This window comes from Anomaloglossus baeobatrachus, chromosome 3 (assembly GCF_048569485.1).
Source record: "Anomaloglossus baeobatrachus isolate aAnoBae1 chromosome 3, aAnoBae1.hap1, whole genome shotgun sequence".
NCBI lineage: Eukaryota > Metazoa > Chordata > Amphibia > Anura > Aromobatidae > Anomaloglossus > Anomaloglossus baeobatrachus.
In genome coordinates, this window is record NC_134355.1 from 294,335,999 (window position 1) to 294,624,356 (window position 288,358).

General features: G+C 45.1%; 3 protein-coding genes and 1 pseudogene across 6 annotated transcripts in view; 1 reads left to right on the plus strand and 3 right to left on the minus strand.

The window, feature by feature from the left end:
* Positions 1 to 55,579: 55,579 nt before the first annotated feature.
* On the minus strand, positions 55,580 to 210,859 carry TRMT11 (tRNA methyltransferase 11). The gene is made up of 13 exons (XM_075339935.1): positions 210,597 to 210,859; positions 207,422 to 207,487; positions 204,115 to 204,188; positions 195,746 to 195,827; positions 193,822 to 193,914; positions 192,068 to 192,202; positions 169,798 to 169,954; positions 126,005 to 126,085; positions 121,753 to 121,917; positions 115,096 to 115,165; positions 111,530 to 111,661; positions 77,633 to 77,753; positions 55,580 to 57,599 (listed from the first exon to the last, which is right to left on the minus strand). The coding sequence occupies exons 1-13, from the start codon at positions 210,678 to 210,680 to the stop codon at positions 57,420 to 57,422; spliced, it is 1,440 nt and encodes a 479-aa protein (XP_075196050.1). The 5' UTR covers positions 210,681 to 210,859; the 3' UTR covers positions 55,580 to 57,419.
* LOC142297919 (U6 spliceosomal RNA) lies at positions 167,681 to 167,794 on the minus strand (annotated as a pseudogene).
* On the plus strand, positions 210,703 to 239,056 carry HINT3 (histidine triad nucleotide binding protein 3). Its single transcript, XM_075339936.1, has 5 exons — positions 210,703 to 210,867; positions 220,362 to 220,458; positions 225,253 to 225,322; positions 236,085 to 236,211; positions 238,676 to 239,056. The coding sequence occupies exons 1-5, from the start codon at positions 210,766 to 210,768 to the stop codon at positions 238,721 to 238,723; spliced, it is 444 nt and encodes a 147-aa protein (XP_075196051.1). The 5' UTR covers positions 210,703 to 210,765; the 3' UTR covers positions 238,724 to 239,056.
* A 47,306-nt stretch (positions 239,057 to 286,362) lies between these two features.
* The window catches only part of NCOA7 (nuclear receptor coactivator 7), a 217,954-nt gene continuing 215,958 nt past the window's right edge, over positions 286,363 to 288,358 (minus strand). For all 4 annotated transcript variants that reach the window (XM_075339939.1, XM_075339938.1, XM_075339940.1 and 1 more), the window contains one exon: positions 286,363 to 287,536. In XM_075339939.1, the coding sequence (XP_075196054.1) occupies positions 287,401 to 287,536 (136 nt within the window). In that variant the 3' untranslated portion in view covers positions 286,363 to 287,400. The remainder of the gene's footprint in view (positions 287,537 to 288,358) is intronic.

Sequence of the window (288,358 nt, forward strand, 5' to 3'; positions counted from 1 at the left end):
AGTGATTTGCAGCTGTAATCGCTGCAAAAGGTGGCGCTACAAAGTATTAACTTAAGGGGGCCAAATAATATTGTACGCCTCAATTTTCAGTTTTTTTTATTTTTTATTAAAGTTTAAAATAAGCAATACATTTCTCTCAACTTCACAATTGTGTCCCACTTATTGTTGATTCTTCACCATAACATTAACATTTTTATCTTTATGTTTGAAGCCTGAAATGTGGGAAAAGGTTGAAAACTTCAAAGGGGCCAAATACTTTTGCAAGGCACTGTATTTCTCAAGGTGGACAATCCCAACCCTATGTTTTTACTAATAATTTTTCATTTTTAATTAGACTACAAATTTCAGTTGAGATAATCCCTGTACCAAAATTTATTTCACATTCTCAGATGTAGAAAAAGGTTTCGATGTTGAGAATTGAGGTATTACTGGTATTTTTTGCTATGAAGTTAATGCACTTGAAATTAAAAAAATAGTTTATAAAAGATTCCTGGAAGAATGTAGAAGATGAGAAAGGGAAAATTGCCTGATGGTGCTGTTTTTGAAAAATTGTTTTTGACTAATGGAGATCAACAGATAGTTCACTTACATGTCAGCCGTGTTTAGTCTTGTTTTTCTGCTTTACGACTTTTACTTTAGTTCTACCTGGTAAGATTGGTACGATAAGATTGTTTGCAGATATGGCAGTGTTCTTTGGACAGCACAAGGAGTTGGGAATCTGATACAGAACATGACCTTTTATTATTCCAGCAACTAAAACATTTTCTCAACAAGAGAAGGACATTTATCTTTAGAAAGAAGAAGGTGATACTGAAAGAATCCTGCTGGCCCCATGCAGGATGCTTCCCATACATCGCCATTCATTTCCCACGCTGTGGAGCAGCATCCTGCAAGGACGGCTTAGCAGCAGGCTTGAAATGTTGTGACTTTATCCGCACCTTGTCATGGATTCACTGAGTGACAAGACAGGCTGTGAATGGTCCGTTATCTCTACACCAATGCAGTGTCAACATGTTCCTAGAGTTCACATTTGGCTTAGCTTGTAGAATGTAAATCTACGCTTGCAAAATATTTAATACGATATTAGAAATCTTCAAACACATTCATTTCATGAACATGTGGCTTAACAAGCTTTAATAATTCACACAAAAAATCTGATTATACCTAGAATATGGTGCCGTTTTTAAAAGTTAGTGCCATTTTCCACAGCAACCAATGATATTTCAGCTTTACTTTTTTCAATGCAGATTACAAAATGTAAGGATAAAATGGCTCTGTGTCTGCGGAATAGAGAGGGACGGGGGATCCTATGCTGTCCCTTATGCTAGTAGACCCTAGGCTATCCCTCACCTCCGAATTAAATAGGAAACTTCGGCACTCTAGGAGACATGGAGATATGCGGGCACACTCCATGTTCCTCTGACACGGTATAGGTTCTGACAGGGAGTTCCTTACATTACCTTTACTTCATATGCGATTGCAATTGCCTCCCTCACCTGTGATTACCAAAAGGTATAGCAACCAGTATCCAGTTCAACACTGAGAATTATTTCCTTTTTACTGATATTAGATAAACATAAGTCCAGTCTGACGAAAGCCTGCTGGCCGAAACGTCGACCTCTTTGGACATTACAATATACAGCAAGTGCATCAACCTTGATCAATAAAATTATCACAGCATACAGTACAGACCAAATGTTTGGACACACCTTCTCATTCAAAGAGTTTTCTTTATTTTCATGACTCTGAAAATTGTAGGTTCACATTGAAGGCATCAAAACTATGAATTAACACATGTGGAATGAAATACTTAACAAAAAAGTGTGAAACAACTGAAAATATGTCTTATTTTCTAGGTTCTTCAAAGTAGCCACCATTTTCTGTGATTACTGCTTTGCACACTCTTGATACAAGTAAAATATATCTTTGTACCGTGTTAGCACACTCTTGGCATTCTCTTGATGTGCTTCAAGAGGTAGTCACCGGAAATGGTTCTCACTTCACAAGTGTGGCCTGTCAGGTTTAATAAGTGGGATTTCTTGCCTTATAAATGGGGTTGGGACCATCAGTTGTGTTGTGTAGAAGTCTGGTGGATACACAGCTGATACACAGACCTACTGAATAGACTGTTAGAATTTGTATTATGGCAAGAAAAAAGCAGCTAAGTAAAGAAAAACGAGTGGCCATCTTTACTTTAAGAAATGAAGGTCAGTCAGTCCGAAAAATTGGGAAAACTTTGAAAGTGTCCCCAAGTGCAGTGGCAAAAACCATCAAACGCTACAAAGAAACTGACTCACATGAGGACTGTCCCAGGAAAGGAAGACCAAGAGTCACCTCTGCTGCGGAGGATAAGTTTATCCGAGTCACCAGCCTCAGAAATTGCAGTTTAACATCACCTCAGATTAGAGACCAGATCAATGCCACACACAGAGTTCTAGCAGTAGACACATCTCTAGAACAACTGTTAATATGAGACTTTGTGCAGCAGGCCTCCATGGTAAAATAGGTGCTAAGAAACCACTGCTAAGGACAGGCAATAAGCAGAAGAGACTTGTTTGGGCTAAAGAACACAAGGAATAGACATTAGACCAGTGGAAATCTGTGCTTTAGTCTGATAAGTCCAAATTGAGATCTTTGGATCCAACCACCTTGTCTTTGTGTGACGCAGAAAAGGTGAACGGATGAACTCTACATGCCTGGTTCCCACCATGAAGCATGGAGGAGGAGGTGTGATGGTGTGGGGGCGCTTTGCTGGTGACACTGTTGGGGATTTATTCAAAATTGAAGGCATAATGAACTAGCATGGCTACCACAGCATCTTGCAGTGGCATGCTATTCCATCCGGTTTGCGTTTAGTTGGACCATCATTTATTTTTTAACAGGACAATGACTCCAAACACACCTTCCGGCTGTGTAAGGGCTATTTGACTAAGAAGGAGAGTGATGGGGTGCTACCCCAGATGACCTGGCCTCCACAGTCACCACACCTGAACCCAATCGAGATGTTTTGGGGTGAGCTGGACTGCAGAGTGAAGGCAAAAGGGCCAACAAGTGCTAAGCATCTCTGGGAACTCCTTCAAGACTGTTGGAAGACAGTTTCCAGTGACTACCTCTTGAAGCTCATCAAGAGAATGCCAAGAGTGTGCAAAAACAAGTTTGTTTAAAAGAACTGAGAGTCCTCAGTAGTTGATACCTTTTAATGGCTAACTGAAAAGATGGTAAGCAAGCTTTCGAGACTACTCAGGTCTCTTCATCAGGCATGGTATCACACAAAATCTGAAGAGTCACATATTTATCTATGTCCTGTTCTGTATAAATATGTGACTCTTCAGATTTTGTGTTATACCATGGCTCATGAAGAGACCTGAGTAGTCTCGAAAGCTTGCAATTATTACCATCTTTTCAGTTAGCCATTAAAAAGGTATCAACTACTGAGGACTCTCAGTTCTTTTAAACAAACTTTTTTTTTATCTCTACTGGCTAACACGGTACAAAGATATATTTTTCATGTATCAAGAGTGTGCAAAGCAGTAATCAAAGCAAAAGATGGCTACTTTGAAGAACCTACAATATAAGACATTTTCAGTTGTTTCACATTTTTTTGTTAAGTATTTCATTCCACATGTGTTAATTCATAGTTTTGATGCCTTCAATGTGAATCTACAATTTTCCGAGTCATGAAAATGAAGACAATTCTTTGGATGAGAAGGTGTGTCCAAACTTTTGGTCTATACTGCATATTCGACTTATTTTTTCATTTTTTTTTGGGGGGGGGGGGGTATTAGAGTGTCGTAGTTCCCTATTTAGCTCTGTATATATTTTTTTCTCCTGAGCACCTAAATTCGGTGATGCTTAGCCTTATCTGTTTTTCTTCACTTCTGAATCACTCCTAATGGTGGAGACACCGGAGTTTTGTGTTCTGTCTATACTCCTCAGAAATACTACTCTGATACCCCCCCTCCAGGGAGGTACAGGGCAAGAGAGAGATGATAAACAGATAAGGGAAATCCAAAACGCTGACACACTGCACACACACAGGAATAGACAAAGAGAGACTTAGGAGAGACTTAGGAGAAAAACAAGGGCAGGAGGATAGCAGCAAAAAGGCAACAAGGATAAACTCCACAACTGTGCACAGCGACAGGTATCACACCAGATAGTCTGTATCACCACTCCTCCCTTGACCAACTAAGGTAAACTAGGAGATTAACTCCTGCTACACTGCCTTTGAAGTACCAATCTTTTGGTTGACGCTCAAGTCAACTTCTCTGAAGTCTGTAATCAGCTCAGGCTATCAGGTGGATTGTCAGAATCAGTAGTCTCAACAGAACCTGACAACGCCATGACAGTAGGTGAAGTTTGTGATAATCTCCGTGTGACACTCTGTCCATATTAGCCTGGTAGTTGTAAATAGGGCTTCTATGAACAGGCTTTGCGCTAGCTACTCTGAATAAATATCAGGACCCATAGGACCCCTGGCCTTCATCCTTTGACCCTTATATAAGGATGTGGATTTACACAGACACTTTGGGATCAGTCTTCAGAGTAGCTGCTGGCCCGGTAGAACTGGCTGACAGAAATGGTCAGGTAGCCGGGTCAGAACCAAGAGGTACAGGCAAAGGATAAAATCGTAAGTCAAAAGAATTGTCAGTAAACCGACTCTTGTCTGAACCAGGAGGTACACTCTAGGGAGACATGGTAAGTCAGAAAGATAGTCAGTAAATAAACCAAGTTTCGAAACAGGACAAAACATTAGAACAACTGGAGCAGAGAAGAGATGTATGGAGCAGATAAAGAAGCACTTATAAGGGGCAATGGCAGACTGACACTCAGGAGTTTAGAGAGCAGCTCTGCCCAGGAAACACATCTGGGAGAAATTCTAACTTGCAGACTGGGCGGTACCACAGGTCCCAGGGTAAAACAGGGCACCTGCGTAATTGTCTAGCATCAACCCGTGGATATTACAGTAAGAAATTGTGTACAAGAACTGTGGAGGGAAAGCTTGCAGAGGAGTCAACCTGTTGGGTGAATATGAGTTACTACATTTCATCCCTTGAAAAAAATGGCTGCTGGAATTGTCAGTATGTATCAGCAATAATGCTGAAGTAAATGACATTAGTTGATATAATAATAATATTAACAAATACCTCCAATTAAAAATGAAGTGTAGCTCTTATGATTCACTATGTCACATGTTACATTATGTGCAGGGCATTGCAGGACCTCGGTATCCATGGTTATGATCACGCACATATTAACAGTTAACTAGTTAGTTACTCGTAGTCGTAACCATGGGTACCTAAGGTTTTACAATGCCCTGCATATGAGGTAAGTGACATAACTTTTCAGAAGAACTACACTACATTTCTAATTGGAGGTATTTACTAATATTATTATTATTACTACACCTATTAGATATTGGGATAGGATCTTGGACATGGGACTACCCCTTTAATTCTGCTTTGCTATCAGAATGTTTAAGGAATTGCCATTTCTGTAAAATTATTTATATCCTACAGGATGTGTAGTCATGGTTTGAGTACCTGCATGCATTGGTATTCAAACTATTATATAAAATACCTGAATTTTTATGCTAATGTCGCGGGCGGGGAGGAGGGTGTCAACACACCGCGCTCACCCCTTCTGCTCGGGTACGGCAGCTGCTCAGTGGTGGCTCGAGCGGTGGACCGGATCCCGGGGTTTCTCGAGCGACACTCCTCGCCTGTGAGTGAAAGGGGGTTTTGTGGTTGGGTGTGGGGATTGTTATTGTTCGTGACGCCACCCACGGTTGTGGTGATTTCACCACCGCTGCTCAATGTGGGGATCCCGAGGATGGTGATGTGGAGCAGCCAGTTGTTGTGTTGCCCCTCCGTGGGTAGGGGTTGGTGATCCCGGGGGCCAGTGGGGTGCAGGGGCGCAGGGGCAGCGCTGTGCCTTGCGGCACTGAGGTACTCACTCAGCCAGTAAACACGACACAGTTCTCGGTAAACAAACGGCTGGTTGGACGGGTCCCTCGGACGGTTCACGGTGCTGCGGTTCCCTGCAGTTAGCGGTGACGGTCTCTTCCCTGCACCTTTGAAATGTCTGTTTGGTAGCGGTGGATTCCCACCGGTTACCCGCTCCCCGACTGCAATCTGTGCCGGAGGAGCTCCACACTTTGCCCGCAGGCGCCGGCCCTGGGAAACTGGTGCCTTGGCGGTGGCGGTGTTTCCCAGTTGTGGTTGGACCTTTGCCGTCAATCAGGACTTGCTTGTTGGGGGATCTACGTCCCCTTCACTAACGGATTTAGCAATTTACAGCGACTCCAAGCCTTGCTGGGATCCGAGAAGCCCCTGCTCTGGTGCTGACTGCCCTTTGTATACTGCTCCAGACCCCCGGATACACACAGCCTCCGTGGTCCTTCCAGCAACCTCCAGACAGTCCCACTGCAGATCTTCGCCACTGTCTGCTGACCTTGCTGACTCCGTCTGGGCACACAGCCACAGACCAACTTCAGGCTTTCTGTCACTTTCACTGCTGTTTCACTCTAGCTCCCTCCTGAGCTACACTCTGTTCACCTCCTACTCCTTTTTCCTCCCTGGCTGAACAACCTGGAACTTCCTGCCTCCAGAGCTGTGATCTCCTAGGTGGGCGGACACCAACCGCCTGGCTCCACCCCCTGGTGTGAATCATCAGCCTCTGGAGGAAGGCAACAAGGATTTGTGGGTTAGCTGGTGTACCTACAGGGAATGTGGGGTGCGTGTGTGTTGTTATCTGTGTCCCCTGGCTTGCCCAGGGCGACACATTCCCCCTTAGCAAAACGCAGACCGTCCTCGGGCTGCCCGTCCAACACCGGTTTTATTTTCCTTTTTGTTTTCTGAAAATGTAAAACGGTATAACATTATAAACGGTAAATTATATACATTTTTAATAACAACTCTTCCCAAGACGGGAGGCACATTTACTTTTAACGTTACAACGGTGTACGGTCACGGTTTCCGCTCTCTCCCACCCAAGCAACCTGGCCCTGATGCTGCCCCTAAAACCCGGAGGCGGCATTGCGGAAACGGTAACGGTACCCAACATATTTACAAGCCACTTAACGTTTGTGGTGCCCTGCAAGTTCACGGGCTTGTCCATGGATAGTTCCCATGCCAATACTTAAACGGTCCCCACGGGGACAACGGTGCCGGCTCCAGCCGGTTGCAATCACAAGCAAATCAGATGAAAAACTCGGTAATTTTCATTTTCCTTATCATTCTTCCCAAAACTTTTAAACAAACTTAACTCAGTGGTGGTCCCAACGGGGACGGTGCAACGGGCATCCGCTGCCCTACTCCGGTCCTTCTGCTGCTTCATCCGAGGGAGGGGGTGCAGAGCTCACCCTGCTCTCATTGCTGCCCCTGAGCTTCACATCCAGGGCAAACCACCCCCTCTCTCCGCAGTGTCGGGTATACCGCACCATGTCCCCCGGCATGAGATTACGGCCAGGATGCTCCTCGGGCAGGTGGGCATTCACATCCCGCCGGGTGACGAACACCTCGGCCTCCAGGCCCGGCTCATATATGAATCCATAGCCCCGGCGGACATCAAACCGCCTCACCTGCCCTTCATACAACGGGCCCCGGACACGGAAGGTCGCTTGCCGCAGATTTTCTTTCTCCCGAATGGCTCGGGCCACCAGCTCGGCCTTCCTTCTCTCCCTCTCCGCGATCTCCAGGCCCAGCTTGGTCGGCTCCCTATCCCAATATGGCGCCGCTGCCGGCGCACGGGTCGGGCCCCGCGGGACATCCAGAACGTTACCCACTGTCAGGAAGGTGGGCGGCGTATCCCGCGGTGTCATGGCCTTGGGCGCTGCCTTGCAGCAACAACCCGGCGCCACCTCAGCCGAGGTGTGGGGGATGGGCATAGGGGCTTTCCGCTGCTGGGCCTTCGGCTCGGAGCGGGCCATCAGCTCCGGCTCGGGAAACTGCTCGGGGACTGTCTCTGGCACAATCTTCGGGGCCTTCCATGGCAACACCTCCGGTTTGCTACGGGCTCCGGCTACAGGTCGGTCCGCTGGGGCGGACGGGCTGGGTATCGCTACCGGTTGCGGTGGTAGCGGGCCTAGTGGCGGGGTCACAGCCCCCGAGACGGGTGGCGAGGGAGGCAATGGGGGGAGAGGGCTTGGACCGGGTCCCTCAGCCGCAGCGACCGGTCCCTCCGGGACATAGGGGCATGGGTCACTCACCCTCCCTTCCTCCGCTTCCTCCTCGCGTCTCCGCACGGTGGCTATAACGTCCGCCATGTCAGTCTCCCACTCCTCCAAGAAGAGCTGCATTTTGACCTGCAGCCTTAGATGGAGCTGCGCGGTCCGGATCTCCACCCACGCTGCGGTTCCCGGTGCGGGGGCCACGGTGTTTCGGGACGGCATCCACATGGTGTCTTTCTCTCTTTCTTCCAGGAACGGTATGTTCGCAGGGTCCTGGCATCCCTGCTTTTATAGCCGCAGCTACATGCGTCCAGCCGCCATCGCGTCCCCCTTAGCTCTTTCTGGCCCCTCCTCTCTCGGGGCGGGGTTTTGGCCTTCGCGCCTCTACTGCTCGAGAAGACGCTCGAGCGGGAACTTTTCGCGCCAAAGATGGCGGCTTCTGAACTTTTTCTGCCGGATGCCTCCGGCGGTAACAAGGCGCACCTCTACCTGACGGCAGAGCGGTAGGATCCTGTTCGTGACGCCAAGTTGTCGCGGGCGGGGAGGAGGGTGTCAGCACACCGCGCTCACCCCTTCTGCTCGGGTCCGGCAGCTGCTCAGTGGTGGCTCGAGCGGTGGGCCGGATCCCGGGGTTTCTCGAGCGACACTCCTCGCCCGTGAGTGAAAGGGGGTTTTGTGGTTGGGTGTGGGGATTGTTATTGTTCGTGACGCCACCCACGGTTGTGGTGATTTCACCACCGCTGCTCAATGTGGGGATCCCGGGGATGGTGATGTGGAGCAGCCAGTTGTTGTGTTGCCCCTCCGTGGGTAGGGGTTGGTGATCCCGGGGGCCAGTGGGGTGCAGGGGCGCAGGGGCAGCGATGTGCCTTGCGGCACTGAGGTACTCACTCAGCCAGTAAACACGACACAGTTCTCGGTAAACAAACGGCTGGTTGGACGGGTCCCTCGGACGGTTCACGGTGCTGCGGTTCCCTGCAGTTAGCGGTGACGGTCTCTTCCCTGCACCTTTGAAATGTCTGTTTGGTAGCGGTGGATTCCCACCGGTTACCCGCTCCCCGACTACAATCTGTGCCGGAGGAGCTCCACACTTTGCCCGCAGGCGCCGGCCCTGGGAAACTGGTGCCTTGGCGGTGGCGGTGTTTCCCAGTTGTGGTTGGACCTTTGCCGTCAATCAGGACTTGCTTGTTGGGGGATCTACGTCCCCTTCACTAACGGATTTAGCAATTTACAGCGACTCCAAGCCTTGCTGGGATCCGAGAAGCCCCTGCTCTGGTGCTGACTGCCCTTTGTATACTGCTCCAGACCCCCGGATACACACAGCCTCCGTGGTCCTTCCAGCAACCTCCAGACAGTCCCACTGCAGATCTTCACCACTGTCTGCTGACCTTGCTGACTCCGTCTGGGCACACAGCCACAGACCAACTTCAGGCTTTCTGTCACTTTCACTGCTGTTTCACTCTAGCTCCCTCCTGAGCTACACTCTGTTCACCTCCTACTCCTTTTTCCTCCCTGGCTGAACAACCTGGAACTTCCTGCCTCCAGAGCTGTGATCTCCTAGGTGGGCGGACACCAACCGCCTGGCTCCACCCCCTGGTGTGAATCATCAGCCTCTGGAGGAAGGCAACAAGGATTTGTGGGTTAGCTGGTGTACCTACAGGGAATGTGGGGTGCGTGTGTGTTGTTATCTGTGTCCCCTGGCTTGCCCAGGGCGACACACTAAAACAGCCATAAGGAGTCTGCTTTGGAAAATAAAAGATGGCACAACATAAATTCAGCTCATTTGTTACAATTGCAAAAAGAAGGTGTAGCTAAACACCAAATAAAAAGAGCACATATTACATAGATATCCCTAGACTCATGCTATAACTTAATAAACCCTATCCACACTGTTTAGGTTACTGGCTAATATATCCCTTGTCATATAGTCCACTCCATCACATCATCTATTAACCAGACTAAAGAAAATAAAAAGCATTCTCCTAAATTAAAGGTTCTAGGTAGATTGTGGGTCTGCTCACTCTGGAAATATCAACCGGGCTCCCAAAGGTTCATTACCTAGTGTATTACTGACTTTACCCAGGCTCAATCCTTCCATATGTATCAGCCAATTGCAAACTGGGGGATTATGCACTCACATAGTGCTTGAAACAATCTACTTCCCAAATATAACAGCATTTCTTTTATGGCCATTCATCCTTTATTTGAACCACATAGAAAGCCAATGAAAATCATTACAGACGTTGGAAGCCAGTTTCATGAAACCACTATTGATGGAAATTAGGTTGTGTGCCTAGAGAGAGCATTTGCCATGTGAGGGTTATCCAAAAACGTCAGAGCCTCAATAAAGCTGCACCCTACAAAGAAACTTTAATAGAGCAATTCTTCTGTGTAAATTCTACCGTAAAACTATTCCACGGAAAACGGGCAATATTTTACACACCCGATTTCATAAACATTGTCTTCAGACACAACAAGTCATTGGGGTCTTTGATGACAGACCCAAGAGGTTTGTAAAAAAGCTCTACTTATCAGTGGCGGTCCACGTTGTAAACATGAGTTCCTTTTTGCACTAAGCTTAACAGAATTCCAGGTGGTTCCTGCTTGTAAAAAGGAAACTCAGACGCAGGGCAGTCCATGTTAACAGCTCCCAGCTGCTATAAAACGCTTTTATTAAACTAAAAGCTCTCCACACTTGTTTTATAATTTATATTCACAAAACAAAAGTGGCTCCAATTATTATGACTCTGTGACACATTAGCACAAACCTTACAATATTAATTTACTTTTGTCAGGTCTCCAAACATTTGTAAACAGCCATCATGATGCTTTGGCGCCTTATTCCTTCATTGAAACAGTGCTCTTATTAGCCCGAACAAATGTATATATACATGCAAAATCAAGTTATACAGTGCCATTCATTGTAGGCAAATTAACCGGGACTAGTCTGGCAAATTAACCTGGACCACCCAGAGTAGATGCCCTGCCAGACTAGTCCTGGTTCATTTGCAAACAACAAGAACCAGGCTGACTGTCTAATATGACTGGGGTAACTTGACAGATGTTTGTTGGTGCAGTTATGGTTGTGGCATGTCTGGTTTCAGACTGCCAATCCTTTTGTTCTCTGGAGATAAGCTGCTGCCAGATGTCTGGCAGTGGCTTTCTCACAAAAAGAGGCTCAACAGAGCAAGAGTTTCTGTGTATAAACTCAGTTTCTACCGGACATGAGCCCTGTGAATTGTCTCCTAGTTGTCAGCATTAAACAAGACATTAGACCACCCTCTTTCCAAAAAGCCAAACCGCTTATTGGACAAGTGACGGGTCCCACGAGATCTTTGGAATACTCATCACCGGGCCGGTGTGGGTCAGGGATGTCATGGGTGGCCCTGCCCGATTTCGTGACTCCGTCGGTTTCAATAAAAGAGATGGATAATGGGATGATGAAGGGATTGGGGATGTTGGGAGTAGTTGTCTCGTGATGCCACCTGTGGTGTGCGACCAGGGATTAGCCGCCACTGCGGGTGCTGTCCTCTGGGGCGGATGGTGTCACAGCTCGGATGGTTCGGCTCCCCACAGGTAGGGCCAGGCCCCAGAGGAGGATGATGGTGGTGATAGTGGCCATTGGCGCCGAAGCTCGGGGCGACGGCGAGGACGTGCTGACACAGTGGTTGCGGTTCAAGGTCTTTACTCATTGTATGATAGCCGCCCACGGAGTGCCGATTTCTGCAATGATGGGCCCCACCCAATTTCGGGAAAGTCGGAGGTCACCAAAGATATCAGAGTGTGTCCTTTCCTCAAGGGTTGCCCCTCAATGAAGTGAAGAACCCGGGCTGAGCTTCCTGCTCCAAGCCTCAGGCTCTGAGAAGAAGTTGAAGAAAGTGCTGTCGTGTTGCCAGAACTGTAGTCCCAACTTGACTGAAGATTGTGTCAAGGTTGCTCCTACTTCTACCACAAATGGTGCCCGCCCTCCAGGTGGTTGTCCTAATGACCGGGAAAGTCCCATGCCCTGTGATGGCCACCCCCAGCCTACCCAAAGTCCAGTCCCCAGTGGGAAGGTACCTAAGCTGTATGTAAAGTGAAATGTGGAAACACCAGTGATTAACCTCTTCCTCACCCGAGACGAATACTGCACCTTAAATGAGATGCAGCACCCTGTGGCGACTGACGCCTCAGGGGCGCCACACAAGTATTTCAATAATTATGGTTCAACACATTAAAGACAGGCTTTTTTTGGTGCAAATTTAGCTTGGTAAATCACCCATAAGTGTTGCATCTTCTTGTTTATATGGAGGCAAATGTTACATCTTTGTATATTAATGCATGACAAAATAAATGGAGATGTTTTGACAGAGATACCTATGGGTATCCATTAAGTACTAAGTAAGTAATAGGCCTTATGCTAAACAGTGTAAGGCATTACATCAGTAATTTGCAATGTATGATGGAAAAAAAAATGAGTGCTGTGGTTAAATTTTGGTCAAAAGTTACCTTAAAATTTGCAACATCTACATACAGTGTTTTGTTCTTCGCTAGTGATGAGCGAGTACGCTTGTCACTACTCGGTACTCGCATGAGTATCACTGTACTTGGGCTACTCGGCGGGTACCGAGTAATTTCGCGATACTCGTGCTGTACTCGTGGTCTTCATCCCTGCATGTTGGCGCTCTTTTGAGAGCCAGCCCTCATGCAGGAATTGGCTGGCAGACCACTGCAATGCCACAGCCCTGTTAGTTGTGGAATTGCAGTGATTGGCCGGCCCGCACAGCGTGACCGAGCCTTTATACCGGCGGGCGCGCTGTGCTCTGCACACAGCCATCTCGTATTCCCTGCTTTCCTCGCCCACAGGCGCCTATGATTGGTTGCAGTGAGACACGCCCCCACGCTGAGTGACAGGTGTCTCACTGCACCCAATCACAGCAGCCGGTGGGCGTGTGTATACTGTGCAGTGAAATAAATAATTAAATAATTAAATAAACCGGCGTGCGGTCCCCCCAATTTTAATACCAGCCAGATAAAGCCATACGGCTGAAGGCTGGTATTCTCAGGATGTTATGGGGAGCCCCCCCAGCCTAACAATATCAGTCAACAGCCGCCCAAAATTGCCGCATACATTAGATGCAACAGTTCTGGGACTGTACCCGGCTCTTCCCGATTTGCCCTGATGCGTTGGCAAATCGGGGTAATAAGGAGTTAATGGCAGCCCATAGCTGCCAATAAGTCCTAGATTAATCATGTCAGGCGTCTCCCCGAGAAACCTTCCATGATTAATCTGTAAATTACAGTAAATAAACACACACACCCGAAAAATCCTTTATTAGAAATAAAAAACACAAACCAATTCCCTCGTAACCAATTTAATAAGCCCCAAAAAGCCCTCCATGTCCGCGTAATCCACGGACCTCCAGCGTCGCTTCCAGCTCTGCTGCATGCAGGTGACAGGAGCTGCAGAATACACAGCCGCTCCTGTAAGCTTCACACAGCAACTGAGGTGAGTAGCGCGATCAGCTGCTGTCAGTCAGGTAACTCACGGCCACCGCTGGATCCAGCGGTGGCCGCGGATAAGCTTAGTGACAGCTCAGCTGATCACGCTACTCACCTCATTTGCTGCGTGGAGCTCACAGGAGCGGCGGTGTATGCTGCAGCTCCGGTCACCTGCATGCAGCAGAGCTGGAAGCGACGCTGGAGGTCCGTGGATTACGCCGGACATGGAGGGCTTTTTGGGGCTTATTAAATTGGTTACGAGGGAATTGGTTTGTGTTTTTTATTTCTAATAAATGATTTTTTGCATGTGTGTGTGTGTGTTTATTTACTGTAATTTACAGATTAATCATGGAAGGTATCTCGAGGAGACGCCTGACATGATTAATCTAGGACTTATTGGCAGCTATGGGCTGCCATTAACTCCATATTACCCCGATTTGCCAACTCACCAGGGCAAATCGGGAAGAGCCGGGTACAGTCCCAGAACTGTCGCATCTAATGTATGCGGCAATTCTGGGCGGCTGTTGACTGATGTTGTTGGCTGGGGGGCTCCCCATAACGTGGAGCTCCCCATCCTGAGAATACCAGCCTTCAGCCGTATGGCTTTATCTGGCTGGTATTAAAATTGGGGGGACCGCACGCTGTTTTTTTTAATTATTTAATTATTTATTTCACTGCACAGTATACACACGCCCACCGGCTGCTGTGATTGGGTGCAGTGAGACACCTGTCACTCAGCGTGGGGGCGTGTCTCACTGCAACCAATCATAGGCGCCGAAAAGCAGGAAAGCAGGGAATACGAGATTGTTTAATGAGCGGCCGGCTTTTTCAAAAGAGGAAAAGCCGCCGGAGTTTAGTGAACAGCTGTGCAGCGCCACGGCAGTGATCGGGGAACGGTAAGTATGAGAGAGGGGGGAGACTGACCGACAGACTGTGAGAGGGGGACAGACAAGACAGAGAGAGACCGACAGACAGACAGAGAGACCGACCGACGGACTGAGGGAGATAGAATGAAAAAAAAAAATTACCGACATCGCTAGTAAAAAGCACAAAACGTGCGTTTTGGACATCGGAGTGCCACACAATGTTTTCAAGTAAAATCTTTCATGTAATCTCAAAAAGTAACATACACCAGCTCTATCTCACTATTGGGTATGTGCCCTTAACATTTCCACCATGAAAATTAATTTTGGTGTCATTTTGGAAGGTTTTCTGGTGAGTCCATAAAAATGGCGTAAAACTCGGACAAAATTATTCACAGCTGTGACTTTTGAGTGATAAATGCTTCAAGGGGTCTTCCCCATGCTGTTGCCATGTCATTTGAGCACTCTTCTAAGACTTTTGTGACATTTTTAGGGTTTCTACATGCTGCCGGGGGTCATTTCACAAAAATACTCGGGTCTCCCATAGGATAACATTGGGCTCGGTGCTCGGGCCGAGTACACGAGTATCTTGGGATGCTCGGCCCGAGCCTCGAGCACCCGAGCTTTTTGGTACTCGCTCATCACTATTCTTCACATTTTTGAAGCATTTTGGAAGTTAGCTTCATTTTTAGTAAAATGCAGAATGCTCTTGGTATGGTATTTTTTCTAGAAAGAGAGAGGTGACCACATACCTCTCTCGTCTCGACTGAAGTCTTTGAGAGTCAAAGAAAAAGTAGAGTAAGCAGTGCTCTTCTCCAGCCATAACGGTTAAAGACTTCAGTGGAGAGGTGACCATATGCAAGCCTCTCATTTCTTTCGACTGTTTTCAGGATATGCCACAAATACCTAAAAGGAGATTGACTGTTTATAATATCAGCAATGTGGTAGGATAACTGTGTATCTGAAGTAAATAAATACAAATAGTTATTCTGCTTTGGTTTTGCTGGGTTTTCCTCTAGCTTATCTATATTGCTCCTCGATCATTGGGGATCTCAACAGTCGAACCTCTATCCTGCGGAAGGGTAATAACTTGTTCTTCCTAGAATATAACTTTAAAATTTACTGAAATGGTATATAAATATGTAGAATGTAGAGCTACATATATTACTCGAGAACATAGCTTTTTGTAAATGTCTTGTATTTATACTAAAGACTTACAAAAGTATTGAGTTACTACTATAGGGCTCAAACTTTTTAGTCTTGGTAATCCCAAAAATCTAAAGACCCTACTTTTTACCTGTCTGATGGATAACATGCAATATCAGATTCCTATCCATAACTAGGCTAAAGATATAGATGCACATACAGTATATGCCAGGGGCAAAGAGCAGATATGTACATTGTGTTTGCATGGTGCGCAGCATTTAGATTTGTTCTTTTCTTATAATATCTAAATGTTCTATCTTGGCAGTAGTTGGAGACAAACATGTTAAGCTCACCTGGTGGGCACAAGAACCCAGGAGGACCATCAGCGCACACACATGGAGAGATGACTTGTACACACTTTCCTCCAAGTGATCATTTTTTTTCTATGACCTCCGTAGATGGCTTATTAGGATTGAACAGATTCCCTTGAACCAGCAAAACTATGGGTATGCAGCATCATAGAAACTTTGAAAGATAAATGCACAACATGAACAGATGGTGGAGCGCTCTAGATGGCAATGGAACTATAAAATCTCACTAGTAAGACACAGGTGTGTCTTTAACTGGGTCTTAAGAGACCCAGGGAGATGAGGTCACAGAAAAATGTCGGGCAACTTGCAAAAGCCATGATGTAACACAGAAAAGGTCATTCCATCAGGGAATGGTGCAGAACCTGTCAGCTGGAACAAGTGTGTAACTGTATCCCCCACTTTTAAGGCCCATTCTCGAAGAGTTAACAATAGAAGAAAGAGGATGTTTATCATGAAATCTCTTGAGCAAGATTGGAACATTAAAGTCTTTTTAAGGAACCCAGCATCTGTACTTGGAATCATAACCGTTAGATGTGAGGATATGAACTGCACAAATTTAGGGCAAGATGCTACAAATTCTTTAAACATCTAGTCTCCATTTGGGCCACTAGTTAAAATGAGAAAGGAGCTCAGTACTTGGTTTAACTTCTTGGTACTCGGGAAGGAGAGAAGAGAGCAAAACAAGACTTCTGCGGAGACTGCTTTTGAGACCAGGCAATGTCCTTTGGGTGGAGAGTTACTAGTTAACAAGATGGTATCAAGAATATATTCCAGTTCAATTAAATGTGAGGGAACATCTTCAGAGACATCACACAGCTCCAACCATCTAGGTAGGGCATCATCCCTGCATTTTTTCTCGACAAGACAATATGTCAGGAAGGAGACAAATTATGAGAAAAAGATGGACTAAAGGGGGCTTTACACACAGCGACATCGCTAGCGATGTCGCTGGTGAAAGCACCCGCCCCCGTCGGTTGTGCATCACGGGCAAATCGCTGCTCGAGGCGCACAATATCGTTTGGAGTCATCACACAGACTTACCTGCCTAGCAATGTCGCTGTGGCCGGCGAACTGCCTCCTTTCTAAGGAGGCGGTTCGTGTAGCGTCACAGCGGCGTCATTAAGCGGCCACCCAATAAAATTGGAGGGGTGGAGATGAGCTGCCGTAACAACCCGCCCACTTCCTTCCTTCCTCATTTCGGGCGGCCACAGGTAAGCTGTAGTTCGTCGTTTCCGAGGTGAACGACGAACAACCTGCGTCCTCAACAATCAACGATTTTTTTGAAAATGAACGACGTGTTAACGATGGACGATATGGTGAGTATTTTCCATCGTTAACGGCCTCTCATTGGTGTCACACTCAACGACGTCGCTAACGATGCCGGATGTGCGTCACAGAATCCGATATATCGTTAGATACGTCGCTGCGTGTAACAGTGCCTTGGAGGGGATTTAATCTATGTGTTCACTTACGATAATCCAGATTTTTGTTATAGCTGGTCACTGGGAACTTAGACTCAATACTGTGTGATTTCAGAAAAAGGAGTCATCAGTCAAGCAGGAGGAGGCAGCATTTGGAGGGGAATAGAGCTGGAGTGGCAGAGGCTTTAGATCTAAAATAGCTCTTCAGACTGATTTTAATATCTATTCAAACACTGATTTCTCAGTAATGACTGAGCAAACTGGGAGTATATTAGTGGACTTGTCTTTGAAAGGTTTACATGCACAGGTAAACTTCGTGGGGTGAAGTCCTGCTGAGAGATTCCATTTAGGATGATGGGTGATGATGTCACAGAGATGCCGGGTACTTGCAAAACGTGATGGGCAGCACAGCAAAGGGCAGTGGTCATCGGTGAAGGGTGGTGAAGGGTGAAAAGACCATCTCAACTGGGACAGGTGTATAACAAACTGATTGGTTGGCAGAATAAGTTGGCTTTCGAGAAATAGATCTAATGCCACACAGGTCTTATAAAACTTTATAAAAACTTTTAGAAAAGAGTGAAAGACAAATCCACGTATAACCAAAAACTGACATAAATGCATTGACACCTCTGTCCCAAAATGTTATCACTTATTATTCTCATTAAACTTATTACTCATTGTACTGTAGTAAATTTGATAAATTGTCGAGGACTATCTGAAGCTCCTAGATATTTAAGAAACAAGGGACGACGACAACTTAATCTGCTGTAATCAAAATGTGAAACTGAAGAAGAGAGTCCTTCTGTTACCTCATAAAGTAGCACAAGAACTGGACCCCCCAACACTACATGAAAGAAACATGTGCAGTCAAGGACAGGTTTTCAACAGACTACCACAGCGAGGATTTAGCCAAACATACGTACTTTATAAGAAACGTCTCAAGCATTACTTTCTTGTACTCTAGACATTGGCGTAGCTAGGGGTTCCGCACGGGTGGTGGCTTTGGGGGCGAAACATTTCAATGGGCCCCTAACCAGGTAACGATGGTAACAACTATAGTAACGTACCTTAATAGTAGGTATTCAAATTGTCTCTTCAGGGAGGAAAGAGACAAACTCTAACGCAACCTATTGGAAGTAGCAATCCTAAAAGTCAAAAGTGACTCTCCAACGAGCCTTTTCATATGAGCTAGGATTTATGCCAGATCAGAATCTGAATTTGCAGACACGGTGTTTCGGGATGATTGTCCCTATAAATAGTGGGTATAGAGCAGACCTGGGCAAGGGGGGCGCATGGGCCGGATGCGGCCCGCCTACTGTCTGTGACCGGCCCGCCCCTCTCAGCTCAGAGTTGGAGGCGTGGTCTTATCTACGATTTTATACCTCAGCCCCGCTCTCACTGCCGGGAGCTATGTATCCCGCAGTGCAGTGATAAGCAGCTGCCACGCCCCCACTCTGCCGGTCACGCCCCCTCTTGCTGCCAGTTATGCCCCTCTGGATGCTGGTCACAGTCTCTGGATGCCTTCCATGGCGTCTATGCTGCTAGCCACGCCCCTTTTGCTGGACACACACTCCTCGGATGCCTTCCTTGTCCCCTCCTGCTGCTGTTGATGCTGGCCACGCCCCCTTTGACTGCCCCTTCTACCCAGGATCCTCACATGTGTCTGGCTCATCTGCATAGGCCACTTCAAAAACAGAGGTAATGTGAATCAGTAGCAGCAGGGAGAGTGCAGAGTGCCTGCAGGAGGGGGGGCAGGATTTGTGTCTTATCAGGTCCCCCCTGTGCCTGCAATAGAGGAAGCAGACACACAGGAGACTCAGAGAAGGCAGCCAGAGGAGCCCTCAGGCTCTGCTACTGCAGTGCTGCCTGCCTGTTCCCTCAGCACCCCCAGGGCCAGTATGAATGCTCCCCACTGGCCACCAGGGCCAGTATGTATGCTCTCCACTGTCCACCAGGGCCAGTATGTATGCTCTCCACTGGCCACCAGGGCCAGTATGTATGCTCTCCACTGGCCACCAGGGCCAGTATGTATGCTCTCCACTGTCCACCAGGGCCAGTATGTATGCTCTCCACTGGCCACCAGGGCCAATATGTATGCTCTCCACTGGCCACCAGGGCCAGTATGTATGCTCCCCACTAGCCACCAGGGCCAGTATGTATGCCCCCACTGACCGACATATTTTCATTGAATCTTTGTATTGTTTAACTTACTGTTTGTTTATGGAGGGTTAGTATATATGCTATATACAGTATTGGGTAGAACTGAGTTTAAAATATTAGTTCGGCATTCTAAAACCATCCCAATTTCTCATGCGGCCCCATGGGAAAATTAATTGCCCACCCCTGGTATAGAGGAACCTCAGCAGATGACCACACTGTTACTTTAAATATATCTACACAAAGGCCAAAAGCAATATTACTGCTATATGGTGTCTATATAGTGGCAAATACCAGCCCTGCAGTACATGTAGGAGATTACAGTAGTTATAGTGACTTACGGTACTTTCTGATGGAATCGGTCACTTTTCCTGTCTATTTCATCTGTCCCAGACCGACATGACAACTTCTCCAGCCACAACTCATCTGCAGAGATTACAGCAGGCACATCTGACTTTTCACATTTCCAGCCCTGTCTTCATCTATCCGCGACTGGCACAACCGCCTCATTGTGCTGATACTCCAATGCTAAGTCGCTGCTGCCATATGTGACCCTATTACTGCATCTGCTGTGTGGCAAAAAACAGACTCCCCCTACTGCCCCACATAATAATGCCACCACTGTGCCCCCCACATAATATTGCCACCGCTGTGCCTCCCATATAATAATGCCACCACTGTGCCCCTTACATGGAAAAAAACCTCTTTTGTGCCCTCTACTTGGTAAAATTGCCCCCTGGAAAATATTATTGCCCTTGTCAAGTGCCGAGAAAAATACTCACAATTTTCCCCTAGAAAGTAATAATGCCCCCAGTGTGCCTGTGACGGTCACAACACCCTGACTGCCCCTATAACAATAATGGTTCTTAAGTGTCCATTTAACAATGTCTCCTGATTCTCTCAGGTACAGCTCCTCTATACACAATATTATGCCCCTATACCTCCCTAATACATAGCATGATGTCCCCACAGCTCCCCTATACACGGTATTATACCCTTACCCCTCCCCTATACACAGTATAATGGGCCCACACCTCCCTTATACACAGTATAATGGGCTCACAGCTCTGCTATACACAGTATGATGGGCTACTAGCTCTGCTATACACAGTATGATGCTCCACAGCTCCACTACACACAGTATAATGCCCCCGCAGCTCCCTATACACAGTATGATACTCACCTATGCACATTATAATGGGCCCACAGCTCCCCTATACACAGTATAATGCCCCTACAGCTCCCCTATACACATTATGATTGGCCCACAGCTCCCTATACACAGTATCATGCCCCCGGACAGTTCACCTATACACAGTGTAATGCCCCCCACAGATCCCCTATACACAGTATAATGCACCCCACAGCTCCCCTATACACAGTATAATGCACCCCACAGCTCCCCTATACATCTATACAGAGCAGGACAGTATGATAGGCCCACAGATCGCCTATACATAGGATGACAGTATGATGGGTCCACAGCTGTATTATACACAATATGATGTCCCCACAGCTCCTCGATACACATTATAATGCCCCCCACAGCTCCCCTATACATTTATACAGAGTATGACAGTATGATGAGCCCACAGGAGACTGATGCTGGACCTCTGATTACAGGGGTGAGCCAAAACCACATTTGTATTTCATATTTAATGTATATCTCTTTAATATTTATATAGCTTTTCTAAAACGTCTAAAATTCCCTTCCTGACAGTATAACATTCACCAGCAGCACAAAATAAGTATAGAGTGCGACACAGTCACACAGTACTGATTAGGATTTCCCCAAACCAGATCAGTGCACAGTCGAACAGCCCCCTCCTCTCACATACATACACAGATCCCCTCATTACATACATGTTATCAGGCCCTCACATTGCACAGTAATGAACACTCCCACCTGTCACCACAGTAACTCCCCTCCCTCACTGTACACAATCTTAGATGCTACGTATCTGCATAAAAGGCCGGAGTCACACTTGCGAGTGACTTGCATTGGCATCACCCGGCACAGCCACAGACTCGCTGCACAGGAGCATCTCAGCTGCATAGAAATACATGCAGCCGACCCACTCCTGTCAGGAGAGTGTGCGGCCGTGCCAGGTGATGTCGATGCAAGTGTCGCGGGCGGAGGAGGGGACGCTGCGCTCTCCCACTGCTCGGGTCCGGCTGCCGCTGCTGCTGCGGCCTGCTGCTGCTCGGTGGGTCAAGCGATGGGCCGGATCCCGGGGACTCGAGCGGGGCTCCTCGCCCGTGAGTGAAAGGGGTTTGGTTTTTTGGGAATAGTTTATTGTCCGTGACGCCACCCACGGTTGTGGTGATGGTAGGGACACCACCGCTGCTCTGTATGGGAATCCCGGGAGCGGTGACAGGGAGCAGCAAGGTTGTTAGTCCTCCCCTCCGTGGGTAGGGGGTTGGTTGTCCCGGGGCCCAGTGATGGGGTTGGGATGGTGGACAGGCGGGTTATGGGGCCTGTGGAGGTGCAGGGACGCAGGGGTAGCGATGCACCGCACGGCACGGAGGTACTCACTCAGCCCAAGAATGATGACACAGTTCACGGTAAACAAACGGCTGGTTGGACGGGTCCCTCGGACGGCTACGGTGCTGATGTTCCCTGCAGTTAGCGGTGACAGTCACTTCCCTGTACCTAAGTACGGTTCTTTGGTAGCGATGGATTCCCACCGGTAACCCGCTCCCCAGCTTGGATATGGGCCGGAGGAGCCCCTTTCTTGCCCGCAGGCGCTGGCCCTGGGAAACTGGTGCCTTGGCGGTGGCGGTGTCTCCCCTTCACGGTCGGACTGTTGCCTTCAATCGGGACTTTGCTGCTGGGAGACCCGGAGGTCCCCTTCACTGACGGATTTGGCAAATTCGGCGACTCCTAGCCTTGCCGGGATCCGAACGTTTGTGGTTGCCCTGCAAGTTCACGGGCTTGTCCATGAGCAGTTCCTCATGCAAACAACTTTGAACGGTCCCCACGGGGACAACGGTGCCGGCAACGGCCGGTTTTCCAAATCACGGTGAATCAGGTGACTGTTCGGTAATCATCACTTATCATCTTTTGCAAACTTTTAAACTTTCAAAACGAACACAGACTTTGGTCCCAACGGGGACGGTGCAACGGTATTCCACTGCCATCACTCGGAGTCCTCAGCTAGGGCGGATCCGTCCCCCTCCACCAGCATATCAAACATGCACTGAGATGCCTGCTGTGACAGGGGTACCCGGTACCCATTTCCACCGGTACGCGGGGTATGGAAAACCACTGGGTCTCCTACATAGCGGGAACGCTCACTTGCCTCTTCAAACTCAGCAGCGGACCCGGGGCTGGGGCCGGAGTCATCATCTCTTGTTCCTGCGTCAGGCGGGTCACCGCCAGCTGCCGCAGCCTCCCGGCCTCCAGCATCCAGCACCTCAGACCCTTCTGCGGTAGCACGGAGCAGCAGATCAGGTGAGTCTACACTGAGGCGCCCCATAAGTAACGGCAAGGGTGATGCATAGGCCGAGACTAGGCCGAGCCCCTCAGCCGCAGCGGCCGGTCCTGGTAGGACATAGGGACGTGGGTCACCAGTCGACTCTGCTACATCTATTCCCCCTTCGTACATCGGGGCAGTTGTAATCAGCATCTCCACCTCGTTAGTCCACTGCTCCATCATCCGGAAGATCTGATCCTGCTGACGCTGGTGGAATTGAATCACCCGGGCCTTCATCCAGGCCACGGTCCCGGGCTCGGGGTCTGGCACAGTCACTACCGAGACTTCTAGCACCATTCTGTTAAGGGGCTGCGGTCCTAGCGGTTCCCCCTGGTATACTTCAGGGACATCCTGGACGTCTGCAGCCGGCTGGTCCGCCGGGGCGGCTTGGCAGGGTATCGCTACCGGTTGGGCAGGTAGCGGGCCTAATGGCGGAGCGGCAGCAGCCATCACGGGTAGCGGGGGGAGAGGCAGGGTGAGCAGAAGCCGGCCAGGCCCCTCAGCTCCAATGGCCGATTCCTCAGGAATACAGGGGCGTGGGTCTCTTACCCGCTCCTCCAAATCCTCTTCCACCTCGCGTCTCCACATAGCAGCCACCACGTCCGCCATGTCGGTCTCTAACTCCTCCAGGAGGAGTTGCATGTGGGCCTGCAGATGATTACTCAGCGGGACGGTCCGGTCCCTCAACCACATCGCCGTGCCGTGTGCGGGGGTCTCGCTGTTATTAGCTGGAGCGGACATCTCGGCAGTCGTGCTTTCCAGGAACTAGCAACAAGATGGCCACAGGGTCCTGGCGTCCCTGCTTTTGTAGCCACCTCACATGCACTCAGTCGCCATTTCGTCCCCCTTAGCCTCTTTCCGGCCCCTCCTCTATCGGGGCGGGGTTTTGGCCTTCGCACCTCTGCTACTCGAGAAGACGCTCGAGCGGGAACTCTTCGCGCCAAAGATGGCGGCTTCTGAAATTTTCCGGCCGGACACCTCCGGCGGTCACAAGGCGCACCTCTACCCAACGGCAGAGCGGTAAGATCCTGTTCGTGACGCCAAGTTGTCGCGGGCGGAGGAGGGGACGCTGCGCTCTCCCACTGCTCGGGTCCGGCTGCCGCTGCTGCTGCGGCCTGCTGCTGCTCGGTGGCTCGAGCGATGGGCCGGATCCCGGGGACTCGAGCGGCGCTCCTCGCCCGTGAGAGAAAGGGGTTTGTTTTTTATGGGAATAGTTTATTGTCCGTGACGCCACCCACGGTTGTGGTGATGGTAGGGACACCACCGCTGCTCTGTATGGGAATCCCGGGAGCGGTGACAGGGAGCAGCAAGGTTGGTTGGTTGTCCCGGGGCCCAGTGATGGGGTTGGGATGGTGGACAGGCGGGTTATGGGGCCTGTGGAGGTGCAGGGACGCAGGGGTAGCGCTGTGCCGCACGGCACGGAGGTACTCACTCAGCCCAAGAATGATGACACAGTTCACGGTAAACAAACGGCTGGTTGGACGGGTCCCTCGGACGGCTACGGTGCTGATGTTCCCTGCAGTTAGCGGTGACAGTCACTTCCCTGCACCTAAGTACGGTTCTTTGGTAGCGATGGATTCCCACCGGTAACCCGCTCCCCAGCTTGGATATGGGCCGGAGGAGCCCCTTTCTTGCCCGCAGGCGCTGGCCCTGGGAAACTGGTGCCTTGGCGGTGGCGGTGTCTCCCCTTCACGGTCGGACTGTTGCCTTCAATCGGGACTTTGCTGCTGGGAGACCCAGAGGTCCCCTTCACTGACGGATTTGGCAAATTCGGCGACTCCTAGCCTTGCCGGGATCCGAAAGGCCCCTGCCAATGGTGCTGACTGTTCTTTGTATACCGCTCCGGTACCGCCGGGTCACCACCCGTCCACGGTCCTTTCGGCAACTTCCGAGCAGTCTCTCCTGCAGACAGTCACCACCGTCTGTCAACCTTGCTGTCTCAGTCCGGGGCACACACCTGGACTAACTTCAGGCTTCTTGCTGTCACTTTTCTCTTTCTCTACTTTTCCTCCTTCTACTTCACTGTTTACTCCTACTTCAAACTGCAAACTCTATGTGCCTGGTTTTCCCACCTCCAGGGCTGTGAACTCCTCGGTGGGTGGAGCCAACCGCCTGGCCCACCCCCTGGTGTGGACATCAGCCCCTGGAGGAAGGCAACAAGGGTTTCTGGTCTGACCTTGGTGTTCCTGCAGGGAATGTGGGGTGCGTGTGGTGTTGTGACCTGTGACCCCTGGCTTGCCCAGGGCGTCACACAAGACTTGCCAAGTCACTCACAAGTGTGGCTCAGGCCTTACCAGCAGCCCTGAGCTCCTTGTGCACAAGAGGAAGAGGAATGCGGGAGGTGGAACCGGCACTGAAAGGGAAGCGGAGCCGGTATTGAGTGACACGCCCGCGGCGGGGCTGACTTGTTACCGGGCTGTGGTTCTGGCTCTGGGATATCGTGGTGGTAAGGCTCGGTTCTGTGACCCCGGTAGTGTGGTTTAAGAAATAGGAAGGGGATGATGATAGTTTATTCGTGACACCACCTATGGTATGCGGCAAGTTAGGTGCCACCGCTGCGGGACTGGGGCCTCTTGGGCAGATGGTGACGCAGCTTGGTTGGTATAGCTCTCCACAGGTAGAGCTGGGCCCCAGAGCAGATGAGGGTGGTAGTAGTAGTCTATGATGGGAGGGGCTGCAAGGCCAGAGGCGCACATGAATAACGGAGCCACACAGGGACGCAGTCTCAAGATTTTTACTCACTGTAGCAGGTTTCAAAGTTACACAACATGCAAGTGACCGCCTTTGGAGTGCTGGGGTTGCGCTGTAATGGGCTCCAGCCAATCCCGAGTAGTTCGGAGGTCAAGTCTGGTGCACCTTTCTCAAGTGTCCCATCCCTGGCCGTCTTCCTGCGCTTGCTTCTCCCTCCTGCCTTGCGCCCTCACTCACTGAACCCTGTGCCAGTACCCGTGGACCCTGTTGGGTGGTGTGAAGCTCTGTTCTTTGGTTCTTTTGGGTCACCTTCCAGCAAATTCGTGTGCGGATGTGGCTTTGGTGCTTGCAGTCACTTCAGCTGCTGGTTTTACTAGTGGAGTACGTAGGTTTTCCTCCTCTAGCCTAGGGACCAGTCCCTGTGTTGTGGTCAAGTCCTTCCGCCCCTGGATTATATGTGGAACAAGGCCACGGGAGGCTGTTGCACCTACCATGGTGTCTAGGACCCCTTCTCTCTGTGCCCGGGCCAAGCGGTACAAGCTCTAGGCCACGGGTATTCGCTCCTCCACTGCTCCTCTCCTTCTCACTCACCAACTGACTATTAACTCACACTTCACACTGTGTTCCCACTTTTACTACTGTGTTCCCACTTCTAAGACCCCACCCTCGCAGCCTGGCTTTGGGTATAATCATGCCCTTACCAGGTCTGATGAGGTGTTTCTGAGCCCGGGTGTTGTGGTTTTGTGTGAACCGGTGGTGACCTCCTCCAGACCCAGATGGAATACCACACCTCTGGATGAGGTGGAGTACCTCTGTGGCGACTGAAGCCTCAGGGGCGTCACACTGAGCACCGCAGGTCGGGAGCCAGGAATCCTCTGCAAATAGCTGCACTGTGTGATAGGACCTGCCCACGCACAACGTGATGAGGTCAAGCCACTATATTTAAAGGTGCAGTGTCACTGCTATAGTTTGTACAGTATTGTAGCTCCAGATGAGCCCCCCCAGTTAGCACAGGGGCCAGGGCGACCGCACCCTCTGCCCCCCAGTAGCTACGCTACTGACTGTAGAGCATGATACATTTTGTAGCTCATACATCAAGTGGTGTTTAATCAGGCTTTTGAACAGAAGAGGTTAATTCTTATCAACATGGAATTATCAGTTAAGAGACATATCCACTTATTACAACTATTTTTTAATATTTTTTAATATTTTCCACTCAATGGTTGCCCACTATACAGTTCACCGGGTCTAGCTTAGCATGTTCTAGCATACAGCAAGCATTCTTCCTAGGCACACATTAGCAGAAGTATGGATTATACTAAATAGCTCCATTGATCTTCATTGTGATATTGGATGCCACATTTCTAAGTCAGTGCCTTATGTTTCGCACCTTATATAGCTGTTTTAGACTATGGAAAAGTCTGAAAGCCACAAACTGGCATTCTATGCCCGAGTATGGCAGCACTATTTATTCTGATATAATGAACTAAAATGGTATTATCAGCTTTGAAACCATTTTAGGCAGAAAAAAATCCACCAATAGCTTGGTATTTATTCAATTTATCTCTGCGAATAGAAATATAAAGATAGGACATTTAATTATAAATTATTAATTACAAAATTGCAAATAACAATTTTCGTAGGGAGTATAATCGCTGCAGTGCATCAAAATGGTCACCATCTTGTTACAGAATGTTAATAGGATATGATCATCTATGCATGTGCAATCGGAAGCTTCTAATGACAGCTCCATTCTGAAACTTTAACTTGAGCTACTGAATGGAAAGGGTGGGGGTGTTGTAATGTCGCATCCGCAGTAGGACAACATCATTTTATCCCTAGTACAAGCCAGCTCATAGAGTAAAAGTGGCTTTCAGAGCGGAGCTAGTTTCCAACGTCATTGTATAGGACCTGTCTGTTCACAAATGACCTATCACTAATATGTAGAAAGATGTGGTTCAAATGGATATTTTGATCTACTACTGTAGATACTAAAGGGCTGAGACTAAGAAGCTGCGCACACTGCAATCCATGCTGTCTTTTTTAATCTAATACTGGAGATAAAAAAAGTACTGTGGTTAGGAAAAGCTGCTCACATTGCTGATCACCCTGTCTTTCTGATCTAATACTTGAAATACCATGGATTTAGTGGTAAGAAAAGGCTGCCCACACTGATGTCCACTTATTCCTTATAATTAATATTGGAGATATTATGGGTGCGGAGGTAAGAAGAGGCTGCTCACATTGCTGTTAACTCTATTTTGTGATCTAATACTGGAGATACCAGGAGTGCTGAGTAAGGAAGAGCCTGCTCACACTGCTGTCCACCATGTCTTAAACTGATAATGGAGATATAATGGGTGCTAGGTAAGAAGGGACTTTTCACTCTGCTTTCCACCATGTCTTTTTGATATACTTAAGATACCAGATGTGCTGTGGTAAAATTAAATCTGCTCACACTGCTGTCCACTCTATCTTTCTGAAGGGTAAAAAAAAGACTGCTCAAACTGCTGTCCACCCTGTGGTTCTGATCTAATACATGAGATGTCAAGGGTATTGTTCCCATTGCTGTCCACACTGATCTATATTGAAGATACCAAAAGTAGGAGGAAAGAAGAGGCTGCTCACACTGCTGTCCATCATTTCTTTCTGGGATATTTTTGCTTTTCTTATGTTTAGTGTTCCTTTTTATAAGAAGGATTTTACAGTCCAAGTTAAGTTTAAACAATTCAATAATAATTTTCTTCACATACAGCTGATAAACTGAAACTTGATGCTTATAATACTCAGAAAGGTACAAAATCTTAAAGGATTCAGTGAACTAAATGTGGCACTGTTGCCTTACATATTAGAACCCAACAGAAAACAGCAAGTGATAAGTGCATCACTCTGAAGCCAGAAGCCATAACATGAGATAAGCTTCCACGCAGAATATACTTTCCACCATGTATTATGTGCATCTTTCTTCCTAACCCTGGCCTTTTTCTCAAGAGCCTCTAACACAAATTCCCTTGCACTAGCTATCTGCTCAGTCTGCTCCACCTTATGATTAAACTCACACCTCAGGCCTCAGTTACCCTGCCTAACTTTTTCCCAATTGACTGTTCTCTCTCAAACCCCTCAACTGGATTTAGCACTACCATATCTTCCATATAGGTAACAAAGAACTGGCTATTCTGGCTCTCTCTACACTCATGTTCTCCCACAGATCCAGCAAGCTGCACCACTTCCAATCCACTCAGGATGACAGCACACTCAACATACAATGCTTCAGCGATGAACCACACAAAGTACTACAATCCACTCTATCTCAAGGCCAGACTTTCCCAGTCCTAGATTATGAAGTGGTCACTGTGCTGTTCAGGGAAGCAGGTGAACAGCTCCATCTTTACAGACCCATCCAAGCACACTAGTGAAACTCCATATAACTTTCCCTCAGGTCTCAACCCATCTTGATGACTAAGGGGTACTTTGCATGCTGCGACATCGCTACTGCGATCTCGTCGGGGTCAAATCGAAAGTGACGCACATCCGGCGCCGGTAACGACGTTGCAATGTGTAAAGCCTAGATGCGCTGATAAACGATCGCAAAAGCGTCGTAAATCGGTGATATGTGTAGTGTCGGTCATTTTCATAATGTCACACCAATAGGAGATACGATGTTGTTCCTCGTTCCTGCGGCAGCATACATCGCTGTGTGTGAAGCCACAGGAGCGAGGAACATCTCCTTACCTGCCTCCACTGGCTATGCGGAAGAAATGAGGTGGGCGGGTCCCGCTCATCTCCGCCCCTCCATGTCTATTGGCCGCCTGCCATGTGACGTCAGTGTGACGCCGCACAACCCGCCCCCTTAGGAAGGAGGCGGGTCGCCGGCCAGAGCGACGTCACATGGCAGGTAAGTGCGTGTGAAGCTGCCGTAGCGATAATGTTCGCTACGGCAGCTATCACAAGATATCGCATGTGCGATGAGGGCGGGTACTATCGCGCTTGGCATCGCAAGCATCGGCTAGCGATGTCACAGCGTGCAAAGTACCCCTAAGTCTGAATTGGCTTACAACAAGTTCCCAAGTAGGCATGACCAAGACTAACTTGTTCCATGGACTATTTGCAGTTCTAATCAGCACCACAGACCACCCTGTTACGAACCGGCGCCGCCATAGCTGCAAGCAGCCTGCTGCGGTTCCTGTTGCGCCCAGGCGCCGTCTGCCGTTCTTGGCCGTGCCTCGGGTCGTCCAGTTGGCTGTTCCTTCCACCACGTCTAAGTGTGGAGAGGCGGCTAGTGCGCATGCGTGCGCCGATTTACCCCAGCCAGAGTTTAAGCCCGGTGTTTTGCCTAGTGAGCATGCTCAGCCTGATTGTGTTATGTCTGAGACTAAGTCCTCAGTTCAGGCTACTGAGCATGCTCCCACAATTAACCCTAACAGCCTCTTTGCACAGGTACTTGGACTTCGTGCTGTGTCTAAGTTCTGGGATGTGCCTACTGAGCATGCTCAAACTGATAGTCTGCTTTCTGAGCCTGTTGCTCAGGCTACTGGGCATGCTCAGGCACTTAGTGCACCAGAGGCTAGGTCCGGTAAGGACCTCACTGAGCATGTCCGTGAGGTGGCAGGCCCTGATAGGGCAGAGGGTGTCAGGTGTCCTGATGACGTGGCAACTCCGGACTGGCTCGCAGAGGCCCGCCCCTATGATCTGGCACCTCAGTATTGGTCGTCAGACGATGACTGGTGAAGTGTTTGGGGCGTGGCTGCCATGAGGTCATCAATGACGTGGCGGTTCCAGATAGGTCGCATGTGACGTCACTGATGACATGACACTCTGCTATTGGACCTTGGTGGTTCCACCCTGGGTTTGGGGCGGACCCAGGTTATAAAAGGGGCTGGAGACAACATGGAGGTGCGCAGTCTTCACTTTTGCTCAGTCTGAGCACACCTACATGTTAGAGCCTCATTGCGGCATAAGCCTATGTTGGGAAGCGGTAGGTAGGGTTAGGCGAACGGTGCCTGTCACGCCAAGATTCGTGGCTCAGCACATCAGGGTCAGGCGCCGTGCTTCCCTCCTGCCGTTCCAGTCTTGCTATAGCAGCCCAGTGGCGTTAACTGGGCTGCGGCTGCTGTGCTTCCTGTCCGATTGTGCCCCTACGCACATGGACAACGCACCTGCTGCGCCACCTGTCCGATTGTGCCCCCTACGCACACGGATAACGCACCTGCTGCGCCACCTGTTTGATTGTGCCCCCTACGCACACGGACAACGCACCTGCTGCGCCACCTGTCCGATTGTGCCCCCTACGCACACGGATAACGCACCTGCTGCGCCACCTGTTTGATTGTGCCCCCTACGCACACGGACAACGCACCTGCTGTGCCACCTGTCCGGTTGTGCCCCCTACGCGCACAGACAGCGTACTCCAGGACCCCTGTGGAGTTAACAGGGTGTTCCTTATCCTCCTCGGCTTCCCGGTCAACGCTACTGGTGTACCCATCTGGCCTGACGTGTCCTACACACACATGGCCAGTCGAGAGGTGGCCAGAAACGCTAATCGGAGGACCGCATGGCCTGACGTGTTCTACACACGTGGCCGACAGGGCGCTTTCGTGGCGGTCTTCCGGTCAACGCTACCTGGTTACCACCCGGCCTGACGAGTTTCCTGCACACGTGGTTGGTGTAGCGCTAGGTGCACCAAAACGCTAATCGGGTTGTCGTCCGGTCTGACGTGTCCCAACACACGTGACCGGTTCCCAGAGTTCCTGGGTTATCTCAGAGCCATCCAGCTCTATAGTATCTGCCTAACCCTCAGGTGCCAGCAGCTCCTTTGTCATCTGGAGCACGGTGGGCCCCGACTGGCAATTAGGATATATACCCCCTGGTCCTAATCTGCCGGCCCCCCCGTAACACACCCACATTTTTATTAATTGGGACCAAACTTCTCCCTAATATATACTTCTAGGAGCTCCACCCACCAGCATTGTGGTGCAGAGTACTAACAATTAGAGTTGAGCGATGTTCGAGGTTCGCCAATTTCATGTTCGAGTGATTTTGGGGGGTGTTCGAGCTCGAGCTTTTTGCTAAAAGCTCGACAGTTCGAGTTAGGCTCGAGAACGGTTTGTGGCTTTTCACAGTAAGGCTATGTGCACACATTGCTATCTCAACAAAAAACCGGAGAATTGTGGTTTAAGGGATAACAATAAATATTTTATTAGCTGGCAAATACCATATTATAACACTCATAAATTGCATATGGAGAGCAGGGGTCAAAAAGGGTATCCAGGTATTCAGTATATAGTTAATTAAATCACATTATTGCTACAAGGAATGTCCACATAGGATACAGGGAATAAAGTGTCATGTGCAATACAATTACTATTACCACAGAAACAGGGGGATTACATAAACATTGCACACTGTCCCATATAAAGTGCTATGCATATCCTAGTGGATCAGACAAGAGTTTTAGCAGCACATATATAACAAATCAAGTAACAGTCATATGTATACCAATACCCAGAGGTGGAGGGGATTCACACCAAGCCACCATGGCAACAGTGCATGTTTTCAGGATTTCCTTAGCATTGCATGGGTGTTGGAATCATCAACTGTGCAGGTGATTAAATTATCACATGTGCAATACTAAGGAGATCCTGAAAACATGCACTGTTGGCGGCCCTTGAGGACTGGAATTGGGGACCCATGCACTAGTGTATGCAGGAGAGCAGACAGCAGCTGTAGAACTACAAGACTCAGCATACTCCATCCACGACTGTATGCAGGAGTTTTTTGCCCACCAAAAAAATGACGTGGGCTTCGCCGTATTTTTGTATGCTAGCCAGGTACAGCAGGCAGGTACGGCTGCCCCCAACCCCCAGCTACCTATTTGTACTCGGGTGGGAACAAAAAAAATAGGGAAGCCCTTTTTTTTAATTATTTCCTAAATTCCAAGAAATAATTAAAAAAAAAAAATCGACATGAGCTTCGCCACATTTTTGTGTCCAGCCAGGTACAATTAGGCAGCTGGGGATTGGAATCCGCAGCACAGGTGGGCCTGAGCTTTCTGGGCCCCTCTGCTGCAAATTGCAGTCCACAGCCGCCCCAGAAAATGGCGCTTTCATAGAAGCCATCATCTGGCGCTGTATCCAACTTTTCCAGCTGCCCTGAAGCCGGGTGGCTTGCTGGGTAATAATGAGTTAATATTAGCTAGTAAAACAAGCTAGTATTAAGTCAGAGATTTTTAATGTCAGGCAAGTTTGACCCGGCCATTAAGAATCTCCAATAAAGGGTTAAAAAAAAAAGACACCCCACAGAGAAAAAATACTTTAATAGAAATAAATACACAGACACATTAGAGACTCCATGTTTATTAATCCCTCTCATCCCTCCACGATCCATGGTCTTCTGTCTTCTTTCTCCTTCAACCCATGCAGCTCTGCTACATCAGACAGCGCTGCATGGGAGGAAGGATGCTGCTGCTCCCCGTGCACTGCAGTCTATTCACTCAGTCAGTGAGTAGCAGAGGCTGCAGGCTGTAAGTGGTGACATCACCTGTGACAGGCAGGTTGCTATAGCAACGGTGATCTCCGTTATTGACCGGCTGTGGCAGCCGGTGAATAACGGAATTGGGAAGCAGAACGGGGAGTCGACCATGTGCCAGAGCATTTCGCTGGTATACGAAGATGCTGGAACGATCACCGCGTACTGGAGAGTGCAATGACAGGACCTAGCATGACGTCATAGCTATGTGACCAGTCTGTAGCCAATGAGATAATAGATACGTGACTGGTCATATGCGTTTTTTTACGTCACAGAAGGTCCTATCATCAGTGCTGGTTACCGGGAGGACGCAGCGATTATCAGAAGGAAGAGCGGCGGGAGACAGAGTGCAGGACGCATCGCGGGGACCTGTAAGTGTTATGGCAATGTTTATTAACTGTATGTGTACATTTTTTATGTGTTTTTATGTGTTTGTGTTTGCCTCCCATTGTTTTCAATGGGGTTCGAGAGGTTCGTCGAACGGTTCACCGAACCGAACTCGAATGCGGCCTCCGTTCGACGAACCAAACCAAACTCGTGCCTTTAGAGGCTGGCTCATCTCTACTAACAATACCACGTACACCTCTCTAGCTTTGGCCCCTACTGACATATACATTTTACATTCGTAGCACATCAAAGGAGACTGTCACCCTCATGGTGAGCCACAGTCACACGAAATAGCAGGGTTACCCTACATTATTTCCTGCGGTATGGATGACCTGCAAAAAATGCCACCATGCAACATAAGCAACACACACACATAGCCTCAAGCAGAAGCAAGTCCCCCATAACAATACCCCAAAAATTAATTCAAAGTGAGAGGCAACCATTATCAAAAGGAAGTGCATAAAATATGTAAAATGCAAAAGCAGTAAGTAGAAGATAACTGATAAAGTATATAAAGTGCTATGGAATATATTACCACTATATAAGCAAACATAATAAATAAACAATAAACTATGTATTATTACAGACATCCACTACATGTGATTCAGTGCTGGTTCGGGTGCATATTTGGGTGTTCCCAGGGTGCCCTAGCCTCTGCCTAGGTTTTCCTGATCAGATTGACATAAATGTATCTTCAGAGATGGGAAATATTAGCACAAAACTGAAACGGGGCTGATTCCTATTGCTTGTCAGTATTTACTGTAGCTCTGTATTTCAATACAAGTGAAATTGAGACCATACTTATATAAAACGGTGTTAATAAAATAGTTTCAAGTTCTCCAAATATCAGCTTAGATCTTAGACTCTGTGTATAACAGAGTCAAATGTCATACAGAGGTGATGATCTTAGCTGGCAAGTGTATGTGTCCTGATTCATACCCACATCCTACCAGAAAACCACATTATTTCCTTTTTTTTTCTTATAATACACAGTCTAGGCAATAATCCACTGGGTGTATTAACATGGGCAGGATATAAAATTGATTTCTGCACAATATTAAACTCCCACACACACGTCAATATAAAAATATTTTGCAATGCTGAATAATATGTTTTTTTGTGCTGCAGTATTTCCCAGCACGAAGAGTGTTTCTAAGGACAAAAGGAGTCTGGCACCAAACTTTCCATTCAGGCAAAAGTTGAAATCATTCCTTTTTTGTGATATGCATATTATTTATAATTCAAAAGTACAATACTAATAGGACACCCTAGATTTTTGGTACCCTTTATCCCAAAGCTTGGAATAGACACTAAAGGGTTATTTCCAAAATCACAATGTGGTTTTAAAATAATGTACACATATATTTACTTATAACCCATTTTTAAATATACCCAGTTTTGCACATGTCACCCTGTAATGATGACCCTACTGGTCCTACAGTTGCCTTTGGAGCCACCCTGAAGTAGCTCCAGCTTGCGTTAGATCATGGGCAGTGCAGTTTCTCTCAGTTGCCATCCTGCCAGGATTGTTCTCCTCTTGGGTGTGTCCAGAATTGAGTTTTTACTGTGAGGGATGATGTCACAGAAAGGGGCATAGCTTTTCACATTCACATTGTTTTGCCTTGATCATACAGGAAACAGCAGTGTGCCTAAAGCTGGGGTCACACTAAATGACAGCGACAACGACGTCGCTGTTACGTCACCATTTTCTGTGACGTAGCAGCGACCTTGTAAGTCGCTGTTATGATCGCTGCTTAGCTGTCAAACACAGCAGCCGAAGCAGCGATCATAACGACACGCGTCGCTGTGCTGCAACATGTGCAGAGAGCAGGGAGCCGCGCACACTGAGCGCTGGCTCCTTGCTCTCCTAGCTACAGTACACATCGGGTTAATTAACCCGATGTGTACTGCAGCTACATGTCACAGTGCAGAGAGCAGGGAGCCGCGCACACTGCTTAGCGCTGGCTCCTTGCTCTCCTAGCTACAGTACACATCGGGTTAATTAACCCGATGTGTACTGCAGCTACATGTCACAGTGCAGAGAGCAGGGAGCCGCGCACACTGCTTAGCGCTGGCTCCTTGCTCTCCTAGCTACAGTACACATCGGGTTAATTAACCCGATGTGTGCTGCAGCTACATGTCACAGTGCAGAGAGCAAGGAGCCACGCACACTGCTTAGCGCTGGCTCCTTGCTCTCCTAGCTACAGTACACATCGGGTTAATTAACCCGATGTGTACTGCAGCTACATGTCACAGTGCAGAGAGCAGGGAGCCGCGCACACTGCTTAGCGCTGGCTCCTTGCTCTCCTAGCTACAGTACACATCGGGTTAATTAACCCGATGTGTACTGCAGCTACATGTGCAGAGAGCAGGAGCTGGCACTAGCAGCAAGAGCGGCGGAGGCTGGTAACGAAGGTAAATATCGGGTAACCAGGGAAAGGTCTTCCCTTGGTTACCCGATGTTTACAGTGGTTACAGCTTTCCGCAGCTGCCAGACGCCGGCTCCTGCTCCCTGCTCGCTTCATTTCGTCACTCTCTCGCTGTCACACACAGCGATGTGTGCGTCACAGCGGGAGAGCGATGACGAAAAAATGAAGCAGGACATTCAGCAACGAGCAATGACCTCACAGCAGGGGCCAGCTCGTTGCTGGATGTCACACACAGCGACAGCGACGTGACGTCGCTGCAACGTCACAGAAAATGGTGACTGTGATACCAATGTGATATGACTGAAAGAATGTGTGATTAGATAGGAATCATAATCAAAAGATAGGAGTGATCCCAGATATTATTTGACCTATCAATAATTCAGTATCAAAGAGATGTCCTCTGGATGGCCAATATGATGACCAAAGAATACATGTCAAGCAGTTTCAAGATAATGAGGAAGTCACATTTACAGTTCCACTTATCGGAAACTTGTGGTTGGCTTAAAGACAGGTTTAAGGAAGCTTGCATATGAAATTTACGGCTCATTGCAATATTTCACTAACACTATGGTCAACTGGCAGGATGTGCAGGAAATGTGCAGGAAGCTGCTGGTGCCCACAGCAGTTTGTGGTCAAGTTACATGAACATGACTCAGCTGTCACATGCTGGTGACCATTTAAACACAACCTACAAAGTTTTCCTATAAAAATACACCGGACTCGTTTAATGTTAAGGGAAACCTTCCAGGACATTGAAGTGTACGCAATGCTCCTGTGATGCAAGATGCCATGTTGATTCCTTATCATTAAATTGAGTTCCCTCCGATGTGAAAGGATTGCTACAACAAACGGTAATGTTGATGCATATTTCTGTTATTGTATAAGATTCTAAATGCCTATGTACCATTGACTATTCATGTGCTATTAAAATAAATAGTATCTTGCTATAGAGAATATTAGTATTCGTGCCTGGTTAGGATATCAGTGAGCGCTTCGTAGGTACGGGCTTTCAGCCCCCTTTTTAGTGGAATTTAGCAAGACAGTGACGTAGCAGCGACGTCGTTGTCGTCGTCGCAGTGTGTGACACCACCTTAACTGCTGATAATTAACAGGAGCAATATTCTACAGGATGGGCTATATACAGGGGGCTAAAATGAGTGATATCACAGGAAGGGGTTGTATATAGAAGATCCTAAGGGTATGTGCGCACGTTGCTTTTTACCTGCTTTTTACCTACTTTTTTGCTGCTTTTTCTTCTGCGCTGTTTAATGCCAAAATGGATGTGTTCTTCTATTCAAGCAAAGTCTATGGGAATTTGGGTTTCTTGTTCACACTATGTTGTTCAAAATGCTGCCTTTTTGTGGCAGAACTTTGGTCAAAAACTCAGCTTTGCAGTGCAAAACCCAAATGGCAAAAACAATTGACATGTTGCTTCTTTGAAAAGCTGAGTTTTTGACCAAAGTTCTGCCACAAAAAGGCAGCATTTTGAATAACATAGTGTGAACAAGAAACCCAAATTCCCATAGACTTTGCTTGAATAGAAGAACACATCCATTTTGGCATTAAACAGCGCAGAAGAAAAAGCAGGAAAAAAGCAGGTAAAAAGCAGGTAAAAAGCAACGTGCGCACATACCCTAAAGGTGAGAAAGCTGTATACTGCAGAAAGGGGCTGTGTGCAAAGATTGAAAATAGAAATATACCGAAGGATGAGGCTCTGTATAGAGGAGCAAAAAGGAGAGATTTACCGTAGAAATCGGCTGTATGCAGGTGCTGAGATTAGTTGAGTTTGTTACCTGCTGCTGAGAGTTCAGTAATTTGAAACTGCAAATGCCGCTCTGTTGATGCATATGACGGAGGATTATCTTCTATTATATGCATCAACAGAGCAGTTTCACATCACTGACCTGTCAACATCAGGTAACAAACACAACTGTGCACTACTGTTGTGGAGGAGTGCAAGAAAGTTGATTGATCTCTGCTATAATCAGCTAAGAATGTAAAGTCAAATAGCAGATACAGTATAGTGATGTAGATGGCAGAAGATAAAGTTACTGTACAGTATCAGAGAGTGCACAGAACTATAAGGGGAATTTCATTTAGATTAGCTTGATGATAAATTAGGGAAAGGGGAGAGGTGTCTGCAGCACTGAGGTGAAGCAAGTACTGCTGCGAAATGTAGTTTTAGCAGATAAAAACAGGACTGCCAATATATATATATATGTATATATATATATATATATATATATATATATATATATATATATATATATATATATATAAAAATATGCACAGAAGGTCAGATAGAGATGTAAAAATACACAAAGGTATGAGACAGAAATGTTATGTTGGGGCTTAGTCACTCCACTAATAATAAGGATTAATTTACTGTGCTGTGTGAAAAATTAATGTGATCTTGGGAGTAACCGTTTCACTTTGTTCAATAATCTTTTTGTCCTTTAAAAAGAAAAATATGAAATTGCATATATAGTTTCTTTACGTCCACTTTTTTGACAGATTAATGGCATATTCTGAAAAAACAAACAAACACTTTTTTATTCTTTTATTGAAAAAACCTAATTAGGTGGTCCTTAAAGGAATTATAAATGTGATTGTTTTCCTTATGATAGGCTAAGTCAACATATACTTGCATACTTGCAGCCAGAGAAGGAGACTAAAGAAATGGCAAAAATGAATTTTCACCAATTTGACAGTTCAAGAGCATTTAAAAACGCTTTTCCATGAAAGTTAGGATAAATCTGCCAGTGCGGAAATAGACGATGGATTGTGACCACTTTCTCCTGCTGGTACCTGCTTACAGCTGCTGACAATCTACCCGCTGTGCTTATTTTTTCTGTTCTCCATTGAACTCTGACAGCTTGTCAGAGGTCAGTATATGGCAGGAAACCTGTCAGCTACAGTTAGAACAGACTAGTAGCTACTTGAGTCAGGGACATTAAGACAAGAGCATTTTGCCTATTTTGGCATGTATACTTTTTGGTGTCATAGAACACAATTAGATTTTTCCCAGATAGCCCTATTAAAAAGACATCTCTACATGGACCATTTTCTATGATTTATATCTCACCATGTGCATTGATTCTACATAACTGGTAAACAAAAAATCTTTAATATGAATTTCTTTTTATTGGGTAATAAAAGTTGATGATACGTAGATAGTAGGCTTGTGGCACATTCAGATGTGAGTAGAAAACATCCCCATGTACATACACGGCTGAGATGAGGAGTAAGAAGAACATGTGGCTGCCTTAGGTGCTATTGAATGGGCAAATATGGGTATAAAATGTACATTATTGTATTGTTGTATGACAACCATATGTGCATCCAGTATTTGGACATCATATTGCATAAAGGTTCAGTATAGCCAAACATGCATGATATTGGTTTAGTCTGGACTAAAATGAATTAGCCGAGTCACTGTCTATCTGACAGCCATCTTCCAGAACTTCAAAGATGAGAGTTGTAGGGCACATTTTGAGACCCTACAAGGGGTACCAAGAGAGCTTGTCCTGTTCTAAAGCTCCACTTTACAGTATAGTAGCCAATATTTTATCCATGACTAGCAGACAAAACAGGCTGCCTTGAAACCTGATCTTTTTGCCCATTCCCTCCTTTGTAAAGTCAGTGATTTTAGAAGGTGACTTTAAAGGTTTCTTCCTTTGTGATACTTTACCAGGCCCTTACTGCAGTTGACGTCAGTGTATGCTTGTTTGAGGGTCTTTCTTCCTTAAAGAGAAGGTGTTGTAAAAATGAAAAAATGTTTAATAACTTAAAAAAAAGTATTGTTATGTAGAAATAAAATTATTTTTTTTAATTGAGAAAAAAATTAAAAAAAAATTAAAAGTTTGATATTTTCCACTCTTAAACACTAGGGGGAGCAGCTGCTGAAATCCGACTGTAGAAGTACTAGCTCACATTACAGCTGCAGTAAAAGTGATCAGAACCTGCTCTCCTGTGTGTGATGTCACAGCTCCCCCTCACCCTCTGTGTGTTTCCAAAAGGATAAGGGAAGATGAAGTTTAGGATCACAGTGCAGAGCCATTTTGTTGGTGGCCACAAACTGATTCTAATATGTCTAAAGTGTCACTAAGGTGACATGAGGCGAGGAGGGGTGATCTGCAGCCTGAGCGGCTCTGCACTATAGATGTCATGCCGTAATCACCGCTTCCAGCTGCATGCACTCACCTCAGACCTGCACACTGTCCTGTCAGCGATCACAGTACATATTGCGTGTTATTTAATAAAAGAGTATATGAAAAAAGAAAAAAGTGGGGACGAGGGAAAATGAAAATCACGAAGCAGATGGTGTGCGAACCCAGAAAGTGTAGGTGATAGCACAGGGGCCAAACCTCTACACTAAACAGGAATATGGTTACAGTGGATTTGTACTTGGGGAAAGTGAACATAAATAATATGTGGAACAGGCACAAGGTGGTGGGATTAAAATACATAGAAAGTGCATATTTCCTAAAATAAATCTCTCTTATGTGTCTTTCTGGGTTCGCACACCATCTGCTTCGTGATTTTCATTTTCCCTCGTCCCCACTTTTTTCTTTTTTCATACACTCTTTTATTAAATAGCACGCAATAATTATTATTTTTATGTTTTTTTATTGATCCTTCACTGATCCACTAATTTTCTCCTTGAGATGTTCATGTTATTTCACGGTAATTCCTTCGGTTCATTTGTGATGATTCACTGTGTGCTCTCTTTTTTTTTTTTAATCTTCTCCATGCGGCTCTGAGTCATATGGGCTGTTCACTTTTCAAATGCATACGTGGCTACTGGTCTTCCTATATATAGGTTCTGTTGCCCCTTTTTTGTAATATGATTTCTTTTCCTGAGGAAGGAGACGGAGATGTCTCTGAAACGCCTAGAATTATGAAATAAAGGAAATCTTTTTCATCTACAGCATCAGTGGTTTTTAGCACAGCATTTAAACCGTTTTTCTCTTTACCTGACCTATATAGCAGATCCAATATGGCAGCCCACAGTGCTTCAGTAAAACTAGAATTAAATAAAAACTAAATAAACAGTGAATTTCATTTTGTATTAAAATATTTGATTTTATAATCAGTATTATTAATACAAAAATAAAAAGCACGACACCTTCCCTTAAAGTTTTGTCTTAAGCATGTGAAATGCTTGATGTGGTTGAGATCTGGTGATTGATTCCTGGCTACTACAGGATATTCCACTTCTTTACCTGAAGAAACTCCTGGGTTGCTTTCACAGTATGGTTTGGGTCATTGTCCATCTGTAATGTGAAGCGGCGTTCAATCAACCTTACTACATTTAATTGAATCTGAGCAGAAAGTATAGCACTGTACACTTCAGAATACATCCGGCTGTTTCTGTCTTCAGTCACATTATCACAAACACTAGTGACCCAGTGCCATTGGGAGCCATGCATGGCCATGCCATAACACTATCTCCACCATGTTTTACAGAGAATGTGGTGTGCTTTGGATCATGAGCTGTTCAAAGTCTTCTGCATACTTTCTTCTTACCATCATTCTGGTACCGGTTGATCTTAGTTTCATCTGTCCAAAGAAAGCTTTTCCAGAACTGGGCTTTTTTTGCAACATTTAATCTGTCCTTTTAATTTTTAAAGAATATTACTCCTTGTGGTGAACCCTCTATATTTGCTCTCAACAAGTTTTCTTTTTAGGCTAGGTTCACACACTGCGTTTTTTTGACGCTGCGTTTTTGTGCGTTTTTTGCGGCACAAAAACGCACCCGCGTCAAAAAAACGCAGCAAAAAAAGTGCGCGTTTTGCCGCGATTTGGTGCGTTTTTGTGCTGCGTTTTGCTGCGTTTTGGCTCACTGCGTCTTTATGCGTTTTTTATCAGTGAACAAAAAAAAAAGGTCTGATGTCATTTCCTTCTTCAATATGTTCTTCATTCTCCACTAGTGTATTTAGGAGAGCAGACAGCTACAGAACTACAAGGCTCAGCATACTCCATCCAATAGTGTATGCAGGAGAGCAGACAGCAGCTGCAGAACTGCAAGTCTCAGCATCCTCCATCCAATAGTGTATGCAGGAGAGCAGACAGCAGCTGTCGAACTACAAGGCTCAGCATCCTCCTTCCAGGACTGTATGCAGGATTTCTTTGCCCCCCCAAACAAAAAAAATGACGTGGGCTTCACCATATTTTTGTATGCTAGCCGGGTACAGCAGGCAGGTACGGGTTGCCCCCAACCCCCAGCTGCCTATTTGTACCCGGCTGGGAACCAAAAATATAGAGAAGCCCTTTTTTTTTTAATTATTTCATGAATTTCATGAAATAATTTAAAAAAAAAATGACGTGAGCTTCGCCTAATTTTTGTGTCCAGCCGGGTACAACTAGGCAGCTGGGGATTGGAATCCATAGTGCAGGGTGCCCAAGCTTTCTGCAGTCATCAGCCACCCCAGAAAATGGCGCTTTCATAGAAGCGCCATCTTCTGGCGCTGTATCCAACTCTTCCAGTTGCCCTGATGCCGGGTGGCTCACTGGGTAATAATGGGGTTAGGGCTAGCTGTATATTATCAGCTGGCCCTAAGCCCGAAATTCATGGTGTCACGCCAATATTAGACATGGCCACCATGAATTTCTAGTAAAGATAAAAAAACCACAACACAGAAAAATATTTTTATTAGAAATAAAACACAACACAATTAGTGACTCCATCTTTATTGAAATAAAGAACCCCCCCTCCGCAGTAATCCTGGGCCAAGGGTCCCGCGCCGTCCAATCCGGATCCAATATCATCTGATCGTTTTTCTGGAAGGCAAAGCGATCAGATGATGTGTCAGGATCAAGGACGTGAATCACATCACACAGCAGCTGATTGTATAAAAGCCGTTTATACAATCAGCAGATGCATCAGTGCAAAAGAAAAAAAAAAAATACTCACTTATGTGCATATTACCGGCAGCTCCTAGAGCGGAGTCTAATCCCGTCCGATCGCTGCAGGAGCTGCCGGTAATCAGGGATGAAGTCTCCTGACGCTTCCGCTGACAGGTTAAGCCGGCCGGCCGCTGGCGTCACCCAGAGACTTACGATCAGCTGATGCGTCAGGTGACTGCATCAGGTGATCCATCGCCAGGTCCTGCATACTGCAGGCATACGTACCCGGGGAGACTGCACACTGCCGGAGCGGCAATACCGTGAGAGGATCTGGGAGCGGGCATGGCACCGGGAGTCTGCAGACAGGTGAGTATGAGTTTTTTTTTTCTACTGTTCACTTTTGATTTCGCAGCTGCCTCCACCTCCCGCCCAGACATGGTGCCGCACAGCAGCTGACATGCACAGGACGGGAGGTGGAGGCAGCGGTGACGGTACCGGGAGGATTCACGCTTCTGTATTTACTGACAGAAGGAATCCTCTTCCTGTACATGTCACTTTACTACCCACCTCCTGCGTTTATAGCTGTGTTTTTGGTCTTAGAAGCACCAAAACGCACCTATTTGCGTTTCTCATTGCGTCTTTCAACATCCCATTGCACTCAATGGATGAAAAGCGCAGTGAAAAACGCGGGAATAATTGACATGCTGCGTTTTTGTGGCACCACAAAAACGCAGCTGGAAAAAAACGCTGTGTGCAGACAGCAAAAATGAAAACTCATAGACTTTGCTGGGGAAGCAAAGTCATGCAGTTTTCTGAGCAAAAACGCACCCGAAAACTGCTTAAAAATGCCGCGAAAAACGCACTGTGTGAACTTACCCTTATGGTAGCCTTAGATCCTGACACACCTACTTCACCCACTGGAGAGTGATCACATGTGTGGATGTTGTGAAGGGGGTTTTCTTCACCATGGAAAGGATCCTGCCATCATCCACCATTGTTAGTGTCCATGGATGGCCAGGCCTTTTTGAGTTCCCAAACTCATCAGTGCGCTTTTTCTTGCAGAATGTACAAAACTGTTCATTTGGCCACTTGTAATATTTCTGCTGTCTCTCTGATGGGTTTCTATTTTGTTTGGGGTTTTTTCAGCCCGTTTCTAATCTGTTTCTCTTCAATTGAGAGCTCCTTTGGCCGTATACTGTAAGTTCACAGCAAGATTCCAAATGCAACTGCCATACATGGAATCAGATCCAGATGTTTTACCTGCTTAATTGATGATGAATTAAAGATGGAGTAGCCCATTCAGCCCATTAAAGAGCTTTTGAGATAATTGTCCAATTGCTTTTGGTCCCTTGAAAAAAAGGCATCTACATATTAAAGCCTTTATTTAAACCATTAATTCCTAAACCAATACTCCAATTAGGATGTGAATACTCTCAAATTAAAAATGAGTCTTCACAATAGACTGTAGGTTTATGTTATGATCGTAGAATCTTTTATTGGGGATACATTATCATGGTGGAGGCATCCATCCTGCCACAGTTTCTGTTAGAACATGATTTGGAGCGGCCACACGTACCATGGACAGTTGTATGCAGTATCCGAATTCTATTGGGAATTTTCAGGGCATGCTCTGTGATTTGTGCAAAGGTCATTGTTCAGGAAAAGAAGTGAGCTGTGACCATTACCTATTGTGTGTAGTGGATCCTGTGTTATATACTATATGTATAGGGTATATGTCTTATCTGTCATTTTTAATCTACTTGTAATGATAATATATCAGATGAACAGAACTCACTGTCCAGCACGACACAGATTTAATAAGAAATCCAAAAAACAATTGTGGAATTGCACTTTTTTTTCAATTTTACTGCATTTGAATTTTTTCTCATTTTCCAGTACAATGTGGAGCATAATGAATGGTGCCATTCAAAAGTGCAACTCATCCCTCAAAAAAACAAGCCCTCATATGGCTATATTGACAGAAAAATAAAAAAAAGACAAAAAAACCCCCAAGACTTATGCCCTTGGAAGAAAAAAAAACTAAAACAAAAACGCTGGGTGACGAAGGGGTTAATCAATGATGGCAAAGTATAAGGCATATCTATTAGGAGTCAGCCTGCACTGCGTGACCCTACACCCCCCCGGGTCCTTTCACTGCAAACACTATATTCTCAGATATAATTATATATGTACACATATATACATGTTTCTGTAGCTTGGTGGCTATGAGGATAGGATACATAAAGCGTATGAGGATACTATGGATGGATACAAGACCTGAATGTCCATTGACTGAGAAACAACTAGTCACCCAATGCTTCAATATCATAAAGAGAAAGCTATTATCACAACTTCAGATAAATCAACTGCACTGCATATCCACACCGCAGTATGCAAAATGCAAGCAGGAACAGCGTACACCGAAAGCCACAACCAAGTAGCGGGAATTGTATACAGGAATATCAGTACAGCGTATGGGCTAAGTTCCCCTACATCCAGGAGGGAGACCCCAGAAAAAGTGGTGGAGAATGAAAGGGCTAAAATCCTGTGGGACTTCAAGATCCAGACAGATAAGCAAGTGGTACCTAACCAACCAGCTATTGTGATAGTAGACAAGGATCAGAAGACAGCAATGATAATAGATATGGCAGTGCCTAATGACAGTAACCTCAGAAAGAAGGAATATATACAGTTAGGTCCAGAAATATTTGGACAGTGACACAATTTTCGCGAGTTGGGCTCTGCATGCCACCACATTGGATTTGAAATGAAATCTCTACAACAGAATTCAAGTGCAGATTGTAACGTTTAATTTGAAGGTTTGAACAAAAATATCTGATAGAAATTGTAGGAATTGTACACATTTCTTTACAAACACTCCACATTTTAGGAGGTCAAAAGTAATTGGACAAATAAACCCAACCCAAACAAAATATTTTTATTTTCAATATTTTGTTGCGAATCCTTTGGAGGCAATCACTGCCTTAAGTCTGGAACCCATGGACATCACCAAACGCTGGGTTTCCTCCTTCTTAATGCTTTGCCAGGCCTTTACAGCCGCAGCCTTCAGGTCTTGCTTGCTTGTGGGTCTTTCCGTCTTAAGTCTGGATTTGAGCAAGTGAAATGCATGCTCAATTGGGTTAAGATCTGGTGATTGACTTGGCCATTGCAGAAGGTTCCACTTCTTTGCACTCATGAACTCCTGGGTAGCTTTGGCTGTCTGCTTGGGGTCATTGTCCATCTGTACTATGAAGCGCCGTCCGATCAACTTTGCGGCATTTGGCTGAATCTGGGCTGAAAGTATATCCCGGTACACTTCAGAATTCATCCGGCTACTCTTGTCTGCTATTATGTCATCAATAAACACAAGTGACCCAGTGCCATTGAAAGCCATGCATGCCCATGCCATCACGTTGCCTCCACCATGTTTTACAGAGGATGTGGTGTGCCTTGGATCATGTGCCGTTCCCTTTCTTCTCCAAACTTTTTTCTTCCCATCATTCTGGTACAGGTTGATCTTTGTCTCATCTGTCCATAGAATACTTTTCCAGAACTGAGCTGGCTTCATGAGGTGTTTTTCAGCAAATTTAACTCTGGCCTGTCTATTTTTGGAATTGATGAATGGTTTGCATCTAGATGTGAACCCTTTGTATTTACTTTCATGGAGTCTTCTCTTTACTGTTGACTTAGAGACAGATACACCTACTTCACTGAGAGTGTTCTGGACTTCAGTTGATGTTGTGAACGGGTTCTTCTTCACCAAAGAAAGTATGCGGCGATCATCCACCACTGTTGTCATCCGTGGACGCCCAGGCCTTTTTGAGTTCCCAAGCTCACCAGTCAATTCCTTTTTCCTCAGAATGTACCCGACTGTTGATTTTGCTACTCCAAGCATGTCTGCTATCTCTCTGATGGATTTTTTCTTTTTTTTCAGCCTCAGGATGTTCTGCTTCACCACAATTGAGAGTTCCTTAGACTGCATGTTGTCTGGTCACAGCAACAGCTTCCAAATGCAAAACCACACACCTGTAATCAACCCCAGACCTTTTAACTACTTCATTGATTACAAGTTAACGAGGGAGATGCCTTCAGAGTTAATTGCAGCCCTTAGAGTCCCTTGTCCAATTACTTTTGGTCCCTTGAAAAAGAGGAGGCTATGCATTACAGAGCTATGATTCCTAAACCCTTTCTCCGATTTGGATGTGTAAACTCTCATATTGCAGCTGGGAGTGTGCATTTTCAGCCCATATTATATATATAATTGTATTTCTGAACATGTTTTTGTAAACAGCTAATATAACAAAACTTGTGTCACTGTCCAAATATTTCTGGACCTAAATGTAAGCTAGAGAAATACCAGGGCCTTAAAGAACAACTGGAGAAGATGTGGAAGGTGAATGTAACAGTAATTCCAGTGGTGATAGGAGCCCTTGGAGCAGTGACCCCTAAGTTGGAAAAACGGCTGCAACAGATTCCAGGAGCAACATTTTTCCCTTGGTTTATCTTTGTCTTATGGCCAGTGTGAACATGAGCTTACAAGCTTCATGCATACCATCTCATACGCCGCCTCACATTTTTGTTTTCATATAGTGTTTTTGTATTCAGTACAAACAGGGTGTGGCCCTCCCTCTTAGTGAGCTGGGCATTTCATTCTGTGCATCCCTTGACTGTGTGTCCTCTTGGGACCCGGTCACTCTCAGCCCTTAGGGCTGCTTTACATGCTACGGGGTCACGGAATTTGTGACGAACATCTGGCCGCGTTAGCGTTGTCGTTGCGTGTTACACCTATGAGCGATTTTGAATTGTTGCAAAAACTTTCAAAATCGCTAATTCGGTGACATGGGGGTCCATTCCCAATTTTTGTTGCAGCTGCAGGTACGTTGTTGTTCGTTGTTCCTGCGGCAGCACACATCGCTATGTGTGACACCGCAGGAACGAGGAACCTCACCTTACCTGCGTCCGCCGAATGAGGAAGGAAGGTGGTGGGCGGGATGTTACGTACCGCTCATCTCCGCCCCTCCGCTTCTATTGGCCGGCTGCTTAGTGACGTCGCGGTGACGCCGAACGCACGTCGCCCTTGAGGGAGGGATTGTTCGTCAGTCACAGCGACGTCGCTGACCAGGTATGTGCGTGTGATGCTGCCGTAGCGATAATGTTCGCTACGGCAGCGATCACCACATATCGGCCGTACGACGGGGGCGGGTGCTATCTCGCTCGACATCACTAGCAATTGCTAGCGATGTCGCAGCGTGTAAAGCGGCCCTTAGTCACATTGAGGCCTATTTTAGATCCATGGTAAGGTTTTAATATTAGAGAGTGTAGGTACTGTCCCAACTGGGTACACCTTGTCGTTGGTGGGATGGCTTTATGCTTTTTTTTTTTATCAAAAACAGTGTTTACTAAGTACCCTATGTTTATATACACTATACTTTTATTTAGTTATAGCAGGATATAGTTTCCCAATTTATCCCTTGGTTTCTCTTTGTCTTATGGCCAGTGTGAACATGAGCTTATAAGCTCCATGTATACCATCTCATACTCCAGGCTCACTTTTTTGTTTTATGTTTCTAATGAAAATATGTACAGTAAATGCACTCAATACTTGGTTATTCCTCCTTTTGCATGATGTACTGCATCAATGCGGCGTGGCATGGAGACGAACAGCCTGTGGCACTGCTGAGGTGTTATGGATGCGCAGGTTGCTTTGATAGCAGCCTTCAGCTCCTCTGTATTGTTGGGTCTGGTGTCTCTCATCTTCCTCTTGACAATACTCCATAGATTCTCTATGAGGTTTAGGTCAGGTGAGTTTGCTGGCCAATCAAGCACAGTGATACTGTGGTTATTAAACTAGGTATTGGTACCAGGGCTGTGGAGTCGGAGTCGTAGTCGGAGTCGGAGCTCATTTTGGTGGAGTCGGTATAAAATGCACCGACTCCAACTCCTAAAATATATAATAAATTGGGGACAGTAGTGCAATGCAGAATGTGCTGAATATTTTACTAAATAATATTTAGTATAATGCTTATATTTAAGTGAAAAATTTATTGTAGTACAATGTGAACATCAGACATTTAATTATTTTTATGATACAATAATCAAGATATTTGGATAGAACATAAAATATTTATTGGAATACAACTTTAGAACACAAAAAACTAATAAATTGTAAATATGTAATACAATATGTTATATATATATATATTACACACACACACACGATATATATGTAATCTACTGTATATTACATAGTGTACTACATATTTACAATTTATTAGTTTTTTGTGTTCTAAAGTTGTATTCCAATAAATATATTTTATGTTCTATCCAAATATCTTGATTATTGTATCATAAAAATTATTAAATGTCTGATGTTCACATACACATGTTCATGTACTACAATAAATTTTTCACGAAACTATAAGCAATATATGTAGGAGTTGGAGTCTGAGTCGGAGCTGGAGTCGGAGTCGATGCAAGAGAAATTGAGGAGTCGGAGGCGGAGTCGAAGGCTTGGCTTACCAACTCCACAGCCCTGATTGGTACTTTTGGCAGTGTGGAGAAGTGCCAAGTTCTTCTGGAAAATTAAATTTCCATCTCCAAAAAGCTTGTTGGCAGAAGGAAGCATGAAGTGCTCTAAAATTTCCTGGTTGATGGCAGTGTTGACTTTGGTCTTGATCAAACACAGTGAACCTACACCAGCAGATGACATGGCTTCCCAAATTATCACTGATTGTGGAAACTTCACACTAGACCTCAAGCAGCTTGGATTATGTGCCTCTCCACTCTTCCTCCAGACTCTGGGACCTTGATTTCCAAATGAAATGCAAAATTTAATTTAATCTGAAAACAATACTTTGGACAACTGAGCCACAGTCCAGTTCTTTTTCTCCTTGGCCCAGGTAAGACATTTCTGGCATTGTCTATTATCCTGGTTGCTTGTGAAACGTTTTCTACCACACTTTTTCCTTCCACTCAACTTTACATTAGTATGCTTAGATACAGCACTCGGTAAACAGCCAGCTTCTTTAGCAATGACCTTTTGTGGCTTACCCTGCTCGTGGAGTGTGTCAATGGCTGCCTGCTGGACATCTGTCAAGTCAGCAATCTTCCCCATGATTGTGTAGTCTACTGAACCAGACTAAGGGACCATTTTAAAACACTTAGGAAACCTTTGCAGGTTTTTTGTAATTATTCTAATTTTCTGAGATATTGACTTTTGTGTTTTCAATGGCTGTAAACCATAATCATCAACTTTAACAGAAATAAACACTTGAAATAGATCACTGTTTGTAATGACTTTAATATATACGTTTCCCTTTTTGTATTGAATTACTAAAATAAATTAACTTTGAGGATATTCTAATTTATTTAAACACACTTGTGTATGTATGTACACGATTTGGAATTTACCTGGATCTGCTCATGTCCCCTTTTGAGTAACTAGGATTGTATATTTTAAAGTATATCAATAAAAATCTATATTTTAAATCATTATTTTGGGATTTGCTGCACCACCTTTTTTTCGCTTGGGTTTTATACCCATGAGACTTGTTGATATGACACTTATATTACCAGTCTATTTCTAACTAAGTGTTCTTGTCTATTCTCTGCAGTAATGCTTAGTTAGAATAATACAAAAGGAGTGATGAGAGTTGGATCATAATTATTAACAAGGCACTCTATAGCTAGACAATGATCCGAGAGGCTCCTTGTATTGTACTAAAAATGAATGAAAGTTACATTCTAAAAGAGAAAAACTTAATTTCCTAATTTAATCCAGAGATCTATGTGCACAGCCAGGAATGGTCTACAAAATTCAGGCTGGACTTTGATTTGGGTTTAATATTGTACTATCTTTGATCCCACCAAGTCAGATGATCTGCAAAAGATTCAGTGCAGTGACAAAGGACCTTGTAACTAGAAGGTCTAAAATAATCAGAGTGCCTGATAATTAAAATGGAAATACCTCAAACTAAATGAGTTTATAGCTGCACTTATTTTTTTGTTTTAAATAGTTTTTATTTAGTTTTCTGCACATACTTGGGGGTATTTCTTACATAGCGAGATCGCTGCTGAGTCACAGGTTTTGTGACGTACCAGTGACCTCATCAGTGATCTTGCTGTGTGTGACACTAAACAGCGACCTGGCCCCTGCTGTGAAATCGCTGATCATTATACACCGTTCTGGTTCATTTTTTGGTCATCGGGCTCCCGCAGGGCAGCACGCAATCGGTGTGTTTGACACCTTACCCAACGACCTCGTTCGCAACTCACATACGCGTGCATCTTTGTTGTTTTCCGCGCCCTCTCTGTTCCGATTGGTGATCGCTACTGCATTTTTATTGGCCGCTTCCATCCTCTATTCTGGCTTGTAGATCGCAGTAAATTTCAGAGGGCTGAATTCACTTGTCCCAGACCGCGTGTAGCAGCAGATCGTAATACAGTCCATTCTGCATCAGGCCAAGGATGAAGAAGGATGGAAGTGCTATTAAGTTGCCTTCTCTAAAGGCAAGGCTGCCCAGTCACAACGCAGTTACGACCACCAATCGGAGCAGAGGGGGCACGGAAAAGGCAATGTAGATGCACGCCTATGTTACTAATCAAGATTTGGATCGTGCTATGTGACAGGGTCCCAGTGACCGCCATATCTTTGCTGCGTCGTTGAGAAGATCTGACTCTTTGACAGCTCACTAGCGACCCTGTAGTGACGTACCAGCGATCCTAACCAGGTCGTATCGTGGTCGGAATCGCTGGTATGTCATTTAGTGTGACTGTATCCTTATTGTCAGAAGTGTGTCGTGCCCTGTTGAGACCTCTGGGGGATCTGGGATCAGAAGGTCACTGCAATTAGTTGATCACATATATGTTTTAAAACCCGTTCATCTTGAATCCTGAGTAGGAGCGTATTTAATTCCATTTGGTGCAAAAGGGGTTAAGGTTTACTTTCTATCCTGCTGAGATTGACTTGTAGCAGGAAGTAGTAATACATCTAAGGGTATGTTCACACGTTGCTTTTTTTTCAGCGCAGAAAAAAACGCACCCTCTGGCAGAGGGGAGAATTGTAAACAATGCTTTTTTGAGAAAAAGGCATCGAAAACGCATGCGTTTTTCATGCTTTTTTCATGCGTTTTTCATGCGTTTTTCATGCGTTTTTTTAGGTGCGTTTTTTAAGACTTGTCAGTGTTAATAAAGTTGGTTGAACACAGACCTTTGGAAAAAAAACCCTGTGATGTCATTTCCTTCTCCACATTCTGTTTGGATAAATGGGAGGGCTTGGAATGGAAGGAGCACCATTTGAATTTTGGAAAAGTTGAAATAAACTTCGCGCACCGTGTCACATTAGCAGAGCCCCTTGGGTACCTATACGTCAGAAACCCCCCACAAGTGACCCCATTTTTGAATCTGCACCCCTCAAGGATTTTATTCAGGAGTATATTAAGCATTTTGAATCCACAGCTACTTCACCCAAAATGTTGCTGTAGCAACAATATTCTCACTTTTAGGCCCGTTTCACACGTCAGTGAAAAACAGTGACGTTTTTCACTGGCGTGTAAAACATGCACATGTCCCTCCGTGTGCCGTGAATCACGGCACACATGGGTTGTCTAAGTGCAATCCGGGCTCCGTTCTCCGTGGCCCGTGATTGCACTTAGAGATTAACTCACCTGTGCGCGCTCCCGCTCTCCATGGTGCTGATCGCTCACGCGGTGCAGCATAGGGCCGGCGCTGACCCCCGCAGCAGCTGCTTCCGGGTCGGCTGTGTCGCACATCATGAATATGCGCGACAATAATGAGCCGGCTCAGAAGCAGCAGGGAGAACGGGCTGCAGAGGACATCGCTGGACGCCGGGTGAGTAAAAATGATTTTTATTTTACAAGCACTTTTTTTCTGGCACGTGTTTCACGGACCACACCACTGCGTGGTCCGTGGAACATCAGTGATGCCAGAAAAAAATGGACATGTCTCCGTGCGGCTATCACGCACACGCGGGTACGCCGCACGGAGATACGTGCAGTGAAAAATCACTGATGTGTGAGCAGACCCATTCATTAGAATGGGTCTGCGTATGTCAGTGATTCTGGTACGTTTAAAAAAAAGCACAAACGTACCAGAATCACTGACGTGTGAAACAGGCCTAAGGCTATGTGGCCATGATCCAGCGACATGGCGTCCAGTACACAGTGTCAGCCTCCTGCAGAGATGTGAGTGTTGTCCACGGGAGAACGCAGCTGGCCATGCCCACGATTTGGGTTCAGGCTGCTGTGGAGCTCTATGCTACCTGCAGAGAACACTCTCGTCTCCGCAGCATAAATTGACATGCTGAGGCTCGGGAAGCTGCGCCACCGGTCGGTTTATGCTGCGGAGAAAAGAAGCACAGTGGGCATGAGATTTCTAAAAATCCTTCCACTGTGCTTCTACTGCACAACGCAGCGTCATGGACGCAGGGAAAACAATCTGCGCCCAAAACGCTGCAAACCCCGATTGTGGGCACACAGCCTAAAAAGCGTCAATGGAGGTCAAATATATATACAACGTCCCACCCCCCCTGCATATTCTAAGCTGGCACCTTTAGTACCTTTCATGTGGCACTAAAGGGTGCCTAGCCTAGTTTTTATCACAAAAACAAAAAAAAAAAAATGGCGTGAGGTCCCCCCTATTTTTGATAGCCAGTCAGGGTAAAGCAGACAGCTGTAGCCTGCAAACCACAGCTGGCAGCTTCATCTTGTCTGGTGATCAATTTGGAGGGCTCCCCAGGTTTTTTTTTTTTATTTATAAATAAAAATAATAAAAAAAAATAACATGGGGTCCCCCCAAATTAGATCACCAGCCAAGGTGAAGCTGACAGCTGGGGTCTGGTATTCTCAGGGTGGGAAGAGCCATGGTTATTGGACTCTTCCCAGCCTAAAAATAGCAGGCCACAGCCGCCCCAGAAGTGGCGCATCCATTAGATGCGCCAATCCTGGCGCTTCGCCCCAACTCATCCCGCGCCCTGGTGCGTTGGCTAACGGGGTAATAAATGGGGTTGATACCAGATGTGTAATGTCACCTGGCATCAAGCCCAGCAATTAGTGATGTCACGGCGTCTATCAGACACCCGACATAACTAATTGACAGTAAACAAAAGCAAAAAAAGACAACAAAAAATTTTTTATTAGAAAAAACACTCCCCAAATCATTCCCTTGTTCTCCAATTTAATAAAAAAAATGGGTCCGCAGAAATCCATTTGGATGTCCCACGTCGGCTCTGGACCTTCTAGAATATGGGGGACATGTTCAGGGAACGTATCCCCCATTTTCTAGGAGGGCAGACCCTCCATTTGAGGAGAGTGGGTGCAAAAATCTGCACCCACTCTCCCCGGGTCACAGCTGCAGAGTGCCGAGCAGCCAGCACAGCTCACACTGAACACTGTGCTGGCTGTCAGCTGCTCTGCACATGTGACCGCACTGACCGGCGTCTGCTGTGAAGGAGGAGGGGGCCGCGGGGGATCAGCGCTGCGACCGGACAGGTATGTATGACACCGGGGGGAATTGGGGTGAACGGGCAGGGCCTGGGGGGCATTTTTCTGTCGCATGTGTTATTGCACATGCGACAGAAATCATAGGAGCAGGGCGGCCGATGCGCTACTGTGCGCGCGGCCATGTTGGATTTTCGGGAGGGGGGTCGGGGGTCGGGGCGGGCACTTTGGCGACACCGGGGGCTTTGCCAGGAAGTGAGGTCAACAGGAAACCTCTTGACCTCACTTCCAGGTAAATGCCTGCGTTCTGGCGTGCCGACAAAGGCCGCGGACCGCAACAAAAAAGCAGGTCCATGCGCTGTAGCTGCGTTCTGACCCCACATCATTGATTTCAATGGGGGAGAGAACGCAGCCACAACGCACAAAAGAAGTGACATGCTGCTTTTCTTTCCGCACCGATTTTTGGCATCCAAAACGCTGCGGAAAGAAACGCAGCGTGTGCACTGATTTTTCAGCTTTCCAATACACTTTGCTGGGAAAGCTGAACGCATGCAATTTGCCACTGAAACGCTGCGGTTCAAAACGCAGCGTTTCCGCGGTAAAAAACGCAACGTGTGCACACAGCCTACAGTAGAGCACTTCCATACTGGCGTAAACAATAATGCAGAAGTTATTTTCTTGTGGACTCGCAAAAAGTGAATATAATGCACAGCAATCTAAAAATGACTTTTCTATACATGTTCAATCTTCTGTTACTTTTTTAACCGCTTCAGAGTTTGCAAACTATGAAGTGGTTAAAGGAATCAGCAAGTGCATTCTTCAGTTGGCTTCCGCTAGCAAGATACTCACTAGTTATAGTTTCATCTATAGAAAAACTACAGTAGAATTGCCCGCAAAGCCGCTTCAGAAAAAAAGACCACTGTTGTTTCTTGAAGCAGCTTAGCAAAGGAAATCCTCAGTGGCACCTCCAATGTCTTAAAGACGTCGTTTGCACATACCCATATAGTAAGGGCTCAAAGCAGGTTATGAGTGCTGCATTTCAAAAGTGCAATATGACTTTGATATTAACCACTTTCTGGTCTTAATCAAATGAAGAAACACTCAGAATAATTTTCAATGTATGAAACCTGTTACAATGAAATGACAGCCACAACATATCCATCGGATCAACTAAATCAGCAATTTTCTTTATTTACATCGAGCATTAAGATTAAGTTTTGTTTAAACACGGATCATTAAATTGACAAAACAGAAATACACGACAGTACCATGTAAAAATCCTTATAAAGGCCATCTATAAAGCTAAACACATATCACACTGAAAATTTGGCCACTTGATGAATGGTCTTGGTTTCCGGGAACACATCACATGTGTGTTTTGGTTTTGTTTCCTTTTTCCCATTCTTCTATATATTAGTTTAGTTTGTGGTCATGTCCATTTCACTCCCAGCATGCTGGGCTAAGTGTGGAAAGAGAAAACTAAGTCGCTGACCACATTTATTAGTGATTCATCTTTACAGTTATCTTCCCAAGGGTGATGAGGTAAAATCAGCAAAATGTTAGCACCAAATAAAAATAAAGAAACATAAAAGTCTAAACACTGATTCAATTTCAAAGGAGAATATCTCAGTGCAGACACTAGGGTCGTCACACACCTAATTGTTATGGCTCTGCAAAAAAAAGGCTTTTAGGTTGGGAATAATAAAAGAAGGGAAAAAAAACAACATAAAGTAGGTTGTATTAAGAGAGCCGGACTGTAGGAATGTAAAAACAAATGAAAAAGAACAGAAGAACTTCAGATGTGGACAGGCTGAACAAAATGCCATCGCCTTCCAAAGCCTCAGTCAAGTCCTCTGGGCTTCACATAACCGGCCAGGGTCAGACCAATAACAAACCACAAAGGACCTTTGCATGCAACACTGTTGTAACAAGACAAAGCAAGATTGTGTGTGTTTAATGTGTATCAATTACAAACAATAACAAATGAAAGCAATCTCCCTAATGAGGGACACTTCATCACCCTTACATGTTAAGAACAAATTCCAGAGGTTGGAGACTGAAAAGCAAACAGTGCAACTTCCTTCTGTGAAAGACAGACGCAGCAGCCAGTGAGCTCCAGCTCTGTGGCCACTTAGCGGTGCTAATTCCCATTAAAAAGACTATAAATACAGAGTGCAGGTTTATATACAATAAAATACGAGAATGTAAACCAGGGACCTTGCAGTCCTCCAAATGAATATGAAACCATTCTGTGTTAGCTTAACCCATTCATAACCTTCCATGGTGGTGGGCAGAAGCCACAAGGTCAAAGACAGGTGACAAGTAGTTATGCAGATGGTAATGGTAGAACATGGTGAACGTTGTCAGCCATGTTGTTTCTTTCTACAGAATACCTAAGATAAGTGAATACACTTATTTCTACCAACCACCAGCAGAATAGAATGGAACAAGTGAGTTGGCAGCGATGCCTACAACCTATTGAGAACTGAGATTGCCCGAGACCGGTTAAGGAAACGTTTCAAGGAAGATGGTTTATCACACCTTGAAAGTGCACATAGTTGTTCATAATCATTTGAGAGACTGAAATTCCATGAGATGCACTATAATTAACAGGGTTTTCCAATTTAAGAAGAAAAGTCTGCAGTCGGTCTATGTAGCTGAAAACTTACAACTTGTAACAGTGTGCGAATTGCAATTTCCCTGTATGCCCCAGGCGAGTTGACTGTCCACATAACTGCAAGTAAGCAATCTGCACACTTGAGGTTAAATGCAGACTCATTCAGCTTCACTGAATAGAAGACGACTAAAAGAAGCTGGATGAAACTAGATGGCACGTGACCACAAATATGGAATAAGTGCAGTCACGTGACTGCCCGCATGCAGTGTACATACAAGGAAATGGCATACTGTCAAGATCTGACAGCATGCAGCCACAAAGTGACTGCAGACTTTTTCTTTTTAGACTGGAAAACCTCTTTAAAATAACATGAAATACTTGACATCAGACACCCTGCTGCTGTTGCGTAGAGCTGAAATCACTGCAGTTCTGTTCTTCGTTCCGGGCTCGCTCTTCTCTCGCGATTCTCTTTGTCAGGCCACTAAAATACTTCTCACGGAAGGTGTTGTGACCTTGATACAGTAAATACTGCGCATCCTCCAAATGTGCATATTGGTCCTTACCCTGTTAAATAATAAAACATGTTTTAATAAAACATTAGAAGACTACTTTACATGCTACGACATCGCTGGCGATCTCATTAGCGATGTGAAATTCTAGATCGCAAGTGTGATCTTTTGAGAGCGCACATAGGTTAGTTTACGCATGTGCGATCTTGAAAGATCGCACTTGCGATCTAGAATTTCACATCGCTAATGAGATCGCTAGCGATGTCGTAGCATGTAAAGTACCCTTAAGAAAAGAGCACAAATAGGGTCTTACCAGATTAAAAAAGGTGGTGAATACAGAATACCACTCACCCAGTAGGGTTGTGAAAGTGACAAAAAGATGATGTGTCGCTTAAAAGATGATGGTGGCTACCGCAGCCCCACGTGGGTTACTATTCGGTGCTGGAGAGAAGACGCGGGTTTAACACTGCGCTACCGCCAATAAGAAAGATTGTTGATTAATAATAAATTCTTTTATTCCATAGGTCAATGTGTTTCAGGGATCCGGTCCCCTTCTTCAGGACCAAACAAAAATCAACAATATGTGACATATTGTTGATTCTTGTTTGGTCCTGAAGAAGGGGACTCGATCCCTGAAGCGTGTTGACCTATGGAATAAAAGAATTTATCATTAATCAACAATCGTTCTTATTGGCGGTAGCGTGGCGTTAACCCCGCTTCTTCTCTCCGGCACCGAATATTAACAAATAAAACAGAAAATGCCTTATTAATCCACTTTAAACACATTTCACCCCAAAATTGGTGTACTGTGAGAGTTTTTTTTTTTTTTTCATTCAGCCATTTCAGAGTATAGCTGCCCATACACATTGGAATAACAACAGCCAGAGGCTATCTATGTATAGGGAAGGCAGATGTCTGGGGAAAAGAATGTTGGATTTCTACTGTTCCCATCTTTGTCCTCACAGGAGAATGCTTACTCCCTAACCAGATCAACATACTGCTTGTAATGCTATGACCTCTCTGGCACCATGAGTGCACAATAAAATCTACAAGTCAACAGCTGGGTAGCCACATTCAGGAGGCTTGAGACCAAACATGTGACTTCTAAACAAATAGTTGGGCAACACAGTTGTAAAACGTTTTGTAAGAAACTAATGTACTAGTAATAACCAAGCACTACTGTGCTTGGTCCTCGTAATGAACAGTTGATGTTCGGATGTGCGCGACTCGAGCAACCAAGTATAATGGAAGTCAATGAGGAACTCCAGCATTTTTCTGAAAGATTTCCCAGAAAAATGCTTGAGTTCACATTAACTTCCATTTCACTCGGGTATTTGAGTCACGCCCATCTAACTGCTCATTACGAGGACCAAGCATCGGGGCATGGTAATGCTCACTCATCACTAGAATGTACCTGAATCTATTTTTTTACACTATATATTACAGGCACAATACATATCTGTTTTATACAGTGTGTCCACCCATATCCTGTCCACCGCCATTAACTTGAGAATGGCGGCAGCTATAGGCATACAAGTGGTGTCTAGGTATAGTAAAGTAGCCATTCGCTACGCAATGAAACCACCTATAGCGACACCAGGTGGAAAATAACGGAGTTCGCATTTACAAAGTTGTAAGGCATCATCAATTCAATACGAATCGACACCTTGCATACAGAAATGCTATGATTAGAATGTGTAAAACTCACAAGACTGCGGACGTGAAGCGATACCTCATGGAGACCTTCCTACAAGTCAATGGGTATGGTGGCTGCGTGGAGTGGCCTCCACGCTCACCTGACCTGACCCCATTAGACTTTTTTTCTGTGACGTCACATCAAACAGCAGGTGTATGCGACCCTTCCACCAACATTGCAGGACCTACTACGACGTATCACAGATGCTTGTGCAAACGTGTCACCTACCATATTGCACAATGTGCAGCAAGATACCGTATACTGTCCAGAGTCCAGATGTGCATTGCAGCTGACGGTGGCCACTTTGAGCATCAAATTTAAATGAGCGCCATATGCGTGACCAGCAGTCAATGTGTTTTTTTTTTTTTTTGGGGGGGGGTGGGGGGGGTCATGGGTTTCATATCATAGCATTTCTGCATGCAAAGTGTCAATTCGTATTGAATTGATGATGCCCTGTAACTTTGTAATTCACTTTTTTTTCCTCTATCTCGTTCCGTTTTCGAGATAAAAATGCTAACTCTGTTGTTTTCCGCCAGGTGGTGCTATAGGTGGTTTCATTGCATAGTGCATGGATACTTTACTATACATAGACACCACTTCTGTGCCTATAGCTGCCGCCATTCTCAAGTTAATGGCGGTTGACAGGATATGGGTGGACACACTATGTATGTAAGTAAACTGCTTGAGGCTGATTTTGGAATCGTGTTAAATGAGTTTTCATCTGTATCGTCTCCAATATTGAAGACTATTGGTCAAATGTAAAGAAAAATACTACAGTAAATATGGACGAACATAAGATGTTACACATTTTATTTTTGATGTCAAGTGAAATTACAATAAGAAAACAAAGCATACTTAAAATTCAGCTGTGTCAGCATTGATCGAAAAAAGCTTAGTATTCAGTATCAAAAAAGTGACATGTCAAAAGTTTCTAATATCATATTCTAATATATGCACTGGAAAGGTCAGAATGTAGCCTGCGTGTAAGAAAAAGTGGCTGTATGTGGGTGGCCTTTATGACCGTATTAAAAAGGTTTTGATAAAGCAGAAGGAACGCGTGGGGTCGTCTTGTAAATGCCAATTGTGTTAAAAAATACGAGTTTCTTTCTTCATTTCGTTATTGGGGCCGTTGACAATCAATCTACCAACTGTACATTTGGTGCTTAGTAAGTAAGATAATAATCGATGTCTTGTGGATAGAAAATAAGTACCAGGTGTGACGAGACAGGAACCGCTCCGGTTAACAATTTAAAGCAGACAGAAATATACAAGATCCCTTGTTTAAACTTGGTATAATTGGGAGCAAACACTCGCCGAATGGTCCAAAACAAACGCATTCACGAAAAACAGATTTTCATTGCTTTAGATTGAAAAGAGCCTCTGACATAATTCCCTGCTTAGTGGATTAGGAGGAGAGCTGGAAATGAAGTCTTGAATAACAGCTTTATCCTGCAGGCAAATCTAAACTGTGAAATTAGAGAGTGTGAGGGAGGATCACTGCTGGGAGCCAAATCCAAAGTGTCTCTAAAGATTCAGATCTTGACATAAGGCAGAAAAGAAGGTTTCTATACTAAGTGAATGGTTTCCAAACAATGTGGTGCAAACAAATGCTTAAATCTACTGCAGTTAAGTAGTGCAGTCAATTACCAAGAGGGTCATATAAATCTCACTCCTTTCACAGCCAAATTAGGCTCTGGCAATGTATAGAGGGTTAATGCCTCCAAGCATTCTGGCCCCACTAACATATATCCGCAGTGCCAAGGAACTCTGCAGAGTAAGATAATACATGCAAGATAAAGGTATACACAATGGCTCAAGGTTGACTTCTTAGTAAAGAATGCCTATACCTAATCTACTACTTTACTCTTCATCACCTCTGAAATAGACAGTTCATTAAGATGGGAGCTACAGGAACCAACACAAAATAGAAATGACTCCATACAGTTACATTACTTAGCGGTTGTGATTTATTAGATGCAATGAAACATCTGGATACAAAGTATGGATACATAAAACCTACTTCAGGCATAGGGCAAAGCTGCATGAACAAGGCCCATACAGAGGCATAAAGGATGGCCGACTGTCCACTACTACTATGTTACTGCAGAAGGAATGCATCCAAAGGAATGAGCACCTTTACTTACTTATTTTGCTTACTAATATAGTGCCATCATTTTTCACAGCACTTTACAGACATTATCATCACGGCCCCCATTGGGGCTCACAAAATTAATTCCCTTTCAGTAAGTCTTCAAAGTACCGGGGAGGAACCCAAAGAAATGCAGGGAGAACATACAAACTCCTTCCAAATGTTGTCCTCAGTGGGATTTGGACCCATGACATCAACGCTGCAAAGCTACAGTGCTAACCATTTTGTAATAGGCCATGTAACTAACAAGGATCCATAGAGTTCTATGAGTAGTACAATAGGTCTCACTGCATTTTCTGTGCTGTTTCATAGGACTCTAGGTATCATCTACTAAATTATCTGCACTAAGAGAGTTATCAGTGTTGTGTATTGTTACATAGGGCTGCAGGCAACATTACTACATTACCTACACTAAGGGGTACTTTGCATGTTGCGACATCGCTACTGCGATATCGTCGGGGTCAAATCAAAAGTGACGCACATGCGGCGCCGGTAACGACGTCGCAACGTGCAAAGCCTAGATGCGCCGATAAACGATCGCAAAAGCGTCGTAAATCAGTGATCTGTGTAGCGTCGGCCATTTTCATAATGTCGCACCACTAGGAGATACGATGTTGTTCCTCGTTCCAGCGGCAGCACACATCACTGTGTGTGAGCCGCAGGACCGGAGGAACATCTCCTTACCTGCCTCCACCGACTATGCGGAAGGAAGGAGGTGGGCGGGAAGTTACGTCCAGCTCATCTCCGACCCTCCGCTTCTATTAGCCGCCTGCCGTGTGACGTCACTGTGACGCCGCACGACCCGCCCCCTTAGGAAGGATCAAAAAGAAGGAGCCAGCACGATTTCTATACTGTATTTGTTGATAAAATAGAGATTTTTGGCAAAACATGTCAATATTTTGAGCCACCCCGCCAACGTCACGGCAAATCCCATGGGGCAGTCCTACACTAAATATTATATTTTGTTTGGGGTGCCATTTGGCCTCACACATCTAATGCAGAACCGCCTGAGGCAGCACTTACCTGGTGCTTTTCATTCCCGTACCTGTGACTGAGTCACAGCTGTGGGCGGGACAGGCCCAGGCAAGTGCTGCTAAGATTAAATAGCCTGTGGACAGGGCCGGTGGCTGTGTGTGAACAGTCACCAATAGCTAAACCAGTTTACAGATAGAACAATCAAAATATTGCAATGTTTTGCCAAAAATCTCTATTTTATCAACAAATACAGTATAGAAATCGTGCTGGCTCCTTCTTTTTGATCCCTTAGGAAGGAGGCGGGTCGCCGGCCAGAGCGACGTCACAGGGCAGGTAAGTGCGTGTGAAGCTGCCATAGCGATAATGTTCGCTACGGCAGCTATCACAAGATATCGCATGTGCGACGAGGGCGGGTACTATCGCACTCGGCATCGCTAGCATCGGCTAGCGATGTTGCAGCGTGCAAAGTACCCCTAAGAGTCATCACTGTGTTAAGATAGTGTTATACTTTAGTTAGCTGTAGTGTTACATAGGACTGCAGGTAACATCTACTACATTATCTGCACTAAGAGAGTTATTACAGTGTTGTATATTGTTACATTATGCTGTTCACATGATATCATGAGACAAAGACAACACCCAACAATTGATCAACATTACTTCACCATTGCTAAGCTTCAAGCAGGATGTTCTTAGACAGAAGTGAGTGGCCACTGAGCTTAGCGTGTCACAAAGTGTCATCAGCAGGTTGCAAAAGAAATACAGGGAGACTCGAAGAGTCACAGAAAGGCATAGAAGTGGACGTCCATTGGTCATATCCCACATTGACAACCCCTTTATAGTGAACAATGCCCTTCGGAACTGGATGATGAATGGCAGACAACTCCAGGCACATTTAATGTAGGAGAGAGGTATATTTAACAAGTACAATGTATATGGGATTACATAAATGGGGTTAACAAAAATTTCAGAAAAAAATCCCTTAAAATCTAAAGTTTTATAATTATCAATTAAAACAACCCAAGTAGACAAAACACCATAGTAAACAATAACCCATCCAAAAGGGTAATGATATACACGGACTGCAAGCAGGGCTAAATATATAATAGACAGTGGGTGGTAGTAGAAGCAAAAAAAAAATACAAACACAGACCCTTGATTGGGGCTGTGGACAAAGGTAGCCCTATAGATGGGCTTGAGAAAGAACGCAGGCAGCGTTCGAAACGCGTAGCCTTACGCCGCATATGGGCTCCCTATTTTTGTCATCACATTAATTTTTACGGCCTCTAATAAAATTGCATCATTTTTACTACTACTCCGGAAGCTGGATTTTTCTTTCTTCTACTGGACCCTTGCACTGCCAGAGTGTTATCCCTGCATGCCGGACTTTGCCCCAGTTGAGCTGGATCACTTTTTTTCTAGCCCTATTAATACCCTAGGGCTCGTTTCTACCTTACAACGGAGAGTATGACACCCTAACTTAGCTTGTTGCCTCCATTCCACGGGAAGAAATAATCAAAGATGCTCTCCACTATGGACGACCATTGAGGATACCCGGACCTTTTCTTCCTTTTCCCCTGGGCCTCCTGGTGATCCGTTGTGGGCGGGGAAACGCATTGAGGTAGTACATATCTGCACTGACAAGGGAAGTGTATTCACATAGCAGAATGTATTTGGTGATTGTTTGTTATCATTATATCATTATTCACAATTTGCTATATCCTGCTTTTGATTTGGGGACTTCAGCATGCGTTGTTCCCCCTTTTATCTTTGGTCTGTTTAGTTATATTAGTCCGGAAGGGCTTGGTACACTGGTCAGCCTACTGTATAATTATTTTTTGTCGCATATAGGGTGTAATGGTGGAGAGCATCTTTGATTTTTTTCCTCCCCCCTTTGTCCACTGTGGCTTTTTGGTTTTAGTGAACTGCTCCATACTTTCTATAGGGCTACACCAGGGCAAAGTAGGGTAAGTCGACATGGAATGGGGACACCAGCTAAGTTAGGGTGTCATACCCTCCATTGTCAGGTAGAGCGAGCCATAGGGTATCAAAAGGGCTACCTTAGTCCACAGCCCCAATCAAGGGTCTGTGTTTGTGTATATTTTTTTGCTTCTACTACCACCATCCACTGTCTATTATATATTTAGCCCTGCTTGCAGTACCTGTATATAATTACCCTTTTGGATGGGTTATTGTTTACTATGGTGTTTTGTCTACTTGGGTTATTTTAATTGATGATAATAAAACTTTGGATTTTAAGGGATTTTTTCTGAAATTTTGAAGTGTCACATCAGATCATCCAAAACTGTTTACGGTTAGACTACCTGCAAGGGTATCGAACCAAACCACCAGGCATGTGCGTCATCATCTTGCATAGGCCAGGAAGAAAGACGCTGGATGACGGACCAGTGGCCTCAGAACTGTTCACTGATGAAAGTCGATTCACGCTGAGCAGAAATGATGGCAGTCAACCATGTTGTAAACATCAAGGAGACTATTATGCATCAATTACTGTTGTCATCAGACGACCCATTGGTGGTAGTGGTGTTACAGTGTGGGCAGGTTTGTCTAGTCAATAGAACTGCTCTACACTTTGTGAATGGTACAATGACAAGCCCCTACTACTTAAACCACATCATTAATCCAGTCATTGTGCATCTGCATAAACAACACATACAATTATATGAAAAAGTTTGGGCACCCTTATTAATGTTAACCTTTTTTCTTTATAACAATTTGGGTTTTTGCAATAGCTATTTCAGTTTCATATATCTAATAACTGAAGGACTGAGTAATATTTCTGGATTGAAATGAGGTTTATTGTACTAACAGAAAATGTGCAATCCGCATTTAAACAAAATTTGACCGGTGCAAAAGTATGGGCACCTCAACATAAAAGTGACATTAATATTTTGTAGATCCTCCTTTTGCAAAAATAACAGCCTCTAGTCGCTTCGTGTAGCTTTTAATGAGTTCCTGGATGAAGGTATATTTGACCATTCCTGTTTACAAAACAATTCCAGTTCAGTTAAGTTTGATGGTCGCCGAGCATGGACAGCACGCTTCAAATCATCCCACAGATTTTCAATGATATTCAGGTCTGGGGACTGGGATGGCCATTCCAGAACATTGTAATTGTTCCTCTGCATGAATGCCTGAGTAGATTTGGAGCGGTGTTTTGGATCATTGTCTTGCTGAAATATGCATCCCCTGCGTAACTTCAACTTCGTCACTGATTCTTGCACATTATTGTCAAGAATCTGCTGATACTGAGTTGAATCCATATGACCCTCAACTTTAACAAGATTCCCGGTGCCGGCATTGGCCACACAGCCCCAAAGCATGATGGAACCTCCACCAAATTTTACTGTGGGTAGCAAGTGCTTTTCTTGGAATGCCGTGTTTTCTTGCCTCCATGCATAACGCCTTTTTGTATGACCAAACAACTCAATCTTTGTTTCATCAGTCCACAGAACCTTCTTCCAAAATGTAGCTGGCTTGTCCAAATGTGCTTTTGCATACCTCAAGCGACTCTTTTTGTGGCGTGCTTGCAGAAACGGCTTCTTTCGCATCACTCTCCCATACAGCTTCTCCTTGTGCAACGTGCGCTGTATTGTTGACCGATGCACATTGACACCATCTGCAGCAAGATGATGCTGCAGGTCTTTGGAGGTGGTCTGTGGTTTGTCCGTGACTGTTCTCACCATTCTTCTTCTCTGCCTTTCTGATATTTTTCTTGGCCTGCCACTTTTGGGCTTAACAAGAACTGTACCTGTGTTCTTCCATTTCCTTACTATGTTCCTCACAGTGGAAATTGACAGTTAAAATCTCTGAGACAACTTTTTGTATCCTTCCCCTGAACAACTATGTTGAATAATCTTTGTTTTCAGATCATTTGAGAGTTGTTTTGAGGAGCCCATGATGCCACTCTTCATAGGAGATTCAAATAGGAGAACAACTTGCAAGGGGCCACCTTAAATACCTTTTCTCATGATTGGATACACCTGCCTATAAAGTTCAAAGCTCAATGAGGTTACAAAACCAATTTAGTGCTTTAGTAAGTCAGTAACAAGTAGTTAGGAGTGTTCAAATCAAGAAATTGATAAGGGTGCCCATACTTTTGCACAGGTCAAATTTTGTTTAAATGCGGATTGCACATTTTCTGTAAGTACAATAAACCTCATTTCAATCCAGAAATATTACTCAGTCCATTAGTTATTAGATATATGAAACTGAAATAGCTGTTGCAAAAACCCAAATTGTTATAAAGAAAAAAGGTTAACATTAATAGGGGTGCCCAAACTTTTTCATATGACTGTATCTAATTTCATCTTCATGGATGACAATGCTCCAGCTCATTGAGGTTGCATCATTAGGGAAAGGCTGTTGGAAACTGGGGGACCTCAAATGAAGTGGCCCGTACTTTCTCCAGACCTGAGTCCCCTAGAAAACCTATGGAATCAGCTGAGTTGCCGTAACTCTGTACCCCAGGACCTCAGTGACCTGAGAGCCTCCCTTCAAGTGTGATGCCAGTCAATAACTCGACTTTTGAAGAGCATGAGACGTCATTGTCAAGCTATAATTGATTTTCAACGTCACATGACAAGTTATTGAGACATTGACATTTTGAGGGGGGTATACCCACCATTGTTGGCTTTTTTTTTTGATGATGAAATCACCATTGAAAGCTTCTACTTAAATGCCCTACTTTCATGATAAAATATCACTTTAGCATGAACTTTTTATGTTACCATAAATTTCACTGAAAAGCCAAATATCCCTAACTTTTTGAGTACTGTATATGCAGGGTGTTACTGAGAGATCATAGGAGCCACCACATAGTTGTGTAAGTAATGTATCAATTTTTGCGGTTTGTTTTGCTGTTTTATTTTTTTTTTTTTTTAATAGACTTCTTAAAAGAATTAGAGCAAACCCTACAGTTTTCTACTTTTTCACAACATACCTTCTATAGTTTCGATCACCGAAGATATTGATCTATTGGAAGCATACACCGATGAGCAAAAGGGTAACAATGTTTTCAACTTTTGACTTTCAGGCTCCACATCTCACCATCCACTACAGCTTTAAGTGTGAGACAACCCTTGTTTTACAGACAAATCATCTTGGCTCTCTCATATATAATTTTGCAGATTGTGGTCATGCCACTGCATTATTACTGTTTTGCTACTAAAAATCTAAATTTAAATTTTTATTATTTTGCTAATATTTTGCAAATTTACCTTTGGCTTTAAACACTGACTGAATCCTCCTAGGCATGCTCTTGATCAGATTCACACGTCTAGACTGAAATTTGATCCCAGGTCTCTGCTACATGTTCCCAATGTTGGTGCATACTTGTTTACTAACTTGGGTATGTATACAGTTTTTTTCTTCAACTCTACCCACAAGTGTTCGATTGGGTTGATTTCTATGGACTGTCGGGGCCAATACAGCACATCTACTTCATTGTCATGGAACCACTTCTTCAGAAATCTTAACGTATGCTTCAGCCCGTTATCCTGCTGGAACACTGTCATCTTTTTCATACCCATAATACTTCAGTTTTTGAAGTAACTCGACTTGTAGGATACTCACATATAGCTCAGCATTGAGATCACTATTGATCTCGGTCAAGTATCCAATGCCTTTTGGCTGTGAAACGACCTCAAATTATCAGGCTTCCTCCACCGAACTTGACAATTCCTTCACTTTCTCAATCCATTAGCTCCTTTTTTCCTTGTTTCTTCCAGACCCACTTGCAAGCAGTAGAGCCTAATCTATTGACTTTCGTATCATCGCTCCAAATCACCCATTTCCAATCTTTTATTGTCCACTTTTCGCAAACTCGAGCAGACGCTTTTTATGACAATATTGAAGTAGAGGCGTCTTTACCCTTTTTCGGGCCACCATTTCAGACTTGTGTGACATGCATCGCATGGTGCTTGCATGGATGTCTGCGATCTTACGCTGGTTTTACATCAGCGTTTTCCTGCCGCACTGCCAGATCCGGCACAAGTACAGTACAGCTCAATACAGTTCACTGGCAAGCTCCGGGAACATGCGGTAATGTGACCGGAGCATGTGACCGGGGCTTGCCGCACTGTCTGTGAACTGTACTACACTTATGCCGGATCTAGCAGTGCGGCAGAAAAACGCTGATGTGAAACCAGCCTTAGTATTACAAAGCACACAAGCCACCTCCACTGCAGTGTTTGTCATGCCAGAACTGATAGAGCTTGTAATGAGCCATTCTGCACTCCGTTATTTTGTCTGGACGGACTTCATTTCGTAATTTTCAACTGTCATTGCACTCACATGACATACTTTGGCAATTTTCTTGGCCGAGAGATCGCTATCGATGAGCTGGATAATGTGGTTTCTCTTTTCTTGGAAAATTATCTTCATGGCTGCTCCTTGATTTGAACTAGTGACTTTTTGCTTTGGAAATTAGGGACTCTGAGAACAGGTTGTAATTTGTAGTATACAGGAAGACAAAGATTTTTCCACCACCAGGAGCAAAACAGTAACAATCAAGTGACATGACAATCTGTATAACTAAATAATATGCTAAATAGTTGCAAGTCAAATTTATGTATGAGATAGCCAATATATGATTGCCTATAAAATGAAATCAGTCTCACCCTGAAAGCTGTAGTGGATGGTGAGAAATGGAGTCTAAAAGTCAAATGTCAAACCATTTTTACCCTTTTGCTCGTCAGTGGAAGTGGGCATACATTAAGTGTCAAGTTATGTAAGCCTACTTTATGGATAATTATGCACTTTCTGTGGTGCACAGGGGTAGTCAAAAGCTTTATGACTGGACTACAGCTATGCAGCGAGCTGTTATCCTCTGCATATTCTGATAGCTTTCTATCATAGCCAACATTAACTTTTTCAGCAATTTGTGTGGTGAAAATGTGAGTCAAAGATGCACTTTTTTTTCTGCTAAGAGAGGCAGATGTGACGCCCTGGAGACCGTGGTACCCAGCACCGGATCGGGGGTCTATTTCTTGAGGGTATGTCACGGGTGGCTCGACCCGGGCTGTGGTCTCAGGCGATGCACAGTGCAATGGGGGGTATTTACAGGGGATAAATAAAAGTTTATAAGAGTTTTTCGTGACACCACCCGGAATAAATGTGGCTATTTATGGCCACCGCTGCCAGTAGCTGGCCGGGGATGATGATGTGGGGCAGCTGAGGTGGAAAGCCCTTTCCGGGTAGGGCTGTGGGTCCCAGGCAGGTGAGGTAAAAGTCAATGGTGGTTATAGATAATGGTATTAATGGTATTGTGAGGAGACCTTGGGGGCACAGACGCTTACTTGATCAGCAACAGGTTTTCTCAGCTTCGATGGTCCCAATCCTGGATATGTGGCAACTATCCAAATGAGAGACTGAGGCGCAGGCAACGTTTAACCGGTTTACTTTAACAAAAACTGCATAACAACAAGTCCAGTCGCCGGAGTCTGTATCAGGAGGACTAAGTTACTCTGCCCTGCCGAGTCCTTGGCCTCCTTCTTTGCGCTGTCTGTGTGTGGCCCTGCTGCTATGAGTGAACTGGCTGCTGCCCCAAACTGTCCCTCTCGGGTCCTAATTCAACAGGCAACTCGAGTCCTTTTCCTTTGCGTACCCCCTCTGGGAGTACCACTGAACTCACTGGATGTTGCTGTGTCTGATCCTGGTGAAGCTTGAATCGCCTTCACTTCTCCTGGTTGCTGTATTGTGTGAAACTAATGCAGCCATGGATCCGGTGTCCATATTTGCGCCTTTTCAGGGGTAGATATTAATGGCTACCCGGTTCCTAAAATGTTCCTTTTCTATGTCTCCTCCTCCTCAGACCGATGGCTTGGGCCTGGAAATTGTCAGTTTCTCCTAAGTACCTCAGAGCAATTTCTCTGTGACTGCTCCTCTGAGCGTCCCAGCTCCAACTGAAAAAACTAAACTGTCAATTTTACCTCAGATCAGAATATATCTAGGGGAGTCTCTTGAGCTCCCCCTTCTGGCCAGAGGTGGTAGTGCGGTGTCTGCTCTACTGCTTGTGTTGAGTAACTAATGATGGTTTTGCTGTGGCTAATACCCCTAGGGGTGCCACACAGATTTGGTGCAAACATTTCTGCAACCAAATACTTAGCATGCACACGTAGACTTACATTGCAAGATAATCCTGAACAAGCATGATTAAAAACGTTTGTTTCATCTTTATCTTCCCATTTAAACATGCTGCGGATCACCCGATGAACAATCAAAGCACACACTTATAGGGTGAAGTGATATTTTGAGCAGTGTAAAATATCATCATTCTTTGTGGTACAATGTCCTATGTAAATAGGGCTTGCACTGCCAAGAATAATGGCAACCTATGCGCACTTAGCTATTTATTGTAGTCCGCTCAGTGCATATCATTTACTGTGGTCTGCCTGTGTAAACAGGCCTTCAAACATCCGCCTATTGGTAAACGTTTACTGACTGACAGTGGTATTGTGCCGTTGGTTTGTCTAAGTGGACTCATAGCACTGAATCCTTACCTACATCAGTGCGTCTTGGAGGTTCTTAATCCTGTAAGCTAATTTACAGGTTGTTCTTACTTAGACTACTTTTGTTTCTAGGTAACCTCGTCCTACCAGAACACCCCTGACCCTGACGTCTAGCCATCACAATTTGGATCTTGTCAAAATTGCTCAGATCCTTATGCCTTCTCATTTTGTCCAACTTCCAACACATTGAGTTCATCAAATCATAAATGTTGTATGTGAATAACATCTGTTATCGAGACATAAATGAAATTCACTTCACCTGTCAGTGGTTTTAATGTTATGGCTGATTGCTATATATACACTGTAATCAGAAATCCCACTAAAACCACGTGTTCAGAGCAAAAAAAAAAAATTATGTGGTGGGTTAAGGTTTCTAACAGAAAATGGCCTGTCTCTACAGAGAAGAAATCCAGTGCTGAAATATTCCAGAACACAGACTCATCCTAGCGCAACAGAAGATATCCCTGATGAAGAGGAAGTCATTCATAGCTCCGAGTACCCCAGAGCAGAGCGTGCAATGTAAAGTCCTGGTGTCAACGTGCAAAGTATCTGCAAACCATCTGGTCTGTGAATTAGAAGCACCTGCCTGTTCGCCTGCCAAAGAGCAGTAAGTCATTTGTCTCTGAGCTACAATCAGGTGCTGTAATACAAACACTTAAAACCACAAAGAGTTGCTCAGCTAAAAAGCCAATTATAAAATAACAAAAAAACAATAAAAACAAATGCCGACTCACAATATTAGAGAGGAACGAAACACGCCAACCAGTCTGAGAGGGGTTAATGAGAAATAAACTACTGAATGTTGCGGTTTAAAAAAATAAAAAGGCTTGATTTAAGACCTGCCCATGGATTACAAACAAAAAGGAGAGCAAAAATAAACAAGTGCCAAGGGTTTAAAGAGGAGGAAAACACGGCAAACTTTTTGTTTGTGCCAAAGTCAACACTGTTGATCTGAGGAGTAACATGCACAATTTGTTATGTTAATGCTGGGGCTGTTTATCATTTCTGCTCGTTTTATCCTCATACAGACGGAGATGTCGCTTGTTGGGCGACCTTGCTGTGAGTTCCCTCAATCTGTGATGTTTTGACAAATGAAATCTAAACTTCAGATGGTCAACTCCTCGCATGGGGAACAGGTTAGGAGCGCAGACGTGTCAGAGATGACATTCCATGTTGGTGCACTGCGCAGCCAACATCATATCACTTTCATCTCCATTTGTCAGCAGCTCATAATTGGATCTCTCCAGAAGCCGTCACTTGGCCAAGTTCAATAACAAAATGTGCAGAAATGAAATCAAGCAAGCTGCAGAAACTAGCAGGTGCTGTTCAGAGCAAGAATAGTTCAGAAGCCTTGTTATCCAATTGCCATCTTGTAATATACATCGTTGGCACTTTTCACTAATGGCAAAACCAATTACTTATCTGGTAATGTTACAGAATGTATTATACCCCAGAGCTGAATTCAAAATTCTGCAGAGCAAAGTTCAGCAATCCCTGCTGTCTTAGGCTAGTTTCACACATCCGGCTTTTCGCCGGTTTGCTGGATTTGGTGCATGCCAGTGCAGTGTATATAGTACAATGGCAGCGCGACAAGCGCTGGTTACATGCTGTCATGTGACCGGAGCATGTGACCCGGCAGTTGCGGCGCTGCCATTGTACTGTATACACTGTACTGGCATGCGCCGAATGTGGCAAACTGGCGAAAAGCTGGATGTGTGAAACCGGCCTTACTGGCTTCTTCCAATTCCAAATAAAAACACTGTATGTGCTTGTATTTTTAATTTTTTGTCAACTTTTCAGGTCACAACCCTATATCAGACATTAAATCAGGGAGGTACGTGCTAATCGTATCCCCACCTACAGCATGCTGCATATTTTTCTTGTAAGTTACGGACCCCAGAGAAAAGCTTTAAAAAGTGCATTTCACATTTTCCTACCAACTTCCAGATAAATGCTGGCCGAATTGTTTTTTTCCTGCATGTGAAGGCACTATAAGGTTACGTGCACACTACATCTTTTTCAGACGCCTGCTCTCCTGCCAAGGTTTTCCTCAGTGAATCTTTGCTGGCAATTTTGCTGTCGTATTTACGGTTGGTCGGCCCACATCGTTGTCTTTTTTTCTAGGATTTAAACTACAATTAGCAAGCAAAAGTCGGCCTAGTGGAAGCCACGTGGGAAAATGAACATGCCAATTCTAACTGCTTTATAGTTTCCAAAACCTGACACAGTTTAAAAAAAGTAACAAAGGGCTTAGCGTGTTGTTCCTCCATTGCTCTGCATTATGTTTAATTTTTGCATCAGTTTTATGGTGCTTTTTCAGGCAGGTTCCAGGTGTCTAAAAAAGATGTAGTGTGCACATACCGTAAGGCATCGTTCACATAACAATAAAAATCGGACACGTGCTATCCAATTTATCGAATTATACACTGACCCATTTTATTCAATGAGGCAGTGCAGATGACCGATTGTTAAAAAACAAAACAAAAAAAACAATGAATCGGTCTGTGAAAAAAATCATAGCATGCTGCAATTTTACTCTAAAATCGTAGGAGACTCACCCATTCAAATCTGTGGGCACAAGCAAAAAAAAAAAAAACAAAACAGATGCCATCCGATTTTTACGCATACATTACAATTCTGTAGCATACCAAACTCTAAATGGTCCTGTAAATTATAAAAGGGGTGATCTGATCTAAATACTTATCTATTTATTGCCCCAATCTAAACTAAATTTCCAATGTGGCGGTATTAAAAATTTCCTACCCACCCTTCCCTGGCTACACTCTCTAAGGCTACATGCGCACACTGCATTTTTTGTCGCGTTTTTTGGTGCAGTTTAGTTGTCAGAACTTTCTGACATCTGACTTCCCAGCAAAGTCTATGAGAAGTCAGATTTGCTATGTGCACCATGCAGTTAGTCAGCATTTTTTTTGTCTAAAGTTTGTGACAAAAAAAGATGCAGCATGTCCATTCTTCATTTTTGATGCATTTTTGTCACAAAAAATGCATCAAAAACGAACCAAAAACGCACCTATATTACAAGCGTTTTTTTTTGGCTTGTAAAATAGGCTCCAGGCTCTCTCTGACAAAGTGCAGTTTTGTTTGCAGTTTGTGTGCAGAAAACACTGCAAAGTGCGCATGTAGCCTAAGGCCTCCTTTACACATCCATGCAACAAATGTTTTGCACGGTCTGTGGTGAAGGTATGTATGTATGTATGTATGTATGTATGTATGTACAGTGCCTACAAGTAGTATTCAACGCCCTTCAGGTTTAGCAGGTTTGATAAGATGCAAATAAGTTAGAGCCTGCAAACTTCAAACAAGAGCAGGATTTATTAACAGATGCATAAATCTTACAAACCAACAAGTTATGTTGCTCAGTTAAATTTTAATAAATTTTCAACATAAAAGAGTGGGTCAATTATTATTCAACCCCTAGGTTTAATATTTTGTGAAATAACCCTTGTTTGCAATTACAGCTAATAATCGTCTTTTATAAGACCTGATCAGGCCGGCACAGGTCTCTGGAGTTATCTTGGCCCACTCCTCCATGCAGATCTTCTCCAAGTTATCTAGGTTCTTTGGGTGTCTCATGTGGACTTTAATCTTGAGCTCCTTCCACAAGTTTTCAATTGGGTTAAGGTCAGGAGACTGACTAAGCCACTGCAACACCTTGATTTTTTCCCTCTTGAACCAGGCCTTGGTTTTCTTGGCTGTGTGCTTTGGGTCGTTGTCTTGTTGGAAGATGAAATGACGACCCATCTTAAGATTCTTGATGGAGGAGCGGAGGTTCTTGGCCAAAATCTCCAGGTAGGCCGTGCTATCCATCTTTCCATGGATGCGGACCAGATGGCCAGGCCCCTTGGCTGAGAAACAGCCCCACAGCATAATGCTGCCACCACCTTGCTTGACCGTAGGGATGGTATTCTTGGGGTCGTATGCAGTGCCATCCAGTCTCCAAACGTCACGTGTGTGGTTGGCACCAAAGATCTCGATCTTGGTCTCATCAGACCAGAGAACCTTGAACCAGTCTGTCTCAGAGTCCTCCAAGTGATCATGAGCAAACTGTAGACGAGCCTTGACATGACGCTTTGAAAGTAAAGGTACCTTACGGGCTCGTCTGGAACGGAGACCATTGCGGTGGAGTACGTTACTTATGGTATTGACTGAAACCAATGTCCCCACTGCCATGAGATCTTCCCGGAGCTCCTTCCTTGTTGTCCTTGGGTTAGCCTTGACTCTTCGGACAAGCCTGGCCTCGGCACGGGAGGAAACTTTCAAAGGCTGTCCAGGCCGTGGAAGGCTAACAGTAGTTCCATAAGCCTTCCACTTCCGGATGATGCTCCCAACAGTGGAGACAGGTAGGCCCAACTCCTTGGAAAGGGTTTTGTACCCCTTGCCAGCCTTGTGACCCTCCCCAATCTTGTCTCTGATGGCCTTGGAATGCTCCTTTGTCTTTCCCATGTTGACCATGTATGAGTGCTGTTCACAAGTTTGGGGAGAGTCTTAATTAGTCAGAAAAGGCTGGAAAAAGATAATTAATCCAAACATGTGAAGCTCATTGTTCTTTGTGCCTGAAATACTTCTTAATACTTTAGGGGAACCAAACAGAATTCTGGTGGTTTGAGGGGTTGAATAATAAATGACCCTCTGAATAAACTTTTTTCAATTTAAAAAAAAAATAAATAAAAAAGAAATAACATTCTTTTTTGCTGCAGTGCATTTCACACTTCCAGCCTGATCTACAGTCCAAATATCACAATGCCAAGTTAATTCCGAATGTGTAAACCTGCTAAATCTGCAGGGGGTTGAATACTACTTGTAGGCACTGTATGTATGTATGTATGTATGTGTGTATATGTGTATGTGTGTGTGTGTGTGTGTGTGTGTGTGTGTGTGTGTGTGTGTGTGTGTGTGTGTTCCATGTACTGCCCCTGTGATATCCGTGTGACATACACAATGACAGCATGAGAAGGTATACTTGCCTCTCCCTGGAACTGCTGTTTCCAGCACTGCTGTCCGGGTCCACAATGAGTGCAGTGAATATGCAGGAGTCTAGTCAGCAGTCTCGGAAGCAACAGCAGAAGCAGAGACAGCAGTGCCGGAGACAGGTAAGTATAAAAATGTTTTACTCTAATGTGACCTGTTTTTTCTCATGTACGTGTCAGACTGATGTCACACAGATCACATCAGTGTGCGGTCCCGTCTGACAGCCATGCCGCTGGTTGAAAACGGACATGTCACCGTGTGGAGCACATGGACACGCGTGTGCTCCACACTGACACACAGTCTATGTAAAAACATGGATATCTCACCAAGCCCATTGAGTTTACTGGATCTATGCGAGTCTGTGTCTCTGGTATGCGTGAAAACAGAGGTCACAGAAGACACAGATATGTGAAGCAGACCTAAATACTTTTGATTTTTTTCCCTACTTCATGTCTGATTATGGTTGGTTTAAAAATCCCAGTGCATGTTGAGATACTCAAATGAAGCATCATCAGGGGCAGATGCTATTGTCACAGCCCCTGCTCTGAGATGAAACGTCATCAGTCATCATCAATTTTTACCTTCAGTCTCTGTGTATGTGTATACATATTATATATATATACACACACACTATATATTATATTAATATATATTATATATTATATACATATACACATACACACACACACACACACACACACACACAGACTTGGTGAAGAAAACCAGTCTTTAAAAATCGAACTACACGGATGTCATCAGTATTTGATCTAATTTTTTCCCACGATCCATTGATTTGCATTGCTGAGAGTGATCTGATGTACAGACGCAACTCAGGCATTCAGTAAATGTTTGCTCAGACAGACTCAATCTGAGGATTAAAAAAAAAAAAATCAGACTTGTGCACGGCCCCATATAATAACATTGGTCCGAGTGCGATCAAATTTATATTTCCAATTTTTTCCAACTAACTAAAGGAGTTGTCTAGGGTCTTCATTATGAGCTTAAGAACCAATAGGCAGGTAGTTGATAAGTAAAGGCTTTTTTTTGCCCAGCACAGACCGCTCCTGCAGTTCTCACTGATATCACTTCGACAGAGTAGCAGTTTCTCTTCCACTCTGCTCTGTTGACGAGATGTGACTGCCGACATCATGCTTACCAACAGCCAGCTTCTTGCTGCCTAACTGAGGGGAGGCGGCTGTCACATCTCGTCAACAGAGCAGCCCAGAAAAGAAGAGCTGCTCTGTAGACATGAACCAGCAGAATTGCAGGCAGGAGCTGTCTGTGGCTGCTCTGAGCCAGTTCCAGGCAAAGCAGGCAGGTAGTTAGTTGCCTTTTTTTGCTCATAGACCTCTTGACTTGAATTGGGGACTTTGATCTGTGATCAAGATCAAAAGTAGAATTACCTCTGTTTTTTAAATTTTATTTAATTTTGCAGGCAGTCTACAAAAATACAAACATGTAAACAATCCTATAGACTACAATGGGTACCTGTTATATCCATGAATAGAAATAATAGAGATCTAAATAAGGAATTTGTCAACATTAAATTTAATTTCAATCTAATCATATATAGTAAATTCAGACAGGTCAAATTTAAGAGTTGGTAGGGTCATGTTCAGAAATAAATGATGCCGCACACTATTCATGAAGGAATGTAAAATGGAATCTGAACACTTGCTGCCAAAAAAACATTACTATTAAAATAAAATGTCCCTTGCCCAACTTGTACCCTCTTTAAGCGCTCTCACCTCAAACTCCTTCACCTTTTCCATTGTTATCAGGCGGCGAGACGTGTGGCTGGAAAGCATCTGTTCACAGTTACTAATAAGTTTCAGGCACGGGTGCCGGGGTACAACCTCGTCTGTATATCTAAAAGAAAGAAAGCAGAGCTGGGAAATGCAGCAACGGACCATAAAGAATTAGGTTTTCAAGAGCATTTCACATTCAGATCACTAATGTCCAATTATGCATTGTTAACAATTAGGAAGATTTACTACTGCTAATATATTTAGCCAAAGAGAAAGGTAAGGAACAAAAAAACAAGCATTGTAGGTCAGAATAAAGCTGCATTTACACTGCAAGACAATTGTAAACGAGTGTTGTTAAAAACAGGCTGCCATTCACTCGATCAACAAGCAAAACGATCGTTCATTGGGAGAAATAATTTTAACGCAGCACAAAAAAAAATAATTGTACTCAACGGTGCATCGTCGTGTGTAAAGCAAAGAACAAGGTCAGTGTGTGCATATTCAGCGACTTATTATAGATTGCTCAGTGCTCATCACTTACTGTCATCTGCCTCTGTAAATGACCACCGATCGGTAAAAGTTTACTAATTGGCGGTGATATTGGGCTGCCGGTCGGTTCAGGTAAACAGACCTTAAGGATGTGTTTCACAGGGTTTGGTTAAAAAATTTGTGAATTTAGGCATCCACAAGAAAAACACCTCCAAAACATCGGTTCGAGGCCAATTTAAACACACCCGTTCTTCATGGCTGACATCTCCTGACCGCAACTTAACACACTCGTATATACACATGAGACTGTAACGTTTGCTCTGGAGACCTTGGACAGTCTTGTGCTTCGCATCTTGATGTGTTTAAAACCAGCCTGAAGAAGATAATCTGCATGTATACATTACCTGTATGTTCCTCATGGTCAAGTGATGCCGTTGGGGCCTTTTAAGCACAGAGAATTTCCATCCAGAGCAAAAGTTTGTCTGTCCACTAGTAAGTCAGACGTTGGAGTAAGAGCTAAAGCTTGATGATTATGTTTCTTTTATTTATATAGATGTGAATATTGTAAAAAACACAAACAGGAAAAGCAACATTATCAACAACATTGTAACACTATCAGCAACAGATGGTAAGGAAGTTTATAAAAAAAAACAAAAAAAAAACAAACTGATGTCTAAAAAAAGTAATTTTTTAAAAAGCAATGTTATCCATCATGGAAGGTTACAGTAAGAAATTTTGCAAATAAATTATTTATTTATAATAATGCCATGTAAGTGGCTTCCTAACACCTTATTTTCCCCATTCTATGTGACTGCCGGAAAAAGCATTAACGTAAGAATAGACTCATTTGGAGCACATCATGATGGCAGTGAATGATCCTTTGTGCATAATCGGCACAAGGAGGAGCAGAAGCTTTTCCACCTACAAATTCTTAGCCATAGTTGTGCCTGTTGCAAACACATTAACGATTTGCCAAAAGCAATTGAACCTCTAAATTACAAACTACCTATTAAAAAATAACTTTTATAAATCAATAGTTATAAATTTCAGATGCACGGAGGAAAACATTTAAAACCAAAAAGAGCTGCAATAGGTGAGCCTAGCTTTTTTAACCTAATAGTGAGTAATACCGAGCCCAATAATAATGAACAGGTTAATAGCGGCTAATAATTGGCCGATTATTTTGCTCTCAATATTCATAATGGGATATGGTGAAACCTTTGAAGCGCCTAAATTATTGAAAATAAAAAACCTTTGGCTTCCCCAACATGTTTCACCACACTGGTGTCATCAGGGGGAATGAGGCACAAACTAATTAAGTGAACATACCAGCCCTACTGTGCATTTGAAATTTATAAATATTGATTAATAAGCGTTAGATTTTAATAGGTAGTCTTGCTTTTGGCAAGTTGTAAATAAGCTTACCCCTACGCTGACTCTGAACTAGGCTTATTGTGTTGTAAGCACATCTCACTAAGGTGACCAGCTCCGCTTATTCTGAGAGTCATTGCATTTACCCCAAACATCTACACTATGGAGTCCCATTTTTTTTTGTCTTTTTCCTTTAAATCCAGTATATTTGTCGAATAATACTGAAATCGCAGGGTCGCATTGTGACATTGCATTTAATCATATCCTATGACGTTACATTGTGACATGCATCCAACACTAAAATTTGCCATTTTCAAACTTTTATCACTCATACCTATAAAACCAATAATAAAAACATGCTAAATAGTTAATAAATAACATTTCCCATTTGACCCCTTTCATGTGAGCAACATTTACAAACATCCTTTTATTTTACATGCTGAAAGTTAAAATGTAGATTCCCCCCCCCCAAGGAAAATAACAAATCCTTTTTTTTTAACAAATCTTTTCATTTTTTAAATGACTAAGGGGGTCTATATATTGAAAAAGCACCCAAAGTTGTACCATTTTAAAAATTGAACCCCTTAGCATATTCATACCACTCCATGACCACGTATATAAGGAAATCCAGCACCCCGGATTGCATAATAATCACCAGCTAATGAAGAAATAGCGCTATGCAGAATTGGGTGTAATGCCCTGGCGGTATGCACCTACTTCCAGGGCATTACACCCATTTCTGCATAGCGCTATTTCTTCATTAGTCTATTGTGCAATTCGGAGTGCCAGATTTCCTTATATACAATATTACCACTACCATGCTATATTTGCTGCAAATTTTCCATTTTTACAAGGGGCAATAAGTGGAAATGGACCCAAAAATTTGTTATGTAATTGCTCTTGAACGCAATGATACCCCATACCTGGTCAGAAACTACTGTTTGGTCACACAGTAGGGCTTACATGGAAGGACTGCCATTTGACTTTTGGTGCATAGATTTTGCTGGGTTCGTCTTGTAAATAAGTTGTGTAGCACATCACTGAAAATTGACAAGAGTGCCAAAGTAACAGTAACTAAATATACATATTGGTAGCCATCAATGGTGTTAAGTAGTGATGAGTGAGCACTAGTATGCTAGGGTACTCGGTACTCGTAACAAGCATTTTGATGCTCAGACAGGCTCAACTCGTTAACCGAGTATAATGGAAGTCAGTGGGAAACTCAAGCATCTTCTGGAAAAATGCTACAGTTCCCTATAGACTTCCATTAGGCTATGTGCCCACGGGTACAGTGTCCTGCGGATATATCCGAACATTCCGCAGGTGCTCCCAGGAAACAGCACCACAACTTTTGTCTGTTTCCATGTTGCGGAATGTCCTGCGGATATGGTGCGGGCATTCTGCATTGAGGATACAGTACCATGGCTTCGGCACTGCATCCTCAATGCAGAACAAGTGCTGCAGTGATGGGGGGAGTTCATACTTACCTCCATCATGCAGCACCTCGCTTTCCGGCAGCCGGGTCACTCTCTCAGCGTCTGCAGGAGAAGGTGGGCTGGCCTGAACTAGCTCCGGTTGTCACATGACCGGAGCTCGTGCAGGCTCCGCCCACCTCTTCCTTCCTGTACCTGGATTCACCGCGCTCCTGTACACCGGACGGAGAAAGTGACTCCGGTGAGGCAGGTAAGTATATGGGACCCTGCTGAGAACTCCGCAACAATAAGGCTATGTGCCCACGCTGCGGATTTTGCGCGGATTTTGCCGCGGATTTGCCGCGGATTTCCCGAAAATCTGCAGCAGCGGCACTTCCAAGCCATTTCAATGGCATTTTGGAAATGCTGTGTCCATGCTGCGGATTTTTCCGCTGCGGATTTGCCGCGGATTTTGATACGGAAAAATCTGCAGCATGTCAATTGTTTGGTGCAGATTTGGTGCGGATTTTTGGTTTTGAATGGGGGAAAAAAAAAAAAAAATCCGCATCAAAATCCGCGGCAAATCCGCGGGTGCGGATTTGCCGCGAAAGTCGCGGATTTTCAGGCAGAAAAATCCGCAGGTACATTCTACCGTGGACACATAGCCTAATTGAAATGCTGCAGATTTTTCCGCACGAAAATCTGCACGATTTCCGCTGCGGAAAAATCCGCAGCGTGGGCACAGCATTTCCCAAATGCCATAGAAATGGCTGGGGAGTAGCTGTGCTGCAGATTTCTGGAAAATCCGCGGCTTTTCCGCGAGAAATCCGCGGCAAAATCCGCGCATTTTCCGCAGCATGGGCACATAGCCTTAGACTTAGTTAACAAGTGGAACTCGTCCGAGCGTCAACATACTCATTACAGCTACCTAGGACCCGAGAATAGTAGTGCTCAATCATCAAAGATTTACTCTCCATGCAATATAACTTAAGGGGGCTTTACACGCTACGACATCGCTAATGCGAACTCGTTGGAGTCACGGAATTGGTGACGCACATCCGGCCGCATTAGCGATGCCGTTGCGTGTGACACAGATGAGCGATTTTGCATCGTTGCAAAAACGTGCAAAATCGCTCATCGGTGACATGGGGGTCCATTCTCAAAAATCGTTACTGCAGCAGTAACGAGGTTGTTCCTCGTTCCTGCGGTAGCACACATCGCTCCGTGTGACACCGCAGGAACGAGGAAGCTCTCCTTACCTGCCTCCCGGCCGCTATGCGGAAGGAAGGAGGTGGCCGGGATGTTACATCCCGCTCAGCTCCGCCCCTCCGCTGCTATTGGGCGGCCGCTCAGTGACGTCGCACGGACCGCCCCCTTAGAAAGGAGGCGGTTCGCCGGTCACAGCGACGTCGCCGGGCAGGTAAGTATGTGTGACGGGTCTGGGCGACGTTGTGCGGCACGGGCAGCGATTTGCCCGTGTCGCGCAACAGATAGGGGCGGGTACCCACACTAGTGATATCGGGACCGATCTCGCAGTGTGTAAAGCCCGCTTTAGAGAATATTCAGGTGCAGACTCAGTGATATTTTAACTTTCCCTTTGAAGCAGATTCTTGGACTTTTCTAAGAAACATCCCAATAGACTAATTCATTTCTTTTGAGTCTAAACACACAGAAATGCTTTGGATTTATGTTACTTTTTAAGAGTGTGATTTTTCTGTTGTAATATATGTGAGATACGTCAGAAGCTGCCACGTTTGTGGCCATTCCTGTCTGCTCCCTGGACTTGTTCACTGCATGTTCTGAGTATCCCTAATCCAGGCTGATTCCTCACTCTCAGCAATAAACCAGAAAAAGGACCTAATCTCTTTATCCAGACCTGTCAAACAAAATTAACTTCCAAAAGCTGTTGCAAATGAGTGTTTGGGTTCAAAATATGGGGAGAAATTCATGGAAAAAAATAAAACTACTGCCAAGTGTATAATTAATATAGCAATGACACATCCTTTACAAGTCTCCTAATAGTGGCTTGCGATTCCTTCCCGCGGTATGATGCCGAATCCACCCCCATAGAAGCAGTGCTATAACTGTAGCACACAAAAGAAAACAATTACCCAAATAGGCGGTGTTCAATATATGTATTTATAAGTTTAAATAAATCGTAAATGCATCATTGTAGCACGTTGGCTCAAAATATCTTATATTGATCAACTGTCCATTCACAGGTAGGTCACGAACAAAGTGTATTTTGGGATTTTTACGAAACATGCCATCAGCACTGGTTTCCCTAGGATTCTGTAGCGGTTACTGCCAAGGTCAGGAATTCATTGGAACGTGAAAGAAGAACATGGGTAATCTTAATCTGGCAACACCATAAAGTTGCCAGACCATAAGATGGATCTTCAATATGAAAATCGGGGGGTGTCCGAAACATGGCACCCTTAGGAAATCAATTACATTGGCGATTCGATATAAACACATGGAATGAAGCTACATAGTGCAGCTCTTTTCAATGTTTAGATGTAAATGTGCAGTGAGCCTGTAGATGGCATAATAAGCACAAGTTTCTCGTTTTGCACAAAAGCTTTAAGGTACAGTCACACTTAGTGACGCTCCAGCGATCCCACCAGAGATCTGACCTGGCAGGGATTGCTGGAGAGTCGCTACATGGTCGCTGGTGAGCTGTCAATCAGGCAGATCTCCACAGCGATCAGAGATCAGCCACCAGCGACCCGTGTAACGACACTGTGCTTGGTAACCATAGTACACATTGGGTTACTAAGCAAAGAGCTTTGCTTATAGTTACCCGATGTGTACCTTGGCTACGTGTGCAGGGAGCAGGTAGCCGGCTTCTAGAAGCTGTGGACGCTGGTAACCAAAGTAAATATCGGGTAACCAAGCAAAGCGCTTTGCTTGCTTACCCGATGTGTACCTTGGTTACCAGCGTCCACAGAAGCCGGCTCCCTGTTCCCTGCACATTCAGATCGTTGCTCTCTTGCTGTCAAAACACAGCGATGTGTGCTTCACAGCGGGAGAGCAACGACCAAAAAATGGTCCAGGACATTCAGCAACGACCGGCGACCTCACAGCAGGGGCCAGGTCGTTGCTGGATGTCACACACAGCGACATCGCTAACAAGATCGCTGTTGCGTCACAAAAACCGTGACTCAGCAGCGATGTCGCTAGCGATGTCGCTTAGTGAGACGTGGCCTTTAGTCTCAGCCTAATTGTGCCCTCCACTAGGTGCTAACTAACTAATTGACATCTTGTAGAAGGTAGATTGACGCTGAAAATAGAGCTCGGAGTGGAGGTAGTGGAAGTGCTCTGTCCATCCCAGAGCACTTCTGCTGCTTCCCTGACGAAGGAAACAAAAGTGTTCCGAAACGCATAGGAAAGTTGAGCACTCCAACCACCAGAAAACACAGTTTTCCTGTTCAGTGTGATGCCACATACTGGGTCTTCAGGGTTCCCATTTCAGCTCAGTGAGCTGTGCTACCAACCAGAATGTGGCCACGTGTATAAAGAGTTCTCATGAACTATTGCTAGTGCAAAAGGAATTTAAAGAACTCCTAAAGGTTTTCCTTTGGATCCTCAATTTGGGACATACACCTTACTCAACCACAGGAAGTAAATTACGAAACTGGTTTCCAGTGCACCCTTACCACACTAGTGGGGGCTTTGCCAGTGCCTATTAGAGGTATACAATTGGGGAAACCAGTGTTTTTCTTGATTGTTTCTATTAATTTTGTCCAGTGTATACATTTTTGCTTTATGTGGACTTCAGGAGGCAGTATATACTTTTTAGAAGAAGTAATTAAATGAGTAAGAAGCCGACAGTGGCAAGAAGAATATACTTTCTCTGTGTATTTTTCTTGCGAGTCAAGGAGTGGTAAAATGTGCAGAAGATAATGGCCCCTGAAAGGTAGACAGTGAGTGTTTAGCATACCTGGGACATCATATTGCACAAAAAAAAATGCAACATATACGTACCTTAACTACAATAATGTGATATCAACAGTATCCTGAAATTTATCTGTGTTAGATGGACATAATCACTTTTGTGGGTTTTTGAGCCAGGATTTTTAGTTGTGGGAAACCACAGTCATGCAATCCCAACCTGAATTATGGATATAGTATAGTTGTTTTTGGTGTGTCTAAAGTATGCTCAGAAATATGGGTGTCCTCTTGTTCCAATAGGTTCCAGGGGGAACATATAACAAATTAAAATTATGTCCTGCATCAATTTTTTCTTGCATACAAATTAGCAATCGTCCTCTCACATGACCAGAAGAAGGGGTGAGGAGCGCGGATGAGATAATATCTCATCCAGTAGTATTGCAGTATATAGTAAAAACCACAGTCTCCTATGAGTGACAGCTAAAAGCTGGTCTTCATAGAAGCATCCACATGACAGGCACGGGTGTCTTCGGTATACCCCTAGCTGGAATGGCAATCCATTGATGCCCTGATAGGCACGTGGAATGGGGCGCCCTCCTGGTCTGGAAACATTAAATGAATCTGACAGCGGCATTTACGTAATCAACAGAAGCGTGCGGAGCTGCCAGCGATAATGTAAGCTCAGTTTCTGAACATACAGTCAAAGACTGGGACATGACATATGACGTAATAGTATGTCATATGTCAGAAGGGATTGATAAAAGGTAATTACTTACTGTATGTTCCTATAATCTACACAGTCATGGAACAGGGGTGGAGGGGAGAATGAACTGACAGATTCCCTTTCAAAATTCTTCCCTAATAATTTAAATATGATTTATGCACAATTGCGGTCCCTGGGAGTAATGCTCAGAGGCCACAGCTACAGGCAGTGCTGCATTTATGTATAGACGTCACATCCATAAATTTAAGATTTCTTTTAAAGCTAATGCTGTATCTCCTCTCAGATCACTGTCAGTACTGATATCCAAGAAGTTTGAAAAAGTGGATTTGTGTAACTACTGCAAGTTTGAAATGAGTGGCATGTAAAATACTTGAAAGTAAGATAAGAGATTATCTGCAAAAGTATATACCAAAGAAAATTATAACAACTCACTCACACATACTTACCTCCCGGACGACCTCGCTGTGCGTGGCGAACATACTCTTCCTGAAGGGGAGGGACGTTCGGCGACACAGCGATGTCACACAGCCGCTGGCCAATAGAAGCGGAGCGGCGGAGATGAGCGGTACGTAAACATCCCGCCTACCTCCTTCCTTCTGCATTGCCGATGGGATGCAGGTAAGCGGTGTTCGTCGTTCCCGTGGTGTCACACGGAGCGACGTGTGCTGCCACGGGAACGACGAACAACCGGAGCACAGAAGGAGGAACGACTTTTTGAAAATGAACGACGTGTCAACAAGCAACGATAAGGTAAGTATTTTTGCTAGTTCACAGTCGTTCCGAGGTGTCACACGGTACGATATGTCTGACGATGCCGGATGTGCATCACTAAAGACGTGACCCCGACAACATATCGCCCGATATATCGTACCGTGTGACACCCGCATTACAGTCATCTGACTGTTGCAGCCAATCTCATGCTGTCGCAGTCCTGTGCTTTCCAAACAAGTAAAGACTACCTCCGGAGAGTTCATTCGTTCACCTTTTCTTCGTCACACAAAGACAGGATGGTTGGATCCAAAGATCTCAAATTTGGACTCATCAGACAAAAGCACAGATTTCCACTGGTCTAATGTCCATTCCTTGTGTTCTTTAGCCCAAACAAGTCTCTTCTGCTTGTTGCCTGTCCTTCGCAGTGGTTTCCTAGCAGCTATTTTACCATGAAGGCCTGCTGCACAAAGTCTCCTCTCAACAGTTGTTCTAGAGAGGTGTCTGCTCCTAGAACTCTGTGTGGCATTGAATTGGTCTCTAATCTGAGCTGCTGTAAACCTGCAATTTCTGAGGCTTGTCACTCGGATAAACGTATCCTCCACAGCAGAGGTGACTCTTGGTCATCCTTTCCTGGGGCGGTCCTTATGTGAGCCAGTTTCTTTGTAGCGTTTGATGGTTTTTGCCACTGCACTTGGGGACTCTTTCAAAGTTTTGTCAATTTTTCGGACTGACTCACCTTCATTTCTTAAAGTAATGATGGCCACTCGTTTTTCTAACTAAGCTGCTTTTTTCTTGCCATAATACAAATTCCAACAGTCTATTCAGTAGGACTATCAGCTGTGTATCCACCAGACTTCTGTACAACACAACTGATGGTCCCAACCCCATTTATAAGGCAAGAAATCCCACTTACTAAACCTGACAGAGCAAACCTGTGAAGTGAAAACCATTTCCGGTGACTACCTCTTGAAGCTCATCAAGAGAATGCCAAGAGTGTGCACAGCAGTAAATCAAAGCAAAAGGTGGCTACTTTGAAGAACCTAGAATATATAGACATATTTTCAGTTGTTTCACACTTTTTTGTTAAGTATTTCATTCCACATGTGTTAATTCATAGTTTTGATGCCTTCAATGTGAATCTCCAATTTTCAGTCATGAAAATAAAGAAAACTCTTTGCTTGAGACGGTGTGTCCAAACTTTTGGTCTGTACTAATTTATATATATCTCTATCTATCTAATATATATATATATATATATATATATATATATATATATATATATATATATATATATATATATATATATATTATATATCTATCTATCTATCTAATATATATCTTATATATATATATATCTATCTTATATATATATATATATACATATATACATATATATACACCGTGTTTTTCCAAAACTAAGACCTCCCCCAAAAATAAGCCCTAGCAGGGATTTTCAGCATTTTCGGAGAAAGGCTTAAATATAAGCCCTCCCCCGAAAATAAGCCCTAGTCCCGGATCAATAATGAAGTGTCCGTGCAGCTAAAAAAGATACAGATACTGCAGGACACTTCATTATAGACAGCAGCACCCGGCAATTACACTCACCAGACGCTGAGCAGAGGACCTGCAGTGATCACACACCCACACACATCAGCTCTCTCACACACACACACACACACACACAAATCAGATCTCTCACACACACACACACACACACCAGATCTCACACACAAACATCGGATCGCACACACAGTCAGATCGCACAGACAAACATCGGCTCACACGCAAACAACAAATCACACACACACACAAACATCGGATCGCACACACACTCACCTCATCCAGTGACACCGATCTCTTCTCGCCGGGAGAATCCTAAGAGACAGTGCAGTGCAGCGCGACGAACAGGACCTGCGGCCGGACACGTGACTTGCTCTCATTCTCTGCTGCCGTAAGTGCTGGATGTGATGTGATGTGTGTGTGTCTGCAATCGGCTGTGTGTGTGTGTGTGTGTGTGTGTCTGCGATCGGCTGTGTTTTTCTGCGATTGGCTGTGTGTGTCTGCGTTCGGATGTGTGTATCTGTGATCGGCTGTGTGTGCCTGCGATTGGATGTGTCTGTGATGGCTGTGCGTGCCTGCGATCTGCTGTGTGTATCTGTGATCGGATGTGTGTATCTGTGATCGGCTGTGTGTGTCTGCTTTCGAATGTGTGTATCTGTGATCGGCTGTGTGTGCCTGCGATCTGCTGTGTGTATCTGTGATGGCTGTGTGTGCCTGCGATCGGATGTGTGTATCTGTGTTCGGCTGTGTGTGCCTGCGATCGGATGTGTGTATCTGTGATTGCTGTGTGTGATCTGCTGTGTATATCTGCGATCTGCTGTATCTGTGATCGGCTGTGTGTGCCTGCGATCTGCTGTGTGTGTGATCTGCTGTGTATATCTGATCTGCTGTGTGTGTGTATCTGTGATCGGCTGTGTGTGTCTGCGATCAGATGTGTGTATCTGTGATGGCTGTGCGTGCCTGCGATCTGCTGTGTGTGATCTGCTGTGTATATCTGCGATCTGCTGTGTGTGTATCTGTGATCGGCTGTGTGTGTGTGTCTGTGATCGGCTGTGTGTATCTGTGATCGGCTGTGTGTATCTGTGATCGGCTGTGTGTATCTGTGATCGGCTGTGTGTATCTGTGATCGGCTGTGTGTATCTGTGATCGGCTGTGTGTATCTGTGATCGGCTGTGTGTGTGTGTCTGTGATCGGCTGTGTGTATCTGTGAAAGGCTGTGTGTGTGTGTGTGTGATCGGCTGTGTGTATCTGTGATCGGCTGTGTGTGCCTGCGATCTGCTGTGTGTGATCTGCTGTGTATATCTGATCTGCTGTGTGTCTGTGTGTGATCTGCTGTGTGTGTCTGGGATCTTCTGTGTGTGTCAGCGTGTCAGCTAGCAGCAGGGTAGGACAGCGTGCAGCACCGACCGAAGATCACAGGAGGACCTGGGAACCACGCAGATGTCCTGGTCTGGTGAGTATGAGTCTCCTGGGAAGTGGGGGGGGGGGTCTGCTTTTTTGGGGGTTAAACTTACCCCCAACCGTGTGTCTCCAAGAATAAGACCTCCTCCAAAAATATGCCCTAGCGCTTTTTTGGGGGGGCAAAAAAAATATAAGACAGGGTCTTATTTTTGGAAAAACACGGTGTATATATATATATATATATATATATTACACATACACACACACACTAGGGGACAGTAAACAGTCGTTTTCACTGATGCATGATATAAACGGGCTAAAGTCAGCAGAGGTTCATCCTATGTTGGGTCTTGCATGATGAGGGCTCAGAAACTGAGCCAGCATGATACCCAGCAAGATCATTGTGTTGGAGAGCTAGCATCTGCCACCAATATAAGTGAGCAGCGCTCCCGCTGATCTGAAACCTTTAAATCAGATATCACTCTCTGAAAGCAGTATGTAAAGCAGACAGTCCAGGTTGTGCGCCGTTTCACGCAACCACTGCCCTAGCCACGATGCAATTGTAGGGCACCCATGGGTAGTTATGGCATCTGGAGGCCTGCGGGAGACCCCAATGCCTGCCATGACAGAACTCCTGAGAAGACCAGCCTTCATAAGAAACATTGATTTTTACCATAAACTGCAATAATGTGCTATTAGTACAAGCAAAAAGCAAAGCAAAAGCAAACAAGACAAAGGATCATAGGTTCAAGTCCCCTAAAAAGATTGCAAAATCAAAACAAAAAAAAAAAGATTTAAATAAAATAAATTTAAAATCACCTATTTTTGCGAAGATAAAGAAAGAAAATAAACATATTGACTCGTATTGTCTGTAAAAGTCAGATCAAAATTCTGTAAAAAGAAAAAGACAAGTACTCACATATTTTCCATTAATGAAAAAAAAAAAGATAACATTAAAAAGGTCACAGAAAATGGCGACAAACAATTTTTTTTTTTTTTTTTACTTATTTTGTTTTTAACCCCTTCACGACCGGACAATTTTCGCTTTGTTTTTTTTTTTTTTATTGCCATTCTTCTGAGTCACGTAACTTTATTTTTCAGTCAATATGATCACGTGAGGGCTCGTTTTTTGCGGAACGAGCTGTACTTTTAAATGAAACCATGGGTTTTACCATATAGTGTACTGGAAAACGGCAAAAAATTCCAAATGCGGATAAATTGCAAAAAAAGTACAATGGCACTATTGTTTTTGAGATAATTTATTCACTGTGTTCACTATATGCTAAAACTGATGTGTGTGTGTGTGTGTGTGTGTGTGTGTGTGTGTGTGTGTGTGTGTGTGTGTGTGTGTGTGTATGTGTGATGCCTCAGGTCGGTACGAGTTCATAGACACCACAGCCGAATAGGTTTACTTTTATCTAAGGAGTTAAAAAAAAAAAAATCAGAAGTTTGTCCAAAATAAGTGGCGTACGTTTTAAGGCATATTCCGTGACCCGTAGCGTTCTCAATTTTCAGTATTTATGGCTCAGTGATGGTTTATTTTTTGTCTCAAGCTGACATTTTTAAAGGTACCATTTTTGTGTAGATGCTGCGTTTTCATTGCCTGTTATTGCATTTTGCGCAAAATAAGTGGAAATCAAGAAAAGGAATTTTGACGTTTGGAATTTTTTGCCGCTACGCCGTTTACCGATCAGGTTAATTGATTTTATACTTTGATAGATCTGGCATTTCTGAACGCAGTGATACCAAATGTGTGTATTTTTTTTTAATTTTTTTAACCTTTTAATTTTCATTGGGGCGAAAGGGGAGTGATTTAAATTTAGGTTTTTTTATTTTTTAAAACTTATTTAAAACTTTTTTTTTTTATTATTTTACTACGTCCCCTACCGGGTTAAATGGATCAGCTGTCTGATCGCTCTTCCACATCTGCTGATCCCAGCTACACAGCTGTAAACAGCAGATATGCTCATTTCCTGTCTCACCCAGCTCTCGGCCGGGTGAAACAGTAAGTGAGTCATGAGAGTTAAAGGAGTCATCACATGACTCTGTGCTACCATGGCAACCACCGGAATTCACATGATCACGTCACGTGACTTTCGGTATTAGGTGGTAAGTAAACGTTTACCGCGATCGCAATGATAATGGCACTGTCACTTATTGACAGCACCATTTAAGGGGTTAAGCGGCAAGGGCGGAAAACAATCCCACTCGTACCTAGCAGGCACCCATGTCAGCTGTAAAAATCAGCTGAGATGTGTGCCGATCTTCCTCTGCTGCCGGCAGCAGGAGATTAACACCATGACCGCTAGGTCAAATAAAAATTTGATACTGCCATAATTCTACAGGGATGGGAGAATATAGGAAAGGGACATAGGTACAACCAAAATGCATGGACCAATCTGCCCTCAAAGAACAATTTTTCGTTCACGAGTGTCAAATCAGGTAATAATGACAGTTATGACTAGCAGAATAAAAAATAAAATAAAGAGGATACATGGGTCAATGACTAGTTACTGCAGCTGGAAGCAAACATTGTTTTTCTGCACATTAAAATGTATTCTCAGTTCTGCTAAACTTGTAGAAGTTTTGCCTCTTTTTCTGGACCTACATGGGAAATAGTTTCATTGCCCAGCCCTGACAAAAGTCAACCTAACTATACCTGAAAAACAGTCATCTGCTGCTAACAGATATCTAATCTGAAATGCACAATACATAGCTGTTGTCCAGCTCCTATGATCTCTAGTAGAAAACTGCTATCAGTCACCTCTGGCAGGAGCTTATCTCATGGTGAACAAAAGGATTGGGTCTCGGAAATCCAATGTGCCAGATCCTTCTCTCACCAATACCATGAGTAGGGAAAGAGAGAAGCATCCATACACGTAACAGTCAGCTCTTATGTGTATGGCTGTGTAAATTTCAGTTGATATCGGGGGACTTTTGTCTTGTGTGTATGGGGGCCTTTAGTAAGTTAAAAGGGAACTGGTCAGGTCCCCTATGCCCTCTGACCCAGCAGCATTCCCATCTGTATGACTAAATTTCCTGCATAACCAGCCCTGTATTAGTCGCTTAACTCAATGTTTAAAAAAAAGGTTTTATAAGCACCGCTTTTCCTTGACTAGTTGATGGGGCGTTAGTTCCCTAGACCAGTCTGCCCTCTTTCCATGTTATTATGCCCCTGTAGGCATGATAACATGGTTTCCAGGAGCCAATGTCATTTCGGTAGCATCACTGAGCTTCTGAAGGCTCGTGTTCACGCCCCAACTTCAAAGAGGTGCACATTCGCATAATCAGAAGAACAGCTTCTGTACTTCCGATCATGCACAGTTCACCTCTCTAAAGCCAGGATTTGTACACCCGGCTTCAAGGGCGCAGTGATGCTGTCGAAATGAACACTACACATGCAAGAAATTTTTAGGAGCTGGCGATGCGTTGGGCCGCGATTACATGAGAAGAGGGCAGACAAGTCTGGGGAACGTCCCATAGACTAGTCAAGGCCTTAATTAGCATAGGAAAAAAAACGGAGTGAATAACATTATAAAGGGCTGGTTAGGCAGGGAATTTAGTCATACAGAATGCTGCTGGGGTTGAGGGCAAAGGGGACCTGAAAGGTTCCCTTTAAAGAAGCACTCCCATATATTTTTTTTTATTAAATATATATTTTTTTTTTTTATTAAATGTATGTATCCACGCATGTAAGGCAGGATGTGTGTTAATATAATCGCCTACAGCGGCTCTCTCTTGTCCACTTCTCAGTAATGTCACCACAATTTGGACATGCCAACTCATTTGTGACATGGGCATTTTGCTTGCAGTTAAAGACTACGGAGCCTCGTTCTGACACTCCGTAGAATTACATTGTAAAAACCACTTCCGAGTAACTAAAGGGTGCTTTACACACTGCGACATTGCTAGCGATTGCTAGCGTTGTCGAGCGCGATAGCACCCACCCCCGCCGTTCGTGTGACATTTGGTGCTCACCAACATTATCGCTACGGCAGCGTCACACACACATACCTAGTCAGTGACGTCGCTGTGACCGCCGAACAATCCCTCCTTCAAGGGGGAGGTGCGTTCGGCGTCATAGCGACGTCACTAAGCGGCCGGCCAATAGAAGTGGAGGGGCGGAGATGAGCGGGACGCAACATCCCGCCCACTTCCTACCTTCCTCATTGCCGGTGGACACAGGTAAGGAGATGTTCGTCGTTCCTGCGGTGTCACAAATAGCGATGTGTGATGCCGCAGGAACGACAAACAACATCGTACCTGTGACAGCAGCGATATTAAGGAAAGGAGCGACGTGTCAACGATCACCGTTTTTGAACAATTTTGCGATCGTTGATAGTCGCTCCTTGGTGTCACACGCTGCGATGTCGCTACCGGCGCCGGATGTGCGTCACTAACGACGTGACCCCGACAAAATATCGGTAGTGATGTTGCAGCGTGTAAAGCACCCTTAAGAGTGCAGTATGACCCGGAGAGTCTGCAGAAGTGGTGACATCAATGAGAAGAGGAGCAGAAGGGTAGTAGACAACGGAGAGAGCAGCAGTAGGTGAGTAAATTACAGAAAAAATAGATGGGAGTGCTTCTTGAATCACTTTTTCAGAGTTTATATAAAGCCATTTAAATATAACCTGACAACTGATACATGCTGCCCAATAAATGGGAAGCATACACCGGACACAGGCTGTATGATTTCAGCCATTTATGTTTTACTCTGAAAGAAACATGGTTTAAAACCATTAAGTGATGGGTAAAATCAATTATAATTTCTGTTCCACATCAGCTGCTATAGCATTATATTTACTAACAACAAAAAAATGCTAATAGTCAGGTTCACTGTTTCCATTTCGACCCGGATTTTTGATTTCGCCGGAATTTTTTGGAGAGTATGAAAACTATACATTTCTGGAAAGGTTATTGTATAAGCAATAAGAAAAACAATGTTTCCATTTGCCCTGACTCATACGCGGACGCCATATTGGATTTCACAAAATGGCTGACTTGACATTAATTTTCCTTTATATATATATATATCAGCTTGTAAATAATATAAACATGCTTTATTTTAATAAACATACATTTTCAGTGCAAAGAAATGCAAGGGTATCCAAATAAATACTCTAGATTCAACTAAAAATTATTTTTATTTATTTGGTATTATACAAGTTGTCGTCCACGAACAATATACAGTATAATGTTTTTAATTTTTTGAGCCCCCGAGACTTTTTACATATCGCCATCACTGTTATCACTTTCATACTGGATCTGGGTGTCCTTGTGTGCCAGGTCTGGAAGCAGCGGTAAGGCTCCGATGTTAGTAAGTCGTTTGCTTTCGGACAACAGTTAGTTGTATCTTGCCCACACAGGAATATTGCTCGATGCTTTCTGTTGTTGCTGCATTCTGGAAACAACAGTAGCAACAACCCATCCAAATTGTGATAGTTGATTGGAACCTGATGATTTCTTGCTTGTGACAAAGTCTTCTGTTCTCTTGGTATGCTGTGGTTTTGGCTTTTCACAGGGCTTCATATGTACATGGTATGGAGTGACAGATAAAGTGTGGGCATCTGTTATGTTCAATGGTGGTGCAATAGGTTCTCCAACAACATCTGCTTTTTGATATACAGCAGTTATAGTTCCATGTGTGGTTCCTTTCCCATCAGGAGTATCCTCTGCAAAGTCCGTGTTATCGACTGCAAAGAACACAAAAGCGCCCTTTTTCAAGAATGGTGGGACATACAGACCGTTTAACTGTCAGGTGCTTTCTACAACAGCATTGGCCAAAGCAGTTTCCATTCGTAGGGTACGGCCATAATGGACACAAAACCCATGTGAACTGAGTTGATTCATCAACATCTTATCGCGGGTTTTGTGATGAACAGTCAGAGCCAGCCCCAGGATCTGTGGGTTTTCTCGTGCATGGTGTTGCCTGAATAATGATGATTCTGTTCTTGGCTTGTAGTTGACCTGACGGTTGGTTTGAATCCATACATGAAGTTCTGACACATAGTGAGTGATGCTCGGTCAACATTGGTCCTCCTTTTAGTTTCAAGGCTGTCACTTGGTCCTATCATGATCCAGCGGATGGCGGAGTATAATTCAGCTGGAATGTCTTGCATGTCACTGGTGACTTCTTTGGTGTTTTTATCCGTGGCTGCCTTTGTAAAATTTGCGATGCTTTTGTGACGCCCTGGGCAAGCCAGGGGTCACAGGTCACAACACCACCACACCCTACACCCCAGTTAGGAACATCTAAGCTAACCCAAAATCCTTGTTGCCTTCCTCCAGGGGCTGATGTTCACACCAGGGGGTGGGCCAGGCGGTTGGCTCCGCCCACCGAGGAGTTCACAGCCCTGGAGGCGGGAAGAACCAGGCAGTTTAGCTCAGGCAGAGCTTGAGTGCAGTTGAGGCCAGAGTGGAGTTGAGTGAGGAAGGAGATGGAGTCTGGAAGTGGAAGTAGAAGGAAGTAGTAGTAGAGCTAAAGAGTGAAGCTGAAGTCAAGTAAAGTGAAAAAAACTGTAGTAAAGCCTGAAGTTGGTCCGTGGCTGTGTGCCTGGACAGTGTCAGCAAGGTCAGCAGACGGCGGTGATAGTCTGGAGGGGGACTGCTCGGAGGTTGCTGGAAGGACCGCGGACGGGTAGTGGCCCGGCGGTCTGGAGCAGTATACAAAGGACAGTCAGCACCAGGGCAGGGGCCTCTCGGATCCCGGCAAGGCTAGGAGTCGCCACAATTTGCCAAATCCGTCAGTGAAGGGGACGTCTGTCTCCTAACAACCAAGTCCCGATTGAAGGCAACAGTCCGACCGTAACGGAGAGACACCGCCACCGCCAAGGCACCAGTTTCTCAGGGCCAGCGCCTGCGGGCAAAGTAGGGCTCCTCCGGCCCATATTCAAGCCGGGGAGCAGGTTACCGGTGGGAACCCATCGCAACCAATATCAACATAGGTGCAGGACAGAGGGACCGTCACCGTCACCTACTGTGGAAAACAAGTGCAGCCGTCCGTGGGAACCGTCTTGCCAGCCGTGTGTTTTACTGAGAACTGTGTCATCGTCTCAGGCTGAGTGAGTACAACAGTGCCGCAAGGCACAACGCTGCCCCCGCGTCCACCAAGCCCTGCACCACACACCTCATCACTGGGCCCCGGGATCACCAACCCCTACCCACGGAGGGGCAACACAACAACTGGCTTCTCCATACCATCCTTCCCGGGATCCCCATACAGAGCAGCGGTGGTGTTAACAAATCACCACAACCGTGGGTGGAGTCACGGACAATAATAAACAATCCCCACACCCAAAAACCACCCCTTTCACTCACGGGCGAGGAGCGCCGCTCGAGTCCCCGGGATCCGGCCCATCGCTCGAGCCACCGAGCAGCGGCAGGCCGCAGCAGCCGCAGTGCCAGCCGGACCCGAGCAGTAGGGAGAGCGCGGCGTCCCCTCCTCCGCCCGCGACACTTTTCCTTATTAACTGTAGAAAGCAACCGACAGTTAAACGGGCTGTACGTTCCACCATTCTTGAACAAGGGCGCTTTTGTGTTCTTTGCAGTTGATAACACGGACTTTGCAGAGAATACTCCTGACGGGAAAGGAACCACACATGGAACTATAACTGCTGTATATGAAAAAGTAGATGTTGTTGGAGAACCTGTTGCACCACCCTTGAACATAACAGATGCCCACACTTTATCTGTCACTCCATATCATGTACATATGAAGCCCTGTGACAAGCCAAAACCAAAGCATACCAAGAGAACAGAAGACTTTGTCACAAGCAAGAAATCATCAGGTTCCAACCAACTATCGCAATTTGGATGGGTTGTTGCTACTGTTGTTTCCAGAATGCAGCAGCAACACAAAGCATCGAGCAATATTCCTGTGTGGGCAAGATACAACTCACTGTTGTCCGAAAGCAAACAACTTACTAACATCGGAGCCTTACCGCTGCTTCCAGACCTGGCACACGAGGACACCCAGATCCAGTATGAAAGTGATGATGACAGTGATGGTGGCGATATGTAAAAAGTCTCGGGGGCTCAAAAAATTAAAAACATTATACTGTATATTGTTCGTGGACGACAACTTGTATAATACCAAATAAATAAAAATAATTTTTAGTTGAATCTAGAGTATTTATTTGGATACCCTTGCATTTCTTTGCCCTGAAAATGTATGTTTATTAAAATCAAGTATGTTTATATTATTTACAAGCCGATATATATATAAAGGAAAATTGATGTCAAGTCAACCATTTTGTGAAATCCAATATGGCGTCCACATATGAGTCAGAGCAAATGGAAACATTGTTTTTCTTATTGCTTATACAATAACCTTTCCAGAAATGTACAGTTTTCATACTCTCCAAAAAATTACGGCGAAATTACATAGTGACCCTGACTATAATGTCAAAGAAACATGATGGCATGTTTCAGAATTAAACATCATGAGTACAAATCTGTGAACTAAGACCACACTGGTATCCAAAAGCAAAGGGCTCTGGCATGAATGAATTGACAAAAGGGAGCATCATCCATCTACAAACCACTTGCATGCTGGATTAACCATTGGCCATAGCATCTAAAGGCTTAAATGGCTGGAATCCGAGATAACATGATGGCTTGGGTGCAGCTGGTCTGCCATCTTTTGCTTGACTTTTGTTCTTTGGTAAAAATCCTGTGTTCAAGACTTTCGCTTATATAGTTTTAATTATTTGTAATGACGCTAAATAAAAGAATGCCCTTGTCAACTATGTAAAGAGTTTAGACATAAATCACTGGGTGCCTGCCCATAACTATACTTCATGTTCTATTTATTCTTCACACAGCAAGATGATCTTATATTTATCTTCTGGAGAGAATGTGTTTGTCAGCTGGTAGTGTAGGATTCGTTTGTTTATCCTCATCCCCATGTAAACTGATAATGCTACATTTAAGGTGATCAAAGATTTAGGATAAAAGAAAAACCTGGTGTTGACATGACTATTATAGTTAATTTCAACACTGAGAAGACGCTCAAGATGTATTCTAAGACAGAAGCCCCCACAGTGCTGAGCCTAGCAATACAGGGAAAGATATACTCTAATTCTGTCAGCTGTCCCCATTTGTCAAACTGTTAAAAAAAATCTGTACATTTCTTAGTTGTGTTAGTTTCTGGGTAAGCGCTAAAGCTTCCAATATGGCTACCATTACAACGCTACCGGATGTAATCTATCTTTCCTAGGATCCTGATCAGTTCGGTGGATGACTAAGGCCAGGTTCACACTAGTGTTCAGAGGTCCAATTTTGGGCACACTTCAAAGCTTCAATATGGCTACCATTACAACCCTACTGGATGTAATCTATCTTTCCTAGGATCCTGATCAGTTCGGTGGATGACTAAGGCCAGGTTCACACTAGTGTTCAGAGGTCCAATTTTGGGCACACTCCAAAGCTTCCAATATCACTGTCATTATAACCCTACTGGATGTAATCTATCTTGCCTGGAGCCCAGAGGTGATGATTATCACTACCATGCTTGGTACTTGTAACGAGCAGTTGGACACTCGAATGGGCTCGACTGATGTACCAAGTTTAATGTAAGTCAATAGGGAACTCGAGCATTTTTCCAGATCTTACGGAAAACTCAGAGTTTCCCATTGACTTAGATTATATTTCGGGACACAAGTCAAGCCCGTCCAACTGCTCGTTACAAGTACCAAGCACCCGAGCATGCTAGTGCACGCTCATCATTAATCCTGAACCATGCGGTGGATGACAAAGGTTTGGTTTACGCTGATGTTCAGCTGTCCATTTTCCTTTTTATGTGGCAAACGTATCCATCACATGATGGACATTTATGGAAGCCAAAATGATCACACACTATAATGTCATCTGTTGGCTTCATATAAAAAGATGGCACTAAGAAGCTTCTGAACAGAATAGTTACCACCTGATGGAGGAGGATTCACATGGACCACCACTGACTCAGTATAAGAGCTCTATAGAGTATGCGTGCTGCAAACAGGATCAATCAGCTCTTATAACAGGTCTTTAGTAAATACTAGCATTTCCGATAAAACAATAATTATGGATAAATGTTTATATAACATTGTGATGTTCCTCTGTTACACGTCTTAGTAAAGTTTGAACATATTTAAAACTTGGTATAGAATTTTGCTCATCAAAAGGGTGTGTCTCCACAATGTCTGACATAGGACAGTACTGATTGGATGTTGTCTGAGCTTGTAGGGAAACACCCCCAATTGGTAACACCCAGTTGTCAATTTACACATACATTTTTAGGTAGGCATAGTAAAAGAATGAAATAATAAAGCAATCAACGAAAAAGATGATCTAGAATTACTGTGGGAAAAAGTATTATTACTGAAACAGATATGTTCAGAGAGCTGACAAGTTCTCTTTTAATGAATGTTTATTGGTTCAAAGTGTTTGAGATTTGCATAGAGACTTTTAGCACTAGAACTTAGTACTTTTCTGAGACCACTAGTTAGCTACATGAGCAGGATTTCTTCAATGAATGAATCTGAGGGCAGGAGCAGACGGCTGTAGAGTCTCTCATCCGAGAGAACCAGACTGATTATACTAATGATACTCAAATCAGAGTTTGATCCTAGTGTCAGGATAGTGTGGTCTGAGTCTCTTGAATTAGTGAATCACAGCATACTGTGACGAGAAGATGGAGAACAAAATTTCTCCATCTTCTCCATTGTGCCAGTATGAAGAAACCAGACTGCACTCAGATGTCATCCGAGTGCAGTCCAATGATTTCCTCGCACTCACTGACTTCGAAAGGCCGAATGCTATCTGAATAGCAGATCAAACTCAGACATGCAGTGATTCTTTTCCTTTGACAGATTCTGTCTGAAGAAAATATCTAACATGTGCATGGCCCATAGACTAACGTTAGTCTGTGCGCAATCCGATATTTTGTCAGATTGCATTCGGATGGAAAATACGCTGGTCTGTCCCTGCCCTAAGAAATATTTGATCATCATGATCACTGGATTTCCACTTTAAATTAGTGGAGTTAACTATACTGGTGAAGTCTGTACAATAATGGGTTTAGTATAGGTTTAATGAGTGGTTTTATTCCTGGCAGAACAGTGGTGGCATAAAACTTTCCATGCTGTAGACAAAACATTAACCACAGGGCACTGCACACAACACCAGGATTGTGTCAGTGTGTGAGCTCAGTAGCTATGGCCGCACACACCGCACAAGGGTTACAACTAGAAGAATGTGAAAAATTCAGACACAACAACGATGTCCATGTGAGATTACAAAAATAATCTGCTTTCTAGTTTGATGTTATCTTTCATGCAGAAATAGTTATTGCTTCTTGTTAAAACATTGCCTGTCACTCACCGCCATTGTGTATATTATTCTCTACAAGTACAGTAATAAGGTTTGCTTGGACAAAAACAAAATTTAGGAAATTGGGTTAAAGGATAAAAAAAAATAGAAAAAGAAACGGCAGGTGCTTTAAGAATAATTTTTTCTGTGTCATTTTTAATGTATTATATAATTGTAAAACTGATCATACCAAACAACTCAATATCTCCATATTATCCTCATTTGACAATATGATTTCATTATCGTTATTTGGGAGAGAGAAAAGAAGAGAGAAAAGAAGAGAGGCAAAGTCAAAGAGAAATTGTTAACTGGGATTTCCTGCCTGATTTTGACATGTGCTAATTTATTCTCCTATCTTCTTTCACAAGGAGAGGTTTAAAATGAGTTTCCAAAATTATATCATGAGTATCTTAAAGGGACTTTCCAGTGTCAAAGTTTTACTTTCTCATCATTTTCATAAGCAAAATATATCAGTAACACAAAGGTCTTTTAAAAAGGTTGTCTGGGCATCTTAATACACAGGTTTACAAAAAAAAAAAAAAAGTTTCAGTGCCAATGTTTTTTAAATGGATTAAGGGTATTTTGCGGGTGCTGAATTAAAAAAATCCCAGTACTTTTGCTGAATTGGTTCTTATATTTGAAATAATAAACATCCATGAAAATAATGCATTCCCCCAATGCGACTTGTGTGTGATAAATGTAATAGCTTTTGATTAGGGATGAGCGGACCCGGACAGTAAGGCTATGTGCGCACGTTGCGTTTTGAACTGCAGCGTAACTGCATGCGTTCAGCTTCCCCAGCAAAGTCTATGAGAAAACCGAAAAATCAATGCACACGCTACGTTTATAAATGCAGCGTTTTGGATGCCCAAAGTCGCTGCGGAAAAAGAAGCATGTCACCTCTTTTGTGCGTTGTAGCTGCGTTCTCCACCCATTGAAATCAATGATGTCAATGGGTCACAACGCAACCAAAATGCACTTGGACTGCATTTTTGTTACGTTCCGCATGCTTTAAACGCAAGTCTTTTCAGTCTCTCTCTGTCAATGTCGGTTAATCTCTGTTTGTGGATGTCGGTGAATCTCCCTCTGTCTGTCGGTTGGTCTCTCTCTGTCAGTTGGTCGCTCTGTCTCTCTCTCTCTGTCTGTCTGTCCCTCTCTCTGTCCGTCGGTCAGTCTCCCCGCCCCTCTCTCATACTCACCGTTCCCCGATCACCGGCGCAACGCTGGACGTCATTCACACTGCTCCGGCGGCTTTTCCTCTTTTGAAAATGGCGGCCGCTCATTATTCAATCTCGTATTCCCTGCTTTCCCCGCCCATCGGCGCCTATGATTGGTTGCAGTCAGACACGCCCCCGCGCTGAGTGACAGCTGTCTCACTGCAACCAATCACAGCCACAGGTGGGCAGGTCTATATAGTGTAGTAAAATAAATAAATAATTAAAAAAAAAAAATGACGTGCGGTCCCCCGCAATTTTGATACCAGCCAAGATAAAGCCACACGGCTGAAGGCTGGTATTCTCAGGATGGGCAGCACCACGTTATGGGCAGCCCCCCAGCCTAACAATATCAGCCAGGAGCCGCCCGGAATTGCCGCATCCATTACATGCGACAGTCCTGGGACTTTACCCGGCTCATCCCGAATTGCCCTGGTCAAAAAAAAGACAAAAAAAAAAAGACAAAAAAACACCCTCTTTCACCACTTTATTAAAATCCCCAAATACCCCTCCAGGTCCCCAGATGTCGTTGCTGGGGAAGCTGAACGCATGCATTGGTTCCCCAGATGTGTGCAGGAATGTCGGGTTGTGTGCGGGGATGTCGGCGGTAATGCCGGGATGTGTGCGGGGATGTCGGGATGTTTGTGCGGGGATGTCGGGATGTTTGTGCGGGGATGTCGGGATGTTTGTGCGGGGATGTCGGGATGTTTGTGCGGGGATGTCGGGATGTGTGCGGGGATGTCGGCGGTAATGTCGGGTTGTGTGCGGGGATGTCGGCGGTAATGTCGGGTTGTATGCGGGGATGTCGGCTGTAATGGGTAACGCACTGTCGAAAATGCATCCAAAACGCATGCAAAACGCATGGAAAAAGCATCCAAAATGCATGCGTTGCATGCACGTGTCTGATCCGGATCCAGCAACTGAGAAATTAAAAAAAAAAAATAAATAAAGGAAAAATAAAGAAAATAAAAATGAAGTGAGCAGTTCATACTTACCAAGGCTCCATCATGGCGGCAAATTGCTTCCAGGTCACGCATTCACTTCCTGGGTCGCTCATTATCGCTCATCGCATATGCCCTGCTTTCAGAACCCACCGGCCATCCTGGCATCTGTGATTGGTTGCAGTCAAATGTGCCCGCAGCCTGTGTTACAGCGTCTGACTGCAACCACTCACAGGCATTGTCTGCGGGTCAGTATCATGGTAGAAAAGTAAATGAAACAATTGGCGTAGGGTGCCCCGTATTAGGATACCCAGCACAGATAAAGCCCATAGCTACAGGCTGCAGCCTCTAGCCGGCCGCTCATCTTGGCTATGTATCAAAATAAGAAGAATCGCATGTGGCTTTATTTTTTTAATTATTTAAGTAAATAATAAAAAAAAACAACGACATGTGGTCCCCTCACAATTTTGATACCCAGCCAAGATAAAGCAAGACAGCTGGGTTTTGGTATTCTCAGACTGGGGAGGACCATGCTTTTTGGACTGCCCCCAGCCTAAAAATAGCAACCTTCAGCCACCCAATATTGTCGCATCAATTAGATGTGACAAGCTTGGCGCTTTACCTGGCTCATCCCATTGCCCTGGTGCGGTGGCAAACGGGGTGGTAGCAGGGCTTAATAACAGCCCACAGCTGCTAATAATCCCTAGATTAGTGATGGGCAGCATCTATGAGACACCTCATGACTAATCTGTAAATGAAAGTAAATAAACACAAATACCGAAAAAATCCTTTATTTGGAATAAAACATAAAAAATACCTGGAGGTTCCCACCTGTGACTGCAAATAACCTCAGTGATGTCATCGCTCATTGCGGCTCAGTCATTGTCTGTCTGCACTCTCAGACTCACAGTCATGCTCTATAACCGATCACTGTGATTGAGATGTAGCAGAGCTGAATTGCCGTGGGACATCATGTGGATTACGTCAGACTTGCAGGGGTGTTTAGGGCATTAATAAAGTGGTGAAATAGGGTGCTTTTAGTATTTTATTCTAAATAAAGGATTTTTCTCTGTGTTTGTGTTTATTTCTTTTTACTTATAAGATTAGTATTTGGAGGGGGTCTCAGACCCCCAACCCATCACTAATTTTGGGCTTAATGACAGTTGTGCGCTATTAACGCCTCATTAACCCGATTGCCACTGCACCAGGGCAATCGGGAACACCTGGGTACAGCGCCGAGCTTGTCGCATCTAATGAATGCAACAATCTCGAGCGGCTGTGGCTTGCTATTTTTGGGCTGGGGGGCAATAACTATGGCCTTCCCCAGTCAGAGAATACCAGACCCCAGCTGTTAGGCTTTATCTTGGCTGGATATCAAACTTGGGAGGGATCACAAGCTGGTTTTTTTTTTTTAACCCCTTCAGCCCCCCCCGGGCGTTTTCCGGTTGTTATTTTTTTGCTCTCCTTCTTCCAAGAGCCGTAACTTTTTTTATTTTTCTGTCAATCTTGCCATTTGAGGGCTTGTTTTTTGCGGGACGAGTTGTACTTTTAAATGAAACCAGAATTTTTACCATATAGTGTACTGGACAACAGCAAAAAAATTCCAAGTGTGGAAAAACTGCAAAAAAAGTGTGATCGCATAATATCTTTTGGGAATATTTTATCCACCATGTTCACTATATGGTAAAACGGATGTGTCGGTTTGATGCCGGAGGTCGGTGCGAGTTTGTAGACAAGAAACATGTATAGGTTTACTTTTATCTAAGGGGTTAAAAATCACAAGTTTGTCCAAATAAAGTGGCGCATGTTTTGCGACATTTTCCGAAACCTGTAGCGTTCTTATTTTTCGGGATCTATGACTCAGTGTTGGCTTATTTTTTCGTCTCGAGCTGACGTTTTTAAGGATGCAATTTTTGCACAGATGCTACGTTTTGATCGCCTGTTATCGCATTTTGCGCAAAACTTGCGGCGACCAAAAACGTAATTTTGGCGTTTGGAATTTTTTTGACGCTACGCCGTTTACCGATCACATTAATTGATTTTACATTTTGACAGATCGGGCATTTCTGAACATGGCGATACCAAATGTGTATTTTTTTTTATTTTTTTAACCCTTTAATTTTCAATGGGGTGATTTGAACTTGTGTTTTTTTTTTTTAAACTTTTTTTTTTTTTTTACTAGTCCCCTTAGGGGGCTATATGGATCAGTAATCTGATCGCTCTTCCAGATCTGTAGATCTCAGCTACAGAGCTGAGAACTGCAGCTATGCTGCTTTACTCTCAGTGCTGGCACTATGCTGGCATTGAGAGCAAGTGACTTGTTAGCTACAGGCGTAAGCACATGATCCTGTGCTACCATGGCAACCACCGGAAGTCACGTGATCACACATGTGACGTCCAGTGGGGGGCGGCGCTAAGTAAAAGTAATGGCGGCGTGCATATACATCTCGCTGCCAGATTTTGGCAGCGAGATGTAAGGGGTTAAAAGTTGCGGGTGGAAAGCGATTCCACTCTTAACTTGCAGGCACAAATGTCAGCTGATATGTGCACGGATCGCCGAGGTCTGCCCACGGCAGGGGTGGGGATTAACCTCACACGATCCATGACGAATATATCCGTCATGGGTCATGAAAGGGTTAAATTATTTATTGAAATAATTTAAAAACAAAGCCGCATGCGGTTCCTTTTATTTTGATATACAGCCAAGATAAGCTTATTAATTTGAGTTACAGCCTGTAGCCGTGGGCTTTATCTGGGCTGCATATCATACTATGGGGGGACCCTATGCCAATTTTTTTTTATTTTTATTTTTTTTTTGTTTATTTTTACTATACAGGTAGAGTCACACTGACATATGACTTGCACGAGTGCAATGCAAGAAAATCTCGCATTGCATTTGGCCCCTTGTAAGACAATGCTGCAGCTCACATCTGCGAGTTTTTCTCAGTAGTAATCAGACTGAGGAAAAAAAATCACAGCATACTGCGAGTCTCCTATCACTCGCACCGATACAAGTCTATGAGTGCGAGAGAAACATCAGACTGCACTGATGACATTCAATTGCAGTGCGATATATACACAGGCTGACAATGGAAGAGAAGATCCAATCGCAGGATTGGATCACAGTCACATGACACTTGGCTCACAATCGCAGCAGATCCTGAGCTGAGGGTCATTAGCTTATCACATCCGATGCCATACACCAGTGTGACTTCGGCCTACAATATAGACGAGCTGTGATAGGAAGCAGTCAGCTGACATGCTGCCACTCAAGTGTTTGGGCGCTTCTAACTGCAGCCAATCACAGGTGCCGGTGGAAGGGGAAAGCAGTGCATATTCAATGAAAGTTAATTAGCTGCTCTGGAAGTGAATGTGCGACCTGGAAACAGCATACCGCCATGACAAATCTTTAGTAAGTACACCGCACATGCTCCGCTCCTATCCTCCTATCCCTTCTACCAACATTTTTAATCTCCGGTTTCTCATCCGCATAGACTTATAGGACCGTAACCGGATTTAAAGAAAAAAAAAAAAAAAAACCCGATACCAGGGAGCCGCCGGTCCCAGTTTTCTGCAAGTCTGCTCATCTCTACTTTTGATCTGTCTTTTGACTAACACTGTCTTGAGTAATGAAATATCCCATATAATTATTTTGTACTTGAGTTTCTAGGCCTACAATGCTATGAAAGCGACTTTTTGACGCCAGAATTTTACTGTGAATTTGCTGAGAAAAGATGTCGGTTACAGTAAACGTTTGTCAACCAAGTCTTGGTTTATACCCAAAAAGTTCTGTCCTAATAATAAGTAAAAACATGTAAAATTAATGACTGAATCAATAATCCTAATGTATTCTGCTTCATCTGTGGCTGAAAAACAAAGAAATATCACTGACTTTGTGCACAGAGTATAACTGGCTTACTTTGGAGCACAGCTTGAAGACCAGGATAAGTCTTGGGCTCCACATATGGTTTGTAAAACGTGTGTGGAGCACCTACGGCGGTGGACAATTGGTGAAAGAGAAAGTAAACTTTGGTGTGCCAATGGTATGAAGAGAACTGAACAACCACCATAACGATTGTTATTTTTGTGTTCTAAAATCTAAAGGCTTTAATCATTACAAGAAAGCTCGGTGGGATTATTCTGATTTGGAATCAGCAAAACGACCTATTCCACATGGCAATGATGTTCCCATACTAGTGTTTACCAGACTATCCACTGTCAGACTCTGAAGAGGACAGCCATTGGAGTGTATGGAAGGTAGCAGAAGTGGAAGTGAATTTGAGGGAAGCTCTTCAAGGCCTCAACCATTAAGCCAAAAAGAATTCAATGACCTGATTTAAGACTTAAATCTGCCAAGCAAGCATCAGAACTTATAGCACTCAAACTTAATTAATACAATTTTATAAAAGGTGGAAGATAAAATTACAGCTTATCAGACAAAAGAGAGGCTTCTCCTATATTTTAACCAAGAGAAGAACCTTGTATACTGCAATGATATCCCAGGAATTGTACTTAAAGTGGGACTAGCGGAATATCAAACAGAAGACTGGCGGCGTTTTACAGACAGCTCCATTAGAAGCTTGGGATGTCTTCTCTTGCACAGTGGTAACTGTTTTGCGTCTCTTCCCACTGTTCACTCAAAACTTGAAGAAAAATATGAAAATGTAAAGATGATATTACAGAAAATCCGTTCTTAACATCAGTGGCTGATTTGTCTTGATCTGAAAATGGTGACTTTCTTGCTTGGACAGTAACTGGATACACAAAAACCCATGCTGCATGTGGCTCTAGGACAGCGGGGCAAAGAAAGATCATTGGACAAAAGTGTCATGGCCTACAAGGGAAGAAATGATTGTTGGCGCATGCAAATATCATCAACAAGCCGCTGGTGGACAAGAACAAAATCATCCTCCCACCGCTTCATATTAGGCTCGGATTAATGAAGCAATTTGCTTGGACAAATCAAGTCATTGCTTCAAGTACATTTGTAGATCAGTCTCTGGACTGAGCTTGGAAAAAGTAAAAGCTGGAATCTTTGGGAGGTCCTCATATTCATTATCTGATAAATTATTCCAATTTTACCACATGCATGAATGACACTGAGGCTTCGGCTAAGAAGAGTTTTGTTTCTGTGGCGAATACTTGGTTACTCACAGAGCAGACAAGTATGAAGAATTGGTGCAAGATACAGTATGCTCGCTAACTTCAGAAATTTAGGAGTTAATATGAGCATAAATATGCACTATCTCCATAGCCATGGATCTCCATAGCCATTTTCAGATAACCTTGGAGACTTCAGCAAGGAACAAGGCAAGAGGTTCCACAAGGATATGAAGGTGATGGAGGACAGATATCAAGGCAGATGGCAGATGGGACAGGCACATGACGGCGGAAGACACCAAAATCACTGTGTAGCAGCGTTATTTACAGGGCTGTGAAGTCAGTAAGCCAAACCCCGACTCATCAATTTCACTGATTCCAACTACGACTCCAACTCTCTCATACAATTGAAACCAGAAGTTTCCATCCACCTTCTATAAAGACACATAAGCAGGCAGGTTTTTTCACTATCTGACATGAAATCAGAGTAAACCTTTCCTGTTTTAGGGCAATCAGGAACCAAAATAATTTATATTTGCAAAATGCCAGAATAATGAGAGAGAGAGAATGTTTTAAAGTATTTTAATACTTTCTTCAAAGTCAAAAGTTTACATACATTTCATTAGTATTTAGTACCATTGGCCTTACACTGTATGACTTGGGTGAGGCGCTTGAAAAGCCCGCTGCAAGGCAACCTACAAACATGGCTCAGTTACATTAGTTCTGTCAGGAGGACTGGGCCTAAATTCTTACCAACTATTGTGAGAAGCTTGTGGAAGGATATCCATCCACAAGCTTCTCACAATAGTTGGTAGGAATTTAGGCCCATTCCTCCTGACAGAACTAATGTAACTCAGCCATGGATGTAGGTTGCCTTGCTTGCACCGGCCTTTTCAACTTTGCCCATGAATTTTCAATAGGACTGAAGTTAATTATAATATTTATTCACTTACAAAGCGCTATTAATTCCATAACGCTTTACATACCTCAGCAATTAGGGCTTTATGATGGCCGCTCCAAAACATTGACTTTGTTATCCTTAAGCCACTTTGTAACCAATTTGGCAGTATCCTTCAGGTCATTGTCCATTTAGAAGACCCATTTCCGCCCAAGCTTTAAGTTCCTGGCTGATGTCTTGAGATGTTGCTTCAGTATTGCCACATAATCTTCTTTCCTTATGATGCCACCTATTTTGTGAAATACCCCAGTCCCTCCTGCAGTAAAATAACCCCACAATATGATGCTTCCACCCCCCCCCCATGTTTCACAGTGTGGATGGTGTTCATCAGACCACAGGACAGGTCTCCAAAATTTAAGGTTTTTGTTCCTCTGCACATTTGGAAACATTAATTTGGCTTTTTTATGTTTCTTTTGGAGTAATGACTTCTTCCTGGCAGAGTAGCCTTTCAGCCCATGTAAATACAGTACTCGTTTCCCTGTGGAAAGTGACATAATTTTAACAGCTTTGTCCAGCATCTTCACAAGGTCTTTTGTTCTTGGGTTGATGTGCACATGTCTGACCAAAGCATGTTCATCTCTGGTATACAGAACCCCTCTCCTTCCTGAGCGGTATGATGGCTGCACATTCCCATCTTGTTTGTACTTGCATAAAATTGTTTCTACAGATGAACAAGGCACCTTTGGAAATTGCACCTACGGATGAACCAGACTTGTGCAAGTCCATAATTCTCTTCCTGAGATCTTGGCTGATTTATTTTGACTTTCCCATGATACTACACAAAGAAGCAGTGTGTTTCAGGTGTGGATTAAACTGCATCCACAGGTGTGTCTATAATTAACTCAGATGTTGCTAATAAACCTATCAGAAGCTTCCAAAGACATGACATCATCATATGGGCTGTCCAATATTTTTTAAAGGCATAGTATTCTTAATGTATGGAAACTTTTGACTTTGCAGAAAATAATAAAAATGCGTTAAAACAGTCTGTCTCATTATTCTGGCATTTGACAAATATAAATAATTTTGGTTCCTAATTGACCTAAAACGGGAAAGGTTTATTCTGATTTCATGTCAGTGAGAAAAACAAGCATATGTGCCTTTTTAGATTGTGTATGTAAACTTCTGGTTTCAACAGTATATGGACTCATGTTTGTGATAAATTTACTGTAGCAAAATGGTAACATCACTACTTATATCATGTACCTGAAGTGCAGCACAGATTCATCTCAACTAAAAGCCTTTCCATTCTTGGACCAGGAATAGAACAGACATTTATAGAACATTTCATAACTGTCCCAAATTCTTATGAAAAAATATTCATCACAGTGCATTGAAAAGCTGTACCAAATTTATTATATATTTTAGGAGTCGGAGTCGGTCCATTTTATACTGACTCCACCAAAATTGACACCGAATCTGACCCAACAGCCCGGGTTATTAATGCCATATCCCTAGGATAGGTTATCAATAACAGATTCTTTGTGGTCTGACACTTGGCACCCCCGACTATCAGCTGCTTTTAACTCCTGCCGCAGAAGAATGTAATCAATGAAAAGAGCTGAACAGCACAGCACTGTTTAGGCTATGTGCCCACGTAGCGTATTTTCATGCAGTTACTACTGCCGAAGCGCTGCGTTCTAAAATGCAACATGTCACTTCTTTCATGCGCTTTGGATGCAGCCCCCGCTCTGTCTATGGGAGAGGCTGCATCCAGAGCGCATAAAATCGGCTTTTCATTACGGACTGTTTCTGCAGCGATTTGAAGCGCACGTGTGCTGTTCAAATCACTGCAGAAATTTCTGCAGGGACAGAACGCAATGTGGGCACATAGCCTTAATGTATAGCTGCCACCTCCAAGAACTGCACATTGGCTCCTATTCTCTTGAATTGAATATAACAGCTGATCAGTAGGACTGCTGGGTGTTGATCCCCTCCACTGATATTGATGACCTATCCCAAGATTTGTATCAATTTAGGTAAAATACAATCCATAGTGCTTAGCTCAGGGAGGATTGCTTAGACTGGATATAAGGGGTACTTTGCACACTACAATATCGAAGATACGATGTCGGTGGGGTCAAATCGAAAGTGACACACATCCAGCGTCGCTGTCGATATCGTAGTGTGTAAATCCTTTATGATACGATTAACGAGCGCAAAAGTGTCGGAATCGTACCATCGGTGTAGTGTCCGACATTTCTATAATGTAGCTGCAGCGACAGTACGATGTTGTTCCTCGTTCCCCTGCGGCAGCACACATCGCTGTGTGAGAAGCCGCAGGAGCTAGGAACATCTAACTGAGTCACCGCGGCTCACGCTGGCTATGCGGAAGGACGGAGGTGGGTGGGATGTTTACGTCCCGCTCATCTCCGCCCCTCTGCTTCTATTGGCCGCCTACCGTGTGACGTCGCTGTGACGCTGCACGACTCGCCCCCTTAGTAAGGAGGCGGTTCGCTGGCCAGAGCGACGTCGCAGGGCAGGGGAGTACATGTGAAGCTGCCGTAGCGATAATGTTCGCTACAGCAGCAATCACAAGATATCGCTGCTGCGACGGGGGCGGAGACTATCGCGCTCGGCATCGCAAGCATTGGCTTGCGATGTCGTAGTGTGCAAAGTACCTCTAAGACTAAACTCACTGAAAGCAGGCAGCAATCTTCAAATGTTGAGGGCCAGAAGTATATCATCAGTAAGTTACATCATTAGAATGTAAATATTAAAATGGATAAGGCAAAATAATAATAATAAAAAAAAAAAAAAAAAACAAACTTACTCTGGCCTGTACACTGGTAACCAGTAGACAAGTCTTCCTCCTACAACTAGAAACTCCGCTGCAAAGTTCAACAAGTCCAAAAAGATATCGCTTAAATGATATGTTAGCTGGACGGGTACATGATTTTCTGGACTGAAAAGAAAAGAAACCTATTAGATTATGCATATTCCTAACCAAAATGCCATAATATAGTATGGCTTCACAATCCTAATGGAGATACAAGCAAATTTATCAAAACCGTAAAATACTTCTCATCTCTTTTTAATAAGACACGCTTATTATAGGCGAATTTATATATCTGGAAGCTGAAGAGAAGCGTGTCTCTTTACAATGGTTAACATATAAACTCACGTAGGTAAAACATTAAGGTTGTTTGATTTCTTTTATCACTTTCCTTGAAAAGTTGAATGCCAACTAATATGGTCTCCATTACAATGCCCCAAGTAGAGCTTTCACGCACTCCTGGAGAGCACGTCTGCTTACGCAGGGATACAGGAAAGGGGGATATATCAATTCAGAACTAGACACACTTGTCATTCTTCAGGGGTGGGGGTTGTCAATAATAGCTTGGGGGAAAAGCCAATAAGAACTATACTGATATCAATCCAAGAAGGAAGCCACATGTCATGTGTAGAAATACAACGCCAACATCTTAAGGTACCCCATTGAATTAAAAAGCAACGACCCCCCCCCAAAAAAAAAAAAAAAAAAAACAATAAAAAAATGAAAAGATGATATATTATACATATAGGAAATGAAAGCTTTTCCGGTGAGTTTTTATTATATATATATATATATATATATATATATATATATATATATATATATATATATTACAGTTAAGTCCAGAAATATTTGGACAGTGACACAAGTTTTGTTATTTTAGCTGTTTACAAAAACATGTTCAGAAATACAATTATATATATAATATGGGCTGAAAGTGCACACTCCCAGCTGCAATATGAGAGTTTTCACATCCAAATCGGAGAAAGGGTTTAGGAATCATAGCTCTGTAATGCATAGCCTCCTCTTTTTCAAGGGACCAAAAGTAATTGGACAAGGGACTCTAAGGGCTGCAATTAACTCTGAAGGCGTCTCCCTCGTTAACCTGTAATCAATGAAGTAGTTAAAAAGTCTGGGGTTGATTACAGGTGTGTGGTTTTGCATTTGGAAGCTGTTGCTGTGACCAGACAACATGCGGTCTAAGGAACTCTCAATTGAGGTGAAGCAGAACATCCTGAGGCTGAAAAAAAAGAAAAAATCCATCAGAGAGATAGCAGACATGCTTGGAGTAGCAAAATCAACAGTCGGGTACATTCTGAGAAAAAAGAAATTGACTGGTGAGCTTGGGAACTCAAAAAGGCCTGGGCGTCCACGGATGACAACAGTGGTGGATGATCGCCGCATACTTTCTTTGGTGAAGAAGAACCCGTTCACAACATCAACTGAAGTCCAGAACACTCTCAGTGAAGTAGGTGTATCTGTCTCTAAGTCAACAGTAAAGAGAAGACTCCATGAAAGTAAATACAAAAGGGTTCACATCTAGATGCAAACCATTCATCAATTCCAAAAATAGACAGGCCAGAGGTAAATTTACTGAAAAACACCTCATGAAGCCAGCTCAGTTCTGGAAAAATATTCTATGGACAGATGAGACAAAGATCAACCTGTACCAGAATGATGGGAAGAAAAAAGTTTGGAGAAGAAAGGGAACGGCACATGATCCAAGGCACACCACATCCTCTGTAAAACATGGTGGAGGCAACGTGATGGCATGGGCATGCATGGCTTTCAATGGCACTGGGTCACTTGTGTTTAATGACATAACAGCAGACAAGAGTAGCCGGATGAATTCTGAAGTGTACCGGGATATACTTTCAGCCCAGATTCAGCCAAATGCCACAAAGTTGATCGGACGGCGCTTCATAGTACAGATGGACAATGACCCCAAGCATACAGCCAAAGCTACCCAGGAGTTCATGAGTGCAAAAAAGTGGAACATTCTGCAATGGCCAAGTCAATCACCAGATCTTAACCCAATTGAGCATGCATTTCACTTGCTCAAATCCAGACTTAAGACGGAAAGACCCACAAACAAGCAAGACCTGAAGGCTGCGGCTCTAAAGGCCTGGCAAAGCATTAAGAAGGAGGAAACCCAGCGTTTGGTGATGTCCATGGGTTCCAGACTTAAGGCAGTGATTGCCTCCAAAGGATTCGCAACAAAATATTGAAAATAAAATTATTTTGTTTGGGTTTGGTTTATTTGTCCAATTACTTTTGACCTCCTAAAATGTGGAGTGTTTGTAAAGAAATGTGTACAATTCCTACAATTTCTATCAGATATTTTTGTTCAAACCTTCAAATTAAACATTACAATCTGCACTTGAATTCTGTTGTAGAGGTTTCATTTCAAATCCAATGTGGTGGCATGCAGAGCCCAACTCGCAGAAATTGTGTGACTGTCCAAATATTTCTGGACCTAACTGTGTATATATATATATATATACACACACATATACTATACAAATATATTATATATATTATATATATACATATACCTACAAGCATGCACATTTACTTTTTTAGACCTATGTTTTTGTTTTTCTGACGGTTTCTTCTCTCTACATTACACACGCTGAACTTGTCCACCGCACTAAGGCCTCATTCAGACAGCCAAGATCCATCAGAGTTGTATGCAAGGCCCCTGTCACACATCCGTTTTTTGTATCAGTCACAATCTGTCGCATTTTGAAAAAAATGGATCCAGCGCTGGATCCGTTTTTTTCTCATTGACTTGTGTTAGTGATGGATGGCCTCACGTTTCATCCGTCGTTTGACGTATCCGTCAAAAAATAGTTGCTCGTCGAATGGAGAAAATGTCCATAGTAACGTTTGTTGTGTACGTCGAAAAAACGGCCAGCAACGTGTCCGTCGCCATCCGTCGTTTAGTAGAATGGAAGCCTATGGGTGCAGGATCCATCGTAAACCGTCAAATGACTCCCTGTCTCTCGCTTTCTCTCTCTTGTCCAAGATTGCCCTTGGCATGACAACACTGGTATGACAGATCCGTTTTTTCCAGTGATCCGTCACATCAGTTTTACCACAATCTACAACGGATCTGTCGCATCAGTCACAAAACGGATTGTGACTGATTGGAAAAAACTGGGGTGTGAAAGGGGCCTAAGCATTATATAGCCTGTGGTGCTGTTCATAGGTCTGTTTTTCTGCAGACTGTGTATCATGCAAAAAACACAGAGAAATGTCCATTTTTTTTCCCCAACATGGCTGAAAAGTACAAATACAAGTCTATGGGTCTGTGAAAATTTGCATCAGTGTTCCATCTGTGTGCTACTGATGTTTAAAATTACAAAGGATAGGATAAGCTTTGTAAAAATAATTTCCCCCCAACCTGTGAAAAACACTGATGAGAAACACTGAACACACACAAAATCTAAAATACTGACACAGAGACCATTTTTTTTTTTGCGTATGTAAAAAACACCCATGTCTGAATGAGACCTAACGCAGTAAGTGACCACAGGCAGGTACATTGATGGAAAACTCACAATTGGTCTGTCTTTAGAATTTCTTTCTGTGAGCCAGTCTTCCTAGTTGACTCCCGGATTCCATATGGGGCTAAAGATGGAGAAAGGACTATGGTCACACACAGAGACAATGATATGTAAACCGCTTATTTGCAAAACCTTGATTTCTGTTCAATTTACCCTTCTTTTATTTGGATGCATTTAAATGCTTTTGATTTTGTGACAGCATGTGAGGACAAAATTATGGATGAGCCAAAAAGCAGCCCCCCAGACCAGACGTAGGATTTCAAACACAGCTCCAGCTGTAATGCAGATTTATCTTTATTGGATCTCCCACGTGCACCATTTAATATATGTGATTCCAGCAGACAAATGCGTCAGACACAAAAAACAAAGCTCGACTCATAGCAGGTGGGCACGAGACGCATCTGTGCAGCTGGCAAGCAATATGGGGTTACATGCTTGACGTGACAACTTTTACCTGCTTGCATTTACATCATCCCCAAAGCACTATGGTAAAAGCTTGAGGCATGAGCTGCTATTCATACCGCTATTCCTCACATAACCAGCGGACATACAACTAGATGAATAATGGCCAAACCTGCCAATTTCGGCAAGAACGGTATTTGGCATTTCCTGACTTTCCCCATACAGCAGAAGTAAGGGAGAAACAAAATCAGATATGCTGGACTTCCACGTGCCCGATCCTTTGTTCTTAGGGGAGATAACCCTGATTACTAGAGATGAGCGGTTCTGTTGAAGTTCGGTACGCCGGCAGCAAACAAGCCTAGCTCCACAGGCTCGGGCATGACCCGAACCCCAAATTCAGTCACTGATTGGCAGTTTGAGTCTCTGCCCACATACAGCTAGCCATAAGCACATCACTTCCGGGGGAGGAAGCGCAGGCTTTTTCAAACTTTTTTTTTGTGTTGCACACTACACGTGATCACGCTGTTGTTATCCCCAGTGTACACCGTTAAAACACTGCAAGCGGCTCACACTCGGCAAAGCACCAAAACTACCTAAGCACAATGTTGTTCGCATGAGTTTTGTTCACACGTAAAGCATCCGAACCTTGATTTTTAAATTTGATGTTCGGTTTGAAAACCAAACCTCAGGCTCACTCATCTCTACCGATAACAGCTCATTCGCTTTTGTATTGAGTGCAGGTCAAGCATGCGCACTGCCACTGCACTGTAATGGGCGGACCCCCAGCAGTGAACAAAATATCGCATATCTGGTAAATAGGTGATAATTTAAAGGGAACCTGTCACATAGAATATGTGTTCTGACCTATCAGCAGACACATGTGTGCCCTAATTACACCTCCCTACCCATCCCTGTGTTGTAAAATTGTGTAATATGAAAGTAATAAACATTTAATTACTTCCATATTTCCTATGTAAATAGCAGGGTCTCTGGCCCCATAAGCGTTGCATTGCCCTGTGGGCGTTTGCATACTTTCCATGGTATCTCGCCCCTGTGGGCGTGATACCATGGGTTCACATGAGCGATGTCCCACGTCGCTTCTTCAGTTCCCGCGCATGTTTGCACTTACCATTTCCGCAGCCTTTTCCGGGTGTTCACTCACCGGCTTCAGACGTACTCTGCGTAAGATCAGACTCTTCTGATCATGCGTAGAGCAAGTCTGAAACTGACAATGAGCACCCGGAAAAGGCTGCGGGAATGGTAAGTGCAAAAATGCGCGGGATCTGAAGGAGCAGATGGGTGACGTCACTCATGTGACTCCATGGTATCACGCCCCCAGGGGCGTGATACCATGGAAGTATGCAAACGCCCACGGGGCAATGCGACGCCCATGGGGCCAGAGACCCTGCTATTTACATAGGAAATATGGAAGTAATAAAAAACATTTTTTATTACTTTCATATTACACAATTTTACAACACAGGGATGGGTAGGGAGGTGTAATTAGGGCACATATGCGTCTGCTGATGGCTCAGAACGCATATTCTATGTGACCGGTTCCCTTTAAAGGATTATTGCTTTAAAACAAGTTAACAGAATATTTAATATTTCAAGTGTCACTACACTCATGTGCTGTAAAGTGCATTTTCTTTAAGGAGGACCTTAAAGGAAACCTATCACCATATTTGGGCCACCACCAGTGTGCTCTTATATACAGCATTCTAACATGCAGTATATAAAAGAGCCCAGGCAGCTGTGTAAAACGTAAAAACACTTTATAATACTCACCTAACGGTCGCTGCGGTGGATTCTAGTCAGATGGGTGTCTCTGTTCTCCGGTGCCGGCACCTCCTCCTTCGGACCTCTTCGTCCTCCTTCTTAAGCCTGTGTGCATGACGCGTCCTACGTCATACACACTCACCGGTCCCGCACAGGTGCACTACAATGCTTCGATCAAAGTGCACCTGCACAGGACCTCAATCCTGGCCTGTGTGCATGATTTAGGACGCATCATGCACTGCGAGTACCGAAAAAGGACGACAAAGATGGTCGAAAGAGGCGGCACCGGACATGCTCATCTGACTAGAATCCACTGCAGCGCGACCGTTAGGTGAGTATTATAAAGTGTTTTTTATGTTTTACACAGCGGCCTGGGCTCTTATATACAGCATGTTAGAATGCTGTACATAAGAGCCCAATGGTGGTGGCCGCAGCTTATATGCCGAAAAAATGGTGACAGGTTCCCTTTAAAGCAGGATTTTGGACTCTTAACTAAAGATTTGGCTGTAATGGTGCTCTGAATCTGATTACAAATGGTACCTTTTTAAAGAAATCTGTTTTGTCAGTATTCTGTGGTCAGTCAAGGAAGTTGTTTGCTGTTGAGGTGCAAGTACAGGGGGCTGGACAATGCACTTGGTCTTCTACTGCCTGGCCTACAACTGACAGGTCCCCACTTTTTCGTGACTTGCCTCCTTTGGCCAAAATCTCAGTGCCACGGACTGGGCATGTGCAGTAATTTCGAAATGATGACCAAGTTGAAAAATCGGCCTGTGTATGCACCACCTCAGGCAATTGCAGCACTTAAGATTTCAGCCAGAAGAGGCAAGTCACAAAAAAGCAGTGACCTGTCAGTCAGACAGGAGGCAGGCAGGGGTGCAGTTAATGCCCAGACATGCAGTAGTCCCCACAGGACTTGTGCCTCATTAGTATCAAACTTCCACAACTAATTACAGAGATACAACAAAACAGATTTGTTTGAAAAAAGAAAAAGGTATCATTTTAAGTAGCTTCAAAGCACCATTACAGCTGTCACTCCCACTACTTAAGGTACCGTCACACTAAGCAACATCGCTAGCAACATCGCTGCTGAGGCACAACTTTTGTGACGTAGCAGCGATGTTGCTAGTGATGTTGCTGTGTGTGACATCCAGCAACAACCTGGCCCCTGCTGTGAGGTCGTTGGTTGTGGCTGAATGTCCTGGACCATTTTTTAGTTGTTGCTCTCCCGCTGTGAAGCACACATCGCTGTGTGTGACAGTGAGAGAGCAACAACTGAATGTGCAGTGAGCAGGGAGCCGACTTCTGCGGACGCTGATAACCAATGTAAATATCGGGTAACCAAGAAGCCCTTTCCTTGGTTACCCAATATTTACCTTCGTTACCAGCGTCCGCCGCTCTCAGCTGTCAGTGCCGGCTCCCTGCTCCCTGCACACGTAGCTGGAGTACACATCGGGTAATTAACCCAATGTGTACTGTGGCTAGGAGTGCAGGAAACAGGGAGCCGGCACTGACCGTGTGAGAGCGGCGACGCTGGTAACGAAGGTAAATATCGGGTAACCAAGGGAAGGGCTTCTTGGTTACCCGATGTTTACCGTGGTTACCAGCGTCCGCAGAAGCCGGCTCCCTGCTGCCTGCACACGTAGCAGAGTACACATCGGGTAATTAACCCGATGTGTGCAGGGAGCCAGCGCTAAGCGGTGTGCGCTGGTAACCAAGGTAAATATCGGGTTGGTTACCAGATATTTACCTTAGTTACCAAGCACAGCATGCTTCCACGTGTAGCGACGCTCCAGCGATCCCTGCAGGTCAGGTTGCTGGTGGGATCGCTGGAGCGTCGCTTAGTGTGACATCTCACCAGCGACCTCCTAGCAACTTACCAGCGATCCCTATCAGGTTGTATCGTTGTTGGGATCGCTGGTAAGTTGTTTAGTGTGACTGGGCCTTTAGTTTTCGGTTGTGAACAAATTGTCATGAGTGAGCAGCACTGCAGTAACTTACCACAGCTTCTTTCATCACTGCCACACTTCTGTCCCCATAGCTTCAGTCCACAGTGCTTCTGGTCCCACAGCCTCATTTGCTGAATCGGATTTGTGATCAGTGGGCGATGATAGAAGCAGGGTGAGTGACAGCAGTGCAGCACCACAGCTTCTATCTCTGCTCTGTGGTGGTACTGGTGTCACTCACACTTTCTTTCACCGCCCTTTGATGACCTCTTGTTTCAGTGAATGAAGCGGCAGGGACAGAAGAAGTATGGACTAAAGATAGGGTGAGGCAGGGATAGAAGAAGTATGGCAGCAGTAAAAGCAGCTGCAGTCATTTCTCCATCATTACTACTGAAACAGGACATCATCAGGGGATGGCAGTAGTGGGAGCTATGATAAGTGACCACAGAGCCAACCCTGAGGACTTTTCATTTAAAGGGATTGACAGGTCTAAATCCATAAGTGTATTTGACTGCAGACTTCTCAATCTTCATAATAGCTACACTGTGCGCTATGAGGATTCGCCAGTTTCAGACCTGCGAATGGCAGTCACATGGCCACAAGTGTGCGATATGCATACTCCTGGCCACATTTCGAATAGATGGGCGGTGAATTGCTCAAAACATTTGCGTTGACCAAAGCTGTACCCCTCTAGTTGGAATGTGCCGGGAGTATGCATATTATATACTACCGTACATGTGACTGCCATTACTGGCTCTGAAACCAGCAGTCAAAGTGCGTGCGATGTGATGATTCATAAGTTTGCAGTCACATACAGTGACTGCAGACTTATGGATTTACACCGGACAACCCCTTTAAGGGCTGGAAAAGGAAGCAGTGGGAGTGACAGCAATCCTAGCTCCCTGATGTTGACCATTTTGAGAAGACCCATTACATTCTGGGAGACTCAAACATCATATGAAGGAGGGGAAAAAAAAAAAAAAGGGTGGGGGGGTATAAAGTCTGGAAGTTAAGGAAGAGCGGGAAGGGAAATTTTTACTGATGTACATTTGAAAAGTGGTTGGATTATTGATTTAAATAGACATATAGGCCCAAATCATCAGAGCAATTACAGAAAAAATATGGAGCAAACTGTTTTGAAAAGTCAGACAATTTTTGAGCAACTTTGATTTTTTTACAACAGTTTTTCCAAGTTCAACCAAAATAGGCAGAGGAGGAGCGTGGTGGTGGCGTGACGCCACAGTTGGTCTAGATCAGGAGACTGAAGTCCAATTCATGGACTGGTGTAAGATTTGGAGCAAGGCACACACCACTGGCTAGATGCTTTTAATTCATTAAAAAGCGTACACCTCTTTGTGAATCTGACTCCTATATGCCCCCTCTTCAAGGCTGGCGAGAAAATCACCAGTCTTGAAAATTGGGGACATAGTACCGTGTTTCCCCGATAGTAAGACCCCCCCGATAGTAAGACGTAGTGGGGGTTTTGGGGGGGTCGGCTAATGTAAGACGTACCCCGAAAGTAAGACATAGTAAACGGATCTGGAGCGGAATGAGCGGAGGGATGTGGAGACCGTGGGAGACGCAGTAATGTTGTCCGTTCCTGCCTCCCATCCCTGTGCCCGCACGCTGCACTACTTTCCCCTTCTCTGGAGACAAAGCGGCCTCCCTCCCCCTTTACCTGAGACACGAGTCCCGTGGAGAAAGTTTGGGTGCAGGGGCTGGAGTGCGGCCGGGGGTCAGCATGGTCCCGGCACAGCGGACAGTGTGTGCTGCACTCAGCGCTCTGCACCAACAATCAGCCCCATTCACTGGAATGAGAGGAATGTGCGAGCCGCGCTGGGTCCTAGAGCCGACTGCGCCTCCCTCCCCGGGTCCTAGCGCCGGTGAGATCTAGGTGGCTGTGTAGACCAGGCGGCAGCGCAGGGTCCCAGTGCCGGCCATGTATCAGTACCAGCCGCTGCTGACACCGCTGCGCTCTGGTACAGCCTCTTGCCTACTCCATTTTACCACTCCAGGAATTATAACTTTATTTTTTCATTTTCTTTCCTTGATGTAATTTATTATTTTTATGCAGAACAAACATGGAAAGTGAAGTACCTGTTTCCTTAACTTGCGGTACACTTACGGCGCAATCACGGCAAGTCCCCATACGGTACATTGCATGGAGACTTGCTGCGATTGCTGTGGGATTTTTTTCCAATATAAGACATACCCCGAAAGTAAGACGTAGTGGGACTTTTGGGGTAAAAAGAATGTAAGACACTGTCTTACTTTCGGGGAAACACGGTATAAAGTTCATTGTTTTGAACCACCACTTTAAGAGTCAAAAATCCAGCTAACAAGTCTTCTTTAAATTAACCACATTTTATTATAATGTGACAATCTATTTTCTATATTACCATCTAAAATAAAAAAAATTGGCCACTTAAAAAAAAAAAAAAATTAAGAGCAGAAACCAAAAGGGCGTGAAGAAATTGCCACCAATTTCACCACTATATCTGTCCTTATCTCTATGTTGGTAACTTACGGTCTGTAATGATTGCATCAAATAATGGCCCTTTCCTCCAGATGGGTTTGGATGCATCAGACACAAGCACATCAAGATAGTGTTTCTCTAACCCATACTGGCGTAGGTTGGCCCTTATATTTTCATCTGGCCCTCTCCACTTTTGGTTCATTCTTGTTGCTTTACCTGGTAGGAAATTAAAATAGTTACAGTATAAAAAAAAATTACACCAAATAGTAAAAAAAAAAAATCAGATCTATAGCAATTATTATTAAAACTACCGTATTTTTCGGACCATAAGACGCACTTTTTTTCCCCTAAATGTTGGGAGAAAGTGGGGGGTGCGTCTTATGGTCTGAATATAGGGCTGCGGGGAATGAGGGTGCTGCGGTGGAGCGGGTCATCAGTGGTACGAGCAGGCTGTAGCAGCCTGCCGTAACCACGTGGACCCGCTCATTTAATATGCACGCCCATCATCTCTCAGCGCTGAAGCCGGCACTGACAGGTGGGCAGGGTGATGGGCGGGGGATAAACAGCCGGCCCGCATGATCACCCCTGGCAACTGCAGCCTGGAGTGATCATATGCGGCTGTATTCACTGCCCCCCGCACATCATCTGTGTGGGGCGCAGTGAATCAGTACACATTACTCACCGTTCCCCTGCAGCACCGCGATCTCCTTCTGTGTCCTCCGGTCAGTTGACTTGTGTGGAGACTAGTGGGGCGCACAGCGATGACGTCATCGCTGTGCGCACGTGTCCACACGCAGCCGCTGGCACAGACAGGAGATTGCGATGCTGCAGGGGAACGGGGACGGCTCCACTCAGCGTCGCTGCCGCTGACAGACGGTAAAAGGAGCGGTGCTGCAGGGAGTGAGGTGAGGTAAGGTGAGTATGAACGTTTATTTTTTTTATGTGCCACAGGATGCGGCCATACACCAGGATGATGGGGGTATATGAGCAGCAATGGGGAGTAAATGAGCAGCAATGGGGAGTATATGAGCAGCAATGGGGAGTATATGAGCAGCAATGGGGAGTATATGAGCAGGCTGGGGAGTATATGAGCAGGCTGGGGAGTATATGAGCAGGCTGGGGAGTATATGAGCAGGCTGGGGAGTATATGAGCAGGCTGGGGAGTATATGAGCAGGCTGGGGAGTATATGAGCAGGCTGGGGAGTATATGAGCAGGCTGGGGAGTATATGAGCAGGCTGGGGAGTATATGAGCAGGCTGGGGAGTATATGAGCAGGCTGGGGAGTATATGAGCAGGGTGGGGAGTATATGAGCAGGGTGGGGAGTATATGAGCAGGGTGGGGAGTATATGAGCAGGGTGGGGAGTATATGAGCAGGGTGGGGAGTATATGAGCAGGCTGGGGAGTATATGAGCAGGCTGGTGAGTATATGAGCAGGGTGGGGAGTATATGAGCAGGGTGGGGAGTATATGAGCAGGCTGGGGAGTATATGAGCAGGGTGGGGAGTATATGAGCAGGGTGGGGAGTATATGAGCAGGCTGGGGAGTATATGAGCAGGCTGGGGAGTATATGAGCAGGCGGGAGGAGTATATGAGCAGGCTGGGGGAGTATATGAGCAGGCTGGTGAGTATATGAGCAGGCTGGTGAGTATATGAGCAGGACATTACCCCCATAACAGTGTCAGCAGCAGATCCTTGCCCCATAACAGTGTGTCATGACCACATTTGTTGCCTAAAATTTTAATTTTCCTATTTTCCTCCTCTAAAATCAGGGTGCATCTTATGGTCCGGTGCGTCTTATAGTCCGAAAAATACGGTAATATCAACAAACTTTAATTATTAGCAACTTAAAGGGGTTGCCTGAAACTAAAATTTATTTTAAAAACTAAATCTCTATCCATTTAATGTCATAATCTAATCTTTTTTCTAAAATACTTGAATTAAAAAAGTACATATTGCTGCTTTATTTTTTTTTATGGCTTCCTGTGTGATAAAGCTTTGTTTCAGAACCCCAAGAGTCGTCACTTGTGGAGATGGCTCTGGTCTCTGCTGAATCATTCTCGCCTTACAACACGCTCCGATAGTGTGCTGTCTTACAGCCTCATTGCTTCACATCAGAGCCGTCGAGAGAGCGCACTGTCCTGTGCACTGAGAAGAATAGTGCACAGTGACAACCTTCTACTGAGCATCCAACGGAATTGACATCTGACACATGACCCAAAGAGCAAGGACGAGCCTTGCCCCTCAAATGGAGGTCACTGATGACGTTTCATTTCAGGGTGGGAGCAGAGGCTGCCACCGTGAACCCCGATGACAATAATTTGAATTTCTCAGCATGCACTAGGGGTTTCTTAAACAAAGCGTCACAGAATAAGTAGTAACTAAAAATAAAGCAATTAGCTAGAGTAAATAGGGAACAATAAGGATTTTTCAATTTGAGTATATTGGAGACTAAAATAAATTATGACATAAAATAAAGATTTAGGATTATATTTTTTGTTTCAGACCACCCCTTTCACTTAATTTACCTAGTGTGATTTTTTTTTCGTAGGTTACTTAACAAGGAATATGTCATATTTTTGCCATATAATCAATCACAGATCAGCCTAACGTTGAGAAAGACCTTGATCCTAGCGATATGTAATTTACTGGGTTGTTTGCTGCAGTTTTTATAAAATCACTGTTTGATCAGAAGGAGATTATCACTAGATGAATAGTAAACTTGTGCCATGTAATCCAACCTCACCTACACCACTTACTGGCATCTTTCTGCCTATGCACAGTGCACACAGAAAGCTGCCAATCAGTGGTGTAGGCAGGGTTATAAAGGTCGTGGCATTCAGAGAACAGGTAGATGGGTTGCAGACAAAACAGTGGTTTCATCAAAACTACAACATGCAGACCAGTAAGTATTACAGTACATAGCTGGAATCAGGGTCTCTGCCCCTACACCTTGCAGCTCTCAGATGGGGCAGTAAAATCTGGTGACAAATTCCCTTTAACACTATATGACAAAGCTTTATATACCCATATTGTGTAATCCTTTGTAAATAAGGAAAACTGCAAGCATTATGGCTTCAATGAGAAAAATAGACCTAAAAGATCAGTCTAAAGGGGGCTTTACACGCTGCGACATCGCTAATGCGGAGTCGTTGGGGTCACGGAATTTGTGACGCACATCCGGCCGTGTTAGCGATGTTGCTGCGTGTGACACCGATGAGCGATTTTGCATCGTTGCAAAAACGTGCAAAAATCGCTCATCGGTGACATGGGGGTCCATTCTCGATTATCGTTACTGCAGCAGTAACGATGTAGTTCGTCGTTCCTGCGGCAGCACACATCGCTATGTGTGACGCCGCAGGAACGAGGAACCTCTCCTTACCTGCCTCCCGGCCGCTATGAGGAAGGAAGAAGGTGGGCGGGATGTTCCGGCCACTCATCTCCGCCCCTCCGCTTCTATTGGACGGCCGCTCAGTGACGTCGCTGTGACGCCGCACGGACCGCCCCCTTAGAAAGGAGGCGGTTCGCCGGTCACAGCGACGTCGCCGGGCAGTTAAGTATGTGTGACGGGTCTGCGCGATGTTGTGCGGCACGGGCAGCGATTTGCCCGTGTCGCACAACAGATGGGGGCGGGTACCCACGCTAGCGATATCGGGACCGATATCGCAGCGTGTAAAGTAGCCTTAAGTCAATTTGTTGATGGTTTCCAGACTGGAAGACAAATTTTATGACATAATTAAGGCAAAGATGAAGATACAGCACAAAGATAGTGAAGGATGGCGCTTAATTTTAGGGAAAACACATCATCAGAGGCAATGTGCTCAACAGCTACAGCTTATGCCTCCTGTGGAACAACCTGTTTTCCAGGACCAGTTGTACCAAATTAGCTATGTTCTGTTAATACAAGTTTAGCATGAAACATTCACCCAGCTCTTCAAAGCCTTAATGTAATAAATGTTTCCAGCAAACAGCACTGTGGTTCTGGCAATAATTATTGTGTATGGTTCACGACAAACACTCGGGACTGAAGATTGCACAGTATAGAAGTTGTTCCATGCAAACAGTAAGTGATTATTTAACTGTTAGCCTCCTAAGGAAGCATAAACCCAATCGTTTCTTTTAGCTTCATATTTGGAAGCTATTAAGACAGAGGAGCACAGATTCCTTACAAAGGGTTAGACGTGGCAATTTACTGAAGTAACCAGAGTTTATTGCATTCTTCAGAATTTCAGCACAGTGTGACATACAGCTATACCAGCCCAATGACATCAGCCATGGAAATGGTAAAAATAGGACGCTTACTCACCCCGTCCATGGACTGTGTTGTAATCAATCTCCGTGCCACACACATAAGCCCCAAAGTGTGCACATGGTACCAAAAGTCCCCCTGTAGAAGGAATCAGGCCACAGTCATATCATATATACACTGGTGGAAGGCCTAAGCCTTTCTACAATATGGATTGTGAACACAGACATGTCTAATTTGTCAATAGTGTTTGTGAAAAGAAAGGGTACAACCAAATAGGTGTAATTAAGCATCGAGAACACATTATTCAACTACCTGGACAACCCCTTTTTCATTAAATTAGACCCCCTTATTAAATAAAAACATCCTACATTCTCCTCCTGTATCAGCGCTGTTCCAGCAATGTTGGCGCCGTGTGTTGTGGGACATTGTCATGTCGTGTAAGCCCTGAAGACAATTAGTGTCCGCCATTAGGCTGCTGTGATCTCACTACTTCCGCTTGTCCTAGGTTAGGACAAAGAAGTACAGCAGCCCAACAGCGGCCACTGATTAGCTGCAGGGCTCTTATGACATTGTTAGGTCACTTGGTGAGGACACTGTGGCAACCTCGTGGTATGGGAGTTGAGTATGTATTATGTTTAGTTTACATGTCAAACTAATTTATTTAGAAGACATCAATTACAAAGTTGGTTAAGTTTACACTTTTAAAGGGGTTGTCTACTACTTGGCCAGCCCATTTAAAATGGGTAAAGTCGCAAAGTGCTTGTAAAAATAAGCAATTTTGTAATTTCCTTCTCAGTCTCAAGAATGGAGGAATTTTTAATTGTATACTTTATAGATCAATGACCAGGTTACCAGCCTCCTCTACATTGTGGCTGGTTTTCTAGGAAAGGAGCGCAGACCGTTTAGGCCAGCAATGCAAACAGGCCGCTAATCTGAACTGTTATTGATCAGGAGCGAACTGCCCCCTGACAACCAGGAAGCTGTGAGGCAGAGGTGCTATGTGTTCGTGAACAAAGACTATCTTTTACATGCAACCTTCGGGAGGAACTTGGGACTCTCAAGTACAAACTTAGTGCTGCAATGCTTGTAAGGCCGGGGTCACACGGGGCACTAGTGCGATGCTCGCATGACACTCGGATTAATCTCCATCTCTCCTCCGTTGCCGGCTATTGCGATTCTCGCTTTGCATGCGCTGTGTACCGCGAGTACAGTGCGATTTTTCTCTTGCCCCATAGTTTTGAATGGGTGCGAGAGAAAAGAGTCTCAGCTTACAATCGCAGCATGCTACAAATGTTTTCTCGGTCCGATTAGGGCTGAGAAAATAATCGCTCATGTACGCTGACACAGGCTAGAATTGGTCCGAGTGGAATGCGATGTTTTATCGCACTCCACTAGCACCGATTTTCTCGCCATGTGGCTTAGGCCTAATATTTCAAGTTGAGGGGGAAAAAAAACCCTTTTGTTTCCTCTGTTTTTGAAAGTTGAGAAATCACCTGACACAATTTGGGGATCCATAATAGAATGGGTGGATGGACCCAATGTGATTTAGAAATTGAAGAGTTTTGCTCATAAAACAATATCCAAGTCTATGTGAATTCCCACAGAGAGCACACCGCAATTTTAAGAGAGAAAAACTATAAAAATACAATATGTATGTGAAGCCTATGAAACTTAGTATTGCAACCTGAGATGCGGGAGGAAATATAGTATTTCTGCCAACAAGCTTTCATTTTTTTTAGCTGCCAGCACAATACAAATGTGATAGATTACTTTTGATGCATACACTACCAACCAGAATCTTTTAATGTAACACATCCATAACAACCAGACTGAATACTCAAGTCATAGGCTTAATGGAGTTGTCCTACTAAATACATATCCACAAGTTAAGTGATAATTTCTGGAGGGTTTACTGCAGGGTCTCCCAGTGATCGAAAGCCCCGTGTGAATAGAGCAGTAGAATGCATGCGTGACCATGTCTTCCATGGACTTTAACAGGACAGACAAAAATATTACCATATTTTCTGGCGTATAAGACGATTTTGTAACCCCTGAAAATCTTCTCAAAAGTCTGGGGTCATCTTATACACGGAATGTCGTCTTATACAGCGGTGCAAAGTGCCGTCATGGTTTTACTGCAGTGTAATGCTTTGTGGTGCCATAAAGCATTCAACTGCAGTAAAGCCATGACGACATCCTGCAGCGGCTGCTCCGTGCACTGGACGCTATCACAGAGGGGTCTGTGTGCCTGCAGACTGCAAGAAACAGCTGGAGGCACCATAGGCATGGAGGAGAGGTGAGTATGTTTGTGTGTAAACAACAGTGTAATAGGGGATAAGATAGGAACTACAGTAGCAGGAGGAAATTACTAAACAATACTGCAAAAGACATTACTAAACAATGGGGACATTACAGCAGGGGACATTACTATACAATGGAGACATTACTGCAGGGGACATTACTAAACAATAGGGACAATACTGTAGGGGACATTACTAAACAATGGGGACATTACAGCAGGGAACATTACTATACAATGGAGACATTACTGCAGGGGACATTACTATACAATGGAGACATTACTGCAGGGGACATTACTAAACAATAGGGACAATACTGTAGGGGACATCACTAAACAATGGGGACATTGCTATACAATGGAGACATTACCGCAGGGGACATTACTAAACAATAGGGATAATACTGCAGGGGACATTACAGCAGGGGACATTACTGTAGGGGACATTACTGCAGGGGACATTACTGCAGGGGACATTACTAAACAATGGGGACATTACTAAACAATGGGGACATTTAACTGGAAAAGTTAGGGGTCATCTAATACACCCAGTCGTCTTATACGCCGGAAAATACAGTAGTTCAGTTAAGTCTGCTCAGTTCGGAAGCAGGACTTAATGAAAATGGCACTACCATATGCTCCAGCATAAAAAGCAGAAGTGTATTTATGGTCCATATGCCTGACTGTTAGCAAATATCAGTTGTGTTATAATAGTCTGTGCAGAAAAATCAACTGTCCTGAAAGGGAATCTGTCAGCAAGTTTTTGCTATGGAAGCTGAGGCATGGTTAAAGGGTTATTCCCATCTAAAAGATCCTATCCCAATATGTAGTAGGTGTAATAATTATAGTAATAATATTAGCAAATTCCTCCACGTAGAAATGTACAGCTTTCATTTTACCAAAGCGGTTTAACAAATAAAAGCTAAGCTATGATTGGTTGCTGTAGGCAGTTTTGATACGATGCCTTTATTACTATTAGAACATATTCCATCCTTAAATTTCACGGAGTAGAAGAAATGAGAAGCCCACCCAGATACACTGTATGTGATTAATACATAACAGCGGTGCTGGCTGATACATTTCGAAGGACTGGTTATAGACGGCAATAAAAGCATATAATGAGCTGATGAGAACAGCACTTGAAAGATGGACAGGCGAATTCTAAACTTCCCAAGCTTACTCTTCCTCTCATCCACACAGACGTACAAGTCTTAATGTGAGGTGGCCGAAAATTAGGTAACCAAAATTACAATCAACATGGCTGATATTTTCTTGATTAGATTAGTGAGAATGTTCACCCTTAAAACAATCTAGATCTATTAATATAAAAAACAAAACACTGGTGTTATTATAGAGAGGGCAGTAATGGTCATATACATTTTGGGCTTCTCGGACTGCATTTTGTATGTAACTGCAAAGTGTAATCTTATCCAAGGCTGCCTTCTTGTGGAAGTCTCGGAAAATGCGGCTACATTTAATTTTCCAAGCATCATACTAGAGTTCTCATAGTAAATATGAATAACAAAATGTTGAGCAATTCCTACATTTTGAGAACATCAATGGAGCCAAATCCTACTATCTTCATGTAATCGCACACAGACTCAATGATGTTGAGATCAGGACTCTGACCCACGGGAGCTTGTTCCTGCGGATTTTGCCGCGGAAAACCTGCGGATTTATCTGGATTTTCCAGATAAATCCGCAGGTTTCAGCAAGTACAGACACTCCCCATGTTATCCTATGGGACATGGGGAGTGTCTGTGTCCATGCTGCGGTATGTGCGGCTGCGGAATATGCTGCGGATGTCCCGCAGCCGCACATAACTGCATGTCAATTATTCCTGCGGATTTACCTACGGAAATCCCGGCACTCCACTATGGAGAGATAGAGGCCGGGACTTCCGCAGGTAATCCGCAGGAATGTCCGCAGGTTTATCGCAGCTATTTCGCTAGAATCTGACAGCTAAAAATAGCTGCGGGTTCTGGGGATCAGCTGCGGGAAACCTGCGGACATTCCTGTGGATATATCTGCAGGTGCAAGCTCCCGTGGGCACATAGCCTAAGACTCCATGTTCTTCTTTATACTGAAGATAGTTCTTAATGATCTAGGATTTACACACTATGACATCGCAAGTGACGCCGGATGTCGTAGTGTGCAAAGCCCGCCTAAGTCCATCTAGTTCGACCCGTAGCCTAACATGTTGATCCAGAGGAAGGCAAAAAAAACCCCCAATGTGTCAAACAAGCTCCAATAGGGAAAAAAATTCCTTCCTGACTCCACATATGGCAATCAGACTAGTTCCCTGGATCAACATCCTGTCATAAAATCTAATATACATAACTGGTAATATTACATTTTTCAAGAAAGGCATAGATAACCATTTGCCTGTTTTTCTCAGCACTGAACACATTATTAATTCTAAGCAAATCCCCAACTGCAGTTGCTTAAATGCAGCCCCAAATTTGCAGAAAACCTCCACCATGCTTCACCATTGCCTGCAGACACTTATTATTGCTTCATTTTGGCCATCATTTGCAACCTTTTGGCAAACAAAGTTCCTTCTGTTTCAGCTACGGTAAGTATTGCACATTTTGACTCATCGGTCCAGAACACTTGCTGTCATTTTCTTGCACCACCACTTCCTAGGTTTTCATACTTAGTTGGCTCACTTGATGGACCATGTAAAAAGGTATGTTTTTTTAGCCACAACCCTTCCATGAAGATCATTTCTGGCCAGACGTCTGTAAACAGTAGATGGGAGTTGCTGAGTTCCATTGGTTGCTACCAATTCTCAGTTGAGGGCATTGCTGGACATCTCCCAATTTCAAAAGGTAAGTAGGTGTATACAGTGGAACCTTACATAACAAGAACAATCCTTTCTGGGAGTGTGCTTGTTAACCAAGTTACTCGTTAGGCAAAGCAAGATTTCCCATAGGAAATCATTGCAATGCAAATGATTCGTTCCACAACGTGTTAAATTTCCCCTATTCTGTCATTCCACACACGTACAAACACACACAAACCCACACAAACTCTCACAAACACACAAGCACGCACGCACACGCACATATTATATGCTCACCTTACCTTCCGTTCCATCGCCGGTCTCCTGGGACTTGCTGTTCTCTGGTACGGGGCCGGGCTGTGTATCGTGTTACCATAACGACGAGGGAGGAACTTTCTCTGCTAAAGCGGTGACGTCAAAGACAGAGCCGCTTGCCTCTGATTGGCCAGCGCGCTGCCTTTCAGTAGCGGCGACAGGAAGTTCCTCCCTCGTTGCTATGGATGCCGAAACACAGCGTGGACTGGAGCGCAGCGGCGAACTACAGGACCCAGGAGGCCGGCGATGAAACGAAAGGTACACATATTATGTTATATTATATACTCACCTTACCTTCCGTTCCATCGCCGGCCTCCTGGGTCTTGTAGTTCGCCGCGAGGACGTCGCGATGTACCCGGGAACTACAAGAACCATGAGGCCGGCGGTGAAACGGAAGGTAATGTGAGCATAATACTGTATGTGTGTGCGTGCGTGTGTGTTTGTGCATACATGTGTGTGTTTATGTGGACTGCAAGTGCGGGTCAGAGTGCGGAGGATGTATGGAATTGGAAGTGTGTGCGGTGAGGATTTTGCTCGTACAGCAAAGCTTTCTCGTAAAGCGGGGTACAAATTTACAGAAAGCTTTGCTTGTTAAGCGAAATTCTCGTTAAGTGGGTTACTCATTAAGCGAGGTTCCACTGTATATATAAAAGAAAAAAAATTCACCAGAAAAGCCATCAGCCAACAAGGGTCCTTTACAGTGAATTCAGTAGGCACATATCTTTCATTTCCTGCACTACGTTCCAGCCCAACCACTGAACCTCAATCCCCATTTCTTGGTGACCTCAATGCAGTGATATACAGGCAGATACTTATTGATCATGCAGTACCATCAGGGAAATGTCTGATTGGCACCACATTTATTCCGCAGCAGGATAATGACTCCAAACATGCAGCCAACATCATTAAGAACCATCTTCAGTGTAAAGAAGAATATGGAGTCATGGAAGTGATTATATGGCCCCACAGAACCCTGATCTCAACAACATGGAGTCTGTCTGGAATTATAGTAAGAGACAGGAAGACTTCTACAAGCCTCCTACACAGAGAATCTGGGCAGTTCTCCATTCTCCAAATTTTTTTTTTTTAAAAAAAAAAAAACCTCCCTACTCAGGCTCTTAAAAAACTGTGTGCAAGTGTATCAAGAAGAATTGATGCGTTCTTGAAGGCAAAAGGGTGGTCACATCAAATATTGATTTGATTTACATTTCTTCGTTGTTACATTTCTCTTTCATATCATAGTATCATATCATATCATAGTTTTTAAGGTTGAAGGGAGACTAAGTCCATCTAGTTCAACCCGTAGCCTAACATGTTGATCCAGAGAAAGGCAAAAAAAAAAAACCAAAAAACCCCAATGTGACAAACAAGTTCCAATGGGGAAAAAATTTCCTTCCTGACTCCACATACGGCAATCAGACTAGTTCCCTGGATCAACACCCTGTCATAAAATCTAATATACATAACTGGTAATATTAAAATTTTTCAAGAAAGGCGTCCAGGCTCTGCTTAAATGTTAGTAGTGAATCACTCATTACAACATCATGCGGCAGAGAGTTCCATAGTCTCACTGCTCGTACAGTAAAGAATCCTCGTCTGTGATTATGATTAAACCTTCTTTCCTCAAGACGTAGCGGATGCCCCCGTGTTCCAGTCGCAGGCCTGTCAAAAGCTCCTTAATAGGCTGCACTGGCTATTACCCTTGTTACACCATCATAAATTAAGATAATTAAAGGTCTGGAGCTGATTCCGGGTGTGGCATTTCCATTTGGAAGCCGTTGCTGTGAACTTACAATGCAGCTCATAGACAAGGACATATGCAAGCTCACAACCCAAGTCTATGGTCCTCATACTTGGAACTTCCTACGCTAAATTCAAAAAAGGCTCACAGACATTATCACCTCACAAACAAATTTCACAGTAATGTACTTTGGACATAGTTTGGTCCAGAAATATTTGGACAGTGCACAAGCATTGACATTTTAGTTGTTAACCAAAATATATTCAATATAAAAGTTATATAATCAATATGGGTCTAACTGGAGTATGTGTTTAGGAATACAGCTCTTTATCACACTGACGAGCAAAACCGTAACAATGTTTTGGACTTTTGACTTTTCAGGCTCCATATCTCTCCATCCACTACAGCTTTGACTGTGAGACTATCTTCCTGTTATAGAGAATAATCTTGGCTATCTCATACATAAATTAGAATTGCAATTATTTATGTAATTAGAGCATCATGGCGCTTTATACTGGTAATGTTAAATCCATCTATGCACTTTATACTCTCCTAGTTGTGACTATATTACTTAAATTAAATCCTAATTGCTCAACTTATTATTAGAAGGTTTATCTATTTATGCAATCTATATATTATATTTATTATATATATTCTGCACGTATATACTAATATCAATGCAATGTATTTGTTGCATTGATGTTAATATATACCATGTTGTAATTTTAATTGGGTATATGGTGCCACCTACTGGCTATTTGAGATATCACTTCTATTGTACACTATTAATAGTAATTGATTATTTTATGGTAATTCTCTGTACTTTATGTATGCTTTGATGTAATGGAATTGGTGTTTAACCGATTATATATGTACCTTATTGAGCACTAATACTTAGAATAGTAATATTATTTTGCGCCAGACACTAGTGCTGATTTTTTGGTTAAAAATAGAATAGCCAAATTAGACTTTGCCAAAACACATCTAAAAAGGAACCAGCCCAGTTCTGGAAAAGCTTTCTTTGGACAGATGAGACTAAAATCAACCTGTACCAGGCTGATGGGAAGAAGAAAGTATGGAGAAGGCTTGAAATGGCTCATAATCCAAAGCACACCATATCTTCTGTAAAACATGGTGGAGACAGTGTGATGGCTGGGCATGCATCGCTGCCAATGAATGGAACTGGGTGGGTCACTAGTGTTTATTGATGATGTGACTGAAGACAGAAGCAGCCGGATGTAGTCTGAAATGTACAGGGCTATACTTTCTACTCAGGTTCAAACAAATGCAGCAAAGATTGATTAGACGTCGCTTTACAGTACAGATGGACAATGAAAAAAAAAAAATATACTGAGAAGTCAACACAGGAGTTTCGTAAGGCGAAGAAGAGGGATATTCTGCAATGGCCAAGTCAATCACCAGATCTCAGTCCCATTGAGCATTTCACATACTTAAGACAAAACTTAAAGCAGAAAGACCCACGAACAAGCAACAACTGAAGTCAGCTGCAGTAAAGGCCTGGCAAAGCATCACAAAGGAGGGAACCCAGTGTTTGGTGATGTCCACGGCTTCCAGGCTTCAGGCAGACATTGCCTGTAAAGGATTCTCTATAAAGAGTTAAAAATTAACTTTATTTATGATAAATTAAATTTGTCAAATTACTTTTGAGCCCCTGAAATGAGGCAGTCTTGTAGAAAAATGGTGGAAATTCCTAAATGTTTCACAGGATATTTTTGTTCAACACTTAATTAAACCTGAAAGTCTACACTTCAATTGCATTTCAGTTGTTTCATTTTAACCCCTTAACAACCGCCGATACATCGTTTACCGTCGGTCATTCAGGGCCCTTACGTCTAAGTAGCGCTTTTTAACGGCACTGAGGAATAAGTAAATAGCGCCACCTCAAGTGTGAAAATCCTGCAGATGACAGCTGACAGCTGACACCAGTGGCTTTGGTTAAAATAAATCCTATTGCAGGATAGGGGTTGCGATTATAATCAATGATCAAAGTATATAAAAAAAAAAAAAAAATCACATCCCACAATGGGACTAAGTGAAAAAATAAAAGTACCATAAAAAAAAAAGAAAAATTTAAAAGACAAAAAAAGTACACAAATGTCAAACACTTCGCACTAGAAAATGCAGCTTTACTGTTCAAATAAAAATAGACAAACGTATAAATAATTGGTATCGATGTATAAAAATATCAAGTTACTTATTCCGTTATTAATTCTGATGAATACCGTAAAAAAATAAACTGCCGTTTTTTTATTAGATCGCTTTTTATTCACTTTATTTGTGTGTCAAACAAAAAGTGATACAAAAAAAAGGTACTTTTACACACTAGTTTTAGAGTGTAAAAGTAAAGTAGCAAAGCATAAAAAGCGATACATGTCTGGTGATGCTGTAACCATACAAGACCTGAAGAATAAATCGGGCTCATCACTTTTAACTCACAGTGAACCGTGAAAAGAAAAAAAAAAAAATATTATATATATATATATATATCTATATATATATATATATATATATATATATATATATATATCTATATCTACACACATATATATATATATATATATATATATATATATATATATATATATATATATATATATATATATATATATATATATATATATATATATATATATATATATATATATATATATATATATATATATATATATACACACACACACACACACACACACACACACACAGATACGCATGTATATACAGTACAGACCAAAAGTTTAGACACACCTTCTCATTCAAAGAGTTTTCTTTATTTTCATGACTAAAAATTGTAGATTCACATTTAAGGCATCAAAACTATGAATTAAAACACGTGGAATGAAATAATTAAAGTGTGAAGCAACTGAAAATATGTCTTATATTCTAGGTTCTTCAAAGTAGCCACCTTTTGCTTTGATTACTACTTTGCACACTCTTGGCATTCTCTTCTTGAGCTTCAAGATGTAGTCACCGGAAATGGTTTTCCAACAGTCTTGAAGGAGTTCCCAGAGATGCTTAGCACTTGTTCACCCTTTAGCCTTCACTCTGCGGTTCAGCTCACACCACACCATCTCGATTGGGTTCAGGTCTGGTGACTGGGGAGGCCAGGTCATCTGGCGTATCATCCCATCACTCTCCTTCTTAGTCAAATAGCCCTTACACAGCCTAGAGGTGTGTTTGGTGTCATTGTCCTGTTGAAAAATAAAATGATGGTCCAGCTAAACGCAAACCGGATGGAATAGCATGCCGCTGCAAGATGCTGTGGTAGCCATGCTGGTTCAGTATGCCTTCAATTTTGAATAAATCCCCAACAGTGTCACCAGCAAAGCACCCCCACACCATCACACCTCCTCCTCCATGCTTCACGGTGGGAACCAGGCATGTAGAGTCCATCCATTCACCTTTTCTACAAAGACACGGTCGTTAGATCCAAAGATCTCAAATTTGACCAAAGCACAGATTTCCACCGGTATAATGTCCATTCTTTGTGTTCTTTAGCCCAAACAAGTCTCTTCTGCTTGTTGCTTGTCCTTAGCAGTGGTTTCCTAGCAGCTATTTTACCATGAAGGCCTGCTACACAAAGTCTCCTCTTAATAATTATTCTAGAGATGAGAAGGTGTGTCCAAACTTTTGGTCTGTACTGTAATATATATATATACACATACACACATATATATATATATATATGTGTGTGCGTATGTGTATGTATGTATGTATGTATGTATGTATGTATGTATGTATGTATGTATGTATGTATGTATGTATATATATATATATATATATATATATATATATATATATATATATATATATATATATATATATATATATATATATATATATACACATACACACACACACACACACACACACACACATATATACATACACACACACGCATTATATATATATATATATTATATATATGTATAAAATAAAAAAAAAACAATAAGTGAATTGCTGGTTTTTATTAGTCATTTGAAAAGTATGAAAAAAAACTGGTCAAAAAAATGTTAAGACTCTCAAAATGGTACCAAAAATAATCTCCAATTCATCACAGAAAAATTAAGCCCTTCTACAGCACAGTTTGCAAAAAAATAAAAAAAAGTTACAACTCTCAGAAAATTGCGATGGAAGAAAAAAATTATAAAAAAAAAAGCATTTTTACTGTGTTGGAAGCGGAACATAAAAAAAAAAAAAAAAACTATATAAATCTGTTGTAAATCCATGCTATCACTACTGTACTGCTGTCTATTTCTTCATTCAACCTCTCAAAATTCGGCACAGCTGATATTTATCCTGTGCTCTTCGCTGAGCAATACGTCAGGGTTTCCGTGTAAATATCAAACACCGCGATTCAGACAAACCCCCCAGTGGAACCACTCACTATAATAAAGGCAGATTGAGACACTTTGGACTCCATCTGGTCTCTGTTCTGGCCCCGCAATGTCCCATCATCTTAGGCTACATGCGCACGCTGCTTCTTTTTCGTGTTCACAAACTGCAGCCACAACTGCAGCCAAAACTGCACCTTGTCAGAGAGAGCCTGGAAATGTCACAAAAAATGTAGGTGCTTTTTTGGTGCATTTTTGCTGCTTTTTTGGTGCATTTTTGGCTGCAGTTTTGTCAACAATTGTTTCATGTATTTTTCAGTTCAAACAAGCCCATAAAGCTTGTTGAATTGAAAAAAAAAAAATTAGAAATAAATAAATAATTAAAAAAAAACTAGCGTGCGGTCCCCCCCAATTTTAATGCCAGCCAGATAAAGCCATACGGCTGAAGGCTGGTATTCTCAGGATGGGGAGCCCCACGTTATGGGGAGCCCCCCAGCCTAACAATATCAGTCAGCAGCCGCCCAGAATGGCCGCATCCATTAGATGCGACAGTTCTGGGACTGTACCCGGCTCTTCCCGATTTGCCCTGGTGCGTTGGCAAATCGGGGTAATAAGGAGTTATTGGCAGCCCATAGCTGCCAATAAGTCCTAGATTAATCATGTCAGGCGTCTATGAGACACCCTCCATGATTAATCTGTAAATTACAGTAAATAAACACACACACCCGAAAAATCCTTTAATAGAAATAAAAAACACAAACACATTCCCTCATTACCAATTTATTAACCCTGACAAAGCCCTCCATGTCCGACGTAATCCAGCATGCTCCAGCGTCGCATCCAGGTCTGCTGCATGCAGGTGACAGGAGCAGCAGAAGACACCGCCGCTCCGGTCACCTCCATGCAGCTAATGAAGACAGCCACGCGATCAGCTGAGCTGTCACCGAGGTTACCCGCGGCCACCGCTGAATCCAGCGGTGGCCACGAGTAACCTCAGTGACAGCTCAGCTGATCGCACTACTGCGTGGAGCTGACAGGAGCGTGGAGCTGACAGGAGCGTGGAGCTGGCAGGAATGTGGAGCTGGCAGGATGGGACTTTCAGCGGCGGCGGTGGCAGCGAGAGGGGTCCATCATATCCCCTGTGCGTGCATGCTGGGGACAACGGTACTTCGGGGAACACGTGGAGGACGGGACTATCAGCGGCGGCAGCAGCAAGAGGGAAAAATCAATGTTTTCAGCTGCCAATGTCCATCCCTCTCGCTGCCGCTGCTGATAGTCCCGTCCTCCACATCATCTCCCCTGGGGACAGCGGTACTTCGGGGAACACGTGGAGGACACGACGGGACCACTTGCCTGACAAATCACCTGCGTTTTTGGTACCAAAAACGCAGGTAAAAGGCAGGTAAAATGCACCACTTTTGATAGCATGCATTTTTCCTGCGTTTTTGATGCCCTCATTGATTTCAATGCGTGACAAATGTTGACAAAAACGTAGGAAGAATGAACATGCTGCATTTTTTTTTGTCACAAACTTTTGACAAAAAAAACGCTGACAAATAAACTGCAATGTGCGCATGACAAATCTGACTTCTCAGACTTTGCTGGGAAGTCAGATGTCAGAAAGTTCTGCTGACAAAACTGCAGCCAAAAAAGCAGCAAAAAAGCAGCGTGCGCATGTAGCCTCTGGCATCTTTTTAGCGTGCAAGTGTGGACAACCACAGCACTGAGCATGCCTAAAAAAATGGACACAAGCAAAACACATAAACTGAGTCCAAAGTGTCTTTCTTTCTCTGAGTGAGGGGTTACACTGGGGGGGTTGTCTTAATCACATTTTTGGAGAATATACATGGAAACCCCGATGTAAGTGCTCAGAACACAGGTATGTGATCTCAACCTTATACTGAAAGCAAATCAAAAAATGCTCTGTACCCAAATATGTTACTAATAAAACCCCTAACTTATCCCGCACAAACCCCAACCTCACTCAGGTACATCATTTATCAGTGGAAATATTGTGGACTCCCACATTACTGGTAGAACAAAGACTCTGAAAAAGCGATATGGCTCCCACCCCAAGATAAAATCTAGTGACATCTGCACTCCCGCATCTAAATCACCCCCCTCTTTCTGAGCCCCCTGTGCCTAAACCCCAGTAAGCAGCCACGTGTGTGACATTATTGTATTGGGGAGAGACACTTAACATTTTACAGAGTGCATCTCCAGATGCACAAGCTGAGTATAATATCTGGAGGTCCTACAATATATGGAGAACAATGTATGGGCTCTAAACTGGCATATTTGTAATTCTCCAGAAAAAGAGCGTGGCATGGATGTTAAAAAATAGTCACTGCAGCCATAGATAACTTATTTGAGAGGTGCAATTTCTACAATGGGGTCCCTTTTGTGTTTATTTTGCTGTTTTGGCACCTTATGGCTTTGCAAACATCGACTGAAAACTATTTAAGCAAAATCTGTACTCTTAAAACCAAACAGCACTTCTTCCAGCTCAGCCCTGCCATGTGGACAAACAGTATTTCCTGATGACATATAGGGCACCAACGCGTTCGAGAAAAATTGCGCAATAAACCGTGGGGTTCATTTTAACCTTTTAACACTTGTGCAAGTGACAAATTTTCAGCTAATAAATTACATTTTTACCACTAACAGGTTATATTTCCACATCCCATTGCTATAAAATGCTCTGAGGGCCCTGTGGGTTCAAAATGTTCACTACACCCCTAGTGAATTCTTTACTTAGTGATGATTCCAATATGGGGTCACTTGTGGGGTTTCTGCTGATCTGGCACCTCAGGGGCTTGGCTAAAGGAGGCCACAGTCCATTCAAACAAACAATCTGCATTCTAAATACTAAGTCACACTCCTTCCCATCTGATCCCCACCGTGTCCTCAAAACAGTAGTGTTCATCCACATATGGGGTACTGCCATGATTGGTAAAAATTGCATAACAAGTTATCCTCACCATTTTCTCCTGTTACTCTCTGAGTGAATGAAAATGTTGAGGCTAAAATAAAATTTTAGCAGAAAAACTCTACATTTTTTGTTTCACGGCCCAATCTAATAAAATTATAAGAAATTTGTGGGTTAAAAGTGCTCACCACACAAATAGATGAATTCATTATAAAGGTTTAGTTTGACAAATGGGGTCACATGTGGGCGTGTCTACTTTTTGGCACCTCAGGGGCTCTGCAAAAGCAACAAGTTATTCAAATTTGCTTTCCAAAAATCAAATAGCGCTGTTTGCTTTCCAAGCCTTACCATGTGCCCAAACATTAGTTTTTGCCCATTTGTGGGATATCACTGTGTTAGGGAGAAATTGTGTAACAAATTATGAGCTCTGTTTTCTCTGATTATCCATTGTCAAAATTACACATTTGGGCTAAAATTACATTTTAGCGGAAAAAAACGTAACCATCATTTTCACATCCACATTTTAAAACGTTCTGTGAAGAACTTGTGGGTTCAAAATGCTCCACACACCCTACATAAATGCCTTGAGGGGTCTGGTTTACAAAATGGGGGTCACTTGTGGGGTGGGTTTATATTTAGGTACCTTAGGAGCTCTGCAAATGCGGCATGGTGCCCGCAATCTATTCCAGCCAAATTTCTGTTCCAAAATTCAAATATTGCTCCTTCTGTTGAGAGCCCTCACTTTTGTCAAGTCAGAACTTTTTGACTACATGTAGAGTATCAAAGCGCTCATAAGAAAGTGGATAAATTGTGCAAGCCACTTTTTGGTGTTACCCCTTGAAAAAGTGAGAAATTTGGTGCTAAAGCAACATTTTTGTGAAAAGAAAAAAAAATGAAAACATTTTTTCAATAAGACGAGCTAATATCAGAATCTGTAAAATACCTTTGGGTTCAAAATGCTCACAATACTCCTAGATAAAATCCTTGAAAACTATAGTTTCCAAAATTGGATCACTTGTCGGGGAAGGGGATTTCTTCACTTTATGGGCACTGCAAATGCGACATTATGCACGCAATCTCTTTTGTGTTCCAAAATTCAAATGGCGCTCCTTCCATTCCAAGCCCTCTCGTTTGTCCAATCATGTGGGGTATCCGCGTGCTCAGAAGAAACTGGGTACCAGATTTTTAGGTCCATTTTATCATGCTATTTCTTGTAAAACTGAACTGGGGTTAAAGCAAGATTTTTAGTTAAAATGTAAAAAAAAAAAAAAAAAAAATTTCTCTTCATTTCATTTTTTAATTTTCATTAGCATACAATAAAAGATCTTTAGAAATACTTTTTCTAAAGATCTCTTTATCTATACTAGTGTATACAGGGACGGTTAGGCTATGCGCGCACTGGAAAATGGAATTTTCTCAAGAAAATTCCGCAACCATTGAAAGATTACCGCACCCGCGGTAAAAAAACGCGGCAAACCGCACCCGAAAACCGCATGCTGTTTGCCGCGGTTTTACCGCGTGTGGGATGGTACATGTGCTTTATTGCATTCAATGCAATAAAGCACATTGAGAAAAAAAAAAATCAAAAAAAAAATAATTTCCTTCTGTGATAGATAGTAGATAGATAAATAAAGACAGATAGAAGAATAGATAGAGGGATAGATAGATAGAGGACAGATCGCTGCATTTCTCACGGTCGGTAGTGAGTTCACATTACCGGCCGTGGGAAATGTCCTGTGGTTACCTCTGCTGTCTCGCTGCGAGCCTGCATTCAGCGCTGTGACAGTGTCAGTCGCGGCTGGATGAAAGCAGCTCAGGACCTGTGGATTACGCTGGAGCCGTGGATTACGTCGCAGCTTTGTTTGGGAGGGGTTAAAAACGGGTGAACCAGGGGCTTATTTGTGTTTTATTTAAAATAAAGGATTTTTCGGTGTGTGTGTTTATTCACTTTACTTACGGGTTGATCATGTCAGCTGTCACATAGACGCTGCCATGATCAAGCCTGGAGTTAATGGCGGCGACCCATTGGACCCGATTGGATGAGAGCTCCATCTGCGCACGTGCCGCTCCGGACCCCATCATTTGAACCGGGACCACGGACAGACTGGGACACTCACTGCACCGTCCTGCTCCACCACCGACCCGCCGCCGTCACTGATCCGCCGCTGCCACTGACCCGCTGCTGTCACCACTGACCCACTGCCGCCACCAGCACAGCCTTTGCCTCCTGTGACCACGCTCCACCACCACTGCTGCCCCCCTTTGGTAAGGCAACACCGGAGTATAAGACGGACCCCATTTTTATTTTTTTTACCTTTTTTATCTCTAAATTTGGGGTGCGTCTTATAATCCGGTGCGTCTTATAAAATAAAAATACGGTATTACCTCATAAAGTGACACTGGTCATAAATGAAAAAATTGGCCTGGTCTGGGAGGTGAAGGGTTTAATTAAATCTGAGAGTCTACACTTCAATTGTATCTCAATTGTCTCATTTTAAACCAAAAATAGCATCATGCAAAGGCCAAATCACAAATATTAGCAAGCTGTCCCTATATTTCTGGTCCTTACTGTATATATTTGGGAATTCCGCAATATATACCATAGGGATGTTGTGAACAACGTTTGACCCATAAAAAAGTGGCATAAAGTGAGAATCATTATTAGGCTTTGTGCACACGTTGCGGCTTTTTTTGCTTTTTGCCTTGCAGATTTTAATCAATACTGCAAGGAAAAAGCATCAAGCATCCCAACAAAGTCTATGAGAATCCTGACTTGCTGTGCAGAAGCTGCTTCTTTTTCTTCCAGATTTTGTTGCTGATAAAAAAGCAGCATGTCAATTGTTTCTGCGTTTCTATAATCCCCTGCAGTGCTTCATCACTACAGGGGATTATACCACAGCACTCTGCCTCACACACCATGCAAACAGCATGGTGTGTGAGGCTCTCCGGAGTTCAGTAACCCGGGGTCGTCATGATCACGACCCAGGGTTACCATGGCAGTGATCGAGTCCCTGTGATCGCATTACAGGGACCCGATCGCCAGGGAGAGGCAAGAGATCTTTCTACTTGCCTTCTGAATGTTGCGATCGCAGGGGGTTAAACTACTGGGAGCGGCACGGCCAGTGAGAGAGGTCCCAGGTGTAATATCAGCTGGAGACCCAGCGCCGATCACGGGGGTACAGCACCTGAACCCCACAACCACCACAACTAAAAAAAAAAAAAAGTACAAAAAAAAGCAAGAAAAAAAGTGCAAATGCAATAAAAAAGTGCATTTTTTAGCTACTTTTTTCCTGCCAAAACATACTTTTCTGCAAATAAAAAAGCAGACAAAAAAAAGCAATGTGTGCACATAGCCTTATGTATGGTATAGTATGTTTATTTGTTGACCAGACAGACTAGACACTTTATCCTTAAGGCCCCGTCACACACAACGAGATCGCTAACAAGATCGCTGCTGAGTCACAGCTTCGGTGACGCAGTAGCGATCCCGTTAGCGATCTCGTTATGTGTGACACCTACCAGAGATCAGGCCCCTGCTGCGAGATCGCTAGTTGTTGCCGAATGGTCCGGACCATTTTCTTCAAAGGCGATGTCCTGCTGGGCAGGACACATCGCTGTGTTTGACACCTACAAAATACCTCCTAACACGGTCCCAACGCCCGCCTAGATCGTTATACAGGTCGCTGATCGTTACTGCTCGTTGGTAAGGTCTGACTATGTGACATCTCACCAGCGACCTCCCAGCTACTTACCAGCGATCCTTATCAGGCCATATCGTTGTCGGGATCGCTGGTAAGTCGTGTGTGATTGGGCCTTAGAGCCTGCTGAAAGCACAAATTATCTAGTGTCATGGTTTCCTTCCGACACAACCTCAACAACAAATTACGGGGAGAGAGGGATTATGCAGGTAGATTTCAACATGCCTAATTCTTTACATCTTCCAGTACAGCAGACAATCTCTCACCATACTCTGAATGCTTGACCAAGTCAAGTGTGTGTTTATATAAGGGGCGGGAGGAGAGTTTGGTGACATCTACTGACGGACAAGTATCTAATGTGTAAGTCCCTAAAGCTGAGGCATGAGATAGCTATGGAAAAGTTACCATAAGGCCTTGTGCGCACTGGGAAATGGAATTTTCTTGAGAAAATTCCGCATGCTCTCAAAGATTACCGCACCCGCGGTAAAAAACCGCGGGAAACCGCACCCGAAAACCGCATGCGGTTTGCTGCGGTTTTACCGCGGTATTATTCGCGGTATTGCCGCGGTTTTGCCGCGTGCGGGTTGGGATGTGCTTTATTGCATTCACTGCAATAAAGCACATTGAAGAAAAAAAAAAAAGTCATTTAATTCTGAGATAGTAGATAGACAGAAGAATAGATAGAGGGATAGATAGACAGACAGAGGGATAGATAGATAGATGACAGATCGCTGCATTTCCCACGGTCGGCAGTGAGTTCACATTACCGGCCGTGGGAAATGACTGGTAATTACCTCTGCTGTCTGCTGCTTTCATTCAGCGCTGTGTCTGTGACAGTCGCGGCTGGATGTAAGCAGCGCAGGACCTGTGGATTACGCCGGAGTGGTGGATTACGCCGGAGCTTTGGTGCGGGAGGGGTTAATAAAATGGTGAACGAGGCTTGTTTGTTTTATTTAAAATAAAGGATTTTTCGGTGTCTGTGTTTTATTCACTTTACTTACGGGTTGATCATGTCAGCTGTCACATAGACGCTGCCATGATCAAGCCTGGAGTTAATGGCGGTGGTCCTCCACCATCATTAACCCCTTGTATTACCTTGCTGCCACTGCTACACGGCGGCAAAAAGAGCCGAGGACACGCCGGTGCTGCCGTATAATGCATGCGACAGTGCCGGGGCAGCTGCGGCTGATATTCTCGGCTGCGGGAGGGGGAGTGAGGCAGGGGACATTATCCCTGCCCCTCTCCCTCCCCAGCCTGAGAATACCGGCCCGCCGCTGTGTGCTTACCTCGGCTGGAAGGTAAATATGCAGCGGAGCCCACGTTCTTTGTTTTCTATATTTCCGTTTTCTTTCTATGTGTGTTCTATGTGTCTGTGTCTATGTGTTCTATGTGTCTGTGATGTCTGTGTGTGTGATCTGTGTGTTTACTCTGCACGGCTTCCTCTTCCTGTAATGACATCACTTCCCTGCAAAACCGCAGACAGGCGATGTACATTACCGGAGGTAAACCGCGAAATACCGCAGGGAATAACGCAGGAAAACGCAGTGAACCGCACAGAATTTGCTGCCTGCGTTATTCCCTGCGGGATTTCATGATTAACATTGGAGTCAATGGAGTGAAATCCCGCAGCGATGTGCGGAAAAGAAGTGACATGCACTTGTTTTTGCTGCGGGATTCCCGCAGCAAAACATGCAGCTGTCAAATTCCGCCCAGTGCGCACAGGATTATTTTTCTCCATAGGATTTGCTGGTGATTCACTGCAGAGATGTTATGAACATTTTCTGCAGCGAAACATGCAGCAAATCCACGGAAAATCCGCGGCAAAATCCGGTAAGTGCGCACATAGCCTAAGGAAGGAAATCACTAGAGCCACTAAGACAGAAGCTCTGGTATGTTCTGGGTGGAAAAACACATGTTTGATATCATGTGAAAGGACAGGGTAATTGTATGATGGAGGTGATCTATGCACAGACCTTATTAAAGGCATATTTTATTCAAAGCTACATGTCTGAGAACCATTTACATTCTTCCTTTGATAGATGACAATCCCCAACTGCTTAAATGTGCAAGAAAAATGTTCTATTCCTGTGTTCACCTATTACACAAAGCTATTTTTAAGGATGAAGCCAGTATTCATAGTTGTTCTTGAAAGAAATAGTCATTTGTTTAGTCTCAATACTGCTGAAGCGACAACTTCGCATTTATCTCTTAACCCCTTAAGGACGAAGCCAGTTTTGCACTTAATGCCCAGGCCATTTTTTGCAATTTTGACCAGTGTCCCTTTATAAGGCTATAACTCTGGAACGCTTCAATAGATCCTGGTGATTCTGAGATTGTTTTTTCGTGACATATTGGGCTTCATGTTAGAGGTAAATTTAGGATGATATTTTTTTATTTTATTTGTGAAAAAATCTGAAATTTGACAAAAAAATAAAACATTTTGCAATTTTCAAACTTTTAATTTTTATGCCCATAAACCAGCGAGTTATGTCACACAAAATAGTTAATAAATAACATTTCCCACTAGTCTACTTTAGATCAGCGCAATTTTTGAAACAACATTTTTTGGGGTTAGGAAGTTAGAAGGGTTCAAAGTTCATCAGCGATTTCCCATTTTTTCAACAAAATTTACAAAACCATTTTTTTAGGGACCACATCACATTTGATGTGACTTTGAGAGGCCTGGGTGACAGAAAATACCCAAAAGTGACACCATTCTAAAACCTGCACCCCTCAAGGTACTCAAAACCACATCCAAGAAGTTTATTAACCCTTCAGGTACTTCACAGGAACTAAAGTAATGTGGAATGAAAAAAAATAAAAATTAACATTTTACCTAAAAATGTTGCTTTAGCACTAATTTTCTTACTTTTTCAAGAGGTAACACCAAAAATTGGACCTCACACTTTGTTACCCACTTTCTTATGAGCGCGCCGATACCCCACATGTGGTCAGAAACCTCTGTTTGGGTAAATGGGAGGGCTTGGAATGAAAGGAGCAATATTTGAATTTTGGAAAGCAAAGTTGGCTGAAACAGATTGCGGGCACCATGTTGCATTTACAGATCCCCTAAGGTACCTAAACAGCAGGAACCCCCCTCAAGTGACCCCATTTTGGAAACTAGACCCCTTAAGGCTTCTATTGAGAGGTATAGTGAACATTTTGGACCCACAGGTACTTCACAGATTTTGATAACGTTACGTTGTCATATTGAAAATTGTCATTTTTTTCTCAAAAATGTTGCTTTAGCATCAATTCTCTCACTTTTTCAAGAGGTAATTCCAAAAATTTGACCCAAATTTTTGTTACCCACTTTTTTATGAGCGCGGTGATACCTCACATGTGGTCTGAAACCTTTGTATGGACAAATGGGAGGGCTTGGAACGAAAGGAGCAATATTTGAATTTTAGAAAGGAAATTTGGCTGAAAAAGATTGCGGGCACCATGTCGCATTTGGAGGACCCCTAAGGTACGTAAACAGCAAAAAAAAAAACACAAGTGACCCCATATTGGAAACTAGGCCTCTCAAGGAATTTATCTAGATGTTTGGTGAGTACCCTGAACCCCCAGGTGCTTCACAGAAGTGTATAATGTTGAGCCATGAAAATAAAAAAATAAAATTTTACCACAAAATTGTTACTTCAACCAGGTAGCTTTTTTTTCACAAGGGTAACAGGAAAAAAATCACCATGAAATTTATTGCGCAATTTCTCCTGAGTTTGGTGATATCTTGTACGTGGTGGAAATCAACTGTTTGGGCACACTGCAGGGCTCGGAAGAGAAGGAGTGCAACTTGACTGCAAAATTGGCTGGAATCAATAGCGGACACCATGTTGCATTAGGAGAGCCCCTGAGGTGCCTAAGCAGTGGAGGTCCCCCACAAGTGACCCCATTCTGGAAAATAGACCGCTCAAGGAATTTATCTAGATGTTTGGTGAGTGCCCTGAACCCCCAGGTGCTTCACAGAAGTTTATAATGTTGAGCTGTGAAAATAAAAAAAATACATTTTTACCACAAAATTGTTACTTCAACCAGATAGCTTTTTTTTTAACAAGAGTAAAAGGAAAAAAAGGAGCATAAAATTTATTGTGCAATTTCTCCTGAGTATGCTGATACCTTATGTGTGGTAGAAATCAACTGTTTGGGTGCACAGCAGGGCTCGGAAGGGAAAAAGTGCCATTTGACTGAACATTTGGCTGGAATAATTAGTGGACGCTATGTCGCATTTGGAAAGCCCCTAAAGTGCCTAAACAGTGGAGGTCCCCCACAAGTGACCCCATTCTGGAAACAAGACACCTCAAGGCTTTTATCTAGTTGTATATTGAGCTTTTTGAATCCACGAATACTTCACAGAATTTGATAAGCTTAGGTTGCCATATTGAAAATTTTCATTTTTTTCACAAAAATGTTTCTTTAGCATCACATTCCTCACTATTTGAAGAGGCAACAACATATCGTGGACCCCACAGGTTGTTATCCAATTTCTTGTAAGCGCAGGGATAACCCCACATGTGGCCAAAAACCTCTGTTTGGATTAATGGGAGGGCATGGAATGGAAGGAGCACCATTTGAATTTTGGAAAAGTTGAAATAAATTGCGCGCACCCTGTCACATTAGCAGGGCCTCTTGGGTACCTATACATTAGAAACCCCCCACAAGTGACTCCATTTTGGAAACTGGACCCCTCAAGGATTTTATTCAGGAGTATAGTAAGCATTTTGAATCCACAGGTACTTCACAAAAATGTTGCTGTGCAACAAATTTCTCACTGTTAGGCTATATGCGCACGTTGCGTAAATACATGCAGTTACGCTGCGCTTTGTAGCGCAGCATAACTGCATGCGTCCTGCGTCCCCTGCACAGTCTATGGAGATTGTGCAGGGGCCGTGCGCACGTGGCGTCTTGGAGCGCAGCGCTTCGGCTGCTGCCCGAAGCGCTGCGTTCTAAGAAGTGACATGTCACTTCTTCCGTGCGCTTTGCCGGCAGCTCCTGCTCTGTCTATGGCAGGAGCTGCAGGCAGAGCGCATGGAATCGGCTTTTTTTTTTTTTCTCTACGGACATTTTCTGCAGCGATTTGAAGAGCACATGTGCTCTTCAGATCGCTGCAGAAATTTCTGCAGGGCTAGTACGCAACGTGCGCACATAGCCTTAGGCTATGTGGCCATGATCCAGCGACACGGCGTCTAGTACACAGTGCCAGCCTTCCTGCAGAGATGTGAGTGTTGTCCATGGGAGAACGCAGCTGCCCATGCCCACGATTTGGGTTCAGGCTGCTGTGGACTTTAGCTCTATTCTACGTGCAGAGAGCACTCTTGTCTCCGCAGCATAAATTGACATGCTGAGACTCGGGAAGCTGCGCCACAGGTCGGTTTATGCTGCGGAGAAAAGAAGCACAGTGGGCATGGGATTTCTAAAAATCCTTCCACTGTGCTTCTACTGCACAACACAGCGTTATGGACGCAGGGAAAACACTCTGCGCCCAAAACGCTGCAAACCCTGATTGTGGGCACACAGCCTAAAATGCTACAATGGATGAATGGATAGATGTCAAACATATATAACGTCCCACCCCCTGCATATTCTAAGCTGGCGCCCTTTAGTGCCTTTCATGTGGCACTAAAGGGTGCCTAGCCTTGTATTTAGCCCAAAAAGAAAAAAAATAATTAAAATAAATGACGTGGGGTCCCCCCTATTATTGATAGCCAGCTAGGGTAAAGCAGACAGCTGTAGCCTGCAAACCACAGGTGATAGCTTCACCTTGGCTGGTAATCAATTTGGAGGGCTCCCCAAGCTGTTTTTTTTTTTAATTATTTATAAATAAATAAATTAAAAAAAAAACAAAAAACATAGGGTCCCCCCAAATTAGATCACCAGCCAAGGTGAAGCTGACAGCTGGGGTCTGGTATTCTCAGGGTGGGAAGAGCCATGGTTATTGGACTCTTCCCAGCCTAAAAATAGCAGGCCGCAACTGCCCCAGAAGTGGCGCATCCATTAGATGCGCCAATCCTGGCGCTTCGCCCCAGCTCATCCCGCGCCCTGGTGCGCTGGCAAACGGGGTAATAAATGGGGTTGATACCAGATGTGTAATGTAACCTAGCATCAAGCCCAGCAATTAGTTATGTCACGGCGTCTATTTGATACCAGGCATAACTAATTGACATAACACAAAAGCGGTCCTTGTATTTGTGGACACTCCCATTTTACAATTATATCAACAATTGAAAAAACTTTGTAAACTCATTTTTTCAAAAAGGAGCAGACAGTCCTAAATATACAGTGTAAACTTTATTCAATATATACAATCACACAAGCATAAAAAGATGTATACAGCAAACAAACATAGACTAGCAGCATAATGATATTGCACATATATCCGATCCACCACGCAAAGTGACTAGTGCTGTACAAAAAATGCAATTTATAGTAAATTCCCATATAATGTCAGTATATTGGATTCTAAACCTAAACTATTTTCCCACCAAGGAATAATTAGTAGGAAGCCCAAAAATAACCTGACAATTAAGAATAGTATGTTATTGCATACAGAAATAAATATATATAAGTCACTATATTACTAAAGAGGTCTGACTATCGTGCCATATAACCCAGTTGCAAATGGATGGTGGTTTTTACCCAATTGCGTCCATAGATGGCGCTAAGGTCCAGCTTATACGTGGAACCAATACAGAAATTGTAAGACAAATAAATCAATCAGCCGGCGCCTGCAAACCACTCCCGAACGGGAGAGATTATCGTGTTTTGACAGACGCCGAACCGACAAAGTATGGGCACCAAACCAACCATACAGGAGCAAAGAAGTTACCTGGGTATACTGTAGTAAAGAGCCGCCAATCTCTTACCCCGACGTACGTTTCGCTTCCCGCTTCAACGGGGGGCATGTCGAGCTGGAGAAAGCGCCAAGATTAAATACCGGCAGACATCCAATCAGCCGCATTCACGGCGCTTGCGTCAGTCGTGTTCCTCCCATGATATAACGCAACTTCCTGTCGGGCGACCGTGGAACGCAGCTTGCGTGTCAGGCACCCGGAAGTGACCAACAAGCAAAGCCGCTCCACTCACTGCGCCCGGCATTTCAGTTCCGGGAGGCTTTGGACCACGCAAACGCTCAGCATTTGAATGGCAGGTCTGCCGCGTTACGGCGCATAAGATGCATAAAGTTCCTACCCATAAAGACTATTCTTCATCAGATGGCTAAATATAGGAGAATGTAACTGTATCTCAAGCATTACAATAACCATCTCCTCAGTTTTACAATAAATTTCCTAACACTTACTGTAGCCAATATCAAATACTAGTATACAAGATATTCTTCATAAACTTTATTATAATATAAATAACCCAAAGCTACCAAAGACTACTATAAATTCCTAATTATATATTACGATCCAAATAGCAGACTATAATCCTTGTTCATCCTAACCTCACTATTATAAGTATACATATTACATGCAAAGAAGGTCTTCAGGATTTTGAAGGTGGATTTCCATAACTCCGACAGTTTCAGGTGGAAAACAATTTCTATAATAGAGAAGACAGTCATATAAGTAAGGAATCACATAAATATTAATTAAAAACACCCTAAACACACTTGCATCCATACCCAAACACAAATTAAAATCATGATTAAAAAAAGGAATTGACAATGGAAGCATAAAAATATATACAATCAATAACGGACACCATGTTGCATGTTGTATATATGTTTATGCTTCCATTGTCAATTCCTTTTTTTTAATCATGATTTTAATTTGTGTTTGGGTATGGATGCAAGTGTGTTTAGGGTGTTTTTAATTAATATTTATGTGATTCCTTACTTATATGACTGTCTTCTCTATTATAGAAATTGTTTTCCACCTGAAACTGTCGGAGTTATGGAAATCCACCTTCAAAATCCTGAAGACCTTCTTTGCATGTAATATGTATACTTATAATAGTGAGGTTAGGATGAACAAGGATTATAGTCTGCTATTTGGATCGTAATATATAATTAGGAATTTATAGTAGTCTTTGGTAGCTTTGGGTTATTTATATTATAATAAAGTTTATGAAGAATATCTTGTATACTAGTATTTGATATTGGCTACAGTAAGTGTTAGGAAATTTATTGTAAAACTGAGGAGATGGTTATTGTAATGCTTGAGATACAGTTACATTCTCCTATATTTAGCCATCTGATGAAGAATAGTCTTTATGGGTAGGAACTTTATGCATCTTATGCGCCGTAACGCGGCAGACCTGCCATTCAAATGCTGAGCGTTTGCGTGGTCCAAAGCCTCCCGGAACTGAAATGCCGGGCGCAGTGAGTGGAGCGGCTTTGCTTGTTGGTCACTTCCGGGTGCCTGACACGCAAGCTGCGTTCCACGGTCGCCCGACAGGAAGTTGCGTTATATCATGGGAGGAACACGACTGACGCAAGCGCCGTGAATGCGGCTGATTGGATGTCTGCCGGTATTTAATCTTGGCGCTTTCTCCAGCCCGACATGCCCCCCGTTGAAGCGGGAAGCGAAACGTACGTCGGGGTAAGAGATTGGCGGCTCTTTACTACAGTATACCCAGGTAACTTCTTTGCTCCTGTATGGTTGGTTTGGTGCCCATACTTTGTCGGTTCGGCGTCTGTCAAAACACGATAATCTCTCCCGTTCGGGAGTGGTTTGCAGGCGCCGGCTGATTGATTTATTTGTCTTACAATTTCTGTATTGGTTCCACGTATAAGCTGGACCTTAGCGCCATCTATGGACGCAATTGGGTAAAAACCACCATCCATTTGCAACTGGGTTATATGGCACGATAGTCAGACCTCTTTAGTAATATAGTGACATATATACAGTTAGGTCCAGAAATATTTGGACAGTGACACAAGTTTTGTTATTTTAGCTGTTTACAAAAACATGTTCAGAAATACAATTATATATATAATATGGGCTGAAAGTGCACACTCCCAGCTGCAATATGAGAGTTTTCACATCCAAATCGGAGAAAGGGTTTAGGAATCATAGCTCTGTAATGCATAGCCTCCTCTTTTTAAAGGGACCAAAAGTAATTGGACAAGGGACTCTAAGGGCTGCAATTAACTCTGAAGGCGTCTCCCTCGTTAACCTGTAATCAAATGAAGTAGTTAAAAGGTCTGGGGTTGATTACAGGTGTGTGGTTTTGCATTTGGAAGCTGTTGCTGTGACCAGACAACATGCGGTCTAAGGAACTCTCAATTGAGGTGAAGCAGAACATCCTGAGGCTGAAAAAAAAAGAAAAAATCCTTCAGAGAGATAGCAGACATGCTTGGAGTAGCAAAATCAACAGTCGGGTACATTCTGAGAAAAAAGGAATTGACTGGTGAGGTTGGGAACTCAAAAAGGCCTGGGCGTCCACGGATGACAACAGTGGTGGATGATCGCCGCATACTTTCTTTGGTGAAGAAGAACCCGTTCACAACATCAACTGAAGTCCAGAACACTCTCAGTGAAGTAGGTGTATCTGTCTCTAAGTCAACAGTAAAGAGAAGACTCCATGAAAGTAAATACAAAGGGTTCACATCTAGATGCAAACCATTCATCAATTCCAAAAATAGACAGGCCAGAGTTAAATTTGCTGAAAAACACCTCATGAAGCCAGCTCAGTTCTGGAAAAGTATTCTATGGACAGATGAGACAAAGATCAACCTGTACCAGAATGATGGGAAGAAAAAAGTTTGGAGAAGAAAGGGAATGGCACATGATCCAAGGCACACCACATCCTCTGTAAAACATGGTGGAGGCAACGTGATGGCATGGGCATGCATGGCTTTCAATGGCACTGGGTCACTTGTGTTTATTGATGACATAACAGCAGACAAGAGTAGCCGGATGAATTCTGAAGTGTACCGGGATATACTTTCAGCCCAGATTCAGCCAAATGCCGCAAAGTTGATCGGACGGCGCTTCATAGTACAGATGGACAATGACCCCAAGCATACAGCCAAAGCTACCCAGGAGTTCATGAGTGCAAAAAAGTGGAACATTCTGCAATGGCCAAGTCAATCACCAGATCTTAACCCAATTGAGCATGCATTTCACTTGCTCGAATCCAGACTTAAGACGGAAAGACCCACAAACAAGCAAGACCTGAAGGCTGCGGCTGTAAAGGCCTGGCAAAGCATTAAGAAGGAGGAAACCCAGCGTTTGGTGATGTCCATGGGTTCCAGACTTAAGGCAGTGATTGCCTCCAAAGGATTCGCAACAAAATATTGAAAATAAAAATTTGTTTGGGTTTGGTTTATTTGTCCAATTACTTTTGACCTCCTAAAATGTGGAGTGTTTGTAAAGAAATGTGTCCAATTCCTACAATTTCTATCAGATATTTTTGTTCAAACCTTCAAATTAAACGTTACAATCTGCACTTGAATTCTGTTGTAGAGGTTTCATTTCAAATCCAATGTGGTGGCATGCAGAGCCCAACTCGCGAAAATTGTGTCACTGTCCAAATATTTCTGGACCTAACTGTATTTATTTCTGTATGCAATAACATACTATTCTTAAAATTGTCAGGTTATTTGTGGGCTTCCTAATAATTATTCCTTGGTGGGAAATTAGTTTAGGTTTAGAATCCAATATACTGACATTATATGGGAATTTACTATAAATTGCATTTTTTGTACAGCACTAGTCACTTTGCGTGGTGGATCGGATATATGTGCAATATCATTATGCTGCTAGTCTATGTTTGTTTGCTGTATACATCTTTTTATGCTTGTGTGATTGTATATATTGAATAAAGTTTACACTGTATATTTAGGACTGTCTGCTCCTTTTTGAAAAAATGAGTTTACAAAGTTTTTTCAATTGTTGATATAACTAATTGACAGTAATAAAAAAAAAATTGACAACAAAAAAAAATTTATTTGAAAAAACACTCCCCAAAAACATTCCCTCTTTGGCCAATTTATTGAAAAAAAAAAATAAATCGGGTCCCTGCTGTAATGCATTGTGAAAGTCCCGCGGCGATTCTTGACCTTCTAGAATATGGGGGGCACGTTCAGGGAACGTATCCCCCATTTTCTAGGAGTGCAGACCCTCCATTTGAGGAGAGTGGGTGCAAAGAATTTGCACCCACTCTCCACGGGTCACAGCTGCAGACTCCGTGCAGCAGCAGCCAGCGTGAGTCAGACACAGGAAGCTGACAGCCACGCTCTGCAGTGTGACCGGCGTCTGCTGTGAAGGAGGTGGGGGCCGTGGGGGATCAGAGCTGACAGGTACGGGGGACACCGGGGAACACCGGGGTGGGAATAGGGGGTGACCTGGCAGGGCCTGGGGAGAAGGTTTCTGTCGTATGTGTCATAGCACATGCGACAGAAACCATAGGAAAGGGGGAAATGCTGCCGGTGCGCTGCTGTGCGCACCGGTATGTGCGGCGCCATGTTGGATTTTCGGGAGGAAGGGAGGGTGGGGGGACACTTTGGCGACACCGGGGGACCGGAGAGGACCGGGGGATGAGATTTATCTCCCATCTGACATGTTTGTTTATGCCAGATAGGAGATAAATGATTTTTTACCGGCGCGGTCATTTACTGTAACCTGATCATCGGTATACGGTGTATACCGGTCATCAGGTGAGCGGGGACCGGAAAAACCGGCCAGAATCATGATCTCCAGGGTCTCAGGTACCCCCGGCAGCTGAGACCCCGGAAATTTTCGGACTCTGGGGGGCGCTAGACCCTTTTTTCCGACCGCCGTTAAAAAGCGGCGGATCGGAAGAAGTACCCTAATTTGTCGCCGTTAAAAGGCGTATCGGCGGTCGTTAAGGGGTTGAAATTAAACTTGTATTTGTAATTTCCAAATGATAATTTCACATTGGCAACCGCTGTGGAAACATAAACGTGTCAGCTTTCACTCTCCGAGAGCCAATAGGCCTTTCTAGGTTACAAAATGAAACAAATCCAAAAAAATCAGTAGGCGCTCTTGTTGGTATTAGTGCAATGTGTAGGTGCATGTTCATACCGTGGCCATTAACCTCTTCACAACCGGCCAATTTTGCACTTTCCGGGGTTTTTTTCGCCATTCTTCTTCCGAGAGACGTCACTTTTTTATTTTTCAGGCAATATGATCACGTTTTTTCGCGGAACGAGCTGTACTTTTAAATGAAGCCATAAGTTTTACCATATAGGTGTACTGGAAAAAACGGCAAAAAAATTCCAAATGCGGGAAAAATTGCAAAAAAAAGAGAAATGTTGTTACTTACCGTAAATTCTTTTTCTTATAGTTCCTTATTGGGAGACCCAGACCATGGGTGTTTAGCTTCTGCCTCCGGAGGACACACAAAGTACTACTCTTAAAAGTGTAGCTCCTCCCTCTGAGCTTATACACCCCCTGGTAGCCAGTCCTAGCCAGTTTAGTGCAAAAGTTGAAGGAGAATAGCCACCCACAAGTAGATCCGAGTAAGAACCGGAACAACCGGAGACTCTGTCCACGACAACAGCCGGTGATAACACGCGGAACAAGAAAATTGCCAACAGGCAACAGGGAGGGAGCTGGGTCTAACAATACGGAACTATAAGAAAAAGAATTTACGGTAAGTAACAAAATTCTCTTTTTCTTTATCGTTCCTTTGGGAGACCCAGAACATGGGACGTTCCAAAGCTCTAAGAAGTAGGCAGAACCTAACTTCACAAATGGGCGACAGCCGCCTGAAGGATGCGTCTGCCCAAGCTCGCATCTGCCGAAGCATGAGCATGCACTTGGTAGTGCTTCGAAAAGGTATGCAGGCTAGTCCAAGTGGCAGCCTGACAGACTTGTTGAGCCGTAGCCTGGTGCCTAAAAGCCCAAGAGGCACAGACAGCTCTGGTCGAGTGTGCTTTGATCCCGGGCGGGGGAGGCACCTGAGTACTCTGGTAGGCGTCCGAAATGGTCGATCTAATCCAACGGGCCAAGGTCGGCTTAGAAGCCGAGAGACCCTTGCGCCACCCTGTGGTTAGCACAAAAAGAGAGGTGCACCGCCTAAGCGCAGCGGTGCGAGACACATAGATCCGGAGAGCACGCACCAGATCTAGAGTATGCAGCGATTTCTCAAAGAGATGAACAGGGGCCGGACAGAAGGAAGGCAAGGAAATATCCTGGTTAAGGTGGAAGGGAGAGACCACCTTAGGAAGAAAGTCCGGGGTCAGACGGAGAACTACCTTGTCTTGGTGAAAAACCAAAAAAGGTGACTCCGAGGAGAGCGCAGCCAAATCAGATACTCTCCTGAGAGAAGTTATGGCAACTAGAAAGGCCACCTTTTGAGAAAGACGATACAAAGAAACCTCCCTAAAAGGCTCAAAGGGGGGTTTCTGCAATACCGTGAGGACCAAGTTAAGGTCCCAGGGATCCAAGGGCCGCCGATAAGGCGGAATGATGTGAGACGCACCTTGCATGAAGGTGCGGATCTGAGCCAGCCGGGCGAGACGACGCTGGAACAGCACTGATAGAGCTGAGACTTGTCCCTTGAGAGAGTTGAGGGACAGTCCTAGCTGCAGACCGGACTGTAAAAAAAAAAAAAGACAGAAGGGTCGGCAACGAAAATGGCCAAGGAGAATGGCCGGAAGAGCGACACCAGGACAGGAAAATTTTCCAAGTCCTGTGATAGATCTTGACGGAGGAAGACTTACGGGCCCGAGTCATAGTGGAGATGACTTCAGGAGGAATACCAGAAGCCGTCAAAATCCAGGACTCAAGAGCCACGCCGTCAATTTGAGTGCCGCAGAATTCGGGCGGAAATACGGACCTTGCGAGAGCAGGTCTGGACGGTCCAGAAGATGCCACGGCATCTCCACGGACAGTTGGAGCAGGTCCGGATACCAAGCTCGCCTGGGCCAGTCCGGTGCAATGAGGATGACTCGACGGCCCTCCATTCTGATCTTGCGCAGGACTCTGGGCAAGAGAGCTAGAGGGGGAAACACGTAGGACAGACGAAACTGGGACCAGTCTTGAACCAGAGCGTCCGCGGCGAATGCCTGAGGATCGTGGGAGCGAGCCACGTAAACAGGAACCTTGTTGTTGTGACGGGATGCCATTAGGTCCACGTCCGGAGTGCCCCACTTGCGGCAGATTGACTGAAACACTGCCGGATGCAGGGACCACTCGCCACCGTCCACGGATTGACGGCTGAGATAATCTGCCTCCCAGTTTTCTACGCCAGGGATGTGGACTGCGGATATGAGTCCTCCGCCCATTGAAGAATGCGTTGGACCTCCAACATTGCCAGGCGGCTGCGTGTCCTGCCTTGGTGATTGATGTAGGCAACCGCTGTCGCGTTGTCTGACTGGACTCGAATGTGCCTGCCCGCCAACAGGTGGTGAAAGGCTAGGAGAGCTAGAAGCACAGCTCTTGTTTCCAGCACATTGATTGAAAGGGCTGACCCGGACAGAGTCCAAGTGCCCTGAGCTCTGTGGTGGAGATGTACCGCTCCCCAGCTGGATAGGCTGGCATCCGTGGTGAGAATCACCCAGGACGGAGCCAGGAAGGAGCGCCCTTGGGACAGGGAGAGGGGTCGAAGCCACCACTGAAGAGAGGTCCTGGTCCGTGGCGACAGAGCCACTAACCTCTGTAAGGAGGAAGGCCGCTTGTCCCAACAGCGGAGAATGTCCAGCTGCAGGGGGCGCAGATGGAACTGGGCAAAGGGAACCGCCTCCATGGAAGCCACCATTTGACCCAGCACCTGCATCAGGCGCCTGAGGGAATAACGGCGGGGCCTCAGGAGAGAGCGCACCGCTAGCCGGAGAGACTGCTGTTTGATTAAGGGCAACTTCACAAGTGCCGGCAATGTCTCGAACTGCATCCCTAGGTACGTGAGACTCTGGGTCGGAGTCAGAGTGGATTTGGGAAGATTGACAATCCACCCGAATTGGGCTAGGGTGGCGAGAGTGAGCGAAACACTCCGCTGACAGTCTGCGCTGGATGGACCCTTGACCAGAAGGTCGTCCAGATAAGGAAGCACTGCTAACCCCTGGAGGTACAGGACCGCAATCACTGGTCGCCATGACCTTGGTGAATACCCGAGGGGCCGTGGCTAACCCGAAGGGGAGAGCCACGAATTGGAAATGATCCTCTCCTATCGCAAAACGTAACCAACGCTGATGTGACACTGCGATTGGCACATGTAGATAGGCATCTCTGATGTCGATGGACGCCAGGAACTCCCCTTGAGTCATAGAGGCAATGACTGATCGCAGAGACTCCATGCGAAAATGCCGCACCCGGACATGCTTGTTGAGAAGCTTGAGATCCAGGATGGGCCGGAAGGTACCGTCCTTTTTTGGAACTAGGAAGAGATTTGAGTAAAAACCTCTGAACCGTTCCTGAGTGGGAACTGGGACAATCACTCCATTTGCCTGCAAGGACGCCACGGCCTGCGAGAAGGCGGCGGCCTTGGAGCAGGGGGGAGTTGAGAGAAAAAATCTGTTTGGAGGGCTGGAAGAGAATTCTATCCTGTAGCCGTGAGATATGATGTCTCTCACCCACTGATCGGAGACCTGCTTTAACCAAGCGTCGCCAAAGTGGGAGAGCCTGCCACCGACTAAGGACGTGGCTGGAGCGGGTCGAGAGTCATGAGGAAGCTGCCTTAGTGGCAGAACCTCCTGCAGTCTTCTGCAGACGCGCTTTTGGGCGCCAGTTGGATTTCTGATCCTTGGCTGAGTTAGCGGATGAGGCGGAAGGCTTAGAGGATGACCAGTTGGAGGAACGAAAGGAACGAAACCTCGATTGATTCCTACCCTGGGCGGGTTTCCTGGTCTTGGTTTGTGGCATGGAAGTACTCTTCCTGCCAGTAGCTTCTTTAATCATTTCATCCAGCTGTTCACCGAACAGCCGTGAACCAGCAAAAGGGAGCCCAGCAAGAAACTTCTTGGACGAAGCATCTGCCTTCCACTCTCGAAGCCACAAAATCCTGCGGATAACAAGAGAATTAGCTGAAGCCACCGCAGTGCGGTGAGCAGCCTCTAGCATGGCAGACATGGCATAAGATGAAAAGGCTGAAGCCTGAGCAGTTAAGGTAACCATCTCAGGCATAGATTCCTTGGTGAGGGAATGCATCTCCTCTAGAGAAGCAGAGATGGCTTTGAGAGCCCACACTGCTGCAAAAGTTGGGGAAAACGCGGCCCCCGCAGCTTCGTACATAGATTTGGCCAGAAGGTCAATCTGGCGGTCAGTGGAATCCTTAAGTGAGGTGCCGTCAGCCACCGACACAACAGTCCGGGCTGATAGCCTAGACACCGGAGGGTCTACCTTTGGGGAGTGAGACCACTCCTTGACCACCTCAGGTGGAAGTGGAAACCGGTCATCAGAACCACGCTTTGGAAAGAGTTTGTCAGGGCAGGCCCTGGGTTTGGTCACAGCGGTCTGAAAACTGGAGTGGTTAAAGAACACACTCTTCACTCTCTTAGGCGAGGTAAACTGATGTTTTTCTGCCAAAGAGAGTTGCTCCTCTGATACTGGCGGATTGAGATCCAGCACAGAATTAATAGAAGCAATCAAATCACTAAGATCTGAGTCACCCTCAGAGAAATCGATGGGATACATAGCCTCCGAGCCCCCAGTGAGAGCATCCTCCTCATCTTGAGAGTCAGCTCTTGAGACAGAGAAGTGGGATGGGGAGGGGGGAGGAAACCCTGCGCCTTCTCTTAGAAGGACGGGGTCTCGGATCAGATGATGAATCCTCCGTGAGCTCTGATGGACGGAGGGCAGAGGATAGGAGTCCTCTGTCAAGAGTATTAGAGGCACCCTGAGAGGGGGGCTGATGCATATTCATCAAAGTCCTGGACAAAAGTCCCATGGACTCAGCAAATGACTGGGATATGGACCTAGAAAAAGGACTCTACCCAGGCCGGGGGTTCAATCACAGGTTCAGCAGCAGCCTGAGAGACCACTGGGCCTTGCTCCTTGTGTGAGACATGCTGCTGGTATACAGAGGTCCACAACCGGAGACTGGCTATGGCTTACCAGACCGCTGAGCGCGGTGAGAGCCCAGACTGCTGTGTTGTGTGCCCTCCAGATCCCGAAGCCCGGTCCCCCAGTCGCAGCACCTCAGCAGAGATGCAGAATGCAGGATGTCCCAGAGCAGAGTGAACTCTGCCTGAGAAATGACTAGGGGGCGTTCCTATAAAAGAGCGGGAACTGGAGGGCTATAGAGACCTGCAGGGAAGGAGGGACGCCCCAGCAGTGGGGAGTGTCCCTCCCCTGTGTAGAACGGCCGCCGGGAGGAGCCGAACCTGTCCCTCTGCATGAGTGACATGTGAGGGCAGGAAAATGAAACTAGGCCTCCGGCGAAGCCGGGGCCTAAATTTAAGTGGCGAGGCACCATCGGCGCGGTTCTCAGGCAAAAGCTGGAGAACCCGCCGGAAAAGTTAAAAACTATCACATACAGCATACTCTCCCCTTACAATAAAGAACCGGAACCCCCAACATAAACGTCTCAGGTACTTAGCTGTTGAGACGCAGGGCCATGTCCCTGGGGATGAGTGCTCCGGTCGAACAGAATCCTCAAGGGGCTGTGGATGGAGATCGGACTCCTGCCAGGCATGGAGACTGTGCTGGCTCCCACTTCAAGCCAGAGCCCAGAAGGGATGGTGAAGGAGCACGGCATATAAGGCTTCAGCCTTGTAAATCAACCTTAACAACACCGCCGACACAGTGGGGTGAGAAGGGACATGCCGGGAGTCCAGACATGGACCCGCTTTTCTTCAATCTCTTTCCAAAAGTCAAACAATCAGATGAGAATGCATGTGTGGATGTATGCCTCCTGACAGAAAGCAATAAACTGGCTAGGACTGGCTACCAGGGGGTGTATAAGCTCAGAGTGAGGAGCTACACTTTTAAGTGTAGTACTTTGTGTGTCCTCCGGAGGCAGAAGCTAAACACCCATGGTCTGGGTCTCCCAAAGGAACGATAAAGAAAAGTGCAATAGCAGTATTGTTTTTGAGATATTTTATTCACTGTGTTCACTATATGGAAAAACCGATGTATCAGTGTGATGCCTGAGGTCGGTATGAGTTCGTAGACACCAAACATGAATAGGTTTCCATTTATATAAGGGGTTAAAAAAGATCAGAAGTTTGTCGGAAAAGAATGGCGCACGTTTTATGCCATATCTAGTGACCTGTAGCGTTCTCATTTTTCGGGATTTATCGCACAGTGACTGCTTATTTTTTGCGTCTCAAGCTAACGTTTTTAATGGTACAATTTTTGCGCAGATGCTATGTTTTGATCGCCTGTTATTGCATTTAGCACAAAATTTGTGGCGACCAAAACATGCAATTTTGGAGTTTGGAATTTTTTTGCTGCTACATCGTTTACCGATCAGATTAATTGATTTTATATTTTGATAGATCGGGCATTTCTGAAGGCGGCGATATCAAATGTGTGTGTATATTTTTTTAACCCTTTAATTTTCAATGGGGCGAAAGGGGGGTGATTTGAACTTTTAAATTTTTTTATTTTTAAGACTTTTTTTTCACTTTTTTTTTATTTTACTAGGACCCCTAGGGGACTATATGGATCAGCTGTCTGATCGCTCTGCCATATCTGTTGATCACAGCTACACACCTGTGAAAAGCATATATGCTCCTAACCTGTCTCACCCAGCTCTCGCCTGTGTGGGTGCAGGAAGTGAGTCAAGTGAGCTACAGGAGTCATCACATGAACATGACTCTGGGCTGCCATGACAACAACCGGAAGTCACGTGATCACGTCACATGACTTCCGGTGTCGGCCGAAGAGTAAATATTTACCGCCAATGCGATTATAATTGCGCTTTGCGCTGTCACATAATGACAGCGCCATTTAAGGGGTTAAAAGGCACGGGCCGATAACAATTCCGCTCGTGCCTGGCAGGCACACATCTCAGCTGTAAAAATCAGCTGAGATGTGCGCCAATCGCTGCAAGCTGTTTGCAGCAGACCGTGGGCAGTAACACTATGACCGTTAGGACATAAAAAAACTGATTTTTGTGTACTCACCGTAAAATCTTTTTCTCTTAGCCGTAAAATCTTTCTTCTCTTAGGAGGACACTAAGTAGATGCAAAGATGTTAGCTCCTCCCCTGCAGTATACACCCCCTGGCTCAGCCACGCTACTTCAGTTTTAGTACACAAGCAGTAGGAGAACAAGTAACAAAAAACGTGAGTGAATACTCATAACAAAAAAGTACTGAGACAGAAAAAAGCTAAGGCCCAACAGGGCAAAAGGGAGGGTGCTGTGTCCCCCAATGATGGCTAAGAGAAAACGATTTTACGGTGAGTACACAAAAATCCGTTTTTCTCTGACGCCTCATTGGGGGACACAGGACCATGGGACATCCTAAAGCAGTCCATGGGTGGGTAAGCAATAAAACAATGCAACCCAAGGATTAGGAACCAGTCCCAGATAGTGGAGTACCTATCTCAGTAGGCGCTCCTGGCTATCGTTTGCAGAATTTTCCTACCTAGGTTCGCCTCAGCCGAAGCCTGGGTATGGACTCAGTAATGCTTTGAAACAGTATGTAGACCAGGTCGCAGCCTTACACCTCTGTTCCACTGAAGCCTGATGCCTAATGCCTAATGGCCCAAGAGGCGCCAACTGCTCGCGTGGAATGAGTCCGCAGCCCACTAGGAATGGGCTTGAGTTGCGAGCGGTAGACCTCCTGGATCACAGAGCGAATCCAGCGAGCCAGCATTGCCTATGAAGCTGCCTCTCCTTTCTTAGGCCTTTCAAGAATGACGAACAAGGAGTCTATGTTCCTAAAGGGGCTGTCCTAGGTACGTAATATCTGAGAGCCCTCACAAGGTCTAGCGAATATAGAACCCTTTCCACCCCAAGGACTGGGTGTGGACAAAAGGAAGGCAGAACAATGTCCTCGTTCCTATGAAACGGGGAAGTAACCTTCGGAAAAAAATCCGGAAGGGGGCGTAGAACCACCTTGTCCTGATGAAAGATCAGAAAGGGTTCGCGGCAAGAGAGTGCTGCCAGTTCCGAAACTTGTCTGATGGACGTAATCGTCACTAAGAATGTTACCTTCCAGGAGAGAAGAGCATGAGAAGATTCCTTAAGAGGTTCAAAAGGGGAACTCTGGATACCGTCCAAAAACGAGATTGAGGTCCCATGGGTCCAGCGACCGTTTATACAGGAAAACTAGATGGGAAACACCATTGAGGACAGTCTTGACTTGCGGATTGCAAGCTAGGCGGTATTGATAGAATATCGAGAGAGATGAAACCTGCCCCTTAACGGAGCTGATGGCCAACCCCTTTTGCAACCTGACTGCAAAAAAAAAAAAAACAAAAATCAAGAATTCTGGGGATCGCCAGAGGCATAGGTTGGACATTAGATTCCCTGCACTGGGAAAGGAAAGTTTTTCACGCACGGTGGTAAAAACGGGATGAAGGCCGGCTTTCGGGCACTGTACATGGTGGAGATGACCGCAGGAGAGAATCTCGCTCTTGTTAAAGTCCAGGTCTCAATGGCCAGGCCGTCAGCTTCAGGGCTCTCGAGTTCTGATGGGAAATGGGCCCTTGGGTCAGCAGGTCTGGGAAGCTTATGAGGCGTCATGAGCAATTGTACTAATTCAGCATACCAGGCGCACTTGGGCAAGTCCGGTGCTATTAGTATCACCGGGACTCCTTCTGCCTTGATCTTCCTGATTACTCGCGGCAGCAGGGGCAGAGGCGAAAAACATGTAAGGCAGACAAACGACATCAGGGGACTAGAGCATCCGCACCAATGGACTGTGGATCACGTGACCTGGCTAAGAATACGGGTACCTTTGCGTTCAACCTTGAGGCCATTAGATCCACGTCTGGTGTACTCCAGTGAGTGCAGATAAGTGGGAACACTTCTGGGTGGAGAAAACCACTCTCCGGCAGCCAGTCCTTGGCGACTTAGAAGGTCCGCCGCCCAGTTCTCTACTCCTGGTATGTGTAACGCTGAAAATACAGACCCCCGTCGATTCAGCCCAGGTGAGGATCCTGAGGACCTCGAGATAAGCGGTCTTGCTGCTGGTACCTCCCTGCCGATTGACCTACGCCACAGCTGTTGCATTGTCCAGTTGGACCCGAATCAAACGACCTGCTAGCAGAAGGGGGATTGACCTGAGCGCGAGAAGATCGCGCTGATTTTCAGGATGATTTCTGGGAAGGGCAGACTCCTGGGGTGTCCAACGTCCCGAAGCAGTTTGGAGCCAGTACGCTGCTCCCCAGACTAAGAGGCTGACGTCCGTGGTCAACAGTAGCCAGTCCACTTGGGGGAGAAAAACTCCTTCTCGATATGGAAGAGGACTGAAGCCACCAGCAAAGCGCATACCTGACTGAAGGTGTCAGGTGAAAAGTTCGTCCAAGGAAAAGGGGCTCTTGTCCCAGGCAGCTAGAAGCGCAAGCTGCAGTGGGCGGTGGTGTGGCTAAGCGAGCAGCACTGCCTCTATAACCGCCGCTATCCTACCTAGCACTTTCATACTGAATCGTATGGAGTGAGAGGAGTACGTAAAGGGCAGTGTACCGCTTGTTGTAGAGCAGTTGCCCTGTCTTGAGGGGAAAATATCAAGCCCCGAAGAGGTTCCAGGGACATGGCCAGGGAGGTGACGGATTTTGACGGGACCGGGGATGATTTGACTGGAGTCAGAATCCGCCCTAAGTGGGATAGGGTGCCCACAGAGATCTGTACGCTGGTTGGAGCACTTGAGGAGGTCATCCAAGCAAGGCAGAACAGCCACTCTCCTGGCGTGAAGGGCACTCATGGCAGCCGCCATGACCTTAGTTAAGACCCTTGGTGCTGTGGCAGAGCCGAGGGTAGGGCCACAAATGAATAAAAAAAAAAGAAGTCCTGAACCGCGAAGCGGAGGAACTTTTGGTGAGCTGGAGCGATGGGTATGTGCAGGTACGCGTCCCTGATAGCTAGGGAGACAAGGAATTCTCCTTCGACCATAAAGGTAATAATGGACCCTAGGAAGTCCATTTTGAATCTCCTTACATGCACATGTTTGCTCAGGTGTTAGAGGTCCAGGATGGGACGACCTGACCCATCCTTTTTTGAGGACCACGAGAGGTTGGAATAGAAGGCCTTGAACCTCTCGCCGTCCGGAACAGGTACCATCACCCCCGCCGTTTGGAGGGAGTGGATTGCTGAGGAGAAGGCCTTGTGGTGTTTTGGAGCCTTTGGGGGTGGTTTGAGAGAAAAGACTGACCAGGGGATCGGGTCCAGAATTCAATGTGGTAACCGGAAGACAAAAGGTATCACACCCATTTGTGGTGTGAGGCGGCGGCCCAGATGGAGGAGGACGAGACTCCTCGGTCTTTGTCTAGACTGCTAGGACGACGTGGACTCGAGGAGGGCTGAGAAGGTCGGGCCCTGCGTGTCTAGTAAAAAACATCCTGGGCTAGAGTTGGGGGAGGGAGGTACTCTTTTCCTCCCGTGGTGTCAGACAAAAAAAGAGCCTGTCCAGATGATTGGCAAATCATCGGTCTGGAAAGGAGTACTGTGAGAGGCTTCTTAGAGACCGAGTCCGCTCTCCATTATCGGAACCAGAGGGCCTTACGGATGGCTATGGTATTTGAGGCGGCAATAACTGCGCAGGTAGCAGCGCCGAGGGAGGCCTGCATGAGGTACTCTGCCGCCGCAGCAATGTGAACTGTTACATCTGTGAGGGTCTGAGGGAAACTGGTAGTCCTGGTGCCTGTGCGACCCACACGGAAGGGGAGAGGGACCCGTGGCCTCGAAGCAGTGCGATCGAGCTGCTCCACTTGTCTGTCAGTCGGGTCCTTGAAGGAGGATCCATCAAGTAAAAGACAGGAGTGGTCCTTCAGGCAGGCGGAAGCCGGGTGAGGGTCCACCGAGGCCGGATCAGCCCAGCCCTTAGAGACAGCTAAGCCAAAGGGGTACCGGGACTCCATGAGTTTATGGATACCGAAGCGGCGTTAAAATCCCTTTTTTTTTTTTGTCAGTAATAGTGGATGGGAGATCTTCCACATGCAGAGTTTTGGTTGATTGCTGCAATAAGTCTATCGCAGCTTGATTGCTCGGGGAGGTTGAAACCAAGGAATCATCCCGGTACAAACATCATTCCCCTTCCTCCAGCTCCTCAGAGACCATGGAACATGTGGGAGAACCCCATCTGTGTACCCCAGAGGGAGAACCATGGGGGTCATGCCCTTTTTCTGATCTGCAACCGGTGAAGCAGAGGGCTGATTCTTATCAGAAGGACCCTCTATAGAGGTGTCATCAGGCTGCGTTCTGTCCAGGGGCCCCGAGGGGTGTGAGGACGATGTTGCATAGCCAGCACCAGGTTCTGGGAACTGTGCCCATTCCGGGGGACTGGAAGCCGTAGGCTCTGGGCTGGCAGCGGTTGCTGCGGTGGTGGCGGGGTGGGGGTGTAAGCTACAGGGGCACCGGACTCACAGAAGGAAGAGGTGCTATCATCCCCTAGTAGCTCAGCGTCTTATAGTTGTTGCTGTAGTTGTGCAGGGCATAAAAACATGTGACTGCAGCCCCTGGCTGATGAGCCACAAACTGATTGTAATGAGGGAGCAATGCTATGCATAGCCAATATGCAAGTGAGGCTATAACTCACCCAGAACACGGATAGCCCTTCCCCCCCCCCCCCTCCTCCTGTGTCACAGTTCCTGTGGGAAGGAGGATGTTGAATGTTTCACGAATTTCCATGTCATCCTTGGCCTGCTGAGCAGGGGCCATGCTAATCTTCTGTGTAGCTCTGCATTTGAGCATATGTGATGCCGAAGCTAGCACCCTGTGTGAGGGGGGGGCGTGGCTTATCGAGTGTTGGAGGGGACGGGGCTTAGCTCTGACAAGAAGGCATGAGAAAATATAATAAACAAAAAAAAATGGTGGGAAGGGACTCCTCTTCCCTCCTCCAGCCCTGCACAACAATGGTGGACAGAAATACCTCTATAAGTGTACCACAGCTGCGGCTGCAGTGAATCCTGGGAGCTCTCCCCTCCCCCCGCCACAGGTGGAATGCTATGCAGGAGTCTGCAATGACAGCCCATGTGCATCCAGTCAGTGTGACCTTTGCTCCAATTTTCTGTCAGGGAGCCAGTGTGCAGATTCTGATGCCTGCTGGCAGAACTTGTATCAACTCAGACCCTGCCAGAGGGAGTGAAGAAGTTTTCATCTGCTCTATGCTCTGGAAAAATCGGAATGATCTCACCTCAGCTCCTGTGGAGATGGCAGTCTGATGGAGATGGCAGTCTGATGCCTGGTCACACTTGGTGCAGAACTTGTATCAACTCCGAGCCTACAAAAAGGGCTGAGGAAGTTTTCATCTGGTTTGGGCTCTGGAAAATCAGTGCCATGAGACCGGTCGTCCAGTGAGTAACAGCCCAGGATCCAGCGTTGCAGGAGGGGGTACGGGGAGGCGATACTCCGCGTTCCCGCCTGTTGATGGTTTTGGGAAATCGGTCCCAAAAGGAACCGTTGCCCTCTAAAAGCAAAAAATTCTTGCTGCAGTAGTCTTCAGAGATGTGCCTCCTATAGACACTAATCTAAAACTGAAGTAGCCTGGCTGAGCCAGGGGGTGTATACTGCAGGGGTGGAGCTAACATCTTTGCATCTACTTAGTGTCCTCCTATGGATAAGCAGCATAACACCCATGGTCCTGTGTCCCCCAATGAGGTGTCAGAGAAATTACTGCCCGCGGTCGTTAAGGGGTTAAAAGACGAAACTAAGGATAAAAACAATATGCAATTACCCTCCAGTTAATGAATAGTAATAGTATATGTAAATATCATAACCTATCACATCACTGCACCTGATCTAATCTAGTCCCTTTCTGCCCTTCATAAAATTTACTTCAAATATCTGTTCCCTGTATTTTCTGATTCCATTCCTCTCCATGTACTTTTTACAGTCTGTACCTGTAGAAATTCTGGCTGGTGACCGTTCCACGCAGCTGGTTTTGAATCCCCTATGAAATCAATGGCTGTACCATATATGACAAGCTATTCTCCCCCATTTACCATTTGTGTCTCCCCTATTTCCTCATAGACTAAGCTTACGAGCAGCGCCCTCACTCCTCCTGGTATCTTAATTTTGTTATTTTGTATTGTCTCATATTGTCCTCTGAATTGTAAAGCGCTGCGGAATATGTTGGCGCTATAGAAATAAAACTTATTATTATTATAGGGTACTTAGTTGTCCCTATTTAGACCAAAAAAAGGTAAAAGACATCCAAATGCGGCAAGGTGTACCCATTCTGCATGGTCCTTTGTCCATAAGGGGGCATGGCTTCCCCTTTTAGGGGTGTGCATCATTTATATACCGTCAATCACAATCTCCTATGAATACTAGCTACGGGACAGCGTTCATAGGATCGCCAACCCCCTCAGCTGTCATGACAACTTATCGGAGCCCCACCATCACATGACGGGGGCCGATGGGTGAGATTAGAGATGCACAGCCTGTGCGCGCGCGTGAAATGCCACTGTCAGAAATTGACAGCAGTAATTATCTGGTTAAAAGCCGTGGATAGATCTCGTATTAGAGTTTGAGGCACTTGACGGCTAATTACATCAGCTGTCAAGTTCTAAGAAATATGCTCAGCGTGTGAGCCAGCATCAAAGGCAAGGACACGGTCGAGATGTAGATATACATCTGTCGTGAAGGGGTTAAATGCTTTAACTTTAAATTTCCACTCAAAGGGGGGAGTATCGCAAATTTCCAGTATACAATATACAGTATAACACAAAACTCAATATTTCTGAAAAGGTTTAGAAAGTGCAGGTGGACCTTACCAGTGCCAACAAAAGGATCAAACACTACATCATTGGGTTTAACGCCTGCGTGGTTTGCCATGATGAAGGACAGCCCAGCTTCCATGCTTGTGTTCCCAATAAAATGCCTCTTTTTCACACTGTATGAATTGATTAGGTCTCTTTGTCCATCTGCAATCTTTATAAGAAAATAGAATCATTTGTCAACTCATTTTCTCTAAATAACTAAATGTCCAAACAAGTAAAATGACTGATATTAATAGCATATCATTAAGAAGAAACTGCCATTTTAATTTGTATTATATATATCAATAGAACATATGAAAATAAGCAACTTTGTAATATATCTTATCAGAGAAATCTGCTTCTTTCTCTTTATAATCTTAAAGGGAATCTGACAGCAGGTTTTTGATACCTCATCTCAGCATGATGTAGGTAAAGAGATCATGAATCCAACCATGTATCACTTAGATTACTGGGTGCAACCGTTATGAGACAATCAGAATTTTTAGATTTAGTCATCTAGCATAGCTGAGAGAGCTGCCCCTGACCCACCAGGCTCTCTATAGCGATTGTATATTGACAGTAAGGTGTCAGAGGAGGGCGAGTGTCGGACTGCTGTGCTCCGGACTTTGTATTCTGAGCAATGATAAGTCCTACTGCTTAAACAAACAGTGCAAAGAAACAACAGAACAGATCTTGATAGGACAGGCATCCCTGAATTCTCTGTGTTAACCACACAGCATGCCGCCTTCAGCTACATAGCAAAAACCTGCTGACAGAGTGCCTTTAACCCCTTCATGACCATGGACGGATATATCCGTCATGGAGCGTGTCCCGTTAAGCCCCGCCCCTTGCCGTGGGCAGGCGGCGGTCGGCACACATCAGCTGTTTTCAACAGCTGACGTGTGCCTGCATGTTGCGAGTGGAATCGCTTCCACTCGCAACATTTAACCCCTTAAATCTCGCTGCCAAAGTCTGGCAGCGAGATCTATATGCGCGTGGCCATGATTTTTACTTACCGCCGCCCCCACCGGAAGTCACGTGTGTGATCATGTGACTTTCTGTGGTTGCCATCGTAGCACAGGGTCATGTGATGGCGCCTGCAGCTATGAAGTTTCACTTTCGTTTTCCCTCGGCCGAGAGAAACAGGAAGTGACTAAATCTGCTGTTTACAGCTGTATAGCTGTAATCAGCAGATAGATATGAGCGATCGGATTGCTGATGGCTATAGCCCCCTAGGGGGACTAGTAAAATAAAACAAAAAAAAAACCTAAAAAGTTTAAATCACCCCCCTTTCTCCCCATTGAAAATTAAAGGGTTAAAAAATAAATAAATATACACATATTTGGTATCGCCGCGTTCAGCAATGCCCGATCAAAATATAAAATCAATTAATCTGATTGGAATTTTTTTGCGACTACGCCGTTTACCAAACGCCAAAATTACGTTTTTTGGTCGCTGCAAGCAGGGCTGTGGAGTCGGTAAGCCAAACCTTCGACTCCGACTCCGACTCCGACTCCTCAAATTCTCTTGCACCGACTCCGACTCCGGCTCCGACTCCGACTCCGGCTCCGACTCCGACTCCGACTCCGGCTCCGACTCCGGCTCCGGCTCCGGCTCCGGCTCCGGCTCCGGCTCCGACTCCGGCTCCGGCTCCGGCTCCGGCTCCGGCTCCGGCTCCGACTCCGGCTCCTACATATATTGCTTATAGTTAGGTGAAAAATTTATTGTAGTACATGAATATGTGTATGTGAACATCAGACATTTAATAATTTTTATGATACAATAATCAAGATATTTGGATAGAACATAAAATATATTTATTGGAATACAACTTTAGAACACAAAAAACTGTAATAAATTGTAAATATGTAATACACTATGTAATATACAGTAGATTACATATATATCTTGTGTGTGTGTATATACACTGTATATATATATATTATATATATTACATATTTACAATTTATTAGTTTTTTTGTGTTCTAAAGTTGTATTCCAATAAATATTTTATGTTCTATCCAAATATCTTGATTATTGTATCATAAAAACAATTAAATGTCTGATGTTCACATTGTACTACAATAAATTTTTCACTTAAATATAAGCATTATACTAAATGTTGTTATTTAGTAAAATATTCAGCACATTCTGCATTGCACTCCTGTCCCCAATTTATTATATATTTTAGGAGTCGGAGTCGGTGCATTTTATACCGACTCCGACTCCGACTCCACCAAAATGAGCTCCGACTCAGACTCCGACTCCACGACTCCGACTCCGACTCCACAGCCCTGGCTGCAAGTTTTATGCAAAATGCAATAACAGGCGATCAAAACGTAGCATCTGCGCAAAAATAGTACCATTAGAAACGACAGCTCGAGACGCAAAAAATAAGCCGTCACTAAGCCATAGATCCAGAAAAATGAGAACGCTACGTGTTTCGGAAAATGGCGCAAAACATGCGCCACTTTTATTGGACAAGCTTGTGAATTTTTTTTAACCCCTTAGATACAAGTAAACCTATACATGTTTGGTGTCTACAAACTCGCACCGACCTCAGACATCATACCCACACATCAGTTTTACCATATAGTGAACACCGTGAATAAAACATCCCAAAAACTATTGTGCCATCACACTTTTTTTGCAGTTTTTCCACACTTGGAATTTTTTTGCTGTTTTCCAGTACACTATAATGGTAAAACTTATGCTTTCATTTAAAAGTACAACTTGTCCCGCAAAAAACAAGCCCTCATATGGCAAGATTGACGGAAAAATAAAAAGGTTACGGCTCTCGGAAGAAGGGGAGCAAAAAACAAAACCGCAAAAACGGAAAGTGCACCGGGGCTGAAGGGGTTAAACTGCAAACTTCCGTGCATAAAAGGCAGTTCTGTACACCTTATGGGTTTAGAGGAAAAACAGGGAGCAAAATTGGAGATTCAAGCCATTGAACTGCCACCAATGTCTGTACATACAGCAGGTGAAATAAGTATTGAACATATCACTAATTTTTTAAGAAAATATATTTCAGAAGGTGCATTTGTTGTGAAATTCTCTATGGATGTCAGTAACAACCCATCCAGTCCACCACACAGACAAAGAAATCAAACCACTGATGTCCATAAATTTAGTGATATGTAATAATGAGAAATAACACAGGGGACATATATTGAACACTCTTACTGAAATGTATTTAATACTTTGTATAAAAGACTTTTTTGGTGATGACAGCTTCAAGATGCCTCATGTATGGAGAAACTAGTCGCATGCATTGCTCAGCTGTGACTTCTGGTCCATTCTTCCAGACAAAATCTTCACATCCTGAAGGTTTTGTGGGCTCCTTCGATGGACTCCAAAAGCTTTAGTGTCCTTTACACATTTTCTATTGGATTCAGGTCAGGTGATTGGCTCGGCCATTCTAGCAGCTTTATTTTCTTTCTCTGAAACCAATCAAGGAGGTTTCTTGGCTGTGTGTTTGGGCTCATTTTCTAGTTGAAATGTCCACCTGCATTATACTGTATATTCATTATGCTTGTAGATGGCAGCAAATTTTTTATCAGGAATGTCTCAGTACATTTGTCCATTCATCCGTCCTTCAATCATATGACGTTTGCCAGTGCCATATGGTGAAAAACGAAACAGCCCCACCATTATGTTCCCACCTCCATATTTCACTGTTTTGGAAAGGGATGTGCAGTGCCTTTTGGCCTCCAAACATGGTGTGTATTAGGTCATCCAAAGAGTTATATTCTGGTCTCATCTGACCAGACTATATGCTCCCAATATTTCACAGGCTTCTCTAAATGTTGTTAAGCAAACTTTATAAGCACTTGAACATGCTTTTTGTTGAGCAATGGAGTCTTCCATGGTGAGCATGCATACAGGCTATGGAGGTTCAGTGAATTACTAATGGTTTTCTTTGAAACAATAGTACCTGCTGATTCCAGATCTTTCTGTAACTCTCTACAAGTGGTCCTTGGCTCTTGGTAAACTCTTCTGAGAATTCTTTTCAGTCCACTGTATGTAATCTTGTCGTAAGCACCTGTCATGGCCAGTGTATAGTGAAATGAGGTTCTTTCTACTTATGGATTATGGCCCGAACAGTGTTCACTGGAACCTTAAGTAGTTTAGAAAAACCAATGCCATCAGTATGGTTTGCAACAATAAGGTTGTGAGGTCTTGAGACAGCTCAATGGTTTTACCTATCACGAGATGTTTCTTGTGTGGCAACTTGGTAATGAGAAACCTATTTATAGGCCATCAGTTGAACCAGCTGATATTATTTATCACAAAGCGACACCTCTCTTTCTTCATGTGTTCAATGCTAATTCTTTGTGTCATTTCTCATTATTACAAATAACTTACATTTATGGATAACGAAGGTTTGATTTCTTTACCTGTGTGGATTGGATGGGTTGTTATCGATATCTGGGGAGAAATTAATGTCAATTTCATGTTTAGAAATATATTTGTTTAGAAAATTGGTGACATGTTGAAAACTTATTTCACGTGCTTATTCCAGAAGCCATAACTTTTTTATTTTTGTGTCAAAGTGGCAGGGTTTGTTTTTGTGGGATGAGTTGTAGTTTTGACTGGACACTATCCAATTTATCATTTGATGTACTTGAAAGTGGGGAAAAAATTATAAGTGTTGTAAAAAAGTAAAAGCAAAAAAAGTGTTCTGTTTTTCCGTTTTTTTTGCTCCTCTTCTTCCGAGAGCCGTAACTTTTTTCTCTGTCAATCTTGCCATATAAGGGATTGTTTTTTGCGGGACGAGTTGTACTTTTAAATGAAACCTTAAGTTTTACCATATAGTGTACTGGAAAAAAGCAAAAAAAATCCAAGTGTGGAAAAACTGCAAAAAAAAGTGTGATCGCACAATAGTTTTTGGGATATTTTATTCACCATGTTCACTATATGGTGAAACTGATGTGTCGATGTGATACCTGTGGTCGGTTCAAGTTTGTAGACACCAAACATGTATAGATTTACTTGTATCTAAGGGGTTAAAAAAAAACCATAAGTTTGTCCAATAATAGTGAAGCACATTTTGCGCCATTTTCTGAAACCCGTAGCGGTCTCATTTTTCGGGATCTATGTCTCAGTGACGGCTTATTTTTTGTGTCTCGAGCTGACGTTTCTAATGGTACCATTTTTGCGCAGATGCTACATTTTGATCGCCTGCTATTGCATTTTGCACAAAACTTGCGGCGACCAAAAAAACGTAATTTTGGTGTTTGTAATTTTATTACCGCTACGCCATTTACCAATCAGATTAATTGATTTTACATTTTAATAGATCGGGCATTTCTGAAAGCGGCGATACCAAATGTGTACCGTATTTTTCGCTTTATAAGACGCACTTTTGTTCCCCCAAATTTTGGGGGACAGTAGGGGGTGTGTCTTATAAGCCGAATATACGGGGGGGGGTATATATATATATATATGCACACTGCAGGGTCCAGGGGAGGTGGGGGCAGCAGCTCTGGAGTGCAGGGGAACGCTGCAGGCTGCAGCCTTTGATCTCCTGCTCCCGCTCATATAATATGCACAGCCGCTGTCCATCTCCAATGGTGCTGAAATCGCACGCAGTGATGGGCTGGGGGAGCGGTGCATATTATATGAGCCCGCGCTCCCCTGTGATGGCACATGCCCCCCGTGTTAGATTTGGCCCCCAGGCTGCTGCTCATTCTAAAATAAAAAATCTTTACTTACCCCTGCAGCGTTTCTCCCCGTGTCCCTGCTTCCACTGTGATCAGGCACGCAGAGATCTCAGTCTGCTGTGCCGATCACATGACCGCACTGAGAACCAGGAAGTAAGGAACAGAAGCACGGAGGGACACAGGAGGGAGATCAGCGTTGGAGGAGGTAAGGAAAGAATGTTTTATTTTACTATGGGCAGCAGCAGGGGGGCGATATCTAACACAGGGGGACTTGTGCGATCTATAGAGGCCATGGGCAGCACTATGGGGGCGATATCTAACGCAGGGGGACTTGTGCGATCTATAGGGGCCATGGGCAGCACTATGGGGGCGATATCTAACACAGGGGAACGTGTGCAATCCATAGGGGACCATAGGCAGCACAGGGGAATGTATGCAATCCATAGGGGGCCATAGGCAGCACAGGGGAACATGTGCAATTCATAGGGGACCATAGGCAGCACAGGGGAATGTATGCAATCCATAGGGGGCCATAGGCAGCACAGGGGAACGTGTGCAATCCATAGGGGACCATAGGCAGCACAGGGGAACGTATGCAATCCATAGGGGGCCATAGGCAGCACAGGGGAATGTATGCAATCCATAGGGGGCCATAGGCAGCACAGGGGAACGTGTGCCATCACAAGGGGGCTATATTCAATATAAGGGGGCCATATCCAGATTAAGGGGGCTAATTTTAGGATGGGGGGCTATGAGGGACATATATCCTATATGATTTGTTGAGGGACACTGGCATTATAAGATGGACCCCATTTTACATTAAAAAAAAAATAATTCTCTTTTCCTTCACCAAATTTGGGGGTGCGTCTTATAATCAGGTGCATCTTATAAAGCGAAAAATACGGTATATTTTTTGTTTAACCCTTTAATTTTCAATGGGGCAAAAGGGGGGTGATTTGAATTTTTAGTTTGTTTTTTTTTATTTCACTAGTCCTCCTAGGGGAGTATATGGATCAGCAATCTGAACGCTCTTCCATATCTCCAGATCACAGCTACAGAGCTCAGAAAAAGAGAATTCTGTTACTTACCGTAAATTCTTTTTCTTATAGTTCCGTATTGGGAGACCCAGACCATGGGTGTTTAGCTTCTGCCTCCGGAGGACACACAAAGTACTACTCTTAAAAGTGTAGCTCCTCCCTCTGAGCTTATACACCCCCTGGTAGCCAGTCCTAGCCAGTTTAGTGCAAAAGCTGAAGGAGAATAGCCACCCACAAGTAGAACCGAGTAAGAACCGAAACAACCGGAGACTCTGTCCACGACAACAGCCGGTGATAACACACGGAACAAGAAAATTGCTAAAAGGCAACAGGGAGGGAGCTGGGTCTCCCAATACGGAACTATAAGAAAAAGAATTTACGGTAAGTAACAAAATTCTCTTTTTCTTTATCGTTCCTTTGGGAGACCCAGACCATGGGACGTTCCAAAGCTGTCCCTGGGTGGGAATAAACAGAAAAAACTAAGAAGTAGGCAGAGCCTAACTTCACAAGTGGGCGACAGCCGCCTGAAGGATGAGTCTGCCCAAGCTCGCATCTGCCGAAGCATGAGCATGCACTTGGTAGTGCTTCGAAAAGGTATGCAGGCTAGTCCAAGTGGCAGCCTGACAGACTTGTTGAGCCGTAGCCTGGTGCCTAAAAGCCCAAGAGGCACCGACAGCTCTGGTCGAGTGTGCTTTGATCCCCGGCGGGGGAGGCACCTGAGTACTCTGGTAGGCGTCCGAAATGGTCGATCTAATCCAACGGGCCAAGGTCGGCTTAGAAGCAGAGAGACCCTTGCGCCGCCCTGTGGTTAGCACAAAAAGAGAGGTGCACCGCCTAAGCGCAGCGGTGCGAGACACATAGATTCGGAGAGCACGCACCAGATCTAGAGTATGCAGCGCTTTCTCAAAGCGATGAACAGGGGCCGGACAGAAGGAAGGCAAGGAAATATCCTGGTTAAGGTGGAAGGGAGAGACCACCTTAGGAAGACAGTCCGGGGTCGGACGGAGAACTACCTTGTCTTGGTGAAAAAACAAAAAAGGTGACTCCGAGGAGAGCGCAGCCAAATCAGAGACTCTCCTGAGAGAAGTTATGGCAACTAGAAAGGCCACCTTTTGAGAAAGACGATACAAAGAAACCTCCCTAAGGGGCTCGAAAGGGGGTTTCTGCAATACCGTGAGGACCAAGTTAAGGTCCCAGGGATCCAAGGGCTGCCGATAAGGCGGAATGATGTGAGACGCACCTTGCATGAAGGTGCGGACCTGAGCCAGCTGGGCGAGACGCCGCTGGAACAGCACTGATCGAGCTGAGACTTGTCCCTTGAGAGAGTTGAGGGACAGTCCTAGCTGCAGACCGGACTGTAAAAAAGACAGAAGGGTCGGCAACGAGAATGGCCAAGGAGAATGGCCGGAAGAGCGACACCAGGACAGGAAAATTTTCCAAGTCCTGTGATAGATCTTGACGGAGGAAGACTTACGGGCCCGAGTCATAGTGGAGATGACTTCAGGAGGAATACCAGAAGCCGTCAAAATCCAGGACTCAAGAGCCACGCCGTCAATTTGAGTGCCGCAGAATTTGGGCGGAAAAACGGACCTTGCGAGAGCAGGTCTGGACGGTCCGGAAGATGCCACGGCATCTCCACGGACAGTTGGAGCAGGTCCGGATACCAAGCTCGCCTGGGCCAGTCCGGTGCAATGAGGATGACTCGACGGCCCTCCATTCTGATCTTGCGCAGGACTCTGGGCAAGAGAGCTAGAGGGGGAAACACGTAGGACAGACGAAACTGGGACCAGTCTTGAACCAGAGCGTCCGCGGCGAAGGCCTGAGGATCGTGGGAGCGAGCCATGTAAACCGGATCCTTGTTGTTGTGACGGGATGCCATTAGGTCCACGTCCGGAGTGCCCCACTTGCGGCAGATTGACTGAAACACTGCCGGGTGCAGGGACCACTCGCCACCGTCCACGGATTGACGGCTGAGATAATCTGCCTCCCAGTTTTCTACGCCAGGGATGTGGACTGCGGATATGGTGGACTTGGAGTCCTTCGCCCATTGAAGAATGCGTTGGACCTCCAACATTGCCAGGCGGCTGCGTGTCCTGCCTTGGTGATTGATGTAGGCAACCGCTGTCGCGTTGTCTGACTGGACTCGAATGTGCCTGCCCGCCAACAGGTGGTGAAAGGCTAGGAGAGCTAGAAGCACAGCTCTGGTTTCCAGCACATTGATTGAAAGGGCTGACTCGGACGGAGTCCAAGTGCCCTGTGCTCTGTGGTGGAGATGTACCGCTCCCCAGCCGGAAAGGCTGGCATCCGTGGTGAGAATCACCCAGGACAGAGTCAGGAAGGAGCGCCCTTGGGACAGGGAGAGGGGTCGAAGCCACCACTGAAGAGAGCTCCTGGTCCGTGGCGACAGAGCCACTAACCTCTGTAAGGAGGAAGGCCGCTTGTCCCAACAGCGGAGAATGTCCAGCTGCAGAGGACGCAGATGGAACTGGGCAAAGGGAACCGCCTCCATGGAGGCCACCATTTGACCCAGCACCTGCATCAGACGCCTGAGGGTATAACGGCGGGGCCTCAGGAGAGAGCGCACCGCCAACCGGAGTGACAGCTGTTTGTCTAAGGGCAACTTCACAAGTGTCGGCAAAGTCTCGAACTGCATCCCTAGGTACGTGAGACTCTGGGTCGGAGTGGATTTGGGAAGATTGACAATCCACCCGAATTGGGCTAGGGTGGCGAGAGTGAGCGAAACACTCCGCTGACAGTCTGCGCTGGATGGACCCTTGACCAGAAGGTCGTCCAGATAAGGAAGCACTGCTAACCCCTGGAGGTGCAGGACCGCAATCACTGCCGCCATGACCTTGGTGAATACCCGAGGGGCCGTGGCTAACCCGAAGGGGAGAGCCACGAATTGGAAATGATCCTCTCCTATCGCAAAACGTAACCAACGCTGATGTGACACTGCGATTGGCACATGTAGATAGGCATCTCGGATGTCGATGGATGCCAGGAAATCTCCTTGGGTCATTGAGGCAATGACTGATCGCAGAGACTCCATGCGAAAGTGCCGCACCTGAACATGCTTGTTGAGAAGCTTGAGATCCAGGATGGGCCGGAAGGAACCGTCCTTTTTGGGGACTAGGAAGAGATTTGAGTAAAAACCTCTGAACCGTTCCCTGGCGGGAACCGGTACAATTACTCCGTTGGCCTGCAAGGATGCCACGGCCTGAGAGAAGGCGGCGGCCTTGGAGCAGGGGGGAGTTGACAGAAAAAAATCTGTTTGGCGGGCTGGAAGAGAACTCTATCCTGTAGCCGTGGGAGATGATATCCCGCACCCACTGATCGGAGACGTGTTGAAACCACACGTCGCCAAAGTGGGAGAGCCTGCCACCAACCAAGGACGTTGCTGGCTCAGCCAGATAGTCAAGAGGAGGCTGCCTTGGTGGCAGCAGCTCCTGCGGACTTTTGTGGACGCGGCTTCTTGCGCCAGGTGGGCTTCTGGTCCTTGGCTGAGTTAGTGGACGAGGCCGAGGGCTTAGAGGACGACCAGTTAGAGGAACGAAAGGTACGAAACCTCGACTGGTTCCTGCCCTGGACAGGTTTCCTGGTTTTAGTCTGTGGCAAGGAAGTACTCTTCCCGCCAGTAGCCTCCTTAATTATTTCATCCAGTTGTTCACCGAACAGCCTGGACCCAGCAAATGGGAGCCCAGCAAGGTACTTCTTTGAGGAAGCATCTGCCTTCCACTGTCGAAGCCACAAGATCCTGCGGATAGCGAGGGAATTAGCGGAGGCCACCGCAGTGCGGTGAGAGGCCTCCAGCATGGCAGACATGGCGTAGGCTGAAAAGGCTGAAGCTTGGGAAGTTAAGGTAACCAATTGAGGCATAGAGTCCCTAGTGAGGGAATGCATCTCCTCTAGGGAAGCAGAGATGGCTTTGAGAGCCCACACTGCTGCAAAGGATGGGGAGAACGAGGCCCCTGCCGCCTCATAGACAGACTTGGCCAGGAGGTCAACCTGGCGGTCAGTAGGATCCTTAAGTGAGGTGCCATCAGCCACAGAAACAACGGTCCGGGCTGAGAGTCTAGACACCGGAGGGTCTACCTTTGGTGAGTGAGCCCACTCTTTGACCACCTCTGGTGGAAAAGGAAAACGGTCATCAGAACCACGCTTTGGGAAGCGTTTGTCAGGACAGGCTCTGGGCTTGGACACAGTGGCTTGAAAACTGGAGTGGTTAAAGAACACACTCCTTGTTCTCTTAGGCAAGGTAAACTGGTGCTTTTCTGCCAGAGAGGGTTGCTCCTCTGATACTGGCGGATTGAGGTCCAGTACAGAATTAATGGACGCAATCAAATCACTCACATCTGCATCACCCTCGGTCAGATCAATGGGGCACATGTAGGTAGCGTCCGAGCCCCCAGTAAAGACATCCTCCTCTCGTCCTGCGAGTCGGCTCGTGAATCGGAGCCGCGGGACGAGGAAGGAGAGGGGACCCTGCGTCTCCTTTTAGGAGGACGGGGTCTGGGAGCAGATGAAGAATCCTCTGTGAGCTCTGCAGAGCGAGCCGAAGCAGCAGAGGCGCCCTGAGAAGGGGGCTGATGCATGGTCAGCAGAGTCCGGGACAGCTGTCCCATGGAGTCGGCAAAGGACTGGGAGATAGACTTAGAAAACAATTCTACCCAAGCCGGGGGTTCAGCCACCGGGGCCGGAGCAGCCGGAGGGACCACTGGGGAGACTCCAGGCTGAGGCACCACCATGTTAGAGCAGGCATCACAATGAGGATATGTGCTCGGTTCAGGCAGTACGAGCTTACATGCAGTGCATATTGAGTACAGCCTTGCTCCTAGTGTGATAGAAAAGAAGGGAATTTTGTTTACTTACCGTAAATTCCTTTTCTTCTAGCTCCAATTGGGAGACCCAGACCATTGGGTGTATAGGCTATGCCTCCGGAGGCCGCACAAAGTATTACACTAAAAGTGTAAAGCCCCTCCCCTTCTGCCTATACACTCCCCGTGCTCCCACGGGCTCCTCAGTTTTGGTGCAAAAGCAAGAAGGAGGAAAAAATTATAAACTGGTTTTAAGTAAATTCAATCCGAAGGAAAATCGGAGAACTGAAACCATTCAACATGAACAACATGTGTACACAAAAAAACAGGGGCGGGTGCTGGGTCTCCCAATTGGAGCTAGAAGAAAAGGAATTTACGGTAAGTAAACAAAATTCCCTTCTTCTTTGTCGCTCCATTGGGAGACCCAGACCATTGGGACGTCCAAAAGCAGTCCCTGGGTGGGTAAAAATAATACCTCGTAATAGAGCCGTAAAACGGCCCCTTCCTACAGGTGGGCAACCGCCGCCTGAAGGACTTGCCTACCTAGGCTGGCATCCGCCGAAGCATAGGTATGAACCTGATAGTGTTTCGTGAAAGTGTGCAGGCTCGACCAGGTAGCCGCCTGACACACCTGCTGAGCCGTAGCCTGGTGCCTCAAAGCCCAGGACGCACCCACGGCTCTGGTAGAATGGGCCTTCAGCCCTGAGGGAACCGGAAGCCCAGCAGAACGGTAAGCTTCGAGAATTGGTTCCTTGATCCACCGAGCCAGGGTCGACTTGGAAGCCTGTGACCCTTTACGCTGGCCAGCGACAAGGACAAAGAGTGCATCCGAGCGGCGCAGGGGCGCCGTACGAGAAATGTAGAGTCTGAGTGCTCTCACCAGATCTAACAAGTGCAAATCCTTTTCACATTGGTGAACTGGATGAGGACAAAACAAGGGTAAGGAGATGTCCTGATTGAGATGAAAAGGGGATACCACCTTAGGGAGGAATTCCGGAACAGGACGCAGAACCACCTTGTCCTGGTGAAACACCAGGAAAGGAGCTTTGCATGATAACGCTGCCAACTCAGACACTCTCCGAAGTGATGTGACTGCTACTAGGAAGGCCACTTTCTGCGAAAGTCGTGCGAGCGAAATATCCCTCATTGGCTCGAACGGTGGTTTCTGAAGAACCATCAGCACCCTGTTCAGATCCCAGGGTTCTAACGGACGCTTGTAAGGAGGGACGATGTGACAAACCCCTTGCAGGAATGTGCGTACCTGTGGAAGTCTGGCTAGGCGCTTCTGAAAGAACACAGAGAGCGCTGAGACTTGTCCCTTAAGGGAGCCTAGCGACAAACCCTTTTCCAATCCGGATTGAAGAAAGGACAGAAAAGTGGGCAAGGCAAATGGCCAGGGAGAAAACCCCTGAGCAGAGCACCACGACAGGAATATTTTCCACGTCCTGTGGTAGATCTTGGCGGACGTTGGTTTCCTAGCCTGTCTCATAGTGGCAATGACCTCTTGAGATAATCCTGAAGACGCTAGGATCCAGGACTCAATGGCCACACAGTCAGGTTGAGGGCCGCAGAATTCAGATGGAAAAACGGCCCTTGAGACAGCAAATCTGGTCGGTCTGGCAGTGCCCACGGTTCGCCGACAGTGAGATGCCACAGATCCGGGTACCACGACCTCCTCGGCCAGTCTGGAGCGACGAGGATGACGCGGCGGCAGTCGGCCCTGATCTTGCGTAACACTCTGGGCAACAGTGCCAGAGGAGGAAACACATAAGGAAGCCGAAACTGCGACCAATCCTGAACTAAGGCGTCTGCCGCCAGAGCTCTGTGATCTTGAGATCGAGCCATGAATGTTGGGACCTTGTTGTTGTGCCGTGACGCCATTAGGTCGACGTCCGGCATCCCCCAGCGGCAACAGATCTCCTGAAACACGTCCGGGTGAAGGGACCATTTCCCTGCGTCCATGCCCTGGCGACTGAGAAAGTCTGCTTCCCAGTTTTCTACGCCCGGGATGTGAACTGCGGATATGGTGGATGCTGTGGCTTCCACCCACAGCAGAATCCGCCGGACTTCCTGGAAGGCTTGCCGACTGCGTGTCCCACCTTGGTGGTTGATGTAAGCCACCGCTGTGGAGTTGTCCGACTGAATTCGGATCTGCTTGCCTTCCAGCCACTGCTGGAACGCTTTTAGGGCAAGATACACTGCCCTGATCTCCAGAACATTGATCTGAAGTGAGGACTCTTGCTGAGTCCACGTACCCTGAGCCCTGTGGTGGAGAAAAACTGCTCCCCACCCTGACAGACTCGCGTCCGTCGTGACCACCGCCCAGGATGGGGGTAGGAAGGATTTCCCCTTCGATAATGAGGTGGGAAGAAGCCACCACCGAAGGGAAGCTTTGGTTGCCTGAGAGAGTGAGACGTTCCTGTCTAGGGACGTCGGCATCCTGTCCCACTTCCGTAGGATGTCCCATTGAAGTGGACGCAGGTGAAACTGCGCGAAAGGGACTGCCTCCATTGCTGCCACCATCTTCCCCAGGAAGTGCATGAGGCGCCTCAAGGGGTGTGACCGACCTTGAAGGAGAGATTGCACCCCTGTCTGTAGTGAACTCTGTTTGTCCAGCGGAAGCTTCACTATCGCTGGAAGAGTATGAAACTCCATGCCAAGATATGTCAGCGATTGGACCGGTGTCAGATTTGACTTTGGAAAATTGATGATCCACCCGAAACTCTGGAGAATCTCCAGAGTAACGTTGAGGCTGTGTTGGCATGCCTCTTGAGAGGGTGCCTTGACCAGCAGATCGTCTAAGTAAGGTATCACTGAGTGACCCTGAGAGTGGAGGACTGCAACTACTGTAGCCATGACCTTGGTGAAAACCCTTGGGGCTGTCGCCAGGCCGAACGGCAGTGCCGCGAACTGAAGGTGTTCGTCTCCTATGGCGAAGCGCAAGAAGCGCTGATGCTCTGGAGCAATTGGTACGTGGAGATAAGCATCCTTGATATCGATTGATGCTAGGAAATCTCCTTGGGACATTGAGGCGATGACGGAGCGGAGGGATTCCATCCGGAACCGCCTGGTCCTTACGTGTTTGTTGAGCAGTTTTAGGTCCAAAACAGGACGGAAGGACCCGTCCTTCTTTGGAACCACAAACAGGTTGGAGTAGAAACCGTGACCCTGTTGCTGAAGAGGAACCGGGACCACCACTCCTTCTGCCTTCAGAATGCCCACCGCCTGCCGAAGAGCCTCGGCTCGCTCGGGAGGCGGAGATGTTCTGAAGAATCGAGTTGGAGGACGAGAGCTGAACTCTATCCTGTAACCGTGAGACAAAATGTCTCTCACCCAACGGTCTTTTACTTGTGGCAGCCAGGTGTCGCAAAAGCGGGAGAGCCTGCCACCGACCGAGGATGTGGTGTGAGGAGGCCGAAAGTCATGAGGAAGCCGCCTTAGAAGCGGCACCTCCGGCGGTCTTTTTAGGTCGTGATTTAGACCGCCATGCGTCGGAGTTCCTCTGATCCTTCTGAGGCCTTTTGGACGAGGAGAATTGGGACCTGCCCGCGCCCCGAAAGGACCGAAACCTCGACTGCCCTCTCCTCTGTTGGGGTATGTGCGGTTTGGGCTGGGGTAAGGATGTATCCTTTCCCTTGGATTGTTTGAGGATTTCATCCAAACGCTCGCCAAACAGCCTGTCGCCAGAAATTGGCAAACTGGTTAAGCGCTTTTTGGAAGCAGAATCTGCCTTCCATTCCTGTAGCCACAAGGCCCTGCGGAGTACCACCGAATTGGCGGCTGCCACCGCCGTACGGCTCGCAGAGTCCAGGACAGCATTAATAGCGTAAGACGCAAATGCCGAGGTCTGAGTGGTAATGGACGCCACTTGTGGCGCGGACGTGCATGTGGCTGCTTCAATTTGCGCTTGACCTGCTGAGATAGCTTGTAGCGCCCATACGGCTGCGAATGCTGGGGCAAAAGAAGCGCCGATCGCTTCATAGATGGATTTCAACCAGAGCTCCATCTGCCTGTCAGTGGCATCTTTGAGTGAAGCCCCATCTTCCACTGCAAGTATGGATCTAGCCGCCAGTCTGGAGATTGGAGGATCCACTTTGGGACACTGAGTCCAACCTTTAACCACGTCAGGTGGAAAGGGATAACGTGTATCCTTAAGGCGCTTAGAAAAACGCTTATCTGGACAAGCTCGGTGTTTCTGGACTGCCTCTCTGAAATCAGAGTGGTCCAGAAACATACTCCGTGTACGCTTGGGGAACCTGAACCGGAATTTCTCCTGCTGAGAAGCCGACTCCTCTGCTGGAGGGACTGAGGGAGAAATATCCAGCATTTGATTGATGGATGCAATAAGATCGTTCACTATGGCGTCCCCGTCTGGAGTATTAAGATTGAGGGCGCCCTCAGGATCAGAATCCTGATCAGCTGTCTCCGCTTCATCAACCCGAGATTCCCCTCGCTGAGACCCTGAACAATATGATGATGTCGAGGGAAAATCTAAGCGCGCTCGCTTAGTCGGTCTGGGGCTGGGGTCTGTGTCAGAACCCTCAGCCTGGGATCTATGAGATACCCCGGGAGGACATTGTTGGTCCAACTGAGGGGGGCCAGGGAACAAAGATTCAACAGAGTCCCTGTGCTGAGATATCGGCCTGGACTGCAAGGCTTCTAGTATCTTAGCCATAGTCTCAGAGAGTTTTGCAAACTCTGTCCCCGTCACCTGGACATTGTCAGCAGGTGGCTCCCCCTGGGCCCCTCTTAGCAGAGGCTCTGGCTGAGCAAGTGTCACAGGGCCCGAACACTGTATACAATGAGGGTCAGTGGAACCTGCCGGTAGCGGGGTCGTACATGCGGCGCAGGCAGCATAATATGCCTGTGTTTTGGCACCCCTGCCTTTTGTGGACGCCATGCTATTATCTTCCCTGACAACACAATAGGGTATATAGCCAGAAATCAACTGTGCACCATGCAGTGTAAAGTATATACCATAACATATACAGTATAGTTGCACTACTGCACAATGGGGCTAGCACCACAGGTGCTGCTTACCACCCACTTCAAGCGGTTGTGAGGCCCCCCAAGTCCCTGCCTGGGTCTCCCAGACTTTGTCCCCCTCTGCTGCGTCCGAGGAGCTGACAGGAATGGCTGCCGGCGTCCTGAGGAGAGGAGGGAGTCGTGGGCGTGGCCGAGAAAGTGCGGGAACTGTAGCCGCACTGTGCAGTGAGAGGGGTGGAGTATGCAAAACATGCTCCAGCCCTCAGTGCTGCTCGTTCTGTGCAGCTTCCCGCCCTTCCCCTGCCTGTCAGGGCTGAGGGCGGGAGGAAAGGGAAACTAGGCCGCAAAAAGCCGGGGACTCTAGTAATAAGCGCGGCCGCCGTATATGCGCGGCCAGCGCGGAAGTCCCCGGCGAACTACAAGTCCCAGCCGCGCCGCAGTGTTTCCGTGGCAGCGGCGGTCAGCGCGGCAGTCCCTATACATAAAACACACTCAGCAACGCTGAGTGTGTAATGGCACATTTTAACCCGGTCAGCGCCGCGGTCTCCGGTGCACTAGCACACCCAGCAAAGCTGTAGTGTTGCTGGGCGCCGGTCCCCACAGGGATACAGAGTACCTCCACGTAGCAGGGCCATGTCCCTGAACGGTACCCGGCTCCTATCCAGCAGGCTCCACAGGAGTTGTGGATGAAGCTCGGTCTCAGTGCCTGGAGACCGATAGGATCCCACTTCACCCAGAGCCCTGAGGGGGATGGGGAAGGAAAGCAGCATGTGGGCTCCAGCCTCCGTACCCGCAATGGATACCTCAACCTTAACAACACCGCCAACAAAAGTGGGGTGAGAAGGGAGCATGCTGGGGGCCCTATATGGGCCCACTTTTCTTCCATCCGACATAGTCAGCAGCTGCTGCTGACCAATCTGTGGAGCTGTGCGTGCATGTCTGCCTCCTTCGCACAAAGCAAAAAACTGAGGAGCCCGTGGGAGCACGGGGAGTGTATAGGCAGAAGGGGAGGGGCTTTACACTTTTAGTGTAATACTTTGTGCGGCCTCCGGAGGCATAGCCTATACACCCAATGGTCTGGGTCTCCCAATGGAGCGACAAAAGAAAACAAGCCTGGCTCACTATCTTAGTTGGGTGCTCTGGAGAACAAAAACAAACTGTAGAAAAATACATGTAACTCCGGCACTCCTAAGAAAAAATGTATAAAGTCTTGGGTGGTGCTGAATACGTTTTTATTAAACAAAAGAATGAAGTCTGTCCCAACGTTTCGGTCTACACCTGACCTTTATCAAGGGATCTATCAGACTGACAAAGTGAACAAGAAAAAACAAAAAACAACAAAAACAAACAATGAGTATAAAATAAATAAGTATATCATCACAAGGAGAATCATACAAAGGTGATTGAGGGAAAACACGACATGATAATGAAACACATCTTCTGATGCAAATATTTTGTAAAAGCACATCATACCCTGGAAGAAGGAGTACAAATAACACAAAAATACAGACAATGTATGAACATATGATATCGTGGACGGGTGCCGTAACTAGTAAATAATACATTGGAACATACCTAGAGAATTGTAGAGAATAGAATGAACATGCACCAATGGATGACACGTGTAGTAGTCAACCGCGTCTAACACTAGGGTTCGGTACTATATGAGAAAATGAAAAAAGCTACAATATACTATTATCCCATGTGACAGGTACATTACTGTTTCCTATTTTTTATGATATATGTATGGCAGCTTTATTCAAGGGCACATGAACACACCAGTATCCCCTTAAGATGCGGTGTTTATTATCTTCTCTTTTTCTCCCTTTTGTCCCTTTTCTTTTTTCTTTTCTCTTTCTCACCTAGAGAATAGTCATATTATCTTCTTTACTACCTGACCGAAAATACATGGTCTTTACCTCTAACTGACACTACAGTGAATGTGATTCCAACGCTGAGAAATCAGGTAATTCATTTTCCAGTACATAATCACTCTACGACAATATATGGAGAATGACATTAGTACATCTCACCACCTCTGCTTTTCCCATCAGGACGCATTTTTGGACATAACACCCTGTTCATTCCATTGGTTTCTCCCCCCCCCCCCCCCTTCCCCTCTCTTCTTTTTTTCTGCCGAACAGCACATGCACAGGTATGATCCTAAATAGTCCACGTTATCCCGGGACTTGACTCTGTACCTTTCTTCCTTAACCCTTATCATTTTAACCTAGAATATAAATAGTATCCTGCCCCTCAAGGCTCTGCCAACAAAACACGTCTATTCTTGTGTAATGAGCGCGGCACATAACCTGAGCTATACGGTCACAAGGTACCTAGTGAATGTCATTGCTCACTATTTTGATCATGTATCTTTGCACATACCTTAGAGCTTTTTTCATTTTCTCATATAGTACCGAACCCTAGTGTTAGACGCGGTTGACTACTACACGTGTCATCCATTGGTGCATGTTCATTCTATTCTCTAGGTATGTTCCAATGTATTATTTACTAGTTACGGCACCCGTCCACGATATCATATGTTCATACATTGTCTGTATTTTTGTGTTATTTGTACTCCCTCTTCCAGGGTATGATGTGCTTTTACAAAATATTTGCATCAGAAGATGTGTTTCATTATCATGGCGTGTTTTCCCTCAATCACCTTTGTATGATTCTCCTTGTGATGATATACTTATTTATTGTATACTCATTGTTTGTTTTTGTTGTTTTTTGTTTTTTCTTGTTCACTTTGTCAGTCTGATAGATCCCTTGATAAAGGTCAGGTGTAGACCAAAACGTTGGGACAGACTTCATTCTTTTGTTTAATAAAAACGTATTCAGCACCACCCAAGACTTTATACATTTTTTCTTCGGCGTGCCGGAGTTACATGTATTTTTTTGCTCCTAGTGTGAGACATGCTGCTGAGGTGGAGGCTCTGCAGGAAAGAACACACTCCTTCAGAATGACCCCCAGAGAGTGTATAAGAAGGTACACAACCAGAGGTTGTGGCTTACCAGACCGTTTTGTGTGCCCTCCGGATCCCACAGCTCGGACCCCCAGACAGGTTGCAGAGATGCAGCAGCCAGCGCCGATCAGTGTGAGAACGCTGATAAAATGGCGCCGGAGTGAGGAGGGGGGGCGGGGCCTAGTCCAAGAGCGAGAACCGGAGGGCCAAGGAGATATACAGGGGAGGGAAACATCTCCTCAGAGAGGAGTGTCCTCTCCTGTGCTGAACGGCCGGTGGGCGGCGCCGCACTGTCCCTCTGCATGACCGACATGCAGGGGCAGTGAAAATAAAAGTAGGCCGCAGCCGAAGCCAGGGCCTAAATTTTACAATGCGGCCGGCGCGCAGGCACCCTCGGCGCGGTTCTCTGGTGAAAACCGGAGAACCGGCCGGAAATGTCACAAAGGTTACATAAAACACTCTCCCCAACATTAAAGTGCAAGGGACCCCCCTGACAATAACGTCTCAATACTTAGCTTGTGAGACGCAGAGCCAGGTCCCTGAGGGATGAGTGCTCCGTCCGGCAGGGTCCTGAAAGGGCTACGGATGGAGACCGGTCTCCTGCAGAGCAGTGAGAACCGTGCTGGCTCCCACTTCAAGCCAGAGCCCGAGGGATGGTGAAGGAGAGCGGCATGTAAGGCTCCAGCCTTGAAATCAACCTTAACAACACCGCTGACACAGTGGGGTGAGAAGGGACATGCCGGGGGTCCAGCTTGGACCCGCTTTTCTTCAAACTCTTTAAAATCAAAAAATCAGATGAGAATGCATGTGTGGATGTGTGCCTCCTGAACACAAAGCATTGAACTGGCTATATTTGGTTATCCAGGGGGTGTATATGCTAGGAGGGAGGAGCTACACTTTTTAGTGTAGTACTTTGTGTGTCCTCCGGAGGCAGAAGCTATACACCCATGGTCTGGGTCTCCCATAAGGAACGATGAAGAAATTTCTTGAGAAAAATCCGCACAAGTGCGCACAGCTATTTTTTTTTTTTCATAGAAATTGCTGGGAAATGTCTGCACAAAGATTGCAGACATTTCTCAAGAAATAGCCGCGGCAAATCCGCGGGTAAAAAGGTCTAGTGCGCACAGAGCCTAAAGGCTTTATTTATTTTTGCTCGCTTATATTGCAGCATTGATTTTCTTGGCACCTTACAGACATCATCACTGTCCTCATTGAGGCTCACAATCTACCATATTTTCTGGCGTATAAGACGACCCCCAACTTTTACAGTTAAAATATAGAGTTTGGGATATACCGTATATACTCAAGTATAAGCTGAGGCCCCAATTTTACCACAAAAAAAAAACAAAACCTGAGAGACCTTATTAACTTGAGTATAAGCCCAGGGTGGGAAATGCAGCCGGTACCGGAAAATTTAAAGAATAAAAATTAAAAAAAAAAAAAAAAAAAAAAAAAAAAAAAAAAAAAAATCACAATAAATTGTAATGTGCCCATCCTTGTCTTGTGGTAATGTGCCCATCCTTGTGCCCCTTCTTTCGGCCCTCTAGTAACGTGCCCATTGTTTAGTAATGTCCCCTGTAGTAATGTGCCCATTGTTTAGTAATGTCCCCTATAGTAATGTGCCTATTGTTTAGTACTGTCCTCTGTAGTATTGTGACCATTGTTTAGTAATGTCCCATGTAGTAATATACCCATTGTTTAGAAATTTGCTCCTACTGGTCCCCTTTTTGTTCCCTATTATGCCGTTGTTTACGCACAATTAAAATTATTCTCACCTGCCCTCTGTTCCCGTGGTACCCTCAGCTGCTTTTTGCAGGCCGCAGTCACTTGGACCTCTCTTTGATCTCGTCTGGTGCACAGAGCCACTGCGGCAGGCTGCCATTATGGTTTTCGTGCAGTTGAATACATTTCGGCGACGGTGTCACAAAGCAGTCAACTGCTGTAAACTGCTGACAGCAGCGGCGACTCCATGCACCAGACGTGATCATCAAAGGATGCTTCTTGTGGACTGCAGGAACAAAGGCCCCTCCGTGATCGCATCCAATACACAGGCCCGCTGCTGCCGTCAGAGCTTTACTGCAGTTGAATGCTTTGCACCACCGTCATAAAGTATTCAACTGCAGTAAAGCACTAGCAGCAGCCCTGTGTATTGGACGCGATCACCGAAAAGTCTAAGTGCCTGCGGTCTGCAAGAAGCAGCTGAGGACACCGCAGAAATAGAGGACAGGTGAGAATATTTTTTTTGAGGGAACCTCACTGCAAGATCTGAGAGGCAGTGTCTTGGAGACATGGAGGGCTTATAAATTACCTAATTATATGCCCTATAAGACGACACCCGGCGTATAAGACGACCCCCGACTTTTTAGAAGATTTTCAGGAGTTAAAAAGTCGTCTTATACGCCGGAAAATATGATAAATTCCCTTTGTCTTTGGAATGTGGGAGAAAACCAACCCAAGACACAGGGAGAGTATACAAACTCCTTGCAAGTTTTGTCCTGGGTGGGATTTGAAGCCTCCACCCCAGCCCTGCAAGACTGGAGTGCTAACCACTAAGTCACTGTGCTGACCTTTGTCATAAATGTCTGATGCAGATCTCAGCAGTAAGACATGCACCTATCTCAAGAATAAGGTCTCAGCTCGCCCTCCTTAGATGAAGAGGTGGGTACAAATTTACCTATATTCTATTTATATAAGAAATGGAATAACCCCTTTAAAGAAAAAAAAATATGGCTACTGTGTCAAACCACACAAAGAAAAACTTACATGCCTTATACAAGGACGCAATTGGTCATTCAGAGCTTTCCAGTACTCACCCACCGGCCAAAGTAGATCTGCAAAGGTTCTTTGGGAGCAGTATTTGGGTCGGGTCCATAATCCTCTAGTAAGTAGAATATATGTTCAGCATTTTGCAAACTGACTTTCCCCTTGAACGGCATAAACTCCATTGCCTATATTTGCAAACATTCTTCATTAGTTACAACACAAACAAAATGAAAGGATTTTGCCTAAGGGTACTTTCACACTTGCGTTTATTTCCTTCCGTTACAATCCGCCCTTTTGGAAAACAGCGGAATCCGTTAACGGATTCCGCTGTTTCCCATAGACTTGTATGGGTGACGGATTGTACCAAAAGGACCTGTGTTGCTTCCGCTGGGCGACGCTCCGTTGCATCCGCCCAGCGGGAGGAACGCAGCATGTAACGTTATTTTGAGCAGCGGAATCCTCTGGATTTCACTGCGCATGCTCTTTTTTTTTTTTTTTTTAAATCCAACTTTATTTTGGCTCGCGGTGGCCGAACGTTCAGCTGAGCGCCCGGCCGTCGGCAAGCGACAGCGCTCAGCTGAGCGACCGGCCACCGGCATGCCCGGCCGCCGGCAAGTCACAGCGCTCAGATGAGCGCCCGCCCGCCCGCCGGCATGCCCGGGCGCCGGCATGCCCGGGCGCCGGCAAGTGACAGCGCTCAGCTGAGCGCCTGCCCGCTGGCATGCCCGGCCACTGGCATGCCCGGCCGCCGGCAAGTGACAGCGCTCAGCTGAGCTCCCGCCCGCCGGCATGCCCGGCCACTGGCATGCCCGGCCGCCGGCAAGTGACAGCGCTCAGCTGAGCTCCCGCCCGCCGGCATGCCCGGCCGCCGGCATGCCCGGCCGCCGGCAAGTGACAGCGCTCAGCTGAGCTCCCGCCCGCCGGCATGCCCGGGCGCCGGCAAGTGACAGCGCTCAGCTGATCACCCGGCGGTCGGCTGCAGGGAGCGAACAGCTGATCACCAGGCGGCCGGAAAGTGACAGCGGTCGGCTGCAGGGAGCGATCAGCTGATCACCCGGCGGCCGGCTGCGATCAGCTGATCACCTGGCGGCCGGCTACTGGGAGCGATCAGCTGATCATTCACAATAGTCTGCCGCTGGTAAAACTGTAAAAAAAAAAAAAAACGAATTGCGTTGTTTTGCAGCATCCGTTGCGCCACTATATGCAACACATCCGTTGCATCCGTTACACAACGCAATGCAACGGATACCGTTCAACGCAAGTGTGAAACTAGCCTAAGACAACAGGTTAAAAAGAGGTCAGTAATGCACAAACCATGTCAAGCACATGGAACATGAAGCTATTTCTTTAAGTTAAATATCATTCAAATCTGAAAAAATGCCATATACCTGTGTACGTAATACAGAAGTACACAAATCCCCATAGATGTCTGCGTGTGACGCAATACACCAGTGCACATGAGCCATAAAGAGCAGCCACTGCACAATAACAGTCTTTAGGCTTTGATGAATGGGGTACGACTAAACATTGAGAAACACCACTTAAGAGAACCACAGATATCCTTTGAAGCACATGGATACCCATTGATTTAAGAGGGTGCACTGCAATATATTCTTTGCTATGCTACACAAGTATTTCCATTGCGCCATATCTCCCTCCTGAGAGAACAGGTGTTCAAGAAGGCTCCCAGGAATGGGGCCCAAGTGTCCGGCCTCACTTGCAGATCACACACACTCCTTTGCATTTATTTACTGTGCATATAATCGTGGCCAGACATTGCCATCCTTCAGCAGTGACTACTCACATCTATCTTTACAATCTTTTCTTTCTGCGTCAAGGTTTTATTGAAGCTGTGGATGCATATCTTGTACGTAGAATTTGGCTGAAGATAAGGCATCTAAAAGAAACAAGGATGGATAGTAAGGGTACCTTCACACTTAGCGATGCAGCAGCGATCCGACCAGCGATCTGACCTGGTCAGGATCGCTGCTGCATCGCTACATGGTCGCTGGTGAGCTGTCAAACAGGCAGATCTCACCAGCGACCAGTGACCAGCCCCCAGCCAGCAGCGACGTGCAAGCGACGTTGCGCTTGCACGGAGCCGCCGTCTGGAAGCTGCGGAGACTGGTAACTAAGGTAAACATCGGGTATGGTTACCCGATGTTTACATTAGTTACCAGTGTGAGCAGGGAGCAGGGAGCCGCGCACACTAAGCGCTGGCTCCTTGCTCTCCTAGCTACAGTACACATCGGGTTAATTAACCCGATGTGTAATGCAGCTACATGTGCAGAGAGCAGGGAGCCGCGCACACTGAGCGCTGGCTCCTTGCTCTCCTAGCTGCTGTACACATCGGGTTAATTAACCCGATGTGTACAGCAGCTACATGTGCAGAGAGCCGGAGCCGGCAGCACAGGCAGCGTGAGAGCTGCTGGTAACTAAGGTAAATATCGGGTAACCACCTTGGTTACCCGATGTTTATCTTGGATACAGCTTACCTCAGCTGTCAGATGCCGGCTCCTGCTCCCTGCTCGCTTCATTTGTCGCTCTCTTGCTGTCACACACAGCGATCTGTGTGTCACAGCAGGAGAGCGGCTTTGAAGAAAACGAACCAGGGCTGTGTGTAACGAGCAGCGATCTCGCAGCAGGGGCCAGATCGCTGCTCATTGTCACACACAGCGAGATCGCTAATGAGGTCACTGCTGCGTCACAAAAAGCGTGACTCAGCAGCGATCTCGGCAGCGAGCTCGCTGTGTGTGAAGCACCCCTAAGACTTGAGGACCTGTGGGTATTTAAAGGGAATCTGTCAGAAAGTTTTTGCTATGTAATCTGAAAACAGCAGGAGATAGCCTAATGAGTGACACATACCTGAAATCAGTGTCTCAGTCTCTGTGTGCCATTTTCATACAATGAGTGTTTTATCACCAGGAAATTATCACTGCCCAGACTACAGAGCTCCTGACTAGAGAAGAGCAGACCCATTGAAATTCGGATTCGGCGGGTTCAGTCGGACTTTAGATAAAGTTCAGTTCAAGACCCGGACTTGACCTGAAATCACTGATTATGGCTGGGTGAGAACTGCCCAAACAGAGCACTTCCAGGGGAAAGAGAGTGGACATTTTTCATTTCATTTTTTCTTTTTGTGCACATTACATCCGATAAAGCTGTTTTACCCTCAGTGCGAGCCACTCAAACTGCAAGCAGCTCACAATGGGCCGAGCATCAACTGTACCTGAGCACAGTGACACTAGCACAATTGATTTGTGTATGTAAAGCACCCGACCTCCAACACTGATTTTTTTTGCAAAGTCCGTGTTCGGTACAAACACCGAAGTTTACTATTTGGGGTCGCAAATCTCTACACATGAGCCCTTGTCCAACAATGCCCCCTCATCTGATAAGCTGCTCAATGTCAATAGACAATGTACACTCAAAGCTGTGCTTTTAGCAAGTTTAGCTTTCTGAGCTCTATTATATGCTATGTCTAACAAATCTGATAGTTTACTGGGTTGCGCAGTTGTGAAACAAAGTGATACATCATTTGAATCAGGGTCTCTTTTCCTAAATTATGCTGCTCAGATGATGTAGCAAAACCCTGGTTACAGATTCCCTTTAAGTGGCTCAACATGACAAATTAATTTAATAACATGCTCATGCTTTTTAAGTTGTGAAAATAAAAATCAAATTTAACATAGTACAGTTTACAGTTCTAGTCATACGATTTCTCATACCGTTCTTTCCAAAGGATAGCCCTCGATTGACTGCTTGAGCTCATCCAAGCATTTTCCATGACCCCACAGCTCAAAGAGCGATCTACAAAATAGAAGAGCAAATGATTGCAATTAGAGTGAGTAAAATAAATTATAAAAAAAAAAAAAAAAATTAAAATAAAGAAATGTTCCAGAGGTGCACATTTTTAAGATCCATGAACTACGAAGCTTACACTGGATTTAGAAGTTAAATCATATGTATAATACATAATTCTTATACAGTTAGGTCCAGAAATATTTGGACAGTGACACAATTTTTGCGAGTTGGGCTCTGCATGCCACCACATTGGATTTGAAATGAAATCTCTACAACAGAATTCAAGTGCAGATTGTAACGTTTAATTTGAAGGTTTGAACAAAAATATCTGATAGAAATTGTAGGAATTGTACACATTTCTTTACAAACACTCCACATTTTAGGAGGTCAAAAGTAATTGGACAAATAAACGAAACCCAAACAAAATATTTTTATTTTCAATATTTTGTTGCGAATCCTTTGGAGGCAATCACTGCCTTAAGTCTGGAACCCATGGACATCACCAAACGCTGGGTTTCCTCCTTCTTAATGCTTTGCCGGGCCTTTACAGCCGCAGCCTTCAGGTCTTGCTTGTTTGTGGGTCTTTCCGTCTTAAGTCTGGATTTGAGCAAGTGAAATGCATGCTCAATTGGGTTAAGATCTGGTGATTGACTTGGCCATTGCAGAAGGTTCCACTTTTTTGCACTCATGAACTCCTGGGTAGCTTTGGCTGTATGCTTGGGGGTCATTGTCCATCTGTACTATGAAGCGCCGTCCGATCAACTTTGCGGCATTTGGCTGAATCTGGGCTGAAAGTATATCCCGGTACACTTCAGAATTCATCCGGCTACTCTTGTCTGCTGTTATGTCATCAATAAACACAAGTGACCCAGTGCCATTGAAAGCCATGCATGCCCATGCCATCACGTTGCCTCCACCATGTTTCACAGAGGATGTGGTGTGCCTTGGATCATGTGCCGTTCCCTTTCTTCTCCAAACTTTTTTCTTCCCATCATTCTGGTACAGGTTGATCTTTGTCTCATCTGTCCATAGAATACTTTTCCAGAACTGAGCTGGCTTCATGAGGTGTTTTTCAGCAAATTTAACTCTGGCCTGTCTATTTTTGGAATTGATGAATGGTTTGCATCTAGATGTGAACCCTTTGTATTTACTTTCATGGAGTCTTCTCTTTACTGTTGAAGCCTACAAATGATCATTGGTTATCAATAAACCCATAAATAACAATCCAATTGGACACGTCTTTATCTGAAAAATTGTATATAAATCTTTATTATCAAAATTAATTTTTGTGAGGGCACACAATATGGATAGACAGTGTTGTTAAAAACATGTGTAAACCACCATATTAAAAACCAACAGGGCAGTGTGGTCAGTAAGTAATATCATTCAAATGAAGCATAATACAGCGGTCATGGTTAAACATCACAGGCTCAATTGTCCTGGACGAAGCTTTCCTGCGAAACGCGTCGAGGTGCAGGGCAGTGTGGTCGGGATTGGTACCATGGCTACAGCGGGTCTGTATCTTCAGACAAACATTCTAAGGTTTTTCTAAATCCTGGGCTTACGCCTATATTATTTCCTGGCTCAATGTCTATGATAAACTCCATGGCATATGATGCTATTTATAATTCTGACATACAATTGTGTATTCTTGATTGATTGCTAGAAATCTGTTATAGCCGTGGTTGCATATATGGATTGATGTATCTGGCTGTACTATCTAACTACATTTATGTGCATTAACTAGCTGTACTTTCATTAACTGTAAGCATGTCCCCCTTTTGGATGTAATATCTATAATCATGTTTGATTTATGACTACCCGCAACTATGTTTGCAATTTTGGCTGATAAAAATGATCACATTATCTATAATAATGAGGTTAAATATTGATTACCTCTATATATGTTGCCAATAAATTGCACTATTTTGCTGGTTGTCAGGACTATTTGCAGACGTGATATTTGTGCTTTATGGATTGAAGTTTCCCAGTGTATGTGACCTGGGGAACACCATTTTAAGCTGCTATACAAATTGTAATGCATTGATCACTATCCCCTTGGGGACAATTGAGCCTGTGATGTTTAACCATGACCGCTGTATTATGCTTCATTTGAATGATATTACTTACTGACCACACTGCCCTGTTGGTTTTTAATATGGTGGTTTACACATGTTTTTAACAACACTGTCTATCCATATTGTGTGCCCTCACAAAAATTAATTTTGATAATAAAGATTTATATACAATTTTTCAGATAAAGACGTGTCCAATTGGATTGTTATTTATGGGTTTATTGATAACCAATGATCATTTGTAGGCTTCAGTGTAGATTTTGGGATCATGGTTCAGAGATATTAAAATTCATGATACTATGGATCTTATTCAATTAATGGTGGTTCTCTTTACTGTTGACTTAGAGACAGATACACCTACTTCACTGAGAGTGTTCTGGACTTCAGTTGATGTTGTGAACGGGTTCTTCTTCACCAAAGAAAGTATGCGGCGATCATCCACCACTGTTGTCATCCATGGACGCCCAGGCCTTTTTGAGTTCCCAAGCTCACCAGTCAATTCCTTTTTTCTCAGAATGTACCCGACTGTTGTTTTTGCTACTCCAAGCATGTCTGCTATCTCTCTGATGGATTTTTTCTTTTTTTTCAGCCTCAGGATGTTCTGCTTCACCTCAATTGAGAGTTCCTTAGACCGCATGTTGTCTGGTCACAGCAACAACTTCCAAATGCAAAACCACACACCTGTAATCAACCCCAGACCTTTTAACTACTTCATTGATTACAGGTTAACGAGGGAGACGCCTTCAGAGTTAATTGCAGCCCTTAGAGTCCCTTGTCCAATTACTTTTGGTCCCTTGAAAAAGAGGAGGCTATGCATTACAGAGCTATGATTCCTAAACCCTTTCTCCGATTTGGATGTGAAAACTCTCATATTGCAGCTGGGAGTGTGCACTTTCAGCCCATATTATATATATAATTGTATTTCTGAACATGTTTTTGTAAACAGCTAAAATAACAAAACTTGTGTCACTGTCCAAATATTTCTGGCCCTGACTATTTCTGTGCAATCTCTGTAAAGTTGCTCATTTTGGTACACAGTGTAGTATCAGCTTCCCATATATCTGAGATTGTAAAAGAAAATTTAAAATAAGCTTTAAAAAGAATAATAAATATATATATATATATATATATATATATATATATATATATATATATATATATATATATATATATATATATATATATATATATATATATATATATATATATATATATATATATATATAGATAGATGTTGTTGTGTGTAATTACCAAGTGTTTGCATAGGGCACTGTAAATGTTCTGGGTGTTGTCTGGGTGGGGTGTGTGTGAGAGCGGTGTGGTTTGTGTGTTGCGTTGTTTGTGGAGCGCTGTGTGTCTGCAGCGTTGTGCGCGTGTGGGGTGCGCGTGTGTGTGGGGTGTGTGTGTGTGTGTGTGTGTGTGTGTGTGTGTGTGTAGCGCGCGTGTGCGTGTGTGTGTGTAGTGCGCGTGTGCGTGTGTGGAGCGCGCGTGTGCTCCATCCTGCACACCCCCCATCGTGCTCCATCCCCCATGCTGGGGCCGCCGGGTGCGGGTCCGAGCATGACAACGTGTGCCGGGGGTGGGGCTGAGCGGGCGAGGCGTCAGCGTATGCCGGCTCCCTGCACATGTGTACCGGGAGCCGGTGTACGCTGGTAACCATGATACACATCGGGTAACTAAGGGAAGCGCTTCCTATAGTTACGCGATGTGTATCATGGTTACCAGCGTACACTGGCTCCGTCACGATCCCAGCATCGCAAGGTTATGTCCATTGGGGGCGGGGCCGAGTGTGCCAACGTGTGGCGGGGACGAGCGGGCGAGGCGTCAGCGTATGCCGGATCCCTGCACATGTGTACCGGGAGCCGGTGTACGCTGGAGCGGGCGATGCGTGCGGAGGGCCAGGGCGAGCGGCTAATCCATGCGGGGGGCGGGGCCAGGCCGAGGCGAGCGGCCAATCCGACAGTTGTCACGGCGACGCTGACACGGTGACAATTTTGGAGCAAGACAGACAGACAGAATAAGGCAAATATACCATATTTTTCGCTTTATAAGACGCACTTCTGTTCCCCCAAATTTTGGGGGAAAGTAGGGGGTGCGTCTTATAAGCCGAATATACGGGGGGGGGGGTGTATATATATATATACACTGCAGCATCCAGGGGAGGTGGGGGCAGCAGCTCTGGGGCGCAGGGGAACGCTGCGGGCTGCAGCCTTTGATCTCCTGCTCCAGCTCATATAATATGCACAGCCGCTGTCCATCTCCGGTGGTGTTGAAATCGCACGCAGTGATGGGCTGGGGGAGCGGTGCATATTATATGAGACTGCGCCCCCCTGTGATCACACATGCCCCCCCCCCCGTGTTAGATTTGGCCCCCAGGCTGCTGCTCATTCTAAAATAAAAAAAGCTTTACTTACGCCCTCCAGCGTTGCTCCCCGGTGTCCCTGCTTCCACTGTGATCAGGCACGCAGAGATCTCAGTCTGCTGTGCCGATCACATGACCACACTGAGAACCAGGAAGTAAGGAACAGAAGCACGCAGAGATCTCAGTCTGCTGTGCCGATCACATGACCGCACTGAGAACCAGGAAGTAAGGAACAGAAGCACGCAGAAATCTCAGTCTGCTGTGCCGATCACATGACCGCACTGAGAACCAGGAAGTAAGGAACAGAAGCACGGAGGGAGACAAACGCTGGAGGAGGTAAGGAAAGAGGGTTTTATTTTACTATGGGCAGCAGCCTGGGGGCGATATCTAACACAGGGGGACTTGTGCGATCTATAGGGGCCATGGACAGCACTATGGGGGCGATATCTAACACAGGGGGACTTGTGCGATCTATATAGGGGCCATGGGCAGCACTATGGGGGCGATATGTAACACAGGGGGACTTGTGCGATCTATATAGGGGCCATGGGCAGCACCATGGTGGCGATATCTAACACAGGGGGACTTGTGCGATCTATAGGGGCCATGGGCAGCAGCATGGGGGCGTTATCTAACACAGGGGAATGTGTGCAATCCATAGGGGGCCATAGGCAGCACAGGGGAACGTATGCAATCCATATGGGGCCATAGGCAGCACAGGGGAACGTGTGCAATCCATAGGGGACCATAGGCAGCACAGGGGAATGTATGCAATCCATAGGGGGCCATAGGCAGCACAGGGGAATGTATGCAATCCATAGGGGGCCATAGGCAGCACAGGGGAACGTGTGCCATCACAAGGGGGCTATATTCAATATAAGGGGGCCATATCCAAATTAAGGCGGCTAATTTTAGGATGGGGGGGCTATGAGGGACTTATACCCTATATGATTTGTTAGAGGGACACTGGCATTATAAGATGGACCCCATTTTACATTAAAAAAAAAAAAATCTTTTCCTTCACCAAATTTGGGGGTGCGTCGTATAATCAGGTGAGTCTTATAAAGCGAAAAATACGGTGTGTATATAATAAATAAAATATATATATATATATATATATATATATATATATATATATATATATATATATATATATATATATATATATATATATATATATATATATATATATATATATATATATATATATATATATATATATATATATATACACACACACACACACACACACACATACACACACACACAGATATATATTTATTTATATATTTATTTTCACAACTTCTAATTCTATTAGGGAATTAGAAGCCAAAACCTAGACGGCCACATTGATATTTTTGTTGTGTTTTATTTACCAAAGCCTTAGGTTGCACGGAGACTTCTAATTTGTTACAGGAACATTTCAGCAATTTTTATTAATTTGTGATACATGAAAAGCGATCACTAGAACAAAGGGGTTTAAGAATTATGGTCATATATATAGCTCCCTTAAAGGGAATCTGTCACCAGGTTTTTGCCACCTAATTTGATGGCAGCATAATGTAGGGACAGAGATCCTGATTCCAGAGATGTGTCACTTACTGGGCTGCTTAGGCCTCTGTCACACGTTCGTGCCTCCGGTACGTGTTTGGCAGTTTCTCACATACCGGAGACACGGGCACACGTTGACATATGTTTTCCTATAGTTTAGGGCACATGTAAGTATTTTTGCACGGAACGTGTGCCCGTTCCGTACTTACGTGTGACCGTGTGCTCCATACACCGACATGTCAGTTTTTCTCTGGCATCATGAGTGTCACACGGAACGCAAATGTGTCACACGTAACACACACGCACCGGATAAAAGACATGTCTTAAAAAAAAAAAAAAAAAAAAAAAAAACCCACACACACACACACACACACACACACCTTTACTCCCCTTCTCCTGCCCTCCTGTCTCTGCTGTCACTTGCTGCCGACCGCCGCTCATTACATATTCACTTCACTGCAGCCGGAAGCAGCAGCAGCGGGGAGTCGGCAGGACCGGAGACCAAAGATCAGCACCACGGACAGCAACGCCAGGGACAGGTGAGCAGAAAGTTCCCGTTCTCTGTGTGTTATCACGGATAACACATGTGCGCCATACACACGGCACACAGAGGGCAAAACGCACCTCTGACACGTCCGTGAAACACGTGCGTGGTTTTCACGGGCGTGTGACAGAGGCCTTAGGTGTAGTTTTGATAAAATCACTGATTAATCAGTAGTAGATTACCATTGTAGGACTATTTGACGTCCTGACAGGTAGTCCAGCATATCTGTAGCTCAGAAAACACTGATTTTATCAAAATGACAGCAAAAAGCTCAGAAAGTGACACATCGCTAGAATAAGGATCTCTGACTCTATATTATGCTTCTCTCACATGGGGGAGCAAAGACCTAGTGACAGATTCCCTTTAAAGGCCTCTCACAAAACTTTACACACTGGGACTGAGGGAGGAACAGCAGCCATCAGAGAGTTCAAGCAAATGCAGAGGCATTTCAGAAAATATTGTAACTAGTTAACAAAAATCCGAATGCAAAAGTAGCTTGTTTCTACCTTGATGGAGAGGTTATCCTTCCAATAACATCACTGTTAGACTATTGATCCATTTTATATTCACTTCAAAGACGCGTTAGTGCCTGAGATTTCTACAAGTATTCGTTCACAAAACTCTGGATAAAAGCTCATGACATGTCATGGCAGTCAAGGGCCATTTGGGTGCATTCTTAGTTTTTGGTTCATCAGAATCTAATTTATTGTAATTTGTAATATTCTTAGAGAGTTTGGATTGCACTTATTATTAGGGTACATGTGAGACTTTACATATTAGGCCGCTTTCACACTACGGTTTTTTTAGCATGCGTCCTGAACATTTTTGTAATGCAAAAACGGATCCAGAGCAAATGCGTTTTCATTTCAATGCATTTGCAATGGACTCGCGTCAACATGCGTTCACCTGCGTTTGCGTGCGTTATAGTGAGGATCCAGCAACTTGCATAGCGGTGTTTTAACTTTTTTAAAAAACGCTACTTATTGCGTTTTTGAGCTGCATCCAAATACTGCAAATTGCTGGATCCTGACTATACTGCACGCAAACGTATGTGAACGCTGGCATGCTGATAGACAGGATCCTGCTTGCTCAACTGAGCATGCCCAGAAACCAGCCTGGCGTGATCAGTCTCTCTCTCCCCCTCCTGAGAGCTGCGGAGGCTCGTAACCAAGATAAACAACGGGTAACTTGCTTGGATACCCGATGTTTACCTTGGTTACGTGTGCAGGGAGCCCGGCTCCTAGCAGCTGCAGACGCTCGTAACCAAGGTAAATATTGGGTATCCAAGCAATTTACCCGGTTTACCTTGGTTACGTGTGCAGGGAGCCCAGCTCCTAACAGCTGCAGAAGCTCGTAACCAAGGTAAATATCGGGTATCCAACCAAGTTACCCGATGTTTACCTTGGTTATGAGCCTCCACAGCTGTCAGATGCCGGCTCCCAGTCTCACGTTCAGTTCCCCTCACTCCCGATCACATGACTCCAATGCCCGCCCATAAACTTCAAGTGACAAGATCCTGCAAAATAACATGCGTTTGCATGCGTTTTTCTCTGCAAAAACAGGATCCGCTTTTTCAAAAAAAAAAAAAAAAAGTGGGAAAGCGGCCTTATCCATGCTTGTTTGGCTTTAGCAAAACGCCGTGAAGAATAAAAACCATTATGTCTCAACTAAAGTGCCAAAAAGCTGCACTAACAAAAACAACGAAGTGTCTACACAAGGATCTAATCCACAAGACAGAAATAGTCATTTACCAAGCCTTACTTTGCACATACAGTCCGGTGCATTATTTTCCTTGCCAGGTCCTCATATGGGATATTAAGAACACAGAAAGGAGACTGTGAACCAAAAGATTGAGAAAACAATATTAAAATACAGTAAATACTGGTGTTTATCTTTCTATACAAAACAATTATACCATATTTATCGGAGAGGGTGGAAAATGCCTGATAGACAACATTCACAAAAGGAGCTTCAGACTGACTGCATTGACCAATCCAGACTTCACGTGGATATCATCAAACTATGTAGATTTAAAGACCTGCAATTTTGGCTCAGCCTTAGTTAAGAAATTGCTTGCATAATTCCATAGCTTAAAGGGGTTGTCTCAACTCAAATATGGGCTCTCAACTACCCCCTTGGGAGCGGAGTGCTCAGTTTAGTGTCTTTGGGAGTGCCGAGTTAGCAGAATACATCACTCTGGCCCGTAGACAATAAATGGAGCGGTGGAGAACATGCTAACCGGACGTTTCAGAGTCCCTTTCACAGGAGCAGTGGAAGCCCCAGTGGTCAATGCCCCAGCAATGGACAAGCTATAGCCTATTCTGGGAATAAGTTAGGAATAATCCTTTAAAAGCTATAGAGACTTGTACACATGTTTTGTCTTGTTTTCCAAATGCAAAATTAAAGAGGTTTGCTACTACTTTTATTTTAATGCCCTAGCCTTATGATAGATCATCTCTACCAGATCTGCTGGGGTGCAACAACCAGTACCCCATGCCTATCGGCTGCTACTGGTGGTGGCCAAAAGTTCTCGGATTCTGCCGGAACATAGCAAGTCAACAATTTATATTCTGGCTGTGGCAGACTCTGCTGATCCATCCCCTCTTCATGGGAACATATCCTAAGAACAGGCCATCATTAAAAAAGTAGGGGGCAAAAAAAAAATTGTTGTCACAGGCTGCTCCTTGCAGTTATTGAGTGGCATCCACTGACATCACATCGACAAAGCAGCAGCTCTGCTCTGTTGATGGGACATGACTACAGTCATCATGCTGATTTGACAGCGGCTCCCTGTTGCCTAACTGCGGGGAGCTGGCTATCAATCAGCATGACTTCGGCAGTCACGCACCGTCGGCAGAGCAGCCTGGAAGAAGAAGAGCTGCTCTGTTGACATGAAGCAGCAGAATCACCAGCAGGAGCAGTCAGTGACCGCTCTGAGGTCATGCAGTGTAAAGCAACATGTAGTTAGCAACTGCCTGCCTGTTGATTGTTAAGCCTGTGCTTAATGACAGACACCAAGTGAATGAGAAAAAAAATGTCGAAAAGCGTCATATCGTCAGCACATAAACCCTGTGCCAGCATAAGTGATCTGATCATCTGGAGAATGAATACTTTGTTCATCAGTCGGATGCTTACAAGGGCCAATAGGCCATTAAGCTAGCAGCCAAGAGGTTGTACTGGCAGAGAAAAATACAAGAGAAAAAGGACAGGTCTCATACCAGTTATGCAAAGAGAGCTATTCCCACATAATTTGCAGGGGAGAAGAGATATCACACATACTAATGTATGCACAAGGGAAATGTGATCATTAAGGCTATGTGCACACGTTGCATACTAGCCCTGCAGAAATTTCTGCAGCGATCTGAAGAGCACATGTGCTCTTTAAATCGCTGCAGAAATGTCCGTAGTGAAAAAAAAAAAAGCCGATTCCATGCGCTCTGCCTGCAGCTCCTGCCATAGACAGAGCAGGAGCTGCCGGCAAAGTGCAGGAAAGAAGTGACATGTCACTTCTTTTTACGCAGCGCTTCGGCAGTAGCCGAAGCGCTGCGCTCTTAAACGCCACGTGCGCACGGCCCCTGCACAATCTCCATAGACTGTGCAGGGGACGCAGGACGCATGCAGTTACGCTGCGCTACAAAGCGCAGCGTAACTGCATGTATTTACGCAACGTGCGCACATAGCCTAAGGGCTGAAATAGAGACTGTAAGCAGAGAGAGCTGTGCTGCTACATGGAAGATTCTGCAGATAGAGGCCTCCTATCAATATTAATCGCCTAAAACTACAAGCCGGGTTGCAAACCCAATATCAGGGGTCTGCACATGAAAGGCTGTAACCTAAAACTTAGTGCAACTTTTATTTTTGTGAATACATGGTTGTTGGCATGAAGATTGTCATCATTAGAAAACAATTCAAAAGTTGAAGTATTCCCATATGATATGCCATCAGATTATGGTCGGCATAGGGTCCAAGCTCTGGGGCTTTTCAGAGAACAGGGAAAAAGACCAGGACTAGAGGGTTTTTTTGTTAACACCTCATCATTTTTACGGCATGAAACACATGATGTTGTGCCAGGCTGTCTAATTAAAAGAAGAGAGGCAGATGCTGTCAGGTAAAAGGTGGTTCTCCGGGATCTCATCCAACAGCCACAAATAACTTACATGGATCAGTTGTGACAATCGAGTGCACCAATTTTAACTTGGCCACCTTGCCTCTTCTCTGCACGCCGGCGTGCACCCTTGCCCTTCTTTTCCCTGCACGCCGGCGTGCACCCTTGCCCTTCTTTTCCCTGCACGCCGGCGTGCACCCTTGCCCTTCTTTTCCCTGCACGCCGGCGTGCACCCTTGCCCTTCTTTTCCCAGCACGCCGGCGTGCACCCTTGCCCTTCTTTTCCCTGCACGCCGGCATTCACGCTTGCCCTTCTTTTCCCTGCACGCCGGCATTCACACTTGCCCTTTTCCCTGCACGCCAGCATTCACACTTGCCCTTTTCCCTGCTCGCCAGCATTCACACTTGCCCTTTTCCCTGCACGCCAGCATTCACACTTGCCCTTTTCCCTACACGCCAGCATTCACACTTGCCCTTTTCCCTGCACGCCAGCATTCACACTTGCCCTTTTCCCTGCACGCCAGCATTCACACTTGCCCTTTTCCCTACACGCCAGCATTCACACTTGCCCTTTTCCCTGCTCGCCAGCATTCACACTTGCCCTTTTCCCTGCACGCCAGCATTCACACTTGCCCTTTTCCCTACACGCCAGCATTCACACTTGCCCTTTTCCCTGCACGCCAGCATTCACACTTGCCCTTTTCCCTGCACGCCAGCATTCACACTTGCCCTTTTCCCTACACGCCAGCATTCACACTTGCCCTTTTCCCTACACGCCAGCATTCACACTTGCCCTTTTCCCTACACGCCAGCATTCACACTTGCCCTTTTCCCTGCTCGCCAGCATTCACACTTGCCCTTTTCCCTGCACTCTATCCACTTAGTCACCTGCTACACATGGAATGGTCTCTTAATTATATAAACATATCTATGCCGGCCTCTATACATATTCGCATGTACAAACCGTTTCATGGTCTTCTTGAATATTATTGATATTTCCCCCATAAAGTGAAAGAAGAGAGCGAATTTCCTGCAAAGTAGAAAAAGAAGAATAATATCACTAACTCAAAAGTGTGTGTGAGTGTGAGTGTGCGTGTGCGTGTGTGTGGGGTGAATAAAACTTTTATATCTTTGTATATTCTTTGAAAGGTATTTCCTTTTAGTTGCAATAGGCTGTGTTACTTTGTTATAGAAGTTGAGCAAATGGAAAAAATGAAGCAGCTAGATGCACTCAGTCTAGTATCCGGCAAGTACGTGAAAACATTTTAGCAATAAAAACACCTTTTCTGAGTACAAGCAGATACAGCAGATGTAGTATGGCACAAGGTCATACTATTGCCATACTGTAAAAAACAAGTAAAACTAAAGATTTTCATTGCATTTTCACAAAAAAGTGCAACAAATATGTCAAACAGGGACTTGAGTATTTATGCAATTGTTAAGAATGGAACAATTTAAGCAAGTGTGACAATATAAATTTTGGGGGTGTTCACATGTTAAGGGTGCTTTACACGCTGCGACATCGCTAGCAATGTCGTGCGTGATAGAACCCGCCCACATCGCCGTTTCATCATGGGGGTGATAGCTGCCGTAGCGAACAATATCGCTACGGCAGCGTCACATGCACATACCTGCTTAGCGACGTGGCTGGAGACACCGAACAATCTCTCCTTTAAGGGGGAGCTTAGTGCGGCGTCACAGCGGCATCACTAAGCGGCCGCCCAATAGCAGAGGAGGGGCGGAGATGAGCGGCTGGAACATGCCGCCCACCTCCTTCCTTCCTCATTGCCGGTGGACGCAGATAAGGAGATGTTCATCGTTCCTGCGGTGTTACACATAGCGATGTGTGGTGCCACAGGAACGACGAACAACCAGTGGCATGCACCACCAACGATATTATGAAACGGAGCGATGTGTCAACCATCAACGATTTTTGACATTTTTACGATCATTGCTCCTAGGTGTCACACGCTGCGATGTCGCTAACGACGACGGATGTGCGTCACTAACGATGAGACCCCGACGATATATCATTAGCGATGTCGCAGCGTGTAAAGTACCCTTTAGGCACTTATGGCATACCCCCATAAATGGCAGATTGGTGAAGGACTAGTTCTGGGACCGTTATCCATAAGGAGAATGACAGTTTCAAATCTCTGGTTGCTGAACTCTCCCTATACTACAATGCAGACTAGAGATGAGTGAGCATTGCCATGCTCGGTACTTGTAATGAGCAGGTTGGACGCTTGGACGGGCTCAACTCGTCTACCGGAGTATAATGGAAGTCAGGGGAAAACTTGAGCATTTTTCGCGAAAAGCTTCGGTACATTAGTCCAGCCCGTCCGAACGTCCAACTGGTCGTTATGAGTATGGAGCACCTGAGCATGGAAGTGCTCACTCATCACTAATAATCACTTAGTGGATTAATAATAATACAGTGTAGGGTTCATTAACGCTAATATATTTATGTTTAATTCCTTATTATATAAAATCTCTTCTTGCTGTTAAAGACATTCTTAAGGCCCTGTCACACACAGAGATAAATCTTTGGCAGATCTGTGGTTGCAGTGAAATCATGGACATATTGTTCCATTTGTACACAGTCACAAACCTGGCACTGATTGTCCACAATTTCACTGCAACCACAGATCTGCCGCAGATTTCTCTCTGTGTGTGACAGGGCCTTTACACCTAGAGGCTGAAAAACCAACTGAGAACTATCTGTGTACCCTATGGGTCCATTCAATCCTGTGGGAACTAATCGACCAGCAGGGCATCTGTCCTGTCCCGATAGTGTGCTATAATGATCTGTATGCAGCCTTGAGACACCTCCATACGTGTTCCAGTTGGTTTGGATCATGTTTGGGGGGGTACCTTTCTAATATGTCATACATTTTAATGGGGCAGTGGTGAGGCCTTCCATGATCTCATACACTGGGGCTACATGGTGACAAGTTTCAGAGACCAAACTCATCTCTGCGATGTGCTGTGGGGTAACTAGTTTAGAGCTGGGATTTTGCTTTACATAGAACAGCCTAGTTACAGACAAGTCACATGTAACTTGCATTAAAATCTATGGCAAGTGTGTGGAAGCATACGTGACCCACAGGAGATCATTACATCCAATAGGTCACAGAGTTCACTGTCGCCATATAGCCCTAGTCTAAAACAAAGTAACAGAAAATAAGACGGCCAAACAAAAACTCCACTAATCAATACGACAGGATGACAAAGAATGGCTGAACTTGGAGCAAACTGTCAGCTGTCAGGGAGCGTACATAGCACAGTATATGGGCCCTCATAGTGCACAATTTATCCTTCTCTGCAGGTGGATGTGGCCCCCAATCTTTTGGGCCCCTGCCACAGTTATGTCTGTCCTTGGGTCTATGTGACCTGTTTCTTCAGGCAACCGAAAATGTGCTATTCACGGACATCAAGCGGAGAGGACCTGAAATAGCTACTACGGTAGGCCAAATGCTTTCTCTGCATCTGACTGCTGGCTCTGACAGGACTCCAGACCGCATCCTCAGTGGGTGCCCACAGCCACAGTGGGTGCACATAGCCTCTGTAGTGCCTCTGTTAGGTGCACATAGCCCTTGTGGATGCAGGTAGCATCTGTGGTGCCTCTGTGGGTGCACGCAGCCCCTGTAATGTATGCAGCCCCTGTGGGTGCACGCAGCCCCTGTAATGTATGCAGCCCCTGTGGGTGCACGCATCCCCTGTAATGTATGCAGCCCCTGTGGGTGCACACAGCCTCTATGGTAGGTGCACGCAGCCTCTGTGGGTGCAGGCAGTCCCTGTAATTGACGCATCCTCTGTGGGTGCAGGCAGACCCTGTGGGTGCGGGTAGCCTCTGGGGGTGCGGGCAGCCTCTGGGGGTGCGGGCAGCCTCTGGGGGTGCGGGCAGCCTCTGGGGGTGCACACAGTCTCTGTGGTATCTCCGTGGGTGCACGCAGCCTCTGTGGGTGCACACAGCCCCTGTATTGTATGAAGTCCCTGTAATGCACGCAGCCTCTGTGGTACCTCCGTGGGTGCACGCAGCCTCTGTGGGTGCAGGCAGTCCCTGTAATGCACGCAGCCTCTGTGGAAGGGGGCACACAGGCACGCTCTACACCTCCAGGACCACTGCTCCCTCTCACCGGCAGTCTGAACTCGCAGTTCTCCTGGGCCAGGAGCAGCAGGTACTTCTTCAGAACAGCACCGCTTTTACAGGACAGCGCCATCTTTCATCGTGACGTCACTCGGCAGCGCAGGAAGTGCGGGGCCGGTGCTGGGTGGAGCTGCTGCGGCTGGAGGAAGAGAATAGAGATGGAGGGCGGCGAGCAGTGCGAGGACAGCTATGACAGCAAGTGCATCTTCTGCAGGATTGCCACCAGCCAGGAGGGCGACGCCGAGCTGCTGCACTCTGACGTGAGTGACGTCACATGGGGCAGACACCTGCGCTGCTGGGGTGTGGAGACACTGCTTACCAGTCCGTACAGGCACATGGGGTCGGGTGGGCACCTGCATAGGGAGCAAAAAGCGCCGGCCACAGGCATCCAGCACTGTGCCGGCCGGGGAGCAGTCAGACAGCCATGGAGATGTATGGTGACGTACTATGTGTAAGGTAGAACACCCCCGGTCATTAACCCCTTCTGTACATTTCGCAGAGCGTGTGTGTATGGGGTCAGCTGTGCCCGCATTATACCCGGCATATAACTGGCTCAGTGACTGCAGACTTCTGAACCTCACAGTGCGCATACTGTGAGGATTCTCCAGTGTTGGCGGTCATGTGACCACACATATAATTTCCATACTTCTGGCCACAGTACCACTAGACATGTAGTGAGCGAGACAGCGAACGTTTAGTTGTAATGTGGCAGGATGTATGAAACTCACGTGTGGTTACAAGACCGCCGCTGGATGTGACACCGCTAGTGACAGTCTCGGGCCGCTCGCGAGACGGGCATAGACAGCAGTGACCGCGGTGACGTCAGGAGGCAGGAGATCGTCACAGCAGGTAATGATCTCATCTCCTGACAGCAGCGATCGTCATCCCCGCGGCTCCCAGCACTGCAGGGTGTCAGTGTCTGCCTGCGCTGCCGCGTGACAAGCTGCTGACACTGCGGGCAGACACTGACACGCTGCAGTGCAGGCAGCCGCGAGGCTGGAGCGGGACACAGACTGTACGGGCACCTGGAGGTCGCACGGAAGTGCGTCTGTGCGGCGTCCAGGGAGTGTGACGTGTGTGTTTACTCTGCTCCGCTTTCTCTTCCTGGCATAATGACATCGCTTCCTGCAAAACCGCAGGCAGCGATGAGCATTACCGCAGGTAAATCGCGGCTATACCGGGGGTATACCGCACATCATTTGCTACCTGAGGTATACCCCCGGAATTTCGCGATTACATTACAGTGAATGGAGTGAAATTCCGGGGGTATACCGCAGGTACCTGCGGAAAATAAAGGACATGCACATTTTCTCAAGAAATTTTCTCAAGAAATTCTTCTCAAGGAAATTTCTTGAGAAAAATCCGCAGTGTGTACACAGCTATTTTTTTTTCACATAGGATTTGCTGGGAAATGTCTGCACAAAGATTGCAGATAAGAAATCTGTGGAGAGAAAAGCGCATATAGGGTCTTACCCCAGTATATAAGGGGTGGGAGGAGGATGAAACTACTCACCAGATGTCGTTGTGAGAGTCACAACAACTGTATTCGCATGTAGAATCTGATCCAAGGCTGCAGCCACCCAATTGGCAGATAACAGAGAGCAAAAGAGAAGGGTGTTTGATACTGCGCCAAAGGATCACAGGAACAGATGTTTAGATTAATGCATCTTTATTTCATCCAGGTCTACGCGTTTCCGGAGCCACTGCCCCCTTCCTCAGGACCGTCAGGAAAGACAAAACATCAAATCTCGAGATTTGATGTTTTGTCTTTCCTGACGGTCCTGAGGAAGGGGGCAGTGGCTCCGGAAACGCGTAGACCTGGATGAAATAAAGATGCATTAATCTAAACATCTGTTCCTGTGATCCTTTGGCGCAGTATCAAACACCCTTCTCTTTTGCTCTCTGTTATCTGCACAAAGATTGCAGACATTTCTCAAGAAATTTCTGCGGCAAATCCGCGGGTAAATCCGCGGGTAAAACGCACTAGTGCGCACATAGCCTAATAATTCTACACACGGTGTAGTTTTCATGACAATCCTTGGTTCTGACTATTAACATATGGGACATCAAGGATGAACATCGCCATTTGGTCCTCGTATTGTGTAAATGGTCCACAAACAATGATTCTATATCTAACTTCGAAAACACACTCTTTGTTGAGCCTCACCCCTGAAGTAGGCCACTTTTGTTTTACCTTTTTCTCCATTAAACCGGCCATGACCAGGTGCTCTTTGGATGCCATAATACACACCATAAGGCACTGCATATCGAGGGGGAACATCATGGTGTGGGGCTGTTTTTCAGCATATGGCATTGGGAAACTTCATATTAGTGAAGGAAGGATGAATGGAAAAATATACTGAGACGTTCTTGATAAAAATCTGCTGCCATCTACCAGGATGATGAAGATGAAACCAGGGCTGTGGAGTCGGTAAGCCAAACCTTCGACTCCGACTCCGACTCCGACTCCTCAAATTCTCTTGCACCGACTCCGGCTCCGACTCCGACTCCGACTCCGACTCCTACATATATTGCTTATAGTTAGGTGAAAAATTTATTGTAGTACATGAATATGTGTATGTGAACATCAGACATTTAATAATTTTTATGATACAATAATCAAGATATTTGGATAGAACATAAAATATATTTATTGGAATACAACTTTAGAACACAAAAAACTGTAATAAATTGTAAATATGTAATACACTATGTAATATACAGTAGATTACATATATATCTTGTGTGTGTGTATATACACTGTGTGTATATATATATATATTACATATTTACAATTTATTAGTTTTTTTGTGTTCTAAAGTTGTATTCCAATAAATATTTTATGTTCTATCCAAATATCTTGATTATTGTATCATAAAAACAATTAAATGTCTGATGTTCACATTGTACTACAATAAATTTTTCACTTAAATATAAGCATTATACTAAATGTTATTATTTAGTAAAATATTCAGCACATTCTGCATTGCACTCCTGTCCCCAATTTATTATATATTTTAGGAGTCGGAGTCGGTGCATTTTATACCGACTCCGACTCCGACTCCACCAAAATGAGCTCCGACTCCGACTCCGACTCCACGACTCCGACTCCGACTCCACAGCCCTGGATGAAACTGGGGTGGACATTTCAGTTTACAGGGATCCAAAATGTAGTTTAATGTAGTTTATAAAAAGCTTTGGTACCGTGTTAGCCACTTGAATAAGAGACTTTATTTCTTTCAGTAGGAGAAATAAAATAATAATCTTGTAGTTGTGATACCTGTTATTGGCTAACTAAAATAACTGATGTTACAAAGCAAATTTTCGGGACTTCTCAGGTCTCTTCATCAGGCATGGTATAACAAAGTATCTGAAGAAACACAGATATATACACAGAGCAGACGCATGGTATAATAAAAGGACATTTAAAGGGAACCTGTCACCAGTTTTTTGCTCTATAAGCTGCGGCAACCACCAGCGGGCTCTTAAATACAGCATTCTAACACGCTGTATATAGGAGCCCAGACCGCTGTGTAGAACATAAACACTTTATAATACTCACCTAAACCGGTCGCTGCAGTGGATATGGCTCAAATGGGCATCTTCGTCCTCCGGTGCCGGAGCCTCCTCTTTCGGCCATCTTCATCCTCCTTCTGAAGCCTGTGTGCATGACGGTTCTACATCATACCCACTCGCCAGTCCCATGCATGCGCACTACAATTATTTGATCTGCCCTGCTCAGGGCAGATCAAAGTGCGCCTACTGAGGACCTGAATGCAGGCGAGTGTGGATGACGTTCGACGCGTCATGCACCGCGGCTTCAGAAGGACGACAGAGGACGCGTCATGCACCGCGGCTTCAGAAGGACGACAGAGGCAGCAACAAAGATGGCCGAAAGAGGCGGCGCCGGCACCAGAGGACGAAGATGCCCATTTGACCCACATCCACATTGACCGGTTTAGGTGAGTATTATAAAGTGTTTTTTATGTTCTACACAGCGGCCTGGGCTCTTATATACAGCATGTTAGAATGCTGTATATAAGAGCTCACTGGTGGTGGCCACAGCTTATAGGTCAAAAAACTGGTGACAGGTTCCCTTTAAATAAACAAACAAACAAACACTGAGCTTAAAAAGTGAATCCTTTAAAGGAGTTATCTGGCTTAGTTTGACTTTTTCTTGTTATTACTCTATTGGGCTACGTTGGGGCAGGTAAGTAGATAGTGACTACTTAACTGCCCTGCTGTAAGCCCCTCTCCCCTGGCTCAGAGCGGTCATGTGACCACTCCAACTGTGATTTTGCTGCTTCCTGTGATGTCACGACGACAAGTGCAGGAGCTTATGTGCCTGCCTAATCGACGTGTAGCACAGGTGACGTCATGTACTTGGCCTGCTGGGCAGGTACAGTGCATGGCGTCTCCGCCCCCTTCCCTGCACCCTCCCACACATTCCATAGTGCAGGGGTCTTGCTGCCTGTATGCTGCATGCTGCACCCATGCTGCTGGCAGAGCACAGGCAAATGGCCCCCTCTTGCTGAACGCTGCCTGTGCTGGGAGCCCGTGCTATCAGCGCTGTATATCAGATGCCAGATTCCAGGGCGCCTCTGTATACAGCGATGATCAGCTGCCGGCCAATCGGAGGCAGCAGCAGATCACTGGAGAAGCTGCATACAGAGGCGTCCCTGCACAGCGCCTGGAGATCAGTTATCTGATATACAGCACTGACTGCACAGTCCGCAATCAGCAAGGAGGGAGCTGCGGCCACAAGAGGCAGACAGGACACCGAGGGAACGAGGATAGGTGAGGAGGATTTGTTTGTTTGGGTTTTTTTTGCATATGTGAAGATTGGCAGACTAGGGGGCAATTCTACAGGATAGAGCATTACTACAAGAAGAGGAGCGCAAGGGCACATTACTACAAGATGGGTAGAAGGATGGGCACATTACTATATTATGGGGACAGGGATGGGCACATTACTATATTATGGGGACAGGGATGGGCACATTACCATATTATGGGGACAGGGATGGGCACATTACCATATTATGGGGACAGGGATGGGCACATTACTACAAGATGGGCAGAAGGATGGGCACATTACTATATTATGGGGACAGGGATGGGCACATTACTATATTATGGGGACAGGGATGGGCACATTACTACAAGATGGGCAGAAGGATGGGCACATTACTATATTATGGGGACAGGGATGGGCACATTACTATATTATGGGGACAGGGATGGGCACATTACTATATTATGGGGACAGGGATGGGCACATACTACAATGATTGGAAATATAGAGCAGTGATATCTCATCTGTGCAGCACAGTCACATCACATCCACCGCACATATAATGTATTAATTTCCCCATCTTTGCTGGAGCGATGAGAGGTCAGTGCTGGGGCAGAATACTGACAGCTAATGAGTGTGCAGGGGGCGGGGCTAGACAGTGAGGCCGGGCGGAGCCAGCTCTGACTGTGAGGTTCGGCAGTCAGGCATGCCATGTTTGGCTGAGCTGCATATAAACAAAGAGCTGCAGAAAATAAAGGGATAATTCAAGAGGAATAAAAGTTAAAAAGAACAAAAAATAATAATGTAAGGGTGATTTATATGACAATAGAGCACAGATTAGCTTACAAAAAAATTTGGAGTTTGTCGGACAACTCCTTTAACCCCTTCACGACCTTGGACGGATCTATCCGTCCAGGATCGTGTCCCGTTAAGCCCCGCCTCCTGCCGCGGGCAGGCGGCGTGGATCGGCACACATATCAGCTGTTTTCAACAGCTGACATGTGTGCCTGCTAGCCGCGGGTGGAATCGCTTCCACCCGCGGCCATTAACCCCTTAAATCTTGCTGCCAAAGTCTGGCAGCAAGATTTAAATGCGCGCGGCCATGTTTGTTACTCACCGCCGCCCCCACCGGAAGTCACGTGTGTTATCACGTGACTATCGGTGGTTGCCATCGTAGCACAGGGTCATGTGATGACGCCTGCTGCTACGATGTTTCACTTTCATTTTCCCTCGGCCGAGAGCAGAGGGAAAACCAAAGTGACTGAATCTGCTGATTACAGCGGTATAGCTGTGATCAGCAGATAGCGATCAGCAATCGGATTGCTGATCGCTATAGCCCCCTAGGGGGACTAGTAAAATTAAAAAAAAAAGTAAAAAAATAAGTTTTAAAAAATAAAAAAAAAAACAAAAAACCTAAAAGTTCAAATCACCCCCCTTTTCCCCCATTGAAAATTAAAGGGTTAAAAAAGAAATAAATATACACATATTTGGTATCGCCGCGTTCAGAAATGCCCGATCTATCAAAATATAAAATCAATTAATCTGATTGGTAAACGGCGTAGTCGCAAAAAAATTCCAAACGCCAAAATTACGTTTTTTGGTCGCCGCAAGTTTTACGCAAAATGCAATAACAGGCGATCAAAACGTAGCATCTGCGCAAAAATGCTACCATTATAAACGTCAGCTCAAGACGCAAAAAATAAGCCATCACTGAGGCATAGATCCTTAAAAATAAGAACGCTACGTGTTTCGGAAAATGGCGCAAAACGTGCGCCACTTTTATTGGACAAACTTGTGATTTTTTTTTAACCCCTTAGATACAAGTAAACCTATACATGTTTGGTGTCTACAAACTCGCACCAACCTGAGGCATCACATAGATACCTCAGTTTTACCATATAGTGAACACAGTGAATAAAATATCCCAAAAACTATTGTACGATCACACTTTTTTTGCAATTTTTCCGCACTTGGAATTTTTTTGCCGTTTTCCAGTACACTATATGGTAAAACTTATGGTTTCATTTAAAAGTACAACTCGTCCCGCAAAAAACAAGCCCTCATATGGCAAGATTGATGGAAAAATAAAAATGTTACGCCTCTCAGAAGAAGGGGAGCAAAAAACAAAAACGCAAAAACGGAAAGTGCCCGGGGGCTGAAGGGGTTAATTAGCTTTGATTAGTGGTGTGAAAGTTTTAGTATCCCATTATATCCATGTAGGATCAGAGGCCTGGTGCTCTCACTGTCTCTGGCGCAAACTCCTCAGATTTTGTAGTGGGTCATAAATCCTTCTCACGGATCTAGTCCTGTGTTGAGGGTAAAATGTCCATTTATTATCACAGGACTCTTTTTGTGTATGTATTTGTGTTTCTTCAGATACTGTTATAGCATGCCTGAAGAGACAAAAGTAGTCTCGAAACTTTGCTTTATAGGTTTTCTGGAGGCTGCCACCCGAATGTAGTCAACTACGTTTTGGTGTCCGCCTGCAGAAAACGTATGTGCCCGAAAATGGAGCAAGACAGAGCACACACTACCGGAGTCTGCTCCATTATAGTCAATGGCCCTGTCGGCGCATTTCCGAAAAACGCTTTGCAGAGTGGGGAAGGGGCGGTTCGTACGGATGCCCCGACGGGACCACTGAACGTAAGTAAAAGCGCAATGTGAAAGTGCCCCAAGAAAAACACATGTGGTATCTCTATGCGCAGAATTGCACAATCTATCAAAATAAATGAATTGAATCGGTAAAGGGCGTAGTGAGAGAAAAAAATCAAACTGCCAGAATTACATTTTTTGGGTCACCACAACATTGCATTAAAATTAATAAGCTGTCACTGAGCACCAGATTTTAAAAAATGAGAACACTACGGGTCTCAGAAATTGGTGACAAAAGCGCAATTCTTTTTTTTTTTTTTTTTTTTTTTTCCAACAAGTTTCTGAAAAGTTTTTTTCATCACTTAAATAAAAGTAAAACTATAGATCTTTGGTATCTACAAACTCGTACCGACCTGGGGAATGATATTGCCCGATCAGTTTTACCATATACTGAGTAACCCTTTGCAATTTCACTGTATTTGGAATTATTTATCCGTTTTCCAGTACAATATAAGGCAGAATGAAAGGTGTCATTCAAAAGAACAACTTGTCCCACAAAAAGCAAGTCTTAATACGGTTATACTGATGGGAAAATAAAAACGTTATGGCTCTTGGAAAAAGGGGATTAAAAAAACGAAAACATAAAATCTTCGGGTGGTGAAGGGGTTAATACTGTAGATCCCGTCCACTTTGCCAAACACGGACATTTTTTGCCACCTGGTACTGAACACCTTTTTTTCAGTTCAGTTGCACCAGCACAATTCTGGGACTCCAGGGTGCAGCATATTTGTACTTTAGAGTAATGTTAGGATCACCGGCACATTAAATATTATTTGCCATTACTATCAGACTTGTGGTTGTGTTATTAGATTGCAATATTTTTAGCCCATTACTAACAATAGTATGACCCTATCCTTACACATTATTTATTATTATAGTGCCATTTATTCCATGGCACTTTACAAGTGAAAAGGGTATACATAAAATCAAGTACAATAATCATGGACAATACAAGACACAGACAGGTACAGGAGGAGAGAGGACCCTGCCCGCGAGGGGTCACAGTCTACAAGTAATGGGTGAGGATACAGTAGGTGAGGGTAGAGCTGGTTGCTCAGTGATGTACTCATCTGAGGGTTATTGTAGGTTGTAGGCTTTTCGGAAGAGGCGAGTCTTCAGGTTCCATTTGAAGCTTTCCATGGTAGCTGAGAGTCTGATATGCTGAGGTAGAGCATACTTCCATAGTATGGGGGAGGTGCGAGAGAAATCTTGTATGCGATTGTGGGAAGAGGAGATAAGAGAGGAGTAGAGAAGGAGATCTTGTGAGGATCTGAGGTGGCGTGCGGGTAGGTACTGAGAGACTAGGTCACAGATGTATGGAGGAGACAGGTTGCGGATGGCTTTATATGACATGGTTAGTGTTTTGAACTGGAGTTTTTGAGCAATGGAAAGCCAGTGAAGGGATTGACAGAGTGGTGAGGCCGGGGAATAGCGGGGGGAGAGGTGGATTAGTCGGGCTGGATTAGTCGGGCTGCAGAGTTTAGGATAGATTGAAGGGGTGTTAGAAGGGAGGCCACAGAGCAAGAGGTTGCAGTAGTTGAGGTGGGAGATAATGAGGGCATGCACTAGTGGTTTTGCTGATTCTTGGTTAAGGAACCACAAATCTGTAAGGTATTTTTGAGTTGTAGTTGGTGGGAGGTGAAGAGAGCTTGGATGTGCGGCTTGAAGGATAGAGCAGAGTTGAGGGTTACTCCAAGACAACGAGCTTGTGAGACTGGGGAGAGTGAGCAACCATCAACTGTGATGGATTGGCTTGTTGAAGGAGTTGAGTGAGGTGGAGGAAAGACAGTGAATTTTGTTTTGCCCATGTTAAGCTTTAGGAATCGCGCAAAGAAGAAGAATGACATAGACAGACATTGTGGGCTTTTGGTTAGTAGGGAGGAGATATCTTCAGCAATGTGCCAAGGGTACAATAATTTAGAATAACAGCTATGGCTGATATGTTTATCAATCGTTGACAATATTGGGTTATTAGCACTACACCATTATCACATCACAGCAGACTCATACTTGTGATTCCTATTAGACTTATTACTGTAAACAATTTTGTAATATTTTCCTTGCATTTGTTTTTATTCCGGTTTCCTTTACACCCAGTAACAATTCACACTCACCCATAGATTGTCTGGTATTGAAGCAGTCCTTTGAATTGGACTGAGGTCCAATGCCGGACACGGACCCAACACAACAGAGGCGTTATTTCTGGAGCTGAAAATTTAGACCTTTTTTTTCCCTAATCTGGTACAAGCTTGGTTAGGATCTCTGTTGGGTACTGTAATGCTGTAACTGGATATTCTATTTTCACAGGAGGAGCTGGCCTGCTTCAGAGACATACGACCTGGCGCACCCTATCACTATCTGGTTGTACCCAAGAAGCATGTAGGAAACTGTAAAACCTTAACAGGTGATCATGTGCAGTTAGGTAAGATGGATGGGCAGATAAAGATCCTCCCGGTATGTTTGGCCTGTATTCCAGGTGACATTTCAGTTGTTAGACGGAATTTATCAGCAGGATTTCACCCCCTACATACTATTTACATGCGTGTACAAAACCAAGGCTAAAAATAGTGAGCAAATACCTGTAGTAATTAAGTAAATGAATAGTAGTAGTATATGTAAATAACATAGGGTACATGATTGACACTATTTTGAAAAAAAGCATAAAAGCCATCCCACCACAACAAGGTGTACATCAGGATGGTCCTATCTAGTGATTCACCTCTCAGTGCCAGCAGGGCTCAATAGATGGGGCACAGGCCTGACCGTTAGGTACCTGTCCGTGGAAAGGTACATAGACAAGTTGTTATGGCTATGTGTTTACTTACTGCAGTGTTTTTTCTCATTGTTTTTATCCTTGATTTTGTCTGTTAATGGCCACAGTGTGAATATACATGTACACATTTCTACATATCTGCAGGTGTGTCAGCCCATTTTTTTTTTTTTAATTTTATATTTATATGTGAATGTAGCTCTTTCAAAGACAAGTTCAGCCACACCTTTAGGCCCTGTGCGCACTGGAAGGATTTCTTGAGTCTGAAAGATTAGCGCACTTGCGTTCAAAAAACGCATGTGTTTTTGATTCGTTTTATTCCGCAAGTTGGTCTTTGCGTTTTTTTACTATTCTCTATGGCAAAAAACGCAGGTACCTGCAGAAAAGAAGTGACATGCACATTCTTTTTCTCAAGAAATTTTCTGCAGAAAGAATATTCTTGAGAAAAAAAACGCAGTGTGCACACAGCTATTTTTTTTTTTTCCATAGGTTTTGCTGGGGAATGTCTGCAGAAAGGTTACAAACATTTTCTCAAGAAATTTCTGCAGCTAAAGTGTAAAAAAAAAAAAAATGCGGGTAAAAACACAGTGTGTTCACAGGGCCTTATATGGTTAGTCCAATCTTCCATTACTGAGAAACCAGTGTCTGAACTTATATGCAGGCTTAAAAAGGTTGTCCGATGACTAAAATAAATATCTATTTTTACACCCTAAGTACTTTTGTTATTAGCTTTATTATAATATACCCTACACTTCTCCCTATCCAGCTAATCCCTAAATGTTTTTTCTTTTTTTTTTTACTTTTTTTGTTTCGTTTGAAAGGGGTCTCAAACAAAGCATTGTCAGGAAGCTGGGACTGCTCTCACTTTCTACAGCATCTAGCACCCCTCCTGGAACAGAATATCATCAGGGGACGGCACTGCAGTTTCTTGCTTTGCCACCCTTTGAAGATGCCCTGGATCCATGGTGCTAATAGAAGCTGTGGGAGCGCAGCGTTAGCACTCTGCATCTGTCACTGCCACCACTTCTAATTGTGAAGCAAGATGTCAGGGGGTGGAGATAGAAGCAGTGTGAGTGACACCAGTGCCACCCCACAGCTTCTCAAATGACTCGTTATCAGTGGGCAGTGATAGAAGCAGGGTGAATGACACCAGAACCACCCCTGAAAACGATTTGAGGGCTATGATAGAAGCTGTGCAGCAGTGCTGGTGTCACTCACACTGCTTCTATCGCGTTCCCTGAGGGCATCTCATTTCACAGACACTGCAGGGGCGGAGCTAGATGCAGAGTGCCAACGCTGTGCTCACCTCCCTCACATCTTCTATTAACACCACGGAACCAGGATATCTTCATGGACCAGCAATGAAAAACACTTTCGTAATTGCAGTGCCACTCTCTAATGATGTCCTGTTTCTGGAAAGGTAATGATTTGGGTAAGTGACTGCAACCTAGCCTCCTGTGGTGCAAAGATAGATATTCAAAAAGGACATTTTAGGTACCGGACGACCCCGTTAAGAGCTACTGTAGATCTGAAGCCTCTGTCACTCCAGCTCTATTCACTGCTCAGTGCCATCTCTTCCTGCTTGACTGACAGCTTTTATGCTGTGTGACTACAAGCAAAGGAGCCCTCAGGCAGGACGTCATGCTGGACGGGGAATGGAGCTACAGTGACAAAGGCTTCAGATTTACTATAGTCTTTCAGCCTCATTTGCATATCAATTTAATCACTGATTTTTTCAGTAACAGAGTAACGGATTGGCCATGTCATGGTATTGCTGGACTTGTCTTTCAAAGAGCTAAATGCAAAAATAAATAGTTTTGGGAAGTGAAATCCTGTTGACAATTTCCCCCTAAAGGACCATACCAGTCAATTATGATAATTGTCCGATACATTTAGAGGTCGCTCACAGTTGCGTATAAACACAAATGCAATCTGATAAAAAAAATGTTATCCATTGAGGGAGTGCTGATCTGCAATTTATTTTCCGCAGCTGTATTCAGCCTGAGGAAACAATCACAACATGTTGCACATGGTCGCATAAAACAGACGAAACTCGACGATTCAACTCAACGGGTGCAAGAAAAAAAAAACTGACATCACACGGAGCATCCGAATGATGACTGATTGATACAAATACACTACCATTCTGAAGCATAGAACACTAGAAATGGGGCTAGAAGTAAAGGAATTTCGGCACATCCAATCCAGTGTATTAGGCTGTGTGCCCGCGCTGCGTTTTTACGTGTTTTTTTTCTTGCAGATTTTAATCAATACTGCACTCACATCACTGACATTCCGCCTCACACACCAAGTATCCAGCATGGTGTGGAAGGCTCTCCATAGCTCAGTAACCCGAGGCCGTCATGGTGACGACCCAGGGTTGCCATAGCACGATCGGGTACCTGTGATCGCATTACAGGGACCCGATTGCCAGGCAGAAGTAATTGATCTCTCTCCCTGCCTCCTGAATGCTGCGATCGCATTGATGCAGCATTCAAGGGGTTAAACTTCTGGGAGCATCGTGGGCACTGTTCCGGGTGGTGAGAGCCAGGTTCCGGTTGTAACATCAGCCGGAGACCCAGCAGCAATCGCAGGGGTACAGCGCATGAATCCCCATGATCTCCATGACTAGAAAAAATGCCAGAAAATACAAATAAGACAACACGATAACGTGCATTTTTCCTGCCAAAATATACAGTTTTGTGTGCAGAAAATCTTCACACAAATCTGCTACATGAGCACATACCCTTGAAGTATGAAAGTATTGCTTTAATTCAGGAAGATATTAAAAACAAGAGGCATCCAATAGAACAGGGTACTGTCACACTAGGTATAGGGAAGTACCCAGCATACAGTGACAAGGAAGGAAAGGGAGACCCTGTGTCTATGGAAGGGGAAGATGGTGACCCCCTGACCAAGTCTACTGCTAGGCCCCACCCTGAAACGAAGCATCGTCAGTGACATCTATGTTGGGGCGGGTCTGATCACTGCTTTACTGAGCATGACTTGTTTGTCAATTCTGACACATCCTCAGTATGCACTGCCTGATCTCAGTGCTATATTCCTTTGAATTTGCAGTGACAGTGCACTCCCACGCCGGATCTAAGGAGAATTGACAAGCCACTAAGAGAGTGCGCTGTCAGTGTGCATTGAAAAGGGGAGAACGGGGCGGGCGTGAAAAACGGCGATCTGTCCCAGATCAGACATCACTGTTGATGTCCTGTTTCAGGGAGCTGACCTTTCTTTTAGGGCTGGGCTGTTTTCTGCAGCTGCATTCTCACCTTGTCAATGCTCACTGACCATGCACTCTCTTGCCGGCTGGTCACTTTTTTCTTTAGAGCCGGTTTAGAGCACACTGTAACTGCGCATTCTAAAGGAATAGAAGACCGGTTGCGCAAACTGAGCATGCATCAAAATTGACAACAGCAGGGACTAACCCAGCCCCTGAAACGGATGTCACTTCGTTTCAGGGTGGAAAAAGAAGCTGCGGTAGTGACAGCAGCTCCAGCCTCCTAATAGCGTCCTATTTGAGTACCCCAGCATGCAGTGGGGATTCTTAAAGGGAACCTGTCACCAGTTTTTTACCCTATAAGCTGCAGTCACCACCAGTGGGCTCTTATATACAGCATTCTAACATGCTGTATATAAGAGCGCAGGCCGCTGTGAGAACATAAAAAAACACTTTATAATACTCACCTAAACCGGTCGCTGCGGTGGATGTGGCTCAGTTGAGCGTCTTCGTCCTCCGGTGCCGGCGCCGCCTCTTTCGGCTATCCTCCTTCTGAAGCCACGGTGCATGACACGTCTACGTCATACACACTCGCCGGCCCCGCACATGCACACTACAATACTTTGATCTGCCCTACTCAGGGCAGATCAAAGTGCGCCTGCGCAGGACCTGAATGCCGGCGAGTGTTGATGACGTAGGACGCGTCATGCACCGCGGCTTCAGAAGGACAACAAAGGCGGTGACAAAGATGGCCGAAAGAGCCGGCGCCGGAGGACGAAGACGGGTGTCTGAGCCACATTCACCGCAGCAACCGGTTTAGGTGAGTATTATCAAGTGTTTTTTATGTTCTACACAGTGGTCTGGGCTCTTATATACAGCATGTTAGAATGCTGTTTATAAGAGCCTGGTGGTGGTGGCCGCAGCTTATAGGGCAAAAAACTGGTGACAGGTTCCCTTTAAATGAAACGTCATCGGAATGGAGATTAAACTAAAAATGATTAGATTATTAAATGAAATGGACATTTAGGATAAAATTCAATGTTTTTTGGACTACTCTTTTAAAAGAGAACATATTCTAGTGCTTTCAGTCTCTATGTGAATCTCTGTATGTCTCCACTTTTCAATTTTTTAGATCTTTACCTGAATGATGTGTTTCCATTCCTGAGATCTAGTTGCTTCTTTTTCTCTTTTTCCTGCAGTTCAAAATATGGTGGAAGTAGGAAAGAATGTGCTCCAAAAAAACAATGTGCCAAATCTGGAGGATATAAGGTAACTTATGAGGTTCAGTTCTTTTTATAAATTGTTATTTCCAGTATTTTATTTATTTATTTTTACTGAGTTTTAATATTTAACATAGGTGACATAAATGATAGAGACCAAGGTCTACAACATTGTGAGACAGATTTGAAATTGTATTAATCTTAACCTGACATCATATATCGCCTGCTCACCTTACCCCATCTGCCTTCAGGCAATTGCATGAGAATTACACAGGGATCTGTAGCTAAACTATACATTTTGTGGTATTGCTCATTCAAAGAATAAGTAGATGTAGGATGGTGCAAAGAATGCATGGTCTGTGTGGGCACAATGACAGCGAATATAGCATAAGAAAAAGTGATTACAACAAGGAAGGTGGTAAAGGCAACCACCAGGATGCGCTTCCAGGTAAGGCTAGGTTCACATTTCCCTTGTTTTGCATCAGTCACATGCGTTGTACAACGGATGACAAGAATTAGAATTCATTGTCGGACTCCGTTGTAAAAGAGGGAACGATCAGTTGATCGTTCACAATAGCCGGCCGGCTTTTGAGAGCGAACAGATGATCTCCTGGCGGCCGGCTAATGAGAGCGATCAGCTGATCACTCACAGCAGCCGGCCGCCGGGAGACCAGCTGATTGTTCAGCCACCGAGAATCTGTGCGGGGGCGGAGTGCGGGGTGGGTGGAGCCGAGCAGGGCCATGGCGCTGAGGACGTCAGTGCCTGGACTGCATGGCTGGGGACAGGTGAGTGAGTGTGTGTGTGTATGCATGCGTACATGCGGAGTGTGGGAGGGGGCAGAGCCGAGTGGTGAAGTGTCTGCTCCCTGCACACGTAGCCAGGGTAAATATCGGGTAACTAAGCAAAGCCCTTTGCTTGGTTACCCGATATTTACCTTGGCTACCAGTGTACACCGTTTAGCGCTGGCTCCTTGCACACGTAGCCAGGGTAAATATCGGGTGTGACGACATGGACTCTCATGGGTTAAAGTTTCTTAAAATTCAGCCAGACAGGATGATAGATTGTTTATAGACGGGGGATAAGTCCCTCATTGTTTCTACAAGACTCTTGTTGACTCATGTAATTGTGTTAGCCACTGAAAGCCAGACATATTGTTTCTCCAGACTCTTCCAGTAACCATTGTAACGTAGTTGTGTATTGCTAATGTGATTACCTTAGTAGCCATTGTCGAGTCTGTGACTTGCAGACTTCATGTAGATATCCTCAGTTTTTCTGTAGACATCATTTGGATGAACATTGTCCATGCAGCTTGAGATTCATCCAATGGGAGAGACGATCTTGTCCAACCAATCGATGAGGATGCAGTGTATCCAAGTGGAAGGCTGTGGCTATAAAAGGGATTTCTTTAAGCCACCAGGTTGTTGGTGGATGCTGATGGATCCAGTCTAGGCTCTTAGGAGCTGACTAGAGGATCAGGATATCTTATGGCTTCAATCTAGGGACTCCGGTTCCGGTTGGAGACCATATCCACAGCCTAGGGATTTCGACTCTGGCTGCCAGGATTGTATCATCATACCAGGACTACCTAAGGAGGACACTCAGGTTGGGACAGTTCAGTCACCTGTTACAGACTTTGCAGACCTCAGACAGCTTCCTAAATCTGGCATTATTCCTTTCTCGGTGGGTGCCCGCCAAAAGCGGGGTGCTGCTGGATTGGAGTAAATAGCCCTGGAACCTCTGAGGCATGGACTGAATCCCTGGTGAGCCAGCGGAAGGGTGAGACTCTGTTGCCTGTTGCATTTGTGTGTTTTGCTGGTTAGGTGTTATGTGCCGTTAATTGTTTGGGGATCCAATAAAGTCTAATTATTGTGGTTCCCTCACCCTGTGTTGTCTGAGTAGTGTTACGCCCACAGTTAAGGAGGCCGGCGTTCAGTTGGGATGATTCCTGAGCCACGCTGTCTTTCTAAAGGCGGCGGGTTTTAGTGGACGAGAGCACCCACTGAGCCCCGTGTCTCCACATCGGGTAACTAAGCAAAGCGCTTTGCTTAGTAACCCGATGTGTACCCTGGTTACGTGTGCAGGGAGCCAGAGAGAACATGCGTAACAAAAGCCTATGGATTGTGCTGCTCAAAAAACGTTACACTCTGCGTTCCTGCCGCCGTACGGTCAGTCGTTCCACGGCTGATCAGTCGGGCGGAGGATGCAACACAGCATCATCAGTCACAATCCGCCGCTCCCACAAGTCTATGGGAACAACGGAATCCACCAAACTGATTCCGTTGTTTACCAGAGCCGCGGATTGTGACTGATACAAATTGACGGAAATGTGAACCTAGCCTAAGGATTAGATTGGTGTAAAATTATACTACATTAAGTCACCTTAGGAAACTTTATTTGTTCATGTAGTAGTGAAGTCACTAGGAGTTTAAGCCCTGCGTAGAATTGCCTAAACTCCCCATTTGTCACCATCCTTTTCATTAGTGTCTTTGAAAGTGTTTTTACCATACAGATAAGTAGCAGTAGTGGCTTTGCGGCAATGATCTTCATGAAAGGAGAGCACAAAGAGGCATTACTATGAATTAGTGCGTTAGAAACTATCTGGCTTATATATCCTGAGTCATATTGCAATGGATTGTTGAAAATCCACTTGTGACTTTTAGGATCACTACTTCCAATAGGTGGCGCTGTGCTAGAGTTTGTCTCCTTTACTGGAGAGACAATTTGAATATTTCCCAGAGGGGCATTGCAGCTATAAGTCCCCTTACCTGGCAGCCAGACTGGCTTGCAAAGTCTCCTTAAGGAGAATAGTGTTCCCCCGTGGTCCCCACATAGCTTTCTCATGAGCCAGATCAGACACCCCCATACTTTGCACTGACGAGGGGCAAGCACCCCGAAACACCGTGTCTGCAAATTGGGATTCTGATCTGGCTTATATATCCTGAGTCATATTGCAATGGATTGTTGAAAATCCACTTGTGACTTTTAGGATCGCTACTTCCAATAGGTGGCGCTGTGCTAGAGTTTGTCTCCTTTACTGGAGAGACAATTTGAATATTTCCCAGAGGGGCATTGCAGCTATAAGTCCCCTTACCTGGCAGCCAGACTGGCTTGCAAAGTCTCCTTAAGGAGAATAGTGTTCCCCCGTGGTCCCCACATAGCTTTCTCATGAGCCAGATCAGACACCCCCATACTTTGCACTGACGAGGGGCAAGCACCCCGAAACACCGTGTCTGCAAATTGGGATTCTGATCTGGCTTATATATCCTGAGTCATATTGCAATGGATTGTTGAAAATCCACTTGTGACTTTTAGGATCGCTACTTCCAATAGGTGGCGCTGTGCTAGAGTTTGTCTCCTTTACTGGAGAGACAATTTGAATATTTCCCAGAGGGGCATTGCAGCTATAAGTCCCCTTACCTGGCAGCCAGACTGGCTTGCAAAGTCTCCTTAAGGAGAATAGTGTTCCCCCGTGGTCCCCACATAGCTTTCTCATGAGCCAGATCAGACACCCCCATACTTTGCACTGACGAGGGGCAAGCACCCCGAAACACCGTGTCTGCAAATTGGGATTCTGATCTGGCTTATATATCCTGAGTCATATTGCAATGGATTGTTGAAAATCCACTTGTGACTTTTAGGATCGCTACTTCCAATAGGTGGCGCTGTGCTAGAGTTTGTCTCCTTTACTGGAGAGACAATTTGAATATTTCCCAGAGGGGCATTGCAGCTATAAGTCCCCTTACCTGGCAGCCAGACTGGCTTGCAAAGTCTCCTTAAGGAGAATAGTGTTCCCCCGTGGTCCCCACATAGCTTTCTCATGAGCCAGATCAGACACCCCCATACTTTGCACTGACGAGGGGCAAGCACCCCGAAACACCGTGTCTGCAAATTGGGATTCTGATCTGGCTTATATATCCTGAGTCATATTGCAATGGATTGTTGAAAATCCACTTGTGACTTTTAGGATCGCTACTTCCAATAGGTGGCGCTGTGCTAGAGTTTGTCTCCTTTACTGGAGAGACAATTTGAATATTTCCCAGAGGGGCATTGCAGCTATAAGTCCCCTTACCTGGCAGCCAGACTGGCTTGCAAAGTCTCCTTAAGGAGAATAGTGTTCCCCCGTGGTCCCCACATAGCTTTCTCATGAGCCAGATCAGACACCCCCATACTTTGCACTGACGAGGGGCAAGCACCCCGAAACACCGTGTCTGCAAATTGGGATTCTGATCTGGCTTATATATCCTGAGTCATATTGCAATGGATTGTTGAAAATCCACTTGTGACTTTTAGGATCGCTACTTCCAATAGGTGGCGCTGTGCTAGAGTTTGTCTCCTTTACTGGAGAGACAATTTGAATATTTCCCAGAGGGGCATTGCAGCTATAAGTCCCCTTACCTGGCAGCCAGACTGGCTTGCAAAGTCTCCTTAAGGAGAATAGTGTTCCCCCGTGGTCCCCACATAGCTTTCTCATGAGCCAGATCAGACACCCCCATACTTTGCACTGACGAGGGGCAAGCACCCCGAAACACCGTGTCTGCAAATTGGGATTCTGATCTGGCTTATATATCCTGAGTCATATTGCAATGGATTGTTGAAAATCCACTTGTGACTTTTAGGATCGCTACTTCCAATAGGTGGCGCTGTGCTAGAGTTTGTCTCCTTTACTGGAGAGACAATTTGAATATTTCCCAGAGGGGCATTGCAGCTATAAGTCCCCTTACCTGGCAGCCAGACTGGCTTGCAAAGTCTCCTTAAGGAGAATAGTGTTCCCCCGTGGTCCCCACATAGCTTTCTCATGAGCCAGATCAGACACCCCCATACTTTGCACTGACGAGGGGCAAGCACCCCGAAACACCGTGTCTGCAAATTGGGATTCTGATCTGGCTTATATATCCTGAGTCATATTGCAATGGATTGTTGAAAATCCACTTGTGACTTTTAGGATCGCTACTTCCAATAGGTGGCGCTGTGCTAGAGTTTGTCTCCTTTACTGGAGAGACAATTTGAATATTTCCCAGAGGGGCATTGCAGCTATAAGTCCCCTTACCTGGCAGCCAGACTGGCTTGCAAAGTCTCCTTAAGGAGAATAGTGTTCCCCCGTGGTCCCCACATAGCTTTCTCATGAGCCAGATCAGACACCCCCATACTTTGCACTGACGAGGGGCAAGCACCCCGAAACACCGTGTCTGCAAATTGGGATTCTGATCTGGCTTATATATCCTGAGTCATATTGCAATGGATTGTTGAAAATCCACTTGTGACTTTTAGGATCGCTACTTCCAATAGGTGGCGCTGTGCTAGAGTTTGTCTCCTTTACTGGAGAGACAATTTGAATATTTCCCAGAGGGGCATTGCAGCTATAAGTCCCCTTACCTGGCAGCCAGACTGGCTTGCAAAGTCTCCTTAAGGAGAATAGTGTTCCCCCGTGGTCCCCACATAGCTTTCTCATGAGCCAGATCAGACACCCCCATACTTTGCACTGACGAGGGGCAAGCACCCCGAAACATCGTGTCTGCAAATTGGGATTCTGATCTGGCTTATATATCCTGAGTCATATTGCAATGGATTGTTGAAAATCCACTTGTGACTTTTAGGATCGCTACTTCCAATAGGTGGCGCTGTGCTAGAGTTTGTCTCCTTTACTGGAGAGACAATTTGAATATTTCCCAGAGGGGCATTGCAGCTATAAGTCCCCTTACCTGGCAGCCAGACTGGCTTGCAAAGTCTCCTTAAGGAGAATAGTGTTCCCCCGTGGTCCCCACATAGCTTTCTCATGAGCCAGATCAGACACCCCCATACTTTGCACTGACGAGGGGCAAGCACCCCGAAACACCGTGTCTGCAAATTGGGATTCTGATCTGGCTTATATATCCTGAGTCATATTGCAATGGATTGTTGAAAATCCACTTGTGACTTTTAGGATCGCTACTTCCAATAGGTGGCGCTGTGCTAGAGTTTGTCTCCTTTACTGGAGAGACAATTTGAATATTTCCCAGAGGGGCATTGCAGCTATAAGTCCCCTTACCTGGCAGCCAGACTGGCTTGCAAAGTCTCCTTAAGGAGAATAGTGTTCCCCCGTGGTCCCCACATAGCTTTCTCATGAGCCAGATCAGACACCCCCATACTTTGCACTGACGAGGGGCAAGCACCCCGAAACACCGTGTCTGCAAATTGGGATTCTGATCTGGCTTATATATCCTGAGTCATATTGCAATGGATTGTTGAAAATCCACTTGTGACTTTTAGGATCGCTACTTCCAATAGGTGGCGCTGTGCTAGAGTTTGTCTCCTTTACTGGAGAGACAATTTGAATATTTCCCAGAGGGGCATTGCAGCTATAAGTCCCCTTACCTGGCAGCCAGACTGGCTTGCAAAGTCTCCTTAAGGAGAATAGTGTTCCCCCGTGGTCCCCACATAGCTTTCTCATGAGCCAGATCAGACACCCCCATACTTTGCACTGACGAGGGGCAAGCACCCCGAAACACCGTGTCTGCAAATTGGGATTCTGATCTGGCTTATATATCCTGAGTCATATTGCAATGGATTGTTGAAAATCCACTTGTGACTTTTAGGATCGCTACTTCCAATAGGTGGCGCTGTGCTAGAGTTTGTCTCCTTTACTGGAGAGACAATTTGAATATTTCCCAGAGGGGCATTGCAGCTATAAGTCCCCTTACCTGGCAGCCAGACTGGCTTGCAAAGTCTCCTTAAGGAGAATAGTGTTCCCCCGTGGTCCCCACATAGCTTTCTCATGAGCCAGATCAGACACCCCCATACTTTGCACTGACGAGGGGCAAGCACCCCGAAACACCGTGTCTGCAAATTGGGATTCTGATCTGGCTTATATATCCTGAGTCATATTGCAATGGATTGTTGAAAATCCACTTGTGACTTTTAGGATCGCTACTTCCAATAGGTGGCGCTGTGCTAGAGTTTGTCTCCTTTACTGGAGAGACAATTTGAATATTTCCCAGAGGGGCATTGCAGCTATAAGTCCCCTTACCTGGCAGCCAGACTGGCTTGCAAAGTCTCCTTAAGGAGAATAGTGTTCCCCCGTGGTCCCCACATAGCTTTCTCATGAGCCAGATCAGACACCCCCATACTTTGCACTGACGAGGGGCAAGCACCCCGAAACACCGTGTCTGCAAATTGGGATTCTGATCTGGCTTATATATCCTGAGTCATATTGCAATGGATTGTTGAAAATCCACTTGTGACTTTTAGGATCGCTACTTCCAATAGGTGGCGCTGTGCTAGAGTTTGTCTCCTTTACTGGAGAGACAATTTGAATATTTCCCAGAGGGGCATTGCAGCTATAAGTCCCCTTACCTGGCAGCCAGACTGGCTTGCAAAGTCTCCTTAAGGAGAATAGTGTTCCCCCGTGGTCCCCACATAGCTTTCTCATGAGCCAGATCAGACACCCCCATACTTTGCACTGACGAGGGGCAAGCACCCCGAAACACCGTGTCTGCAAATTGGGATTCTGATCTGGCTTATATATCCTGAGTCATATTGCAATGGATTGTTGAAAATCCACTTGTGACTTTTAGGATCGCTACTTCCAATAGGTGGCGCTGTGCTAGAGTTTGTCTCCTTTACTGGAGAGACAATTTGAATATTTCCCAGAGGGGCATTGCAGCTATAAGTCCCCTTACCTGGCAGCCAGACTGGCTTGCAAAGTCTCCTTAAGGAGAATAGTGTTCCCCCGTGGTCCCCACATAGCTTTCTCATGAGCCAGATCAGACACCCCCATACTTTGCACTGACGAGGGGCAAGCACCCCGAAACATCGTGTCTGCAAATTGGGATTCTGATCTGGCTTATATATCCTGAGTCATATTGCAATGGATTGTTGAAAATCCACTTGTGACTTTTAGGATCGCTACTTCCAATAGGTGGCGCTGTGCTAGAGTTTGTCTCCTTTACTGGAGAGACAATTTGAATATTTCCCAGAGGGGCATTGCAGCTATAAGTCCCCTTACCTGGCAGCCAGACTGGCTTGCAAAGTCTCCTTAAGGAGAATAGTGTTCCCCCGTGGTCCCCACATAGCTTTCTCATGAGCCAGATCAGACACCCCCATACTTTGCACTGACGAGGGGCAAGCACCCCGAAACACCGTGTCTGCAAATTGGGATTCTGATCTGGCTTATATATCCTGAGTCATATTGCAATGGATTGTTGAAAATCCACTTGTGACTTTTAGGATCGCTACTTCCAATAGGTGGCGCTGTGCTAGAGTTTGTCTCCTTTACTGGAGAGACAATTAGAAATGTACAGAAATTCAGTGGATAGTGATATAAGGAGGCTCAAGTGTTGTACTACATACCGGCACAATACTACTGCATAACAAACTAAATGCTGGCAGATTTAAGAGCTTTAGAATACCTCTGTGCAAGTTACTGAGGACTTCAGCAAGATACATTAATTAATTTACAGTGAGGATACCAAAGCCACAGACCAGGAGAACATATCCAGACATAGGTGGTGGCACTATGGTCCGTCAACTCCAGAAATAAAGACATTTTACCACCTAGTTTTCCTGTATTGATCTAGAGAATAAACAAGGAAGGCATTATTCAATTAACCTTCAAAATTGGAACTTACTGGACTAAATTTACATTTATACTAGAATTCTAGCCCTAAATGTTAATGTTCTTTTGCTTTAAAATCTTTTTTAATATTCCTTCATAATTAAGATAATCAATGCCCTTTATTACGTTAGTGCTCTTCATTCTAATGCAGGCCATACACATACACATGAGATAGCTTTTGGTCAAACCTTGGTTCAGCCAACAGATATCTCTCTAGCCTCCACCATATACTTCAGCTATTGGCTTCAATGACAATTCACAGGTAATGGAAACAAAAGATGCTTCTGGAAGCCTGTGTTAAAAAAGAAAAAAAGAATCGAATATTGAAATGCCCAAATGCCAGGTATTTTCCTCCCTTGGACTCCTCTGTCAGGGTAGAGTCTGGACACTCCCAAACACATCAGATGGTTGACAGGTTTAGATCACTTTCATCCAATATGTACAATGACACTTGCTCTAGTAGATCTTTTCTACTAAGTGGTGCCCAGCATTGCATATTCCAAATGAGGTCTCGCTAATACTTTGTAAAATGGTAGTATTATGTCCTACACGTACATGCTTCTTTTATGATATGACAATATCCTGCTGGCCTTAAAGGCTGCTGATTGACTTTTCATGCTGTTGTTGAGTCTGTGATCTACAAGTACATCAAGATCCTTATTTACAAGTGAATCTCTAAAGGCCGCTTTACACGCAACGACATCGCTAAAGAGATGTTGTTGGGGTCACGGAATTCGTGAAGCACATACGGCCTCGTTAGCGCCGTTGTTGCGTGTGACCCGTATGAGCGACCGCTAACGATGCAAAATACTCACCAAATCATTTATTGTTGACACGTCGTCCATTTCCCAAATATCGTTGCTGATTTTGGGCGCAGGTTGTTCGTCGTTCCTGAGGCAGCACACATTGCTTCGTGTGACACCCCAGGAACGACGAACAACACCGTACCTGCGTCCTCCGGCAATGAGGTGGGCATGACTTTCATGTGGCTGCTCTCTGCCCTTCCGCTTTTATTGGACGCCTGCTGTGTGACGTCGCTGTGACGCCGCACAAATCGCCCCCTTAGAAAAGAGGCAGTTCGCCGGCCACAGCGACGTCGTTAGGAAGGTAAGTATGTGTGATCAGTACTAGTGATTTTGTCCGCCAGGGCAGCGATTTGCCCGTGACGCTAACGCACAGACAATGGGGGCGGGTGCGAACGCTAGCGCTGTCGCAGCATGTAAAGCCCCCTTTAGTTTTACTTCCCATAGAACATAGAGATTATGGTGCAAACTGCATACGTTTACATGCATCTAGATTAATTTCACTTGTAAGAGCATTTTCACATTGCATTTTAACCTACGTACACTGGTCCCGTCGGGGCATCCGTACGAACCCCCCGCCCTCACCTTGCAAAACATGTTTCGGACGCATACGCCAACGGGGCCATTGACTATAATGGAGCAGACGGAGTCAGTGTGTGCTTTGTCTTGCTACATTTTCGGGCATATACGTTTTCTGCAGGCGGACACCCGAACGTAGTCTGCTATGTCTGGGTGTCCGCCTGCAGAAAACGTATATGCCCAAAAATGGAGCAAGATAGAGCACACGCTGACTCTGTGTGCTCCATTATAGTCAATGGCCCTGTCGGCGTACGTGTCCGAAACATGTTTTGCCGGTCGGGGGGGTTCGGACGGATGCCCCGAGGGGACCAGTGAATGTAGGTGAAAAGGTATATGCCCAAACATCCATGTCAGCTAATGATTTATGAACATTTTTATAGACTGTATTATTGTCATATACAAAAAATGTGCTTAGCCCCATCCCATCTCCAATTTTCTTGAGTATCCAGAAAGTTATGATCATTTGTTTGGCAAACAAAGCCTTCTACATTCTATTTCTTCTGTCTCTTATTGTACACGGTTGGACTTGGGAAGACATTGGTACAACGCTGAAATGCGTAGCCTTGGTACCTGATTTTGTTGACCCAATAAAAGTGGTGAACTTTCTTAACTTCAGCAGCGCTTTTATTCCCATTTTTTTACTTTTCCCTTCACAACAGACCTTCTATATTGACAGCGCATAGATGTATTTATATCTTCTTTTGTATTACTTTTGTAAAGAAGGGTTAACCGAAGTTGTTCTGATCATCATCTTATGTTATTCCCAGCATTCTCTGTTAAGTGCCATTGTTTGCTGTTGTCAAATGCTTATTGATTTTTCTTTTCCTTTTACTGTCAGGTTGGGTTTCCATTGGCCTCCTTTCTGCTCAATATCCCATCTACATCTTCATGTTCTGGCTCCAGCCAGCCAGTTGGGATTTCTCTCGCGAATGATTTATAGACTGAATTCTTACTGGTTTATCACGGTAAATGCTGTGTATAATTGGGATAATGCACAGGCCTGAAATATATTGTAAATTTTTGATATGTATATTTATATTTTTACAGTAGCCAGAATGCGCTAAGAATCTGAATGGTCAAAGTGTAGTTTTAAATGAAGAAAAGTAAATAAAAAAGTTATCCATATATTTATTTCCCATGTAAATGTCCAGTTGTGAGCTTGATCATTTCAGGAGAACTTGCTGTGTCTGTCTCTAGCCCCTCCTTTTACGTCCCCTTGCCCTCTCGATAGTCTTATAAACATCAGATGTCATCTCCAATCTGTTGTTTTTGCATTCACTTGTACTATTGATTACTGATATAAATTAATTAAAACTGTTACTCTTTAAGAGCCTACACAAAGGAATCAATACTCGGATGAGTGTTTGCATGCTTCGGCGGACACTGTAGGCTCCAGTCTTCTGTGTTGTGCTTTTCTCAGGGTTCTTTGCAGCTGTCAGTGGCGGTTTCAGGAGCCAGACCTCCACTAATTTGCAGACAGTTTATGGGACACAAAATATAACATTTTGTCTCAAAACATGAGTTACTCCATAATCTTACAGTATCATATCTTATTGCTTGGCTGTTTTTTAGCTCTGGACTGTGACCAGTTTAGCTTCACTATCTCCAGGGAGACTGAGGTAGTCTAAAGGCCACTTTACATGCTGCGATATCGTGACCGATATCGCTAGTGTGGGTACCCGCCCCCATCGGTTGTGCGAGACGGGCAAATCGCTGCCTGTGGCGCACAACATTGCGCAGACCCGTCACACTACTTACCCACCCTGCGACATCGCTGTGACCTTAGAAAGGAGGCGGTTCGTTCAGCGACGTCACAGCAGCGTTACTGAACCACCGCCCAATAGAAGCGGAGGGGCGGAGATGTGCAGGATGAACATTCCGCCCACCTCCTTCCTTCCGCAGTGCGGGCGGGATGCAGGTAAGGAGGACTTCATCGTTCCTGCGGTGTCACACAGAGCGATGTGTGCTGCCGCAGGAACGCCGAACTACATCGTTACTGCAGCAGCAACGATAATTGGGAATAGGGGGGCATGTCACTGATGAGCGATTTTGCACGTTTTTGCAACGATGCATAATCGCTCACAGGTGTCACACGCAACGGCATCGCTAAAGCGACCGGATGTGCGTCACAAATTCCGTGACCCCAACGAGATCGCTTGAGCAATGTCGCAGCGTTTAAAGCGGCCTTTAGATACACCTCCTGTCTAATTATTAGTTCTCCCTCCTTATGCAGCTCTGCCTGCTCGCTCAGTCCATGGAAAAGTGCAAGCACATAGGCAGAGTAAGATGCTCCTAATTTATTAAAAGCCGTGAGTCTGTTAATAAATTTGAAACCCCTTATTTTATCTGAATTTTTGCTAGTCTTAAATATAAAACACATATCTTGGTAAATTTACACATTTGAATTCTAGAATAAAATGTGCTTTTGCATGTTTGTTACCTAATTGGTGATTGGTTCAGTATGACCTTTCACTACATTTTATGTGCTAACCTGGCCACATCATGATAGTTTTTATTTTTTATCTCTGAACTTCGTTGCTGAGATTTTAGCTTGCAAACTTCATATGCTGAATTCCCTTTCAACCAAGGGGAGCGATAGCAAAGATTTTTAACTTGGGGTGTGAACTTTTTCCATTGTATGACATTTCCCAATATATATGCAAGAGCCATCATACAGGAGGAAAAAAAAAACGCCTCCAAAGAAGGTCAGAACCAGCTTTCTCTGTGTGATATGGTAGGACTCCTATCTAACCAGGTCACACAGATCCAACTGCCAATGATTACTGTGCAGGGGGAGGAGCGTGTGTGTCATTACAAAAAATGGCTCTACATGTATCCCAGATACCGGCCCATTATTCCCTAATACCTGTGATACATGCTCACAAATTACAGCTTGTCATATACTTTGTTATGCATCTATCCAAGGTACTGGCACATTTTCTCCCAACACCTGGTATAGAAGGAGAGCAGTGTATTTAATGACACACCGCTTTGCTCTCTTTCCCCTACACTTTGCCAGCAATTAGATCTGTGTGACCTGGTTAGACTTGTGTCTTACCATATCAAACAGAGAATGCCAGTTCTATGAATCCTTATGGACATTTTCTTCTTTTTTTTTTTCTTCTGCATGACCTCTTCTGCTTATGATTGGGCAACGACATACGGAGGAAAAATTACACGCCTCCAGTGAAGAATCTCTAGTAACCCCCTCTTTGGTTATAGTAAAATTAGCATATAAACTTTACAAGCTAATATCTCTGCAATGGAGAGGAGAAGTAAAAAATGTTTTATTCAGATCTTCAGCCACTTCAACATGATGTGGCCAGTTTAGCAGGTAAAATGTGGGGACCGGTCCTCTTTACATTGTAAAATGGCACATGCAGGCAAGGGACAATCTACCTCTAAAATGTCATTCCTTTTTCTTTTCAGGCTGATCAGCTTATTGAGCGCCTTCAAGCAAATGTGCCTGCAAGTTGAAATGGAAGCACTTTGTTATAATGCAGTATCATTCCGGTTGACTGGGTCAGGTGGTACTGGCCCATGAAAATAGAGCGGTTGTATGATATGTTATTATTAATGAATGCGGAGTATTTATTGCTAGATTGAAATTCAAGTTGAGAAGAGACAGACGGTGACGTTCACATCTGATTGTATATCCCTAAGTTATTTGCAAGCGATTGAAGAAATCTGAACTGTCTATTGACTGCAATGTGCCATGGAGCATGTGACCTTCCAGACAATATGTTGTTGTACTAATGTAATAGATTATTTAATTTTAGGATATATAGAATTAAACTACAGTTAAAGATGTTGGTTGCCTCTATTCCTTGTTCTTATGCCCTGTATTGGTATGTGAATGTAAGAGTGACACCTCTGAAATGTCCCAGTATCTCTTGCTTGCCTAGGAATTACATGAATGGGCCATAGATTTTATTAGGTGCCATGTAATTTTGCATTGTTTTGATTGTTGCATTGCTGCCACAAGGAGAATTGATGGCTGAAGCCCATCATTGGTCTCCATCCGGCGCCTCCTCTTTTTTTTTCTCCATCTCTGCCCTCCTTCCCAGCTACGTGTGGATGACACATACCACATCATCCACATAGTGTCCCCCATTGTGCTCCTGCGTATGTGCACTTCTCTCTGCACTGCTGAGGGCAGATGAAAGTATTGTAGTGCGCATGCGCGGGAGTCCTTTTGACTTTTCCCAGAGCCTGCTCATTACAGTACTTCTCTCTGCTCTGCTGAGGGCAGAACAAAGTGTGCAGGAACACAATGTAGGCCTCTGTGAGGATGACGTAGGACGTGTGATCCACATGGTGCTGGGAAGGAGGACTGCGATGAAAGGAAAATAGGAGGCATGGGACCGAGACCAGCAACGCCCATCAGACCCAGGAGAATATAATAAAATGTTTTTTATGTTATACCAAGCACCCTGGGCACTTATTTACAATATGCTTGAATGCTGTATATAAGAGCTTACTGGTGTTGGCTGCAGGTTATTAGGGACATATCTAGTGATAAGTTTCCTTTAATGAATGTATATAGAATATATGACTACATATGTATGTGTATATATATAGTCTTGATATATATATATAATTTTTATATATATAATATATATATATATATATATATATATATATATATATATTATACATTTCTTAATAGAAAATCATTGAAAAATGATCCACTTGGTATAAAAATAGCAGCACCTTAACTCAAGCACATGATGTGAGCTACCCAGATAGGTGTAAACTTATCAGGGTTGGTTTTAAATGGTATACATTTCCAAAATATTCATTAATAACCTGTGCTTTGCTTTTACACCTCATTCAATTGGACATTAATAAAATGTTGAATTAGAGAAACAAAGCAAGGTACAGGCACACTAAAATAGTTAAATGGTATTCCCGCTATACAGCTCATAGTCCCACGGCTTCCAGTATCATCTCTATGCCGATGACACACAGATCTAGCTCTCTAGACCTGACATTACCTCTCTGCTAACCAAAATCCCACAATGTCTGTCTGCTATTTCATGCTTCTTCTCTGCGCGATTCCTAAAACTTAACATGGACAAAACAGAGTTCATTGTCTTTCCTCTTCCTCACTCATCTCCTCCAACAAGCCTTTCCATCAAACTTGATGGTTGCTCACTCTCCCCAGTCTCACAAGCACGTTGCCTTGGAGTAACCCTCGACTGCTCTATCCTTCAAGCCACACATCCAAGCTCTCTTCAACTCATGCCGATTACAACTCAAAAATATCTCCCGGATCCGTGCTTTCCTTAACCAAGAATCAGCAAAAACATTAGTGCATGTCCTCATCATCTCCCGCCTTGACTACTGCAACTTCCTGCTCTGTGGCCTCCCGTCCAACACTCTTGCACCCCTCCAATCTATCCTGAACTCTGCAGCATGCTTAATACACCTCTCCCCTCGCTATTCCCCAGCCTCGCCACTCTGCCAATCCCTTCACTGGCTTCCCATCACCCAACGACTCCAGTTCAAAACATTAACCATGACATACAAAGCCATGTACAACCTGTCTCCTCCCTACATCTGTGACCTAGTCTCCCGGTACCTACCTGCACGCAACCTCAGATCCTCACAAGGTCTCCTTCTCTGCTCATCTCTTATCTCTTCTTCCCACAATCGCGTACAAGATTTCTCCCGTGCCTCCCCCATACTCTGTAATGCTCTACCTCACCACATCAGACTCTCACCTACCATGGAAAGCTTCAAGAGGAACCTCAAGACCCACCTCTTCCAACAAGCCTACAACCTACAATAGCACTCAGTCCAGTAGACCACTGCGCAACCAGCTCTGTCCTCACCTATTGTACCATCACCCATTGCCTGTAGACTGTGAGCCCTCGTGGGCAGTGTCTTCTCTCCTCCTATACCAGTCTGTTTTGTACTGTTAATGATTGTTGTACGTATACCCTCTTTCTCTTGTAAAGCGCCATGGAATAAATGGCGCTATAATAATAAATAATAATAATTCCCATCAACCTTAGGTAGGTGTTCAGTGTAATGAGTGCCAGGCACCAAGGATCAAATGTTGCAAAACTAGAGACCAATCGGTGACATAACCAAGAGAGAATCACTGAAAAAAACACATGAGGTCCTCATGTTACAATATAAAAAGAAAATGTTATTTGATTAATAAACCTAGGACAAGAGAAAACAAAAATGCACTAACACGATGTAAAATACAAAAAGGAGGTGATGCACAGTACTGAATGATGGAACATGAATTACCAACAGGTAGAGATACAGAATCACTAAAGTTCAGATATGTATATAGCTATAGTGGAGGTGTTGATAATAGCGGTCATTGGGTAGCTCACAAAATATTATACCTGCAAAAAGGAATTGGCTGCACAATAAAAGAGGAATACCATGGAAAACCACCAAATAGATGTATATACAGATGAGCAATGAGCAAAAATAACCACAAGAGGGCAGTATCTGCTAGAGTGTTATAAATATAAAGCTGAGGATTAAGGCTATGTTCACACTAGAAAAATGATTTTTCTTAAGAAATTTCTTGAGTGAAGGATTAGCGCACCTGCGTTAAAAAACTCACCAATAACGCAGGTGCGTTAAAAAAAGGTAAAAAACGCAGGTAAAAAACGCAGTTTGTGAACATAGTCTAAAAGCGCAAAATAGGTTTTTATCAGGTATGAGGCCTTGTGCACACTAGAAAATGGAATTTTCTTAAGAAAATTCCCCAGGCTCTGACAGATTTCCGCATCCGCGGAAAAAAACGCAAAAAATACGGACTGAAATCTGTGTTTTGGTGCGTTTTTTCTGCAGGTTGTTACATGTGTTTTAATGCATTCAATACAATAAAGCACATTGGAAAAAAAAAAGGTCATTTCCTTCTGATATAGATAGATAAATAGACAGATAGGAGGATAGATAATAATTTTATTCATTTATATAGCGCTGTTAATTCCACAGTGCTTTACATACATTGGTAACACTGTCCCCATTGGGGCTCACAATCTAGAGTCCCTATCAGTATGTCTTTGGAGTGTGGGAGGAAACCGGAGTACCCGGAGGAAACCAATGCAAACACGGGGAGAACATACAAACTCCTTGCAGATAGTGTCCTTGGTGGGATTTGAACCCAGGACCCCAGCGCTGCAAGACTGCAGTGCTAACCACTGAGCCACCGTGCCGCCCCAAGATGGATAAATAATGGATAGATAGATATATAGATAAATAGATTGGTAATGGATAGATGGATAGATAGATAGATATATAGATAGAGGGATAGATAATCAATAGATGGAGGACAGATCAATCAATAGATAGAGTCCCTGTGAGGACACAATGCAGTTCTCACGGTCGGTAATGTGTTCACATTACCGACCGTGAGAAATGACCTGTGGTTACCCCTGCATCCTCGTTACGAGGCTGCATTCAGTATAGTGTGTCAGACGCGGCTGCAGCAGTCTGCAAGCGTCGTGGGACCTGTGTGGATTACGCCGGAGCTGTGTGTTGGGAGGGGTTAATAAAGGGGTGAAAGAGGGGCTTTTTTTTGCTATTTTATTTAAAATAAAGGATTTTTCGGTGTGTGTGTTTATTCGCTTTACTTACGGGTTAATCATGTAAGTTGTCTTAAGCTTAAGTTGTCATGTAAGCTGCCATGATTAAGCCTGGACTTAGTGGCAGCGATCCGCTACCATTAACTCGTTATTACCTTGATTGCCACCGCATCACGGCAATCTGGAATAGCCGGGGACACTTCGGGACTGTCGCATAATGGATGCGGCAGTCCCGGGACAGCTGCGGGCTGATATTCTCGGCTGCGGGGGGGGCATTAACCCTGGTCCTCGCCCTCCCCAGCCTGAGAATACCGGGCCGCCGCTGTATGTTTACCTCGGCTGGACGGTAAAAATACAGCGGAGCCCACTTTTTTTTTTTTTCTGTTTTGTTTTGTTTTTTATATGTACGTTTGATTTCTATGTGTATTCTATATGTCTGTATGGGAGTGTGATCTGTGTGTGTTTACTCTGCTCCGTTTCCTCTTCCTGTCATAATGACATCACTTCCCTGCAAAACGCAGGCAGTGATGAACATTATGTCCCAAAAAACGCGAAATACCGCAGGGAATAACGCAGGAAAACGTAGTGAAACGCACAGAATTTGCTACCTGCGTTATTCTCTGCGTGATTTCACGATTACATTACAGTCAATGGAGTGAAATCCCGCAGCTATCTGCGGAAAATAAGTGACATGCAATTGTTTTTGCTGCGGGAATCCCGCAGCAAAACATGCAGCTGTCAAAATCCGCATAGTGCACACAGCATTTTTTTTCCTCATAGGATTTGCTGGTGAATCACTGCAGAGATGTTTTGAACATTTTCTGCAGCGAAACATGCAGCAAATCCGCAGGAAATCCACGGGAAATTCCATCTAGTGCGCACAAGGCCTAACGGTGAAGTGTGCAAGAAATAACTCGCCTATTTTGGTTGTGAAAGTCACAACCCCTATGAAAACTAGAGATAATGGCGGCTGCCGCAGCCCCACATGGGTTATACTTCAGTGCTGGAGAGGGAGAACGGGGTTAATGCCATGCTGCTGCCAAATGAAAAAAACTGTTGATATATTAAAATATTCTTCTTTTATTTCATAGGTTTACGCATTTCAGGGATCAAAGTCAAATACCTATTATTGATTTTCTTCTTTTGTCCTAAAGAAGAGGACTTTGGTCCCTGAAAAGAGTAGACTTATGAAATAAAAGAAGAATATTTTAATACACTACAGTTCAAACATTTGAGGTCACCCAGACAATTTTGTCCTTTCTATGAAAAATTATACTTTTATCAAATGAGTTGCATAATGAATAGAAAATATAGTCCAGAGATTGACGAGGTTAGAAATAATGATTTTTTTTACTGGAAATAATAATTTTCTCCTTCAAATTTTGCTTTTGTCACAGAATGCTCCTTTGCAGCAATTCCAGCTTTGCAGACCTTTGGCATTCTAGCTGTTAATTTGCGCAGGTAATCTGGAGATATTTCACGCCATGCTTCCAGAAGCCTCTCCCACAAGTTGGATTGGCTTGATGGGCACTTTTTGTGAACCATACGGTCAAGCTGCTCCCACAACAGCTCAATAGGGTTGAGATCTGGTGACTGGCCACTCCATTACAGATAGAATGCCAGCTGCCTGCTTCTTCCCTAAATAGTTAATGCATAATTTAGAGATGTGCTTTGTATCATTGTTGTAGGATGAAATTAGCTCCACAGTATATGGCATACCGTTGCAAAATGGAGCCTTCCTTATTTAAAATCCCTTTTACCTTGTACAAATCTCCCACTTTACCAGCACCAAAGCAACCCCAGACCATCACATTACCTCCACCATGCTTGATAGATGGCGTCAGGCACTCTTCCAGCATCTTTTCAGTAGTTCTGTGTCTCACAAATGTTCTGTGTGATCCAAACACCTCAAACTTCGATTTGTCTGTCCATAACACTTTTTTCCAATCTTCCTCTGTCCAATGTCTGTGTCTTTTGCCCATATTAATCTTTTCCTTTTATTAGCCAGTCTCAAATATGGCTTTATCTTTGCCACTCTGCCCTGAAGGCCAGCATCCCGGAGTCGCCTCTTCACTGTAGACGTTGACACTGGCGTTTTGTGGGTACTATTTAATGAAGCTGTCAGTTGAGGACCTGTGAGGCGTCGATTTCTCAAATTAGAGTCTCTAATGTACTTGTCTTGTTGCTCAGTTGTGCAGCGGGGCCTCCCACTTCTTTTTCTTCTCTGGTTAGAGCCTGTTTGTGCTCTCCTCTGAAGGGAGTAGCACACACCGTTGTAGGAAATCTTCAGTTTCTTGTCAATTTTTTGCATGAAATATCTTTCATTTCTAAGAACAAGAATAGACTGTCGAGTTTCACATGGAAGTTCTCTTTTTCTGGCCATTTTGAGAGTATAATGGAAACAACAAATGTAATGCTCCAGATTCTCAACTAGCTCAAAGGAAGATAAGTTTTATAGCTTCTCTAATCAGCAAAACTGTTTTAGGCCCCCTTCACACGTCCGTGATACACGTGCATGTTTTGTCCGTTTCCGTATATACCGGAGACACGGCCAAACGTGCTCCAATGTTAATCTATGATTGTGGTCACACGTGCGTTATTTCATTATGTCCGTGTGTGCGTGTCCGTGATCCGTATGTGTTTGAGTTTTGCACGGATGCATGTCCGTTATCTGCATGGAGCACGCACATGTGGACACAATGAAAGTCTATGGGTATGTGCACACACGTTAGTAAACACGTATGCATCTACCTATAGTCCGTGTCCGTTTGGTGTTTTTATTTCTAGTGATGTCGGCTATTCTTTCTATTTCTGTGTATGTCGGTCAATCTCCCTGAGTCCGTCGGTCGGTCTCTCTGTCGGTCTCTCTGTCTGTCTGTCCCTCTCTCACAGTCTATCGGTCAGTTTCCCCCCCTCTCTCATACTTACCGTTCCCTGATCCCCGGCGCGGCGCTGTACGGCTTTCTCACTGCTGCGGCGGCTTTTACTATTTTGAAAAAGCCGGCCGCTCATTAAACAATCTCCTATTCCCTGCTTTCCCCGCCCACCGGCGCCTATGATTGGTTACAGTGAGACACGCCCCCACACTGAGTGACAGGTGCCTCACTGCACCCAATCACAGCAGCCGGTGGGCGTGTCTATACTGTGCAGTAAAATAAATAAATAAATAATTAAAAAAAAACGGCGTGCGGTCCCCCCCAATTTTAATGCCAGCCAGATAAAGCCAAACGGCTGAAGGCTGGTATTCTCAGGATGGGGAGCTCCACGTTATGGGGAGCCCCCCACCCTAACAATATCAGTCAGCAGCCGCCCAGAATTGCCGAATACATTATATGCGACAGTTCTGGGGCTGTACCCGGCTCTTCCCGATTTGCCCTGGTGCTTTGGCAAATCAGTGTGGGGGCGTGTCTCACTGCACGAATCATAGGCGCCGGTGGGCGTGGAAAGCAGGGAATAGGAGATTGTTTAATGAGCGGCCGGCTTTTTCAAAATAGTAAAAGCCGCCGCAGCAGTGTGAATGCTGTGCAGCGCCGCGCCGGGGATCGAGGAACGGTGAGTATGAGAGAGGGGGGGAAACTTCAGTCACTCGGGGGATTAGCGGTCATCGGTGAATCCTTCACAGGTGACCGCTAATCAGTACTAGACACAGACAGAGCCGCAGTATGAGGATAAAGTCGGGTGAAGTTCACCCGAGTTCATTCTCATCGCGCAACTCTGTCTGCTGTCAGCCGACATTTATAAACGACATTGTGCATCACACACACGGACATTCCACACGGACATTCCACGTACACATACACGTTAATTCCACACACACACACGGACGTTCTACACACAAACACGGCTAGCATACGCAATTCACACAGGTGCCACACGGACCAGAAAAACGGACAGAAAAACGGGACACGGACCCGAAAAACGGCCCGTAACACACGTGCGTGTTTTTCACGGACGTGTGAAGGGGGCCTAAAGCAGCACTGATATGATAATGATCCATTATATATGGCAATGTATGAGCACACATAGCAGACTACTACATGATGTGAAAGGCCGCCTGTGCAGGCTGAAATAAGTAATGGGCAGTTGATGAAAAGTTAGCTAACTGATTGGCATCCACCAGATATGTGCACCATGCACGCCGATGTGCGTTTCGCCGTACCTCCATCAGGGTGTGTGTGTCATGTTTTCAGGCTTTCCTTAGTATTGCACAGGTGCCTATGCAGTAGTAAGGAATTCCTGACAACATAACCTGTTAGTGAGCCTTGAAGACTGGAGGTGGGGGACACTCGCCCAAATTACCCAGAAATGGGGTTTAGTCCTTGATTGGAGTAACACTTTAATCACGACTGTAGTACATAAGGCATTGTTGCTAAATTGCGTACAAGACTACTTTCTCCATTTATGAAAAAGGCAATAGATGATGGTAGTGTTGTTACCAATTTAATTCCATAATAGTCTGTGGAAATGAAATATAAGGCATGGTGGCACAGTGGCTAGTATTGTTGCTTTGCAGCTCTGGAGTCCTGGGTTTAAATCCCACCAAGGACATCTGCAAAGAGTTTCCATGTCTTTACCTTGTTTGAAAGGATTTCCTCCAGCGACTTCGGTTGTTTTGTACACTTCAAAAACATACTGATAGAGATTAAAGCCCGCTTTACACACTACAATATATCTTACGATGTGTTGGCGGGGTCACGTCGTAAGTGACGCACATCTGGCATTGTAAGGTACATTGTAGTGTGTAACAGCTACGTGCAATTGCGATTGAACGGTAAAACGTTCATCGCACGCACGTCGTTCATTTCCTAAAAATTGAACGTCAGGTTGTTCATCGTACCCGGGGTAGCACACATCGCAGTGTGTGACACCCCGGGAACGATGAACAGATCTTACCTACGTCCCGCGGCTCCCGGCCAGCAATGCGGAAGGAAGGAGGTGGGTGGGATGTTTACGTCCCGCTCAGCTCCGCCCCTCCGCTTCTATTGGCCAGCTGCCGCGTGACGTCGCTATGACGCCGAACGTCCCTCCCACTCCAGGAAGTGAACGTTCTCCGCCCGCATCGAGGTCGTATGGATGGGTAAGTACGTGTGACGGGGGTTAATCGTTTGTGCAGCACATTCAACAAAATTGAACATGTCGCACATACGATGGGGGCAGTACGATCGCATACGATATCGTATGCAGAATCGTAACATGTAAAGCAGGCTTTAGATTGAGTCCCAGCAGGAGTCAGTGATGACAAATAAAAATTTCTGTTCAATATGTTGGGACTATAACAGCAAGCATAATAATAAATAACAATGATCTTTCAGTCTGCAAAGCGTACTGGTCTGTATATTCCATTTTCTGAATCTTACAGATAAAATTGCCATGAGTTACTGATTTATTCATTTTTTTTTTTATCCATTTTCCCTCAAACATGCTTCTTTTACCTATATGGTTTAGTGATTTAGTATTTAAAAAAAAAAAGAAAAAGCAGAGAGATATCTAGATATATCCAGACAAACACTGGTATTGATGACTGAAGGTAGAGCACCTCTATCTCTTACAGGTGATAATAAAAATGTTATTTCTATAGCGCCAACATATTCCACAACGCTTTACAATGCAGATATAGAGAATAAAGCCATTATAAAGTAACACCATTCATCAGCAACTAAAGAGTGAAAGCCCTGCTGAAGAGCTTATAATACAGATACATGTTTATATGGCACTAACGCAGTCTGCTTAGGCTAGTACTAATAGTCTAAAGGGTACTTTACGCGCTGCGACATCGCTAACGATATATTGTCGGGGTCACGGTGTTTGTGACGCACATCCGGTGTCATTAGCAACATCGCAGCGTGTGACACGTACGAGCGACCTTCAACAATCGCAAAAGTGGTAAATATCGTTGGTTTTGGAAAGGTCGTTCAAACACCAAATATCGTTGTCTAGTGAGTAGCGAGGTTGTTTGTCGTTCCTGCGGCACACATCCCGCCGCCCATGAGGAAGGACGGAAGTGGGCGGGATGTTTGGCCCGCTCATCTCCGCCCCTCCTCTGCTATTGGGTGGCCGCTTAATGACATCGCTATGACGCCGAACGAACCGCCCCCTTAGAAAGGAAGCAGTTCTCCGGGTACAGCGACGTCGCAATGAAGGTAAGTACGCGTGACGAGTGTAAGCGATGTTGTGCGCCACGGGCAGCGATTTGCCAGTGACGCACAACCAACGGGGGCGGGTACGCTCGCTAGCGATATCTGTACCGATATCACAGCGTGTAAAGTACCCTTAAGGCTGTGTTCACATGTTGCTTTTTTGCTGCTTTTCTCTGTAGGCAAAACCTGCTCCCTTGACATTGAAAACCTGCTTACAAAAAGGTAGTTTTTTTTCCTAAAAAATGCAAATAAAATGCAGCAAAAACACCTGGTTGTTTTATTGCACTTCCTCATTGTTTTCTATGGTGAAAAAGAGCTTCAAAAACACTGAAAGAATGGACATGCTGTAATTTTCAAAAATGCAGCAGTTTCCCCATTCAGTCAGGAAAAAAAGCAATAGTATGCATGCGATTTTGGAAATGTCATAACTTTTGTTGCTACTGTAAAAGCGACTTTTAATTTGCATTAAAAATACCAGCAAAAAATGCATGATGCGTTTTTACTTGCGTCTTTTCCAATTTGACAAGAATTAACATGGCGCGGATTATAAAAAATGCTTTGGTTCAAATCTACTAGAAAAACATATGCAGCATGTGCCTGAGATATCAGAAATCTCATTCGCTTTGCAGGTACGGTAAAACCTGTGGGGGTTTTCAACAGCAAAAAGGCAGCAAACTCCAGTTAGAGATGAGCAAACCCGAACTGGGTCTCCGGAGCTCGAATCTGAACACGGTCTTTTAAAAAAATATATACTGTATGTTTGAGTTCAGGTGCTTTATGTATGCCAGCCACTTAATCGACACTCGGTGCTCAGCCCATTGAGAGCTGCTTGCAGTCTCTGAATGGCTCACAATGGGGGTGACACCATTGTGTTTGGTTGTAGAGTGTATATGTAAAAAACAATCCCTCCACCGGAAATGCTCTGTTTATGGCTGACTGTATGTGAGCGGAGAGCCGGACTGCCCAATCATTGACTTCCATTATACTCGTTTCTCGAGTCGAGCCCCTTAGTTTGGGTCTCTTCTGACTTATATGGGGTTCGGGAACAAGTTCTGGTCAAATCTGTGTCCCGTTATGAACTTTTAACTTAAGTGCTGTCAAACCTGGCGAACCCAAACATCCATAGGCATCTATTTGAGATACATATAGGTCTAGGTGAGCTGTGATTACATTATTCTTTTTATCCATAGGCATAGCTAGTCCTAATGTGTGACTTATAAAAACAAAATGGACAAAGTCCACATTTATACCAGGCTGGTTTACCGGTAATCAGCCATCCTGTGTGTTTTCTTTGGAATATAGAGTATAGAACATTTAATGGGGTTGTGCATTACTAAAATACAGGTGATCTATTTGTTGGTTGTCATCAGTATCGGGTTACTGCTATTCTGACACTCCTACCACATCAATCATTTATATCTGCTTCAGCAGTGGCTGGATGGAAGCCGTGTTTAGAGCCAAGATGGCTCCGTACACTGTTTAGTGGCTAAAGGGTGCTTTACACGCTGCGACATCACTAGCGATCTCGTTAGCGATGTTCCACGCCAGATCACAGATGCGATCTGCCGAGATTGCACATAGGTCGTTTTTGTAGCGCTGGTCACATGTGCGATCTCGGCAGATCGCACCTGCGATATGGCGTGTCACATCACTAACGAGATCGCTAGCGATGTTGCAGCGTGTAAAGCACCCTTAAGGATTGGTCATCAATATCCTAGTGCTAGAAAATCCTTTAAAGCGAGTGTGTAAGAAGATATGTCCTTGTCAGCTTGAGGCCTGTGCTTCGCCCACACAAAGCAATAGCTGTTTTTCTCCAGCGATGGTAGTGTCAGTGTTTGGGTTCACTCACACCAACATATGAAAAAAGAATTGGTCGAATTTCATCCAGGAAAATAGGATGATTTTTTTTCTCACTTGTCATCCATGTGCTGTTCATATGCAATCCATTTTTTCCTCATATTGCACTCGTGTAGCTATACGCCACTGTGAGTGAACCCTTGAAGTTGTCCAATATATGGAGTAAGCTCTGCTCAAAGATGGAGGCCCTCCACGGTGCCCATATTCCCTAGTGGAGCGTTTGGCCTCCATTCATTCCTGCATGATCATTCCTTCAGTTTAGTACATTACAATTGTGTGCGGCTTTATTTTCCGGTTAGAACAATGGATACCTGGACAAAGTGGGCTGAGCTGTATGATAAGAGCTTTTCTTTTATTCTTGCATCCCTCCACACAACACAATGGCCCCATCAGGTATCAAATATTACAATATTGTCTGTAATATGCCATTTATGACTACATTTTATTCCAGCAGTGTAATAACAACATGGTCATCTTTTCCTTGCCAAAGCATCTCTCCTTCAAAGTGCAACAGCCCATGTTTCCTGGCTCTCAACAAAACTCCCACTAGTTTATTAGAAATGTTCACGTAAGAATCAAACAACTTCCCAAAGGTTACTGTGGTTATTCCGTCATCGGCAGTCACCCCAGTGCTTCTTATGACCAGACACAGTTCTTCCACCTCCCTTCCAAGGTGCTTGTGGGCATCTTTACCTCTTTGCGCTGTCAGGGTGCCAGCTTTGGGCTTGCCGTACTCCAGATCCTGAGTGTCATGGCGGACAGTGCCGGGTGGTATAACACTGCTGAAAGGGTTTTGTTTCTGATAATCCACATGCTCCATTGCCCAATTTTGCCATGTCCTCTTTAGATCGCCCACTGAGCTGTTCACTTGCTTGTCTTCTGCTTTTCTGTCCATATTCTCATTTCTTTCATTCATGTGCTGTGTAAATGGCAACAAAAAGATGGTGAGTGATTAAGGAAAAAGGAGGACCAAATAACGGATGTGAGCACAGTCTGAAGGTATACATAATATCAAAATGGTATTCAGTATTCAATCCATGTTTTATCTCTCTAAATAAAGATGTGTCAGAGCAGAGAAACCTGTTAGGCTATGTGCACACGCTGCGTTTTTTTGACGCTGCATTTTTGTGCATTTGTGGCCGCTAAAAACGCACAAAAACGCACCTGCGTCGAAAAAAACGCATCAATTTGGTGCGTTTTTGGCTGCGTTTTCCTGCGTTTTTGATCTCTGCGGTTTGCTGCGTTTTTCCAATGCATTGCATGGGTGGAAAACGCAGAAAAACGCAGGAAAGAATTGACATGTCCATTTTTTTTTTCAAGCTCAAAAACGCAGCTTAAAAAAACAGTTGTGTGCGGACAGCAAAAATGAAAACTCATAGACTTTGCTGGGGACGCAAAGTCATGCAGTTTTAAGGCCAAAAACGCACCCGAAAAACGCGCAAAATCACCGCGAAAAACGCACTGTGCGCACATAGCCTTAAAGCTTTTTGTTTTTGCCTTTCTTTAATGGTAAATAAAGCTTAGTCGTTGAGTATTGAAAAATTGCACAACTTTCTACTGTGCCTGTGTGTCTTGTCATTGAATAGAAACCGGAGGTTCTTGCCTGACTTGGCAGTTTACTTAGTGACCAGCTCTAAAATGTGTCACCCGGTTCTATCTGAGAGCAGCGACACTGAATCCAGTTATGTGTCACTTACTGGGGTACTTCTAGCATTTCTGTTAATCTCCTGCTGATAAAAGTATGATTTTATCACTAGAAGACTAGTAAGCCTTCTGCCAGGTAGTCCTCCATATTCATGAGTTCTGTAAACCCTGTCCGCACCACTGACTGGCAGCTTTCTATTTCTACACACAAATCTGTCAATCAATGGTGGGGGCGGATTACATAGAGCTAAGCATTCAGAAAACTGGTAGATTTGGAGCCGATAAAACAGTGATTTTATGAAAACTGTTCCAAGCAGTCCAATAAATGACAAATTGCTTGGATCAAGGTCTCTGACCCTACACCATGCTGCTCTCAGTTGGGGTAACAAGAACCCGCTGACAGATTTAAAAAGAAGAAAACTCAGAATTGACAAAGCTGTGAGAAGTAATTAGGATTGTATACAAAGATTAACCCCTTAACGACCTAGTACATATATGTATGTGCTACGTCGCAAGTGCGTTGTAATCCCTACACATATCTGCTGATCTGATCCGCAGATATGCGAGGCTAAAAAGCGCTGGTGGATCGCAGATCCACCCATGCCTGTTAACCCCTTAGATCACACTGTCAAACTTTGACCCCACGATCTAACGTGCTCTGGCGGTAATTGCGCTGTTCGCCATTGCTGGCCCCGTGACGGAATCACGGGGCACCAATGTGTTTCCATGACAGTGCGGAGTCTGATGAGGACCCCTGTCACTGTGATGACTCACTTCCTGTGAATGCCGGCAGAACGATGGCATTCACAGATCAGCATTTCTGCTGTATAGAGCAATGCTGAAGCATGGCTCTGATCAGCAGAACTAATCAGACTGTGCAGTCATAATGTCCCTTAAGGGCAGTGTCCCCCAACTCCAGTCATCAAGGCCCACCAACAGTGCATGTTTTCAGGATTTCCTTATCATTACGCAGGTATTGGAATCATTACCTGAACAGGTAATTAAATAATCACCAGAGCAATACTAAGGAAATCCTGAAAACATGCACTGTTGGTGGGCTAGATAACTGGGTTGGCGGACACTGCCCTAAGGGGACTAGTAAAATCAATAAAAAATGTATAAAAATAAGTAAAAAAAAAAAAATGAAAAAACTAAAAGTTCAAATCCCCTCCCTTTTGCCCCATTGAAAATAAAACAGTAATAATAAAAAATACACTCACTTGGTATCACCATGTTCAGAAATGCCCGTTCAAAATATAAATTAAATTAATCCAATCGGTAAAGGGCGTAGTGAGAAAAAAAAATGCCTGAATTACGTTTTCTTTGGTTGCCGCAATGTTGCATTAAAATGCAATAACAGGCCATAAAAAACATCGCATCTACACAAAAATGGTATAATTAAAAACTCCAGCTCAAGACAAAAAAATAAACCATCACTGAACCCCAGATCACAAAAAACGATAACGCTACAGGTCTCGGAAAATGGTGAAAAATGTGCTATTCTTTTTTTGGACAAACTTCAGAATTTTTTTTCACTGCTTAAATAAAAGTAAAACTGTACATGTTGTTTGGTATCTACAAGCTCATACTGACATGGACAATCATAATGCCAGGACAGTTTTACCATATAGTGACTATCTATATATATAATTGCCTTATTCTGTCTGTCTGTCTGTCTGTCTGTCTGTCTTGCTCCAAAATTCTGTCGTTACCGTGACAAGCGTCTCATTGGCCACTCGCCTCGGCTCCGCCCCACCCCGCACAGATTGGCCGCTCGCCCAGGCTGCGCCCCCCACACGGATTGGCCTCTCGCCCCGGCCCCCTGCACGCATTGGCAACTCGGCCACACCCCGCCCCCCTCATGCATTGCACGCTCGCTCTGGCCCCGCCCCCCCCCACGCATTCCCCGAACCGACACGGAGCCCCAACTCCCAGGTGAGTGCTGTACCCCCGTGAGCCCACACCAGCGTACGCCGGCAACTCAGCCGACACATACCCTCGCATTGCTGGGGTTGCCGGCGTACGCTGGTGTGGGCTCCCGTGCGTGCGGGGGACGGGGTACGCTGGTAACCATGGTACACATCTGGTAATATTGTGTAGCATGGTTACCAGCGTATGCCGCCTCCCTGCCCATTCACATCGTTGGTCTCCCGCTGTCACACGCTGATATGTGCTGCACAGCAGGAGACCAACAAGTGACCCAGCAATGTCTCTTTGAATACTTACCTGATGTGTACCATGCTTACTAGCATACCCCGACTCCCGGCACACGTACGCTGATAACAATGATACACATCAGGTAACTATGGAAACCGCTTTGCATAAACCACGCTCGGCCACGCCCCGCTCGGCCACGCCCCCCGCTTGGCCTCTGCCCCGCTCGGCAACGCTCCCCCACACGCTGCCCCTTGGCCACGCCCCCCCACACTCTTCCCCTCGGCCACGCCCCCCACACGCTCGGCCACGTCTGCCCCGCTCGGCCACGCCCCCCACACACATTGGGCACCTATACACCTCCCCCCAGGACTACTCCTCCTATTATACTCCCCTTCCCCAAGGACCACTCCTCTTATTATACTCCTCACCTCCAGGACTACTTCTCCTATTATACTCCTCTCACCCCAGGACTACTCCTCCTATTATCCTCCTCTCCCCCGGGACTACTCCTCCTATTATCCTCCTCTCCCCCCAGGACTACTCCTATTATACTCCTCTCCCCCCAGGACTACTCCTCCTATTATACTCCTCACCTCCAGGACTACTTCTCCTATTATACTCCTCTCACCCCAGGACTACTCCTCCTATTATCCTCCTCTCCCCCGGGACTACTCCTCCTATTATCCTCCTCTCCCCCCAGGACTACTCCTCCTATTATCCTCGTCTCCCCCCAGGACTACTCCTCCTATTATACTCCTCACCCCAGGACTACTCCTCCTATTATACTCCTCTCCCCCAGGACTACTCCTCCTATTATCCTTGTCTCCCCCCAGGAATACTCCTCCTATTATACTCCTCTCCCCCAAGGACTAATCCTCCTATTATACTCCTCACCTCCAGGACTACTTCTCCTATTATACTCCTCTCACCACAGGACTACTCCTCCTATTAGACTCCTCTCCCCCCAGGAATACTCCTCCTATTATCCTCCTCTCCCCCCCCAGGACTACTCCTCCTATTATACTCCTCTCCCCCAGGACTACTCCTCCTATTATACTCCTCACCCCCAGGACTACTCCTCCTATTATCCTCCTCTCCCCCCAGGACTACTCCTCCTATCATACTCCTCTCCCCCCGGACTACTCCTCCTATTAGACTCCTCTCCCCCAGGACTACTCCTCCTATTATACTCCTCCCCCCAGGAATACTCCTCCTATTATCCTCCTCTCCCCTCAGGACTACTACTCCTATTATCCTCCTCTCCCCCCGGACTACTCCTCCTATTATACTCCTCTCCCCCCAGGACTACTCCTCCTATTATACTCCTCTCCCCAGGACTACTCCTCCTATTATACTCCTCTCCCCCCAGGAATACTCCTCCTATTATCCTCCTCTCCCCTCAGGACTACTACTCCTATTATCCTCCTCTCCCCCCGGACTACTCCTCCTATTATACTCCTCTCCCCCCAGGACTACTCCTCCTATTATCCTCCTCTCCCCCCAGGACTACTCCTCCTATTATCCTCCTCTCCCCTCAGGACTACTCCTCCTATTATACTCCTCTCCCCCAGGACTACTACTCCTATTATACTCCTCTCCCCCCAGGACTATTCCTCCTATTATACTCCTCACCTCCAGGACTACTTCTCCTATTATACTCCTCTCACCCCAGGACTACTCCTCCTATTATACTCCTCTCCCCCAGGACTACTCCTCCTATTATACTCCTCTCACCCCAGGATTACTCCTCCTATTATACTCCTCTCCTCCCAGGAATACTCCTATTATACTCCTCTCCCCCCAGGACTACTCCTCCTATTATACTCCTCACCTCCAGGACTACTCCTCCTATTATCCTCCTCTCCCCCCAGGACTACTCCCCCTATTATACTCCTCTCCCCCCAGGACTACTCCCCCTATTATACTCCTCACCTCCAGGACTACTCCTCCTATTATCCTCCTCTCCCCCCAGGACTATTCGTACTATTATACTCCTCTCCCTCCAGGACTACTCCCCCAACACACACACTGCACAAAACATACCTCCTCCCAAAACACACACACACCCACACAAACCGCGCAACACACACAGCACCACACACACACACACAATGCTATAGACACACAGTGCTCCACAAACAACACAATGCAACACACAGAACCACACACAACGCTGCAGACACACAGCGCTCTACAAACAACGTAACACACAAACAACACCGCTCTCACACACCTACCACCCAGACAACACCCAGAACATTTACAGCGCCCTACACAAATACTTGGCAACTACAGACAACATCTAAATATATATATATATATATATATATATATATATATATAACAAAAATCATACAGTAACTACACAATAAATTCTAGAATACCCGATGCGTTAGAATCGGGCCACCTTCTAGTTGTAAATGAAAGACCCAAAAAACAATTGTGCAATTACCCTTTTTTTCAATTCCACCGTACTTTGAATTTTGTTCCCGTTTTCCAGTACACCATATGGTAAACTAATGGTTTCATTCAAAAATACAACTTGTGTCTCAAAAAACAAACCTTTCTGCGGCCCCCGGGCAGATTCTCGGGGATGGCAGTGTTGGAGCCGCCACCGCGGTCTTGCAGGCAGCCCCTTTAAATTCCCACATGCACTGCTTGTGGGTACCAATGCGTTTTTCCGCTGGCCGGTGCCAGCATGCACAGGATTTACTTTGTGGGCAGGTTTAGCGCTCTGCGTTTCCATCCCACAGCACCTTCACAGCTTCCAGCGGTATGTGCCTGCCCTCTGCCCTCCGGAGCTCTGTGCCCACCCTCTGCCCTCCGATGCTGTGTGTCCGCCCTCTGCCCTCCAATGCTGTCCGGCACCTGCTTTCCAGTGCTGTGAGTCCACCACTGCTGTGTGTCTAGCGCCTGCCCTCTGCTTCTGTGTGCCCCGTCCAGTCAGTGCTTTGTGGCCCCGCCCCCCAAGTTCTGTGTACCACCTTCTCTCCCCAAGTTGCGTGCAACCCTCAGTGCTGTGTGCCTCCCAATGCTGTGTATCACCCCAGGTATGTGTGCCCCCCCCAGTGATCTCAGGGTTCCGCAAGTGCTGTGTGCCACCCCAGTGATAGCTGTGCCTCTTCCCAGTGACAGCTGTGCCTCCCCCCCAGTGACAGCTCTGCATCCCCCCACCAGTGACAGGTGTGCCTCCCCCCAGTGATAGTTGTGCCTCTCCCCCAGTGATAGCTGTGCCTCCCCCCAGTGACAGCTGTGCCTCCTCCCAGTGACAGCTGTGCCTGCCCCCAGTGACAGTTGTGCCTCCCCAAGTGATAGCTGTGCCTCCCCCCAAGTGGAAGCTGTGCCTCCCACCAGTGACAGCTGTGCCTCCCCCAGTGACAGCTGTGCCTCCCCCAGTGACAGCTGTGCCTGCCCCCAGTGACAGTTGTGCCTCCCTAAGTGATAGCTGTGCCTCCCCCCAAGTAAGAGCTGTGCCTCCCACCAGTGACAGCTGTGCCTCCCCCAGTGACAGCTGTGCCTTCCCCCAGTGATAGCTGTGCCTCCCCCCCAGTGATAGCTGTGCCTCCCCCCCAGTGATGTCTGTGGCCCAGCCCCTCTTGTGATGTCTTTTCACAGTCATTCTACAGAAGAAAACTGTCTTTTTATTTCCTCCTCTTTAAGGCAGGGGTGGGCATACCTCCCAACTGTTGAACAAAGGAAAGAGGGTGCGACAAATTTTGACCATGCCCCTAGCCACACCCTTAGCCACACCCATTTGACAGTAAGGGTAATTCAGCAGATGCCCCGGACTGTTCATTCATAGTCATAGCAGTCAGAATTTTCTCATATTTATATGTGTCACTATATGACATGTTGCTTATTTGTGCCTATAAGGCCGTGTTCACACATTGCATAAATTCTCTTTCTTTTTGTTTCTGCCACTGTCTGCACTAACCTACACAATAACAATGTTCTCTGGTTTTTCCATTTTTGCTGCATTTTTTATGCCTTTTCTCCATTATTAATCCGTTTTGGTTCAGATGTGAATCTGCGTTTTTAACTGTTTTTATTGTACAGCGAAGCTTTTTCCTGCGTTTTTTTAAGCTCCACATAGAAACCTCTAGAGCAAAAAAATAAAGCACCAAAACCACAGAGTTCAGCAGCGTCTTTTCATGGAATCACATCCACTTTGCTTGGATAATTAAACACAGCGGAATAAATGTGCAAAAAAATAGCATAAAAAAAATGCAGCATTTACACTACATGTGAACATGGACTAATTGTCCAAGCAAAGTGGATGTGACATCATGAAATCTCCGCCCCTTTTGAGTCTAAAGACGCTGCTGAACTCTGCGGTTTTGGTGTTTTTTTTCTTTATAAGCTTCAGGATTCACATCTGCGCAACAAACATGTATCAAATAAGGGGAACAATGCATAAAAAATACAGCAAACACACAATAATCAGAGAAAAAACACAGCATTTAAACTACATGTGCACACAACCTCAACAATACATTTTTATTACATTTTTTATAGGTTTTAATAAAGAAAAATAATAAATTGCGCCTTTTTTTACACCGTTTACCGATCCCCATAAATAATGTGATCGCTGTGTTGTTCTGGTCGTTATGATTACGTTATTTGCTGATTTGTGATGTTTATTATTTTGTACAAAAAAGTGTAATAAAATTACATTATTCTATTTTTTTTTATTATGTTTAGTAGTTTTAGTAGAAAATAAAACTCTTTTCCTCTCCCCCTAGAGCACAGAACATAGAGATGCTGCTCTGTACAATGGAGCTCTATGTCCTATGTAATCTGCAGTGTAATCAGAGGCTGCATTGTAGGTTCATCTACAGTATATAAAACCTCCCTCTGACATTGTCATTCCTAGTGGCTCAACAGCTAGAAAAGCTAGGAGGGCTGCTGGACATTGGATTGAAATCAGCAAGTTTCAAACACAAGTGGTGAAAATATAGAACAAATGTTTTATATATATTTGTATTTTTTTTCTCAATTCTTTATAGTAGTTTAATGGGAACAAATGAATCTGACTCTTTCCTTCACCTACAAAGCAATGCAATATCCATCCATCTATCTATCACGTATCTATTATATATCTAAAGGTACCATCACACTAAACAACTTACCAGCGATCCCAACAATGATACAACCTGATAGGGATCGCTTGTAAGTTGCTAGGAGGTCGCTGGTGAGAGGTCACACAGTCAGACGCTCCAGCGATCCCACCAGCAACCTGACCTGGCAGGGATCGCTGGAGCATCGCTACACGGGTTGCTGGTGAGCTGTCACCAGCAACCAGTGACCAGCCCCCAGCCAGCAGCGACGGACTGAAGCGATGCTGCGCTTGGTGACTAAGGTAAATATCGGCTAACCAACCCGATATTTACCTAAGTTACCAGCGCACGCAGCTACACGTGCAGAAAGCAGGGAGCAGCGCACACTGCTTAGCGCTGGCTCCCTGCTCTCCTAGCTACAGTACACATCGGGTTAATTACCCGATGTGTGCTGTAGCTACATGTGCACAGAGTAGGGAGCAGTGCACACTGCTTAGCGCTGGCTCCCTGCTCTCCTAGTTACAGCACACATGGGGTTAATTACCCGATGTGTACTCTGCTACACGTGCAAGGAGCAGGAGCCGGCACTGACAGTGAGAGCAGAGGAGGCTGGTAACGAAGGTAAATATCGGGTAACCAAGGACAGGGCTTCTTGGTTACCCGATGTTCACCGTGGTTACCAGTGTCTGCAGAAGCCAGCTCCTGCTGCCTGCACATTTAAGTCCCCTTTACACACTGAGACTTTCTAGCGATCATGCTGCACAGCGGGAAACAAAGGAACAAAAAATGGTCCTGAACGATTTGTAGCGATCAGCAACCTCACAGCGGGGGCCAGGTCGCTGATGTGTTTCACACACTGCAATGTCGCTGGGGAGGTCGCTATTACGTCACAAAACCGGTGACGTTACAGCAATGTCATTTGCGATGTTGCAGTGTGTAAACCCAGCTTAACCCTCTGTCTATTATCTATCTATTATATATCTATCATGTATCTATTATATATCTATCCCTCTGTCTATTATCTATCTGTTATATATCTATCATGTATCTATCATGTATCCTCTATCTATCGATCTGTCTATCCATGTATCTATCTACAGTGCCTTGGGAAAGTATTTGGCCTCCTTGAATTTTTCAACCTTTTCCCACATTTCAGGCTTCAAACATAAAGATAAAAATGTTAATGTTCTGGTGAAGAATCAATAACAAGTAAGACACAATTGTGAAGGTGAACGAAATGTATTGCTTATTTTAAACTTTTTAAAATAAATAAGTGAAAATTGGGGCGTGCAATATTATTCGGCCCCTTTAAGTTAATACTTTGTAGCTCCCCCTTTTGCTGCGATTACAGCTGCAAGTCGCTAGGGGTATGTCTCTATCAGTTTTGCACATCGAGAGACTGAAGATTTTGACTTGGCCATTCTAACACCTGGATACGTATATTTGTGAACCATTCCATTGTAGATTTTGCTTTATGTTTGGGATCATTGTCTTGTTGGAAGACAAATCTCCATCCCAGTCTCAGGTCTTTTGCAGACTCAAACAGGTTTTCTTCAAGAATGGTCCTGTATTTGGCTCCATCCATCTTCCTATCAATTTTAACCACCTTCCCTGTCCCTGCTAAAGAATAGCAGGCCCAAACCATGATGCTGCCACCACCATGTTTGACAGTGGGGATGATGTGTTCAGAGTGATGAGCTGTGTTGCTTTTACGCCAAACATATTACGCCAAACATATCTTTGGCATTGTGCTCAAAAAGTTCGATTTTGGTTTCATCTGACCAGAGCACCTTCTTCCACATGTTTGGTGTGTCTCCCAGGTGACTTGTGGCAGACTTTAAATGACACTTTTTATGGATATCTTTGACAAATGGCTATCACCTTGCCACTCTTCCATAAAGGCCAGATTTGTGCAGTGTACGACTGATTGTTGTCCTATGGACAGACTCTCCCACCTCAGCTGTAGATCTCTGCAGCTCATCCAGAGTGATCATGGGCCTCTTGGCTGCATCTCTGATCAGTCTTCTTCTTGTTTAAGATGAAATGTTTGAGGTACGGCTGGGTCTTGGTAGATTTGCAGTGGTATGATACTCCTTCCATTTCAATATGATCACTTGCACAGTGCTCCTTGGCATGTTTAAACTTTTGGAAATCTTTTTGTAACCAAATCTTGCTTTAAACTTCTCCACAACAGTATCACGGACTTGCCTGATGTGTTCCTTAGTCTTCATGATGCTCTCTGTGCTTTAAACAGAACACTGAGAGTATCACAGAGCAGATGCATTTATACGGAGACTTGATTACACACAGGTGGCTTATATTTATCATCATCAGTCTTTTAGGACAACATTGGATCATTTAGAGATCCTCAATGAACTTCTGGAGTGAGTTTGCTGCACTGAAAGTAAAGGGGACGAATAATATTGCATGCCCTGATTTTCACTTATTTATTTTTTAAAAAAGTTTAAAATAGGCAATACATTTCGTTCAACTTCACAATTGTCTCCCACTTGTTGTTGATTCTTCACCATAACAATAACATTTTTATCTTTAAGTTTGAAGCCTGAAATGTGGGGAAAGAATACTTTCGCAAGGCATTGTATTTATCTATCTAACATGTATCTATTAAATATCTATTCCTCTGTCTATTATCTATTACATATCTATCTATCTATCTATCATGTATCTATCATGTATCATCCATCCATCCATAATACAGAGGTCAAGATTACCAAATCTTCCAATGTTTTTCATTACAGGCTCAGTGGTACAGCTGCTGCCTATGGACAATGAGTTCACAAGTTTGAGTCCCATCCCGGTAAACCAGAATAGATGCGAATTTAATTTATTCATTGCACTGAGGGGAGGAGCTGGGACAACAGCTGTGAGCTGCGGGACTACGGGAGGGAGCCCTCAAATCGGGACAGTTCCGCAGAATCCGGGACGGTTGGGAGGTATGACAAAAAGGCACATAAATGCATGCATTTCCTTCTCCCAGCAAAGTCTATGAGATGTTTGTTTTGCTATCTACACAGTGCATTTTTTTTGGCTGCATCTTGGCTGTGTTTTTGAAGATGCAGCATGTCAATTCTTTTTGTGTTTTTTTCCAGTGTTTTTGAGCCCTTCCAGTCAATAGAGTTGATTTAAAAAACGCATTGGAAAAATGCGGTAAAAACGCGTTGTTTTTTTTTAATGCGTTTTTGTTGCGGGTAACTTTTTTGGGGCCAAAAAATGCTGTGGTTAACAAAAGATAAAGTGTGTGAACATAGCCTAAGGAGGAATGCATATACTTGTACATGAAAGGTGGAGAGAGGGGCATTTTATTGTAAGGGGTGTATAGTTTGTTCCTTTAGTTGGGGGGACTCATTTTACTGCAAGGGGTGATGTGTGTATGAATCGCCTACATAGGAGCCACAAGGCAGTATAATCAACTATATCCATTGTTGTAAAATGACACCCTCCTTATTTAACTTATTCGCTTTTTATATAATGTTATGGGGCTGTGTGGTGTAAAGTGATAAGTCAGCAGTCACTCTGTGTCACTCTTTGTGACACATAGAGTGACTGCAGACTTATCTCTTTACACCAGACATCCCCCTTTTCCTTGATTCTAAACATATAATAATTTTTATTGTATAGGTGCCGACCTTTCACCCCATTGGAGTCGGGCCTGTTGTGCCCTCCGACTCTGTCCTTCTTTTGGATTGGAGTCGTGGGTCCCATCACGCCGGACTCCTATTTTGGTCCTTTTTTCCTATAATGGAATTTTTTCCTTCAACTCTCCCTTCCTCTTTCATATCTATCTTTCTCCCTTATTATAGCCTTATATTGGGAGATCGATGTATTAATATGTGATATCTTTTTGGGTAGATGCTGTCTCTAGGATCACTTTTCTTCCCTTGTTCTCTCCTTGTTGCCCCTTGCTGTGGCTGACATACAGATGGGATGTGGACCTTGAATGATAAGCTGGGTGAGAAACATCTCTTGGATGTGAAGTGTATGCCTGTTTGTAGCATGGGTGGGAGGAGCGATGCTCAGTTGGCCCTTCTCCTCTACTGTGTACTGTTTTGTGGGATCATATACTTCGTTCTCATACTACCCATGATATATCCCTAATACTTGGGAGTGTCTCCCACCCCGTTTTTAATACTTATGATATATATTAAACATATTTCTACTTGGTATCGCCAGAGACGATTTTTGCCCCTCTTAGTGCCCTTTTTAAAGATGGCCGCGCCCGTGGCACGCATGCGCTGTGCGGTCCCCTCCCGAGCCTCCTGTATGACGGCCTCCGTAACGGGATGAGGCGGGCGCAGTGTGACGACACTGATATGTCCGCGTCACTTCCGGGAACGGCCCGTTGATGGACGCTCCGGACGGACTTCCGCCCCTGTATGCGGCCGATAACGAGCATTTGACCTATCATTTGTTTGGGGCACATATAAATAGATCCCCCTCACCACACACCATGTCGCAGTCCCTTGAAAAAGACTACGAAACGCGTTGGGGTGCGGTGGCTGTTGGTCTGACTAGGCTTCACCATGGGTAAGTAACTATGCTTCTCTTAATAATCGGCATGTTTTCCTCCACTAGGATTGTAATACTAAATTCGTACATGCCGGGATTGAGCCTCTATGTTTTATCCCCCATGGTGATGGCTCAGACCTGAACAGCCTTTTGCTCTGAACCTTTCCTCTATCTTCCTGTCTCTATTTATAACTTATAACTTTGGATTATTGTTCAAGTCTTTTTAAAACCTGCTTTTTATACTTAATAAAGGTTATATTGGTATACTTGAACTGTCCTTGTTTGAATTGATTTCTTTTCAAACTTATGATACTGGTCATTTACTCCCTCCTAGTTCTCTTAGTATTCTATATTGTCTTTTTGAGGGTGACCATATGTTTTTCTATGATGTATAAAGTGGTCCTTGGTGTCCCATCTTGTTTCTTAATAGGAGCCACAAGGCAGTATAATCAACTATATCCATTGTTGTAAAATGACACCCTCCTTATTTAACTTATTCGCTTTTTATATAATGTTATGGGGCTGTGTGGTGTAAAGTGATAAGTCTGCAGTCACTCTGTGTCACTCTCTGTGACACATAGAGTGACTGCAGACTTATCTCTTTACACCAGACATCCCCCTTTTCCTTGATTCTATTCATATAATAATGCCCCCCCCCCACTGGAGTATAATCATACATTTACGGCCTCCCCCCTCCAGAATATAATCATAGAATAATGCCCCCCACCCCTGGAGTATAATCATATATTTACCTCCCTCCCTCCAGAGTATAATCATAGAATAACCCCCCCCAACCCTGGCGTGTAATCATAGAATAATGTCTGCCACCCCCTTGAGTAAAATCATTAACCCCTTTTTCACATTTTCCGTTTTTATGATTTTCTGTTTTTGCACGTCTGCTTTTTTCCTCCCCTTATTCCAAGAGCCATAACTTTTTTTTCCATAGACACAGACATGTAAGTTGTTGGTTTTTTTTTTGTTTGCTTTGTTTTGGAGAGGGGTTATAGAACAAGTTGTAGTTTTGAATTGCATCATATATTGTATGTGATCATGTGATGTACTGGAAAGAAAAAGAATTGGAAGTGCATTGAAATTTTGGGGAAAAAAAATCTAAAGTCCACAGTAGTTTTTTGGGGTTTTGTTTTTTACAATGTTCATTTTAATGAAAATAACGTGGCAAAATGATTGTCCATGATAGTACGGTTACAGCAAGACCAAACGTGCACAGTTTTTTTTAATTTAATTGGTGACATTTTTTGGGGAAATTCATTAAAAAAGAGTGACATTCTTATTGATACCATTTAGTATCACCCGCCCTCATGCTGGGTGCTCGGTCACACACACAGTATATACACACAGTATATAGTATATACACATACTGGCTCCACTGCCCTCATGCTGCTCGGTCAAACACACAGTATATACACAGAGTACACATTATATAGTATGTAACGGGGTGCCGGGGGTGCCTCAGGAGTTGCTGAGTCGGCCGCTTCATGTATCAAGCTAACCCCCGGCACAGCCGTCACTAATGGGACAGGGGAATGTTTTGTGGGGCAGAGTGTGGCTGAAGGGAGCACGCTGACAGACTCAGGAAAATTCCACAGGCAGGCATCAGTTGAACCAAAAGGCATTTTATTACACGTATCTTCACAACAGGCTCAATGCACAAATCTTGTAGAGCCAAAACACAATTCCTGCCAGGGACACTGTTCCTGTCTTCTCTTTTCAGGGGCCTTGCCCGGCTACTCTAGTCTTCTTCACCTAGGCTCCCACTCCGGCTACTGCAGACTTGACCCACACAATTCTGCTTCACCGACTAAGCCTCTTCGGGTCCCACCCGTACACTGCTGGTTCCCGATCCGGACACTTTCCTTTTTCTTTCTTTTGCTATCTGCCACCATAGCTCCCACACTCTGCCCCCGTTGCTCCTTCTCCCCCGTCCCAGCAGAAACTGACCCCCTAACCTCTCACCCTCCCCCTAAGCTGCCGGCTCATCCTCTCGCCTGTACTGTTCCTATGGGGACAGCCGTCCCACCCGGACATCTAGGGGGGGAAAACCCATTAATACAGTAAAAACACAATTAACATTTTTTAACGACCCCAGTGTGGGGTATCTTCGGGGGGGAAAAACTGCGCCTCCTCGTAAGGGGTCCGTCCACCCCTTACATTCCTCCCCTCTTTTTGCCTTAGCCTCCCGGCAAGGCTCGCATCTGTAAGACAAAATCTTAACCAGCAAGGCAATCTCTTTATAAAACTTTAAAACCTTCATGTAAAAACACAACCAATGGGCGCACAAATCCGGCGCCCGGAGTCCCTCCAAGGGAGCTCCCGGTCTTTGTAGCATGTTTGCCCGGAGGCCCTCAACAGGCGCTCCCGGTCTTGGCTGGTCTTCTGCCCGGAGGCTCTCACAGCACTCCCGGTCTTCGTAGGCAGGAAGCAACAGCTGAAAAGATCTCCTTAACAGTCACGGAAGGAGTCCGGCCATCATCTCCCGGGCCACGGTCTCGGCCAGAAGCCTTTCTTGCACCGGATCTATCTCAGGCGGCGGGGACTGACGTCGGCTTAGGGGCGCCGGCTTTACCGGTTCCCAGAAAAATCCCCACTCATCTTCCTCAAACTCCGGGGCATGTTGCTCTCCCGGGGCCGGAACTTCTGTGGGGGCTGGAGGTCCTACCTTGACTGGCGTAACCACCTCCGGACTCTGAAGGGGTGTTCCCAGTGTCTCGCTTCCCGGCTGCAGTTGCGTCTTGTAAGTGGCCCGGACTTCCGTGGATGTTTCTCCGGTCACGGCATCCCACGAAGTGACCCACGTAACTTTTGCGGGCCGCTCCGGACCTCCTGGCACAGCCGGTAACTTTATGGTAAGCGCCTCCTCAGCTACACCCTGCCTCGGGCGTCCTCTTCCCAGGCTGGTTGTCACCTGCGCGCCCGCGGCAGCTCGCTTCTTCGTATGCATCTCCATTTTACTTAATGCCAGTTGCTGAGTTGGCGTCTCCTGTGGCTTTTCCTGTACAGGCACCGGGGAAGGTGGAGGCGGGCCTTCTTTTCCCGCTCTTGTATACACTCCACCCCTAGCCTCACTCACCAGGTCAACCCAGCATAGGCGACGCCTCTTTTTCTCTGTAGCACCGGCCGCGTCTCTAGTCTTCATCAGCATCTTGGGGCCGGTACCTCCCCTCTTTGGGCGGCGCACTCTGCACTTCTTTTTCTTCGCCGGCCAGCTCAGGGTTCTTTGTTTGGCGCCAATTCTTCGCGCGCTCACTGTGTTCGTGAAGATGGCGGCCATTTTAGCACCGTCTTGCGACTGGTCCAACGCTTTAGGCACCACTTGATCTTCACATTCTTGGATCGGGATCCCCCGCAGATAGTCCGGATCCTGCCGACTACGCCACATGTAACGGGGTGCCGGGGGTGCCTCAGGAGTCGCTGAGTCGGCCGCTTCATGTATCAGGCTAACCCCCGGCACAGCCGTCACTAATGGGACAGGGGAATGTTTTGTGGGTCAGAGTGTGGATGAAGGGAGCACGCTGACAGACTCAGGAAAATTCCACAGGCAGGCATCAGTTGAAGCAAAAGGCATTTTATTACACGTATCTTCACAACAGGCTCAATGCACAAATCTTGTCGCGTCAAAACACAATTCCTGCCGGGGACACTGTTCCTGTCTTCTCTTTTCAGGGGCCTTGCCCGGCTACTCTAGTCTTCTTCACCTAGGCTCCCACTCCGGCTACTGCAGACTTGACCCACACAATTCTGCTTCACCGACTAAGCCTCTTTGGGTCCCACCCGTACACTGCTGGTTCCCGATCCGGACACTTTCCTTTTTCTTTCTTTTGCTATCTGCCACCATAGCTCCCACACTCTGCCCCCGTTGCTCCTTCTCCCCCGTCCCAGCAGAAACTGACCCCCTAACCTCTCACCCTCCCCCTAAGCTGCCGGCTCCTCCTCTCGCCTGTACTGTTCCTATGGGGACAGCCGTCCCACCCGGACATCTAGGGGGGAAAACCCATTAATACAGTAAAAACACAATTAACATTTTTTAACGACCCCAGCGTGGGGTATCTTCAGGGGGGGAAAACTGCGCCTCCTCGTAAGGGGTCCGTCCACCCCTTACATAGTATATACACACACTGGCTCCACCTCCCTCATGATGCTCGGTCACACACATAGTATATACAGACTGTATACACATTAGATAGTATATACACAGAGTATATAGTAAATACACACACTGGCTCTGCCTCCCTCATGCTGCTCGGTCACACACAGTATATACACACTGTTCACAGAATATATAGTATATACACACACACTGGCTCCGCCACCCTCATGCTGCTCGGTCACACACAATATATACTCACAGTACACAGTATATAGTATATACACACACTTTCTCCGCCATCCTTATGCTGGGTGCTCGGTCAGTATATACACACTGTGTACACACATGCTGTGTGCATGTGGCAGAGCATTGTGTGTGGGCGTGCGTGTGGCACAGCATTATGTGCGTGCATGTGGCATAGCATTGTGTGTGTGCGTGAATGTGGCAGAGCATGCGGGCATATATGTGGCAGAGTATTGCGGGCATGCGTTCGTGTGGCAGAGCATTGCAGGTGTGTGTGTGGCCGAGCGTTGTGGGCGTGCATGCGTGTGGCAGAGCATTGTACGTGGGCGTGTGGCAGAGCATTGCAGGCATGCATGCAGAGCATTGTGTGCGTACATGCAGAGCATTGCATGTGGGCATGCATTCATGCAGAGCATTGCATGTGGGCATGCATTCATGCAGAGCATTGTGTGCGTGCATGTAGAGCATTGTGTGCGTGCATGTGGCAGAGCATTGTGTGTGCGTGCGTGTGGCAGAGAATTGCGGACGTGCGTGCGTGTGGCAGAGCATTAAAGGTGTGGATCCATTTTTTTAACATTGGAGTCTAAGGAAAACGGATCCGTTAACAGATTGCTTTATATCTTCCATTTGAAACTGATCCAGTAAGGAAACAATTGTGTTGGTTTTTTTTTACAAATGAACGAAAAATGGATGGCTATGGTTTCGTTTTTCATAGACTTCAATGTTAAAAAAAATGGATCTATCTGAAATCCATTATTTAAATACGGACAAGAAAGATGTGTCTGCAGAACATTTTACTTTTTGGGCAACAGATCGCTGCTAGATCAGTTCCAAGGGATAATTACTGGACATGTGACCATAGCCTAAGGGGCACTTTGCACACTGCGACATCGCAGGCTGATGCTGCGATGCCGAGTGCGATAGTCCCCGACCCCGTCACAGCAGCGATATGTGGTGATAGCTGGCGTAGCGAAAATTATCGCTACGCCAGCTTCACACACACACTCACCTGCCGTGCGACGTCCCAGTGGCCGGCGACTCGCCTCCTTGTTAAGGGGGCGGGTCGTGCGGCGTCACTGCGACGTCACACGGCAGGCGGCCAATCGGAGCGGAGGGGCGGAGATGAGCAGGATGTAAACATCCTGCCCACCTCCTTCCTTCCGCATAACCTACGGAAGCCGCGGTGACGCCGGTAGGAGATGTTCCTCGCTCCTGCGGCTTCACACACAGCGATGTGTGCTGCCGCAGGAGCGAGGAACAACATCGGACCGTCGCGTCAGCGTAATTATGAATTACGCCAACGCTGCACCGATGATACGATTACGACGCTTTTGCGCTCGTTAATCGTATCATCTAGGCTTTGCACACTGCGATGTCGCATGCGATGCCGGATGTGCGTCACTTTCAATTTGACCCCACCGACATCGCACCTGCGATGTCGCAGTGTGCAATGTGCCCCTTAGCCTAATCTCTACACCAGTGGTCCCCAACCTTCCATAACCCAAGAGTCACATTCAGCTCAAACAGATGGTGCAAGCCACATCCAGAGCCCTTGTGTTAGTGACACCCAGAGACCCCATCACTGGGATAATGATAGGCAAACTGTTAGCCCAGTAGTCAAACAGAGACCTTGTGCCATCTTGCCTTATAGGCAGCACATTTACATCCAGATGTTCCCACCTTACACCCATTTGGTATCCTATAATGAAGCAATCCTACTACGCTATTGTACCGCCCTGGGGCTCGGCCGGCTGCCGAGCCGCTCGGATCCGTGCTCGTCGGTGGGTGGCTCGAGCTCCTCATGGACCCGGGGGTCACGTCGCTCTGAAAGGGAGTTGCTGCCGCTACGCGAGGGGTGGTGTTTAGTGGAGAGGTACACGGCCAGGGCCGCGGTTGTTCGGGGATTAAGTTCGTGACGCCACCCACGGGTTGTGGTGAATGGATGGACACCACCGCTGCAGTTGACTAGGCTCCCGGGGACGGTGTTGCGCAGCCTAGTGTTGCCTCCTCCTTGGGTAGGGGGGATGATGGTCCCGGGGGCCCGAGGGAGGTGCTGAGGCGGGGGAATGGATGATGCGTGCTGGCGTGTCGGTGCGGTGCGGCGTGTGGCCCGTAGGCACTGTTGTACTCACTATTACAAACACGCTGGAGTCTCTGGTAAACCAAACAAGATGGTGGATGGTGCACGTAGCCGGCTGCGCTTTTCCCCTTTTCAGGTTGGTGGTTTCCGCCTTTCTCCTGCACCTCACTTTTGAAGAAAATGATGATTCCTATGCCTGAGCAACGATAGTCCGCTCCCAAGCCTGATGTATGCCAGTAGAGCCCGTGTGCCCGAAGACGCTGGCCCGTGGGGTCTCGATGCCTGGGCGGTGGCTTTCTACCCCTATCGTTGGGCTGTTGTCTTCAGTCGGGTCTTAGGTGGGAAAGGGCCTAAAGTCCAGTCCTCAATCAGTTGATTCGACTCAGTCCAGTTGTTTCTGGGCCTCGTACTGGGTCTGAGTACCCCTCCTGGTGCTCCGGTTTCCAATCGGTTCCCCGGTTCGGTACCGGCGAGCCACTACTTGGTCCCGGTCCCTTACGGTTCCACCGGCTGTAATCCCAGCTCCTGCAGGCGGCCACCACCGTCTGCCTCCTTGCCATGGTACCAGGGCTACGACCCCGGCACCGGTCAGTGTTGACGCTGCAAGCCTGACACCTCAGGCCTGCTGCACTTGGACTTGACTCTCCACTTCACTGTCCAAGACTACTGTTTCCTGTCTCAGGCTCTCCGGACTCCTAGGGGGGCGTGGCCAACCGCCTGCCCCCCCCCCTGGTGTGCCCATTGAACCCTGAGAGAGGTGACAAGGGTTTTATAGGTTGGCTGCTGTCACCTTATTAAAGGGGGGGGGGGGGGAAGGACAAGGTGTTTGTGTAAGGGCCTACCTGTGGCCACCTGGCTAGTCCAGGGCATAACACTATGGCATCTGGCTTTAAGCACCCCTCTCACTGGTGCTACCATCCTATGCAGCACCCTGGGGTATGCTACCCCAGTGGTCTGCAGGATCCTAAGGCTTTCTGGAACACCCTCTGCTGACAACCCACACCTCACACACAGGTAGGGGCACATTCCCTGAGAACTGGGCGCAGCATGTAGAGGGTCAACTGTGGACAGATGTGAGAACCAATCCCTTAGCTGTTAGCCTGGAGAAGGGGTGTGGCTTGTGGGAAGTGACAGGGGTTGCTAGGCAGAGTAGGCTGAGAGGAAAAACAACAGTTGAAGGAGTGACAGTTGAAAGGAGAGAGAGGGGTGTAAGGATTTTGAGGAGATCCAAAAGGGCGACTAGGAGGAGGTAGCCTTAAGGTAGACAGAAGATCCCAGGTACTACGCACGATGGGGTACTGGACCCCAGAGTACACAACAGCTCCAGGCGGTCTGCTGATCCAGCCGTGTGTGGTGACTTCCAGGGTACCACACCACCCATAGGCTCAGGGACACAACCTCATATATAGGACCCGGGAGAGGGCACCAAGAAGTAGCCTACCCCACAAGGGACCGCGAGGCCTGTCATACTGGGCCAGGAAAAACAAAGGAGCAGAGCGCCGCAGGTCACCAACAGCTTCAGGCAAGGGGACTATCAGCTCTGCATGTGCTCGGAGGGCTCAACTGCGTCTCAAGTCATGTCAGCACCGGGACAAAGGAAAGCCGGTTGACCAGTACCAAACTGTACTTGCAACATCCAGTGAGTAAATACCGGTTAATCTGCAAGAACTGTGTCATGTCTATTACTGGCACACCACAAGGTGCAGCACACCTACATGGGACTTAAACCCCTACTGGGGGAGGGTGCGAACACACTTGCTGCTATACCATCTGTCCCTAAAACCACAGCAGCGGCGGGACATCTTATTACCGCAACCCGCCAGTGGCGTCACGAGTGACATACAAAATAACCCTGTTACCGAGTGCCCCCCAGGTCACGGAACCGGGCACGGCCACCTGTGATGGTGATCCCCGTTATCCACCGCCCGGAACAGAGTATCCCAAGGGCCTGGGGCATGGCAGCTCTTCATCCTATCTCTAGCTTGCCTTATTTATCTCCCCACCACCATGGCCAGCGAATGTACATCCAGATCAGGATTTCTTTATGGGACCATGGAAAGCTTCAAGAGGAACCTCAAGACCCATCTCTTCCAACAAGCCTACAACCTACAATAACCCTCAATCCAGTACACCACTGCGCAACCAGCTCTGTCCTTACCTATTGTACCATCACCCATTCCCTGTAGACTGTGAGCCCTCGCGGGCAGGGTCCTCTCTCCTCCTATACCAGTCTGTTATGTACTGTTAATGATTGTTGTACGTATACCCTCTTTCACTGTAAAGGGCCATGGAATAAATGGCGCTATAAAAATAAATAATAATAATAAGACTACTAAAGAGTCACCATCAAGAGACCTATCTGTTTGCTAGACCTGATGCTAATGCTCCATGATGGCGACAGCGTAAGCCACATAATAGGTCCATGAGCCACACGTGGCTCCAGAGCTACAGGTTGGTGACCCCAGCTCTACACCAACAAAGCAAAAGCACAAGTCTTAAACATTTCTACCTCATTCTGTTACGTCAGTCCACACCTCTAGGAAGACTACTGACTTCTTGCTGCAAATATATGCAAATCGCGATATGACATACTATATGGTTTTACATAGGACTGCAAATAAAACTACTTCATTACATTAATAATGTACAATCTTCAAAATGTATAATACACAAAGTCCTAAGGAATGAATCTATTGTCCCATTCTGCTACATGTCTGCATATAAGGCATAGGGTAAGCGAGTGTACTTCCCAATCAGGCAAGACAGTGCCCTCGCTAGGCATATGTGAACATACCAGTCACTCAATAATCACAGAACAGTGCGTATACTGACCGATCACATCAGAAAGCTATGCCGCTGCCCCACAGGATCTCCTATTATTTCAGCTCACCTGACTTTACCTGCCATGTGTCCTCGGCAAAGCCAATCACTGCCTTACTCCAGCCCCAGACATTACTATATATAGAGATTGGCTTGGGTTGGGAGAGGCTGCACTTCCTTCCTCCCACATAACTGTGGTTATCATGATGTACACCAGGGAGTACAGCTCTGAAGCACTGCAGGAAACATAATTGTACGAAGAAAACTGTGCGGTGTGTGCAGGGAAAATAAAGCAGTAAAGAAGGTGTGGATTATGTGTCCGAGTAGCAGATTAGATTGGATTGCCAAATCACTGTATAATTAAACCCTTTATAGAGATACCATACTTTAAAAGAAGCTGCTTAATAAATTACTTAAAGGGTGCTTTTCCTTTGCTCAAATATTTCATATAATATATGACATTAAGGATTAGATAGATAAATCCAATATCACTGGACGCCTAGCAGCATCTCCTGTGTAGATACATTAATTAGAGAGTAGCTGAACAACAAAGTGTTATTGTTTACTTCCTCGTTAGGAAAGAGGAGCTACATCAAAGGTGAAGATAATTACCTCTGGTTGTATTATACCAGAGCCATCACATGGCTCAAATGGAAACGCCATATTTTCCTATCATATTGATAATTAGCTGATATATTATTCCGCTAGGTTCCTGTGAAAATATGATATAACGTAGCATAATGTCCTTAAAGGGGCTTTCCCACGAACTAAGTTACTCTTAAAGTATACAGTGTTTCCATCGCCATTAACGTGAGAACGGCGGCAGCTATAGGCATAGAAGTGGTGTCTAGGTATAGTAAAGTATCCATGCGCTACGCAATGAAACCACCTATAGCACCACCTGGTGGAAAACAATGGAGTTAGCATTTTTATCTCGAAAACGGAACGAGATAGAGAAAAAAAATGAATTACAATGTTGTAGGGCATCATCAATTCAATAAATCCACACCTTGCATACAGAAATGCTATGATTAGAACGTGTAAAACTCACAAGGCTGTGGACGTGAAGCGATACCTAATAGAGACCTTCCTACAAGTCATCAAACAGCAGGTGTATGTGTCCCCTCCACCAACATTGCAGGACCTACGACGATGTATTACAAATGCTTGTGCAAACGTGTCACCTACCATATTGCACAACATGCAGCAAGATACAGTATGCTGTCCAGAGTCCAGATGTCCATTGCAGCTGATGGTGGCCACTTTGAGCATCAAAGTTAAATGAGCGCCATATGCGTGACCAGCATTCAATGTTTTGGGGGGTCATGGGTTTCATATCATAGCATTTCTGTATGCAAGGTGTCAATTCGTATTGAATTGATGATGCCCTACAACTTTGTAATTCACTTTTTTTCTCTATCTCGTTCCGTTTTTGAAATAAAAATAAAACTGTATTTTAATCAATAGGTCTTTGAATAATAATAATTTCCACATTTGGATGTGTTTAAAAAATTTTTCCTGTGGTGAGATAATCTTATGCATGTGTCCCTGTTGTGTACTGTGTAATGGCCGTGTGTGTAATGGCCGTGTCTGACCGTACAGGGACACGGTCTGATCATACCACATCTCCTAGCATTATATGTTAGACCTTATTTTCCGTTATTTACTACGTGTGCTCTTTAGTGCGCATAACATAATCACTTCCAGGCATCATTTTAGTAATGTTGGCACTCACTTGTTATGTCATGTGGTTCCTGAGCCCAATCAGTGCCGGCTTCACACTCCCCGCCTTTGGACAAAGCAAACATCAAGAGGAAGTCAGAGCTGCAGCAGGCCATTCACTTCCTTTTGATGTCCAAAGATGGAGTCAAAACTGGTGAAGCCAGCACTGATTGGCCTCAAGGCTAGCGTGATATAACATCTCGTGAGCACCAGAAGAGTGAGTGCTGACATCGCTGGAATGGCGCTGGAAGTGAGTATAAGGGCACAGTCAGACGGCTGTATAACTCATCCGAGAATCGTATTGCAATGTTCGGACCGGCTGTCAGCTCTTCTGACCCGAGCATGACGGCTGCATAGAAATACATGCTGTCACGCTCAAGTCAGGAGAGCCAACGCCCATTCAAATCATTACGATGCGATCCTTGAACGATGTATACAGCCGAAGGACTGCACTCCGAGTGTTTTTATTTTAATGGGGGCAAAGAAACTGATTGAGAAAGGGTTGTGTGAGGTTGTCTGAGAACCTTTTAAAAAAAATAAAAATTGCAAATGAAGAATTGGATTTTGGGAGGGCTTTTCAAAGGGAAAGTGGATTTGTAAGTAGGATGAACTCTCTGACATCTATATGTCCTCATATGGCTAAGGGTTGTCTTATGATATGAATAGTTCAGATTAATAGACAGATGAATCATTGTACAAGTAGTGTGTGGAGTTCCTTTATTGACCAGACACTGCATTACATACTGGCTATCAGTCATAAAGCAGCAGTAGTCCTTCCACTAGTGGTGATACCTGTATATCCAGGCATGTCCATCCAGCATATACATCACACATCTTCAGTTCAGCTGCACATTTGACCAGAAAAAATAAATGTTCGGACTGTTCCCTTCCAAATATATCACATTATAAAGCTCCGACCACAGTAGTCTAACACTAGCCCTAACAGATATTAAACAAAAGTAAAACGTGAATTTCTGTTAACGTTGGTTGTAGATTTTAGTTCATTAAATCAGTTGCAGTGTTAAAAATATATTTGGCTGAGGTGTACCTGACATTTTCATCAGTGCTGCCTCTTTTTTGGTTCCCCGATAGTGGCATAGCTGTAACTAGTAACATCATATAGCCGCATTTTAGCATTTATTACTGCAGCTCCTCACCGTGCACCTTAGGGCTCAATCACACCACTTCTTCATAGATCGCATTTGTACCTATTATAGTCTGTGGGGCTGTTCACGTCTGTTTTTTTGAAAACTGAGCATTCTGGGCAAAATCGCAAAGACACGTCCAATATTGAGACAACTGGCGGATCAAAAATTGGCAATGAAAAAAGGAGGATTTCCAGCAACTCCAGGAGAGAGTATGGCATTCCATGATTAAGACCTTTACAGGTCGAAACGTGTAGGAAATTGCTCCTCTGTCCTATTTGCCTCCGTATTTTTGTCTTGTATTGATGGAAGATTTTTATTACCAATAAAGAAATTTATTTTAAGCCGATTCTCTCCTGGAGTTGCTGGAAATCCTTCTTTTTTCTTCTCCATGTGTTTTCACCCAGGTCAGGGTGTTTCCGTGCACCAGAGGTAAGATCGGGAGTGAAGAGGGGGTGAGCTGAATTCTTCCTCTCTTCCTCTCCTCTCTGTCAAAAATTGGCAATAGGTCAGTTAAAAAAACAAACAGCACGTGAACGCCACTTGTGTGTTGTCAGTTTTTCACAAACTGATAAAAACTCTCAAGTTTCTGTTCCCTCCCCCCATCAGAGAAAAGCTGCTGAAACGTGGACTTTTTTTCTTCATAAGTGAAAATAACAGCCATCCAAACTTGGCCTTACATAGATCGTTAGAGGACTCCTATGAAGATCTATGGTTAACTATAATTATGACGGGGATTCACAACAACCGACAAAAGAAGGTCGTGAAAAAAAGGTTGTGTTAAAACACAATGTTTTATTAATTAGCATATAATAAACAAGTAGCTCTTACCCCTTTTACTTGTTTTTTTAATATGCTAAGAAAAACAGTGTTTTAACATAACCTTTTCTTCACAAACTTCTCTTATTAGTTGTTGTGAATCTCCACTGTTTGCTTAACAATGGGTCTTCTTCACTGATTCAGTCAGTCCCAGGCACATGGCATAGTATAATATTTTTCACGTGCATGGATATCAATATATGTAATTACTATAGATTTTACTAGGGCATAGAGTTGAATGAGCGTGTTCGGCACTGCTCATTACTCGATTCAGCATCGGGATACTCGGATGTGTCGCCCGTGAAAAATTGAACACAAAACACAGACTCGCTTCAGTGCATGATATGTGCACGCACCCAAGGGAGAGTGATTCGCAGTCTCTGGATGGCTCTCACTAGGGATGAAACAACAGATATAGTGTATAAAAAAAAAAAAGCCCCCCCCCCGGAAATGCATTGCATATGGCTGTATGTGGATAGGGAGCTGATCTGCCCAATCATTGACTTCCATCATACTCGTTATTCGAGTTGAGCCCGTCTGAGTATCTGACCTGCTCGACTCAAGTAACAAGCATTTTAGTGCACGCCCTTCTCTATTAGTGCACCATTGCCTTCTTTCCTTTGGTTTTCTCGTTAAGGCCAGAGTCACACTTACGATTGAGTCACGTGCGACTCGCATCACATCACCCGACACGGCCTGCTACTCTCTGGACAGGAGCGTCTCAGCTGCCTAGAAATACAGTCAGGGCCAGAAATATTTGGACAGTGACACAAGTTTTGTTATTTTAGCTGTTTACAAAAACATGTTCAGAAATACAATTATATATATAATATGGGCTGAAAGTGCACACTCCCAGCTGCAATATGAGAGTTTTCACATCCAAATCGGAGAAAGGGTTTAGGAATCATAGCTCTGTAATGCATAGCCTCCTCTTTTTCAAGGGACCAAAAGTAATTGGACAAGGGACTCTAAGGGCTGCAATTAACTCTGAAAGCGTCTCCCTCGTTAACCTGTAATCAATGAAGTAATTAAAAGGTCTGGGGTTGATTACAGGTGTGTGGTTTTGCATTTGGAAGCTGTTGCTGTGACCAGACAACATGCGGTCTAAGGAACTCTCAATTGAGGTGAAGCAGAACATCCTGAGGCTGAAAAAAAAGAAAAAATCCATCAGAGAGATAGCAGACATGCTTGGAGTAGCAAAATCAACAGTCAGGTACATTCTGAGAAAAAAGGAATTGACTGCTGAGCTTGGGAACTCAAAAAGGCCTGGGCGTCCACGGATGACAACAGTGGTGGATGATCGCCGCATACTTTCTTTGGTGAAGAAGAACCCGTTCACAACATCAACTGAAGTCCACAACACTCTCAGTGAAGTAGGTGTATCTGTCGCTAAGTCAACAGTAAAGAGAAGACTCCATGAAAGTAAATACAAAGGATTCACATCTAGATGCAAACCATTCATCAATTCTAAAAATAGACAGGCCAGAGATAAATTTGCTGAAAAACACCTCATGAAGCCAGCTCAGTTCTGGAAAAGTATTCTATGGACAGATGAGACCAAGATCAACCTGTACCAGAATGATGGGAAGAAAAAAGTTTGGAGAAGAAAGGGAACGGCACATGATCCAAGGCACACCACATCCTCTGTAAAACATGGTGGAGGCAACGTGATGGCATGGGCATGCATGGCTTTCAATGGCACTGGGTCACTTGTGTTTATTGATGACATAACAGCAGACAAGAGTAGCCGGATGAATTCTGAAGTGTACCGGGATATACTTTCAGCCCAGATTCAGCCAAATGCCGCAAAGTTGATCGGACGGCGCTTCATAGTACAGATGGACAATGACCCCAAGCATACAGCCAAAGCTACCCAGGAGTTCATGAGTGCACAAAAGTGGAACATTCTGCAATGGCCAAGTCAATCACCAGATCTTAACCCAATTGAGCATGCATTTCACTTGCTCAAATCCAGACTTAAGACGGAAAGACCCACAAACAAGCAAGACCTGAATGCTGCGGCTGTAAAGGCCTAGCAAAGCATTAAGAAGGAGGAAACCCAGCGTTTGGTGATGTCCATGGGTTCCAGACTTAAGGCAGTGATTGCCTCCAAAGGATTCGCAACAAAATATTGAAAATAAAAATATTTTGTTTGGGTTTGGTTTATTTGTCCAATTACTTTTGACCTCCTAAAATGTGGAGTGTTTGTAAAGAAATGTGTACAATTCCTACAATTTCTATCAGATATTTTTGTTCAAACCTTCAAATTAAACGTTACAATCTGCACTTGAATTCTGTTGTAGAGGTTTCATTTCAAATCCAATGTGGTGGCATGCAGAGCCCAACTCGCGAAAATTGTGTCACTGTCCAAATATTTCTGGACCTAACTGTACATGAAGCTGACCTGCTCCTGTCCAGAGAGCAGCTGCTGTGTTGGGTGATGCACTGAGAGACTCACATGAGTCACGCACGGGTCAATCGCAAGTGTGACTTCAGCCTAGATAGAATAATGGTGAATAATGCAGCTGTAAAACAGCCATGTGAAATCAGCCCTGGGCTACCACACCCAGATCGTTGGTTCAAGTGAACCTATCTTAAATTTGCATAGAAATTTAACAATTGGGTTGACATTAAAGGATTGAGACAGCTGTGTTTCATGCGCACTCTTTTTTTGTAATCTAAAACACGAAAAAAAATGTATCTAATTTGAGGATAAAGCGTACCAATTAAACTGAATAAATTTGTGGGGAAAAACCCCTCACACTCGGATGCCAGCCATGTGTTGTCTCCTTTTACTATTGAGTATGCATATCTCATTTATGGCTTGATAAAGGCCCAATGTGGTTGACATGTTTTATGTAATTTTCTGTGTATACTGTAATTAAATCAGAGAACGTCTGTGGCCTTGGATCCTAGATTTTTGCATTATGGTAGATGGTTCACATCAGAAAGCTTTCTGTTATACTTCCCCCTTAGACACTGTTCTGGTATGTGCACTGAATGAAATTATGTAGTACATGACTTTCTATTAAGATTATCGGTTAATGATTGCATCTTGACTTGAGAAGATTTTGCTCCCTACGAAGGTGTCTCTTGAGAAAGTTATCGCTACGAGGACGGATGATCCAACTTTCAGCACAGCTGTTGTCACTTGTTTTGTTGAAAGCAATTTCTGTAGCAGAACGAAACAGATATTATTATTGTAGACATCTGCCATTGGGACGATCCTTTAGTAAGCAATGGCATGTCTTACAACATCTCCAACAGTAAGACCAAATTCACACATCTGTGAAACATGAACCATATTCAGATCGGAAGACTTCGCTCAAGTAGGAAAACCCAACTAATCATGTTTGTCCATGAAGCAGATCGCTCAGGCCTGGACGGATCTTTCGATCAGAGCACAGTCCGTTTCAAGGTGGTGTCCAACCCGCCTAATTATAGCTGCTAGGTCCAACATCGGAAATTTCGCCACATGGTGTCTTTCCATTTAAGCTCCCAAACCAAGTTTTTGGGCATCTACAAATGTTAAAGGGGAACCTGTCACCTTTTTTTTACCCTATAATCTTCGGCCACCACCAGTGGGCTCTTATACAGTATACAGAATGTTAGAATGCTGTATATAAGAGCCCAGACCGCTGTGTAGAACATAAACAGTTCATAATACTAACTTAAACCGGGCGCTGCGGTGGAGGTGGCTCAAATTGGAGTCTTCGTCCTCCGGTGCCGCCTCTTTCGGCCATCTTAGTCCTCCTTCTGAAGCCTGTGTGCACGACGTGTCTACATCATACACACTCCCCAGTCCTGTGCATGCACGCTACAATACTTGAGGGCAGATCAAAGTGCGCCTGCTCAGGACCTGAATGCCGGTGAGTGTGTATGACGGACGCGTCATGCACTGCGGCTTCAGGACGACGACAAAGCTGGCCGAAAGAGGCGGCGCTGGCACCGGAGGACGAAGGGGCCCATTTGGGCAACATCCACCACGGCAAATGGTTTAGGTGAGTATTATAAAGTGTTTTTTATGTTCTACACAGCGGTCTGGGCTCTTACATACAGCATGTTAGAATACTGTATATAAGAGCCCACTGGTGGTCGCCGAAGCTTTTAGGGCAAAAAAACTGGTGACAGGTTCCCTTTAATGTAATTTTGGTTAGTACTAGCCAGTATATATATATATATATATATATATATTAACAGTGTTCATTAAAAAAAAAAGTTTATACAGAGGTATTTTTTTTTTTATAATGTATACATTATGAAAAATAATTCCACTCACGAAGCTCCTCTCCAAAATCTGCTTGCTAGTTTCATGATCCTCACTATGCCCTCTGAGTCTGCTTTCAACACGTCCAACATTCACGGTCCAAGTGCAGACCACAATGCCCAGATTCCCATAGGCCACTGAGGGTGTCACATTCTGGATAAGAGACACATTGCTTCCCACCTCACCATAACAAGAATTTTGCCCCAAATTTTATATTTTTTTTTTTTATTTATTGCCACACTGGCCACAGAGACTAACTTAGATTTAGGCTAAGATCCTCTCTTCCTTGTAAAAAAATAAGCCACATATAATAGGGTCTTCTGCTACTGTATTTGAAAAACATCTCGAGCATGTGCAAAAGATCACTATGAAGGGAATATGGTGGGGGGAATATGGTAAGTAAGGCTGCATTCAGTTTCTGGATTCTTAGCACAAAATCACTGTGGTTGGATTAGCAGCAGTGTGGATCTTGTCCTTTTCATCATCATTTTCACAGATTTATACTACAGGACCTGCGGCAGCTGGTTTGCTGCTCTTAAAAGGAGTTAGAGTTGTGCCTACACAACCCTTTAATGGGAAGGCGTCGTTAAATTACATTTTTTCGTTTTTTGTTAAGTATTAATATTTTATTTTTTTCTCAATTAAAAAACATTTAAAGTTTGCTATTTTCCACTCAAACTATGTAGAGCAGCTGCTGACATCCTACTGTAGAACTAGCTCACATTACAGCTGCAGTAAAAGTGGGTACAATCTGCCTCCTGTGTGATGTTACACCTCCCTCTCCCAATCTGGGTGTTTACAAAAGGATAAGGGAAGATGACGTTTAGGGACACAGTGCAGAGCCATATTGTTGGTGACTGCAAAGTGATCCTAATGTCTAAAGTGTCACTAAGGACAGCTGCATAGTGCCGCACTGCATCCCGCGTCCCCATATACTGTGCTGCCAGCCGATATAGGAGATCCGACGGTACATGCGGTGGGGGGTGAGCCTGAGCCACGCTACAGATGTCATGCCGCAATCACTGCTTCCAGCCGCATGCACTCACCTCAGAAATGCGCCCCCAGCACAGCAGCCTGTTGTCTGTTCTTCCCATCAGCGATCACAGCACAGAGCAGCGAGGAGCTGAAGCCCTAGGTGAGCCTACCTGGGAGAAAGAGGGGGGGGGGAGGGGGGGGAGCAACACACCAGGATTAGTTATGGTGCAATCACCGCTGCCCAGCATCGGTACTCACTCCATCACAGCGGGTGACGGGGGAAAGTGCAGCACACAGCATATGCTGTGAGCTGCAGAAAGATGGCTGCGATCTCCCTCTACTGTGATCTGGACATCCCAGGGAGTATGTCTAGTTTACAGCAGTCTGTTTGATTGTCAGGCTCTAATCCTATTCTCTGAGTCAATGCACAGAAGGCTGCCATAAAGGAGGTGCACAACTGCAGATCCAAGATGACAGCCACCAGTGTTTCAGTAAAACTAGAATTAAATAAAAAATAAATAAATAGGGATTTTAATTTTGTATTAAAATTACTTGAAAACGTGACACCTTACCTTTAAGGTGAGCATATATATTGCCAACTTCTTTCTATACATTTGCACAGATAAGACCCTATTGTGTTTATTATAGTGCTGAGTGTTAAGGCTTCCTCACACACAACGAGCTCGTTGCTGAGTCAGTTTGTGACGTAGCAACGATCTCACCAGTGATCTCGTTATGTGTAACACCTACCAGTGATCAGGCCCCTGCTGTGAGATAGCTAGTCGCTGCCGAATGGTCCGGACCATTTTCTTCAAAGGCGATGTCCTGCTGGGCAGGAAGCATCCACTTACTTTGACGCCTACCAACGACCTCCTAACAGGGTCCCAACGCCCACTGAGATAGTTAGGGTACCTTCACACTTAGCGATGCAGCAGCGATCCGACCAGCGATCTGACCTGGTCAGGATCGCTGCTGCATCGCTACATGGTCGCTGGTGAGCTGTCAAACAGGCAGATCTCACCAGCGACCAGTGAACAGCCCCCAGCCAGCAGCGACGTGCAAGCGACGCTGCGCTTGCACGGAGCTGCCGTCTGGAAGCTGCGGAGACTGGTAACTAAGGTAAACATCGGGTATGGTTACCCGATGTTTACATTAGTTACCAGCGCACAGCTGTGTGTGCAGGGAGCAGGGAGCCGCGCACACTGAGCGCTGGCTCCTTGCTCTCCTACCATAGCTACAGTACACATCGGGTTAATTAACCCGATGTGTAATGCAGCTACACGTGCAGAGAGCAGGGAGCCGCGCACACTGCTTAGCGCTGGCTCCTTGCTCTCCTAGCTGCTGTACACATCGGGTTAATTAACCCGATGTGTACAGCAGCTACATGTGCAGAGAGCCGGAGCCGGCAGCACAGGCAGCGTGAGAGCTGCAGATGCTGGTAACTAAGGTAAATATCGGGTAAGCACCTTGGTTACCCGATGTTTATCTTGGATACAGCTTACCTCAGCTGTCAGACGCCGGCTCCTGCTCCCTGCTCGCTTCATTTGTCGCTCTCTTGCTGTCACACACAGCGATCTGTGTGTCACAGCAGGAGAGCGGCTTTGAAGAAAACGAACCAGGGCTGTGTGTAACGAGCAGCGATCTCGCAGCAGGGGCCAGATCGCTGCTCAGTGTCACACACAGCGAGATCGCTAATGAGGTCACTGCTGCGTCACAAAAAGCATGACTCAGCAGCGATCTCGGCAGCGAGCTCGCTGTGTGTGAAGCACCCCTTACACAGGTCGCTCATCCTTACTGCGTGTTTGGTAAGGTCTGACTGTGTGACATCTCACCAGCGATCCTTATCAGGTCGTATCGTTGTCGGGAATCGCTGCTAAGTCGTCGTGCGTGACTGGGCCTTTAGAGCTACCATTTGCATATCAATGAAAAACATTACGTTCTCAATAAGGAAAAGGGAAACGGCCACGTAAAAGGTATTGGAGTTTTCTTTGAAAGAAGAGCTACATGCGCATATAAATTGTTTCTGGGTGCAGCAAATGAAGTCTATTTGCTATAGGCTGCATCAGATCTTCTGCCTTTAGGAAATGGCATGCATAAGAGCAGTATATCGAGAATTAGGAAAGCGAATGTGCATGTCCTCTATATTTTAGGCCTAGTCCCTCCTAAGCAAAGGCACTAATGTAGCAATCAGAATAAATTGTTTGATACTTTTTTCTCCTTGTGACAAATGTGTTGTGCTGCCTTCAATAACATAGCCCAATGTCTGCATCGGTGCAGATCATCAAGTTTGTGTCCAGGCTTCTGGTTATACCATGGTTATCACAGATCTTTCCATCGATTGTTCAAAAAGGCATCATTTATTTCTTCCATAATATTGGCGCAGATTTCACTGTTCTACTAACCAAAAAAAAAGATCTGATAGGTTGAGGGTTAGCTAGAAATATTGGCACTTTCCATTAAACAAAAAAAAAAAAAAAAAAAAAAAAAAAAAAAAAAAAGGGAACCCATCATCAAATCTGTCCCCTATAAAATGGTAGCCACCATGCACAAGCATTCTAGAAAACTGTATATAAAGTGCTCTGTATAACTTTTTTATTATACTCACCTACACAGCGGTGAGGTCTAATGGGCATCGCTGTCTGTTAGACACATCCCATCTTCTTGTGATCGCTGTCCTCCTTCACTTCATGTGGATGTGTCCCAAGTCATCCACAGAGTCCTCCATTGTGCTCCTGCGCAGACGCACTTTGCTCTTCCCGCAGCAGGGCAGAGAAGTACTGTAATGGCAAGGCGAATGGAAGGCCAAAGAACACCTGGCATGGGCAGTACAATACTTTGATCTGCCCTCAGCAGGGCAGAGAGATTGGTGTGTGCACAATGGAGGACTGCATGGATGACATAGGACGAGTCATCCACACGGAGCAGGAAAGGAGGACGGTGATCGCAAGAAGAAAGGAGGCTCAGCCAGCGACACCCATTGGCCTTGACCGCTCCGCAGGGAGTATAAGATGTGTTTAGGTTATACAAAGCGGCCTGGGCTCTTATATACAGCCTTCTAGAATAAGAGCTCACTGATTGCCACAGCTCATAAAAAGGGACAAATCTGGTGACAAGTTCCTTTAAGTAACAGGTTTTTTTTTGGGGGGGGGGGGAAAACTGTTAAAACATCTATTTTTCACAATGAAGGTATAGAATTGGAGAACATGCCTGGGTAGACTCATACTAATGCAGGATATTTATCAGAAAGCTTTGTTGTGAATTTATAAGACAAACCCAGCAGTGAATGCAAGTCAAAAGGAGGTACAAACCCTTTCCATTATTTTTGTTTCATTTTTTGTAATTTATAAATCAGCAGGTTTTTGCCATTTAATCTGAGAGCAGCTTGATGTAGGGGCAAAAGAGCCCGTTTCCAGGGATGTGTCACCTGCTCAGCTTTCTGCCGTTTCAATAAAATAAATATATCACAGAATGAAATCAGCTTGGCACATGTCCAGCAGTGATAATCTGTGTAACCCCGCCTTCACCACTGACTAGCAGCAAGTGGTCCGTGGTGTGGGTAGGGTTACAAACAGCTCAGCATGTTGACCACGCCTACATCTACAGCAGGGAAAACAGGGATTCTATCCAAATCGCATCATGCAGCCCAGTACGTGATACACCTCTGAAATCAGGCTCTCAGGCCCTACATCATGCTGCTCTCAGATTATATAGGAAAAATCTGCTGACAAATTCCCTTTAAAGAGCAGAATGAGTGTTTTAGGTGTGCATGTAAGGTATGTCAACAGACCGTCCATGATCTAGGCTAATCTTCAATTTTCTTATACCCATTTCCAGGCAAATACTAAGCCCTTGAGAAAAGTGATAAGCATTATGATCATTTTTGTAGTCAGACTGCATTTTTTGTGCACATTGTATGTAGGATTTTAGATGTCACAGTGGCTTATCTGCATTAAGCCTAGAGTGCAGCAGTTACAATGATGGTGTACATTGATCATTAAAGTCTGCGATTTGGGATATCCACTTTATTAATTAAAAGAATTCGCTCAGCATTTCAGATAAGATAAATGATAAGCAATTACTCTAACAATCATATCAAGTACAGCACAAACCACCCACACAGGAGCAGATTCAACGCTTTGCTAGAGCAACTAAAATTTTACTTTAATAAAAAGGCAAAAGAAAAAAAAACAAAAAAACACAATTAAAAGAAAATAAAAACGGTGAGGAGATAAAATTAAAAAAAAAAAGTTACAAAAATAAAATCAAGCAGCTTTCAGAAACGACCTGCGTTCCTCAATACAATACTCATCCCTGCAATAAGTCAACTGTCATATCACATCTTTCTCAGGAAGCGGTCTGTCCACTTTCTCTTGGCTAGGACAGATCTAAATATAAAAATGGCAATGCCTGCTGCTCCGTATCATGCCCATATGCTTCCAAGACAGCATTTCTCACCAACTATGATGGTACAGCAGCAATGCACAGTGGCATGGATTTCTAGAGTCCCAACAACCTCTGTACTTGCTTTATAGCGGATCCATCATAAATTGGTCACTAGTGTAAATATTTGTGAATATGTACCAATTACGTAAAATCCTTAAAAAAAAAAAATTAAAAAAAAGTGTTATGAACGTCTAAAAATGCATGGTCAGCAGTGGTTCGCAATAAATAATCTGGACAGTGTGGTAACATCGTTCCCTTATGCGATCCTTGTCCTCCTCTTGGAGATCGCACATTTCTGTAACATTACGCAGCCTCAGCACAAGGTTGTCTTGCTGCACATGTGGAGGTTTAGGCAATAGGCATACAAAGCGTCAATAAAAATCCATTAACCAAATGTTCACAGTCCTGCACAAGCTCCATACAGCAGTCATGAAGTGTTCAGAACCATTTCTGGAAAAACATGGATTCCTCAGTGCAATCCTAGCAGGAACAGTATTCTATAAGCATGTTTATTGGTCGCCGTGTTCGAAGACTTCTCGCCTTGGTAGAACCTTCTACTTGAACGTCTAAAAATGTACATCTCATTGTCCAGTATCTTTACTCGAAGGTCCACACTTCTAGATCTTGCACAATGAAGTCTTCTTTCTTGGACAAGATATCATTGTTAAACGTGCTGCAAGGGTTACTGCGTCCATGATATAAGTCACAGTCCAACCACAGTCCAAATCGGCCTCTAAAGAAATAGAAATAAAAGGCTTAAATAACCATTAACTTTATAGAATTTAACAATACTTTATTGTTGAGCAGAAAATTCCACTAACTTACTACCCATTGGGCAGCATGAAGGGCAATTCCTCAAAGAAGCTCTTCCCTTAAGATTCGGAATCTAAGGCCGGTGACACTTGCGGGTGACTCGCGCGAGTCTCGTGGTGCATCACCCATCATGGACTCACACTTTCCTCACAGGAGCGGGTCGGTTGCATGCATCTCTATGCAGCCGACCCGCTCCTATCCAGAGAGTGAGAGTCCGTGATGAGTGATGCACCGCGAGACTCGCGCGAGTCACCCACAAGTGTGACACCGGCCTAATACACATTACTGCAGTGCTGACCCACAAGTACATCTACAGGTAGAGGCTTATTAGCGAGACCAACAGATCTCAAATGTTAAAGCAATCAGTCACCAGAATTCACAATCCAAACTACATTCATACCATTTTACTTCGGATTATTATAATATCCTGATTAGACAGTTTGTTTTAAGAATGTAGCTCTACCCAGGTTCATAAACTGCTTAATATATGACAGGAAACATTCACAATATTATTTATCTATAATACAGCCATACTGACAGATTTTCACAGCAAGTACACCAGCATGATCAGGTCAACAATCTAATGTGTAATTTACATAGTTTAGTCACCAGACTTTGCTATTTAATTCACCAAACACTATTTCCTCTTAGCATCGAAGTACAGGCGGACCCATAACTAGAGCCAAAATCGACAGTTAACCTCCAATTGGCACCCCCCCCCCCATTATATGGGCCAATGTAA

Excerpts from the sequence above, each read along its gene's own strand:
- TRMT11 (XM_075339935.1), bottom strand. The coding sequence starts at position 210,680 with ATGGCGCTGTCCTGTAAAAGCGGTGCTGTTCTGAAGAAGTACCTGCTG. Across the intron at positions 192,203-193,821 it reads AAAAGATTGTAAAGATAGAT|GCAATGGAGTTTATGCCGTT; the intron begins GTGAGTAGTCAC and ends TTGCAAATATAG. Across the intron at positions 57,600-77,632 it reads AAAAGGTGAAGGAGTTTGAG|GGTAAGGACCAATATGCACA; the intron begins GTGAGAGCGCTT and ends ATTATTTAACAG.
- HINT3 (XM_075339936.1), top strand. The coding sequence starts at position 210,766 with ATGGAGGGCGGCGAGCAGTGCGAGGACAGCTATGACAGCAAGTGCATC. Across the intron at positions 210,868-220,361 it reads CCGAGCTGCTGCACTCTGAC|GAGGAGCTGGCCTGCTTCAG; the intron begins GTGAGTGACGTC and ends CTATTTTCACAG. Across the intron at positions 236,212-238,675 it reads ATTCTTACTGGTTTATCACG|GCTGATCAGCTTATTGAGCG; the intron begins GTAAATGCTGTG and ends TTTTCTTTTCAG.